The sequence below is a fragment of the Panthera tigris genome, chromosome E2 (assembly GCF_018350195.1).
Source record: "Panthera tigris isolate Pti1 chromosome E2, P.tigris_Pti1_mat1.1, whole genome shotgun sequence".
NCBI classification, from domain to species: Eukaryota; Metazoa; Chordata; class Mammalia; order Carnivora; family Felidae; genus Panthera; species Panthera tigris.
In genome coordinates, this window is record NC_056674.1 from 43524777 (window position 1) to 43781647 (window position 256871).

Here is a 256871-nt window from a genome sequence, read left to right on the forward strand (position 1 = left end):
AAGCAGGTGTGTCTACTCAGACCACAGCTGTTTGGCCAGGAGCCATGGGAAACAGCTCCTTTGCAGACAGCTCTGTGCTGCAACTTGGTTTAATCTGGGAAAGGCACGCCCTCCGCTTGTGGGCATTGGGATCATGGGGCTTTGTCTGGTGCTGAAGTAGCAAGGCCTCTCACTCAGATGTGGGCAATGAAGTTCACTGTCAAGGATGTTGGTGAGGCCAGAGGGCCAGCCACTGTGTCCCTTTCCCCTTCTTCATGGGGCAGGGAAGGGGAACCTGTTTCAGAGAGGATAGGAGGAGACCCTGATATCCTGTCCTGAAGCTCCAGACCAGACAGTGGCCTTCACCACTTCCTCCACACCCAGCCTGAGCCCTGGTCTCCAAGGGCCAGGCTCTGTATGTGGGGTGTCCTAACCCCGATGGCCTTTCCTTTGGGGTTTGCTGATTCAGAGGTCCTTAACTTACGCCAAGCTCCTGGGCTGAGACCCTGAAACCAATTTTATGACAGTGGCTGAAACTGGAGGATTTGTGGCAGGCTTGCTGACCCTCTGTGCACACGATCTTTAACCCCCAGGAGAGTTGTGTCATCTCTGTGGCCCAGAGCTTGTGGCTTAGTACTTAGATTGGTGGCTGTCCAGAGTTCTCCCATACCTGCTATCTGACAGACTCGCCTGTTGTTTCTTTAAAATCCCAAAAATTTCATTTGAATTTAACCCGAAGCTGGGGCAACAGCCCACTGGCTCCCTTTGAGCCTGTGGGCTTGGCTGCCTTCAGCACAGTGTGCAGCACACAGCAATGCACGGTGCGGCCATCTTCAGACTGGCTGCAGTGAAAGCTGTAGGGGAGGCCACAGAGCCGCCTGCACCAACTGGACCTAGAGGAGGTGGCAGGTCCTGTCCCTACAGGTGGGGAAGGTGGAATGGGGTCTCCCAAGTCTCCAGCAGCCACTGCATTTGGCACCAAGGTGCTGGGGGTAGGGGTCTAGGCCGGACTGCTGGGGACACTCAGATGTCACCCCCAAATGCATGGAGCAGGCCCACTCCCAAATCTCCTTAGCTCTTTCTTCCTCTTCTCTGTGGCCTGAGGTCACCAGCCCAGCCGACACCACCCTTACCTGAGCACCTACTGCACCCTGTCACCATCCTCCGTCTCAGGCCACAATGTGCATAGTGGTCGAAGGAGCTTCCTAAACAATCTGACTAGATCCTCCCTTTGGCAGTCCCGTGGCCTTGGAGGAGAAAGTCCAATCTCCCAGTCTCTGTCTAGGGGCCCTCTGTGCTTCTGCCCCTCTTTCCTTACCCAGCCCCACCCTGGAAGGGTCCCTAGCACCTCAGAGGTAGATGCAGCCCCACTTGGTCAAAGGGTTCCTGAGAGAAATTCCCAAACCTTCTGCTCTCCCATGTGGCCCATCCCTAACACTGGCCAGGCAGGGTAGGGACCTGCCATCAGCTGTGACCGCACTATCAGTGGGGACTGGCTCCCTCTCCAGCTGCCCTGTGTCCACCTCACTTCTGCTGTGGCCACAGGAACCCTTCTGGGCAAGTTCCTTCCCAGCCCTGCCTGCAGCGGCAGTGAGCAGCCAGGCCTGACCTTTCTGGTTACCCCAGGCTGGTCCCAAGAATGTTGTTGGTCTCAACGCAGGCATCAGTGGGTTTGAGGTGGCTGGCAGCCCAAGGGCCACCACGGTGTTCCTCTAAGATGTGGCAGATCCGAGCATCCTAGCTCTTCACGGCCACTGGGTCCCCCATCTGGGGCCCCTCCCCTGCCTCCTGTCCCTCAGTGCCCTGGACATAAGGAGCCCCCAGGTGCTGCCCAGCCACCCGCTCCTGCATGCAGTCCCTACATCTATGCACAGAAGCTGCTGAAGCAGTTGACACAAAAGGAATTGCCACGGATGGAGCCAGTTTCTAGAGCTGTGTGGTTAATTATTTTGTCTCAGTGAAATGAAAGGAGGGCAAACAAACAACAACACATTAATTAGTTTGATCTACACTTTCCCCATGAAAGAGGGGAGTAGAAGTTAAACGCCAGAGGCTGGGAACTTCTCAGAGAGCCCTAGAAGCCTTCGAGGGTGTGGGTGCCGAGGGGGATGCAGCAGGGCACCCAGCCTGTATCCCTGGGCCCTTTGTCTTGCCCACACCCCCTGGCGGGGCAGGACCTTGTGGGTGGCCCAGCCCAGGCTCAGTCTCCCAGTGAGGCATGCCTTCGTCACCTCCATGCCCCAGTTCTCTGCTTCCCTGTTCTAGAACTGGCATCTTTGCCAAGCAAAGTCTACCATGGGCATCTCTGATCAGGGTGACAGGTTCCTCAAAGGCCACATGTGCTGAACTGTAGCCACTCAACCCCACACGCTGGATTGCTCTTTCAGGTTCCTATTTAAAGCAACAATCACTCCTGGGTTTCTCCCTTTTATAAGCCCTGGTGAGTGGATTCCAGGGTTGCTCAGGATGCCCCCTCCCCTGCCCCCATACCATGGTCTCCAGAGCTGGGCTTGAGTCCCAGATACCCTCAGTTCCTCATGGTCACTCCTGAGCTCTGGGGTCACTGTGGGGAGCTACCCAGTGCCCCAAGGGAGGGCTCTTGGGAGTCAACCTCTGTCCTACAAATGGAGACCTCAGACTTGCCCCCTCACTTCCAACTGCCCTGCTCAACACTCAGCTTGGGTTGGAGGGTCAGGCTTGCTGATCCTGTCTCGTTATCTATGGCATAGTGGTAGCAATATCTGCCTTCCAGGGCTAATCATGAGGATTAATCCTTCCCTACCTTCCCTCCTCTTCCTTGTAGGACCTCCCTGACCAGGTCAGGAAGGAGCCGCCTCCCCTGAAGCTGGCTCCTGTGTGTCCTGGCTGCTCAGCCTGACCTGTGGATTCAGTGGATTTTGAAGATGGTACAAGCTGGTTCCGTGCACTGTGCTGGGGGCAGCCTGAGCCGCACCCCCTGCCCCCGATCCTCTGATCCTCTAAGCTCCTGACTGACCTGTGATGCTTTCAGATCCTCAGAGACCCATCTGCACTGTTTAGGCTGGAGCTGCTGGCCTTCACAAACGTGTTCCTCTCCCTACAGTGAGGACTGGATGGGGCCTAATTGTGACAAGGAGACTGGGCTGCAGAACCAGGGCAGACAGAGGGAGCAGAGAGGTTTGCAGGCTGATCCAGCAAGGAGGGGAAGTTGCCTGGGGAGGTTTGGAGTCCAGATGGGAGAGAAAGAGGTGGTCACAGGCTGGCCACTCCTGGGCAGGCACAGGACATTGACAGAGAGAAGCTCTACATCAGGGTCCTGTGGGTTACTGGTATCTGTGGTGACCTGACCTGCAGATGCCTCAGCACAGGAAGGGAAGACTTGGACTGCTCAGAGGCCGAGCTAAGCCAAAGCTGCTCCCCCATACACCTCCCTGAGATGTCGGGGACCAGCTGATCTGCTATCCCTTGGGGAGGGCATCTGCAGGAATAGGGCCTGGCCAGGCCTGCCCTGTTTGGTGTTGAAGATTGGGGGGAGGTTCCCAGCAGCTGCCCCGGGGAAGCTGCAGTGGGCGGGACCTCTGCTACAGGCACCAGGTGGCACTGGCACCAGGGTAGCCACCCCACTTCCCACTTCCCTGGGAAATGGACCTGGCAGGCATGCTGGTACACAAGGCCTGCTGCACTGGGGCTCAGAGGGTCCCAGATGAAGGTTGACTTTGGACTTGAATTTTTCCTGCAGCAGGAAAGTAAGCAAGCCAGACCAGTCCTGCTGGCCAAGGCCAGCCCTTGCCCCTTCAAGGAAGCCTGAATTGTCTTGAGGGATCTCTGAGCTTTGGGGAACTTTGGGGGAAGTTGATGAGGGTTGGGAGTTGCCCCAGGCTGGGTGTAGGGTGGGACCTGTCCCTCCTTCATAGCCCTTTGCTCTGGTCCGTATGCCTGCTGAGCCCTGTCTTCCCAGCAGCTGGGCTGGGAATCCTGGGGCAGAGGGACCTCCTCCTATCCTCTCTGTGTCCACAGGCTCATGTCTAAACAGGCATTGGGCCAAGCCCCAGGTTTCTGCAGGAAAGACCGAGAGGATCCCTCCAATCCAATTACTCAAATGTGCCTGCATCCGCCAGTGGCGCCGAGATCGGGCCGGCCCATTTCTGCCTGGATGCCAGCCGCACAAGGGTTGGCATAGCAACATGAGCTCTGATCTGCTGAAACTTGGAGTCAATTCGTCATTGGGAGGACAGAAAGAAAGACTGAAGAGGACGCCTTTAAAAGTGATGCGGGTCAGACAAATCCAGGCTAATCCCTGAAATCCACAGAAATGGGGTCTGGCATTAACACGTGTGCCATAGCAGCAACTCCCAGTGACATGGTGTGCCAGGTAAATGCCCATTCACCCTTCTAGATCCAGAGTACCTGCCCCCTTCTTTCTGAAGCTCTCCCTGACTTCCCCATCCTGCCTATACCCTCTCTTCCCTACACACCCCCAGCTGGCCCTCTAACCAGGCACATGTCTGTTTGCACATCGGCCCCCCCCCCCCCCAGCAGCCTGAGAGCACCTGATGGAGTCTCTGGCACCAGCACAGACCCAAGTCCGAGCCTGCTCCACCTCTCTGGCAGTGGCAGACCTGCTTTTGTCTGTCCCCCTCCAATCCGAGGGGAGAGCAGTGAGCCACACTAAGTCAACCGGCACCACAGCCCCCTGATCGCAAGGTGAATGGTCATACGACCCACGCTCTCAGGGGGGCTCTTACTGGACCTCTCAGGAAAGAGGCCTGCATTTTCTCTGAGGTGGAGGCACTAAGAGCCTGAAGCTTCTGGAGCCTTCCTTGAGAACAAATCTAATTCAAAGGAAAATAGACCTTAGGGCTGGAAGGGGAGTCCTGGTGACATTTTGAGCTCCAGTTTCCCTGGGCCTGAAGACAACACCACCCCAGACTTTCTAATGAGTGAGTTACCAAATTACCATTTCCTTTGCTCTAGTCAAAGTTGCGTTTCTGTCGCTTGCCATCAAAGGGATCCTATCTAATATATACCAGTGACCTGATCTTTCTAAAACTCAATTCTTAATCAGTTTGTCTCCTGGGTACACTTCTGTGGCACCTCATGGCCTGCCCACTGGGCAAAGGATGGGGGTGGGGGACTTTCTCCTGAGTTCTGGAAGGCCCTGCAGGACCTGGTGCCTGGGGTTTGTGCCGCTATGGTTTGAGCATCCCTCAGGAGACAGCAGTGCAGATGTTGCAAGCACAAAGTCGGGTGCCAGGCCACTGACTCTGAGCTGTGATTTCCATATCTGTTAGGCATCTATAATAACATAACTAGCTCAGGGTAGTTGGAAATGATGTATGAAGACTTAGCACAGTGCCTGCCACATCTCTAGTAATATTTTTTGTTACTGCTACTGTTAATTTTCTTGCTGCAAAGGCCCTCAAGATACAGCCGGAGCCCTCACAGTTTCCTCCTTGTGTGGTTGGCTGCTTGACAACAGGGTGCCCTGCTATCCCAAACAAGGGGTGAGGATGGTGCAGGGGTATGGGGGCCTCATTCTCCTGGCAGGACGGTCTGGTGGGGGCTGCCTGTGCAAGCCCAAGTCACAGGCTTCTGCAGAAACCTGTGCAGGTACAGGCCAAGGGGCCATAAAATTTTCAAAAAGACACTTTCCAAGGGAGCTATTAATGCATCACGTGGTTTCTGAGAATAGGAACAGGCTGCAAGCAGCTCCGTGGCACCCCTTCAGTCAGCCAGCCTTGGCATTTCCATGTCAGAGCTCAGAAAGCCCAGATGAAGCTGATTCCTGCATGACTGGAAAGCAAATCTCAAGCCACGTTGGATGTATATGTGCCAGGGGTGGCCAAATCCATCGAATATTTAAAATAGCAACACTTCTGGGTTCAAGACCTTGTGCTACAACAGTGCCATGGGGCAGCTGCCCTGAGTCCATGTGCTTCATCACAGAATGGGGCTAAGTTTGAAGATCTGGCACCCCACCCTCTACTTTCTGCCTTTCTAGAATCATCTATTGGTGACCAGAAAGGGGGCCATTAAGGAGAAGGCTAGGTGGCGGTTGGCACCTAAGTCTATACCTGAGCCCAGGGCATGGGGAAGCTGGGGGTGAGTGCTTCCTCCATGATGAAAATCAGGTCTGAGATCAGTCTGTTCCAGGGTCTTCTCCACACGGGCATTGACAGGGCAGCTCCAAGGCAGGACTGGAGCAGGCCGTTGTGACTACCAGAGAGGAGGCTTCAACATCCTTAAGCAAGGCCCAAATCAGGAGGCACGTGCCAATAGCTGAGCATCTAGACTGGCATGGGGCTCCTACCTCAAGTGGCCTGAGCCTGCCCGTGTGCTGAGGTCTTTGCCCGAGCTGGTCCTCACAAACAGACATGAGCAGGGGGTCCTGGAACTGCCCAGCAGGTCACATCACCTGCCTCAGGTGAGCTCTGGGGTGTCTCCTGCCAGCATGCTTCCCTCTGGCCAGCCCTACTTCCACCCTCAGGGGAGACCCTCCTGAGGGATGGAGACCAGGAGGAATCACACTTTTCTCAGGCTCTGCTATTGAGGCTGCTGTCCCAGCGAAGTCCCTGCTTCCCTGACATGAGGGCTGATGTTAATGGTTCATGAGCTGAACAAGGCTTGGAACATCCTTTGCTTAAGAAGAAATGACAACATACTTTCTGTGGGAGTAGAACTTTAAATACAAGTCCACACAAATGGTAGGATTTATGCAGACCCAGTGTTCAGCTGCATTTCAAGTACAGTATTTCCTCCTGGAATGGATTGGCCGCCTGAGTGGTGTGTAGGCATTTCAAGGCATCAGAGAACACAGATGAAGACAACAAACCTTCCTAAAACAGAACAGACTTGCTAAAATTCTTCTGAAGGGAATCATTTCACATTCAACCTAAAGTTTTCTGTGCAAAGAACATTTAACAAACTGAGTCCTAGAGGAGAATTTATGCAGAGATCAAAAAGCAAATCAGTGTGAATGAGTAAATAAAATCAGGCGTGAGTGTCTCGCCAAGCCTCCCTGCAGCCCTGGGCAACTGGGTTTTCTGGACAGAGGCTGGGTCTCATGTACCACGGAGCACTCAGGCACTCATCCTGGGCCCTCGCAGAGGCCTGGAGTCCGAGGCCTCTGCCATACTCAGGTCCTTCCTCACACACGTTACCACTGGAGCACCTCGCTCTGAGAGAATGGGCAAGAACTCCCTCCTCCTGAGAGAGGAAACCCCACTCAGGCTAAACCAAAGACTGCCTGACTTAGACGGCCTCTGACCTGCCTGTGGGGTTTCAGCGCCCACTCCAGAATGTATAAGTGAGAGGGGATTGGGGGCTGCTGGAGTCAGCTTCCCCCATGAATGAGATGTTGACCTTCTTTTGCGTAAGACTGTGAATTAGTCATTTGTCCCCAGCAAAGCCAGGGGAGAAGAGATGGTGGGGATCTATAGCCCCCAAGTTCCCTCTAACTGCTGCCACCAAACTTGCCTTCCAAGGGTCTTCTGAGGCTCTGGGTTCCAACTAACGCCTACCCCTCTGGTCGTGGTAGCATTTCTACACAGTTCTTGGCTACTGAATCCTGCACTTGTGAAAAGGGAAACAGGAACCCTTGGGTCTGGCCAAAGAGGCTTCGTGTCCTCAGATTGCTGGTATAGACATGCTAGTGTAGACAGTGACATATCTCCATTCAGGAATGACTACTTATAAGCACACTTTATCTTTGTGAAGAGTTGGGCAGATGTTTCCCTTTTTGTCTCTACCGCCGCTTCCAAGTCTAGGCTAGGACTCCTACCTTCCTCTAGCCCCTGGCGAGGCCAGAGCCTGCTTTCCGGGCATTGAGGCAGGGTTGCACTTCCTGGTGTCCTTGTGGACCAGGCTGGGTGGAATAATGTGACCAGCTCCATCTGACAGATGAGCTGTGAGTGAAAATGATATGGGTCACTGCGGGGCCAGAGTCCTTAACAGCAGGCGTGAGACCTTCCAGAGTTCTCTCCCTTTGCCACATCTACCTGCAGCATTCAAGATGGTGGCTGCTCCATCAGCCTGGGTCCCAAGGTGAGGACACACGGAGCAGGGCCCCAGCTAACCCACGTGTAGTAGGAATGAAAAGAAAACTTAAGATTATAAACCGCAGCATAGCCCATCCCAGCCTGACCAATAGAGGAAGGCTTCTGGCTTTGTTTCATCAATCCATTTACCAAAAACAAGGCCTTACTGATCAACAGCCCTCAGTTTCCCAGGTATATAACTAGATCCACCCTCCAGACCTAAATCTCTTCAAGAAAGATCTTCATTTTAAATGGCAATAATGATGTTCCTCTGCCCTAAATCCAGACCAGGTAGGGAGCTCACTCCTTCCCATTCTCTCAGGGTATGTTCTGAACAGTCCATTCCTGCTCAGGACCATGAGGCATCAGGGAAGCTGAGCCATAATCTTTTAATTTTTAGTGGAAACCATTTCTGCTCAGAGAAGAGGCCACTGCTAGTGATACAAGTAGCAAAGTAAATCCATGGGCATGGGGAAGTAAATCCCCTGAAAACTTCTACCAGGGATCAGTGTACAGGTTGGTTCCAGGGGCCAAGCAAGGCCCACAGGGGACAGGCAGGAGGGAATGTCAAGAGTCCACTGAGGTGGTGCAGATGGAGATGGATACAGCAACCTATGCTTAATGGTTGGGGGTCAGACACTGCCGGGTTGTGCTGGCTGAGCGGTGCATGCCGGGGCTGGCGCGGGGGGGGGAGGCCTGGGAGCTTGTGGGGGGGTTCGAAATCCAGCTCTGATGAGTCAGATGCAGCACTGTGACTACTTGGGATTTCACAGCAAGGTCCTGGGAATTTCCGGGGGTGGAGCCTTTGCTTTCTAGGTGTGTATATTTTAGTGTGGGGGTGTCCTTCTCAAGGGCATTGAGACAGGAAGGTGGTAGGTGGTGGGTGTAGCAAGCAGTAGCAAGGGAGGGGGATGAAGTGGAGAGTCGGAGAGAGCTGCGAGTAGGCATGTGGGAGGCAGAGCCACTCAGATAGTCCAGGCTGCAGGGCCAAGCCCTGACCACAATGACCCACCAAGTCCCAGGAGGCCGGGGAGGAGACGCCGGGAGGAGCAGTTGTGGAAAATGGGCCTGGAGGGAGGATCCAGCGCATTCACTGACAGTTTATCCTGAGTTGGGCTTGTTTAACTTAAATGTTTAGAATGTCCCAGTGGCTTCCCACTGACACCACACAGATCAGGCTAGCCTGGAGCCAGTCTTCTGCTCAGAGCAGGGAGGGCCGAGCGACGCTCTGGATGGCTGAGTGTCTGGGCAGCCCCCTAGTTTGAAGCTCCCTGCACCACCCTCACAGCCAGACAGAAGGTAGACAGGGTGTCTCACCGTGCTTTCTGGTAAAGTTCTGGAGAGAAAATTGCCAGAACAGAGGTCAGCACCAACGAGAAAACACTCTATGCAATTTCAACCTGATTTTACTTTTAAAAATAGGCCCAGTGGGAGGTGCAAGCCACTTGATCCTCATCTGTCCTTCTGCTCTCTGCCCTCGGTCCTGGAACCACCATCCTTCTCGTTCCTTTCCTGTCTCTGGGTCTGCTTCTTCTCAGAGCCTGTTGTTGTCTCCTCCTCCTCTGCCTACCCTGAGGAGCTAGACCTTCCTCTGACTCTTCTCTTCTCTTGGTTGATCCTTCAGGGTCATCTGTTCCCAGGTGTCTCTCCTGATAGATCACCTCTTCCTCCACTGCCCCACCACCAGCTCTGTCTCCTGAATCATCCCTGAGGCTCTGGACCTCCTCCATACCATGCCTCTTCCCACCGGACCACAGTTCTACCTCCCTGACCCCTCATATCCATTCCCAGGGGTGTGTCGGGGTCAGGCCCCACCCCCTCCCACCTGTCTCCTTGCAGCTGGCCTCCCTTCTTCTGGTCCACATGGCAGCTACTGGGGTCTTTTAAAACTACACAGTAGACCACATTACTTCCCTGCTAAACTCTTCAGTGGCTCCTGCTGACCCCAGGAAGATGCCCAAACACCCGGCAGGGAAGGGCAGGCCAGACTCAGCATCCTGATCACTCTGCATCGCCTCCTATTTCTGAAGTCCCAGGGGCTGTGCGCAGTTCCCCTCCATACCCTTCTAGGTCTCCATGCCTCTGCTGGGGTTGTTCCCTGGTAGCCACCATCTGTGTGCAGGGATGAGGCCTCAGCAGGGGGCTTGGGGTCAGAAAGTCACAATGATGTTCTGTTTACCAAGTCCCAGCCAGTCCCTGGCTCTATGGCCAGAGGACCTTTGACCTGGATGAAACAGGTCATTTCTCTCTAGACACCTGGCAGTTTCTGTCCATTTACTTATTGCACACATTTGCAGTCTTGCACACCAGAAGGGTGACCAGCCCCTCACATCTTCAGATTTTCCAAGCTAGAAACAGAATTTGATCTTGAGCAATGTTGGCAAATGCCATTCCTCAAAGCAAAAGGTGGAAGTGGTGGTCCTATGGATTGTCTCTGTAGACCAGGGACCCTGCTCTTGTGACTGACACCAGCAGCCTGGGAGCTGCTCAGCCCCACCCCTCCTCTACTCCCAGTCCCAGAGAATGCAGGTTTTGCTTTCTAACTCTGAGGACTTTGTCCCCCCTTGCAAGCACTCAATATTTTAGTCCGTCACCTGACTATAGCTGTGTTGGGCACATAGTAGGCAAGTGTCAGCTCCCCACCCCCTGCCCAAATTACTTTCCACCAGTTGTTTGACAGTGCTTGTTTCATAGCATCCTTACCAGCTCTGGGTTTTAAGCAATTAAAACATTTTTCAATAGTTTAGTGGGTAATGATATCTGGTTACATTTCCCAAGATATTTAACTTGTATTCCTTCATTTTTGCGAAGTGTTACCTCAATTATTTCCCTAGGTATCGAAGGAATTTGTATTTTCTCCATAGATTTGGGTGTGTGAGACACGCCCCTCCACTGGCATTCTACTCCACAAGAGGGAGTTCTGGACAGGATCAGACCGCCAGCCCCCTGATGGCTTACTGCGCAGCTGTGTTTTCAAACTTTTAAACCAAGCAGCAGAACCTTTTCTTAAACAATCTCACCCAGCACCTCTTTATATAAAACACTAATCAGCCTACGAGGGGAGGCCTGGAGAGGCAACTCCCACCCTCTCCAGAAACCCCTATCTTACCTGAGAAGGAGCCACTGGGACCCTCTTGATCTTCGTCTGAAGAGGGGGCGCCACTGCAGTCAGGACCTGAAACGAGATGAGCGGTTCACAGAGGTGTCCGGAACTCAACCGACAGCCATCCAGCAGCCCAGAACAGGTGAGCCAGGTACAAAGACCAAGGGGCCCCACCTGCGCCAGAGGCTGCGCCACACCCTCCACGTCGCCAAGGGGAGGGTGTGGACCCGGTCCTTGCAGACGAAGTACAGCTAGAGGGGGTGGGGGCTGAGGTTTCTGCGACAAATGTGCACAGGCCTGGGGGTCGGAGGGTTGACAAGTGGGGAGGACTCTGCCTGACGGGCGGGAGGGATGAAACCTCCTCGTGGACAGCTGGACCTGGGCCAGGCCGCTGAGGGTGTGCAGGGTCGGGACGAGAGAGAGGCGAATTCAGAGCTCCAGCCTCGGGGCCTGGGTTTGATCTGATAGGCGAAGCTAGAACAATTGGAGTTTTCCCCCAGGAGCTCGTTGTAATCTCCGCCTCGCAAAGATATGTGGGGGTGGAGAGAACTGAACCCAGGCAGCAGAAGATGGAGAGTGGCCACCGGGACCCGGGTCGGGTGGAGGAGAAAGCCGCGTGGAGAGAAAGAGCAGCAGATAAGGGTGAAGATAGGCTGGCTTAGGGGACGCTCAGCAGAGACACTTCGTGACCTCAACAGGGTCTACTTAGAAGATGATTGGGAGAGCACTCGTGTGAGGGGAGGCCTTGGACAAGATGCCACCGGCTCCCTGTATCTCCTGCTGGCTTGGCCTGAGCATAAGCAGCTCCAGACACAAGCGCCCCAATGGGGGTTGGTAGGCTGGGTCTCGCTCTTTGGTCCCGCCCTGCCCTTCTAACCTCGCCCCTGGCCTCGGGTATTGACCCCACCCTCGACACTCTGGCCCCGCCCCCTCTTCCTAGGCCTCCACGCCCCTCTTGGACCGCGCCCCCTGGTTTGAGGCGCTATTCTGACTCTTTAGTCCCGCCTTCCAGTCCCAAGTCTGGTCCTCGACTTTCCAGACCCATCCTTGGCTCCGGGCCTGGCCTCCTGGACCCGGCCCAGGAAGTTCAACCCCCACCCCGCCAGGCTCCGTGTGCGGCGCCCCTTGGCCCTCCACCTAATCCAGCCAGTTTGGCTGCCGGGACCAAAGCCCTCTCTACCACTGTGACATGTCGAGGCAACCGTTACTCCCCAGCGCTCCTCTGGACCAGCTTCCATCCTTTATACACACTTAGTTTGCAAATCACCCAAACTGTATTTCAGAAGAATCTGAAATTTAAGTCCCAGTCCCCCTGCCCACAAGCCAAAGATGTTGCAGAAGGGCTGGAAGGAGTGTTTCTTCACTTGGCAGGCAACTGGCTTCCCTCCTGCCTAGGAATCCACATCGAGAAACTTCCGGGTGACCTGGGTTCTAGTCCTGGGTCTGCCATCCGTCTGAGTCTCAGATGCCTCCTTCTTGGTAACACTGGGGGTGGGGGGTTGTCACTCGAGGGTCCTGGGCAGCTATGACCAGGACAAATGAGCATGAGATGTTGACAGATTAGGGTGGGAAGAAGGAAGCCGTAGACCCTGGGACATGTGTTCCCCTAGGGGCCCTTTTTCCCATGTGGACACTCTAGCTTGTTTCTTCTGAGTTAACCACCTGGCAGGCATCCCTCCCCACCCGTAGCCTGGGGAGTCCAGCCTGCTGGGAGGTCAGAGGGTGGCCTCCAGGCAGGTCTTGTTTTCTGTCCCTGGGACCTCTGCCTCTTCACCCTCTGTAGGCTGATGACCTGCATGCACCTCTGTTCACCCTCTTCCTGGGCTGACCTGACCCTAGGCCACAGGCTGACAAGCATCTAGAAGTGGACATGGAGGAGGCAGGCCTCTCCTGGGCCAGCGCAACCAATGCAACTCTCAGCTCCCTCCACGCTCGGATGGGGAGGAGCTCACTCCTCAGCTCCCAAGGAGAAGCTTCTCAAGGAGGCCCTGTGTCCCCAGACATTCTCCAAATTGTCCCCCTCCAGCTACACAACCTCTCTTCCCCACCAGACTCTTGTAAAAAATTCTCTGCATGGTTTTTCAAAATAGAATTAACTGACAGGAACTGACTATCTAGGGAGGGGTTTCCAAGGGGAAATGAAATTACAGGACCTTTTTTTTTCTCAAAAGAAAAGAAAAACATGTCAGATCATTGATATTCTCAGCCAGACCTTGTTTTGAAATATGCTCTCCTCTGTCCTTTCACAAACTACAGGCTTTCACCCTCTTTGAAAATAAGATCACATCAAGTCAAGGATTCAAAATGGGAAAAATTCAATCAGAGCCTCCCTCGGGCCAGCTACACATCTCAATACACTCGTAGGCCAGCAGAATCGGCTCCCGCTACAACCCAGCTCAGCATCATCGTTCAAAACGCACCGGTAGGAAATGGTGAAACAGAAGGACCTTTCATCCCCGAGTGAGCGAGGCCTGCAGGGCTGCTCTTCTAGCTCCGGAAGCTGGTGGTGCCTGGGCCGAGTGGAGTCGGGGCCTCTTGTTTAAATAGGCAGCAGGAGTTGGGCAGGGCGAGCCTGGGGGGCGGGCATGGAAAGTGGGCTGTTTACCCAGCACAGCGAGGCAGTGTCTGGGGATCCAGCAGTGGTCCTCAGCACGCGCCTGCCTGCTTGTCCACCAGGAGCCTCTAGCCCACAGGCCTCTAGACCGCAGACCAGCACCTGGGGTGACCTCTGATGGACGTGCAGCTCTGAGACCATGTCCTTGGATGCTTGGTCCAGGTTCCTGAATACCTCTACCTCTCCTGAGATACACCCCAGTCAGCAGAACCATTTCTGGAGCTGGATGGACCTGCTCCCTAGTCCAGGAAGGAGTGGTCTCTTCTGGCAGGGGCATCTCTCCAAGCCTCAGTTTCTACTTTCTTTCTACAGTTTCTCCTTTCCTTCTGACTTTAAAGTTCCAGAAATGATGTGTGCAAAGGGCCTGACGCCTTAGGAGGTTGATTTATTTATTCACATGGTAATGCTGGGGCCAAGTATCTTTGATGAGGTTCAAGCCCAGAGATGTTTGGAAACGTTTGCAAAGTCACACAGCCCTCTGGCTGAGTGTCAGGGTCAGCCTGGGACTAGGCTGGGTTGGTGGAATCCCCTTGGGGTGAGGGTGAGAAGCAGCTGCTGGCCTTGGGGAAAGGTCTTGAATGAACTTTGGTGAAGGAGTTACCGTAAACCTCCAGCACCATGGCAAGAGGAGAGGCATGGCTGGACAGGCATACTCACATGGCCTGTCTGCGCACTTGGTGGAGACCTCATTGGCAGGGTGCAGAAGTACCCCAGAGTCACTTCTAGGAATGGCCTGTGAGAGGAGCTGCTCCCCACCAAATCCGTATATTACAGCCCTAACCCCCAAGGTGGCTGTATTTGAGATGAGGCCTCTAAGGAAGTGATTAAGGTTAAATGAAGTCATAAGGGTGAGACCATGATCCAATCAGATTAGTGTCCTTATAAAAAAGACATCTAAGAGATCTCAAGGCCTCACCCATGCATTGGGGAAAGGCCATGTGAAGACTGCAAAGCCAGAAGGAGAGATCTCATCAGAAACCCAATCAGCCAGAACCTTGATCTTGGGTTTCTGGCCTCCAGAATTGTAAGAAAATACATTTCCGTTGTTTAAGCCCCCTAGTCTGATATTTTGTTATGGCAGCCCCAGCAGACTAACACAAGTGGATGGGATTGAGCACGGGGAGCATGGCAGAGGACCAGGAATGAATGCAGAGGCTTCCAGTTCATCCAACTGTATGGGTGCTGAAGTTGCTCACTGGCCATGGGTGGGGTGGGTGAAGGCAGGGTTGTGGTGTTGAGGGACATGTGCATGGATGTGTCCAGGTGGCAATGGGATATTCTGACCCAGAGCTCAGCAGACAGGTCTGGGCTGGAGCAAGACTGGGGAATTATTAGAGTGTAGGTTAAATCTTAGGAGTGGCTGAATTTTGTCAGATCACCTATTCTTTCTTTTTCAACTGGTCCATTCTAATTCCAATGAATGTTGGATCAGGTTTTGTCTTTCATATTTTTATAAAAAGTCAACCATCCCTTCTCTCTTTTTTGTTGTATAATTGTGCACAAATTCTCCCCAATTTTTAAAGGAGTCTGTTTTCTTCTACTTACCCAGAGCAAGTCTTACTTAGGAGCATAACTGACATGTGATTAGGGTACTCATGCATGGTTCGAATTGCACATTTCTTCCTGAGATTCATCTTATCCTCACTATTTATGATATCAGTTCTTTCATCATTCTTATCCAATTGCAAAAGAACATATCTCCCTTCAGCCTGCCAGATCATTTATCACACCACATTGTAACTAGCAAATGCTGATTTCTTTCTCTCAGAGTTACACTTGAAAGGCACACTGTGTGCGTTCTTTATTTCTAGGCTGAGCTGTTTCTCATCTCTGGAAACTTTTCTTGTATTGTTTCTTTTCTGAGGTTTCCTCATGGTATATACCTCATCCCATTTATCTTTCTCTCAACTTCTGTAGGGCTGTGACACCATTTCCCATTCCCAGGTGGGTTATGTGTGCCTTTGATTGTTGTCTTTTATCTGTATTTCTGGTTTGATGTCTTGCTTTGTCCTCAACATCACTGCTTTCTCTGCTCTATTGTTTCAGTTATCCGAACTACTGCTTCCAGACATGTTTCAATTCTTTTATGGTTTCCACCATGGAATTACAGCCTTTTTTTTTTCCCCCCGGTTATGATCTGTTCTTGTTAGTAATGTTTTTTGTCGCTTTTTTTCCCAGTAAGTTCATCTTATTTGTTCCTGGGTCCTTTCAGATTCCATCATTTAAAAAACAAATGTGTGGACATTTATTGAGGGCCTACTGTGTGCAGACATTGCTATTCTGCATTTAGCACTTGCAGGGGCCTGCTGAGCTTCTAGGTGCAGCAGAATCCTGCAGTTAGAGCTGCTTTGAGGGAGGTTCTGGTTAACAACCATTTATTCCATCTTGTTCCAAAGAAGATTTAAGATGACTTAAACTTTGTTCTATGTACGATATAATGAGACTTTTTTTTTTCTAGCAGTGAGGGAATTAGAGTTAAAGGAAAATAAAGGTAGAAAAGGCAAGCAGCAGCCAAGCAGAGATACAAAGGTAGCATGCAGGAAGTGAGAGTGTCTATTCTGATGGTGGCCTCGGTGGGCACAGAAGGGACATATCTTATGATTGTGGCTTCTCCTTTTGATTTCTGATGGTGGTGCTGAAATGGTCCTTTGTTTTAAGTTCTTCCTTGAAAGGCTGCAGCACAGAGGAGGCCCCCCATGTTATGACTCACTCTGTAAGCCCCCTAGGTGGGAAACATTTACTTAAAATTTTTTTCCCAATAGGGAAGGAATTGAAAAGAAACAGGCAAGATACACGTGACAGTGTGGGCCGGCTGCATGTAAACAGTGGGTCAGCTGCCTCCTGCTCATCTTTCAAAAGTTGGTATTGACTGAGCAACTGATCCTCTGTGTATTTCCTGTACCCTGAATCTGATAGTTTCCCTGTTTTGGGGTGGCAAGTATAGTCTGGGAGTGGAAGGCTTCTTGGGGTCTCTCTGTTCCCACAGAACTCCAGAGTGGCCTCATTTCACACCTCTCAGGAAACAGTTTTCCGAGTGACAGATTGATTGGTGTATGGGTGGTTACCAAAAAAGAATCTATTTTATTAGCTGTTTGTCTTGCAAAGTAAGATCGCTTTTTAAAACTTTATCAAAATGTCATCGTCTTGGGGTTTCAGAACGTGCCCTCTGACTTGGAGGGAAGATCTGCAGATCCCACAGGTGAAGAGCTGTCAGGTCAGGGTCTTACATGCACCCTTGGGTGGTGAGCCCTGGTGTGCCGCCCAGCCTGAGCTCTCTCGGGTGGCACGGAGGGCACTAGGGGCAGCTGGGCACCAAAGGGCTGTTGCCAAATCTCATCCTGATGCCTGAAATGGCTTTTTTTTTTTTAATATACCAAGGGAAAATAAAAATCTAGGCATTCATACACATGAGAGACCATGTACAGATAACTTTGCTTTTCATTTTGAAAAGGAAATAGAAAACATTCCACTTACTAATTTTTTTAGAGTAGTATTATTATACAATTAAAAAGTATTTGATTTTCTCTTGGTGGCAGTTAGAGAAGAGAGAAAGGCAGAGGGAGACCGAAAGCAGTGGAGGGAAGGCAGAGAGCGGAGTTCCGTCCCCTGGAAGCTTCAGTGGGCCCAGCCCCCGTCAGTCAGTTGGTCAGTGGGCAGAGGCTCTGTTCTTGGGCCTTCCCATCACCCTCAACCTGTCATGTCCAGAGTCAAAGCCAGTTACTACCAGCTCCGTAGTCCATTTCTGGTCCCTGCAGCTCCTCTTCCCTCCCTCCTGGGGCCTCCTCACTTCTCGCCTGCAGAGTTACATGGCCCGTGGGGCCATCCACCATGCTCACGTCCAAGCTGGGATCTCTACCATGAACTGCTGAGTTCTCTCTGCCCATTCATTCTGTCCAGTGCCTACAGATCTCCCTCTGCTCACAGAACAAATCCATCTACCTAGCCTGGTTTGGGGGCCCCTGGTGATGAGGCCCAGCCTTCCTCAGTCTCACTTCTGCCTTTCCTTCCCTCCCACTGATTTGTTCTCACAGTCTCAACCTCTAGCTTTCGTCTTTCCTGGAACATACCATGCTCATTCACGCCTCCGTGCCTTTGCACATGCTGTCCCCAGTGTCCGGAACACTCTCCCCGGTTGGTCCACCTGGCACCCATCCTCTACGGCTCAACTCTACAGCTGTCAGCCCCCATCCCTCAATCGCACACCCACCAGGCATTGGACTCATAGCCTAGAACCCCCTGAGCACTGAGCATAGGGGCCAGTCCCTGAAAGGCACTCAGGGAACCTTGATTGGATTAATACAATGGTTTCTAGCCAGACCAGAATGTCAATTACCGAAAGGTTCAATTCCCTCTGTGTGTAGCAGGTGGCACAGCAGGAGCTATGAGAAAACTTCCCAATTGTTTGAACTAGTGCATCACTTAGGCTGCCTTGTGTAAAGGGAGATTCTGGAATCACACAGCTAGTGTGGCAGAGCCTAGACTCTGTGATTAAGACTTATCTGTGGCCCCGTCCTGGCCAGTTTTGACCCCCACATGGCTCTCTAATGCTCAGAAGGGACCCACAGACAGGGAAGGAACCCCCCAGAAGTCTGGGAAGGCTGGTAGCTACCACCCTTCCCTCTTTGCTGCCACCCTCCTGTGTCCCGGAGACATATGAAGTGGATGGCGCCACTATTTGTCCTTAACACCTGAGTGCGAATCGGTCCATGGATTGTTGTCTTGAACGTCTGTCTGGGCAGAGAGCTGGGGTGGCTGGGAAGGTGTGAGCCAGCAGCAGCCAGGCATAGATATTGTTGGGGGGCATCTCTGGGAGTCAGGGGGACCGTGGTCAAGCCCCATCATCTCTCACTGGGTCCTTCAGCCTTGCCTCCACCGTTCGTTTCCACACAGAAGCCAGAATCCTCTTTCTACTTACAAACCCCAGCACCTTCCCAGCTGAAAACACCCCCAGGATAAAACCTATGCCCTGGGTCCACCGTCCTCTCCTGTGTCACTCCTCACTAACCTTATCCTCCCTGCTCTTGCCTCCAGAGCCCTCCTGTTTCCTCCTACAGTCCCTGGTCTCTTTCAAGGCAGGTCTTTGCTCACACTGTCCCATCGCGCTGGAACCCCTGCTCACCTGGCCAGCTGCTCCTCCCCTTCGACCTGAGCTGGAATGTCTCTTTCTCAGGGAAGCCTTCTCAGTCTCCCCTCACATTTATTATTAGGGACTCCCATAGGGAGCACCCATTGCTCCCATCCCTGCCTCTGAAGAGGCTGAGACCAGGGTCACATACCAAACAGTCCTGGCTACCAGTATTCAGACAAGGCTGTGGGGAAGGACAACGTTGGGGGCGGGGGGGGAGGAATATGCCCCAGATGCGGCTCCCCAAGGGAGATGCTGAATCTGGTTCTGGGAAGTTAGGGGCCTCATAGGAGGAGGGGGCTGTCCAAAAGGCAGGCAGGTGTGTGGAATGTGCCTGAACTGTGGCCACGTGGACCCCGTGCTGTAGGCACAGCTGTGGATGAGGACAGGCAGAGGACAAAAGGGGGTCAAGGCCAGAACCACGGGACTCATCCCATTTTTGTCTTGGTGAAGAAAAAGGAGCCAAAACGAGCACTTGGGAGAAGGCAGAAGAACGCAAAAAAGGTGGCTAAAATATAGCCCTGTGTTTTTTTATTTAGTTCTCAGATAATCTTACATTTTTTCGTTTTCACTTAGAATAGCTGGAAAAGGAGGGCCCTACGTGGCAGTCCCTGGATGAGAAAACCATGTGTCAAAGCTGTTGCCGAATCCCTCGCTCTATTTTTACCTTCCTGACACTACCTCTTTGAGCCCTGAGGAGGGCTCCTGGCCTGAGGTGGCCCCATCTGGCATCCCCAAGGCCAGTGTGGCCAGCCCTCGCTTCGTTCTCCAGAAACCACCAAAAAGCCGGCTATTCACTTCTCTTGAGCAGGAGTAAATGCATTAGACAAATGTTCTCAGGCAAACGTAAAGGATGTGAACACCAAATTACTCCATGAATTACTTTTGTTTCCTTTCCTCAGTTCCAATTTGGGTTGTTTTGTTGTTGTTGTTATTGTTGTTCACATCAGCACGTTAAAGTTGGACGGTAATTAATGTTCTTAAAATAGACCATACATGTTCCCAAGTTTAGAAGGAAAAACCACCTGGGAGTGAAAGAACGTGGATGTGTGTGACCTGCTGTTCCACTCGCCACAGAACCTTTTCCGAGCCTCGGTGGGGAGCGCCTGCAGGCGGGGTTTGTGGCAGGACACACCGCGACGGACCACGTCTGCAGCCTTTTTTCATTCCGTTCCCGGCTCGGGTTCAAGGAAACCTTTGACATCCGCGGCCAGGAGCTCTGGGGGTTCACCAACCTCTGATTACATTTCTTTTTTAAAATATTGATGAACAGTCCCTCTATCATTTCGAAACACTGAGGCTGCGGCTGTTGGCTCGGTGCAAGGCCTCCTCAGGCCACAGAGCCTCTCCCGGCACCTCGAGGCTCTGGGACTCTCTTTCAAATGCTGAGAGAAGAAAACGGTCCCTCTGGGTAGGGGTGGGGGAGGTCACTTCAGGATCCAAAATCAGGACTGCCCAGGCTGCAGATGCAGGTTGGGGCGGGGGCGCCCATTCCTACTCCCACTGCCCCGCAGCCTGCCTGATGCCCCACTGCACATCTGGTCACCTTGTCCCTGACATGTCTGCTGCCTGGGATGGAGAATAGTGGGACTGGAGAGGATCACTTCCAGTCCCATAAGGTCCAGAAGAGCTAAGTGCCATCCACCCCATCTTAGAAACACCCACACAGAAGGGCCCTGCAGGCCCAGGCTGCCCCGGAAGAGCTGACTACCACGTGGGGCTGGCTGGCGGTCCCCATGCTCTGGGAGGACTCGGTGCCCAATCAGCTGCTTCTTGCCCACACTACCAGCTTGTCATTGCCTGTCCCCATTGACTGAGGACACCCCCAGCAGCCAGGTATTGACATGGCTTCTGTAGTGACCTTGTCTAGAGGAGAGCATCTCTTTACAAATGGGGTATGTCAGTGATGTCCATGATACCCTGAAGCTCCTGAGTGCGTGGGGCTGAGGCCAAGTTCCTGCCATCATCACACCTCTCCACTCTACAGCGCAGCAGAGCGGCTACTGTTGTCGCCTTTGTACAGACGTGGAAGCTGAACCTCTGAGAGATGAAGCACACTGCCCAAGATCACAGTGGAGGAGGTGGGATTTGAACCCAGATCCATCTGACTCTGAAGCCAGAGCGCTTCTCCATCTACCCTGCCACAGAGTCTCCCGCGCCCACCTCCTGCCCTTGACACGTGGCCTCTGGAAGGGGCCACCCTCAAATACATGCGCCATGGCCGTGGGTAAGGGAGCTCTGTGGCGGTACCAGCAGCTGTGGCGCTTCTCGTCAAGTCCTGCCCAGCTCTGCTGGGGTGCCCCCTTAGTTGGAGGCCCTTGTTGACACGACCCATTTGGACTGCAATTTTATAAGGTAATTATGGATCAGTTTGGTGACCATCAGGCCCTTCTGCTACATCCTGGGAAATGGACCTAACTCTGTTACAGGGTAAATCAGATATAATCAGCTCCTAATTCAATATGGTGGCTCTAAGTAACATTTATCAAGATACAGAAGCTGGTCCTGTGAGATAGCCAACAGTGGTGGTTGGATTAGACTCAGACAAGAAGAACCCATTTGCTGACAGTTTTAAAAATTAAGTGGAAGAGACAAACTTTTCCAGTACTGTACGTTATTACATACACTCGTGTGTTCCAGGCACAGACAAGGGCATCTTTTGGAGTGGCCACCTGCATACCTCAGTTTCATCCTGCCCGTGGCTCATCCTTCAAATCTTGACACAAGTGCCTGGACGCCTGGAGCACCTTCCTGTTCAAAAGCCAACCTGGGCGATCAGATGGTGGGCAGGGCTGGCTGTTGCTACCCCTTCTGTGCCCGAGGATCCTAAAACTCTTAGCTACAGAGCTTAGGTATATTGGCAGACTTCCTCCCCAGCTCTGAGTGGGATAGAATTTCTCTTTTGATTGGTGGTTTGGGAGTCACGTAGGCTAAATAATAATCAGATTATTGATTGGGTGATCGTGATTGGATCTGTTACTTTTTGTTTGTTTCTTTGAGAGAGAGAGAGAATGAGTGGGGGAGAAGGGCAGAGAGAGAGAATCTTAAGCAGACTCCACACTCCAATGTGGGATTCAATCCCATGACCCTGGGATCATGACCTGAGCTGAAATCAAGAGTTGGATGCTCAACCGACGGAGCCACCCAGATACCCTGGATCTGTTACTTTTGCATCGGATCGAACTTTATGTCCCCACTTCCTTCCCAACTGCCAGCCGAGATGACCAACAGCAAGGCTCACACCAGACCCACACCAGACAGTGTTTGCAAACTTACAGAAGCAGTGGCCGCTAAGAGCCGACAATGTTCCATAGACTTCTACCCCAGCCTCCCTTAGCTGTATGGGCCTGCCTTCCAGACCTCTGTGCAAGCTTCAACACCTCTTCACCCACACTAGGGCTGGCTGGTGACCTTTGATCCACCAAGTCCCTTGTTTGGACTCTCGCCCCCCTGTCTCCTCTCACAGTTGTTAAGGTCTAACTCCTATGATAAATTCCTTATTCCACCACACTTACAGTGATTCTGCCTCCTTGATTGAACCCTGAGTGATAAAGCACCCACCTCTTCAGATAGGCCTCATTTCTCTCCCCTATAAAACGGGGATGGTGTGAGACATACAGGTTCCAGTAAGGGGGCTGAGTCTGGGTGGTGGGCCTGAACCTGGGACTGACGCCAGCATGTACATTTGTCATAGTCTGCAGACAAGCTTCAGGCCAGCATCATGACTCGGTCCGGCTTTTCATCTTAATACCAGCTGTAGGAGCCCCACAGAGCAGGGCCCTGTGAGGTCAGTGGACACATTTATACTGGTGGCAGAAGATGTGGGGTGTCCCTCCAGTAGTCAGACTGGTTATGGAGCACTGTGGGTGCTCTGAGGGAGTGTTTAAGGCAATGGCTGGTCGGAGCCTGATTGGACGCTGGTGTCTTAGCCGGGAACGCAACCCTAAATTGGAACATCATTCCGCCGGGAAGCCGGTGTGTGCTGAGTTAGGAGGCTTCCAAGAAGCTGCTGGGAAGAGCGAGAATGGCTCTTTGGACAGAAACACACTCTGCTGACTTGCTAGTGAGGAGGCTCCGCTCCCCTGATGACGAACTAGTCCTCCCCCATGGAAGCTGGAGAGTGGATCTGTAGATGCTGTCTCAGGGTGGTGCATCACCTGCTGCCGATGTCCGCGTGGCCCACTCCTTCACTGTACTCAGGTCCCCACTCGATGCCACCCCCTTGGAATAGCCTGTGCCACCCCATGCAAACTTAATGCCCCCTTCCATCACCCTCTGTGCCCTTACCCTCCTCCATTTTTCTTTCCAAAATATAACCACTTAACACATGATGCATTTCCACATGGTCTTTCTTCCTCCACTAGAAGGCGAAGCTCCATGAAGGCAATGCTTACGTCCGTCTTGTCCAGAGCACCCGGAACAGCACCTGGCTCGTAGCAGACACCATTGCAAATTTGCTGCAGGTCAGAATGATCGCCGTGTAAAGAAAAGTGTCCTGATCTCACCTCTACCTGTGTCTTCATTTGTGCTCAAAAACACCACAGACAGCGCCCCCAGCCTGGAGGAAGGCTGCTTCTTGGTGTCAGGAAGGCTGGTTTGATCAGTTAAGCACCAAACATGACTGCTCGACATCAGGACTTTAGTCTTTTCTTCTGATCATTCCTCTTGATCTTAGGATCTGTAACCATTTGGGAAGTGGATTTGGTGTGATTAAATTCTTTTCTAACCTAATCCTTTATGGAAAACAAAAGTTTTAAATGGAGTGAATTAGAATGGATTTGCTGATGTCTCATCATTTGCAAGATAATTCACCCTGGATCATTTTGAAAACTGGTGGCCAGGTATCACGCCCTGAAGAATACTCCACTGGATCTTCCTGTGACGGAGGAGAGAAGGCTCCCATCCTTACAGAGGGCCCGCCCGTGATTAGAAGAGTTACACAGGAGTCGGAGGGGCCAAGGCTGAGAGCTGTTGGGAAAGAGAGCTGTCCATGCCCTTTCTCTGCCAGGAAGCACAAGCCCTTCCTGGTAGGGCTGCGCCATGGCCAGGATGGCAGGTAGCATTACAACCCCTGGCATGGTTTCTCTGTTCTCTCTTCGTATCCTCATGACCACAGTTGGGAAAACACAAGAGTGGGTGTGCAGAGAGTGGTGCACACGGAGGGTCTGGCAAGGGACTTTCGGTAGCCGGACTGTAGGGTCAAGTCGGGGTCTCTCAAGGAGGAGGAGGGAGTCACCTATATCCCTGCCATTGAGGGACTAGCTCCCGGAGGCGGTTGTGTTTGCAGCTCAGTCCAGTACAGAAACCTGGGGGTCATGACAGCAAGAAACAATGTTTCCAAGAACATAACATAGAACAGAAACCTGCCCACCCAAACTGGAAACAAGAGGCACCGTACTTGACCAGACCACTGTAGTCACCTGGAACCTTGTGGGAGGCCCTGTTCTTGGCTAGAAGTGGGGAAGCTGTGAGTTTCCCCCCTGTAGCTCCAGTCACAGGGTGCAGACTGGCGAGGTTCGGTAGGCCAAGCCGGGGTAGAACCTGGCTCCTACCCAGATGTTTGGTAACTCTCAGAAAATGGGATTTCCCTCTTCTGCTGATTTGATTTTTAACTTTGGGGATTTATCACTTGTTTAATCTCCAGCTTTTGGGTTCAGACAGCGGGGTTTCTTCCCCCAAGACAGGTGTTTTAATGAGGGTTTGTGGCCACAGGCTTGGCTCTCACACCTGCCTTGCATCTTCAGTCTTGCTGGCCTGGCCGGCACGGTTCCCACGCCTCTAGTAGCTGCCCGGCCATGCTCCATGAAAGGAGATGCACAGGGGCGCCTGGGTGGCTCAGTCGGTTAAGTGGCCGACTTCGGCTCAGGTCATGATCTCACGGTTTGTAGGTTCGAGCCCCGTGTCGGGCTCTGTGCTGACAGCTCAGAGCCTGGAGCCTGCTTCGGATTCTGTGTCTCCCTCTCTCTCTCTGCCCCCTCCCCACTTGCGCTCTGTCTCTCCCTCTCAAAAATAAATAAACATTTAAAAATTTAAAAAGGAGATGCACAGAATCATTCTGTCTGGGAGGCCTAATGGTCGGTCGCATGAATATGGCGGCTTGGTGTAAAGCATGTGGACTAAGAGGCCTTTTTCTCTTTCAGAATCATAAATAAACATGGCACAGGCCCTGGAGACATGCTGGCTCAGCCACAGGATGGCCTAGCACAGGCACAGCCCCTCATGGTTCAACCTTCACTTCACTCCCCCTCCTTGCTCGGTGCAGTTTGGAGGCTGATGTGGGCACGTGCCCCTCTCCCAGCCGGGCCTTACTTGCGAGTGAAAATCCGGAGACGTCCCTCTTCCCTCAACCCAAGACTCAACAACTAACACAGAAGGAAGGAAAGGAGAACATTCTTTATGCCGGACCCAGTGCCTCACAGCTTATCTCACTCGATCCTCAACCCAGTCCTAGTCTGGGACGCTCTCAGAGGTCACAGCTTTTGCCTTCGGTCAGCAGCAAGGTTGGGATTTGAAGCCCCGGGGTTGTGTCGCTAGAGCCTATGCCCTTAGCTAGCTTGTGCTTCTTCCCATGGGGCTCATTTGATGATTCATTTCTTATTCTATACCCAGAGACAATGAGGCGGAAACCAGAAGAAAAGGGGGCTATTATGATATCACTATTTGCCGTTTACCTAAATTAGATAATAAATCACAGGGCTACTTGAAAAATATACATGTCAACCTCCTGAACGTCTGGTTATCGCTTAGTGACATTTGATGGTATATGGTATAATTAACACTTTCTTATAGAAAATACGCTGTTTCTGTGAAATGGATAAGCGAATGAGAAAGTGAATTTAACCTGGCCCTCCTCTTCCTTGGGAACAGGGCAATAGACCTGTGGTTGTGGGTAGCTGGAGTGCTTGGGCTGGTAGGTGGGCAAGTGTTCCCAGCCCCCTCCAGGCCAGCATGGTGCAGTGGGAGGGGGAAGGCTGACGCCTAAGTAGCAGCGGGCCCAGCTGAGTGATGCTGCTGATCCCCAAATAACTCTGTGCCCATTCATCAGCCTCAGCATAATTGGGCATCTGCCACTGGCATCTCCAGATGTTTGCCTTGATCAGACGTCGATGCGGTTCAGTGTTTTCATTGAGAGCCTCATAAAAAGCTCTAGCTGGTTGGGGACGCTTATTGTTCATTTTATTTGAGTTCCTTATCATGTGCAAAATGTTCCAGGCACCATTAGGAGACACAAAAGGCTCAGAAAACACAGTTTCAGGGGGCGGAAGCTCACCCTAGCGTGGAGGAGACACGGCCACTGAAATTTACAAACATTTGCAGAACACAATCAGCTGTGGTAGGAATGAAAGTTGCTCACAGCAGCACATCAGGGCAGGGGATGGGGGTGGTGGAGACTGAGGATTTAATGCTTGCCTGAGGGAATCTTCTAAAATCAGATGGGTGTTCCAGGCTATTTGTTCATTAATGTGGTCTTCAAATTACTTCTCAGTGAAATTGAAGTATGGGGGCCCAACTTGGGGCGGAAGCTCGATCAGGAGATTAAAGGGGACAGGAATCTTGCTTGAGGTGAAACATTTGAGGTGCAGGTCCAGGCACGTTACAATTATTGCTAACCGTAAATGTGTCTTGGCAAGGTACATTGATTTGCACACAGGTTGCTAAGGGCTTTTAAGGGAAAATAAACCATAGGCAATGAGAACGTCCCCATCAATTTACCAAATTCATGTGTGAGACAGCATCATGGCAGTGAGGGGAACACTGCTCATAGGCATAAATTAATGCTATCTTCCTTGGAAAAAGATAATTTAAATAATCAATAACCTCTTTTCCAAGAATGCTTCGAGAGTATCCTTTTTAAAAATTGACTTAATTTATTCTCTCCTCTTATCAAAAAAGAATTTGTAGAGATTTATAACAAAAGATACGACAGTGAGGTTATTAAAATAGAAATGGGAAATTAGAAAGCAGTCAGAAAAGAGCATACAAATTTTCTAACTACAATGGCTAACCTGACTTTTGTGACCAACCTCTAAATTTAGCTCTGAGCTTCCTGGAATCCAAGGTGAGAAGGGAAACATAATTAATTACATAGTTCAACTACTAAAATGGACAAACTATGTCAATTCTTGACTAACTTTCCATGACTTTATAAAAAAGAGAGGTAGAGGAAACTTTTGGGAACATGGGGGGATATTTTTTAAATATTGAGAAAGGAAGAGATGGGTTTTGAAATTTTTTTGTGAGAGGCAAAACTTGGGCAACAATGATAGACACTCCCACTAAGATCTGGGTGAACCTGGGATAGCTCGGATTTGACCAGTTGGTTCACTGATGAATGAATCACTTGGGACCAGGACCCAGGTATTTAGCGTGTCTGGCCCGTCCTCAGGAAGAGGCTGGGTTCCTTTTCTCTGCTCTGCCTAGACAGTGCCTGGTATATTTTGCCCATAAAGAACTCAAACATGGCTCTGTCTCCCCTGGGTTGAGAACCCCAGGCGGGCACGGACAGGGTGCCAGCACCCCTTGGGTATCTGCTAGCTACTAGTAGCCACTCAGTGTTGGAGGATGATAGCTCGGAAGCTAAAAATGGGAAATGTATTCATAAAACAACAAACACCATTTGCAACGTAGTGGGGGCATTTTTTTTGCAATTCTCAGTGACAACAATCGAATCTTCTAGTTTTTAGCTCTCACTGTGGGGAACTTGTGGATGGACCTGCCCAGAAGCAGATGGGCAGTTACGAAGCGTTAGAGGGGTTAGTCAGCTGTGATTTGGGGCCTCATTTTACAAGGGTCTGCCTTGGCCCTTGTGATGGGGCACTCACTGGAAGGGGTCCCCTTGGGCAGACTTGTGTCAGGTCTCCCAAGGGCTACAGGAGGGGCGTGTGGGGGGAGGGGATCTCATGAACAATGCTGACCTGTCTCTAGCCGTGCTCCCAGCTGGCTTTAGGGTGGGATTCCAGCAGGCACTGCGTTTTACAGTTGGTTTGCAGCCGCCTTTCATCCTCAATTACTCAGCGCAGATTCCTGTGCTGCTCTAAAGAGCCTTTGTGTTTCACCATTTTCTTTGAAAAATCCCTGGAGGCCTCATTTTGGTCCCAGCAGGGAATGCCTTTTCTGAGAAATGAAGTCCCAGGCTCGGGCAGGCAGTCTCTGGAGGCCCCAGAGGTCCGGATATGCTGGCAGAGGGGAAGGGTGCGATGCAGGGAGGGAGGAGGGCCATGGCCTGGACATCAAGCCCCCAGGAGGACAGATGTATCTGCAAGCAAGACATGCTTGTGGCAAAGGCAGGGTGTTTGTGTCCCTCATGTCCTACCCACACAGGGTCTGTGCTGGGGGCTTGGCGTCTAAGGTGGGGGGGCGCTGCCTCTGGGCACAGCAGCAGACCTCCTGCCAAGCTGGGAGGATTTGGATAAGTCAGGTTTCCCCTCTGGGGCCCGGTTTGCTTCATCTCTGAGGTGGGGATTTGAATAGTATGTCAGTCACGCCAGATCAAGGTGTCCTGTCATAGTGCCTGGCTCAGAGCCCGGCATTTGGTGTGGTCATGATTACTGAGCTTGTTATCATTTCCTGGAGCTTGAAGGACCCGCCAGCTCTCTTCCCTAAGTCTCATGTCCTTGACATTGGTGGGTTCCACCCTCGGAAGAGGAAGCTGAGCTTAGAACCCACTCAGGCGAGCCTCATGGCCTCCGTGACCCTTCGTGGGAAGTAGGGCATCCAGTCCTGCCTGTCCCCTGAGTGCTGTGGGAATCGAGCACTGTGAAGACGCTGGAGAGGCACTTCCCTGCTCCTGACTCTACCTCTGGAGGACTGAGGACAGCACTTAGAGGACCCACAGCTCAGGGCACCTGAGTGGCTCAGTCAGTTAAGTGCTGACTTCGGCTGGTGGTTCAAGCCCCGTGGGCTTCTCGCTCTCTCCTTTCTCTCTGCTCCTCCCCCACTCACGCATTCTCTCTCTCAAAATAAAAAATAAAAGTTAAAAAAAAAAAGGAAGAAGACCCATAGCTCAGTGGCCGGCACACACAAGTGCCCAGCAAGTGCTGGCGGTGGGAATATAAACTGATTACTCCATGAGGACTATAGGAAGCACAGGGCTGGGGCTGGGGGGTTGGGGGGAGATGCTCCTCGCGGAAGCGGGGAGAGGGAAGCTGGGAGAGCTGAGGGCTGGTCCTTGTTGTCCACGGACCTGGGATGGCCCCACCGACCTGAACACTGTTGGTGTCATCAATTCAGATGCCACTGTGAGTTCCATGCACAAATGACGCACGAATTCCCCTCCCCGTCTCGCCACCACCCCCAGCCCCAGGGGTAGGACTGTCCTATATTTTTATACACGAAACTTGGCAGCTCTAAGCGAAGGGGTTAAGAATAAACTGCATAAGCGACTGGATTTAAATCAGCCTGACATCGGACTCCTAAGACTCCTAGAAAGCTGCGAGGGCAGGGGCATCCCCGACTACGAATCCTCACCTTGCCACAGGGTTCAACAGAGTCATATTATCTCTCTGCCACTATGAATGGATATACTGGAATAGAGCTTGGGTTTTTTGTTTTTTTAACTCAAAAATTTCCCCAGACATACAGAAGGACTTATAAGCCAGATGAAGGGCCCAACACTCCCGCTACAAGTAGTGTAGGCAAAATAGAGAGTGAGAGAGATAGGCCCCAACTCTATCATTGACAGAGAGAGTGGAGGCAGAGCGAAGCCCGCTGAGGGCAGGAACACGGCACCCAAAATGTCAGGGCGGGAATGCCCAGACTTTGCAGCAGATGCTAGCAAGTTCTGTGTAAGTGAGGAATCAGTTGGGCGTCGCTGGCACTGTGGCAGAATGGGAGGTGGCTGCTGCTCAACACGAAGGTGTGAAGTTTGAGAAGCCAGCAGAACGAGACCATGTGGCTGTACTGCTCTGAGGCCAGGATGCCCCTGTGGGCCTGGAGGAGGGCAGTGTCCAGGCAGAGCAGGCCTGCGTGTGGCCTGTCAGGTGGCCAGACCCGCAGGGAGGGCCGGCCCAGTTCCCTTCTTCCCGGGCCTGTCCTCCTGCCTGGACCACCTTAGCCCGGTGATCGCAGGTGGGCACAAATTCCTTGGGCACCTGGTATTTGGACACTGCTAGCAGGTTGGAGTGGGGAGCTCCAGTTATGGGGGCCAGGCTGCCTGGCCAAGAGGGGCTCAGAGCTGGGGCCGACCCCCTCCCCCATCCCTTGCCAAAGGGACCGCTACAGTTCAGGCTGGAGGCCTAGGCCTGTGGGACCCAAACCAGTCCTTCTTTTGATTCTCTGCTTGGTGCTGCTCCTCACTCCCCAGCAGGCACGAGTGGAAGGGTGGAGACTAGGGGGCGGGAATGGGGGAAGTGGGGAGTGGGGAAAGGTTGGGGGCCGCACTGAGGCCAGAATTGAGGTTGGGTGGGTGGAAATGACGATGGATAATAAGCTAAGAAAATGGGGCCTGTGCCCAGCAGTGGAGGACCATGGAGCCAGCATCTACTGCATCCTTGTAAAACTAGCTGGGCCATTAGCTCAGTTTTTGACTCTGTGAAATGGAGTTCCTGATGCTCTCCCAGGGGGAAGTGACTGTGAGACCCTGGGATCCCGGGGCAGTGAGGCAGCCATGGACAAGTGCTGAAAAAACAAAAACAAACAAGAAAAAAAAGAAGTGCTGAGGAGTTGGGGGCTAGGAATGGGAATTCAGGAATCTGGATCATTAGGTTTGGAGATGGGGTGGCCGGGAGGCCAGTGTGCCGTAAGCAGAAATGAGGGTATGTAAGGTATTTGGGGACATGATGTGTTTGAGAAGGTTGCAGGCAGCTGGGGTGTGGGCCTGGACCAGGGGGAACCACAGAGGTGGACAGTGGGTAAGGGTCATTTGCATCAGGAAGTTCGTGAACAGCCAAGGGGCATTTGCTGAGAGGAGAAGCCAAAGACAGGCTGTGGGGAGGGCTGGCATCTAGAACCGGAAGGAGGAGAGGAGGTAGAAGGATGCTGGGAAAACGCAATGCATGGAGGCTAGGGAGGCAGTGGCAGTCGTTGGGCAGAGCTGTGCCAGATGAGATGGGAGAGCTGCACACCTTCCTGGGAAAGCAATAAGGAAGGGAGGGCACAAAGTATAGATCACGAGGAATGAGTGGATGGTGAGGACCTGGAAGATTTGACTGTCAAGTTACTTCCCCAGCAGCCTGCTAGGAACCATGAGTGCCTGCTGGCCCAATGCCCGGTGCCGAGATACACTGCCATTCCTGGCTGCCAGACACGGTGAGCGGTGGGGGGAGCCCACAGCCGGGATGATAGCCCCCAAGTCCCACAAGAGATCAAACCAGTTAATGCCAAATATACATAAAGGGTCAAGATCAGGAAACGCAACAGATTTCCGGCCACATCTACCTCCCAAAACGTAGCTGTGAATCCAGAGGCAAATCGAAAATATTTTTGAATAGTCAAAACGGCTGCCACAGGGCCTCCAATACCAGCATGCTTTGCTTTGTAAGGAGACACCCTGAAGCCCTCACTCAGAGCCAACCTGCTTTTACTCATGTATTTATTTATTTGTTATTAAAATTTGTAAGGTTTATTTGTTTATTTTGAGAGAGCGAAAGCACGCGCACGAGTGCGAATGGGGGGAGGGGCAGAAAGAGGAGAGAGAGAATCCCAAGCAGGCTCTGCCTGCTGCCAGCACAAAGCCTGATGGGGGGGCTTCAACTCTGGAACGACGAGATCATGACCTGAGCCTAAACAGAGTCAGACGTTTAACTGAATGAGCTACCAGTTGCCCCTCATTTATTTATTTTTTCAAGATTGTATTTTTGGGGCTTCTGAGTGGTTCAGTAGGTTAAGTGTCAGATTCGGTTCAGGTCATGAGCTCCCAGTTTGTGAGTTTGAGCCTCTCATCGGAGCTGGCAGTGCAGAGCCTACTTGGGATTCTTGTTCCCTCCTTTCTTTCTGCCCCTTCCCTGCTTGTGCTTTCTCTCTCTGTCTCTCTCTGTCTCTCTCAAAATAAGTAAGTAAACTTAAAAAAAAAAAAAAAAAAGATTTTATTTTTAAGTAATCTCTACGCCCAACATGGGGCTCAAACTCACAACCCCAAGATCAAGAGTTGCCATGTTCTTCAACTGAGCCAGCCAGAGGACCCCATCCTACTTTTATTTAACACACAGTTCTGATAAACACTGTTACCTGGTTTCAATTGGAAAAAAAAAATCAAAATCAAAAGATACAATGTAAGTGGCTTAGAAAATCTGAACTGTGTGAGATCATCAGGGTGAGGGATTAGCCTGGACAGGCTCCCAATTCCCACTCAAGGCTGATATTCTGTGGTTCTCATATTTTTGTGAGGAGGATCCCCAAGTTAGGACGTTGTGAAATAATGTTCCATCTCCATTGCTTAAGAAGGCAGTGTGTGGTCCATGTCAGGAAGTTGTTCTTTAAAAAGTTCCGGCTATTGAAGAGGAAATGGAGCCACATTTATTGAGCACCTACTGTGTACTCACCAACTTAAGTCTGTTAACTTCCTAACAATCCTACAGGTAACTATAATCTTTACCATTTTAGGGAAAAGAAAGTAGACTTAAACAGCTGAAGTGATTTGTCCCAGTTTACACTGCCTTCTAATGCTTTTCTCGTATCACCCCCTGCTTCCCCCCAGTTCCAGGCAGAGTGCTCCTGCAGACCACCTACTCTCTGACAACAGGTGGGTGGCCTGAGCCTGAGCTCAGGGGCTGCCCTCGAGGGAGGTGGTGATGCTCTCTGTCCAGTCAGCTCACTGTGCGGCCCAAGTTCCCGCCCAGGCCTCCATAGCTTTGGCTACTCTGGGGGGGTGGGGGTGGGGAACCAGCCCTGCTCCTGCCTCTGATTTCAGGACCAAGCTCCCCTCTCCCTGCGGGTAGACAGTGAGCGGTGAAGTCCTTGTAGCTGGCAGATAAACACATGGCTGTGAGAGCCCCATCACAACCAGTAGTCTTGTGAACCCCATCCTCCAGGGGAATTACTCCCGAAGGACTTTAATGGTGACAGGCCCTGTTTTTCATTCTCTAATCATTCAGAAAAATACATCCATTTCGGTTTATTCAAAACAGTGGAAAATCATTGAGGTTTTTCCTGTGTAAAGGTCAAACTATAAAAAGATAAGTGGACTCAGAGAAACCCAGGCTAGTCATGAAAACGTGGCAGTGTATGAAAATGGATCCAAAAAAGGATTTAATCCTCCTTTGGAAACAGCTCATAATAATCCCCCTGCCTTACTCTCCACTATGTGTGCGTTAAATTCCTGTTTTTAGGCTCAAGGACACGAAGTAAGTGACTTTCAATGTATAGAACAAGGACCGTACGGACCGGGGTCCTGGGTCAGAATCCCTGACCAGCTGCTGCTTGCCAAGTGTGAAAGCTGAAGCAGAAAGCCTCACCTCCCTGGGCCTCAGTTCCCTCACCTGAAAAATGGGAAAGATTCCCTCATTTCCACCCTTTCCTAGAGGTCTAATATACTGCCTGGTAAGGTCCAGGCCGGTGGACATTGAGAACCTTCTACCGTCCTGTCCATGGTTTCCACCAGGCAGGACAGGTGAGGCCTGGCTTGGCCTGCTGCCAGTGGAGACCCTGAGGAGGGCGCTACCGGACCCCAGTCTGGAGACAGATCCTGCGCTGACCTCCTCTCCTGCCTCTGGCCACTGGACGTCCCCAGACTGTGACAGGGCTCGGCCACACACGCACTTGGGTGACCTGTGAAGTCCCTGCAGCTGGAAAATAAACAAGTATCTGCGAGATCCCTAACATGAGGACATTTTAAAGGGGCACTCGGTAATTCAACTGCTTTTGTCAAGCTGAGCCAGCAACTAGAGAATGAGAGAGTGTTTTGAAAACACAGCCTGGACAGGAAAATCCTCGCTTTCCTCTTTACCAATTAAGAACTTTGAGGAGATCTTCGAGTGTCTTTGGGAAGATAAGGAACAGCTGTGTCCCCTCTTCGTCATTAAGTCAAGGCTCCGTCTCTGCTGTGTTGTGCGCAGCCCTGTCTGCGGGGGTAGGCCCAGCCCGGTCTCTCCCACATCAGCCCACCCACTGGTGGAGTCAGGTTTCCTGGTGGCAGTCCCTGGGCCTGGGAGGACTCCAAGCCCCACAAATGGGAGCTGGCTTTTGTTTCTTGACTTGTGTCCAAGTAGAACAGAAGGAGCGCATGGGCGAGTGCCGGCTCGTGGTTCTGGCCAGCAGGGGCGTGGCGGGAGATGAAGGAGGCTGGCAGCGGCCAGATCCCGCAGACATAGGACCCGGCGAGTGACAGGTCTCATTTGTGTTCTACAAAGGTCACACGGCTGCTGCGGGGAGGGGGGAGGGCTCAGAGGCAGCAGGACCAGGTAGGGGGTTGCCTTGATCACCCAGGGATGAGGTGGCAGGGATACAGGAGATGTGTCTGGAGGACTGACTGGTGGGACATGGAGGGTGAGGAAGAGGTGGTCCTGGGAGGAGGTCTCTGCAGCCTATGGCGCTTGGGTGGATGGCGATGCCTCGGTATGAGATGAGATGGGGGACGGGTGGCATGGGTTTGGGCATCTGTGATGAGGCAGAGTTGGGCAGGTAGCAACTGAGCTGCCTGAGGGATGTCCAAGTGGACCTGTCCACTGGGGCACAGGACATGAAAGTGCAGAGTTAGGGAGACAGTCGAGCCAGAGGTAGAAAAGTGGATGAGGCCAGCACACAGGGAGCCGACACGTGAAGCCAAAGAGCGGACAAGATCCCACAGGGTGAGTACAGGGTGAGATCCAAAGAGGGACAGGAAGAGAAGATCCGGGAATCACTGACATTCAAGTTTGAGGAAACAGACTTGTGGAGAAGTCGAAGAAGTGGTCAGAGAGGTTTCTGGGAGAGCATGGAGTCAGGGGGACCTCGAGAGTCTGCGGTGGTGGGGGCGGCACACAGCGAGGGTTGCTTTAGAACCTGGGCTCTAGGCTGCGTTAGCCTGTGCGGGACTGAGAGGGATCCTGCCTGGTCAGCAATGCCGTGGCTGTGCTGTGATTTCAGCCAGTTCGGCAGCTTTGCAGATGGTTTGTTTTCCTGGATGGGAGGTTCAGAGTGGGCTTTCTTGGGGGTTTCCGAGAGATCTGTCTGCAGAAACTTTATTCCACATCTTAAGGACTTTTTAATATAGGTAGCATGAAAAGCATAACCATGGCCACTGTGTTTACATTCTCTTAATCTTGACTTGAAAAAATATTTATAGCAGACACTTGTTTTAAACGGCAGCAAGAGGTTCTATTTTACTATCCTTTATACTCTTCACATGAAGAGCCTATTTTGAAAAGGTCTATAAATTACCTATACAAATCTTGGAGAGTCTACCTCTTCAGCTTTTTTTTCTTTTTTAGGTCACAAGAGACCCATCTTAGACCATTAGGGATTTAATGTGACATGTTCTGCTTTGCAATGTCAAAGAGAAAGGGCAGTTTTTGGCTCAGATACAGCAATTGTGCCCCCAAATGTGTCCAATGGCCTGGTTTAGTGTTAAAGCTCCAAAATAATTGATTATCCATTAGGGCAGCTATTTAAAGAGTTCATCGCATCAGATTCAAACCGACAACATCTGTGCTGCCAGGGCAGCGAGGCGAGGCCAGGCAGAACCAAATGGAGTCTGGATGGGGCCGTGGATCCTGCCGTCCACGAGGCTCTGAGACCAGGCCTCCATTAAGAAGAGTGACAGGTTGCTGTCCTAACCGTGCCTGATGATCAGGCCTGTGCCGGCTGCTTCCTGCTGGGCCAAGGCAGGGAGGACTCCTCACAGCGAATGAAAACTCTCATGGGGCTGCTCTGTGCCTCACCTCCCACCTCCTCACAGTCCCCTGCCAGCTTCCCCCCATCTCCTGCTCCCTGGGCCGCAGACCCCGAGCTGTCCCAGGCCTCCGCTCCTTGTCCCACGCTTCCCTCCACAAGCCCTTGCAGCCTCTCCAGCAGGGTTTGCTCCTGATCCCTCCCGACCCTCTCATCTAGCATGTCCCTGGCAAACCACACAAAGTCTGGGTCTAAGGCCCCACTGACGTTTTCTCCCAACCCTGGCAGGTTTCCTCCAAATGGCACCACCCGACCTGTTCCCTCATTCTGCCTCCTCCTCGTATGCTTAGCAAACAGTTTACCTTGGCAGGTTCACCAGGAAGCAGTAATATTGCCAAAGCCAGGTGCTTGATGGACTTTTTATTTCTGAAGTCGTGTGTGTGTAGGTAGGTGTGCCTTAGGTGGGTGTTTAAGTTTCCAGGCCCAAGTTACTGTTGCCCATGCTAATAGGAGCAGCCTCTGGGGCTTCAGCCCTATTTACCCGGTGTCAGAGCACAGCCAGTGCTATATTCCAAGGCCATCATGGGTGGTCCTAGCGCCTGCCTTGTCCAAACCCAGGTAGGAGACTGGATCCTTGGAGGACGCCTCAGCCCCCACAAAAGTGCTGTGGCTGGAAAGCTCCCTACGGATTGCTCTGGCTCTCAGTCACAAACACTGTACCCAAAGGCTTTTTGTAGTGGCTGCTGTGGTTTCTGCCTAGACCCCAGCCCCAGGACTGACCCATCCATCCCTAGATGCTCTATCTCACAGCTGCATCCCTCCCCGGGAATAGCCCTCGGCCGAGGGGAGCTGCCTCACTCTGGTTTAAGCCCCCTCCCGGAGGCTGGCCTGTGGTCAATGACTGGTGGATGGCAAGGAGGTGCTGAGACTGGGCCCCTTGGTCTCCACTGGGACATCTCTGAGGGGCCACCTCAGCTCCTTTGTTCCTTGTAGAATGCCGAGGCCTCAGTTGCAACCATAGCCCGGGTCACTTTGTCTCTCTGCTCCATCCTGCCTTCTTCATTTCTTCGCATCACCATCAAATCCGCACACAACAGTCTAAGACAGCTGCCATGGCTTAGCTAAGAGAGAGAGGCTGGGCCGACCCGTGGCCCCCCTCTTCACCTCCAGCGCCACCCTGGCCACCTGGGCTGCTGAGGTGCCTTGATTGTTGTATTGTTACACTCCTTTGGTACACACTCAAGAGTCCCTACGAGGTCACTTGGGAGGCATTTGTTTGTTTTTGGACTTGAACTTAGGAAATATGGTGCTTCTTGGGCCTTTAGTCTGTGTTTGATTCGTGTCTATGCTACTGACACCAGTAACTGGGGAAGAGATTGGGCTTTCTTGGCTTTGGCTGCTAGGAATCTTGAAGCCAAGTGTAAGGTTCACGTGTGACAAGACACTTGTTGCTTTCTGAGTTCCCTAAAAGTCCCTTTCTCACTATTGTTATTTGTGCCGGTTTACTATATCACACAGTTCCCTCCGAGCTGCCTCAAAGTGTTTGGATGAGGTGGGCTAAAAATGAGTAAACATACGCAGACAGCCGTAGGGGTGTGTTGTTAGAGAGGCCCGGCTGCTGGTTACCAGCTCTGGGACATCTGCCAAGTTAGAACTTCTCTAAACCATAGTTTTTTCAGCCAGGGAGTGGGCCTGGTGCCTGTATCACAGAATTATTTTGAAGATAGATACAGTAAGCACGTGGCTGGTACATGTCAAGTGCTCAAAGGGTAGACACGAATAACAATTTTTTAATAAAATCACGTTGCTCTCACCAACAGGTCCTACCATGTGGGGGGTTGGAACTTCCTCCTTTGTTTCTGGAGCATGCTGGCTGTAAGCCAAGATGCATTTTTGGCCTGTTGGGTTTTACTTTCTTATGGGAGCAAGATTCCCACCCAGGCGCCCACAGCTCACAGCAGACTGTGTGGACCATTGGAAGGGCCAGCGGAGATGTTTACTGATTGTTAATGCGGGTAGGTGGATACACAGTTAAAATGGCCATGACATAAATGACCACATACTTGGCTGGAGAAAAACTAAAACCAAAACCCTTTATGTAAACTGAGCCTTCAGAAAATGGGGGAAAAAAAGGTTGTAGATGAGAGGTTGGAGATGAGTAATTTAACCAAAACGATGTAAATCTAGGCCTTTGGATACTTTAAATATAACCATCTGATATAAAAAGAATTGCACTAAATTTTTTAAAGCTGAGATCTTTCCTAGGGTGAGAGACTCACTTTCCTGATGGGGCCACGTTCCCCAAAAGGCAAGTAGGGACGGCAAAGAATAACATCCTTGTCCGCATCACATCCCCCTCTAGGCAACTTAGGAGGTTTTATGCATTCCAGTGGACACTAGCACCCCATATGCTACAGGTTACCTTACAAACCAGTTTGGAACCCATATTGGAACAGAAAAGCCCATTTCAAAGGGCAGGTGACTTGGAAGCCTTTCTTTTGTCCATTTCTTTCTTTTTTTCTTTAATTTTTTAAAATGTTTATTCATTAACAAAAATTTTTTTTTAACGTTATTTATTTTTGAGACAGAGAGAGACCGAGCATGAACGGGGGAGGGTCAGAGAGAGAGGGAGACACAGAACCTGAAACAGGCTCCAGGCTCTGAGCTGTCAGCACAGAGCCCGACGCGGGGCTTGAACTCACGGACTGCGAGATCATGACCTGAGCTGAAGTCGGACGCTTAACCAACTGAGCCACCCAGGCGCCCCAAATGTTTATTCATTTTTGAGAGACAGAGAGAGAGAGAGACACAGGAGCAGAGAGAGAGGTTAGACACAGAATCCAAAGCAGGCTCCAGGCTCTATCTACACTGTCAGCACAGAGCCTAATGTGGGGCTCAAACCCACCAACTGTGAGATCATGACCTGAGCTGAAGTCGACGCTTAATTAACTGAACCACCCAGGAGCCCTTCTTTTGTCCATTTCTAAAGTCAACCTGCCCCTGGCTCTTTCCCTACATAAATGCAGCCTGGACTTGAACTTTAGTTTTGAACTCGTCCAAAGATGGGTATAAAACTGGAGTTCCTTGTCTTTCTTGGGGATGAAGAGTCTGGAGCAGGGAACCATCTAGAACTGGCCTCCAGGGTGCATCCTCTTGGGGGGTGGGTAGTGTGAAGGCAGGATGGAGAGAGAGTGTCATGAGAGCAAACCTGGGTGCAGAGCAGGCCCTGGGATGGTCTGTAGGAGTGGGCCTCAGGGAAGGGGGGGAGAGGAGCAGAGAAGTGAAGGGAGGTTAGGGGGCAGAGTAAGTGTCTGGCTGGGCTGTTTAGTCCTGGAGGGGAGAGGGATCCTAGGCCACACCTTTGGACCGGTCTGGGAGGGACCAGGTGGGCCTTAGACAAGCTGTCTCAGAGCTGTTGAGGCAAGGAGAGGCTCAGAGTTGACGGGTCTTGAGCCCTTTGCAGGGATTTGCTGACGTCTTGGGACATGGACTAAGCACATTAATCAGCCTCAGGACTTTGGGTGAGGCCTCAGGAGCCTTTCTTTGAGGGATCAGCCAGTGTGAGAGGGACAGTCAGTGCCTGGGGGACCAAAGACCTCCTGCTCTATCACCTACAGGCAGCCCCTTGTCTGTCACATGTGGGGACAATGTCCCCCTTAATGCATAACCTGAGGAAGGAGATGGGAGGCTGCAGTTTTCAGTCTCTCCCAGCATCTATTGACTATTCTCCCTAAAAATGTTACCTACACATTTCCTTGCATCTCCAGAGTTTTGATGAGTGAGAAAACCCACCTACTTCACCTCTATCTCCATAACAATGTTTCTTCCCTTCCTATGGCAGACGGAGGATTAGAGAAGATACCACCCCCATGCCCGACAGCACAGAAGCCTCAGGGTCCAGTTTCCAAGCACAGGCTGGTACATTTACCCCAAGTGATGATGATGATGATGATGATGATGATGATGATGATGATAATGGCAATCATAAGGAAGCACACAGCCTTGTTGCTAAAATAAGTATAATGACAATACTGATAAAGGCAGTGCCTGACAATGGAGGAGAGAATAGACTCTGGAGCCAGACTGCCTGGGCCCATATCCTGGCTCCATTTTTCACTAGCTATGGGACACTGGAGGTCACTTGACTTCTTTGTGCTGCTTCTTTTCCCTTGTCTATAATAGCTAATGGCTATTTAGGAGTAGCTAATTAGCAGAATGCCCGATATGCAGTATTCTTACTATTCTTCCTCTTGGTCTCATTACAGTAGGCCTTTTCATGGGCGATGTCATTTGAATCTCACAATCCTATAAGGGAGAGGGTACGATTATTATTATCCCACTGTGCAGATGAGGAAACTGAGGCTCAGAGAAGTTGAGGGACTTGCCCAAAGACACCCATCCTGATACAGAGTCCATGTGCTCCTCTACCTGGCTCACCTTGGCAAGGCAGAACGTCTGGGCACCCAGAATTGGAAAAGATGCTCTACTATTACCTGAAAGCCCTCCCATTATCCCTGCTCAGCCGGGTGGGAGTTTTATCACCTCTACTTAATGGACGGAGATAACAGCCAGGTGAGTTAAGTGGTTCCTACACAGGCCTGCCTCCTCCTGCTAAGCTGCTTTTGAGCCAGCTGATCAGGACCGACCTCTCTTCAAAATCACAATTTAACTGCTCGGCTGCGTCCATTGTTCTATGCATGGAGGCAGCTGCCCACAGGCCACCCCACTTGACGCTGCGGCAGTGATTAATAAGGATATTCTGCGTGTGTGTGAGGCCTCTCGGCTGAGGCCTCGGAGCACTTCGAGAGCATTAATTAAGCTTCGTGGTGGTGGCTCAGGTCGGTGGGGGCCCTGAATCCACTTCACATGTCTTTAGCTGATGCAGACAGAGACCAAATCATTCCCCCAGCAAGCCACGGCCTTCAGCTCTGCCAGGCCCCAGTGGGCATTTGCCGTCCCTGGAGTTTGGCCAAAATCATTTGCAGAGAAAAGATTTCCTCACTTGTCCCTCCAGACTTCAAAATAATAACGGGCCCTCGGAAGACATTCCCCATTTGAGTTAGGCCAACAGCTCTGTGGCTGGGCCCTGCCTAGTGCCCACACACTGGTCCACCTAAACTAACGAGGAGCTAGTGTAGCTCAGCCTGCACCTGTGGGCATATCAGAGCCTACTGCACCTGGACATCGGGACTTTGGGTCAGGCCTGTTCCTGCCATACCACCTGCACAGTACCCCCGCCCTCCCAGCCCCTATCACTTATCTGCTTCACTCCCATCCCAGCTCTGCCTTCATACATCTGCCACCTGCTTCCTGTGGTTCTGACATCCTGGAGCTTGCTGGGAGGTGAGGAGAGACTGCGTAACTGAGGGTAAAGAGCTTGGACTTTGTGTTTTGTGATTAAAATTCAGGGAGATATGTATGTGGGGTGAGGGATGGGGAGGCCTGAGGCTTTGGGGTCATTGACTATGACAGTGAGCCAGGGGAGTACGGATAGAGCTCCACTTGGCCATGGCAGTGGGGTGGAGAAGGCACTTGAGGGGCATTTGGAAACAAGATTAACAGGGCTTGGTGACTACCTGGAGGTAAGGATGAGGTAGAAGGAGGAAGTCTAGATGAAGCTCCTGGTCATCAGATCCACTCCACTGGGCATTTGTGCCCTCTGTGTCTGGCACTGCACTTAGTAAACTTATGACCTACTTGGCAATGTTAGTGCAAACCAGCTGCCCCAGAGAAATCATGTCAGGTAGAACAACCAAGCCCGAACCCTACTTCCTGGACTACTGTCTCCCAGGCACCATCCTTTCTAGCTTGGCCAGGGAGTGAGGCCTCACACTCAGACCTCAGCCTCCATTCCTGGGCCATGGACACTCCAAGGCACCATTGAGCTTGATCCACACAAGAATCTGGGGGGTGGGCATTTGTTCCCCGCTTTGCTGATGAAACCAAGGCTCTGGGGTTAAGTGACCTGCAGTGGTCTGCCGAATTGTGGCCCCTGAAAAAAGCTCACGCGTGCCCTAATCCCTAGAACCTGTGGGAAAAGGAACTCTGCAGGTGTGGTTAAGTTAAGGGCTCTGAACTGGGGAGATGATCGTGGAGTATCCAGGTGGGCTGGTGTAATCACAGCGGTTCTTATAAGAGGGAGGCAAGAACACCAAAGTGGCGGAAGCCGATGGTAGTAGAAGCCGAAGTGCTAGGCTTTGAAGGTGGAAGAAGGCACCGCGAGCCAAGGAATGCAGCTAACGCTTGGAGATTAGAAAAAGCAAGGAAATGGATTCTCCCCTAGAGATTCCAGAGGAGCAACCAATCTGCTGACACTCTGATTTTAGCCCTGTGAAATTGATCTTAGACTTCCAGCGTCCCAAACTGTAAGGTAATGCAGTTAAATAATGGTAAGATAACCCTCAGCATCACAACTACAACCAAAATTCTCTGTAGGAGGTGCAGTTTATCCTGGGCAAAGGAAAAGGTTTATGTCGATTCTGCAGAGGCCCTTGCGGTTTCAGAATCGATCTCTTTCCTTGCCCCAAACCGGGGAAGCCATAGACCCTGGGCCTGGCCCTCATCTGAGCCTTGGTCAGGGTTTGTATGGGGAAGACAGAGGGGTGAACCTCCTGAAAGGGGATGGAAGGGCACTGGAGGCAGAGGCTAGGAAAGCAGTTGGAGGGGGAAAAGGCGCATTTTGCTATCATCGCTGAGTGTGAGCTCCAGCTGCTAGAGGTCTGGGCTGAGGGGACAACCAGAGGTGAGGCTTCCGTCTCCTGCTGAGGGTTTCTGTGGTAGTTTGCTGTTGCTCAGGAGCTGGAAAGAAGGCGGAGGGAGCTTTCTCCTAAGCCACAGAGCCGGGTGATTGCAAACTGTTTCCTCTGCAGTCTCCTCAGCTTGACCTCCTGGGAACAGAGGGTGAATTTCTGTCTCCTCTGGGTGCTTCTGCCACTGCCTGGGAGGTGCCAGCTGCACGGGCTCCTTATTACAGTGAGGCGGTCAAAGGACATGTGAGACCTCCTTTCAGTTTAAAATGTCAAATTCTCCTTGAAAAGGAAGGGTCTTTAGCCATTGTACAAATATACGGCCCTGCCCTGGTTTACAGGATTTTAGTTACGATTGTAACATTCACACAATCCTCAGGGGGACTAGTTCGTGGATCTTCACAGCAACCTCTGAGGCAGATACTGGTATCATCCCATTTTGCAGTTGAGGAATCTGAGGCTCAGAGAGATGACCTGTTAAGTTGGTTGTGAGTCAGGATTTTGACCCAGCTTTTCTGGCCTCCTCCTGGCCTTCCTCTGATGCAGAAGGGAGCTCAAAGATCATCCTGTTCACTGCTATTCTGTGACCTTGCTCTGTGAGGCCCAGGGCTTTTCCTGGCATACCACAGGGAGTTGCCAGCAAACTCGGTTGGGTCTTTTTTTCCCGGGGTCTTTGCCCTGCACCCCAGACTTCTCCTTCGGGCCTAGACAAGAGGCCTTGGCCTTCTGTCCACTGTCCACCACATTGTTCACCCACTAACCAGTATTTCCTAAGTGTGGTGCTCTTCCAGGCTCTGTGGGCAGCTCTGAGAATGGAAGAATGGACGGACACAGGTAGAGCGAGTCCTGGACACTGGTGTGGGTGGCTCTGGGGGTGCTACAGGAGCCATCAGGGTGACGCCATCCAGCAGAGTCATGCTGGGAGAGTGAGAGTCTAGAGGCCTCAGTAGGGGGCGGGCAGCCCACAATGACAGTGGACATGGTCCACAGTGAGTGGGTAAGAAGTTGAGGTGACCAAGGAGTCGGCCTGGGGAGATCCCCTGCTTAGCCAGGTCCTTCTTGCACCAAAGCCAGAGGAGCTGGTTCTGCCTTTGCTGGGTGTTGCCTTCCTCACAAGTCCTTCTCTTTGCTTCATAGTGGGAAACACCTGCTGAGCCCTTCAGGGTTCCAGCTATGAGTTTAGGGATGCTGGGTCCGCACATTTGGAAGCATGGCAAGGTAGGCCTCAGGGACTGGGGGTGACTATAGCCTTTCCTGTCCCGGCCACTGGGACAACTGTCTCTTCTGATTCCTCTCTTTGACCATGAGTACTGCCATGTCTACACTACTAGAGTCCCTTTGTGTACATGGCCAGATACTATCTCAGAGCTTTGAATCCTGTGCTCTCACCCAGGGCATCAACTTTGTTCTCCTGTCTGCTTCACTCACCCCTCCACATGGTGCCATGGGGACTTCGGGGGGGGGGGGTGTGGGTAAGCATCTCCAGAGACCCTAGTGACTCCTGGGTGCTCTCTATAGAGCACAGATGCAGTGTCCAGGGGTCTGTGGCATCATGGAAGTCAAGTTGGACATGACTCCACTGTGACACGAGTAAAGTGATTTCACTTCTAAGCCCCCAGTTCTCCCATCTGTAAAATGGAGGTACTCAGAGAAGCCACATCAAAAGGGGGTTGAGAGGACATTAAAAAGCCATGCACAATGTTTCAGCACTGTGCAGGGCATCGGAATGCTCAATCGATGCTGTGGTGTTCTCCTGCAGATCTATGGGGCTCTGATGACTACTATAAACCAGAAGTTTCTCAAGGAAATAGTCCCTAATAAAAAGGTGTGGAAATCTCCTAGGAAGGTGTGGAAGAGAGGCCTGGTTCTCAGCTGATGGGAGGGTGCCTGTTGTGGCACCTATTTCCACTCATCATCAGACAGTGGGGCTTACAAAGGGCAGAATCAGAACCTCTGGCTTTGGGCCTATGATTGTCAATTCTCCTCACTTGGAGAACAAAAAATGGATGCCATGGATGTCCCTGGAGGAGCCCTCCACTCAAGGCTGGAATTGATGATGGAGGACCTCTCCTACGCAAAAGAAGTAGGCTGCTTGGGGTAAAGGTAGCATTGGTAGGAGCCCTGTATGCCAAGAAGGTCTCCTCCAGGCATAGACAAGAAGATTCCATATAAAGAGTCAGTGGCTGGGTTTGCCCCAGGGGAAAGGGAAGGGCCCAGTTTCCTCATCTCTCCAGGAGTCTTTGGTTCCTGAAGCATACGGTATGAGTAGGAGGCAGATTCCACTGGATGCCATGGGGACCAGGGAAGGTCCCCAGAGAGAAGCCAGAGTGGCTTTGCTGACCGCTGGAGCAGATCTGGGATTGGAAGAAAGAAAAAGGCGGAAAGATGGAGCCCCATGGGAAACATCAAATCCTAAGCTCTTGAGATTGTTATTAGAGCTGCAAGAAGTTGAAGATGGGTGAACCTAGAGACTGGAGGTTGGTAGACACTTCGTGTTTGGCTGCGGCCCAACCCAGGCTAGTGTTGAGTGGTGGGATCTGGAGAAGCAGCAGCCCTGCCGAGCGAGAGGGAGATGTGCACGACCCAGAAAGGACAGCACCTGGGGCTGCTAGTCCCCCCTCTTGTGCTGTGCTCCAGGAAGCCAGTCGCATATGGTTCTCTGAGGTTGAAGATCTGCTCTTAGCATGGAGCCTGGTGTGTGAAGAGTGCTCAGAGGGGTGCTGAGGGAGTGAGGTGGACCAAAAAGGGAACAGGGACCTCTGGTATTGACCATGGGCCAGATTTTCCTCAAAGAAAACAAACTTCAGAGAGTAGGAGAGTGGAGGTTCTATTCTAGACTATCTTATATATTGTAATATTAATAATCCTGCCCCAGTTTTGCAAACTGCAAAACTAGTTCTAAATGGGATCTTTATATGATCAGTCATCCAGTCAACATGTTTGTTGAGCGTCTACTCAGGTTTCATACAGAACCAGGCCCCACGGGTGCCAGACACAGGTGCACCCACAAGGAAATGAATGTTGATTCAATAACCTCATTTGATCTTTGACAACCCCATTCATTATGCCATTATGGGGACGGGGCTCTGGAAGAAGAAGAAACAAAGGGTGGTGAGCTGGCTGGCCAAGGTCCTACTAATAACCAGTTCGTGACCATACCAAGCAGTTCCTCTGGGTCTCTTGATGGTGACCTCAAACTGACCCCAGATGGCCTAGCAGCTCCCCACTCCAGTTTGGCTCTTACAGAAGTGACTCATTGATGGGGGTTTCCAGTGGCAACTACTGAGTATCCAAGAGAGACACGCTTCAGAAAACTGTGAAACAATGAAAACCTCTTAACAATTGATTTAAAATCCATTTGGCAATGTAATTGCACCAAAAATAGAAATACCCCCAAGAGGCCAAGGGACCAATCTACACTCCTCATTGCTATTTCTGTCCCTGCACTCATTCTCCAGTCCTGACCATGAGTGCATTTAATCTCTTTCGCAGACCCAGGCTTCAACTCTGTGCTATTTGACACTTTATCAAGAACAAGAACTATGTTTATGAACTGCTTCTCTGCCAGGAACTTTACATTTGTTCCTTGAATTTTGCTATCAATGTACTTAGGTTGATAGGATTATTCCCATTTTACAGATGAGGCGGCTAGAGCATCCTAGGAATACTCAGCTCTTAGGTTTCAGAGATGTAAACTCAAGTCTGTCTCATTTAAAACAAGATGGTCTCCCTACTTTTCTCTGGTCATCAAACTTGTAGGTGACAGGGAAGAGCCTGGAAAAACAATAAATGCATTCGGTGAAGGAACCAGGACCCTGAAATAGCCTGCAGCCCTGGGCAGCACTGTTCAATAGAACTTTCTGCAATGATGGAAATGTTCCGTATCTGTGCTGTCGAATGTGGTAGCCATGAACCACGCATGACTATAGAGAACTTGAAATGTGGCCAGTGTGACTGAGAAAACAGACTTCAAATTTTATTTAACTCCTATTAATTGGCCACATGTGGCTGGGGGCTACTAATCTAGACCATACCATACCTAGCACTATGGGCAGAAACCAACAGGATGACTCTAGGTCAGGATGTGTGTAACTCTTGCCTTTGAGTCATAGGAACAGGACAGGGAATTGAGAATAACTGAGGGACCCTGATACGCTGTGTCCTTGAGCTTCAGTGGATGCGGTCTCTGCAGTCACCTCTAAATGTGGGAGCTAAGACATTAAATCAGAGAACAAAAGGAGGGAGGAAGTGGGCAAGGCAGAGAGGAGAGATGGGGCTTGGAAAGTGGAGGCAGGTACAAGATGGGTTCACCTGAGGACCCAGTCCCTTGTTCCCTGTGCTAAAGCCCCAGTAATGCAAAGGAAAGAAATCTTCTGAGAAAGGAGTGGGTTTCACTGCCAGTTAATAGGCCTGCCCCAAAGGAAAGCACCTTCCAATCCCTCTGCAGGATGCCCTAGACTTCTTACGAGCTTGTGACCACTTTTGTCTGCTTCCTACTTCTTGTTTGCCTTGGAGCATCCAAGCAGCCTATGCCTCATCCTGGGAGCAGGGAAACAAACATCACCGTGGAGACAAAATCACTTGACTCCACTTACAGTGGCTAACGGCCCATGATTTTCCAGCCTGAAGGCTCTTTTGCTTCTGTGAGCATTGCCTGAGAAGATTTGGCCATGGAAAAAGACATTAGGAAGCTGAGGGCAATAAACTGTGATCAGAAAGACTAAGGACAAATCCCCGATGGGGGCATTGGAGGCCACAGTTCAAATAGGACAGCCACACAGGCTGCCTCCAACAGCTCCTCTGCCTCTGGTTTGCAAATGGAAAGCACCCTTAAGCTCACTCTCACCCTACCCTGAAAATCTGGGGAAGCAGGTGCAGCAGCAGAACAAGCTGGACAACTTGCTCCAGAGGGGGCTTCTTGCCTTGGGCTTTCAAAGGAGAGGGTGGGTTTACTCTCCTGTCGTCATACTGTCTTGAGTCTGGACTTCAATGGCAGAAGGTCCATAGCAGAACCAGTCACAGGGAGAAAAGGGCCTTTCCAGGAAGTCATGCTGTGAAGTAGGATATCTAATTCCTTCTTCTCTGTTTTGATTATGGAATAAGAAAGGGTAAGCTTGGGAGGTTTGCAAGAGGCATTCCCTGTGGTCCCCACATAAAGGAGCCCTCCATCCCACACGTGGGCCTGGATTTGGGGCAGGATGGGGTCAGCCTTGGTCCCTGCCTGGTGGAAAAAGGCAGACATGGCCACAGATGGCCACAATGTGGTATGTGTAGAGAGCCCGGAGGAGGCCATGATCCATCAGATTCTTGATTCTGGGAACTACTGTACGTCAAAAGTCCCAGCACATGATGGTGGCTGTGGTTGGAACAGACCAATCTGGCTGAGCCAGGGAAGACTCTTAGTGGTATAACCAAACCTGTCTGCCCTGTGGGAAGTGACCCCATTCTCAAGGCTGTACATTAGGTGAGGCAGACGTGGGTGAGGGTCTAGGTCATTGCAGGGCTATTAATCTGGAGTTGGTTCTGGCCCACCAGATACTCTGAGATAGGGTACATGGAAACCCTCAGGAAGGATCACTGATGATCTGGATTCAAATGTGGACAAAGTCAAAGCCTATCTGCTTTCCTGTCAGACACAGTGGGCTCAGTCCAGGCAATCTGCCTGCCAGATCCTGAACTAAAAGTAAGGCTCATTGTAATAAGGGTTTCCTGAGCCAGACAGCAGTCAGGGCTATACGAGAGCCGATTAGTGCTCTGTGTTGGAGCAGTATTGTTCTGAAAAAGTGAGGAGGCCTCTGTGTACAGTGACCAGGAAACTTTGCCCTGGCAACATTGGTATAGGGCTGGATCTCCTGAGGGATCTGGGTAGGTTGGGGGTCACTGGGCCTCAAGACTACTGCATTGATTCTAAGAGAAGACCGGTTCCTACTCTTGGCAAGAACTTGGGGTACATGTGATGGGTACCACGGGCCCTTCTTCCCTGGCTTGTAGTGTAACACAATCAGTTATAGCCCAGCTGGTGGGGGGGGGGGGGGGAGGGCTGTGTAGCCCAGGGCTGACACTGGCCTGGCTGGCCTAGGTATCCTTGTCCACAGTGAGTCTCTATGGGTCTTTTGGGCTATGCTATTCCCGTTCTTTTCCAAATGAAGGACTTGAGGACCAAGACAGGGAAACTGTTCTCTGGACCAAGCACTGGGCCCTGTCTTAGGAGAGGGGAGTTATGTTCAGGTCTGCTTCAAGGAAAGGAACCTAAGGCAGGGTCAGACCTCCTCTGTGAGCGTAGAGGAGGTGACCCTCAAGGTCAGGTTTGACTTGATACCAGCAGAAGCTGCCTAGCTCCCTCTCCCCGACCTGTCAGTCTACCTCTCCCCTTTCTCATTCTTCCCAGGAATTCCTGGGAACATTTTCTAGAAACACATAGGTCTCAGTAGAGCCTACCATGGGGCGCTCTGTGAGTATTTGGTACAGATGCTTTCTACCGCCTCCCCAGTCATGCTTTTTATCGACTGTAAAAAGGGCCATGGGCTGTGATTCTGTGGTAAGAATCAATTTCATAGATGTCAATAAACTACAAAGAGGATTAATTCAGACTGTGAGGCTGAGCATGACAGCTATTTTGGGTCAAGTCCACATTTTGTTCCTGAATGGACTCTGGCTTCTGCATCCTTTCCCAGGTCCAGCTCCTTGGCCTTCATTTTGAGTTCAGCACACTGAGTTTGGCCATGTGCCTATGAGGAAGCCCTGGACTAATTTCTAACCTTGGGGGCTGTTCCCTGCCATCTCCTGTTCATTGTAAAAACCAAGCAACACAGAAGAGAATTTGGAAACTTATCAGGCAGAATCCCGCCCCTCCCATAGCAACAAATTCTCTACAGCTTTCCCCTTCCGTCTGGGTCCATGTGTGTGATGGCTGGACAAGGACACTCGCTTTATGGTCTATTTATTCAGTTAACGTTAACTGTGTCTCCATGTGGCCTTTGAGTCTTTGAGCCCATCATTTTCAGTGGCTTCAAAATGTCATAGTCATGTCAAGTGGATAGACATGCATTATTTAATCATTTGCCTTCTGTGCACATTATTGCTGGAAGCCAGGTCACCTGACCTGATTTTGGCTCATAATGCACACTTGCTAGTCCCAGAGAAGGGAGGCACAAAAGTGGAGCCAGAATTCAGATGTATTTATTTATGAAACATTTATTAACTGTCTGCTAAAGACAAGGAAGTATACCAGGGAGAGCACGTGGTTTGGGGGGAGTAAGAAAATGTGGTTCTGGATACCCAATTGCTTGAGAGTCTGGGGTCAGAGGACAGGCCTCTGGTGTCACAGGACAAGGAGGGGGATGTTAGGGCTTGTGAGCTCCAAGGAAGCTGTGATGTGCCTGGTTCTGAGAAACTAGGTTCTCAAATAGTTGGGAGTTGTCTTTTAGACATTGGTGCATTCCCGTTTATTTGTCACTGATGGTACGATAATGAAGGTTTTGACTAATTTCCATGAAAAGGCAAGTAAGCAAAGATTCTGGGAGCTTTTCCTATTATCACTTCATTTCTAGTCACGTGCCTTTGGATGTTTCTTGAGTGGGCGGAGAAAGGTTGTGGAAGTAGAGCTGTATGGCTGGGAATTGTGGGAAGCCCAGGAATTTTTCCCAGAACGACTCGCATCCATTATGTGCAGTGGCAGGGGCACAGAGGCTAAAACGCGCTGCTTGATAGAAGCATAACTGCTATGTTTACTGAGCTCCTGCTGCAAGCAGACACTGTACTAGGCCTGTTGTGCAGGGAAGCACGATTTTCTTTACAACAGTATTTTAAGGTAGGTATGATTCCCTTCACTTTTAAGAAGAGGAGCTTGCAAATTAGACAAGTTAAGTGACTTGCTAGAGGTGACTTAGCAACGTCTCTTCTCTGGAGCCCGGTAGCTGCATAGTATTTCATGAAACCCTGTTTCTAAAGAGTGGTCTCATGCATGTTTGTCTTTCAAAACAAAATGGTAACTAGATAGCAACCCAGACCTAGGAATGCAAGAGAAATTATATGCAATAATTTTAGAAAGCTCTGTTAAAGTCATTTACTTCCCATTGAGAGTATGTACTTAGAGCTGAGATTGATAAGAATATATGTTTAGGGTTAGTAGTTAAGTTTATTTTTATCATTTTCAAAAGAAACTGTACCTTAAAATTAACATACCACATCACTGGGCTAAAAAACTGATCTCATCTTTACTCTTTTGGCTGGTAGATTAAAGACTTCAGAGTTATTTACAGACTTTCTATTCTGCCCTGAAAAGTTAGGAGGCCAGACCAGAAACTACTGCCCAGCAAATCTCGGTGGTGGAGAGGGTCTGTCCGCTGAACCAGTAGCTGGATGTGTGTGGTGGGCAGAAGAGAATTTGAGGGATCCCACATGAGTGTTCCAAGGGCCAGGTCAGTCTAAGCCTGGTTTTTATTTTTTATTTTTTAATTTTATTTATTTATTAAAAAAAATTTTTTTTAACGTTTATTTATTTTTGAGCCAGAGAGAGACAGAGCATGAACGGGGGAGGGTCAGAGACAGGGAGTCAGAGAGAGAATCCGAAACAGGCTCCAGGCTCCGAGCTGTCAGCACAGAGCCCAACGCGGGGCTCGAACTCACGGACCGTGAGATGGTGACCTGAGCTGAAGTCGGCCGCTCAACCGACTGAGCCACCCAGGGGCCCTAAGCCTGGTTTTTAAATTTGATTTTGTTTTGCTTGATTACTGCCACAATCCTGATGCATTGCCCTGTACATCAGAGATGTAAGTGTTGTTTGCAGGTGGCATAGACAGAACTATGCCCAAGGTGATGGTTTATCTGATTCTTTCATGGAAACCTTCTTTGACCTCTGACCATGGATGCCTACATGCTCTCACCACTACCCCTTGTGGCATCCCTGCTTCACATTCAATCCCTGTGCCCTACCATCATGTGTTCAGAGAGGCTTCACTGTTTCCTCTTTAGGCATGTCCACTGTGCCTGTCCCACATCTGTGGGTTGACCTGGAAACCCACACCCTGGAAACTCTGTGAGGAGTCTGGGGATAGAGATGCATTCATGAGTTCTTGGCATACAGAGGGAACTGCATCCCTTTACAGGAGTGGGTGAGGTCACCAGGGGCACAGGAGGAGGGGAAAAGCAAGACCAGGTCTGTCTCTGGGGAAACCACAGTTAAGCTGTCACTGGAGGGTAGAAGGGTTGCAAAGGCTCAGTAGAAGAGGTGGGAGTGGAGTTGGGAAAACACAGTTGCCCCCAGGGTTTTGAGGAGGGAGAGACCTTGTGGTTCTAGAAGGGCTGGGAGCCCCAGGCTGTGTGGGGCCTGCTGGGATTCCTGTTTGCTGTTCTTGTTTTAAATTTTACCGAAATCTCAAAAATCATAAGCCCTATGCCATGGGGATGAGTCTAAAACTAACTTTTTTTTTTTTCCAGTTCACTTTCTTAAACTCATAGAATATTATATGATCATTAAAGAACATTTGGAAAGAGAAAGTGGAAAGAAATTTTAAATACCTAAATTTGAACCTTTCTGAACACACCAAATGTTAACATTTTGGTCTATTTTCTTTCAGTGGTTTTTCAGTGGCTAAGGGTTTTTAAAACTGTGATTATAATTATACTGTATATATAAATCTGCGCTCAATTTAACATTTATATCCCAAGTACCAATCTATGATGGTCTTTTAAAACGTGGCAAACATCATTCAGACTGGTATAAAGTTTAGCACCCACCTTTTAATTCAATCTTCTTCAGAATATTACTCGTTTCTGTTGTTATATATGTTCTGGCTACTAGACATCAGGTTCTGAGAATAGTATGTAAATTAATGCCCACAACTGTCTTCATCTTGTATTTCCAATGGTGAGGTTTTGCCTCAAGTGTCCTGATGCTAGAATACTGAGTGTACAAATGTTCAGAACAGTTAGGTTTTCACAATTGCTCCTATGAATATAAAATTGCCCTTTTTATACTGCTTGATGCTGCTTATTGCCTTAAATTGTGTTTTGTCTGACATAGACACTCAGGCTTTTTCTTTTGTTTGCATTTACCTGGTATAGCTTTGCCCACCCTGGCATTGTTTTATTTTGGGTGAGTCTCTTGTATTTATTTAATCTGGAAGCCTTTGTCTTGGAACAAGGGAATGTTAAATGCTTACATTTATTGTCCTAACCATTGTGGGTAGCCTCCTGTCACCTTGTTTTATGTTTTCTGCATTTCCTTTCTTTTCTGACTTTTGAGCCATAGCTGATGATTTCTTTTATCTTCTGCAGTGATTTGGAAGGGAGACATCTTGTTTCTCACTCCACTGATCTGCATTCTATTGCCTCCAATGAATGTTTTGATTTGTCCCTGTGTTCGGTTTCTAAGCAGCTCTGCTTATCTCAGCCTGGCCTCTTCTCATCTCCTTTGGTGGAGGCGACATCCTTTGTGGAATGGTTTTAAAGGCCCTCTGTTGATTTTTCTTTGTTTGCTCACTCTGGGAAGGGAGTCCCGCATAGCTGCCCAGTCGCGCTTCCTGCAAGATGAAGGGACCATCCAGGCCCCAGCCAGAGGGGGGGTGTGTTTGGTGATGGTGAGGTGGCAAGGCAGGAAGTGTCCTCAGCATCGCCTGTGGAAGCCCCAGGAAGAGGTGCCTGCTGGCTCTCAGTGGAGAAAAGCACCCTGCACAGACCTGGTCCCAGCTGGCAATGATGAGCTCTCTGCAGAGAGAGGGGTGCAGGGCTGAAGGATGAGAGGGAGAGTGGGGAGACCTGAGCTGACTGGGTCTTGGCTCTGGCCTAGAGAGGTGGTTCAGAGCCTGTCAGTCTTCTGCATGAAATTTCCTGGGCGCATGAATTATTTGAAAAAATGCTTTTTAAGACTTGTAAAAGGAATTTCAGTGAGGGCTTTTTCAGTGCTTCCATTTGTCTTCTCTCTTAACCAGGTATTGCTGTAATGTATACTAAAATTCTCTCTATGGAGCAATTAAAAGCTTTAAATGACTTGCTTAAATTAAACACTCTGGCATTTTTAAAATTGATGCAAGATAGCTGCTCCTCTGTATTCCCAACACAGAGGTCCCAGTTCTGGGAAGGGCACTGCCACACCCACAGACAAGGGTGGGTTGGGTCCCCAGGAACGGCAAGGTGGGACTGGCTGGGGAGGACAGCCTGCCAGGGCTGAAGAAGGTCTCCAGAGGGAGACACAGGCTGAGGAAAGCTTTTCTTTTTTTCTCCCCCAGCTTTATTGAGATCTTATTGACATACAACGTTAGTTGAAGGTGTCCAACGTGATGATTTGGTACGCAAGTATGTTGAGAAATGGTTGCCACAGGGCTTTGTCTTCTCAAGGGCCTGGAGGCAGGGGTGGGCCTGGTCTGCCAGCAGTGACCCTCCCCTGACCAGGCCAAGGCTTTCCAAAGCAGGCCTCAGACCTGCTGGTAAGAAGGGAGCAGGATAGCACATGCAGTGTAGAGTTTTGAGAGGGCCGGCCTGGCTTCTGGGACTGGTGGTAAAACCAAGTAGTGATTTAGAAGAGCTAGACGATTTGTTTGGATACCAAAAACCCTCACAAATGACAAGTTCCTCTATCCCCAGCATCTCAGCTGATCCTCTGGAATCCCTTGGAATATTTCAGCCAGAATTAAAAAGGTCCAGACAGGGGTGCGTGGGTGGCTCAGTTGGTTAAGCGTCCGACTTTGGCTCAGGTCATGATCTCACAGTTCATGGGTTTGAGCCCCATGTTGGGCTCTGTGCTGACAGCTTGGAGCCTGGAGCCTGCTTCAGATTCTGTGTCTTCTTCTCTCTCTACTCATCGCCCACTTGCTCTCTCTCTCTCTCTCAAAAATAAATAAACATTAAAAAATATTTTTTAAAAGAGGGTCCAGACAAGCAGGTTCCAAGGAGGCCTTGAGACTGGGACAAGTCCAGGCCTTGGCCAACAAGATCAAGCTCATCCCTCTAATCTCCATGTTGTTCCAGGCCCACATGGTCAGGATGGCCACTACCACATCCTTGGAGTACCTGATGAGGGAACTGAGGTCCAGAGATAGATACATCCAAAGTCACTCAACAGGCCAATCCCAACTCCTTTCAGTGTCCCAATATTTCAACCTATTTGCTTTTTCCCTTCTATATGTGTTGATGTAAAACCCTGTGACTTAGGTGTTAACATCTGGGCCATGAGAGAGAGAGAGAGAGAGAGAGAGAGTGTGTGTGTGTGTGTGTTACTCCCCCTCGTCCCCCATGAGAGTTGGTCACTCCTTCTCTGTGCCTTTAGTGCTCTCTGCTCATCCCCCCATTGCACCACTTACTTTGCTGCACTATAATTATCTGTCTGTGTTTGTTCTCCTTGTAGGAGGCAGTACCTAAGGGCAGGGACTTTGTGCCACTCTTTGTATACAGTAGACATACATGAATTTTGTTAAATGAATGTTGATGAAATCATAATTCCACTCACTGTATATACATAGGTTACAGTGCTTTGGTCCAATTAAATGTGCAATTCTTTTTTGATCAATTAATTTAAAATTATGTTCAACTGAAGGTTAACAACTGGAAAGCTATTTTGCTCAGCATGCCACGCCTGTGGAGGGTGTGTCTACTTGGGCCACATTTCATGGTGCTTCATGGTGCTCCTTGTGGCAGCATGCTCTAATTGCAGGCAAAGCGTCTCAAGAGCAGGTCTTTCAAACAAAGCATGTAAAGGAAAAACATCTCCAGTGAGTGCACCCAACACGTTTCTGCAATATACCAGCCTCTGCCTCCTTCACTTTCATGCTGCTATCTCAGCTTCCACAGCTGGACCTGTTCAGATGTGATGTGAGATAAGGTTGCCAGTAGAAGATCTCAATTTGGCTCACCTGCTGGGCTACATTATTCCAGAGGTGTGAGGAAGCACCTAGAAGGTAACATCATGAGGTAACCTTGTTCATTTGCACATTTCCTACAGTGTATTCCTTGTTCTATTTTGGAATTGACTAACCCCCTATGGACAGGCACTGTGTTTCATTCACTTCCATCTCTCCATTGCCTGGACACAGGGCTTAGCACACAGTAGTGTTAAATGCGTGAGCAAGCTGTGAACACTTGCTGAGCACCTACTGTGTGCTAGGCCCTGAGTTGGGGGCTGATCACAGGAACATCTAAGAATTGACCCTCGGGGTCAGAATGATGAGGTAAAAGGGACTTGGCTGGTAAAGTTAGTCTGTAGTAACACCAGCTGTACTTCCTGATGCCCAACCATTCTAAACATCTATACCTTTAGTATTATTATTTTGATTTTCCAGTTTGATTTTATCCTTCAGAAGTCACCATTCCACCCTGTTGTATTCAGCGTCTGACACACATTAATCATTATGGGGTCAATGGCCAGAGGAGTCCTTGACATTCTATTACCAAGTGTGTGTCATTTCTCATTAGCAATACGTTTAAAATCCCTAGGGACTTATTCCTGGATAACTTGTCAAAATTTCTGTGGCCTTGCCCACCGGTTTATTTATCCTTCCAGAACTGTGGAGGGCACCTGGAATCCTACCATGACTTTCTAGAGAAAACATAGTAAGCACCATGATCTCTTTCATCTTCTATCATCTTGCACATCAGAACTCCTCCTTTACTCATCAAGGGGTTCTCTCAAAGCTGTGCAAGTTCCCTCCCCATTGTTTCACATCCTTCACAGAACCGCAGGTGCCTCTTGGAAGAAGTGCCCCATCTGTGTCCCTCTCCTTTCCCGCCTTTGTTTTCCACTGTTATTCAAAGTGTAGCCATGGAGAGAAATCTGGTGGTCAGCAGTGACTGCAGCCATTAGAGAAGATAGATTTTTCTTCTAACCCCCCTAAGGAGAATAGGTTTGGTTTCTGGTCCCTGTAGTTTGCAGAGAAATGAACACAATGAATTCAAGATGGCAAATTCAGAAAAATCTCCTTTTGTGAAACAAGCTCTCTGCACGGGAGGGGGCCACTGGCTGACAGATGCTGCATGGGGTTTGTTTGCAATGACCCTGAGTCAGGCCCTCACCACCACTCAGGGGTGTCACTGGGAAATCATGGACCAAAGGATGACACTGCCTGCTTCCTGGAGCACAGAGAAAAGGACTGAGTCCTGTGGGCAAGGCATCTGCCTCCTCCCCCACAGAAAAAGTCCTCCTAAGCTTTTTGCCTGGGTTTGAGCACTGCAGCTGTGCTTGGCATCTGCGTTTCCTGGCAGCCCATGCTGCCTGCCACTTGATACAGTCAGCAATGCTGGTAGCAGACCTCCCACCTGGCTCTTGCCTAGGGCTTTTGTGAAGACCAAATGAAAGAAAAGGCTATGCACATTAGATAGCAAAGAGCACTGGTAGGAATGCTAGACTGTGGTCTGGCCACACTCTCCACAAACTTTGGCTTTGGGCATGCTTGGTGAGCCTGCTCCTCACTGCAACAATATGCCCAAATTCAATGAGATGCTTCAAACTGGTGCTTTCAGATTTCATATCCCATCTTTTTCCTGTGAACTTTTTTTGTTTTTCTAACACTTGTTAGCCTGATATCCAAGGCTTTTCAAACTCTTCTTTCTAAACATCTGTTTCCTACTGAAAACCTCTTCTCCATTTCAGGACTCCCAGAACACATCATTGGCATTCCCAGCCCTGTTCATTGGATCACAGCTTTTCCCTGTCTTCCCTCTGTACCATACACACTCCTCAGAGCCTCTCCATATTGTACCCACTCCTGAAGACCAAGCAGAAGACCTCTATGCAAGTTGATCAACAAATCATTTTGCCCTCTTTCAAAATAAGTTACTGGGTTCCTGCTGACCTTGAACCAGGGAGGCAATGATCACAATGGTTAAGAGAAGATTTTGCAGTCAAATTTCCTGGGTTGGGATGCTCGTCCCACTCCTTACTGCTTCTGGGACCTTGGGTAAGTTACTTGAAGTATGTGAACATTGCTTTCCTCAGCCATAAAATAGGAATAATAATGGTAGCTTTTATGCATATAAGTTGCTAAGCACAATGCCTGATGTACTGTAAGCACTCCATTAAGAAAGGCTAGTATTACCCTAAGAAATTTCATATATATTGTCATGTAATAGCCATAACAGCCCAGGAAAGTATGTTTTATTGCTCCAGATGGGAAAAATGAGGCTCAGAAAGGTTAAAGCACTTGCTCAAGTGCTTGCTCACATATTGGTTGTGAAGCTGAGATTCAGATTCAGGTCGGGGGGCTGGGATCTACAGCTTTAGCCAACTGCCATAGCCAATGCACCGTAGTCAAGCCTCTTGTGTTTACTTCAGCCTTTGTTCCTTCGTTCACTCTACACATGGGCATCTCCCTTCTCCCCAGCCAGACCCTAGGTTCTTCCAGAGCTGCATTTTCAAAATGCAGCATTCAGCATTCATTGAGTGAACAAGAGTGAATGGATGGGAAAAATCCATTTCAAGATCAGACCCTATCCCAGGAGAACTTAGTAATGGTACTTAGGTCCCTGGAAGTCATGGGTGTCTCAACAAAATCAGGGGTGAGTCTGCCCTCCAGGCTCTTCCCCACCTCAACACACCCACCATACTTTTTTTTTCAATGTTTATTTTGAGAGAAAGAGAGTGAGTGAGTGAGCGAGCGAGCGTGAGCAGGGAAGAGGGGCAGAGAAAGAGGGAAAGAGAATCTTAAACAGGCTCCATGCTCAGCATGGATACTGACATCTGGTTTGATCCCATGACTGTAGATCATGACCTGAGCCAAAATCAAGAGTCGGATGCCTAACCGACTGAGCCAATTAGGTACCCACACCCACCACACTTTGACCCCAGACATCTGACCATGTTGCTCTCCTGCCAAAATATTTCTAGGGATTCCCCACAATTTCTGTGTGGCTAGTCAGTGTTTTCTCTAGAGTTCTACATGCTTTGTTAACATAAGTCTTCACTGAGCTTAACCTATATTTCTTTGGTCCAGAAAGCAAACTTTTGGAAGAGAACTAGATATTCAAGGACAGCAGCAATGTGCTCCCTCAGAGCTATGCAGTGAATGGACCTGTCACCTGCTGTAAGAGCCAGGAGAACATGATTCTTCTGGGGCTATGGTTTCTAGATTGATGTCCCATCTATTTTTTAAAGCAAAGCTGCATGTAAAGTGCTCTAACCACTAAGGTCAGAATGTTAGAACTTTAGGATAAATATGATGGAGAGGGGCGCCCGGGTGGCTCAGTCGGTTGAGCGTCCGACTTCGGCTCATGTCATGATCTCACGGTCCGTGAGTTCGAGCCCCGCGTCGGGCTCTGGGCTGACAGCTCAGAGCCTGGAGCCTGCTTCAGATTCTGTGTCTCCCTCTCTCTCTGCCCCTCCCTGACTCATGCTCTGTCTCTCTCTGTCTCAGAAATAAACATTTAAATAAAAAAATATGATGGAGAACATTGCCCATTTTGGTTCTTAATTTATCATCCCAGGAAAGAAAGCTCATGTATGTTAATGGGAGAGAGAGAAGAACCTGACAGACTGTGTAATATGCCCAAAGTTACTGAGACCCTACATTTTGGTGTAGACACAATCAGATGAAACTGTCCTTTCAACCTTTTTCAGAGACAAAGCAAAGATGCAGAATGCAGCAGTGAAACTGTAGAAAAGAGTGAAAATATAAAATAATATCAACAGCACATGTTTTTATATGTCTAGAAAGAAATTCTATAAGTTAAAAATACAAACATAAAAAAATGGGAGAAAAGACTATGGAGATTCCGAATGGAAAATTCTCTATTAAACAACCACAAGTTCTCTATTAACATTTGAAATTTCATTTCATCAAAGCTACCATCTTTTGAGTACCTATGTATGAGATGTTTTATTTGCATTATCTAATTTAGTCCTCACCACAGCCTGCAAGAGTGGTGGTACTATCTCCATTTTACAGAGGAGGAGATTGACAGTGTCTTGATCAAGACCAATGGATGGCAGAATGGCTTTGACCTCACATAGGTCTGACTCTTGTCCAGGATCTTTCTCCTAGAGCATAAGGCTTACATTTCTCTGAGGAATCTTGGAATCCAAGAGACTCAGAGTTCTGGGGTCCTCTGTTAACAGTACACACTAATCATTCTCTTCCTCAACTTGTTAGCAGAGGTCAGGACCTGTGCATAATGCAGTTAGCTAATGTGTTTACCCATTGTGTACTTATGTAAGTGGCTTGAAGTCTTTCCTCAGTTTCATTTTCTGTCAGAAAATTGGGGCCACATCAAAGTAGTTCATGAGCTTGTACTGAGCATGCACTTTCAATCATCTTTTAAGTAGTAGTAAATCCTTTCCTTCATGTATTTGAAAATTGTCTGCTTGTTCTCCTTCTTGTTGCCCCTGTCTTGTAAGATTCTAGAAGTCTCCTCTGATAATAATATTGAGTACTCCTCTGATAGCTAATACTGAAGTCTCCTCTGATAGCTAATATTGAATACTCACTATGTACCAGCCACTGTTCTAAGTGATTTGACTCAACCAAGGAGGTAGGTTCTATTATCATCATCATTTTACAGGTGAGGAAATGGAAGCATAGAGATTAATCAACTTGTCCAAGGTCACACAGCTTAAGTGGTAAAGCTAGTATTCATCTCTGGCTGACTGATTACAAAACCTACTTTGCTAAATGCCTTAGTTTGTGAAGAACATTTTCTCCTAAATGGAAGCACTCTAGAGAAGTGTTATGCAGTAGAAATGAGTTACAAATGCAAGACATGTATATAATTATTAATTTTCTAGTAGACACATTAAAAGTAGAAACAAGTGAAGTTAATTTTAATATATTTTATTTAACTCAATATATCCAAAATATTTCAACTTATACTATTAACATTATTAGTGAGCTATTTTATATATATTTTGCATACTAATTTTTCAAAATCTGGTGCCTCAGTTTGGACTAGCCACATTTCAAGTGCTCAATAGCATGTGGCTACTATATTGTACAACACGGATATAAGTGGGCATTCTTCTTTTCCCATTTAATCTATTGTTTCTATTTCAACTTAAGTTTTGCATTAGGATTAGATCTAAAAAGTCTCTGTTGATGGAAACCTGCCCTTTGGATAATTTGGTGAGCAGAGCAGCAGTTGAGTACAGTGGAGAGAAGAAATTTTAGGAATTAATAAAACCTGGGTTCTAATCCCCCTCTTTGCCACTAACCAGGGCTGTGTGTGGCTAGTGGCAACACTCAATTTCCCTCAGCCTCTTTCCTTATGTTAAAAAAGAGATGATGGCTTATGATTATTAAGGTTCCTTCCATTTCTAAAAATTCTTAAAAATTTTTAATGTTTATTTTTGAGAGAGAGTGCGTGAGTGAGGGAGGGGAAGAGAGAGTGGGAGACACAGAATCTGAGGCAGGCTCCAGGCTCTGTCAACACAGAGCCTGATGTGGGGTTCGAACCCACAAACTGTGAAACGACCTGAGCCGAAGGTGGGCGCTTAACTGACTGAGCCACCCAGGTGCCCCTCTAAAGACTCTTTCTGCTTACAGCACACACCCTTGTCAGCGTTTCTGCATCTGTTTCTACTTTCCATTTAAGATTCCGATATGACAGGGCTTATCCCACGTTGGATTGTGTTCACTATGCAGAGCTCTGTGCCTGGCACGTTGCAGGTCTAGGAAATATTTGTTGAGTGAATGAAAGTCCTGTTCTTTCAGTGACCCTGGAGTTTCCCAGTTTTTGCCAGAATAACCATAGCAGCCTTAGCAATTAATTACAATTTTATTTCCTTTCTCATATTGGCATAAAATCTTGACAATCTAAGCTTACTGAAGGGTTACAGCCAGAATTAAAAACCATTTCCTGATCCTGTTAGAAAAGGAGACAGTACTCAGCTGTAGGCATGGCTTCCTAGAGACCCCCACGAATGGCTCCCCTCTTAATACATGCTGTTCTGATGCTGAGGAGAGTTAATTAATGACTCTAAATAAGAAAACAATCAAATCTGTCTGCAGTCATATGAGTCAGAACAGACCCGGATGGGAGCCGGGTCCTTGGCCTCCGAGTGCACTCGGGAAAAGCAATAGCAGATTTGCTGCATGCATCAGAGTCCTGCAAAGCCCGAACCTAGAAGGGGAAAGAAAGACTCAAAATGGACAGGAGACCTAGCCTGATGTGAGACATTTTCTTAAAAGGTGAGGCCCCCTTTCTATGCATTGTGCAGACTGAGGTCAAGAGAGGAGAAAAAGCAAATCTCTTGCTCTCTACTCTCTTTAGACACCTAAACTAACAGCCACTAAATGGGGAGTTCTCAGGCCCAGGTCACTTGTGTGTGTGGCAAGATTGGGGCAGTTGGCACTGCCACCCTGGGAGGACCAGAGGATGTGTGGCCTGAAGCATATCACACCCCAAACTTGTGCAGGAGTTGTGCAGCCACATATGAAGGCAGAACACTGGTTATGATGACACAAGGGCAGGAATGTGGCACTTCCCTGGGATTAGCTGAGGCTCACAACAATGAAAACTTTTATTTTGGTGTTAAAGACTTTGCTGTAAAAATCTGAGAGTGGGAATAGGGAGAAGGAGCCTCTTAACAATATCCAAGTGTCCTCAGCATTGGAACAGGACACCAGCAAATAAATATAAGCCCTATTTCTTTGGCTCTACATGTACTCTGTGAAATAATAACAGCCTCCTCATTCCCCACCCCCATTCTTGCAGATTGTGAAAAATACATTTTGCTGCCATCCAAGCTTGGCTTCTTGTGAAATTGTTCCACTCTGGAAAGAAAACCCTGGGACACTGGCCATCAGGGTCATTGTACTCCTTTTTCTCCTTCTTTACCTATAACCAAGTACAGGCAACAAGCCTTTTGTCAGGACAATATGTAAAGTATTGTGGTAATATCCTTGATACATTTGAAAGGACTTTTTATGGCTTATGTCTGAATCTTTGTTGGTCCCCAATCCATTCCTCTAAAAGTTGGTTAGAATCTCATATAGGACAGTCCGAAACTTCAATTTTGTTTCTACAATAGCAGTAGGAAAAAATAATGGTAAGAGGAGACTCTGGAGTTTAAGAGATCCAGTTTGGAATCTAAACTCTATTCCTTCTGATCTGTGTAATCATGGGCAAGACCCTTTCCTCCCAAAGCTTCATTTCCTCTTCTTGAAAGTGGAAACACCACCACCACCTACCTCATAGGACTGTGAAGATTAAATACATTTGAAAAGCCTGACTCAGAAATGCTGTTTCTTATTATTAGCTTGTAATTCTTTAAATAGGGTTTGCCAATGGGTTCGTTTGAAGCAATACAATAAAAGCCTCTACAGCTCTGTTTCCTCCTATTTCTTTCTGTGATGAGCTTTGGGGAAATCCTTACAGAAGCCTTGGTCCTCAGAGCTTCCTTCTATTCCCTGCCCTGAATCCTGCCTTCTCCACTAGTGGGGTTGAGGCCAGAGTTCCAGAACCTTGGACAGCTCCACTCCTTCTTGGCTACTGGCAACCTGAGAGAACAGGAGGGATTTGGTGGATTTTTCCCACAAAGGCTGTATTAATACTTGGATTTAGGAATCCCACTCATTCATTCTCACTCACAGCATGCATACTATTTGCTTGCATCCTCAGATTCTTCAACACGACCAGCACTCCTAGAAAAATTTTGAGGAGCTTCTCCTCTTCAGGAACCTGTTAACTACACCCATAAGAGTTACTAACTCTTCAGCCCCTTTACTACTCTCCTGTGAACTCCAATGATTTTTTTGAGCCCAAGAACAGAAACACCACCCACATCTTCCTGTATCTGCTGATATTTAATTTGTTTGGCTTTTGTACAAGGATTAAACATTCTTGATTAACTTCAAGTGAAAGTAATAATGTATGAGCATGAAGAAAGGTTTTACAAGACAAAGAGATTCAGGTATGAATTAAAAGAAACAAAATAATGTTACTGCCTGTAGGTGATGTTAAGTGCCATTCTCTAATCAGAATAAGCAGGTGGTTCAATTTATGAGATAATTTGGCTTTTCACTCTTTCATGCAGAATGCAACACACATATGCAGTCACCTTCTGAATAGGCAAGGAAGAGATTAAGTCCTATTTTTACTTTATGATACTGAGTCATGTAGTTCAATGCAAATCACATGGATGCCAAAGTAAGAACAATACTAGGTATTTAAATACCTCCTTTCCTTTAAGGAGCTCTAAAGATTTTGTGGCTGTGTGAAATCTCTTCAGAGCAATTCCGGGAGAAGAGACACATGTCACCAGGTAAGCATTTAAGACAGAGCATATTTCATCCATCTCCCCTACTCCCGTTAGATCTAGGAGAGCCAGTGTTTGCCAGTTCTTTGCACTTAGTAATAGCCTTCTGATTTCTGCATTTTCTGGGCCACATTTTCAACAAGGAAAATAAGGCTTATCTTTCAAAATACATTATTGGCGGGGCACCTGGGTGGTTCAGTTGGTTAAGGATCCAACTTTGGCTTGGTTATGATCTCACAGCTCATGTGTTCAAGACCCACACCAGGCTCTGGGCTGACAGCTCGAAGTCTGGAGCCAGCTTCAGATTCTGTGTCTTCCTCTCTCTCTGACCCTCCCCCAATCCCACTCTCTCAAAAATAAACATTAGAAAACAATTAAACAAAAATATGTCATTGGCTAATAATGAGGAAGAGACGAGGAGAAAGTGGAATAAGAAGGGGAGGGTGGGAATCATAGTAGGAGAGGAAGAGATAAGAAAGATGCTTAAAACTCCCTGAACTTGATAAGTGTTTTCCATGCATTTTCCTCACAAATGGATTTGATGACCATCCCCAATTGGATGGAAACTTGGACAAAGGCCTTTTGGCCCTCTTCAAATACTTCTGTATGGGCAAGGACAGTGGCAATTTCACTGCTTGGACTAGTTTGAAGTCACTTTCATTAAGAATATCAACTTAGGACTCGAAAGGCTGACAGGGAGCCCCATATGGAAGGGTTTGTGATTTTTACCTAACAGTGCCCACACCCACCCTGAACCTCCACACGCAGCGAGAGTGTTAGTTGCAAATTTACTACTTTTCCCAGTAGAGGTCGCTGTGGATACTGGCAGTGGATACTTCAGACTGGATCAGGCAGGGCTGGGCTGGATGGTGGCTCCACTGTCTAATAATGGGTCTTTCTGTGGTTGCACTCAAAACGGTCTAGCCCCTCATCCTATGGGAAGGGGGTCTCTGGTGGGTATTGTCTCAAAGCCACACAACACCTTTGCTGTAAAGTACTATGAAACTGAGGTCACTCACTGGGAATGGGCAGGTCTGGGAGGGCTGTCATCCTCTAGGGGTGTCCACTCATAGTGGTATCTGTGTGCCACACTCATACCCTCTCTGTGAGTATACCTGGTATTACTGAGAGGCCACCTGCCACTGACTGGCAACCCCAGACCTATAGACCTTCCAGGCATGGAGGACAAATTGAGGAAATTTCCTTGCCACAATATCTTGCACCCCAAAATCATAAAAGACTATGCTGATGAGCCCCCCCAAGCCCCACTTGGAAGCCCACATGGAGAGGTGGGGTGGAATTCTGGGCCTCAGGGCAACCCCTTGCAGCAGGATAAGATTTCTGAGGGATGGGAAGGGCAGGGCAATGGTGGAGATGTTAGGGTCTGATCTGAGACCCCAGAAAGGCTGAAGAGGGCTCCACATACTTGTGATGTCCTATCTTCTAGGCCACACCCAAGCATGCAGTTTAGGCCCAAGGCAGCCTGAAGCTACCTTCACCCCGAGGGCACCCACTGGAACCCTAAATTATTACTGTGGCTTTAGAGTGGAAGAGACAACCAACCTGCCCACACCCCCAACATCTAAGGTCAGCAGAGAGTGGTTCCTCCTCCCACAAGCACACACAGACAGATTCACAAGCTCATCATGACACACACATGGACATTGGAGCACACACTGGCACATTCACACAGTCATACACGTTAATATTCACACTCTGACCCACATCATCACCCATGCAAACACACGGTGACACATACACTCGAACCCGAGAATCAAACCTGACCTAACATGGTTGATGGAGCGTAGCGAGATGGAGTCAGGATGCCTCTCCAGACCCTGGCCCATCTATATCTCCTGAATCCTGGGACCCTACCCTCCAGGCGGAGCCCCCTGCCTGTCCGCGTGCGTCCTCGTGGCCACAGATCTTGAATGTCCCCCAGGAGGAACCCTGGTTACCACTGCACACACTGCAACCTGGGGTGCCCGGCCAGCGTTAGGGGGTGATGTGCGGGAAAGAAGGGTGCAGGGCATAGTACCGAGCCAGGGCGCAGCCGCCTCCTCCCTCGGGATTTTCCATGCCGGCTCGCGCAGGCCCGAGAGAAGCTAGCGCGCTTTGTCTCCCGCCCGGCTCCCGGCGTGATTCCGCGGAAGCTCTCCGCGCCGCGCCCGTAGCCCCCCCTCCCTTAGCCGCGCCCCCAGCCCAGCGGGTGGCGCAGGCCCGCCAGTGCGGAGACCACCGCTTTGTCTTAACGAGGATGCCTGGGCCGAGCGCAAAAGCCCTGTTCGCGAAGCTGCCGCCGCGCGCCCTGGAAGCAGGTTTCGGTAGCCGGATCTGGGGCGCGCCCCGCGTGGAGCCGAGCAGTCCCGAAGGTCTGGAGGCTCAGGGGGCGTCTGCCTGGAGCTTCGTAGGGCTAGAGAGGGGACCCGCCCCGTCCCGCCCCGCACGTGCCCATCTGCGTCTGGCTCCCTGCCGCGGTGCAGGAGCCGGGTCGCCGGGCGGGGCGGGACTGAGCGGGACAGGGAGGGTCTTATCGACTTGGGCCCCTGACCTGGATCCAGGTAGAGAGGGCCTGAGAGGTAAGGTTCAAGTAGGGGGAGGTCGGGTGGATTCCCAGCACCCTTCTTACTTTCCCCCACCGCACATCCACACCCAGGCCACTCAGACCTTAGGCGCGGGGCCCCGAGCATGGAGGACCCCAAGAATCCGTCAGTGCCTTCCTGTGCCAGCGACTTCAAGTACTGTGGGGAAGGGTCTCCCCGGCTCTAGTTCCTCACGTCCCAATCCCCTCCCCCAATAACCGAGGCGGGTCCAAGTGGGAGGGGGAAGAGTCCCATCTCCATCTCCATCCCGTTTCTCCTCTTCACAAAAACCTAGGCTTCGGGAGAGGGGTGGGCACGGAAAGGATCTTCCTGACATCGCAAACAGCCCCTCCTCAATAAGCCCAGGAGGGTCTGAGCAGAGAAGGAGCAGTTTCCCGGTGTCATCCATCACATCCAGACCCCCTTTGTAACCTCAAGCAGTACAGGTGTTATGGGGAAGGGTCCCCCTGCCTCTGAACCTTTCATCCCATAACACTCCCTCCCATCCTCAATAATCCAAGCAGCCTCGTTTTCAGGCACAAGGGTGGGGGAAGGCTGCAACCTCCCCAACGCCCCCTCAGTAGAGACGGGGGGAGTTCCCCCAGCCTTTGCCCCTCACACTCGAGAATCCCCTCTACCATAGAACAAAAACTAACGCAAGCTGCTCCGACTTCAGGTGACAGGCCACAGAGAGGCCCGCAAGGAGTCAGTCAGCAGCTCTCCGGGACAGATGGTCTTGAGGGCGGTGAGGAGAGGTCCCATCAACTCCCCAGGCCCCCTCATCTCAGTTCATTCCGTCCCCAATAAAACAAAAGAGAATCCAGCAGCACCGACCTCAAAGAGGAGGGAGGGCTGTCAGCGCTCGGCAGCGCAACGAGCTCCTCTGCGCTCCTCACTGCCCCGGCTTTCCCGCGGTGGCTCTCGCGGTGACGGCGGCGGCGGTGGCGGCGGCGGAGACCGCGGCTCTCGCGTCGGGAGCCTCCCTCGGACTCAGCACCTGGAGCGGCGAACAGCTCCGCGCCTCATTCCGCTGACTCCGCCTCCCCTGCGCGGCCGTAGCCAATGGAGATCCTGGCCACGCCCAGAAGGCCGCCCATTGGGGGCGCCTTCTCCACTCTCTTCGGCCCAGCCGGCGGGTTTCTCTAGCTTTTCGTCAAGACCGCATGCCCTAGAGACTGTCGGAGTTTTTGTACTGCCTTCTGGAACTCGTAGTCCTTTAAGGACGGGAAAGGGGCTTATGCCGCGGGCAGGTTACCGGGGGTGGACTGCATTTCCCAGGGTGCATGAAGAAACCGAGGCGCTGAGGAGGGCGGGAGGACTGTTTCCATAGCAAAGGCGGCTGGTTGGGGCTGGCTGACTGAGAAATGGGGCAGGCCGCGGGACCCTCGGATTGTGCGTGACTACCGGCAGCCTCTTGGGAGGCCGTTTCGATTTTTTTTTTTTTTTTTTTTTTTTTTTGTCCTCGGCACCCTCCACGGGACTCTGGGCCTCAGTTTTCCTACCTGAGAAGAAGGGTGTGGAGCCGTCCCCCTGCCCACAGTCCGCGGTGATGGGGCAAACCGAGGTCGAGCCGCTCTGGTTTGCCCAGCAAAGGTGAGAGAGGACGGAGGAGACCTGTGGCTTGAGAGTGTGGCATTCTGAACTTTATCGCTTTAGTTTTGTCTCGAACTTATAGAGGAGTGCTTTACTTTGGTCATATCCCTTGAGCCGTCAAGGTCTTATCCAGTCTTCCCATCCAGGATTCTGGCCTCCTTACGCCATCCCTGATACGGCAACATTTCCCCCAGAGTAGCCAGAGGGCGCTACTCCTTCTCATTATCTATGGAATTAAGCCCACACTCCTCTGAACATTGCTCTAAAGGCCCTTCTAAATCTGGTCTCCACCTTGTTCTTGCGACACTCTGAACTTCTTTTGGTGGCTGGGAAGTCTTAACCACCCGTTTTCTCTCACTCTGGTGGTTCCCTCCACCCTTGTACTCAGCTAACCCCTCACACTCTTCAAGCCCCAGCCTAGACGTTGCGTCTTCTGTGAAGCCTTCCTAGATGTCTGGCTCCATATTAGGTATTCCACCTTGCGTATGAGCAGCACCCTCTACTTCCCCTATTCCATTTGTGTGCTTATGTATCCATCTTCCACATGATAAGATCCACAGAACAGGGGCCATGTCTATATTATTCATAGGTATAAGCCAGTGCCTATAGTGTCTGACACATAGTAGGTTCTCTGAGATATTTGTTGAGTTGAAAATGAATTGAACACTAATTGAATTTTACTCACACCTCCGTGCTCTTAATTTCCTAAGGTTGTGTATTTTCCATTGCTGAAAACGTTCAACTAGAGGAATGCCACCCTCATGACAAAATGTTTGTCATTCATATAATGGATTGGAATTTTGCCTGAGTGCTTTGAGAGTCCTTAGAATCCTATGACACTAGGGAATGATAGATTCATGCTGATCATTACTTGGAAGTCTTGTCAGTTCTCCACTAAAGGTCATCAGTTCTTCATGTTCCCCTATTTCTAGCTGTTTGCCCTTCTTTCTGTGCCTAAATTCCCTACCTCCCACTCCCTTTCTGGGAAAGATCTTCTGCCCCTGTCAGTTGTGAAGCAATGACAGTCTGAGATGCCTGCCCTTCTTTCAGTCTCTGCCAGCATCATAGGGCCCTGGTGGTGATGTCCCACCTTGCTAGTTTGCCTTTTTTTTTTTTTTTTCCTGAATCTTTTCCCACTCAGGGCTCTGGTGTTGGCCAGATGGTCCAATTAATCCCACACATGCTTCATATGTCACCCCACCAGACTTTTGGGTGTATTTCAGCTAAAGCATTCTTGGGAGAATGCCTTAATATATGGGTATAATTAATTCATGGCCAAAGAAATAACCAGGGGGACTGTTACCCTGAACCTGTTTCAAACCCAAGAGACAGATCCTGAGAAAAAGCAACGCTGTCATCCTTGAGTTGATGATATCCACGGAGGGAAGGCTAGGATGGGGGAATGAGTAAAATGGGTTGCATTCGGGGAGGAAATAACAGGACCCTCTAAGAGGCATGGCAGAGGGACTTTGATCCAGACCAAACCATAAGGGAAGGCCACTGGAGCTGGATAAACAAATGGGGCCTCATTACTGAAGATGAGAAAACTATAAGGAGGGGGAAGAAATAGGATTTGTGCTGACACAGAGTGCCTAGTTCTCTGGATGCAGTGAGAGCAGAGGTTTTTGGAAAAGTAGGTGGGGGAAGACTAGGCCACAGGATGGGCATCAACAGAGCATTGGCAGAGTTATCAACAGAAGGTTAACAAAGAATGCTGCATAGAGCCACAGCTGAAACTCCGGAGGTCAGCGTAGCCTTAAGTTGTAGGGCTACTTTTCAGGAAATCGTTGCAAATAGTGAAAACCAGGGTTCCGTGATTCTCCCGGAAAGCAGGGACTAAAATAGCATCATCCACATGGTCAAGTGAAGTCAGAAAATCTGGATTCTAATTCTGACTTTGCCTCCAATTCGATGTGTGACCCTGGGCTGGACCTGTTTCTTCAGTTGTAAAATGGTATTTATTGGTTTTAGGGAGCAGCTAATAGGGTAAAGGTGGGGGGATTCAAACTTGCGCAAACTACATTATCAGATCTGCAGTTTGCTTATTTGACAATGTTTTAATAGATAAATGAGATGCCTTATGTAAAGCACTTCACAAATATTAAGCACTTAATAAAATGTTCTTCATCTTGGATTATCAGAAATTGGTTTGACTGTGAATAAACAAGCAGGAGGTGGTGTCCTGGCTAATCTGGGTTCAAATTTCCGTTCTCTCTCTTACTAGTGGTATGATTTTGGTCAGGTGTATGCTCAATATATTTGTTTTGCCATTTTTTAGGGGTGGTTTTAGAAAATAGAAGCCTAAGAGAATGGAATTCTAGCTACTTAGAACCTAGGGTTACAAAGGATTTTAGGGGAACATTGAGCTAGACTCCTACCATGTTAAAGGGGAAAAAAAGTTCTCAGTGAAGTTCCATAGGTCTTCTGATTAAGTATTGTGGGGATTAACCAGAATGTTGAATCTCAGACATGGGGTTGGATTAACCAGGGCTGGGTTTTGAAGAAACTAGTATACTAGGCTAAGGAATATAACTTTATTCTAAAGATGAAGATTTTTAGGGAGACATGTATTCTGAAAAGTCTGAGGCCTGTGTGGAAAATGGTCAGGAGAAGATGAGGCTGGAATGTAGGTCAGAAGCTGCTGCAGTGATCCAGCACAGCATCTATGAAGATAGAAAAGAGAGGGTAGATCTGAGATGTGTTAGGGAGGTAAATATTCAAAGGATTTTGTGAGTGATGAGTTGAGGGCCTGGAGGAGAATGGTGTGTTAAGGATGATGCCTGGATGTCTGCCTTGGAAAACTTGGTGGACGGATGGTGGTACTTTCCCCTGAGGTGAGGAATAGTAAAGGAGCAGGTGGGTTTGAAATGAGTGGGAGACAACCAGGTGAGATGTCCAGTAGGTTTGGCTTGGGAAAATGCCTTAATATTTGGGAATTCATGTCCAAAGAAGAAATAGCTAGAGGGACTATTACCCTAAAACTAATTCAAACCAAGAGAAACAGATCCTGAGAGCCTATCATACTTGAGAGATCTGATCTGGAAAAAAGAGTCATAAGTTAACAAGTTAGGAGTACATACATCATAATCAAAACCATGGGAATGGATAAAATCCTTCACCAGAGAGAGTCAAAGAGAAAACGAAAATCCTTTGGGAAATACCAATGTAGACAACTCTTAGAAATGGTTTTGAAGGGGAGGAGGGAGAAAACCAGAAAGGATGTAGAGTTGAGAGACAATTTGGTTTAAGTTGAGAGAGGTTAGGGCATTTAAAAATGCTGATGGGGAAAAGCCAGTAGAGGGACATTTGAGGATAAAGGAAAGAGAAGGGTGGAAGGATGGAGTGAGGTCAACAAGATGGTAGAAGGTGGTAGAGTTCAGACTCAGCCTCAGGCAGGAGGAGGGCCTACTTTTCATTTAAGATGGGAGGGGAAAAAGGAAGGAGGAGTTGGAGATGCAAGTAGGTTGGTAGGTCAGTAGGTACCAGGTGGTTGGGAGATGGGCTCAGGAAATGGAGGCAGTTCATACCCAGTGGCCATTACTCTTATGTGATGTCAGAGGCAAGGATATCTGCTCAGTGTGAGGGAATTGGATGGAATGGAAAGCTTGGAAAAAGAGTGAAAACATTCAAGATAGCTGCTGTGGAAAAGAGGACGGAAAGCTAATAGCAGCCCACACGCACCACAGGGCAGTAGTGAGGGCTTGCTGTGGTTGAAAGGCATGGGTTTATGGGGCACTAATTTGTAGGGTTCGAGGCTTTCTTCAGCATCCTATCAACGATGAGATAGGCATGGGAAAGGCTATTGGTGAGGCTGTTCCAGGGCTGGGCTTTGCTGGACAAAGGAGACCAGAAAGCAAGGAAGTTGGAGATGTTGACAAAAGAGGTAGGAGTGCTGGGCCACTAAGAGGAAGGAGGTGAAGCCAGGATGGAGTGGGCAGAGGGGTGGAGGTGGAGGGGTGGAGTTCTTAGTATAGTAAGAAGAATGATGTGATGGGTGGGAGGGAAGAGCAGGGAGGGTAGGCAGTGCTGATCAGAGGTAAAGGAAGTCTGGTCAGGGGCAATGGCAGGGTGACTGGAGAGGACAGAGGAGGTCATGGGAAGGCATTGAAAGGCAATTTTGTAGGTCATTGGCAGGTCACTCATAAAGATGGCTGCTTTGATGGAGAGAGGAATCCTGGTAGTTCTGTGTCAAAATATATAGTAAGTGAGAAGTTAACAGATGGTAAGAAGGAGGGATAGGGTGCAGAAACCTCTGACATGAGTGACACAGAAATCAAGATGTTGGAGAGCTAAGAAGAAGCCCTCTCACTCTCATAAGAGCCATGACTTTCTTATACATTTTCATAGAGGTATCATCTCAACATGATCAGTTTTATACATACCTAAAAGGCAGGATGTCTAGGAATAAACTTAATGAAACCGAAAAACAATTCTAGATTTCATGGTGAAGTTGTATCAACCAAGTTCAATGTAGTGTTTCCTGCAGTTTATATTTTGGTGTAGTTTGTAGATTTAAGTATGTGCATATCAACTAGAAAATGTGTTTTAAAAATTTTGCAAATTTCATTTCTTAGCAACGATTTGTTTTCTCAGTTTAGAACATAAATTAGAGAACTTGTGTTGATTTTTTTTCAAATGTAGAGTTTAGAGCTTAATTCATGCCTTTGAAATGCCATGAATTTGAAATGCAGCCATTTTCCTTTCTGCATCCTTGAAAAGGATTACAAGGATTTTATTAGTTTTTCAGATAATCTTGCCAGCACATACAGACTTTCCACAAGGGCCTCCTATCAGTAATGTTGGGTTGTGAGTGATGCTGTAGGAGTGCTGTATGTGAGCTATGTAAGACAAGTCAAGTAAGCAGCCAACTTTAAGATTTTCCCAACAGAGACACCTGGATGGCTCAGTCAGTTAAGCCTCCGACTTTGGCTCGGGTCATGATCTCGGAGTTCGTGGGTTGGAGCCCCCCATCGGGCTCTTCACTGACAGCTCAGAGACTGGAGCCTACTTCAGATTCTGTGTCTCCCTTTCTCTCTACCCCTCCCCCACTTGTACTCTGTGTGTCTCTCTCTCAAAAATAAATAAACATTATGGGGAGCCTGGGTGGCTCAGTCGGTTGAGCGTCCGACTTCAGCTCAGGTCACGATCTCGCGGTCCGTGAGTTCAAGCCCCGCATCGGGCTCTGGGCTGATGGCTCAGAGCCTGGAGCCTGCTTCCGATTCTGTGTCTCCCTCTCTCTCTGCCCCTCCCCCGTTCATGCTCTGTCTCTCTCTGTCCCAAAAATAAATAAACGCAAAAAAAAATTAAAAAAAATAATAATAAATAAATAAATAAACATTAAAAGATTAAAAAAAAAAAAAAAGATTTTCCCAGAAGCAGCTCAGTTTACAATTATGGGACTTGGAATAGAATATGAAATTGCATCTAAATGTTAATTGAGAAAAATGATTTTTCATAGTTTTTAAAGAAAAATGACAAAATCGCTGCATTGCTATGAACAATCTTTGTCTTAAAAAACCCAACGTTATTTAAAAATATTTTTGTATGGTTAATGTCTTTGTAATCTTGAAGTAGTTTTGCTATTACAGACCCTGAGAATAGTGGGGGGGTGCTCAGAAAGTATTTTGTAAATCATTTCATGAATGTTATGATAATTTGTTCTTTGTTTGAAATACTTCCTTTTATCTTAAACTCTCATAAAGTATTCTTGTAAAAAGAATGATTCTTTCTAAACGTAAGTCAAATCACATCACACCTCTGCTCAAACTCCCAGTGGCTTCTTTGTCTCACTGAAAGCAAACATACTCTGACTCCTGTAGCATCTCTGCCTTGTCTCCTAGTACCCCGTGTTTCAGCACATTGATCTCCTTGCTGTTCCTTGAGTGTACCAAGTACACTCCGGCCTCAGGGCCCTTGCACTTGCTGTTTCCTTTGCTTGGAGGCTCTTTTCCTATATATCCTCATGGACACCCATATGAAATGACAGCCTTTCCTCTCCTAACACTCTCTATCCCCCATTCTGCTTTTTTTTTCCCTTCCTCCAATAGCACTTATCACCATCTGACATATTATACATTCTCTTATCTGTTTATTTTCAATCTCTCTCCCACTCTCACACCTCCAGTTAACCCACTAACATAAACTACCCATTAGGGTAGAGACTGTCTGTTTTTTTGTTTTTGTTTTTGTTTTTACTGTTGTATTCACAGCATGTGGCACAGCACCTGATATATAATAGATACTCAGTAAGACATGTTGAATAAATAAGAATAACACATCATCCCTAGTATGTAACCCAAACATCTTATTTAAAAATTCTTTCCACATTACACTCTACATGTAGGACACATGTATATATAGTCTTTCATATTCTGGAAATCATAGTTTAGATATAATTTTGAGTTCTGCTTTTTTTTTTTAATATAACATGTAATAAGCATTTTCTCTTGCTAAGATTGAATTCATTTGTTCAGTTGTTCATTCACTCATTCGTTCAACAAATATTTAATGAACTATTTCTGTGTTTCAGACAGAGCTGGATCTATAGTAGTAAACAGGATGCAGGACTTGCCCTCAAGGAACAAAGATTCTTTATAAACACCATCTGTAATTATTGCCTAATATTCCATCAAAACTATACTATATTTAATCTCTTCCCTATTTAAGGCTTACTGTTTATTATTAATAATGATGTAATGAGTACTTCCAAGTCAATAGCAATTATCCTTTAAACTGTTCCTTAAGGTAAATTCCCAAGTGAACAGTTATTGAGTTGAAGGATTAAAAATAATTTTGGTGTTTTGATATTACTTGCCATGTCGATTTCCAAAAAAGTGGTACCCACTTTATCCAGTCACCGGCACAAATTCCAATTTTATCCCAGCCTCTCCAGCATTAGACATTTCTTTTTGTTTTGGCTGATGTAAAGTATAAAATGATTCTTCTTTGTATTTTTGCATATAATTGATGTCTAGTAAAAGTGCCCATTTTTTGTTTTCTTTTTTTTCTTATCTTTTCGTCATTGGTTAATTCACTAGGTCCCTAGGAGGTTCTTGGAGGGCCATTGTCCTAACTTGTGGGTCATGCCTGCCCTTTTAACACACATCAGAGGCTTATAGCATCTTAGAGTTGGAAGAGATTGTGTTTATCATCTAGTTCAACTGAAATTTCTAGTAGATGGCTCTCTAGCCTCTGTTGGCAAATCCCTGGCAATAGAGACTCACAACCTCATGGGGAAGTCTATCTTGTTTTTGCCAGGTTCTACAGGTACTGAGGTGGCAGCTCATCCCTGTGGTTCCCGTGTGGCCCCAGTTCTGCCCTCTGAAGCTCAGAGCCCACGTACCAGATGTTACGGAACCTCTTTACCTTGGCTGCCCCTCTCTGCAAGTATGTGGCCAGACTAGAATGTTCAAGCCCGGGTAAGTCCAGCAGGCCTAGAACCCAAGATGCTGTCCCACCCATAAATCTGCAGTGGTATATCAGCCACCTCTTCAGCTGGGTTCATATGAAGTTTAAGATTAGATGAGATTCTGAGACCTTCTTTAAGTGACCTGTAGCCAGGTCACACACTTCTGCAGTTGATCTTTTTTTTTTTAATTTTTTTTTTTAACGTTTATTTATTTTTGAGACGGAGAGAGGCAGAGCATGAACAGGGGAGGGGCAGAGAGAGAGGGAGACACAGAATCCGAAACAGGCTCCAGGCTCTGAGCTGTCAGCACAGAGCCCGACGCGGGGCTCAAACTCATGGACTGTGAGATCATGACCTGAGCCGAAGTCCGACGCTTAACCGACCAAGCCACCCAGGCGCCCCATGCAGTTGATCTTTTAAACCTGAAAACAAAACTTTGCTTTTCTCCCTGTTTTATATCAATATATCAGTAGAGAAGCTGCTCTGGTCACACTCCTGCTGTCTAAAATGGGGATAACAAGGGGCGCCTGGGTGGCTCAGTCGGTTAAGTGTCCAACTTCAGTTTAGGTCATGATCTCGCAGTTCGTGGGTTCAAGGCCCACGTCAGGCTCTGTGCTGACAGCTCAGAGCCTGGAGCCTGCTTCAGATTCTGTGTCTCCTTCTTTATCTACTCCTCCCCCATGCACGCGTGTGTGTGCTCTCTCTCTCTCCAAAATAAATAAACATTAAAAAATAAATAAAATGGGGAAAATAGGAGTCATTCTGACAACTTCATGTGTTAGTGTGATGATTGAGTACAATGCAAAGTTGAACATTTGTCACCCATTTTGGTTGCCTAGCAACTGAGCCTCCTTCCTATGCTTGAGGAATCCTATGCCTCATGAGGTGGAGCCATCTTCCTTTACAGCTAGGGCGTGGACATTGGCTTGAGGCTCAGGCTCCTCCAGTCAGACAGGCCCCCTTCCTCCTGCTACACCTCACCAATTTTGAATTGGAAGCCAATGACGGCAAAGGAGCAGCGTCTATTTTTAGTGACTTGATGGGTACAATCTCAGTTTAAGTGGTAGCAGTTTTCCCGGCAGCATCCAGTATGAGGGTGTCTGTGGTGTAGGTGGCAGGGATGGTATCCTGCCATTCCAGACTCAGTGGTCACAGTCATGTGTTCTTAGACCGCTGTTGAGTTGGGGTTTAGGGCATTGTTTCTGACTGCGTGCTTCCAAGCCTGATTTTCTACCTTCTTGGAAATTTTGTGAGCTACTTACTCACTATCTTTTAATTTATGTCCTTTGCTGTGCACATTAGCCAAAGTTAGTTACTTTTGCTTACAACTAAAAATCCTAATCAGTACATACAGGATATGAAAAGTGTATTGGAAAGCGCTAAGCACCACACACGTACAAGACATTATTGTAGTGGGTGTGAGGGGAGTGGGGGAGATAGGCCTGAACTCTACCTGCTGAGAGTTCAGACAGGCCTAGGCATGCCTGGAAAGCTGGCCAGTGGGAGGGTATGATGGCAGGAACTTGTGGCCTGTACCTTGGCTCAACAGTAAGGCTGCCCACTGACCCTAAGGCATTGGTATGGGGATGGCAGCTGCCAGAGGTCCTGCTGGGCACACGTAAGTAGATTGGCTGCTTGCTGTCTCCTGCCCTTGGACTGTTACCAACAGCCAGGGCCAGGAGGTAGGGCTGGGCTGTAAAGCAAGTCTCTTGGGGTTGGACAGCTGCCCTTGGAGTGTCCTCACTGGGGTGGAAGAAGAATCCTGTCTGAATATCTGCCCCCTCCCCGCCCCCACCCCCCCCACGCCCCAATCACAAGAGGGATTATGACTGGGTTGGGGTCCTGTCCTGTGCTACCTTTAGGCTGCCCTTCATCCCACTGAGCTACAACTTGGCTTTCCAGCCCAGCTTGGCCATGCCTCCAGAGTCCTGCCTTGCAGGCTGCCATCTGCATCTATCAGTTCTGGTGTCCCAGAGTGGGGCTCAGGCTGGCACTGCTGCTCTGTTCAGATGTAGGCTCTTGGGATCTTTGTGACATTGAGGATAGCCTCCCTGGGGACTTTCTGTCTTGAACCCCTGATGCCTTTCAAATCAGCCCTGTTGGGTGTGTGTATGGGTGGTGGTGCTCTTGCTTTAGGGCATTCCCTGATTAGTCAGGGGTCATGTCCTGGGCTCAGACCATGGTCATATCCAAAATGTGGTAGCATCAAGCATTGTTGAGAGGAATCCTCGTAGGGAGTTGTAGGTTCTATCCCTGCTATAGCCACGGATTTTGTGATGTTAACATCACAACTACCAAATTTTAATCATTTTGCCAAATATGAATGTATATAATATTATTTTGATATCAAAACAAATAGAATAAAATCTACCATAAAAACAGCATAGAATAGGGGCGCCTGGGTGGCTCATTCAGTTAAGCAACCAACAGACTTTTGCTCAGGTCATGATCTCACGGTTCATGAGTTTGAGCCCCGCATTGGGTGAGCATGAACCCCACTTCGGGTGAGCTCTGCTTCTCTTGCTTTCTCTTATTAATCTTCACCATAATCCCATGAACTAGGTACTGTTTTATTTTATTTTATTTTGTTTTATTTTATTTTATTTTATTTTATTTTATTTTATTTTATTTTATATTTTTTAAAGATTTGTTTTTAAGTAATCTCTACACCCAACATGGGTCTTGAACTTATAACCCTGAAAACAAGAGTTGCATGCTCTACTGACTCTACATGGCTCTACTGAGCCAGCCAGGTGCCCGGAACTAGGTACCGTTTTAATTCCCATTTTACAGGGGCACCTGGGTGGCTCAGTTGGTTGAGCGTCCGACTTTGGCTTAGGTCATGATCTCGCAATCTGTGAGTTCGAGCCCCGCGTCTGGCTCTGTGCTGACAGCTCAGAGTCTGGAGCCTGTTTCAGATTCTGTGTCTCCCTCCCTCCCCCTTCCCCCACTCATGCTCTGTCTCTGAATCTGTCTCTCTCTGTTAAAAATAAATAAACATTAAAAAAAAATTAATTCCCATTTTACAGACAAGGAAACTGAGGCCTATAGAGGTTCTAAGACTAGCCCAAGGTCACACAGCCAGTAAATGGGAGAGATGTGCCAGCCATCCACTGTCAAAGCCTGAGTACTGCCCTTCCTACTGCCCATTCTACTGTGGAACATCTCTGGCTATTGAAATGCTTTCTCTCACATAAAGCTAAAAATCTCCTTCTCACTAAGTTAGTACCATTTCTGTTTCTGCTTATGCCAGTAGCCCACCATGGCAGTCCCAACATCCCAGGTTGAGGTATCTCAACCTTTTAGCTCAGTTCTCTACTCCAGTCATACCTGGGGACACTTTAGCTTCTTCTGGGAATATCTGAACCATTTTGTATCCACTAAATCCTAAGACATTCACTGTAGTAGGAAGGTTATGGTTGGGTAGCTCACCAATTTTCTAGTTACTTTGACTCCAAAGGTACTGGCATGCAGTCTGTCCCACTCCTGGCAGAGTTATGGCAAGAAACAGTAAACCTAGCCACACTTAGGAAGGACTTGGTAGGGGGATACCGGGTGACTCGGTTGGTTGAGTGCTCGACTTTGGCTCAGGTCATGATCTCACAGTTTAAGAGTTTGAGCCCAGCATTGGGTTCTCTTGCTGTCAGGACAGAGCCTGCTTTGGATCTGCAGTCCTCCTCTCTCTCTGCCCCTCCCCTGCTTGCATGCACTCTCTCTCAAAAACAGACAAACAAATAAACAAACAAGTAAATAAGGACTTGGTAGAAATTTCTCTTTCTCTAAGTAAAATGGCAATAAAACAGTCAAAACAGTACAAACAGTATTAAAACTGTGCTAAAGATTGTTTTGCTGCATGGGAATCTTCTGCTTCTCTGGCCAGAAGGCAAGCTTCATGAGGGTGGGAATTTTTGCTAGTTTTGTTTCCTGTTGTATCCCCAGTGCCTAGAACTATGTATGCCTGGAGCATAGTAAATATTCAAATATTTGTTAAGTGAATTACTAGAATTAGGGGTGCCTGGGTGGCTCAGTCGGTTAAACATCCAACTTCGGCTCAGGTCACGATTGCACAGTCTGTGGGTTCATGCCCCACATTGGGCTCCGTGCTGATAGCTCAGAGCCTGGAGTCTACTTCGGATTCAGTGTCTCCCTCTCTTTGCCCCTCCCCTGCTCACACTCTTTCTCTCTCTCTCAAAAAAAATAAATAAAAGCATTAAAAAAAATTACTAGAATTAAATGAATCCTTGTCTGTAAAAAGGGAATTAAAATCTACATCTGGTGTTACTTCCTTGGGTTACTAAGTTGTTTTGGAGAATAATGTGATCTCCCAAGACCATGGCTTTGAATTTCTTCTTCCATTACTTCACCAGCAATTTTTCTAGTTTTGTTGTGATTTTGATCCATAGGAAGATAACCTTAACTGTATGTAAAGTACAGTGAATAAATAATCCTATTTTAAAAACAATTTCATTTAGGAGTACCTGGGTGGCTCAATCAGTTAAGGAACTGACTCTGGATTTTGGCTCAGGCCATAGTCTCTTAGGTTCATAAGTTCAAGCCCTATATTGGGCTCTGCTTTGGCAGCGTGGAGCCTACGTGGGATTCTTTCTCTGTGTCCCTCCCCTGCTCATGCTCTTTCTCTCTCTCAAAATAAATAAATAAACTTTTAAAAATCTTTCATTTGTTCTTGTAAACCTAAGGATAAACCAGAAATTGGTTTAGCTTGGTAAAGGGCAATATGCAGGAATTACTGGATTTCTTTTTTTTTTTTTCTTCCCCCTATTCTTTTTTTTTTAATTTATTTAAATCCAAGTTAGTCAACATCTAGTGTAATAATGATTTCAGAAGTAGAATTTAGTGATCCATCACTTACATACAACACCCAGTGCTCATCCTAAGTGCCTTCAGGAATTATTGGATTTCTCGTATCTTATCTTTCGGAAAAACGTTCTGTGACTTTCTGCTTTGAATGTTGAGCTTAAATTCAGAACGTAAAATCATTAAGAAAGAGCTAAGTGAGAAGATTGCTGGTTCTTACATTTTTCTCATTGTTTATACACAAATATTACATGCTCATTGTTAAAAATAAAAAAATATGGGTAAGCAAAATGATGAATATAGAAATCACTTCTAGTCCTATCACTCAGAGGTGATCACTGTCACCATTTCTCTGTTTCTATCAAATACTGAAATTAGTTAACATGGTGATAGATTGAGGGAAGGAGCTACATTTTTCTGATGAGAAAGTAAACACAGGAGATCTGGTTTCCAGCCCAGGTCAACCTGTGTTAAGAGCAGCAACAGATGTGAGTCCAGCAAGACACAGGTAACAAATAGATAGGGTCACTCCGGTTCACACCCCAGAATCTGACCTTAGAAGGTGACCCAAGAAGTAGCAGAAGGCTAGAATGGGAGGGAGTAAGGAAAACAACTTTGAATTGGCTGAACATCCTAGATGTGACAAATTTCACAAAGTTTTCCTAGAATTGGGAGTGTCTTTTCATGAGAATTGAGGATAATCTTGGAAGAATCTGCCCCGATTTTTGCTCGCAAGTCAGAAAGACAGACTGTGCAAGCGAGGCTGTCGGGACAGTGAGGGTGGTGAGCCCGAGGACTCACTGTGTAATTGTTTGGTTTGTCTTCTGGGCCAGTTTGCTTCTACACTGATTTCCTAGGAAGGGGCCGTGTCACTTCTGATTCATATCTTACAGCAGGAAAAGGTGGAGATCTGTGTGAATCGGACCTGAGGTCATATCCTTGGGCATCTTAGGATCTTCAAGCTGCCGTGAATGGGATCCCTGGGAAGTCCAGGGCATGGGCCTAATGACTTATGTTTTTCTTTCAAATTTAATACAAAATTTGCATTCTCCTCCATAATATTTGTCTTAGTGTTAAAATCACATTTTAAAAACTTTAAATGAAGTTGATATTCCGGGGTGTTAGATGTATAGACACTCTATGTAAATGTTGGTTGAATGAATGAATGTTGTTCATCTCAATATCCAGGGTGCTCCAGGTCATGGCAAGTCTGAAAAGTCCACTGGGCTGGGAGGTAAAGAAATTAATACTTAATTGGGCATCACCTATATGCCACGTAAGTTTCCAGGTGTTTTACCTATGTAGTCCCAGTTTCATCCTCATGACCTTACAAGAATCCCTATTTTATAGGCAAGTAACTGGAGAATCAGAGAAATTAGGTAAGTTTCTCAAGGTCTGGAATGGGGCAGGATCAAGTTGAAAATCCTGGTCTATCTGGGCCTCTGCTCTCTCCATACACCCTGTGGCCACCTGAGGCCAGTTTACCCATCAATTTCTTAGAGACTTCATGGGCAATGTGGCCCACTGCTATGTCCTGGGAGCATGAAAGAAACACCATATTCTATCTTCCTGGTACTGAAGGCTGAAAGAGCAGGGGTCACAGGACTTGACTGTGGGCAGAAGAAGGCAGTACCTCTGGGGGTCTGGAGCACATCCCCTCATTCCTGAACAGGCCAAGTGAGAGTACACTGGGATGCTCCATGAGAAAAAAGGCTCACTTGCTATGTTATTTTAGGATAACAACCATTCAGGGTCGTTGTTGGCATTTTTAACAGGTTTAATCTTTTGAACTTTGTTCCTACTTTGTTATGGCTCAGGTTCAAGTTTCACTGGCTCCTCTCAGCCATGAGTTGAATGCCCCTGGTTGAGGGACCCACACCATGGCTTTGTGGAACTCTCCAAAAGCACAAATTACAAGGTTCCAGATTATTCACAGATGTCCGGAGGTGGTTGTTAACATGATTATTCAGTGAAGGCATTGCGGTCCCTGAAGCAGAAGTGGCCATTTTACCTTCCAGGGAGAGCCCATAGTGTCTTTCTTCTCCTTAGGTTAAGCTCACAGCACCCTCTACTCTTTCTTCTAAAACTCCTTCCCTAGGGCCCAGGGCAGGCAGATATGTGTCAGGTAGATAGGGCACTTGAATCCTGGAGAGCTAGATTCCTTATAGGTGGTTGAAAAAAGTAAATACAGTATGAACCCACTGTATACAGGTTAGAGAAGGAGCTGGAAGACATATTCTTACATATTAACTAGCTGCCAGTTTTCCTTCTACCTATCTGTAGTTTAAAATTTTCCTGTCATTAACATGAGTTATTTTTCTCAAAAGAAAAAAGAAATTCTCTCTCTCTCTCTCTCTGCCCCTCTCCTGCTCTGGCGCTCTCTTTCTCTCTTTCAAAATAAATAAACATTAAAATAAGGAACTATAGGGCGCCTGGGTGACTCAGTCATTAACCATCTGACTTTGGCTCAGATCATGATCTTATGGTTTATGAGTTTGAGTCCCACATGAGGTGAGCTTGAGCCCCACTTCAGGTGACCTCGAGCCCCACTTTGGGTGAACATGAGCCCCACTCTGGGTAAGCCCTGCTTCTCTCACTCTACCGCTTGTGGGATTCTCTCCCTCTCTCCCTCTCTCTCTCTGCCTCTTGCCTTCTCTCTCTCTCTCTCTCTCTCTCTCTCAAAAAAAAAAAAAAAAAAAAAAGAAAGAAAGAGAAAGAAAGAAAGAAAGAAAGAAAGAGAGAAAGAAATATACCACTGATAAGGAAGGGAGTCATAGCAATTCAATAAAATATTCAAACATTTAAAAAAAAGAGCTATATAACAAATCCTATTGTTGTCTATTTAAGTAATTCTGAGTTTTATGAATATAAAACAGTGCAGAGCAGGAATAACTGGGTGAAAATAGTTAAAAATTATAAAGCACAAAAAGTAGACTCCATCTCTAAATTCTGAAAAAAGGATAAAATTGCTGAAAGATGTTTAAGAGGGTGATAAAATTGCTGCAGTGTTCAGCAGCATGGTTTCTATTCAAAAAGCAAGGACTTAATCATTTTCATCCCCCTTTTCCAATAATAGTTCATCAAGTTGACCAAATTACTGCATTTTAGAAACTTGTAAACTTATCTTTTTAAGTACCTTCGACACCAGTTATCTGCACAGGGGTGGGAGGTAGAGATAAGAATCTCATCCCATTGTTACCTCTGAGTTTGTGGGGTGGACATAATGCTGAGAGATGTGGGCAGGCAAGGTCATGTGCCCATAGAAGCACTTGACCTTGATTGCTGACCCAGAAGCAAGGTGGGGTGTGGGCTGCTACTTCAATGTTGAAAACATCAACTCTATTCATTTGAATGGCTTTTCTATTTACTATATTTTAAGTTATAACAGACTATTATCTCTTCTATAAAAGAAAACTGGAGGGGTGCCTGGCTGGCTCAGTTGGTACAGCATGCAACTCTTGATCTCGGGGTTGTGAGTTCTAGTTGGGTGTAGAGATTACTTAAAAATAAAATCTTAAAAAAAAAAAAAAGAAAGAAAAGGAAAGAAAACCAGAAAAGTCTCTTTTGTCTAGCAACTGCAGATGTTCCCAGAGCTGTTGTCATTTGCCCAGCACTCTCTGTGGCCTTAACCCTATGTCCACCTGTACCCACTTTGCCTACCCTAACCTGGGAATAATCCAGCCTCTCATCTTGTCTGCAGGACTTCAGAGCTATTGAGCTCTACTGGGACAAAAGAAAATTAGTACCACACAGAGATGTGGTTTCCAACTCAAGCCAGCTCTTTGCCAGTCCTTTTATTCACACCTAGCCAGACACTAATGCCATTCCCAGTGGTGGCTTGTTTCCTGCTTGTCTAGCTCTCCTCAAATTGTCCACCCCACTGCTGTCTTTATCTCCAATGACCTTAACTTCTACTGTCCTGGGACAATGAAGCATATCAGGTTCTCAGCTCCTCTCTTTTTTGTTTCTAAAGGATCCACATGGCATTTCTAAGACGAATCCTCCTAGGTGCCCCTGCCCCCCTTGACTCTTCCAGGATCCAGGACAATAAATTACCTTCTTTCTCTGATTTTCTAATCCTTCCTTTGTGTCTGTTTCCTTTCCTCTACCCTGCACACATAATTCTTTCCTATTCTAGGCAGGTGCTCTAACCTTCACTTTCTCTTCTCTGGCAGCTCCCATCCTGCACTTTGTAAATAAACTTCTTGAAAGTAGCCTACATACTGTGCCTCCATTTCCTCAGTTTCTTTTATTCCCCACCAAGTGTAGGTTCTACCCTCATCATTCTACCAAAGTGGCCTTTGCTAAGGTCACCAGCAGCTTCTTAATTGTCAAATTATTAAATGAAATCTTCACTGATGTACCTCTGATATGTGATCAGTTTCTATAACTACCCCCCCCCCTTTTTATTGTTTATTTCTTTTGAGGGAGAGAGAGAGAGAGAGAGAGAGCAGGAAAGGTACAGGAGAGAGGGAGAGGGAGAATCCATATTGTTAGCACAGAGCCCAAAGTGGGGCTTGATCCCACCAACTGTGAGATCATGACCTGAGCCGAAATCAAGAGTCAGGCCATTAATGGAGCCACCAAGGCACACGTATAACTCCTCCTTAAATCTCTGGTTTCTTTGGCATTTCTTGTCCCCTGATGCTTTCTACTGCCTCCTCTGACCTCTCTTCATCTGACCAATCCTTCAATACTTGTGATATTGACCCGTCCTTGACCCAGCTTCTCAACCTTTCTACCTTGGCTTCCTTCCATGAGCTTTTTAGTGACAAGGAGTTTGGGCCAGTGGCTGCCCAGCAGAATTCTGTAGAACTAGATACCATCAGTCTCTTTGATTTCTAACACATAGCCTTGACACAGAGGAGTAAATTTCTAATAATGGAAATTCGCCATTGAACCTTTCGTGGATTGGATGAGGTAGGCCTTCTAAGTGTCTGATATTCAACTATAGGAGGCCATCCCCTTCCCTGCTCAAGGACTCAACCAACATGGGGGACATAAGAGCTGTCACTCCTGAAGGCTGTATGCCCACAGGGCTGCTTCATGTTACAGTCCAGACTCTTCTATGTTGACACATGTAGCTGTAATTCATTCATCTTCATTGCTCTGTGTTATTCCACCATGTGGATATACTGCTATATCTATTCTCCTGATGAACATTAAGATTATTCCTAGCTTTTTATATTCCCACAATGCCCTGTAACACTCTCATATGGGTCCCCTGTACATATGTGCAGAATTTCTCTAGTATGTGTGTATCTTGGATTTTACTAGTGGATGGGATGCGAAGTTGCTTTCCAAAGTTTGTACCAATGTGCACTCCTACTGGTTTGCATAATAGTCCCCAACATTTTAAACCAAAGGTAAAGGTGAAAGCTCCACCTTGACTTTTCCTTGCTCCCAGGCATCTCCCTGCTGCTAGAACATTCCACATGGTTATGTGGGTACCACACCAGACCCTAGTGTCTGCTTTCCATCTTTGCCTGGGCCCTCAGTGGTGTTGGGCTGTCTTCTTGCTTAAGCCCTGCTGGGAGAAGTCCCCATGCTCCACACTGAAGCTATTTCCAACTTTTTCAGGATTAGAACTTTCTCCTATGAGTGCCTGTTGCCAGAACTAGCTTCGTAATTTGTAGGAAGTGGGGCCCCTTGCTTAAAAAGCAGGAATTGTCTTTTTCTTCTTCTCCTTCTCCTCCTCCTTCTTCTCCTTCTCCTTCTCCTTCTCCTTTTCCTTCTTGTCTTGACCTGTAGTGGTGTTTTTATTTTTTTAATTTTTAATTTTTTAAAGTTTATTTATTTATTTTGAGAGAGAGAGAATGAGTGAGTACAAGGGAGGGGCAGAGAGAGAGGGAGGGAGAGAGAAAGAGAATCCCAAGCAGGCTCCTCACTGACAGTGAGGAGCCTGATGTGGGGCTCAAACCCACGAACCGCGAGATCATGACCTGAGCCGAAATCAAAAGTCAGATGCCCAACCAACTGAGCCACCCAGGCGCCCCATGTAGCAGTGTTTTTAATTCGTTGTTTAATGTTGCACTTCCTCAGGCACAAGGGTGACTCACAGTTGCATATGTAGACCCTCACAGTGCCTAGGCCCCTGCCCTGTGATGCGGCACACACACCCAACCATGATCCTCCCTTCCAGGGCTGGTGCGGCCACTGGGTGGGGACAGTGGGCAGACAGCAGAGAACCTGTCCCAGGAAGGGTGGCCACGGGGGAATCGAGGTGCCCTCCCATTGGTGCATGCTCTCTTGTCCCATTGGACTTCGTTTACAAAGCATGAGCTCAAAAATAAAATTATTAAGGACTTTGAGGTAGCCACTATAGAGTATTAAATCCTGAGTGGAGAGCCAAGCACAACTGCACTGTCGCTTATCCATGAAGCCAGCCCTACGTGCCACACCCCTCAGACCCAGCTGCCAAGATCTGCTTGCCTGCCATATTCTGGATTAGCTGGAGAACTCACTGTGAGTGTGTTGAATTTTATTGGCACAGGCATCATGGTTTTTGCAAAAAGATCCCCAAATTGTCAAGTTTGGAGTTTGCATTCTTCCTTTTGCCCCAACGGCTTCAGTCACTTAACTTAATTCTTGTTTTTCTTTGTTTTAATAACGTAACAGTGTTTTTATTCACTAAGGTTAAGTCTTCAAATACCAAAATAATGTTTAAAATTATTTGGGTGTAACTGGATTGCTCAGTCAGTTAAGCATCCAACTCTTGATTTTGGCTGAGGTCATGATCTCACAGTTCATGGGATTGAGCCCTGCATCGGGCTCTGTGCTGGCAGCATGGGGCCTGCTTGGTATTCTCTCCCCCTCTCTCTCTGCCTACCCCCACCTCAAAATAAATAAATAAGCTTTAAAAAATAAATTAAAAAAACTATTTGATGGAAAAGCATGGAAACTCCCTCTAGAGACAAGCCAGCTACAGCTCTATTTGGCTAATACAATGTGTGGCTCTTTGTCTAATCTTGTGAAATACAAAGTCGACATGATAATCACCAGTAAAAGTAAGGCAATTTTGATTAACACAACTATACTCCACCAGAAATAATAATAAGGCATGATGAGAAATAGTGTAAAAGCTAGTTTTGCAATATTTCTAAACAAATTTGTTTTTAAAATTGTAAGACTATTTTCTCAACAAATATTGAGAATAGAAATATTAATTTCATATTCTGTTCAATATGAGTATAAGGCATTCTCAACGTGATCTAAAATTGGATTTAGGTCAGAATAGAAAATTTGAAGAGTTATTTGGGCAGGGTGCCTGGGTGGCTCAGTCGGTTAAACATCGGACTCTTGATCTCAGGTCAGGACATGATCTCACAGTTTGTGAGTTGAGCCCCATGTCAGTCTCTGCTGGGATTCTGTCTCTCCTTCTCTTTTCCCCTCCCCTGCTTGTTCTCTCTCTCTCAATAAAAAATTAAACTTAAGAAAAAGTTATTTGGGCTAACAGTTTTTTGCTATTCCTGTCCACTGAAATTTTCCAAAATACTGGGGTCTTTACAGCTACCAGTAGAGTTTGCTTAAAAAAAAAAAAATGTAAAGGAAGCAACTGGGAACACCCACATGTTTGTTTATTCCTAACGTAGCCACGCATTTTTATAGTCATTTATTAACTGATTCACCCAGAATCTGGGGGTCAGGTTCTGAATTTGTCTTATGATAAACAGAGCAGCAGAGCCGCAGCTCGCCCTGCCTGAGGGAAGGTGGCTGTGAGGTTAGAAGAAAAGCAAGGAGGGAAATTACATTTCTGTGACACTTGTTTAACACATCTCCTTATTTAATCCTCACAACCGAGCCACTTGCAGGTGGAGAAACTGAGGCACAGAGCAGGGCAGTCACTCAGTCGAGGCCCCAGTGTATAGAAGCCCTAGGGGCTGTCAGTTCAAATTACTGTCTCCCTCAAGAACAGCAGGGAGTCTGGCAGTGCTGAGCCCAGTGGTCTGGGGGCAGGAACAGTGTTCTCTGAGTCTGGTTCTCCTTTCTCTGTTCTCCTTTCAGCTAGCCATCCTTGGTCACTTAGGGCCACACGGCTAGAATTGGCTGCTTCCAGAGGAAGGCCCCTGAGTGCTCTGTGCTGGCTGAGCCTTCCACAAGCCACAGAGGTTTAGAGGAAGTTCAGTTTCTCGGATGGGGGGAGGTGAATGGCCCAGACAGCCTTTACCCAGAGCTCAGCCTGTGCAGAGCAAGCCATGCTCAGTGGGCAGGATTGCCCCAGGTAGCCTGACACAGGGCAGAAGGCTTTTACAGATCCGGAACTGAGGCCGGGAGAGAAGTGATCTGCCCAGGATCCTGCAGTAAACTGGCAGAGCCTGGCTTGGTGCTAGGCTGCTCTCCGTCTTCACCTTGGTTAGCCTGTGCCATGCAGCTGCAGGTGGTTGTGGATGGCACTTGTAGGACTGGTGGGTGCTGGCATCGCCTTGTCATTCTCACTTATTAGGAACCTTGGAGCCACATTCTCCTTGGGAGTTGATGACATGTTTCTGAAATCAAATTAACTCTTTGATATCTGAGATCCTGGAATCTGGAATCGTTACATGTCTCATGTTTTGTCCCAACTCTGCTCCGGATTTTGGGTGATGAACAGATGGGATCAGTTAATCTGAAATTCCTCAGGGCAAGATTTACTAACTGTATCTTTGTGACCTGCAGGAAGTAAGGAAATCTTCTGAAGTGCTATACCCATGGTGTGCCATGCCCTGGGGAGAATGTAGCTCAGGCTGTAAGGTGAGCAAGGTAGCAGTCTCTTCAGAGCACCCAACAGGCTTCTTTACCCCAAGTGTGGAGCTGTCTTGGTCACTGTGGCTCTTCTTCCTGCTGGCCTGTCCCATCTGTCTTCTTTGCTTTGCTCGACCTTTAGGGGCCAGCAGTATCTCTGAGATGCCTTGGGACAAGAGCACAGAAAGCCCAGATGAGAAAGATGCCCAATTTGATAGTTGTCCCCAGCTGAGTTCCCTGCAGTCTCTTAGGTTCCTGGCCTCAAGCCCCACTTAGTGACTCTTGACACCTCTCACCTCAACTCCTGGGGTCTCCAGGAGGCTTCCCAAATTCAGTCATGAGTGCCCCCCAACTCTGTCTCTTGAATCTTGAGGTAGACCTGCCTCCAGCCCATGCCTGTTCAGGTGTCCTTGGTCCCCTCCCCATTCAGCTCCTGAGTGACCCCTAATTTCGTAACAGAAGTCCCTGTACTTTGCTCTCTTCCCTAGAGCCACACCATCATTGATCTTTCTTGACCAACTCCCATCAACTAGAGTTAAGAAAGCCTTGTGGGGCACAACCAGCTACTTTGATAGTTTGGCAGGTGAGTGTGGGGTGGGAGTTAGAGCTGCATCAGATAGGAGCCATAATAGCAGGAGGATGAAGAGGGTGGGTGAACTGGGGCTACCCAGGAGGCAGGCCATGGAAGTCCAAGTCTGATGTGTAGTTCACAAGGCAAGCTCTAATTGGGCACAGCCAAGAAGCCAAAGTCTAGGGAAGGGGGATGGGAGGCAAGTGGTGAGTGAAAAGGAGAGCCTGGAGGCCAGTTGCAGCAATTAAGGGTTTCTGGTTCTCGTGCATCTCAGCAGAAAATGTGTGGGAGATGTAGCCATGGTCTATAGTCCTGACTATCGTGTGCTGCTTGCATTGTCAGGCCCACCTTCTGAACTTCTCTGCTCACTTGTGTACTCCTCATTACATCCCTGAAAGCCCAGCCTTTGCTCCCAGCCCACATTGCTGGACCTCTGGCCCAAGGCTAGTACAGGAGCTGCCCTGCTAAGGCCAAGAGCAGCACATCAAGCCTTCGGGAGAAGCTCTGGTGGGGGCCCTCACTCTCTTTAGACTCCCTTGGCACCCAGCCAGCCTTGGCCACTTGCTAAATCCTACCAGAATTCACACACTCACTCACTCACTCACTCACTCACTCACTCACAGATATACTCCCTATACACATCTCTTTGCTTTTGGCTGAGGTGTTGACTGCTTCTTCCTGTATCTGGCCTTGCCCTATCCTGTCCTGAGTTCTTTCTCCCTTCACTCAGGGATGGGATTTTGGAGTTCTACCTGGGCTGCTTCTGGTATCCAACCTGGTCAGCCCTGTTCTTGCTTCATGACCTCTCAGGGCTAATGTTACAGGGCTGAGGCTGTGAGAACCATGAGGGCAGGGGCCTCATCCATCTGAATGAGGCTGAATCCACAGTAACATCACATAGTAAGGGCCCAGTAAATATTTGATCAGGGGCCTGAGTTCCTAATCAGGTCAGGTCCCTGATGCCCCCTCCACCCTGTGCTGCATAGATGTACATCTGTGTGTGGTACACATTAAAGGCCAGGTACTGGGGCACTGAGACAGATAGCAGAGCTCTGTGTCCTTCCACACATGACTACAGTTGGCTTTAGTGCCCTCTTGTTCACACCCTTATTTCTCTGAATGCCAGCAGGGACCAAAGCTCTCCTGGGAAGACTGTATTCTGTTACAACACAAATGGGAAATGTGCTGTGCCAATGTGAGCCCTGGACAAGTGCTTGGTTAGAAGAGAGGCCTTCTAGTTTTGCCTTGCCTATTGGGATGGCCATTCTGGGCACATGATTTTAATTAAAATTCATCAGACTTTGCCTGGTTATCTGGCCAGGTGGTGAGTTGTTAGCTAGTGTCTCTTGGGTGAGAGATCTAGAAAGCAAGCTTTCCCCGCCATTTGGATGGCTGAGCTCAGTCAGGAATGTGTGGGAGGATGGGGAGTGATCCCAGGTTCTGAGCCTACAGAGACAGTGAGCTGAGGAGAGAACATGGATGTGGGCCTGAGCCAGACAACAGAGCAAGGCCTGTGGCATCCACAAAGGTCACTGGAGCACTGATAGTGACCCAGAGAGAAAGCTCAGACTGTCTGCCATGCACAGCCCCTTGTCCCTGCAGCCTGGCCCTTGTCACAATCAAGGTGAACTTCCTAAGGAAATGGAACCACATTAGAACCCAGCGGGGAGAGGATGACTGTCACTGGAAGAGTCACCCTGCTTCTCAGGCATGCCTGAAAATCTACCTGTAGGCAGTTTCTGGAAACCAGATCATTTTGTGGATGCTGGTGATAGAGTGTGTGATTTAAAGGAACACCCAGAACGCCTGTCCATCAGGTGTCTAATTCCTTTGTCATTGTAATGTTGTGATATAATAAGAAATAGATATTTGGTCTTTGTCACTGGTTCCTAGCACAGAGCTTCTCAAATCCTTGCAGCTTCCTGAGTGATAGAGGTGAGAGGGGTATTTTTTGTTACTCCTATAAGCCCTTGCAACCATATCTGAATTTATGTTGATGAGATGGTTCTTGGGGAATGGGGGTTGGTTTCCAGAGGAACCAGCATGTGATTAGAGCCTTGGAAACTTCAGTCCCTGTCCTGCACCCTCCCCCATCTCTGGGGAGGAGAAAGCGGCTGGGGATTGACTTAAACATCAACAACCAATGATTTAATCAATTTGTGCCTTTGCAAAGGAGCCTCCATAAAGTCTGTGAATGAAGGGAGGATCAGAGAGCTTCTGGGTTGGTGAACACACTGAGGCGCTAGGAGAGTGGTGCACCCAGAGAGGGCATGGGACCTCCATACCCTTTCCCCAGACCTTGCTCTATGCAACTCTTCCATTTGGCTTTTCCCAAGTTGTGACCTTTATAATACACCGGGAACAGTGAAGTGTTTCCCTGAGTTCTGTGAGCCATGTAGCAAATTATTGAACCTGAAAAGGGGCTCATGGGAACCTTTGATTTATAGCCAAGTTGGACAGAAGTGTGGGTTACCTGGGCACCCACTACTTTCAGTTGGCATCTGAAGTATATGCAATCTTGTGAGCCTGAGCCCTTAACCTGCAGGGTCTGCACTAACTCTGGGTAGTTAGTGTCAGAATTGCCTAAGGTGAGGGGAAAACCCACACATTTGGTATCAGAAGTGTTGTGAGTAGAGGAAACAGTTTTTCCTTTAGTCATGTGAGTAGTAACCCTAACACGTAAGTCCATTTTAAGGTTGGATTTTTTTTAGAAACATTTTTTTTATGTTTATTTATTTTTGAGAGAGAGAGACAGAGCACGAGCAGGGGAGGGGCAGAGAGAGGGGGACATAGAATCCAAAGCAGGCTCCAGGCTCTGAACTGTCAGCACAGAGCCTGACATGGGGTTCAAACCCATGGACCGCGAGATCATGACCCGAGCCGAAGTTGGATGCTTAACCAACTGAGCCACTCAGGTGCCCCTGGTTGGATATTTTTGAATCCAGCTTTCTTTTAGTAAGGCTCATGCTATCAAGGAAAACACACAGAGGTTGAGGGCAGGTCACACATGTTGGCAGGACTGCCAACAGGGTGGAGGATTGCATTCTTAGCCTAGTTGAATGCCATAGAAATTAACTCCCTCGTATAGAGTCAAGTGTTTAGCCCTCAGGAGTCAGTACCTCAAGAGACTTCAATCAGGTCAGCGTAGGAAAGATTGGAATCTAGGTTTAGCCAGTTGCTGCAGGAGCACCTTGCACATAGCTTTGGCTTTCTGGCTCCAGAATTTGACGAGTCACTGTAGGTTATATAATGACCATCTTGTCTGACAGCCCCAACCTGAAGGGTAAGCCTGGGTAGTTCAGTTCCTTCAAGAGCCAAGCATGGCTCAGCACCTCCCCTCTTCCTTATCCAGCTCTGCAGCAATGTTGGGACTATTTCCAGAGTCAGTTGTTGCACATTCCACAAATAAGGCAGGAATGACAGTGGCGTACATGTCCCGTGGTTGGGTAGATTCCTCCAGGAGCCAAATGTAATCACCACTGGCCTTCTGCTGCTGCCCAAGGAGTCTCCTCCATCATATGATGTCACCCTCTTCCTCTACAGGAGACTTGACACAGAAGATACAGCCCTTTCCCTTGAGAACCCTAGAACAAGTGAGAGAGGTATGGATGAGTAGGTGAAGAAGAGTGACTGGTCTCCACCAAGGGGCCAAGTGTGGACACCTTCTTCCCCCTCTTTTGAACAGTTTTATTGAAATATAACTTATGTACAGTAAATTGCATATATTTAAAGCATACAATTTGATGAGTTTGACATGTGTCTATCCCTGTGAAACCATTACCACAGTCAAGACAAGGAATGTATTCATCACTCATTTTCCTGTGCCCCTTTGAAATCCTTCATCCCTGTCTTTCCTGTCCCACTTAGCCAACCACTGATTTGCTATCAGCCACTGTAGATCAGTTCATTTTCTAGATTTGTATATATGTGGAATCATAGTAGGTGCACTTTGTCTGCCTTATTTCATAGCTTCATTATTTTAGTGTTCATCCATGTCATTACATGTATAAATAGTTTCTTTTTATTGCTGTGTAGTGGTCTATTGTGTGGATATACCACAGTTTGTTTATCCATATCCAATTGTGGATGGACAATTGAGTTGTTTCTGGTTTCGGGCTACCACAAATATAACTTCTATGAATGTTCATGTACAAGTGTTTGAGTGAATGTGTGTTTTTATTTTTCTTGGGTAATTACCTAGGAGTGGAATGGCTGTGTCATATGGTGTATGTACATTTTAAATTTTTAAAAAACTGCCAAACTGGGGCACCTGGGTGGATTAGTCAGCTAAGCATCTGAATCTTGGTTTCAGCTCAGATCATGATGTCCCAGTTCGTGGGTTTGAGCCCCATGTCGTGTTCCGAGATGACAGTGTAGAGCCTGCTTGGGATTTTCTCTCTCTCTCTCTCTCTCTTTCAAAATAAATAAATAAACGTAAAAACCTGCCAAACTGTTTTCCAAAGTGGTTGAATCATTTTATATTTCTACCAACAATTTCTATGAGAGTTATAGTTGGCCCATATCCTTGACAACACTTGGTATGATAAGTCTTTTTAATTTTAGCCATTTTAGTGGGTGTGTAGTAGTATCTCATTATGATTTTAATTTACATATCCCTAATAACTATGATGTTGAGCATCTTTCCATGTGTTTACTTGCCATTTATATATTTTCTCTGGTAAAGTGTTTCTTCAAATTTTTTCCCACTTTTAAAGTTGGGGTGTTCATATTAATATAATATATAAAATAATTATAATTTATAGTATATTATATGTTATGATACATTAAAATATGTTGCATATTATAATGTGTTACATATTATATAAAATTATATATATTATAAATATTTATAAACTATCCACCAAAAGGCTTGTATTTCAAATATATATTCAAATATGTTATATTTCCCCCTTGGAGTTTATTGACAAGTTCCGTGATGAAGTGGCACAAGGTAACAACTATGTTGAAATATCAATGAAAAGACTAATGTTTATATTTGTTAATAGATGGATGTATGCTTTGCAAATATTTTCTCCTAGTCTTTGGCTTACCTTTTCATTTTTGTAGCAGTGTATTTTGAAGTACAAAAGTTTAAAATCTCGGTGAAGATTTTTAGATCAATATATTGATTTTTATCTTTTTTTTAATGTTTATTTATTTTTGAGACAGAGAGAGACAGAGCATGAACGGGGGAGGGTCAGAGAGAGAGGGAGACACAGAATCTGAAACAGGCTCCAGGCTGTGAGCTCTCAGCACAGAGCCCGACACAGGGCTCGAACTCACAGACCGTGAGATCATGACCTGAGCCGAAGTCAGATGCTTAACCAACTGAGCCACCCAGGCGCCCCTTGATTTTTATCTTTTAAAGCCTGTACTATTGTGTACTGTGTAGGAAATCTTTGCCAAATCCAAGGCCATCAAGAATTTCTCCTATATTTTATTCTACTCATTTTGTAGTTTTTGTTCTTACCTTTAAGTCAGTGATCCATTTAAAATTTTGTATCTGATGTGAGGTAAGAATCTAGGTTCATTTTCTTTCAAGATTCCTAGTGCTCTGGGTCAGTACTGTCTTCTCCCCACCACACCTCCATCTCTACCTCTTCATGAAGCCACCATCCTGTTCCAGTCTCTGATGTCTCATAAACTATTCAGCCTCTGACTTCTTGCTGGACACTCAAGCACTTGGTGGGGATCGTGCTTTGGATGCTCTGGTGTTTCCCTCTGGCATTGGTCATGGAGGCAAAGACCAGACGACATCCTTTTGAGGCCATTCCGCGCTTGATGGTCATGTGGTTCTGGTGATAATTTGCCTTCCCTGACATCTGTTTCCTGTAGTGACAGCCAAAGGATCTGGAACTCCCCAGTGGGAGAGACAACCACTCTTAGGGTTCTAAAAACCAACTGGAATCTCAATCTGCCTGACATCCTTGTTGGCACTTGCAACAACCCACGTGTATGGAAGGGAGGCAGTCTTTCTGAGTGGGACCAGCTGTTGTTATCATCATACCAGGAGTGAGCAAACTGAGGTTTCATAAGATTCAGTGACCTGTCCAAGATCACTCAACTGGCTCATCACAGAGTGCCTTAATCCCTGGGTCCACAAAGGACCCAGGCTCCCAGGCCAGCAGTTTCCACTCTATAAATGTGGCAAGTTGCATGTGGGATTTTCCTGCCAAAAGGACAAACTAGTCCCGTGTTCTTTTATGGTTTCAAAGAAAAGGAACTTCAATGGGTGAAAGGTTTTAAAGAGCATACTTAAGGTCTTGGGTGTAAGTTGAAGAACTAGGTTTGGGAGAGGCTGGTTTTCCCTTTGTGAGATGGATCTGGGCTTTATTTTTCCTTCTGCCCTTTGTTGGGTTCAGAAAGGAAGTGCTCCTGTAGGGTTCAGGGCTCAGTACATAGTACTGAGACTGTGGAGGAAAGAAAGTAGGGGCTACCTGATGTATATTCCCTTCAGTCCTGCACTCATCAGGCCCTCCACAATGCCTCACTGTCCCCATGAAGACCCAAGTTTCTCAGCCTGATGTCATCAGCCTGGCCCACTTCCAACCTCAGCTTCTTTTACCTGACTCTTTCATCTAGCCTCCGTCCACCCAGACAGGCTGGTGGCCTCAGGGACATCCATACCCTTTACCTGGTGTGCACTTTTCTCATCCCTCAGTTTTGTGTACACGAGTACCCCCTGCACTTGGTCTCTCATGAGCCAGCTTGCATTTCAATTTCTGTCAGCTGGTTGGGCCTGCTCCTGCCTTGGCACCCTCAGATGTACTAACCCTGTGTCCAAGGCTCGGTCTTGCAGAACCTCTTCCCCTGTGGCCTGAAACTGGTAATTAGGCCTCATCCCATTTCCGTCTTCATAGCTTTTCCATGGGACTTATCTCTCCACCTCGATTGTCAGCTCCTTCTGGACACAGACAGGTCTGTACCTTCCTCATTGCATCATAGCCCCTCAGCACCTGGTATCATCCACACAGCACCGTATCTATATGGATTGCTTCAATTGGGTCTGAGTCTTGGCGGAATGGTGGGAGGTTTGCAGTGTATAGTTTTGTTATGAATTCTGGAAAGGAATTCTAAAACTCTGTGTGATGGTACAGAGGTGCATACCACTGTCCAGGCTGGAGACTTGGGGTTAATAGAAGCCAGTGTTCACCTCTGAAGGTGAGAGGGGTAAGAAGGTCCACATAAGACAACTCCTAAATTCAGAACCAGCCTTTAGACCACCCAGGAGTGCCCATGCCCACAGAAACTTCCCTGTTGCTTCACACACAAGGAGAGCATGTGGCTGGGAGGGTTACACAGCACAGGCATGAATGCTGTACATGCCAAGATCCAGGAGAATGTGCCCTGGTCTCCCAAGCTGTGCTTGGGAAGGGGGAAGTTGTTAGATGGGCACAGAGTTTCAGCTTTGTAAGATGTAAAGAAGTTTGGAGATGAATGGTGGTGATGGTTATGTAACAGTGTGAATGTACTTTAATGCCATGGAACTGGACACTTAAAAATGGCTAAGATGGGGGTGCCTGGGTGGCTTAGTCAATTAAGCGTCCAACTTTGGCTCAGGTCAGTGAGTTCAGGCTCCCACGTCCGACTCTGCTGACAGCTCGGAGCCTGGAACCTTCTTCAGATTCTGTCTCCCTCTGTCTCTCTGCCCCTCTCCTACTTGTGCTCTGTCTCTCTCTCTTAAAATCAATATTAAAAAAATTTTTTTAAATGGCTAAGATGGTAAATTTTATGTTATGTGTATTTTACCACAACTGAAACAACAACAACAACAACAACAACAACAACAACAACAACAACCTTGAAAGCTAGCTAGCTTAATGCTTAAGGGCATGGGACCTCTGAGTCAGACAAACAAAGCCAGGTTTGCTGCTTTTATAGTTGGGCAACCTTGGGCAAGTTAGTTCATTTCTCAAAGCCTCAGTTTCCTCATCAATGAAACTGGGATGATGTTAACACCAACTTGTGGAGTAGCTTTGAGGAGTGAATGGAGGTATTGCTGCACCAGGCAGTTGTTAATGCGGTGTCTGAGTCTCTTGCCTCAGGGAGCCCAGCACTGCTGGGGGTTGTGGGAGAGGGCACCGGAAGGGGCAGGCTGTGAAGCCTGGTAGCGTTCAGATGTCTAAAGTGGACAAGTAGTGTGGGGGCTGTGTCAAGAGGCAGTGGGGGTCCCCTGGGGAGGGAGGGTGACTTTCCGCAGCCGTGTGGAGCAGGGAACAAAACCCGGCTCCATTACACACACACACACACACACACACACACACAATGTGATGTTGAATCCTTTATCCTATTTTGTGCTTTTTATTCTTCTTTTTTGTGTTTCTCTTATGGACTGATTTTTTTTTTTTTTTTTTTAGTATTATTACTGTCTTTTTTTCTCCTCTACTAATTAGAAGTTACACATTGTGTTTCTTTTTCTTTTTCCTTTTAGTGGTTACCTTGAAATTACCACATGTATACTTACCAAGGCCTAAAGTTAGCTAGTTACTTTACCTTCCTCTTTGGTAGTGCAGAACTTTAAAGCATCTTAACTCTGTTTTCCCCTTCATTATATGTTTTGTGCTTTAATTCTGTCTTGTTTTGCTATAACCTCACAAGACCTTGTAATTATCATTATAGTATAAGCCAACATTTGTTTAGTTTTACACACATATTTACTACTTTTTTGGCTCTTCACGTCTTCTTATATCTCAGATCTTCCATCTGGGATCATTTTCTTTCTGCCCAACATACATTCTTTACAATATCCTTTAATGAGAGTTCTCCGGTTACACATGCTCTCAGTTTTTGTTTGTCTGAAAATGTGTTTGCTTTGTGGTCATTCATGGAAGATGTTTTCCCTGGTTGAAGAATTCTGGGTTGTCTGGTCCCTTCCACCCCCAGCTTCTACTGTTGCCATTGACAAATGAGCTGTTGGTATATGGTATGCTACTTTTTCTTTGCTATTCTCTCTCTCTCTTCTCTGTCACTGTCTCTGTCTCTTATGTTTGTGTTCTGCAATTTACTATATGTGTTTCTTTATTTTCCTCTTCCTTTTTAAAATCCTGCTTGAATTTTCTTGGTATTCTTATCTCTGAATGGCATCTCTTATCAGTTCTGAAAAATTCTAAGCCAGTATCTCTTCAAGAATTGCCTCTCTCCAGGGGCGCCTGGGTGGCTCAGTTGGTTAAGCTTCTGACTTCCACTCAGGTCATGATCTCCTGACCTGTGAGTTTGAGCCCTGCATCTGGCTCTGTGCTGATGGCTCATAGCCTGGATCCTGCTTTGGATTCTGTGTCTCCCTCTCCCTCTGCCCCTTCCCTGCTCACACTCTGTCTCTCTCTCTCAAAAATAAATAAACATTTTTAAAAAATTAAAAAAAAAAAAAAAAGAATCGCCTCTCCAGTCTCTCTCTCCTTCTAGAGGAGAATCTTAGGCCATTCTTTTCCATGTCTCTGAGCCCTTCCTCTGTATTTTTTTCTTTTTTTAAATGCAAATGTTTATAGCAACATGCTTCTTAATAGCCAAAAAGTAGAAACAACCCAAATGTCCATCAACAGATGAATGGACAAATAAAAATGGCATATCCACACAATGCAACATTACCCAGCCATTGAAGGAATGAAGTATGGCTACAGCTACAACAGGGATCAACTCTGAAAACTCTATGCCAAGTGAAAGAAACCAGACACAAAAGGCCACTTATTGTATGACTCCATTTATATGAAATATCCAGAATAGGCAAGTCCACAGAGACAATAGACCTGCAGGGTCTGGGGGTAGGAGAGAATGGGGAGTGATTATTAATGGTATGGAGTTTCTTTTTCAGATAATGAAAATATTCTAAAATTAGGTAGTGGTGGTGGTTGCATAACTCTGTTAATACACTAAAGACTACTAAATTATATATTTTATTTATTTAATTTTTAAAAAAGTTTATTTATTTTTGAGAGAGAGATAGAGTGCAAGTGCGGAAGGGGCAGAGAGAGAGGGAGATACAAGAATCCGAAACAGGCTCCAGGCTCTGAGCTGTAAGCATAGAGATACGGGGCTCCAACCCATGAACCGTGAGATCATGACCTGAGCCAAAGTCAGACACTTAACCAACTGAGCCACCCAGGTGCCTCTAAATTGTACATTTTAAAGGGATGAATTTTGCAGTATGTGGATTCCATATTTTCTGTCTTTTGGTCTCTCTCTGCTCATTCCTCTTGCTTTCTTTCTCATCCATCTGCCAGTTTGCAAATGGCCCCTTTAGCTAAATCTAATCTTCCACTGCATTTTAAAATTACAGTTATAATATTTTCGTTTCTGGAAGTTCTGTTTGCTTCTTTCTCAGATCTGTTAGGTCATTCTTTATAATTTCCTGTTTTTTGCAGATATTTCCAAACTTGTCCTCTATTTCATTAAACATATTAAATATGGTTGGTTTATAATCTGTGCTTGGCAATCCTGTCATTTGAAGGTGTAGGTTCATGTGGGCTATGTGCTGTCTCTTCTGGTTCTTGTTCATTGTTTCCTCGTGTGCTTGGTTATTTCTAGCTTGTGTACCACTCAGTATATTGGAAAATTTATTAGTGGGTATTTGTTGAGGCTTAGGATGAAGATGCCTTCCCCCAGGTAAGATTTACACATCCTTCTGCCAGGTGCCCCACAGTATTAGCAGTGCAGGAGTACTTTGAACTAAATTCATGACTTTGGGTTTTTTGAACCATCCCAATGATGTGAATTTGGGCTGCTACTCTGTGTGAAAGTCAGCTGATGGTGTAACTTCTCAGGAACAGCCCCTTCCCCTTCTTTTTCATTCCCTGGGTACCAGTTTAATCTGGGAGTGTCTTTTGGTAGATTCCTTACTTGGGTCAGGTCCTGAGTTTTGACATTTACCCACATTGCCCTTCAAGGCCATTAAAATTGATATTCAGATATGCCTATATTAGCAGAGAGCCAGAAGGACTTCAGTTTTCCTCACTTCTCTAGGTTTTTGCCTCTCCTTCCATTTTGACCATATTCTTTTTTCTTTCTCCAGTTCTTCATTGTTCTCAAGAAGGCATTTTTCATGTTTCAGCCAGCAGTTTTTGTTATTTTCAGCAACTATATTTCCTAAAACAGAAGTTGGCAGATCTTCTCATGCTATTTGACCTTACATAAGTCACTTCACTTCTCAGGAGAGGCGCCTGACCAGCAGCTCTAGTGCTGGGGAGCATGAAGAGCCTCTCAGGAAGTCTGGACCATGGCCTCAGTAGTATCTCTGGAAGTGCCATTAGGCCTATTAGGGTATTGGACTGCAGATGGTTTGGGGTGCCTTGGCTTACGAGCTGAACTTCTGGGAAAATCACTCCCCCTGGGTCTAGAAGGCTACTGGTGAGTGTCCCTTCCCAGAGGAACCGGCTTCCTGGGGCCCGGAGGCCAGGAGTGTCCATCCCCATCATGGGAAGCTGCAACAAGAGACTCCCCTGGGGGCTAAGCAGGCTTTTCCTAGAGTCAATTCTGACCTTTCTTCCCACTCCATTACAGCCCCCCACCTGGCCACCCCTGCCAGCCCAGCTCACAACAGTTCTCCCTGACACCAGAGGGTTTTCTGTTTCCAAGGTCACAGACCTATTTTCTGTGGATAACGTTTTCTTCTTTTTTTTTTTTATCATTCTTTTTAATGTTTATTTATTTTTGAGAGACAGAGAGAGAGACAGAGCTTGAGCAGGGGAGTGGCAGAGAGAGAGGGAGGCACAGAGTCTGAAGCAGTCGTCAGGCTCCGAGCTGCCTGCACAGAGCCTGATGTGGGGCTTGAACCCACAAACAGTGAGATCATGACCCAAGCTGAAGTCATACGCTTAACTGACTGAGCCACCCAGAAGCCCCAATAACATTTTCTTCTTAATAAGAGCTCCCAAAAGGGGCGCCTGGGTGGCTCAGTTGGTTGAGCATATGACTCTTCATTTTGGCTCAAGTTGTGATCCCAGGGTCATGGGATCAAACCCCACGTCGAGCCCTATGTCAGGCTCTGTGCTGAGTGTGGAGCCTGCTTAAGACACTCTCTCTCTCTCTCTCTCTCTCTCTCTCTCTCTCTCTGTCTCTCTCCCTCTCCCTCTCCCTCAGCCCCTCTCCCTCACTCGCATGCACTCTCTCTAAAAAAAATAATAATAATAAAAATTAGAAAAAATAAGAGCTACCAAAACTCAGATGACACTGCAGTATCCTGTCCCTTCAGACCATTTGGTGTTGGTTAGGGAACCCCCTGTCCTTTCCTGAGCTTAACCTCAGTCATTCCTGTCCCTATGGCCCTTATATCAGTTCCCTGGGAGGTGAGGTCTGGACACGTCCACTCTGACAATGTGTATTGCACGGTCCCTGCCTAGAGAGACCTTTCTAGATTTCCATCGGGTGGGGTAGGCAGCAGTTTGGAAATCATTGCACTGGCTATAGAGCAGCCCAGGTCTGGAAGAAAGAGCAGTTCTATGATCCAAAATCATTATAGACTACATTGTATAATGCAACCACTTTCTTATCAAATGCGGCACTTTATGCCGTTTTACTCATATGAATGTATAAAATAGACAGCTCTTTAAATAAGCTCAAACAGCTTAAAAAAAAAAAAAGAAGGTGCATGCCCTTACAAAATAGAATATGAGATTCAAATGCAGATAAAATACATCAATTAAGGAGCCCTAGTCAGTCCCTGGACTGCCGCAGTTTATACCCTTTAGAGAAAACAACTGTTCTCCAAAGGTTCAGCTACATCCTAATTATCCAGTGGGGAATCGGTGTGTCTTTGGAAGAAAACATTAACAAGGGCTTTTAGCATTAGCAATCTCCAAGAAATTCTCTGCAGAGACAGAGGGGGGAGAATTAGGCCAGTGCCAGACTCAGGCGCACATTCCTGTATCAAGAGGCCAATATTACTGCATCTTTTTTTTTTTTTTTAATTTGGGGAATTTCTCTGGAATTCTTTGAATAGCACAGTTTGTACTTCTTTTAAGGCACATCTTATCTCATATCTTAAGACATTTCTCTCAGATTTGCTCATCTTGTTTTCTTGGCCTGGGCTTCCCTTTCACCCTTTATCCGTCTGGCAAACCTCTTTTTATTACTCGGAGACTGTTGAAACAGCCCCTCCCCACAAAGCCTTCCCTGACCCTTGACACTCCCGGTAGAAAGACTAGCTCATCTAATTCTGCTGGAGAGTGAGATATGAATGATAATGACATAATCCAGATGCCGTTCCCACTTTGCTCCCGCTACACCTGCTCTGGAACATCTTTGATCAGTTCATAGAGCACTCTGAATTGTGTTGTGTGGCCACTGTGCTGTGAGCCCTTTGCCCTTGCCCTCACTTTTGACATCCCTAAGCACTCTCACTGGACCTGGCTCTCAGGCTGTGAGGGTCAGTGAGTGTCTGAGTGCTGGCTGCAAGCCTCTATCTGGTAAGGTATTCATCTCTCTTCTTTGAGATACCTAGCACAGTGCTCCACATGCAGCAGGAACCTAAGAACATTTGTGGATTGAAAGAAAAGAAGTGAATTACAGACGCTTTGCCATCGAAGATGCCGAGGTGCCAAGAGTCTTAGCAACTTTTCTAAGCTAGAGTGTGTAGGCTTAAGAATGAGTTTGTAGGATCTCACTTTGGGATGCCAGCTTGACAAATTTTCAAACAATGTGACATTAGAAGGCCCATCTCCAAGAGAGGTGCCACAAGATACCTTCTAAGAGAGGCTGACCTTTAATGAGCCCTTTGGTGGGAAGCCTTACTTAACCAGCTTGGATGGGACCCAAGAGCAACAAGGTCATGGCTGGTTCTGCTCAAGAGTAAATAATGGGATCGGCCCCGGTGGTATCACTTGTATTTTGAAAGAAGAATTTCACTTATGATTATCTGCCTGTGGCATCAGAAAATAGTTTGATGATCATTGGACAAATGATGCATTTCTGACTTGGGCCCAGACTTGTTACCCCGGGGCAGTGCCTCTGGCTCTTGGCTGTCCCTCCTCCTGAGTGTGCTCCAGTGGTGCAGGGACTTTCAGCCCCTGGCACACACATGTGTCTCTAGTTACCAATCTAGATGCTTGTGGGAATACCCATCATTGCTGGGTATTTATTCTCCCAGATTTGATCCCGAAGACTGATTTCCTCTGGGCCGACTGTACTAGTCCCTGGCACTGTTCCCTGATTGATCAGGAAGAGTGGGAGCTCTCTTCCACCTGTGTAGCCCAGCTCCTAATAGGTTACAGCTGAATGGGAATGCCAAGGCTGCAGGGCTAAATGGAGAAAGGGTTGCCCCCACACAGTCATCCAGTCAGAAGGCTGCGTAGGACCCCCGAACCCATGGAGGAAGAGGTGGCCAGGACTGCTGGGCAGTTACTCAAGTCATCAGGGCTCATGGGGTTCCTTTTGCAGTGTTTCTCTCTCTTACTGTGTCCAGGAGTCACTGAGGGGCCTGCCGCCCATTCCACCCCTCGGAGCTGTTAGCTGCAGATGGAGTCTCTGGTGCCATTTTTCACCAGGCCTGGGGAATGCAGGCAAACAAACAGTTGTTGGAATTTCCTGATGAGCCTTGGAGCAGAGTCCTCAGCTCCTTGTGTGGGGAGTAAGGGGGCCCACCTTACCCAACCCCACCCACCTGAGGCTCTGGCTGAGTCCTAATAGTATAATCTCTTCTCTTTATAGGGAAGCAGTCTGCCTCTCCTTGGAGGCTGTGCCTTCTGCCCTTCCTGTCTCTTCCCACCTCTTAGCTCCTGTTCTTCTGAATCTCTCATGCCCCACCCCATGCTGACCCACCCCACTTTCTTGGGCATATTAAATTCACTGAATAAAGCCTCACGGATGCTCATGGGCCTGGCACAGACAAGACAGGGATGTATGTGATGCTGTCGCTAGCCTCAAGGAGCCCATAGTCTGCTGGGATGAACGGATGCTAACAGCAAATTGTGTACCTGGACTGTGGAGTACAGAGGAAGTTGCTGTTCACAGTGACCTGCTAGGGCTGGGAAGGCTTCTGTGGAGAGGGCACTACTGAGCAGGGCCTTGACAATGGAGTAGGAGTTTTCTGGGTGGTTGAGGCAGGAGACAGCCCTGCTGGCAGTGGGCACAGCGCGCACAAGTGTAGAATAGCATGGTACATTCAGGGAGCCACAACTGATTCATTGCCACACAAGAGAGATACAAGAGATGAGGCTGGAAAGGGTGACCAGGCTGCTAGAAAGGACTTGCAGACTGAGCTGGGTGCTTCTTATATCCTGAGGGCAACAGAAGACCACAATGGGGATACAGGGAGACTCTGCCCTTTCTTCTTCTTCTTTTTAAATAGCTTTATTGTTATAATTGATGTATATAAACTTTATTAAGATATATTAATATATATGAACTGAACATACTTCAAGTACACAATATAGTGAGTTTTAACACATGTGACCACCTGTAATACCATAACCACAATCAACATAATGAGTATATCCATCACTCCCAAAAGTTTCCTCATGTCCCTTTGTCATCCCTCCCTCCCATCCCCACTCTCTGTAGTCAACCACCCATCTGTTGCCCTGTCACTGTAGATTAGTTTGCATTGTCTGAAATTTACATAAATGAACTCATCTAGTATGTAATATTTTTATTTGTTCTTCTTATCAGTCAGCATCATTGTTTTGAGATTCATCCATATTGTATATATTAACAGTTAATTTCTTTTCATTGCTAAGTAGTATTCTATTGCATGAATGATACAACAGTTTGGCTATCTCTTTACCTATCAATGGACATTTGGGTTGTTTCCACTTTCAGGCTACTACAAATTAAGTTGCTATGGATACTTGTGTACAAGTGTTTGTGTGAATATGTGCTTTTATTTCTCTTGAGTAAATCTCTAGGAATGAAATGGTCATGTCATATGACAGATGTATGGGTTTTTTTTCATATTTTTCTTTTATTTTTCTACCTGAGTACTTCTACCTTTGAAAACCTCCATCTTGTGTGTGTGTGCGTGTACATGCACGCATTTATTTATTTTATTTTATTTTATTTTATTTTATTTCATTTCATTTCATTTCATTTTTTAAATTTACATCCAAATTAGTTAGAATATAGTGCAACAATGATTTCAGGAGTAGATTCCTCAGTGCCCCTTACCCATTTAGCCCATCCCCCCTCCCAACCCCTCCAGTAACCCTCTGTTTGTTCTCCATATTTAAGAGTCTCTTATGTTTTGTCCCCCGCCCTGTTTTTATATTATTTTTGTTTCCCTTCCCTTATGTTCATCTGTTTTGTCTCTTAAAGTCCTCATATGAGTGAAGTCATATGATATTTGTCTTTCTCTGACTGATTAATTTCACTTAGCATGATACCCTCCAGTTCCATCCATGTAGTTGCAAATAGCAAGATTTCATTCTTTTTGATTGCCGAGTAATACTCCATTGTATATATGTACCACATTTTCTTTATCCATTCATCCATTGATGGACATTTGGGCTCTTTCCATACTTTGGCTATTGTGGATAGTGCTGCTATAAACATTGGGGTGCATGTGTCCCTTTGAAACAGCACACCTGCATCCCTTGGGTAAATACCTAGTAGTGCAATTGGTGGGTCATAGGGTAGTTCTATTTTTAGTTTTTTGAGGAACCTCCATACTGTTTTCCAGAGTGGCTGCACCAGCTTGTATTCCCATGACAGATATATGTTTAACTTTTATTTTACTTAAATTTTTAAAAAATGTTTATTTATTTTTGAGAGACAGAGACAGAGCGTGAGCAGGGGAGGGGCAGAGAGAGGGAGACAAAGCATCTGAAGCAGGGTCCAGGCTCCGAGCTGTCTGCACAGAGCGCATTGTGGGGCTCGAACCCACAGAACTGTGAGATCATGATCTGAGCTGAAGTCAGCGCTCAACCAACTGAGCCACCCAGGTGCCCCATGTTTAACTTTTAAAGAAATTACCAAACTGTGTTTTATATTCCCATACATATCTTTTTCTGACTGCCTACAGACTGCAGGATGAACCTTCAGAACTGAGTCTCCTTTGGATTTGCCCAGCTAGTGACTACAACTGAAGCCCTGAGACATGCACTCCTTGGGACCAGGAAAGGTAAGAAGGGCATCCTGAAAATCCTTCCTGAAGATGATAAGACTTGGCATCATTTTGAGAGGCTTATTTGTCATTGATACTGCCCCAGGAGCTGGGGGAATTGAGTGGCACCTGAGGGTAATGAACTAAGGACACCTCTGGCTCAGAACTTGAGAAAATCCCTCTGGACCCAAAGAGGCCACAAGCCCACAGATTAAAGCCCAAATTCTACAGAAATGAATTTTTGTATAAATAAATGATTTTAGCTTATGTCGGATTGGGGCCCCAACCACTTGTGGGAGTGGCCGTGGTCTCTGGGTCAGAGCCCTGTTCTAGGGAGGTGGCATCCCAGCCACACTGTTCTAGGAAGAGCCATAAAACTGAGGGTTCCAGAGCTCTGCAGACCTCCCAGGTGAAGGTTGCTAATCTAGGTACATTCCCCACAGATATGAGCTGCGGAGCAGTATCAAAGAGTAGAGAGCAAGACCAAGTCTGTGTCCTTCTGGCCACTGCTGGGGCCTGGCTTTTTTGGATGCTTATGTCTGTAGGGTGTGAGCCCTGCCAGAGTTTTGAGTGTGCTGTTCATTCATTCACATTCATTACTGCCTCTTTGGAAGTAGAGATGACTGAGCCAAGTTGGGGTCACGTTGTGAAATCTTCCAGTCTCTGCCAGACTTTTGGATGGATTTTATGGAAGGGGCATAACCTGGTGATTATATCAGGCTTACGTTTTAGAAAGGGACCCTGGCAGCCAGTGTGGAGGATGGATTTGAGTGTGGCAGACCTCAGGTAGGGAGGTCATTAGGAAGAGGTAAGGGAAGATCTGAGTAGGCAGTGGCAGTGGGAGGACAAGGAACTTGGGACCAATGTGTGGTTGAGAAAGAGAAGAGTCAACACCACCTCACGGCTGTTAGCTCTCTTCTCTCATGACTTTAGTGACATTGCTGTCTCCCAGTTCCCACCAACCACGGACTGCATGAATAATAAATAAGCAGAGGGATGTTTGGAAGGATAGCGTGATGGCTTTGGGGCTCAGGAGTGAGCCAAGACATACATCTCTCCACACATGTTTCCATCACCTCCTGCCTGAGCAGCCATCCTTCAGTGAGGTGAAGATGGGGACTTCAGGTGTCCTCCTGGTCCAGCAGGATGTCACTGACTCATGGCTGACAGCTTTCAGCATAGACTGACTCCTGGAGGCTCAGTTAGTCACCTGGGAAACAAGGGCACTGCAGTCCCTTCTTGTCCTAGATTCCTAAATTAGTGAAGGATTCCCTGGAACCAAAGCTTTAAACCTCTAGGAAGGGAAGACCTCAGTTTCTCATGAAAACCCCATCCTTGGGGGTAGGAGGGGAGGGCAAGGCAAGCCAGATCCTGGTAGGAAGGTCAAAGGTCTCAGCTTGATGCCTGTTAAGGAGTTGGGTCACAGCCGTGATCGCTGAGTGTTAATGTCATGTGATCTTTGTCTGGTTAATCACAGTGAGTACAGCACTGTCCAGACACATTTCTGTTGTTTTTTTTTAATGTTTATTTATTTATTTTGAGAGAGAGAGAGAGAGAGAGAGAGAGAGCATGCAAGTGGGAGAAGGGCAGAGGGAGAGAAAGAGAGAGAGAATCCTAAGCAGGCCCCATGCTGTCAACACAGAGCATGATGTGGAACTCAATCCCACAACTGTGGGATCATGCCCTGAGTCAAAATCAAGAGTCAGATGCTCAGCTGACTGAGACACCCAGGTGCCCTGCTTTTCTGTGGTTTTTAATGGCTTCGTGAAAGCTCCATCCACAGGGGACCGCAGAATGGCATTCACCATAACCAGAGTTCATCCCCAAAATAGTGTGCAGGGGCAGAGGGGGAAGGATGGAGGGGCTGTGGGCACAGGCCACTGGACTTGCATGATGTGGAGGAAAGAGCACTGTTGACATGTAGGAAAAGCCTAGCATCCTGGGTTCCAATCCCCTGTGCCCCCTCCCCTGGGCGACCACAAGAGAGAATCACTCCACCTGTCTGAGCTGATCTGGACTCTGATCTCATGGTCTGCATGTTGACATCTATGTCTGCATTCCCTCATCTTCAATCTGGGCCCCAAGAGGGTCGAGGTACCAGGTTTGAAAAGACAGATCATAGATGTTCACTCCTGCTTCTGCTCAGGCTGCAACTTGTTGGGAGTTGATGCCAAGTGTTGAAAGTGAGTGAATTGCTATATTTCTAAATCTGGGGCCCGGGCATTAGCTCTCAGCCTAGGTTCAGGGTTTTGATTTGGTCATGAGGAACATGATTGTGTGGTCATCTGCTTCTGGCCTGGGGGGTGCTCACAAACCTTTTGAATCACCTGGAATTTCACTCTTAGTGTTTCAGAGCTGGGAGAGCACCGAGTGGCTTCCCCTCAACCCTTTGCTGTGAGAGGAAATAGAAGCCCTGAGAAGGTGGAAGAGCAGCTGAGGCCGAGCAGCAGAAATGGCCAAGCTTGTCCACTTGGGCTCTGAGGGGGTCTGGGGGACCTCAGTGCTTGGTGTTCTGGGCTGCTGTACAGGAGGCACCCAGTGGTCATGGACTCGGAACAGCCTTGGCCCTGTTCCCTGCCCTGTGGCACCGCCAACAGGGCCCTCCTGCCCTTGTCTGTTGAACCTTTTAGAGAAGGGAGCCTGCCTGGTCATGCCTAGTTGGTGAATGTGACCTTCCTGTCCGCCAGGCTATATTGCAGCAATAATAGCAGCAGGAGGGGGGAAAGTGGTCCAGGTACAGACAATGGAGGTGAGGAACCCAAGGGTGGGGAGGGGACGGCAGAGGCCCAGTGCTAGAAGATAAGGCTTATGATGAGCTGGGTGGTGCCTGGCACACAGAGGAGGTAGCCCAGTTGTTGTTATTCTCAGTCCAGGGTACTCGCCTGGATTTGATGGTAAAAGTCAGAGCCAGGGACCAAATGGTGATGCCAGCCTGAGAAACCCTGGGAAGGAGGCCTGGTGATGAGGTGTTTGGCCCCAGGCCAGATGGTACAGGCTGGGCATCCCTGGACCCAGGGCATGGATTCCTGCCAGTGACTCAGAAACTTTGGAGCAGAGGGGCAACCTGTAAATCTCCATGGCTCTGCCAGGAGGCCTACCTGGGGCAGCTGTCTCAGGTGAGTGGGGAGGAATGCGGAAGGACTGGGTGGGCCATGGTCTGAGAAGAGAGGCCGTGATCTTTGTGCTATATTTGTGCCACAAACACTCCCCCAGGCCTCCTAGTGCCACCTGGGAGCTGCAGATGTGGGGTGTATAGTTCAAGTGGCATGAGTCACCTCCACCTCCTTCTTCTGGGCTTTTCTCTTTATCCTCCATGCCCTGCCTTTTCAAGAGAGAGGAGATGCCCCTGGCTGCTTGCTGCATGAGTGATGGAAAGGGAGGAGCAGATGGCCACACAGAGGTCCCTCAGCTCCCAGGCCTTGCACCCACAAGCATGGGCGGGGGGAGGATGACCCAGGGCTCTAGCATATCTGGATTGGGGCATGGTGGGGGAAAGGAAGAGGCTGGATGAGCTTCTGACCCTGGCTTCTTGATGGTCACTGAGCACTTCCAGAGTTAAACCTCAGATCCTTCAGATGTGGACAGACACTACCCTTTCCCTCTCCCCTCATGCCCTTATATTCCCAGCAATGCTCTTACTCCTGGCTCTTTGCCCATCCTTTCCTCCTTCTTCCAAACCTTCCCTGCCCCCTGGCCCAGCTCAGTCCTCTTCCTAACCTGCTGCACCAGGCCTCGCAGACTTCCTGCCTTTATCTGTTCCCATCTGTACCAGTCTCAGATAGGGTAGGGAGCTGATGGAGGAGGCATCCAGGGAAGGAAGGCAGGAGGAGAGCAAGACACAGCCAGCTCATCTACAGCCAAGCAGGGGCCTGGAGTAGAGAGCTCCCAAGAAAGAAGGCCTGAGGGGGTAGTCATCTCTCTGAAATCTGTACCATCAGGGGTGAGGAACAGGGATAGACGAACAGTGGGAGCCCTGGTCGGAGGGCCAGGCCGATAGGGACAGGCAGACGCTTCACTGGGAGTACTAGTTGTGGCCATGGTCAGTGGAATATATAGCAAAGTAGAGGAAAGGCAGACACCTGGGTCTGTGTCTCTCTGGATGGTGAGGCAAAGGCTGAGGTCCTACCACATGCAGTCTCCCTGGAGATTTGGTAGCAGGGGCCAGGCAGTAGAGCAGAGTGACAAATCTGATCATGAGTCAATAGAAATCCCATTTTGGGTGCAGAAGCAGACACGCACACCCCCATAAGCTCTACTTTTTAAATGGGACAGCACCTCTTTCTGGCAGTTTTAGAATGGCACTCACTGAAGGCAACCATAGGGCCTTTGGCATGGGCAGCTCCGCCCCATCCTTTACTCCTACTTCTCGTACCACAAGTGCATCTCTGCCTGAGCAAGGCCACTGTGGGTAGCTGGAGGTATTCTCAGCACCAGTGGTCACAGCCTGGCCAAAGTCATTACCCAGCCAACCAGCCCACACAGGTGAGGAACTCAGCATGCTGGGACTGCAGGCACCCACTTATTTTGAGCAAAATAGGGCTCCTGGCAGAGCCCTGAACATGCCATCTGCCCCTGAAAAGGCCTCATGGTGTCTTGGGTTCTCCCAGCACTCCAGGGAAGCAGTGTCTGGGCCTGAAGACCTGGCCAGCCACAGACCACACACTACAGGATTAACTAGCAATAACACACATCAATTTAACCTAAGGGAAGCTCACATTAAGGCCACAAGGAGATACCACCACACAACTATTAGATTGGTCAAAAGAAAAAAAAAATGATATCAAGTCCTGGTCAAGATGCAAAGCAACTGGAGCTCTTAAACATGGCTGGAGGAAATGCAAAAAGGTACAGCCACTTTGGAAAACACTTTGGCATTTTCTTATAAAGTTAAGCGTTCTCTTACCATATGACCCAGAAATCCCAATCCTACATATTTACCCAAGAGAAATGAACTTGCCCTTATACAAAAATATGTATACAAACATTTATAGTGAACTTACTCCTAATTGCCCCAAACTGGAAATAACCCACATGTCCTTCAACCGGCAAGTAGATAAACAAACTGTGGTACATCCATATGGTGGGATATTCCTTGGCAATAAAAAGGAAATCAAACTTTCAAATGTATGATATGATATGAGTAAAAATAGGGATCAATCCCAAGTGTGTTGTGCTAAGTGAAAGAAGCCAGACTCAAAAGGCTCTATGATGTTATTCCACTTATATTTTGGAAAAAGCAAACCTACAGGGACAGCAAAGAGATCAGGCACTGCCAGGGGTGGAGGTGGGAGTGGGGGTAGAGAGGCTCGACTACAAAAGAGCACCGGGGAACCCTCTGCGGTGATGGAAATATTTTCTGTGTTGGTTGTGGTAGTGATTATACCACTGTGCATTTATCAAAACTCCTAGAACTGTACACTACAAAGGGTGGATTTTACGGTCTATAAATAATACTACATTCAACCTGATTTAAAACACACACACGCATACATTAATCACAGCCACTGTTTCTGAGCACCTACTAGGCCCTGTGCCAGGGGCTCTGAGTGTTTTCTCATCCATCCACTCATTTGCTCGCTCATTCAGCAAGCATTTATTGATGCCTCCACAAGGTGCACAATGTCTAATTACTCCTCTCTAACGCCTTCAAGCCCCATGGCTCCCTAAGTCGTATAGAGAAACTGGCAGGAAGATGTGGTGAGAGCCCAACCCTGGGGGCCTGCAGGCGAGCTTGAAGGTTCTCTGTGGGTACATTTTCATGAGGAGAGGAATTCCTAGCTTTGTCACCCTCACAAGGGATTCTGCAACTCATAAAAGAGAGACCAAGGTGAGGAACAAATCATAAGGACCCGGGAAGGGCTTGCTCTCTCTCTGAGGTGCTGATCTTGCACAAGCTGGCCAGGCCATGCCCCTCACAGCTCTGAACATGGAGCTGAGCTGAGGCAGAGTGTTGGGGCTCTGGGCTCACTTAGGTACACAGTTTTATTGCTGGGTGGCTGGTTCTCTGCTTGGGAACTATCTGTGTCTGCCCAGCTCAGATAGGAGTAACGCTTGCTTCTCTGGTAAGAATCTGAATGTGGGAAACCCCTGGATAAACCCAGCACGTGGGGTATACAGTCACAGGAACACTGTATAGCAGCAATAAAAATGAGCAAACCAGAGCTGCACATGTCCACATGGATCGATCTCAAAAATACCATGTGGAGTGGAGAACAGATGACAAGCTAGACAATATATGACACCATTGAAGTTTTTGTTTAGTAGTTGGACACCTTGTATTTATATGTGCAGATTCTTCAAAAATATCAAATTACATTTAAAAACACTTTTTAATTCTTTTCAGTTTTATTGAGATAATTGACAAACAGTACTGTATTAAGTTTAAAGTATACAGCAGGACTCACATATATTGTGAAATGATTACCACAGTAAGTTCTCATATAGATACCAAAAATTTTTTTTCTTTGTGATGAGAATTTTTACAATCAACTCTCTTAGAAACTTTCAAATATCTCATATGGCGGCGTTAACTATAGTTATCATGTACATTAAGTATGTTTTAAAGACACAAAATAGTACCATATATTGTTATGATTATAAACTTAGAAATATAAAAACATGAACAAGAAAGATGAATACTAACTTCAGAACTGAATTAGCTCTAGGGAAGGCATTACAAAAAACCAAAAAACCAAATATGGCAAAAGGCTAACAAATAGATTTAACAAATCTGAGATTTAGGACTTAAATCACAGGGGTGTGTTGCATATTGTTTTCTGTACTTTTGGTTGAAACGTTTCATAATTAAAAAAAATACAAGCCAGAATGAACTTTGAAAACAGTATGCTCAGTAAAATAAGCCAGACACAAAAGAACATAGGGAGGGGCAGAAAGAGGGGGACAGAGGATCCCAAGCAGGCTCTGCACTGGCAGCAGAGAGCCCAGTGCAGGGCTTGAACTTGTGAACCACGAGATCATGACTTGAGCTGAAGTCAGACACTTAACCAACTGAGCCACTCAGGTGCCCAATAAATAAACATTAAAAAGAAATCCAGAATAGGCAAATCTATAGAGACAAAAAGTAGATTAGTGGTTGCCTAGGGCTGAGGAGGATGCCAGGAAAATGAGAGGTCATGGGTAAGGAGTGCGGGGTTTCTTTTTGTGGTAATGAAATGTGATGATGAAATGTTCTCAAATTGCTTGTGGTCATGGATGCACAACTCTGCGAATATACTAGAAGGCATTAAATTGAATGCTTTAAATGGATGGAGTTTATATCCCAATTAATCTGCTTTAAAAAAACATAAAAAGCCAAAAGAAGGAAAATCCTTTCTGTGTCAGCTACTCTAATAGAAGCCGAGGTCTGTGTGCTCTGACATGAGTTTCTTAGAGTCATCAGGAACCTTAGAACCTCCCCCACCACACCACCCACTAACATGAGGAGGGAACCCTGTTGGCCTGGCTCCCTGGGCTAGAGCTATTGCCACATCCATGGGGTTCTAAAAAGGAAGCGGAGTCATAGCCTCTACAGAATGAGGTTAATGAGAATCTGTTCCAGACTCCAGGGGTTCTGAGCCTTAATTAATACTCACTGTGAGGCTCTCTGTGATTGTGAAATCAGAGGTTCTGTAAATCTATACGGCAGTGGCCTTATTAGTACCAGCACATTACTCCAGAGAAAGAAGCCAGCCTTCTTATCACTGACTTAGCTCCCTGGAAAGGCTGGGCCCCCAGTGTCCAGGCTAGGCTGAAGCTATCTCTCCTGCTCCCTTGTCTTGCTTTCTAGGCCGCTCCTGGGGTCCGAGTGGTCTGGGCCAGTCTGGGGCTTCAGGGCATCCTTCTCCCTGCCCTGAGGACTGTGGCCAGGCTCCTGATGGACAAAGACATCTGATTTGCAGATCTGAGGAAGGAAACCAGATAGATTCCCCCACAGTACCCCACAGGTGATTTTCACCCAAGCCTAAAGAAAGGTAGAGTGTTTCCTTTTTTACAAATCTCAGGACTTTGTTGAGAGCTCCTGACATCTTCCCAGATGGCCATCCTTTCTGTATTACCCAGTCCCTGAGTTGGGGAACTGGTTCTGCCCTCTGCCCATAGCAGCCTGGGGGCATGGGACCATCCTATTTTGCCTTAGCTTGGGTGTTTACTGCCTGATGGCTCCTTCTTGGTCCCCTTAAACATCCTCCCCCAGCAGGACTCTGTGTGGCATAGCCTCTTTCCTCCTTTGTTCTGGCACTGTCCCTCAAGATAAATCCTGTCAGACCACATCATCCTTTGGGCCCCTCACAAGAGAGCACCTCACACCAGCCTGTTTATGCTAGACATCTTGATGCCATGCAGAACCATCCCCACCTGGCAGAGCCTTGTTGTCTTGGATTCTGTGAACTCGTTTGTAACCTCTGGGATGGTTCTCTGGCCAAAGCAGCGGAGGTAGATGGAGGCATGGGCTGGGAGCCAGTATCTATGGCCCTAGATGCTCTCAGCTCTGGGGCTGGTGATCCTTGACTTTAAAGACCTTGGAGGTCTATGAACTTAAAGATCTGCAGCCCAGGTTACCTCCCTCAACCCAGGACACTCATAGCCCCCAATGCCTGCTGACCTTGGGGCTTGTGACCCTGGGCCAGCCTCTAGTATGTGGACCTCTCTAACTGACCCCTTCAATGAGTACCTGTTAAGACCTGGCACATGGGGTGCCTGGCTGGCTCAGTTATTAGAGCAGCATGCAAATCTTAATCTTGAGGTTATGAGTTCGAGCCCCAAGTTGGGCAATGAGTTTAATTTTTAAAAATTAAAAATAAACAAAAACCTGTTAACAACAACAAAAAGACCTGGCACAGCCTTGCCCCACGTTAGATTTTGTTTCCGGGGATTAATCCTTGCTCTTCACATTTCCCCCGGGAATGTTACAACCTGATGGATGCAACTTGTCACTCCTGCTGGGTAGCTCTGAAGATCCTGAACATCATCCTCCATGTCAGCAGCCCCTCCCTTCCACTCTCCCTACTGGCTTCCTGATGTACTCAGACATTGCCAGCATATTATTTATCTCTTTCCTTATCTAGGGCCTGTCAAACCAGATGCAACTGAGGCCAGAGCCCAATGGCCCCTTGCCAGAGACCCCCTCAGGGCTGATATAAGTCTCTTCCACAGCCTTCTCAGGGGAGCAGTGTAGTATCATGGTTAGATCTACAGGCACTGGAGATGGCTTCCTGGGTTCAAACCCTGTCTCCACCTTTTACCTGCTGTGTGGCCCTGGGAAAGTTGCTTAACCTCTCTGTGCATCATCTGTAAAATAAGGGACATCATAATACTACTGCACAGGGTTGTCGGGAGAAATAAATGAGATCGTTTATTGGCAGTGCTGGACCTGGCATTCAGTAAATACCCAAGGAAGGTCAGCTGTCAATGGTGCTAAACTTGCTTTTTCTGATTCTCCTTGAACATCCATGGTTCTTATTTAAGAATATGTACTTGCGGGGGGAGAAGAATATGTACTGGGAGGGCACCAGTCATCTTGCCCAAGCCAAGGTGACCCCTGTCCACAACCTGACCTCCTGCCTGCCCTTGACCTCCCACCCTAGCTGAGGGAATGCCACCCACATTAGATGGATGCTGAGGCTCCCTCCCCAAAAACTTGTCTGTATAGGTCACCCAGGAAGTGCCTCCCTAGCCCTACTGACTGCCTCACACCCCACCAAGTGGCTTGGACTCTGAGGGTCCAAGGTAGGACAGTCAGGCTGCTTAATGAGAGGGTACAGGCCTCTGTCTAATTAGACCATCCCAAGAGAGGCCAGTTTTCTCCTATTTATAGTTAAACTTCTCTGCCATTTTGATGCATCTCTAATTTGGGTACTCTTTTATTATGTTTTCTTTATGTCTTCTTCATGTGGATGAGTAGAAAAATAAATGGAAGGGAAAATTACAGTTTTGTGGTTTAGAAAAACCTGCCAGGGGAGATGGCAGGCTTTATGTTCACTGACTTGGTGGCATGTCTGGGGTGTCCTGAGGCGTCAGAACAAGACAAGACCTTTCCTGGGCGTGGTTATGGGGTGCTCATGAGGCAGGGTGCTGTAGGAACAGACTGGAGCTTGAATCCTGGCTTTGCCCTTGGGTAGGTCCTACGCCTCCAGGTCTCACCTGCTTTACCTTTAAAATGGGATTAAAGGCTGGCTCAGCTTCCTGGTGGGCTGGAATGCACAGTCCCCTTGGAGATGATAAAAGGCAGCTTAGCAGCAAGAGCAGGAAAGGTTGAGGCTCAATTCTGGCTTGCCCTAGGTGCCCAGGACTCCTGTCCCCATGCCTTTTGTGATCCACAGAACTGCTCCCCCTTCCCACTTTTCTGCTGTGACCACTCTCCCAGAAAGCAGGGGAGCCCAGAGTGACCAGGCCAGGATGGGAAGCGGGGTCCTGTCTGGAATGGGGGCTGTTCTGCAGCCCCCCATGGAGAGGCAGGAGTTAACATGGTCACGGTGGGTCACAAAGTTGCAGCCACAGATCTCCCTGGCTCATGAGTCCATTTTAGGAGGGTGGCCTGGCAGTTCTCACTATGGAGCAAGGCCTGACTTATTTTAAGCTGGGCGGAACAAAGGCCTCGGTGTCTCTGTGGTCTGTGGTCTGTGCACATGGCAAGGCTGTGGTGGGAAGGACACCAGTAGGCTTAGATCCCAGGTCCCCAGCTGACCTACTGTGGGTCAGCATGCCTGCGGGATGCCCATTCTCCACCCCAAAGGTCTGGCTTGACTCCCCTCAGACCAAAGGGACAGGGAAGGTCCATCCATAGGCTCCTGCCTGAGGCACTTGAGCAGGGCAAGGCAGATGCTAGGGGTTGACTGGATAGCCAGGGTCATGTCTGAGTCAGAGGGCGTGGCTGGGTCAAGGTCACTCAGCCCTGGTCTGTACCTAGGTCTTCAAGCAAAAGGATTTGGGACCATTTTGTGAGAAAGCTGGGGAAGGGATGCAGGCAGGGGAGAGCTGAGGAGGGGTGTGGGAGTAGTGAGTATCTAAGCACACAGATATTATACTTGAGCCAGGTCACCTTGGTTCAAGCCCCAGCTTGGCCAGTTACCAGATATTGTATAACCTTGGGAAATTATTGAACTTCTTTGTTCCTCCACTTACCTGTTTATAAAATGGGGATGATGACAGTAACTTATACCAAGGGCCACTGAAATGATTAAATGAGTTTAGTGTAAATCACTTAGAAATGTGCCTGACACTTGGGCAGTCCCCTATGGCCCAGCCCCGACCTGACCCTGCTCTGACCCTTTGTGAGTAGATGACAGGACAGTCAGTCACCTGTGACCCTCTCCTCTCATAAGGGGCAGGAAAGGAAGGACCTTGGCCTTCAGGCTGGCAGTGAGGCCAGGGCAGGCTTCCAGCTGCATAGCTCCACCTGGTTAGGGCAATAAGCTTGTGTAGGATTTGAGCCCTTTTCTCCCTGTAACTTCTCAGCCCAAGTTCCTCTGCTTAGGAAGGGACCTTGGCCAAGTTCTCAGTTTTGTTCCACAACCTTTGTCCTCATTGTTCTTCTCAGTGTGCACCATGTCTGGTGCCTGCCATGTTGGTCAGGACCCTCAGTGACTCTCTGGGACTTTGGCTTTTCCTCTCAGTGCCCCGGCGAGCGTGTACCTGGCTGCCTGTATCGACACACCCGATGTCCTTCATGTGAGGTGCTGCTCCCAACTGTCAGCAGGTATATCTGTCAACAGACTCAGGATTGTGTAGGCCAGTGCCCCTGCCTTGGGACAGATTTGGATATTTGGATTCCAGTCCGGGCTGCTTCACTACCCAGATGTGTGGCCTCCAACAAGTCACTGGGCTTCTCACTGGCCATGTAGGGATGATGATTTCTACCTCAAGGGTCATTTGAGGATTGGGTGAGAGAACAAATGGAAATACCCAGCCTGGGGCCTGGCATGCAGTAGCTACTGAGCTCGTCCCACAGGCTTCAGTGACTCATTGGGGTAGCAGGGGACCCTAGGACCAATATAGCATGCCCTCCCAGTTTCATTTCCTTAATTTCTCACCAGTCCACTGCCATTTGCCAGCCCCACCGTCTTTGTCCTTGTTCAGGCCTCTTCAGACCTCTCTTCTGACCCTCAGTCCATTCTCCACACTCAGAATGAACTTTAGCACACATGAATCAGATCATGGCCCTCTCTGCCTACAACCAGCCATGGCTTCCCTCTGTCCTCAGGGTAAGGTTCAGATTACTTGACCAAACCCATAAGACCAATGTGATCTGTCCCTGCCAGCTCCTCATCACTACTCTCCCAAATGCCCCAGCATATTCCATATCCCACAAGTTGCATGGAGTGACTTGTCTCCTGGACATGCCTTGCACTTTCTGTCTCCAACTTTCATGCTGGCAAATTATGGAATGAGCTGGATTTGGCTTCTGAAAGCCCCCTCTCCGTCAACTCTCTCTATTAGAAAAACTCAGGTAGACACAAAATCTTTTCCAGCCACCATTACATAACCAAATATATACCCTATTCAGACCTCTCCCTTCTGCAACATGGGAAGCCTGAAGTGGGGATAGCAGGTTACACTGTGCCTCTAATTTCTTTCCTGCTCCAGCTTATCTCCATTTGCTAGCTGCTATGTTGTCCATGTCTTTGGGGATGGACTAAGGTGGGAGAGTGAGGTGGGGAAAGGAGCACGAGGCCCCAAAGGGCTTCTTTTCACTGAATCTTGGATCTGACATTCTGGCTTTCTCCGTGGCACATGTATAACTTCTGGATCTTTCCCAGCTGGGCACTTTCGTGGGTTCCTCAAAGATCCTTCTCCTCCTGTCCCACTAGGAACTCCCAAACAGTTCTCTGGCATGGTGTTCACCTCCTCAAGTGGCTGCTTGTGGCCCACCACAGCCTCTTTCACTGCCTCCTCACCTGGAAGGATGCTCTCTTGGGCAGGATTCCTTTATGATGACCCCAGGCCAGGTCCTGCCTGCTGGTGGTTTGGGGTTGAGTGTGGAGCCTAGGCACCTATAAGCCACTGTGAGAAGTTTGGATGTTAGCACCATAAAAATGTGGAGAATCCCCCAGAGGGATTGTGCAGCAGTGGAGGGACATGATAGGTGTCTACTGTAATAGTCCAGGCAAAAGACTATGCTATTTTCCCTGGGATGGGAGCTGTGGAAGACAGGGGAGCTGGCTGGGATGGTGGTGGAGCTGACAGACAGGCTGCTGGTTTAGATGTGAGGGGCAATGAAAGGGGAAGAGTCCAGTGTTTTTGGATTGAGTAACTGGGTAAACACAGATGCTACTCATTGAGAGGGGGAAGTCTGGGGTGGAGCAGACTGAGAGGACCAGAAATCAGGGGTCGTGCAGTGTTTGAAATGCTTGTCAGATATCAAGTAGAGCTGTCCAGGAGCCAGATAGATAAATGCAAAGCTTCCATGGATGCATATGGTGCCTTTGTGCAAATGAGAGAAGGACATCCTTTCCTCCAGGCAAATGTAGCCTCCTACCGGGGCATGTGGCTTGGTGAGCAGAGCACAGCTGGACCTCAGCTCCATCAGTCCCCTTGGCCATGCACCCTCGTGCCCCCAAACAAACTATACAACTCTGCATGGTAGCCTGGATGTGCTAGTCTGGAGCTCAGGGGGGTATCTGGGACTGGGGAAGAGCCATTAGCTTGTAGGATGCTTATTTGGATGCTGTGTGGGTTAGTGGCTCCCCGGCCAAAATAGGGAGGAAGGACCAGGGATGTGGAAAGGTGTGGGCTGAGAGCCCTCCCTTTCCAGGGCTAGACTTTTCCTTCACTTCCTGCAGATGAAAACCCCCTGATTCTCTGCAGGGCTGAGTAGCTGTGAGCCCCTCAGTTCTGCCTTCTCTAAGTTCATCCTGAGGAGTGGGTGACACAAAGGTGGGTCATGAGGAGGCCTCATTCTCTCTCTCCTTTCACTTTCCATCCTTAATGCAGGTATGTTAACTTCTGTCACCATGCTGATGATTGTAGTGCCCACAGATGGGCTCCATAGACAGGGTAAGCACCAAGCCGGGGGAATAACATTCAGAGTGCTCGTTGGAGCCCCACAGGAGGGGAGCAGGCATCGTCAACCAGGCCACAGAGACTGCAGTGGCTGAAGAAGCATGCAGCCAAGTGTTTGATAGAGGGGTGATTGGCTCAGACTGGTTGGGTTCAAAGCCCAGGGCCAATTCTTATCACGTGGGTGACCTCAGCTATAATAAAGTATCTATCTCATAAGGCTATGGTGAGAAATGAATGAGTTCTCTCACATAAAGTACTTCAATACCCAGTGAGTATTAGCGTATATGGTGTGTATGAACCAGTGGAGTATGTATATATGTGTGTATGAGGAAAGCCCTTCCTAGTGGAGTCCCTAACCCCCTGCTAGTTGCTGACCAAAGCAGGCAGCAGAGGAAGTGGCCTTGCTGAGCTGGTCAAGCTTAGAGCTGTTTTCTGCCTTTTCAAATTGGGTTCCTCAAGGGATCACATCCCCAGAACCTTGTGGAGGTCAAGCTTGAGTCACAGCAGCTGAACAGGGACTCTCCCCTTTGTAAACACTTCCAGGGAAGGTGATTTCACAACTCCTCAGGACCTGGTCCAGCATTGCTTAGCTCCCACCCTCTGTATGCTATCCTGGGGTGTGCCTGAGTCCTGATCTCATGGCTGGCACTTTCTTATCTTCAGCGTAAGAGGGAAGTAAACCCAGTGCAGGACCCTTTGTTGCACCACCCTATACCTTCTCTTCTCTTCAGCCTGTATGGGGTCCTGAAGAGTGCCTTAGAGTCTCTTTCCAGAAAAAATGTCTCCCAAATACATATGGTCAAAGGCCAAAATTTGCAAGATTCCCCATCTTTCAGGAAGTTATAATTTAGTGGTTAAACTGGTGGGCTCTGGAGTTGAATTTCCTGAGTCTCAGTGCTGCTTCTATTACCTACGGACTGTGAGACCCGAAGTCACATAGCATCTCTAAACCTCAACTTTCTTATCTGTAAAATGGAAGCAGCCACAGTGGCTACCTCATGAGTTTCTAAGAGGATTAAATGTAGGGTAACCAACTCGTCGCTGTTTGGGACTTTCCCATTTTCACACTGGAAGTGTTGCTTCCAGAGAAACCCCTCAGTGCTTGACAAACTAGGACAATTGGGCCCCCTAGTAAATGACATAATGCCCAGAAAGCAACTAGCCCAGTGCAAGCAGTTCATCCAGGTTCCATTGCAGTCAGCTGATACTATTGGTATATTCCCTAATTAATCGATTTTTAAAAATATTTTTTAAAGTTTATTTATTTATTTTGAGAGGGAGACAGAGTGCAAGTAGGGTAAGGGCAGAGAAAGAGGGAGAGAGAGAAACCTAAGCAGGCTCCACACTGTCAGCACAGAGCCCAATGCAGGGCTCAAACTCACAAACTGTGAAATCATGACCTGAGCCAAAATCAAGAGTCCTAGGCTTAACATACTGAGCCACCCAGGTGCCCCTATCTCTCTCTCTCTCTCTCTCTCTCTCTCTCTCTCCCTTTTTAAGTTTATTTATTAATTTTTGAGAGACAGAGAGAAAAAGTTCAAGTGGGGGAGGCGCAGAGAGGGAGAGGGAGAGAGAATCCCAAACAGGCTCCACTTTGTGAGTGTGGAGCCGATGCGAGTCTCAAACCCATGAACCATGAGATCATGACCTGAGCTGAAGGCAGGCACTTAACTGAATAAGCCACCCAGGCACCCTGCCTAATTAATTGATCTGATAGGAATGTTGCCTGGGGGATCTGGAGTCCAGGACTCAGTTCACCTTTCTGTCCCCCTCCTGCTCTAATGGCTTCCTGGGCATCCCTCCCTATTTTCTGGGGCCTCAGTTTGTTCACCCTTCAAATAAAGGAGATGAACTTGAGAGTCGCTGGGGATTCTTCCCACTAAAGCCTACGAGATTTATTCAGGGATGCCCTCCCAGTGCCTGGTAAGGCAGCCTTGAATATAGATAGCACCAGGTATGCATTTGTCTGCTTGACGTTGAGCAAAGCCCACGCATGTTCTAGCAACACAATCTGCCCCAGGAGAAGTCTGAATTGGAAGTTTCATTTGCACATTGATGGTGACGTTTTACCTACAGCTAGGGCTGATTTGGCTCACAGGAAACCTTGACCTACGTGTTGGGGGGAAATGACAAGATAATTGATGTTCTTGTGTTTCTTGAGGTTAGCATCAGCCCCAGGAATGAGTGTGCCATCAAGAAATGAGATTTTCCCCAGGAAAGCCTTTTCCTTGAAGGGATGCAAAGGGTTGCCTCTTCTCCTGGAGCAGTTGGAATCTAGGTTTCAACCCCTCTTTGTCAGACCCACCCCAATATCCAGATTTCAAGTCAAGCCAATAGGAAATAACTGGGATCCCCCAAGATCTGGGGTTTATGAGTTCTTGAGGGCCTAAGTCCTAGGTTATCAACCTCCCCTGCAAACCCTAGTTTAGTACTGGACTCACAGAAGATATTCAATAATAGATATGCTTTACTTTGTCATTCCCAGCCATTCACTGTTTGGGGCCTCTGCATACATCCTGTTGAGTTGCCTGCAAAATGTTCAGTTGTTAAGGAAGGCTGTTTTATTTTAGCTTTAACAAGGAGGGTAATGCCCAGGTTGGACAGAGCCCCCAGACTTTGGGATTTGGACCCCTCTCAGATTATTTGATTGTCTAGTTGGGTCCTGGAGGATGAGGGGCAGTTGCCCATGAAAAGACTAATTGGCTTAGGTAACTATCCTGGAAATGATTACTTTTGAGGCCAGGAATGAAATTAGTCCTAATACTGGATGACAGAGAGCCTTCTTTTCTCTCTGGGGCTGCTTGAGAGGCCTCTGGATTCTGAGACATGGAGATGGGGATTAATCATCCCGGTTTGCCTGGGACCATCCCAGTTTTAACAATGAAAGTCCTGCATCCCAGGAAATTCCTCAGTCCCAGGCCAGTGGGACAGTTGGTCACCCTACATGGAGATGTCTGGGTGGTTCCAGCATGGGGACCAATGCCTCACATTGAGGCAGGAAAGAGCAGGGGAACAGATAATAGAGGTCCCAGCAGGCAGCTGCTGTTGGCTAGAAGGGTCGGTGGCAGCACTGACAGGTGATCATAGTGGAGGCCCTGGCAGTGGCCAAAGACAAGTCATTTCTGAGGTGAATGACTTTAGAAGAGCTGACATCTGGCAACGAGGCTTGTTAGGACAGATCTCTTGGCTCTAAGAAGAAGAAACCCGGGGCGCCTGGGTGGCTCAGTCTGTTGGGCATCTGACTTTGGCCCAGGTCATGATCTCACGGTTCGTGGGTTCGAGCTCCGCATCGAGCTCTGTGCTGACAGCTGAGCCTGGAGCCTGCTTTGAATTCTGTCTCTCCCTCTCTCTCTGCCCCTTCCCTACTCAAGCTCTGTTTCTCAAAAAACAAATAAACATTGAAAAAAAAGTTAAAAAAAAAAAAAAGAAGAAGAAGAAGAAACCCTTCCTGAAGGCAGAGTGGGGCCTTAGGAGTAGCCAGGGAGGCCAGCAATGCTCAGCTAAGTGGCCATCTCAGGGTCCCAGGCCACAGAGGCAACCTCATAGCCAAAAAGCTGACAGGAAAATCTCTAAGTCCCCAGGAAAATCTTAGATTTTCAGGCGGGGGGGGGGGGGTTGCTTGGATAGGGTGTAAAACCCAGCCAGATACTGGCAGGAGTTTATGCTCTGATATGAGGCATGAGAGAGAAATTTCACCCAGCTTTGTTCTGGGCTGGTACAGTGGGATGAATAATGGCCTTCCCCAGAACCTGTGAACATTAGCTTATATGGCAAAGGGGATTTTGAAATGTATTTAAGTTAAGGACCTTGAGATGGGGAGATTATCCTGGGTTATCTGGGTGGGCCCTAAAAATAATCACAAGTATCTTTAGAAGAGGGAGGAAAGGTCAAAGAAGGAAGTTGGAAAGGTGATGTAATGACAGAAGCAGAGGTTGGAGTGATGTGCTTTGAAACCAAGGAAGGGGCCACAAGCCAAGGAATACAGGTGGCCATCAGAAGCCAAGAAAGCAAGGATTCTTCCCTCAGGCTCTAAAAGAACTAGCCCTGCCGACACCTTGACTTGAACCCAGTGAAACTGATTTTGGACTTCTGACTTCCAGACCCATAAGAGAATACATTTGTTTTGACCCCTAAGTTTGTGTTGATTTGTTATAGCAGCAATATGAAACTAATACTGTTGGTAAGTTGGGAGTCACCGCATGGCCATGTCCTGATTCTCACGTTCGTCTTTGCAGCACACCTCCTCACAGGGCCGAGAAAAGTGGGAGAGAACATGGAGATCCTTTTCAGTGTGACTGTCCTAAGGAACAGGCTGCCCAGAGTTTCAGACCCAGTACCTAGAACAGGACTTTAAACCTGGTAATACCCAAAAAACACTTGCAAAGTAAATGAATACCTTTCAGTCTGGTGATTGAATTGGAATAGCTCAGTAAGGAGAAGAAATGCCCTCGAGGCGTGACCGACATGGACTCTCACTGAAAATCATGGGTCCCGACCCCAAGAGTGCCCCTCTTTAGACCCAAGGGCATCAGGGAACCTCAGTGGAGTCAGCTGGGGAAGGGCCACCAGGTAGTTTCAACCAAAACTGCAAACATACTCAAAAATTTCTCAACCAAAGCACACTACAAAACATAAGCAGATTATGAAAAGTCCCCATTGCGTCTCATATATTACATAGTGCCATGTGACTTTTATTTGTGTGTTTTTATTTTTTTAAGTTTGTTACTTATTTTTTTAGTAATCTCTACACCCAGTGTGCGGCTGAAACTCCTGATCCCAAGATCAAGAGTCACATACTCTTCCGACTGAGCCAGGCAGGCACCCCTGTTTCTGGGAAAATGGGATCTGGCTTTAGGAAGCCACAGGATCCCATGTTGCTGCCCTAACACCTGACCTGGGGCATCTGTTAGCTCTTGACATTGAACACCCATCCACTCTGGAACTGGGCATAGAGATTAAAATGTTTTTCAAAAACTTGGAGGAAGAGACTATTTTGCTGAAGAAAAAAAAATTATTCTTCTTACTAAGAAGAGTTTTCAAAGAAACTGGACATTGTGTCCAAGGTACCAACTTCATAAAGAAAATTGGGGAGGCACCCTTTCCTCTAAGCCTTCGCAACTAAGATGGAAACATGAAGGTTGGAATGGTTTGTCACTAATCTATGTTTATAAAAGGAGTATCTAGAACACCCAGTAGCTGTGTGAGAGCACTGAGGGGCTCATTCCTGCTGTTGAGAGAGAGGTCTAAGGTGATGCAGAGGGGGCTCCTTCAACCTTTGGTGATGGAGTTCCCATTGTTTTTGTCCTGGCTTTGTTGTGACCCATATCCACCAAGCTACACACCCACAGGGCATGGACTAGCTGTGCCTTGTCCACTTGTGAGCTCTACAGTGACCATTCTTGGGCTTGGCGTAGGTAGATGTTCCATAAATGCTTCCAGAATTTCATTGAATTATCCCTGCAGCTCAGGTAGTGGATACTTACATGACAGGCCACATAGTGCTGTTGGCAAAAACTCTTCCTTCTCCTGGCTGTCTCAGAAGCGAGGTCTTTGGAGGAGGGCATATGTCACTCTGGGTCCTAGACTGCAACCAGCCAGCACCGTTGATCCCAGGGCTGTCTCAGTCCATCGACTCACCCAGAGCCCCAGAGCCCCAGAGCCACGTGCAACAAGCAAATGGGAAGTTGGCTTTCCTTTTTCTTCCTGTCTTTGATCCTTTCCTTCCACTCTTAACTGGTGGAGCACCAGATGGGCCAGCCAGTGTTCTAGATGTTGGGACCACAGGGCAGGACCTTGTTTGGAAAGCTCTTTTTTTTTTTTTTTTTTTTTTTTTTTTAACATTTATTTATTTTTGGGACAGAGAGAGACAGAGCATGAACGGGGGAGGGGCAGAGAGAGAGGGAGACACAGAATCGGAAGCAGGCTCCAGGCTCTGAGCCATCGGCCCAGAGCCCGACGCAGGGCTCGAACTCACGGACCGCGAGATCGTGACCTGAGCTGAAGTCGGACGCTTAACCGACTGAGCCACCCAGGCGCCCCTGGAAAGCTCTTTATTGAAGTGCACAGAGAAAGAGATCGATTCTTTGCTTCTCAGAGAGATAAGCTGAGGGGACTTTATTACAAGTTACCCAGGGAAGTGGATGTTCACCATTGTGGGCCTTCTGGCATCCATTTCTTCTTCCCTTTGATGACATATTACACACTTTATTTGAATGTTCATCTTCCCCCCATGCAGCCTCTAGACTTCCCACCCTCCCCCAGCTACACAGGCAGGTCTCGATAGAGTGAAACCAATCAGCACGTCCCATCCACCTGGCCTCAGCAATTGGCCAATGGGTAGACACCAGACCCGATCTGGATCAACCGGACCGGAGGGACTTTTGATGGGTCCTTGGGAAGATGGTTTCTTGATCATGGGGAGAAAGACCCACAGACTCTTCTGTGTGGTCAGAGTGTGGACATGGGTTTGGAACAGCTTTGACTTCTTTACGGCCTTGAGTGTGGCTCAGCTAGGGATGAAGCCCATAGCCAGAGCTAGGCAGGCCTGAGGGAATCCCAGAGCAGTGGAGTCAGCACCCTGCCTGAACCTCGGCTGGCACCTCGGCCACCTCTGGACTCTGAGGTTATGTGAGCCAATCCACTCTCTTTATTGTGTGATTTAGTTTGGATTGGGTTGTCTGTGTCCTGCAGCTGAGAGCATACTCGCTGATCTCACCGAAGAGGAATTTCAGATCTGGTTTCTTGACCTTGAAAGGCAGTCTGGGTTTGGGGAAGGAGGGGCAGGCACTGGTTAGTGACCCATCCAAGGACCAACAGCCTTGTGTCCCCAGCTCAGGAGAAGTGGGAAGGAGACCTGAATATGGACAGAAAAGTCTAGGCAGGTGGGGTGAGGGGAGGGCTGGTGCCAGGGTCCCTCGCCCCCAGCCTTGGCTGGCAGCTCCTGCAGTTTAACTCCACCTGACTAGTAAATGCAGAGTGCAGTCCACCTAAAGAAATCAGAGCAGCTGCCACTTCAAAGCAGGAAAGATGTGTGTAGGTGGGTGGGGAGGAGGCAGATAATTATGCAGGGAAAATACTTTTCTTGATGTTCTTCTGGAAATGTGCATGGAGCACAGGGAGCAGCAGGAGAGACCACGGGAGAGGGAAAATGTATTAGTAGAGGATATGCATCTCCAAAGGGGCATAGGTTAGGATTTGCAGTCAGTCGCATGCTCATCTGACCACAGCACCCTTTTATCGCAAGCATCTGAGACTCCATGGGACACCACCAGATATGGGACTTCATCCACGAGTGACTGAAGGATTTGTTGGGAATGATTGAGTCCACCTGTGTATGTGTGTTTGTACAACACACTGGCTCTTCCTCATGACCAGGAGGCTGGGTGCCGTTTGCATTTCCTCACGCTCTGGAGAAGGAGAAGGGAACTCAGGCCTAGCAGGAGAGGAGGCTGCAACGTGCCAGGGAGAGCTAGGGCCTCTATGTGCCATCTCTCTGCCCCACTGGGGATCTGCCCACAGACTCCACGTACCGTGCATGCTTTGAGTGGCAGAGGGACACCACTGAAATTTCAGAAGCAGCTCTGAGTCTGTGAACGTTGGATGCCAACAATTATCCAGCTGTGAGTAAGCTGAACATTTCTTAGGGCCATTTTTGTGTAATTATAAATATTTGAGGATGTTAAGCTCCCAGGTTACATATTGAGGGTATTATTTGAGCAATGGCTGGCTGCCGAGCTGGAAATGCAAACACCCTTTCATTCCCCTCTCCTGGAGCACTTAGAATATTTTATGGGATTCAAAAGAAAAAAGTTTCAGTTGAGAAAAACAACAACAACTGGAAACAAAGTCGGTTGCTAATATTTCTAAACAGCTCTAAATCAAAAAAGAGGAATGCGACCATTTTACTTAATTGTGGTGGGTTTGTGATGCATTTTCTCTATGGGTTAGGAAAGCAATTACCATCAAACAACCCACTTGTGCCTCCATCGTGATAAATGTTCCCTCTAATGGGGTTGACATGCCAGGCAGAGGGCCTTTTAAAGCACTTAATGCTTCAGGAAGTGTTTGCACGTGTGGGGCTCCTTGGCGTGCACTGAGAGCTCATGACTGGCTCCCTCTAAGGATATATCGTGGTGCAGGGGGTTCTTAATAGGAGATAGGTCCTTTGAAGCAGCAGCTGAGGCCTGGGGCATGAACGACGCCTCTGTTGCCCTGTCTCTGTCCAGGGCCCCACGTGAGGCCTTGGGGCCTGTCCAGCCCTTGTACCCTTGGTCACCCTATCCTGTCCAGCCAACCTGAGAAGTCTTGTATCACCTCACCTGCCCCCATCTGCATTCCTCCCACCCTGGAAAACACGGGCCATCTCCCACCGACACATGCACAACCTCTCCTTCCATCTTCTGCCTGGAACCTGACCCCTCCTGCTAAGCTTCCCCATACCCCCTGAGCATTGCCACTCATTCCCCAGACCCCCAGTACTCCCAGAGACCATGGCTTCTGTGCCCTTGAACAACCCCACCCAGCCTCTGAGGTTCCTGCATGCTGTTTCCCCCTTTCTCAGCCCTTGCTCTGGGCCCTGGTTTACCCTTTCTCACCTCAAAGAACTGCCTTCATCTTGGGTAACTTTAACATGGTGTGAACAGCCCATTGCACTGGCCAGGTCACAGACTTCCTTGATACCCTTCCACTTGCTTTCACAACCAGGCTGCCATGTCCAGACCTGATAATCTTAGCCATTAGGTGACACCTTGGCCACAGTGAGCGCCCTGTATCTCCCCTACCCTCTGCTCCTGCGGAGGCCTCTGGTCCCCAGCCCCAAGGATTTTGTGGCCTCATTTCTGGCTGGGACGCTGTGGCCATCCCTCTTACTCTGTCTAGGGCTCCTGAACCCCATCATCTCCATCCCTCAGCCCAGGAGCTGCCATCTAAGGCCCCTGCTTGGGCATGGAGCTGCTGCTTGGCGACCCTACTAGCCAGCCCCGGAGGGAATTCTGACCGTGCAGCCTCCCACGCCCCTACCCCTCCCTGCCTTCTGTCCCCAGTTCCTAAGGTCACAGCGAAACGGCGGTGAAAACGTGTTAATAGTAAAATAACCAAGACGCCCCCCCTGCCCTCCCCGCCCCCCCTCCCCCCGCCTCAGATGCAGGCAACAGGCAGGGGGCATCTTCTGAGACACTAGGGCAAACATCCCCCCCGCTTGCTTCCCAAGGGCGCGGGGCAGGGGCGGGGCGGGAAGGTGGAGAAACAATGTAACATTGGTTTGAAAACTCGAGGTCCCCACACAAAGGTGGGACAAAAGTGGGATCGATTCTGAAGGCTGTAGTCCCCAGACGACGCTCCAGCCGCCAGCGCCAGGCCCCTCTCCAGCTCACCATACTTGGATGGGGCAGCGAGAAAAGGATTCGGGACAATGGGGACAAACCCAGGGGGACCCAGATCGCGGCTCTGGCCGCCGTTCCCTGCCCACTCACGGGTTGCCTCATCCCCGCAGCGCGGGCCCCGGGCGCCCCCTGGAGGCTGTGCGGACTGCAGGCGTTCAGCCCAGACCCAGGAGGGTGCTCCCATCAGCTAGAAAAATAGCCCTCATAAAAGTGGACAAAGGAGAGGAACAGAAACATTTGGAATGAAACACAAATGCCCAATAAAACGTTAATCTGACGTTTACATAGGCAGGATCTGTTGCAAGCCATTACATACATCGATTCCTTTAAATCTCTCAATAACACTAGTAGGAAGACAGAGTACTCCCATTCTATGAATGAGTAAACTGAGGCGCAGAACTTGCTCAAGCCCACACATAAAGTGACAAGGCTAGGAATCTGCCCCAGCGGCCTGACACCAGAGTCTATGGCCTTACTCACTGCATTAGACTGATTGTCAATATATGAAAAATGTACATTCTGGCTAAAAAACAGTGTCAATTAAAACAATCCATTCAATAAATTTATTCTACAGGTATTTGCTGCATGCCTACTGTGAGCCAGGTCCTATTCTGTGTGCAGAGGAATGGATACCAAAACACACAAAACATTAAACTTACATTCCAATGTAAATAAATAAATAAACATGAAACTATATTCTGTGGCAAGTGGGATAATTGTTTGGGGGGAAAATAGCAGGGTAAGGAGGAAAAGAAGGGATATTTAAATCAGATGATCAGATCCTTCTCTTTGAGACGGTGACACTTGAGCAGAGACCTAAAGAAAGTGGGGGAGGGAGGCTCGTGGTTATCTGTGGGGAGAGCATTTTAGGGAGAGCAAGGTCCCTGAAGCCACTGCTGAAGGCACTGTCTGTATAGTCCACAGGAGTTGGTGGGCTCCTGTCCAGCTGCTGTGATCCATTGCCTGTGCCCAGGACTGTGCTAGACATTTGGGGAGGAAGACTTGCATGTTAACCATTCAGTGGGGATGATGCTCGTCTTTGCTCCTAGTATTCACTCACCTCCCTGCCACTGGCCCAGTGTGACAATTATCCCCCATGGGTCTCAGCAGAAGGTGGGATGGATCTGGGGAAGTGAAAGGGAAAGCCCCCACTAATATTTGGGGGTGGGGATAACTGACCCAGGTTCCAGGTCTCTGGGCTGGGACACAGCAAAATTTAGCCCTGTTAAATGCGGTGAGAGAAGCTTCATTACCGGGGGAACCATCTAACTCTTAGCCCAGACTCTGAGAGGCCTGAGGGAATCTGGATGAGTGCATCTGCAGCTTCCAGTGGTCCCAGCAGGATCCAGATGCTCTCGCTTTTGTGTTCCCTTCACAGGTCTCTGTGGTCTTCCTCACTAGATCTTAGAGGCACCTGGGATTTTGAGTGAAATGTCCCCTTAGTGAGCTTCCTGTCTGGCCCCAGGATAGGAGGGCCAGGCCATGACTGTAGTCTGCAGGGTCTCCTTTCCTCCAGAGACAGAAACCCAAGAGTAAGGTCAGAGGGAGAGCAGGTAGCCCCAGAGGAGGTGAACCCAATTCTTTCTCAGTGCCTGCCACCTCCTCCTTGCTGTGGCCAAAAGGCCATGATTTTCCCTACTGGTTTGGTCTCATTTCATCCCTTTGAGATAAGATGAATCACTCTCTAAAAACTGCTTATGTTTTATATGGTGAACTGCCCTGTGGTTCAGTGTTGAAAACTTCTGTTGATTCTTGTGTCCACCTGGGTTCTTTTGAGTCCTGCTTGGATGACCTTAGGAAGGGGTGAGCTTGTTTTCAAGATGAGCACAAACTGGGGCAGAACCTGGAAGAGAAGGAGCTTAGCATAAGGGCTGCCTGGGGAGGGCCGGCTGGTATCTCCATCTCTCTCCCAGGGTCACAGAGTCTCTCTCTGAGCTTGCTCTCTTCTCTTCTCCACCAGCAGCACCTTCGTCCCCCATTTACTTAAAGTTTCCTTTCCCTGGCTCCTAGCTTCTTTTTCCTGAGCTGCTTTCTCATATCTGACCACGTCACTGATCTGAACATCTCCTTGACCTCTCTCTTTTCTCCTTTCAGCATCTGTATCAGAAACTGGCCACCTCAGCCCTGGAGTTCTTCATTTGTGTCCCCAAGCCAGCTCATCTATTTTATGCCAGGGCACATCATATATCTCTGGATAGTCCCATCCGGGTTCAACCACTGGGGCCAAAAAGGTAGGGCACCAAGGTAGCCAGCTGTCCCTTCTGCCAGTGGCCAGGGTGATGCAGACACCACTATTAGACTGTCTGCTACGGTCCCAGATTCATTTTTTTTTATTGTTTACTCATGCTCGTGTTTCAGTTTTTGGCCTTTGTTATTGTTGTCTTGAGGTCTTTTCAGGGTCCTTAAAAATTCCTCAGGCGCCCAGCCTGGTTTATTGCAGTGGCTCCTACCCCCAGATGCCTGGCATGGGGAGGATCATTCATAAACAGGAAGTCACTTCTTCTTCCCACTTAAGTCTTACCTGTCATCAAAAAAGGGAGGGGAGACCATACTTAATAAACACCACCCATTAGATTAGACCGACGGTCCCCAAATATTGCATTTCTTCCAGAAACAGTATCTCTTGCCCTCACAGAAGAGCATGTGGTCAAGAGGAAATTGAATAAAGTCCTTTAATCAGCCACAGTAGTATTTGAATCATTTAATTTAGGATCTGACAACCATAAATTACTTTATTTTCCAGACCAATTTTAGCCGACCAGGAGAGCTGGCCCAGTCCCGACTCATGCTTAATAAATCACTCCCTTGCCTGAACATGGAAAGTTTGGGGAAGCAATTTTTCTGGGGCTTTTCAAACATAATCAAAAATAATCTCCCATGCTGTGTGTGCCTGACATGAGTCCTTGGCTATGCTCCCTATGCATAGCTTTGTGGCTATAGAGTGAACCCTCCAGCTGAGAGAGGCAGGGACATGAAGCAGGGAGCTGTCACCTCTGCAGCCTGTGCTTTTATTCCTGGCTCCAAGTTCTCATGGCTAGGAAAACAAGTCAAATCAAATTAGATGCCAGACACAAGCTGCTTATTGCAGCTCACCCTCGGCTGCCTCAGACTTTTCAACACCTGCTGAAGCTGCTTCACTGGGAAAAAAACGAAAGAGGAGCTTCTGATTCAAATAACACCAGTGGGACACCCCAGCTGTGTCCTCTTCCAGAGTCCCGTTAAATCACTGGTGAAGTCCCAGTGGCGGGCAAAGCACAAGATTTCTCCTTCAGAACCAGTCTAGATGTCTGTGTGTCTGAGCCCCTGGCGCCTCCTCTGGCCACCAGGCAGATGCAGCTGGGCTGAGAAAAACCCACGGGACTTCATTCTAGCCCTGCTGCAAGCTACAGCCGTGTGTCTGTTCAAGGCCCTTGCTTTTAGGCCAGTCTGCTCATTTTTCTCCGTTGATTCCAAGGAAACAAAGTGGCCGGAAGGAGGCTGGTGGGACTAGGCAGGATGCATGGCGTTCTTTTTTTTTTTTTTTTTTTTAAATATGGAATGCTTCACGAATTTGCGTGTCATCCTTGTGCAGGGGCCATGCTAATCTTCTCTGTATCGTTCCAATTTTAGTATATGTGCTGCCGAAGCGAGCACAGGATGCATGGCGTTCTTGGGGGCATGTTGCATTCCTGGAGGTATAGTACTGATGAGTAAGTGGTATTAAGGAAGGAAGAATCTGGGGTGCTTGAGTGGCTCAGTCAGTTAAGCACCCGACTTCAGCTCGGGTCATGATCTCACCATTCACGAGTTCAAACCCCGCGTCAGGCCCTGTGCTGACAGCTCAGAGCCTGGAGCCTGCTCCAGATTCTGTGTCTCCCTCTCTCTCGGCCCCTCCCCTGCTTGCACTCTGTCTCTCAATCTCACAAATAAATAAACATTAAAAATTTTAAAAAAGAAAGAAAAAGGAAGGAAGAATCTGATGTGGGCCAGTGCATGCAGGGGAATTGTAAATTTTAGTGAAATACGTTTTTTAAGAATTTCTGTCTCAGTCAAAGATGTGTTGATGTGAAAATAAAACCATCAACAGCCAAGGTTACAAGGGTGGAGCAGGTGCCCGCAGGCACCAGGAAATCCTGGGATGGAGCCAAATGGGAGAGCAGTCCAGGCCTCCTGGGAGCTGTTTGGTCACAGGCAGCACCTCCCTGGCGCCAGACCTGAGGCTGCTCATCCATCTCCTGCTTCTGGGCACCCCTCTCTGCAGGTGCACTCTTGGTTCCTGCTCCCCTCCCAAAACTTGAACTCATACAAACATGACTCTGGGTTCATCTGGTCATGGCACTTGACCCAGTGCTTGGAGAGCCACTATCAACCAAGGAAACCCTCTTCTGGCCCCTTTGTGGAGGGTGTCCAGGGACAGAGTGCCCCAAGCACCTGTGTCAAAGTCCTGGGCAGAGGTAGGGCCACTGTTTGTCAGGAGGTCCCACGTGGAACCTGTCTAGAAAGTATCTGCCCATATTTTAAAGTGGGAGGAGGGATGGAGATTTGGGGGAGGGCTGCTGACGCCGCTCATTCCTCACATTGGCACCACTACTGCCTGAACTCCCACCCTAACCCCCGCCTTACTTATCTAATTAAGCCTGACTCAAAAAATAAATAAAAATAAAATAAAATAAAATAATAAACCTGACTCTGCCATTCACTCTTGTGTACCTTTGAGCTCCTTTCTTAATCGCTGATGCCCAAAAGTGGAACAGATAACAAGGGCACTTTCCTTCTAGGGTTGTTATGAGAATCAAATGAGATAAGAGTTCAGAAACATAAACTATTTGGGAAATAATAAAGATAATAGACCTCTTTGGCCTAAATGCAGCTGGAAATCATAGAAAATGTAGATGAGTGTAGATTGGAGATATGATCTTATTCTAGAAAGATGAAGTATGTTTTGAATTGACACAAGAGTGAAGTACATTTCATTAAACAAAAAGAAAATAAGGTAATTTATGTGTAGCCCTATAAACATGACTCACAAAATAGAACTATAAAATCATTTGCCTTGCTCTTGGATGAAATATAAGCTAAATTCCCATATGACCTCTTCTTTACCCCTTGGCCTGGCAGTAATTTTCAGCTCTTTCTTCCTCCCAGAGGCTTTCGTGATCAAGCTGTAAAATGACCCCATGCTGTTTCTCTCATGTCAGCAGCCACCTCTGGTCCACTGGAAACATTCACTCATCTTTCGCCCCCATGATCTCTGGCCTTGCAGGCAGACCCCAATGCGGCCCCTCTCCTAGCTGCACTGTGAACACATCTGGCCAGCCTGTCTCCTGCCATTAAGATTTCCCTGCCCTAGTTCGCTGTATCCCTGAACTCCAAAGGACATGTATTGAGCCTTCTGAGTGATCCCACAGAAGCTCCTTTCCCTAAGCTTGAGGTGAGGAACAAGCATCTTTTACTATCACCCTGGAGAAAGGGGATTCACAACCCTAACTCCCCAAATATGTCCACAGAGCCCCGTGCACTGCAAATGCTCAGTAAATGGCAATCATCCCAGCCTTCTGATCCTGCCTCCCAGAGACCTACCTGCCTCTCAATGGCCACTGGGAATTGACTGCCCCTTTCCTGAGCAGTTCTTTTTTTTTTTTTTAATCTTTAAACATTTGTTTTATTTTGAGTGGGGGGAGGGGCAGAGAGAGAGAGGGAGACAGTGGATCTGAAGAAGGCTCTGCACTGTTAGCAGAGAGCCCAATGTGGGGCCTGAACTCACAACATGTGAGATCATTCCCTCAGCCAAAGTTGGGCACCTAACGTACTGAAAATAAAGGAATTTTTATTAATTGAGTGCCCCAGAGAAGCTCAAGAGCAGCAACTAGTCTGGAGAGTACAAGAAACCTCCATTAAGGGGCTCTGTGTTGACAGCTTGGAGCCTGGAGCTTGTTTCAGATTCTGTGTCTCCCTCTCTCTCTGCCCCTCTCCTGCTCATGCCCTGTATCTCTCTGTCTAAAAATAAATAAACATTAAAAAAATTTTTTTTAAGGGGGATTGAGGGGCTCAGGGAAGCTTGGGAGCAGAAATGAGCCTGCTTGAGGATGGGGAACAAAAATTCTAGGCCTAGGGGTAAGGGAAGAGACACCCAGGTGCCCCTTCCTGAGTAGTTCTAAGCCCTAAGTCCCAAAGGCAATTCCAGGTCCCTAAGTGAGACAGTTATTGAGAGGCCAAACTGAGATTCCACTCCAAGCCAAAATATTCCTTTCTGCTCTTTGCCAACTGCCTCCAGGGAGAACAGTATCCCTACCCCTATATTATGAGGATGGATGGGCTAGTGAGAAAGAGGAAGATATCCATCCAGCCACAGAAATGTGATGGGTATGGCAGTGTCCCAGGCAAGCACCAAATAATCCCCACGTTGGCTGCTGGCTATTTTGTCCCATTAGGGACTTACTTAGGGAACTTATGAGAGAAGAATTAGGAGGCCCTTGCTCAGTGTGACCAAAGGGACCTCAGGAAGTACCAGGCCTTGAAGTAGAATGAAAACCATGCCCCAGGAAACAGGAGAGGAGGAGACTGGAAGGAGGAAGATAATGAGTGTGGGGAGAAAGGGAGAACCCTGAAGTCAGAGACGCCTTGGGGAAAAACCTTGGGTCTGAGGGTCAACCCAGAATCGCTGAGGGAGGGGTCCATGCTCAATTCTCAGAGTGGCTCAGGAGGAGACAGATGGTCTGGAAGGCCAGGCAGTGCCCCAGGAACATCTACATCAGCAAGCCTATCTCAGATGATTAAAAATGGCAGCAGATAAATTTAACTAAACATGAGTAATGGGGACACAAAGGGGAAGTGAAGAGAAATAGAATATTTTAGCAACATAAGGAAATGAGAAGAAAATGACTTTGCAATGAAATGTCAAACTTCTGTGCCTGGAGGAGATGTAATCTGGTCATTGCAGGCTCAGGGGAGCGGGGGAGTCTGTGGTTATTTCAAGCAAATTTTAATTCACTATAATTTAATAACATATGGCCAAATCCCTTTGGGTTGGTGTCAGGGGATAGAACTGGGATTCAGAGAGTTACCTGGGGTGTTTATTTTCATTGCTTTACAGGAAACTGTGTGACTATTCAACCACCATCCATCCATCCATCCATCCATCCAGAGAGTAAATGTTAAAGCCTGAGGATTAGAAAAACAAAAGATGGGGTGGGGTGGGGGGCCTGGGTGGCTCAGACAGTTAAGCTTCTGACTCTTGATTTCAGCTCAAGTCATGATCTCTCAGTTCATGAGTTTGAGCCCTGCATCAGGCTCTACTAACAGTGCGGAGCCTGCTTGGGATTCTCTCTCTCCCCTTCTCTCTGAGCCTTGGGTGTATTTTCTCTTGCATTCTCTCTCCCTCTTTCAAAATAAATAAACTTAAAAAATTAATTAAAAAAAAAAAAAAAAGAAAAACAAAAGAGCCCTGCCATCTCCTGCCCCCCCAGGAGACAGACAAGTGAACAGACAGTTACAATATAGGGTCACATTCTAGGCCTAACACTTGCTGTTCATTAGAAGTGTGTGAATTGAATGTATGAATGAAAGGGTGGTTCTGGTAAGGCCAGAAAGGAGTGAACATCAAGCTGGGTCTTGAAGAATGAGTAAGAGTTCACCAGGTGGACAAATAAGTTGTGAGTAGCCCAGGGAGAAGGGACCACATGTGACAAAGGAGGTGGGTTACAGTCATGGAGTTGGAGGAGATCGCCCAGGGAAAGGGGACAGGATAAGAGGAGGAAACAGACAAGGAGACACAAGATCAGTGGGGTTTGGATGGGGAATCACACCCTCAGAAAGGCAGACTCTGAAGACCTCCCAGTCCACCTAAAGCCCACCCTCATGGAAATCTCGACTCCAACCTAGATGCCTATTTACCCTTCCAGCCTCAACTCAGGCATCGTGTCCCCCAAGAAACATTCCTTTCTGACTTAGCCTGGGGTGAGTCCCCTTCCCCATACAGGCTCCTGGTACACCCTGTGCCACCAACCCTGTCACTGCCCATCCCACCCCTACCTATATTGGGTTAGCTTGTCTGTATGCCTGCCCATCTCCCAGTGGAAGGGATCCCCAGCTCTGGTGATACCCCCCAACACTGATGCCTCCCTGGGTTCTAGCCAGGCTGTCCTGTCAATGGTATCCCATCCCAAAGATCATCCATCCAGAAAAGTGGCTCCAAAATCTGAGGCCTAAATCAACGGTTGCTGGGTGGTGTGGCGGAGAGAAAGGTGTTTTAGTTCACACCACATTGGACCTTTCTGCTCCTCTAGAGGGACTCAGGAGTGTCCGAGGTAAGAACTCTTTTTAAGCAAAAAAAAAAAAAAAAAGAACTCTTTTTAAGCTCCCAGGACCCTGGCTGGAGGGGGTGGGTGGTTAGGACTTCTGGGCCTGGGGAAACAAAGTCACAGAAGCCTGGCCCCAAGGCAGAGAACCCAGAAGTGCTAAAGAGGTCAGGTCTGGGCCTAGCAGTAGAGGGACAGGTAGCCAGCCACCTCCCTGAACACAGCTGCCCCCAATACATGGCCAGAGGGAAATGATAGAGCTGCAGGTGCCCTGGATGCCCTGGTTGCTAGGCGGCAACCAAGGCTGTAGCAGCCGGCAGGTCACCATGGTAACGGCAGGGCCTGTCTCCCGCATTAGCCCTCTAGACCTGTGCCTCTGTGCCGGGAGGTGCAGGAAACGCCCAAGGTGTGGGGTCCCAGATGCCAGCGGATGTGTGGCAGTCAGCTCCTGGCAAAGGCCCAGGCAGGTCGAAGACCCAGCTGATTTTAACTTCCACGTTTTCTCACCTCCCAGCGGGTCACACCTATGCAGTTTGAGCCAGGCATAACAGTTGTAGGGGAAAAATAAAATTTGGCTTTGGATCAGCCACACCAGATCTTTCATTTTCCAGATGAAATAGAACCCAGAGAAGGAAAGACACTTGTTGGCGACCATACAACTGCAGTCCTTCAAATAAGGCTGAATAGAAAATGGAAAAGAAGAAAATGATGCAAATGACCAAAAACCTAATCTAGAATGTGTTCTGTTTTTTAATTACCATTTTAAAATTTAAATTGTTTTAGGGGCCCTTGGGTGACTCAGTTGGTTAAGCGTTCAAGTTGGGCTCAGGTCATGATCTCACAGTTCTTTTCTTCTTCTTCTTTTTAATGTTTATTTATTTTTGAGAGAGAGAGTGAGAGAGTGCAAGTGGGGTAGGGGCAGAGAGAGAGAGGGAGACACAGAATCCGGAGCAGGCTCCAGGCTCTGAGCTGTCAGCACAAGAGCCTAACGCCGGGCTTGAACTCAGGAGAGCTGTGAGATCAGGACCTGAGCCGAAGTTGGATGCCTAACGGACTGAGCCACCCAGGCTCCCCATGATCTCACAGTTCTTGAGTTAAAGCCCCACATCGGGCGGGCTCACTGCTGTCAACATGAGCCTGCTTCAAATTCTGTCTCCCCCTCTCCGCCCCGCTCTCGCTCATGTGCTCTCTTTCTCAAAAATAAAAATAAATTGAAATTTTAAATTGTTTTAAACCCCAGCATTCACCTGATTCACACAATGTGAAGCTCAGTTGGTTGGGCTTCTGACTCTTGATTTTCGCTCAGGTTATAATCTCACGGTTGTGAGACTGAGCCCCATGCTTGGGATTCTCTCTCTTTCTCTCTCAATATTAAGTAAATAAATAAATAAACATTTTTAAAAAACCAGCCCAATGCCACATGTAAGTTATGAATCTCCTTCAGCTGATCATATGCAGCTTTGTCTTCCTGTGCCATTTTCTTTCTTCTCCAACTAGTGTCTTTCCCTCTCTGGGCTTCTATTTCATCCTTAAAAGGAAGAAGCTGGTCTAGCTGATCTCAGAGCCCATTACTCTTTTTAATAAAGCAAAGCCTTCGTTTCATAAACTCAGCCAGGTTAACTGGGCACACGTTTATTGGGCATGCAAGTGAGCAAGATCCACTTGTGGCTACAGTCCAGTTGGGGCTACAGTCCACAGATGTCTCTGGAACTGGGCTCCTGGCAGGCTTAGTCTAAGGGCAGCCTAACTCAGGTCCCTTGGACTCATATATCTGGTTGTAATGTTAGAGAACGTTAGCCATGAACAAAAATTACCTTGTTGAGAATAATTTCAAGTTAATTAACTTGCAAGTTTATTTTAAAAACAAAAACTCAGAAACACGGTTAATCAAGAAGTGTAATATAATCTTGTTTATTTCTAACACCTCATCCGTTCTCTGCCCTCCTTCCATATTCTGTCCTTGGCTCATTTTGTCCACTTCTTGGTCTCTAAGAAGTGTCCCTGTGTTTGTCCAGAAAAGCCCTCAGATGCCGTTTGCATCTTGGATCTCCAGGTAGGATCAATCTTCCCACACAACTAACCACATCTCACAGTCATTGAACACCCTTGTCTCAGATAACAGAGGTATCTGAGGAAAACCTTCCTTGAGTAGACATTTTTCATGACTCCAAACCCGGGGAGAGAATGGGACCAGGCCACACTGCCAGGACAAAGATGAGATGCCAGGATACACTTAAGGCACCACTGAGACATAAGGAGACTTGATAAACAAGGAGCAAGCGACAGGGAGAGCAAGATGGCTGAGCCAGAAGCCAAAATGAGGTTGATAAGGGACCAAGAAGCAAGCTGAGGGCCCAGCACAAGCTAGCACGCCTGTGGGATATGTGTGACATTCCTCAGGCATTCCTGGCTGCCCAAGGTCAAAGGAAAGGACAGAAACAAATGGTTAAACTGATAGAGTCTCCATTGGTTTACAAATATCTTAGTAAATTACAAGGAAAAGGCAATCTTATCAATAGCCTAATCTCCAGAAACCTATAGACTCAGTTTCCTGGAGCCCAACATCACCTTCCCCTCCATAGTGATGTGGGGAACAAGGGCAAGAAGGACATGGCATATAAAATTAAATTTCCTTATAACCTACAGCCCATTGACAACTACTTGAGGTAGGCAGAGTAAAGCTTTCTCCAGGAACTCCCTACTGTCTTAATGTTAATGCTTTGCTAAAGGGAAAAACAACCTTAGCTTGACAATAGCTAGGCCTCCAGTAATCTGTGAGTCTTTAGCATCTGGAAAATCCCTTTAAGAAACTTCCTCTTTTTTTTAATCAAAAAAATATTTTTTTAATGTTTATTTATTCTTGACAGAGATGGGGGGGGGGGGAGGGCAGAGAGAGAGGGAAATACAGAATCTGAAGCAGTCTCCAGGCCCGGGGCTCGAAATAACAAACCACGAGATCATGACCTGAGCCAACCTGAGCTGAAGTGAGATGCTTAACCAAATGAACCACCCAGGTGCCTCTAAGAAAGTTCCTCTCGACTTTACCTCCTCCAGTCCCATAGTATATAACCAGCCATTCTTCACAACCCCAGTGCAACTCTTCCTGCCCAGGGGTCCTGTCTCTGTGCTTTAATAAAATCACCTTTTTGCACCAAAGACGACTTCAAGAATTCTTTCTTGGCTGTCAGTTCCGAACCCCACCATCACCCCAAAACCACATCAAGGTCTCCTGACACCTGGCTCTTGTGACCTGTGGGGACTACATTGCCCTTGAGGCGACACCACTCGGGTCCAGCCTGAGTAGCTAGCTGCAGCTGAGTCTGGAGCAAGAGCTGAGTCTTCAGCTCAGCCCAGAGTAGCAGGAGACCACCAGGGAGGTTTTGTGAGGAAATAGAGGGCAGCGGGGGCTCAAGGGAATGAGGGCTACATAGGTGTTAAGAAATTTTGTTGAATTGAAAAACATTTTCTGGGCCGTATGGAGGAAGCTTGACTTGAGGGTGGGCGGTTGGCAGGGTCGGCAATGGTCCGGAAGCTGTCAAATTAATGTTCTCAATATTGTTATGCAGAAAACTTTACAGGAGTAGAGGGCCCTAGTGGCCAGCAGGTGGCGCTAGAGCCCCAGCGCTCTGCGGACTGACCCCTTAAGTTCCAAACTTAAAGCAGGTGTTGGTCGATGTGAGCGAGAGGACCTGGGCGCTGAGAACTCGCTTCCCTTCGTGTCCGACTCGAAGGTCGGCTTCAGATCTGGCAGTGGGTGGCTGAAGCTACACAGCCTCCACTCAGCGCCTCATTCGTGTCCTGCCAGCCCGGGAATGCAGGGAAGACAGGGGACCCGAGTTCACTGTTGGTTCAGGAATCGCTGGTTCTCTGGCTTAACAGGGTAGGATCTGGACGAGCTACCTTCGTCAAGTCCCCCCCACCCCCCCGCCTTTTTGCTCACGAATTTTCTTGGAAACGAGAGGGTGGAACAGTTTAATGAACATTTTAAGGGACTGGAACTTGGATATTCTTGTGCTGTGGGGAAGGCCCCAGCCAGAAGCCTTGGACCCACGGCGGGCTAAGTGAGGAATTGAAGGTCAAATCCACGTGGATATTAAAGACAGAGAAGGCAATATGGAAGGCATTTGGCATTAACGACGGGTCTTCTCGCCTCTGTCGTGGCTGGGACAAAAACCCGCTGAATACAGCATTATTAGTCGCTTCCCCAGCACAGGGGCAGCCTCTTGCCCACCGTGTAGCGGGGACGTGAGAGGCTTTGGAGCACCACTCGGGCACCTGGTGGCCCCCGCCGATGTCCCTGGCCCAGCCCCCGTGCCCCGGGACCTCAACTGAACCTGCGAGTTGGTCTTTTCAGCTCCGGGACTCCGAGTACGGAGCAGACACCTCGGAGGCAGTTGTCATGGAAACAGGAGGCTCGGAGAAGAATGTGACTCTCCACTGGCTGGAAAACAGGTTAGCGCCACGCCCCACGCCTGAGAGGTTGCCATCAACCCTAAGGTGTGCACTGGCCTAGGAGGAACTGGCCAGCTTGCTGTCTTCTCCGTGCGGCTGGACGACATCAACCCACCTGGCCACCGTCGTGACCTTCAGCGGCAGAGCCTGCCGGGTAGGGCCGCACTTCCCCCTGAGAGGAGCCTGTGGCTCCCATCTCGATGCCCCACCCTTGGCCTTCCCGGCCAGAGGGCATCCTTGAAAGGAAAGTAAGAGACCATGGAAAACAAAGTTCAACTTTGCCTTATTTGCAAAAGTCTTCCAGGTGAGAGCTGGCTCTAGTGCTCCACCTACAACTCTTAAAAAAAAATTTTTTTTTAATGTTTATTTATTTTTGAGAGAGACGGAGCCAGAATGTGAGTGGGTTAGGGGCAGAGTGAGAGGGAGACACAGAACTCGAAGCAGCCTCCAGGCTCCCAGCTGTCAGCACAGAGCCTGACCCGGGGCTCAAACTCAAAAGCGGTGAGATCATGACCCTAGTCGAAGTCGGAGGTTCAACCAACTGAGCCACCCAGGCGCCCCTCCACCTACCACTCTTAAGTTGTTACTTTTGCTTCGTTTTTGATTTCAGTGTATCTTACCAATTTTCAGTGCATTGGTGTATTTTAAAAGGTTTTAAAACGATTTCATCCAGCATTAAAGTTGCTTAGCTACACTGGGAGAAACGTAAGTGCATTTGTGAGATTCTTAGAGTAAATCAACTGATATCTGACTTGGGAGATCTGGCTCTTGCTTCAACCTCTTCCAACCTCCTCAGCAACTTTTCACACCCAGTAATGTTGTCAGCTGCACCCCTCTCACTCCCTTAGAGCTAAAGCCCAGTTGTTTTCCAGTGTATCCACTTACTACGCAATGAGAATTCAGGCTGCTCTCCTTACACCCGGCCTCTTCTCTAACTCCCTTTCTCTTGCTCTGGCAGGCATTGGGGGTAGTTTATGTAACCTCCCCTTTTCCTGGGAACATGCCATTATGAGGAATTGTTTTCTTTCCCATTCCAGTCTCTTCATAGAACCTGGGAAAGGGGTTGTGTCCAGGCAACGGTTAATAGCAATAGGGCAAAAATTCAGCACCTGGCCCCCCTTTTATAAGACCTGATGATGTCTCGTCTCAAATGTTTGGTCTTTCTTTAGAATGAAGAAGAATTAAGTCCTCAGCTGATTCCGGGTTACCAATTCTGGGACAAAAGGAAAAGTTTCTCTTATCCTCTCGGAGCAATAAGTGACTCAAGTATCTTAGTCATAGTAAGTGTGATCTGGGGAATCATTGTTTAAACCTTCCGTAGTGACCCATGGGTGAAGATGGCATAGAAGAGGAAAAGGAAGTAGCATCTTGTGATGAATATGCAACGTTGCCCCACTCGCTTAACTGTCTAATTCCTGTAGCTGAAGTCAGTACCTTGATATGTTTACGTTTTTATTGTTGGCCTCGTCCACAGGAGTGCACGCTAGCTCCCCGAAAGCAGGGTCTTTTCTTTCCGATCTACCGCTGAATCTCGCCCCTAGCAACATGCCCCAAACAGAGGAGGTGCTCAGTGACTATTATTGGAATAAACGGACGCACGAGTACCCAAGCCACACTGCCGACCCCACCACAGCGGCCCAAAAGTGGCGAAGAGCCCTCCCAGGCTGCCTCTATGGGACCCACACGCGGAGGCCTCTGGGAAGTGTAGTCGGCCGCTGCCCGGGAGTTGCGGGAGTGAGCCTCCGCGTGCGCAAGCGCACTTCCGTCTCTGCCCCGCCGCTGCGGCCATTGTCCGGCCCCAGTGCGGCTGAGGCCGCTTTGGGCCGTCCCTCCGCACATCAGCATTGGAGAGGACGGACCCTGCAGCAGGTGTAGGAGGAGCTGGCCCGAGCCCTGCGTGGGCCCGAGGTCGTGAAATCCGGAGTCCCCAGGAAGCGGTAATTCCGAGTGCGCGGGTCCAGGCGGCACCTCCCACGGGTTTGGCTTGTATCCGCCGGGCCGCGCCCACCATCCTGCGGATGGGACTGGGCGTGGCCAGAGGACGGTGTCCCGGACGCGGCGACCCTTTAATTTGGGGGTGGGGGAACGGCAGGCCCAGACGCTGTCCGCGCAGCCCCTTTTCCCTCTCCACAGAGAACTGGCTGAGGGGCAGAGGCGGGCGCGGCGCGGCGGTGAGGGGTCGGCGGTTGCAGCCGGGTGAGTGGGCCCTGTCCTCTCTCCCCAGCCCCGGTCTGGAAGCCGACCCCGGCGTGGCAGGCATGGCTCCGAGGCCTCCGATGGCCGCGCCCCAGGTGAGCAGCGGGTTTCACACTACCCCAGGGCGTCCCATCCAGCGAGGCCCCTGGGGCAGGTTTAGAGCGGTCATTGTTCTTCGCCTGAGCGACTCCCTTTCCTAGCTCGGTCTTCGCCTCTGAGCTTCCTAGCCTTGCGAAAACCCAAGATGTCCAGAGCTGGGAGGAGCGGGCTTCCCAAAAGGAGGGGACCAGGTGCGGTTCTGCTGGAGGAGTTAAGAGTGAACATGTTGGGAAGTGTCACTGTTGAGAGTCCTGAGTGCCAAGCCAATTCCTTGAACTCTTGTCAAGGAATGGAGAGGGTCACAGGATAGACAACTGTAGAGGAGGAAGTAACTGTTAGTGAGTGAAGGAGAGAGGAGCCCCAGTCTGCGACCCCAGGGGCCATAAAGAGACCTTAAGGAGCGGAAGAAGCTTGGTCAGGATTTGCGTAGGAAGAGGCTGGAGATAGGCTTTCTTGGGCCCAGAGGAAAAAACAGAACAAGAAGGACCTGTCCCATTACTTTTTGTGTACTTTTCTGCTTTAACAAAGGTATAATAGTGCACAGCCCAGGCGTCCAGCCTTCAGCCTTCATTAATTTTATGAAGCTGATTTCTCAACTCATTTATTCTTGTGAGGGAGGAGGCGTTGTCTAGAAGCATCACAACTCTGAGGTTATCCATTGATCCGCATAGAGTATATCCATGAAAATATAACAAGTTTCAGATGGTATTTTAATCTACACTCTCTTTAGAATTAAGGAAAAATCACAGATTCTAGCTGTTGAGTGTTTTAGACTATCAGGATCAATCCAGGAATGTCTGGCTGCCTCACTTGGTGGAGCATGTGAGTCTTGATCTCTGGGTTGTGAGTTCGAGCCCCACACTGGGTGTAGAGATTACTTAAAAGTAGAATAAAAAAAAAAATCAATCCAGATAAAAATACTGACTAATAATGTCATTTAAAAGCAGTTTACTGTAAATTAAACACACACAGTATGTATAATGCCTTTATATCTTTTACTTCTTGTTATATGTTTTTGCTTTATAAGGGTGAGCCTTAAGGAGGAAGACAAGTAACACTAGTACAAGACAGTTGTTTGGTTTGAGGTGAGCCAGAGCAAATCACTGGTCATCAGTGCATTTCCATAGAAAGTGTTTCCTCAGCAGGCTGTGAGAATTAGAATCACTTAACACACTTAACATTTCATGGGGGTGATGATCCAAGGTAGAGTGATAATCCTTTCCATAAGGGTTGCCTTTTTAATGGTGGAAGTGGATTTGTGTTCTGAGCAGTGAATTTAAAGGACTGCTTTAAACAACACTTTCAAAGCTTTGTTCCCTAAATACTCTAGTTCAGTTATATTCTCATGGAATGGCCTGACAGTCCACTTGGGTTACCTAACCCAGGCTGCAGGTGATGACCGTGGATAAAGGACAGGGTAAAGGACAGGACAAGGGACTCTACAAAGGGGGCTTTTTAGGCAGAAATTTCCCTTTGTCGGAGGTTCCCTTTCTCTGAGCTTGGCCCTCCGGGAATGCAAGAGATGAGTAATTGAGTCATGTGACTGTTTATCCAGGAGGTTAACTGAGTGGGGGAAGCATCTGGCAGAAGTATATAGTACCAGAGAGGTGGTGTCAGGTGTTGTCTCAGAGGTCCAGAGGCTGCTGTGAGTACAGAGAGGGGAGAGGAAATTCTGCTTGTGGGAAAGAGTGAGTGGAGATGTCACTTGAATAGGAGCAGAGTCCAACAAGTGAAAATGAAGGGGGTGGAGATAGAGCCAATTGACTGTGGGTCAGGGCATTGGGAGGCCAGAAGGTGAAGGGCATGTTCACAAAACCGTTGTTCTTTGTGACAGTGTGTGTGGCTGCAGGCAGTGGGTAGATGAGAATAGAAAGGAGTTTTGGACTTTTTTCTTTTTGGCCTTCATAATCCATCCATCCATTCATTCATCTATTCATTCAGCCAATAGCCATTGAACCCCTGTGATGTGCTAAGACACGTTTCTAAGTAGTTGGGGTACATTAGTGAACAAAATCTATAATGATCTCTGCTTTCGCGGGGCTTACATCCTAGAAGGAGGAGAAAGGAAGATTCGGTAGGTAACTTTTATAATATCCTAGAAGGTGACAGTACCTGGGGGGAAAAACGGTAGAGAAAAGTAAGGGGGATTGAGCGCGGGAGAGGGTGGCTTATGGTAAGGGTACAGCTTAAATAAGGTGGTCAGGGGAAGCCTTATCCTTACTGAGATGGTGACATCTTTACAGAAGGAGGCGATGCACAGGTCTGGAGGAGAGTGCTCTGGGTGGATGAGCAGCAGGATGGGTGTGTCTGGTGTGTTCAGAATGTTGGAAATGGTTAATGGTTAATAGAGCTTGAGTCACTGTTCTTGAGCAGGAAACTAGGACGATTTCTTCTTAGTTTTAAAGATTTCTGTGAATGATGAAGTGTAGGAACAAGAGTTTGAAGCTTGGAGCTCCTGTGGAGAGGTGTTTGGTAGATAGGACCTTCTCCCCCTGTGCTCTGCTAATACCTGAAGTGGCTCCAAAGTGGAGGGGAATGGGAGCAAAAGGAGGGATACCCTGAAAATCCTTAGGATCTGTGGGATCATTAGTAGCTATATCTGTATAGACGTTATGTATCTTTTTCTTCATTATATGTGCACTCCATTTTCAGGAGGAATTAAAAAAACGGTGAAACCGCCAGGAGAGTAAGAAATGGGGAAAGTTTTAGAAGAAAAAGCTGCAAATGAAGACCAGATTTACCTTGAAGGGGAGGAAATAGGGACCAGGACCTGGTCTCCATTGAATCCAGATCCCAAGAGCTCTGTGGTTATATCATCAGGATGAACAGGCTCAGCCAAAGCTGGCCCAGGTCATCCAAACTCAGACGAGATGCTCCTGGACCCCCAGGGGCAGCCAGGCCACTTGTTGAACCAGCTCAGGATGTTTGCAGTCAGGGATGTTCAGGCTGCCTCCGTCCAGAGGTCCTCTTTCTCAGCCTTCTCCTGAGCTCACTGGAGCTGGGCTTTAAGCTCAGCGGAGACACTCTTGCCCCTGGGTAAGGTCAGGTGCCCCTCTTGTGCATTCCGACAGCACATGTACACAGCTGTCCTAGTACTGTTTTTATGTCATATGGAGGTATGTGTTTATCCATCCATCTCTGTACTAGGCTTTCAGCTCCTTTAGGACAGGGCCATTTGACTGGTTTCATCCCTTTCTCCAAAGTACATACTCTGTAAGTGGGTGTCACAGCAAACACTCATAACCACTTAATGCCAAGCAGTAATTTTGTGCTTTCTGCATTTTCTGCTCCTAACATAGAAAAACTATATTTTTCCACTGACCCCAATTTTCTGGTAAAATAATTGCATGAAACAGTTTAAGTTTCACTAAACAGTTTTTTTTTTTCTCACTAAACGGTTTTAAGAAATTTTGTCTTTAAGACAATGTTAGGATGTCAAAACCTCTTCTAAGACCTATTTCAAAAATATGATTATTTTCCTGAGTTTTCTATGTCTTGTACTACTTTCCTTAAAACATATCTTGGGGCACCTGGGTGGCTCACTTGGTTAAGCATCTGACTTTGGCTCAGGTCGTGATCTCGTGGTCTGTGAGTTCAAGCTCCGCATCAGGCTCTGTGCTGACAGCCCAGAGCCTGGAGCCTGCTTCGGATTCTGTGTCTCCCTTTCTCTCTGCCCTTCCCTTGCTTGTGCTCTCTGTTTCTCTGTCACTTAAATATTAAACACTAAAAAATTTTTAAAAAATATATCTTAATCAAAGCATGTGAGCATACATATAGACTCCCCCCCTTTTTTTTTTTTAATTTTTGTTTAAATCCTAGTTAGTTAACATACAGTATAATACTGTTTTCAGGAGTAAAATTTAGTGATTCATCACTTACAAATAATACCCAGTGCTCAACACAAGTGCCTTCCTTAAGACCATCACCCATTTAACCCAAACCCTCAGTTCTCTATCATAAGAATCTCTCTTTTTTTTTGTTTACTTGGAGAGAGAGAGAGAGAGAGAGAGAGAGAGAGTGAGAGCACGAGAGCACGAGCACGTGCACATGAGCAGGGGAGGGGCAGAGAGTCAGAGAGAGAATCCCAAGCAGTCTCTGTGCTATCAACTTGGAGCCCCAGGCAGGGCTCGAACCCAGAAACCACAAGATCATGACCTGAGCTGAAATCAAGAGCCAGATGCTCCACCATCCAAGCCACCCAGGTGCCTCTGTCATAAAGAGTCTCTTATGTTTTGTTTCCCTCTCCTTTTTTTCTTTCCCTTTCCATATGTTAGATGCATCTGTTTTGTTTCTTAAATTCCACATGATCAGTGAAATCTTAATGATATTTGTTTTCCTCTACCTGACATTTCACGTAGAATAATACACTGTAGCTCTATCCATGTCATTGCAAATGGCAAAATTTCATTCTTTTTGATGGCTGAGTAATATTCCTGTGTGTGTGTGTGTGTGTGTGTGTGTGTGTGTGTGTGTGTGTGTGTGTTCGTGTTCCTCACATCTTTATCCATTCATCAGTTGATGGATATTTGCGCTCTTTCCATAGTTTGGCTTTTTTTTTTTTTTTCTCTTTAATTTATTCTCAAGTTAGCTAACATACAGTGTAGCCTTGGCTTCAGGAGTAGATTCCAGTGATTCATCACTTACACACAACACCCAGTGCTCATCCTGACAGGTGCCCTCATCAATGCCTATCACCTTCCCTTCCCCTATGATCTATGATCATTTGTTAAGTTTCTCAGATTCCACATATGAGTGAAATTATATATCTGTCTTTCTCATTTCACTTAGCATGATACCCTCCAGTTCCATCCATGATGTTGCAAATGGCAAGATTTCATTCTTTTTCATTACCAAGTAGTATTCCTGTGTGTGTACATCTTCTTAATCCATTCATTAGTTGATGGACATTTGGGCTCTTTCCATAATTTGGCTATTGTTGATAGTGCTGTTGTAAACATTGGGGTGCATATGCCCCTTAAAATCAGCACTCCTGTATCCTTTGGATAAATTCCTAGTAGTGCAATTGCTGGGTTGTAGGGTAATTCTATTTTTAATTTTTTGAGGAACCTCCACACCGTTTCCCAGAGTGGCTGCATCAATTTGCATTCCCACCAACAGAGGGCTCTCCTTTCTCCACATCCTCGCACATCTGTTGTTTCCTGAGTTGTTCATTTTAGCCACTCTGACTGGTGTGAGGTTGTATCTCAGTGTGGTTTTGATTTGTATTTTCCTGATGATGAGCAATGTTGAGCATCTTTTCATGTGTCTGTCAGCCATCTGGATGTCTTCTTTGGAAAAGTGTCTATTCATGTCTTCTGCCCATTTCCTCACTGGATTATTTTTTTGGGGGGTGTTGAGTTTGGTAAGTTCTTTATAGATTTTGGATACTAACCCTTTATCCAATATGTCATTTGCAAATATCTTCTCCCATTCTGTCGGTTGCCTTTTAGTTTTGTTGATTGGTTTCCTTTGCTGTGCAGAAGCTTTTTATTTTGATGAGGTCCCAATAGTTCATCTTTGCTTTTATTTCCCTTGCCTTCAGAGACATGTCAATTAAGAAGTTGCTGCGGCTGAGGTCAAAGAGGTTGCTGTTTGTTTTCTCCTGTAGAGTTTTGATGGTTTTCTGCTTCACATTTAGGTCTTTGACCCATTTTGAGTTTATTTTTGTGTATGGTGTAAGAAAGTGGTCCTGTTTCACTCTTGCAAGTTGCTGTCCAGTTCTCCCAGCACCATTTGCTAAAGAGACTGTCTTTTTCCATTGGAGATTCTTTTCTCCTTTGTCGAAGATGAGTTGGCCATATATTTGTGGGTCCATTTCTGGGTTCTCTATTCTGTTCCATTGGTCCGTGTGTCTGTTTTTGTGCCTGTACCATACTGTCTTGATGATTACAGCTTTGTAATACAGGCTAAAGTCTGGGATTGTGATGCCTCCAGCTTTGGTTTTCTTTTTCAACATTACTTTGGCTATTTGGGTTCTTTTGTGGTTCCATACAAGTTTTAGGATTGTTCTAGCTCAGTGAAGAATGCTGGTACTATTTTGATTAGGATTGCTTTGAATGTGTAGATTGATTTGGGTATTACCAACATTTTAACAATATTTGCTCTTCTGATCCATGAGCATGGAATGTTTTTCCATTTTTTTGTGTCGTCTTCAGTTTCTTTCATAAGCTTTTTATAGTTTCCAGCTTACGGATTTTTTTTTTTTTTTACCTCTTTAGTTAGGTTTATTTGTAGGTATTTTATGGTTTTTGTTGCAATTGTAAATGGGATTGATTCTCTGATATCTCTTTCTGTTGCTCCATTATTGGCGTATAGAAATGTGACTGATTTCTGGTCATTGATTTTATATCCTGAGATTTTGCTGAATTCCTGTATCAGCTCTGGCAGTTTTTTGGCGGAGTCTTTTCAGGTTTTCCACATAGAGTATCATGTCATTTGTGAAGAGTGAAAGTTTGACTTCTTTTTTGCCAATTTGGATACTTTTTAATTTCATTTTGTTGTCTGATTGCTGAAGAAAGGACTTCCAGCACTATGTTAAACAGTGGTGAATAGTGGACATCCCTGTCGTGTTCCTGATCTCGGGGAAACCTCTCAGTTTTTCCCCATTGAAGATGGTATTAGCAGTGGGCCTTTCATATATGGTTTTTATGATGTTAAGGTATGTTCCTTCTATCCTGACTTTCTTGAGGGTTTTTATTAAGAAAGGATGCTGTAATTTGTCAAGTGCTTTTTCTGCATCTATTGAGAGGATCATATGGTTCTTATTCTTTCTTTTATTAATATCACAGTGATTGATTTATGAATATTGAACCAGCCCTGCAGCCCAGGAATGAATCCCACTTGATCATGGTGAATAATTCTTTTAATATACTGTTGAATTCAATTTGCTAGTATCTTGTTGAGAATTTTTGCATCATGTTCATCAAGGATATTGGCCTGTAATTTTCCTTTTTAGTGGTTTGGAATCAAAGTAATGCTGGCTTCATAGAATGAGTCTGGAAGCTTTCCTTCTGTTTCCATTTTTTGGAACAGTTTGAGGAGAATAGGTATTAACTCTGTTTTAAATGTCGGGTAGAATTCCCCTGGGAAGCCATCTGGCTCAGGAGTCTTATTGTTGGGGGATTTTTGATAACTGATTCAATTTGCTGGTTACAGATCTCTTCAAATTTCCTATTTCTTCCCCCATTTGAGTTTTGGTAGTGTGTGAGTGTCTAGGAATTTGTCCATTTCTTCCAGATTGTCCAGTTTGTTGGCATATAATTTTTCATAGTATTCTCTAGTAATTGTTTGTATTTCTACGGTGTTGGTTATGATCACTCCTCTTTCATTCATGATTTTATCTATTTCGGTCCTCTCTTCTTTTTGAGAAGTCTGGCTAGTGCTTTATCAATTTGTTTATTCTTTCAAAAAAAAAAAAAAAAAACCCAGCTCTTAGATTCATTGATCTATTCTGGCTTTTTGGTATTCTATAGTGTTTACTTCTCTTATTTCTCTTCTGCTGGCTTTGCGCTTTCTTTGCTGCTGCCTTTCTAGCTCCTTTAGGTATAAGGTTAGGTTGTGTATTTGGACCTTTCTTGCTTCTTGAGACAGGCCTGAATTGCAGTATATTTTCCTCTTAAGACTGCCTTTGTTGCATCCAAAAGGGTTTGGGCTGTCATGCTTTCATTTTCATTGGCTTCCATATATTTTTAAATTTCTTCTTTAGTTTCCTAGTTGACCCACTTATTCTTTAGTAGTAGATGTTCTTTAACCTCCATGTATTTGGGGGCTTTCCAAATTTTCTCTTGTGGTTGATTTCAAGTTTCTTAGCGTTGTTATCTGAAAATATGCATGGTATGATCTCAATCTTTTTATACTTGTTGAGGGCTGTTTGTGACCCAGTATGTGGTCTGTTTTGGAGAATGTTTCATGTGTACTCGAGAAGAATGTGTATTCTGCTGCTTATAGATGAAAAATTCTGAATATATCTGTTAAGTCCATCTGGTCCAATGTGTCATTCAGAGCCATTGTTTCCCTATTGATTTCCTGCCTAGATGATCTGTCCATTGTTGTAAATGGAGTATTAAAGTCCCTTACAATCATGGTATTATTATCTATACATTTGATTAATTGATTTATATATTTGGGTGTCTCATGTTGGGGGCATAAACATTTATAATTGTTAGCTCTTCTTGATGGATAGACCCCTTAGTTAAGCTATAATGCCCTTCTTCATCTCTTATTACGGTCTTTATTTTAAAATCTAGCTTGTCTGCGGCCTCCTGGGTGGCTCAGTTAGGCGTCTGACTTTGGCTCAGGTCATGATCTCTCAGTTTGTGAGTTTGAGCCCCGCGTTGGGCTCTGTGCTGACAGCTCAGAGCCTGGAGCGTGCTTTGGATTCTGTCTCCCTCTCTCTCTGCCCCTCCCACACTATCTCTCTCACTTTCTCTCTTTCTCAAAAATAAGTAAACATTAAAAAAAATGTAAAAAATCTAGCTTATCTGATATAAGTATGGCTACTCTGGCTTTCTTTTGATGCCCCATAGCATGTTAGATGGTTCTCCATCCCCTCACTTTTAATCTACAGGTGTTCTCAGGTCTAAAATGAGTCTCTTGTAGGCAACATATAGATGGATCTTGTTTTTCTAGCCATTCTGATACCCTGTGTCTTTTGATTGGGGCATTTAGTCCATTTACATTCAGAGTGATTATGAAAGATACGGATTTAGTGTCATTGTGTTATCTGTAGGTTTCGTGTTTGTCATGATGTCTCTGGTCCTTTGTAGTCTTTGCTGCTTTCCACTCACAGAGTCCCCCTTAGGATCTCCTGCAGGGCTGGTTTAGTGGTTTTGAACTCCTTTAGTTTTTGTTTGTCTGGGAAAGCCTTTATCTCTCCTTCTACTCTGAATGACAGCCTTGCTGGATAAAGGATTCTTGGCTGCATATTTTTCCTTTTCAGCACATTGAATATTTCCTGCTACTACTCCCTTCTGATCTGCCAAGATTCAGTGGACAGATCTACTACCACCCTTCTTCTGTCTACCCTTGTAGGTTAAGGCCCTTTTGTCCCTAGCTGCTTTCAGAATTCTTTCTTTATCTTTGTATTTTGCCAGTTTCACTATGATATGTTGTGTTGACCCGTTTTTGTTGATTTTGAAGGGAGTTCTCTGTGCCTTTTGGACTTGGATGCCTGCTTCCTTTCCCAGATTAGGGAAGTTCTCAGCTATAATTTGTTCAAATAAACTTTCTTCCCCTTTCTCTCACTCTTCTTCTGGAACTCCTATGATATGGATATTATTTCATTTCATGGAATCACTTAACTCTCTAATTCTCCCTTAATGGTCTAGGAATTTCTTTTTCTTCTTTTTTTCAGCTTCATCATTTTCCATAATTTTATCTTCTATTTCACTATTCTCTATTCTGTCCTCTTCACTTCTTCTATTCTCTCCTTTGGTCACTATATCTAGTTTGTTTTGCATCATTATCAGGGAAATACAAATCAAAACCACAATGAGATACCACTTCATACCTGTCAGAATGCATAAAATTAACAACACAAGATGCGACACAGGATTGATTCCTGGGTGTTCCAAGTGCTCTGACCTCAATATAGCTGTGTTTGAGGGAAGAGGGAAATCCTGGTCCCCCTACTTCTCTGCCATCTTAACTCCCATAGTTTGGCTATTATTGATAATGCTGCTCTAAACAGCAGGGTACATGTACCCCTTCGAATCTGTAATTTTGTATCCTTTGGGTAAATACCTAGTAGTGCAATTGCTGGTTTGTAGGGTAGTTCTATTTTTAACTTTTTGAAGAACCTCCATATTGTTTTCTATGGTGGCTGCACCAGTTTGCATTCCCACCAGCAATGTAAGAGGGTTTCCCTTACATCCTGACCAACACTTGCTGCATCCTGACCCACACTTGTTGTTTCTTGGGTTGTTAATTTTAATGCATTCTCACAGGTATTTTAATGCATTCTCACAGGTGTGAAGTGGTATCTCATTGTGCTTTTGATTTGTATTTCCCTGATGATGATTGATGTTGAGCATCATTTCATGTGTCTGTTGGCCATCTGGATGTCTTCTTTAGAAAAGTGTCTATTCATGTCTTCTGCCCATTTTCTTAACTTGATTATTTGGTTTTTTGGGTGTTGGGTTTGGTAAGTTCTTTATAGATTTTGGATATTAATCCTTTGTCAGATATATATATCATTTGCAGATGTCTTGTCCCATTCCATAGGCTGCCTTTTAGTTTTGTTGATTGTTTCCTTCACTATGCAGAAGCTTTTATCTTGATGAAGTCCCAATAGTTCATTTTTTTTTGCTTCCGGCAAGGTGTCTAGTAAGAGGTTGCTGTGACTGAGGTCAAAGAGGTTGCTGCTTGTGTTCTCCTATAGGATTTTGATGGTTTCCTCTCTCACATTTAGGTCTTTTATCCATTTCGAATTTATTTTTGTGTATGGTGTAAGAAAGTGGTCCTGTTTCATTCTTCTGCACATTGCTGTCCAGCTTCCCAACACCATTTATTGAAGAGACTCTCTTTTTTTCCATTGGATACTCTTTTCTGCTTTGTTGAAGATGAGTTGACCATATAGTTGTGGGTCCATTTCTGGGTTTTCTGTTTTGTTCCATTGATCTATGTGTCTGTTTTTGTGCCAGTACCATACTGTCTTGATGACTACAGCTTTGTAATATAGGTTGAAGTCTGGAATCATGATGCCTCCAGCTTTGCTTTTCTTTTTCAGGATTGCTTTGGCTATTCGGGTTCTTTTGTGGTTCCATACAAATTTTAGGATTGTTTGCTCTAGCTCTGTGAAAGATGCTGGTGGTATTTTGATAGGGATTGCATTAAATGTGTAGATTGCTTTGGGTAGTATGGACATTTTGACGGTGTTTGTTCTTCCATTCCATGAACATGGAATGTTTTCCCATTTCTTTGTGTCCTCTTCAGTTTCTTTCATAAGTGTTCTATAGTTTTACTTCTTTAGGTTAATTCTTAGGTATCTTATTGTTTTTGGTGCAATTATAAATGGGATTGATTCCTTGATTTTTTTTTTTTTCTGCTTCATTATTGTTGTATAGAAATGCGACTTTGCTGAATTCATGTATTAGTTTGAGCAATTTTTTGGCGGAGTCTTTCAGGTTTTCTACATATAGAGTATTGTGCCATCTGCAAATAGTGAGAGTTTGACTTCTTCCTTGCCAATTTGGATGCCTTTTATTTCTTTTTGTTGTCTGATTGCTGAGACTAAGACTTCCCGTACTATGTTAAATAGTAATGGTGACAGTGGACATCGCTGTCTTGTTCCTGATTAAAGAAAAAAGCTTTCATTTTTTTCCCCATTGAAGATGATATTAGCTGTGGATCTTTAATATATATGGCCTTTATGATTTGAGGTATGTTCTGTCTATCCCTACTTTGTTGAGGGTTTTTATAAAAAATGGATGCTGTAGGGACACCTGGGTGGCTTAGTCGGCTAAGCGTCCAACTCTTGGTTTTGGCTCAGGTCATGATCTCAGGGTTTGTGTGTTCAAGCTCCATATCAGGCTCCATGCTGACAATGCAGAGCTTGCTTAGGATTCTGTCTCTCTCTGCCCCTCCCCCCGCCCAAAGAAATAAATAAACTAAAAAAAAAAAAATGGTTGCAGGATTTTGTCAAATGCTTTTTCTGCATCTATTGAGAGGATTGTATGGTTCTTATTCTTTCTTTTATTAATGTAATATATTGCATTGATTTGTGAATATTAAACCACCCTTGAAGCCCAGGAATAAATCCCACTTGATCATGGTGAATAATTTTTTTAATGTACTGTTGGATTTGATTTCCTGGTATCTTGTTGAGAATTTTTGCATCCATGTTCATCAAGGATATTGGCCTGTAATTCTCTTTTCTAGTGGAGTCTTTGTCTGGTTTTGGAATCAAGGTAATACTGGCATTGTAAAATGAGTTTGGAAGTTTCCATTTCTATTTTTGGAACAGTTTAGGAAGAATAGGTGTTAACTCTTCTTTAAATGTCTTACAGAATTTCCCTGGGAAGCCACCTGGCTCTGTACTTTTGTTTGTTGGGAGATTTTTGATTAATGATTCCATTTCTTTGCTGGTTATGGGTCTGTTCAAATTATGTATTTCTTCCTATTTCAGTTCTGGTAGTTTGTATGTTTCTAGGAATTTGTCCATTTCTTCCAGATGCCCAGTTTGTTGGTGTATAATTTTTCATAACATTCTTTTGTAATTGTTTTTCTGTGGTATTGGTTATGATCTCTTCTCTCTCATTTGTGATTTTATTTATTTGACTCCTTTCTCTTTTTGAAAAGTCTGGCTAGGGGGTTATTTATTTATTTATTTATTTATTTTTGAGAGAGAGTGGGGAGTGTTCACGTGAGTGAGGAGGGGCAGAGGGAGAAGGGAGAGAGAATCTTAAGCAGGCTCCACACCCAGCATGGAGCCCTACGTGGGGCTCAATCTTACAACCATGAAATCATAACCTGAACTGAAATCAAGAGTTAGATGCTTAACTGACTCAACCACCCAGGTGCCCGAAGTTTATCAATTTTATTCTTTCAAGGTACCAGCTCTTAGTTTCATTGATATGTTCTGTTTGTTCATTTGTTTGTTTCTATATCGTTTATTTCTGCTCTAATATTTATTATTTCCCTTCTTCTGGCTTTAGGCTTTATTTGCTATTCCTTTCCTACCTCCTTTAAGTGGTAAGTTAACTTGAATATTTGATATTTTTCTTGGTTCTTATGTAGGCCTGTATTGTTGCCACATACTTCTCTCTTAGGACTGCCTTTCCTGCATCCCAGTGGTTTTGGACTGTTGTGGTTTCATTTTCATTTGCTTCCATGTACTTTTTTGCTTCTTTAATTTCCTGGTTAACCCACTCATTCTTTAGCAGGATGTTTTTTAACCTCCATGTATTTGTAGTCGTCCCAAATTTTTTCCGTGTTGACTTCAAGTTTCATAGCATTGTGGTCTGAAAATATGCATGGTATGATCTCAATCTTTTTATATTTGTTGAGGGCTGTTTTGTGACCCAGTATGTGGTCTATTTGGAGAATGTTCTGTGTGTACTTGAAAAGAATGTGTGTTCTGCTTTAGGAAGAAATGTTATGAATATACCTATTAAGTTCCATCCGGTTCAATGTGTCATTCAAAGCCATTGTTTCCTTGATGATTTTCTGTTTGGATGCCCTGTCCATTACTTTAAGTGGGGTGTTAAAGCTCCCTACTATTATTGTATTATTATCAATAAATTTCTCTATGTTAATTGATTTATATATTTGGGTTCTCCCAAGTTGTGGAAATAAATATTTATAATTGTTAGATCTTCTTAATTATGGTGTAATGCCCTTCTTCATCTCTTATTACAGTCTTTGGCTTAAAGTCAATTTTGTCTGATGGAAGTTTGGCTTTCTTTTGACTTCCATTAGAATGATATATGGTTCTCCGTCCTTTACATCATCCTTTACTTTCAATCTGCAGGTGTCTTTAGGTCTGAAATGAATCTCATATAGGCACCATATAGATGGGTCTTGTTTTTTAGTCCATTCTGATGCCCTTTGTCTTTTGATTGGAGCATTTAGTCCATTTACATTCAGAGTGATTATTGATAGATATGAATTTAGTGCCTGTGTATTACCTATAAAAATAGCGTTTCTGGTGATTTTCTCTGTTCCTTTCTAGTCTTTGTTACTTTTGGTCCTTTTCTTCCCCCCACTCATAGGGTCCCCTTTAATATTTCTTGTAGGGCTGGTTTAGTAGTCATGAACTCCTTTAGTTTTTGTTTGGGAAACTCTGTATCTCTTCCTCTCTCTCTTTTTTTTTTTAAGTTTATTTATTTTGAGAGAGAAAGACTGTGTGAGTGGGAGAGGAGCAAAGAGAGAGGGAGACAGAGAATTCCAAGCAGGCTCCATGCTGCCAGAGCAGAGCCCAACACAGGACTTGAACTCACAAAACCATGAGATCATGACCTGGGCTGAAACAAAGAGCTGGACGCTTAACTGCCTGAGCCACCCAGGTGCCCCTCTCTTCTTCTATTCTGAATGACATTCTTGCTGGATAAAGTATTCATGGCTGCATATTACCCTCATTCAGCACATTGAATATATCCTGCCACTCCCTTCTGATCTGGCATGTTTCTATGGACATATGTTCTGCAAACCTGATCTGTTTTCCCTCGTATGTTAAGTACTTTTTCTCCCTTGCTGCTTTCAGGAGTCTTTCCTTAACTGTGTATTTTATGAATTTGACTATGATATGTCTTGGTGATGGCTGCTTTAAAAAATTTTTTTTTAATATTTATTTATTTTTGAGAGAGAGACAGAGCTTGAGCGGGGGAGAGGCAGAGAGAGAGAACAAGACACAGAATCCGAAGCAGTCTCCAGGCTCTGAGCTGTCAGCACAGAGCCCAATGCAGGGCTCGAACCCATGGACGGTGAGATCACGACCTGAGCCAAAGTCGGACACCCAACCGACTGAGCCACCCAGGCGCCCCTGTGATGGCTGCTTTTGTTGAACTTAATGAGAGTTCTCTGTGCTTCTTGGATTTTGATGTCTGTTTTCTTCCCCAGATTAGGAAAGTTTTCAACTATAATGTGCTTAAATAAACCTTCTACCCCTTTTTCTCTCTCTTCATCCCGGGGCTCCTATAATACAAATGTTATTACGCTTTAAAGAGTTGCTGAGTTCCCTAAGTCTGCATTTTGACCCAATACATTTCTTTCCCTCTTCTTTTCAGCTTCATTATTTTCCATAATTTTATCTTCTGTTATCACTGATTTGTTCCTCTGCTTCATCCATCCTCATTATCACAGCATCCATTTGAGCTTGCATCTCCATTATCGCATTTTTAATTTCATCCTGACTAGTTTTTAGTTCTTTTATCTCTGCAGTTGGGGATTCTCTAGTGTCTTCTATGCTTTTTTCATGCCCAGCTAGTATCCTTATAATTGTTGTTTTAAATTCTAGTTCAGACATCTTACTTACATCTGTATTTATTAAATCCCATGCCTTCACTTCTTCCTGTTTTTTCTTTTGGGTGAATTCCTGTCTTCTCGTATTGTCCAGGTCAAAAAACAAAGCAAAACAAAAAAGGAAGCTAGATCCTAGGTGTGTTTTGGTCTCCTTGTTAAAAGGAGCTAGATCAAAAAAAATAATAAATAAGTAACAAATAAAACATTAAATTAAAAAAAATTTTTTAAATATTAAAAATTGCTTTTTGTGTATCCCAAGAAGAGTAAGAAATATTTCCCCTAGAGCTGAAGCTTTGTAACATTCTATGATCAGTAAACTTGTGCATGTGAGGGTTTATGCTTGTCTTCTGGAGGTGCAGGCTGCTGCACTGATTCAGACTGACTTGCCCTACTGGAGATACACCTGCAGGGCACAGGGGGCAGGGGTTGGTGTAAATGACTCTGGCCTCCCTTGGTGGTGCTGTTTTGCTCACTGAAGTTGATCATTGCTGATGGGTGGGGTGAAAATTGTGTCACCTGGCTTTTTCCCCCAGCGAGGAGCTCACACCCACCACTCTTCAGGAAGCCCTCACAGGAGAGCAAACAATCACCTTTCTTGTGTGGCTGGCTTCTGCCAGATCCCCAACTTCATCCTGCCTGTATCTGAGCTGTCCACCTGACAGGCCACAGCACTTCTGTGTTTTATCTCAGGTGCATTGGCCGAGTTTCAAAACTCCATATTTTAGAGATTGCGCAGGGAGTACCCATGCTGATCCTCTAGAGGAGGGTCTTGCTGTGCAAGACTGGCCGGTGCCAGCTTGTTGCAGAAATGGGTTATGCAAATGCACAGCAGTTCATTATTTATAGTAAAGCACAGCAGAGGGGCACCTGGGTGGCTCAGGTGTTTGAGCATGACTCTTGATTTCAGCTTAGGTCATGATCTAGTTTGTGAGTTCAAGACCTGTATTGGGCTCCTTGCACTGACAGTGTGGAGCCTGGTTGGGATTATCTCTCCTCTCTTTCTACCCTTCCTGCACACAAACTGTCTCTCTCAAAATAAATAAATAAACTTTAAAAAAATGTAAAGCACAGCAGAAAGCTGGCACCAAGGCTTGCTGCCCTCAGCTATCGTCCTATGCTGTGTTAGCGGATGGAGCAGCTCAGTGGCACCTGCCAGATCTTTTGCCCCCAAACAGACTGTGCCACCTCTCCCAAATGCACTTGAAGCAGCATAACTGCTTCTCCCCATGTGATCCAGGGGATCTTCAGACCATGGTGCTTGCTCTGTGTCTCTGCCCTCCTTCCCCACCAGACGACGATTCATCCTGCCAAGTGAGATTCTGGTGATGGTGCAAACCTCTGAAACTTCAGACTCCGCACTCAAACTTGTGGTATTGAGCCCCTCTCCTTTCCCAAGGCAGTGGTTTTGGGGAAAGAGTTTTTCTTATGCAGTTCCCCACGTGCACTTTCACTCTTTCTTCTGTCTCTTTCTGTCTCTCGTGCTCCTCTCTCTGCGATCAGGGTTCCTTCCCCATTGCAGCACCTAGAGCTCTTTTCCTCACCAAATCAACTCTTTGCAGTTACTACTTTCCACAATGTGGTAGGTTTTTTTCAGCTCTAGTTGTGCATTTTTACTCTCTGAATCCTCAGATCAATTTCTTGGATGTTCAAAATGATTTGATATATCTTTTTAAAGTTTATTTATTTATTTTGAGGGAGTGGGGGAGGGGCAGAGAGAAAGAAAGAATCCCAAGCAGGCTCCATGCTGTCAGTGCAGATCCTGATGCGGGGCTCAGTCTCACAAACTGAGATCATGACATGAACCAAAATCCAGGGTTGGACACTTAACTGACAGAGCCACCCAGATACCCCCAAAATGATTTGATATTTATCTAGCTGTGTTCAAGGGATGAGGCAAGCCTAGGGTCTCCGTACTCCTCTGCCTGACTCCTCTTGACTCCTCCCTAACATAGACTTTTTAACAGAAAAGAGTCATTTGTCATCCTTCTTTAGCACCTCTGTATTTGTTGTAATAAATTTCCTTCTTTTCTCCTTAATGCATGTTTTTCCCTTAAACATTTTCAATAAAAACATTTTAAATTTCATCTACAGTAAAACCTTGGTTTGTGAGCATAATTCGTTCCAGAAACATGCTTGTAATCCAAAGCACTTAATATCAAAGCGAATTTCCTTGTAAGAAATAATGGAAACTCAGGTGATTCGTTCCACAACCGAAATATTTTCATATAAAAATGATTACAATACTGTTATATAACACAGAATAATAAAATACAAAATATAAAAAAAAATAAATTAACCTGCACTTACCTTTGAAAACCTTTGTGGCTGGTGTGAGGGAAACAAGAAAGTTTGTGCAACTTTAACAAGGAACTTATCCAATGACACTTGCTTTTGCCTCCTTTGAGGATTTCATGGAAATGTGACATTGCATTGACTATCACCCACAATCCCACAGAGAGAGAGAAAGAGAAGAACCATTGGCTCACTTGTGATCATGTGATCACGTACTACTTGTATTGCAAGACATCACTCGTTTATCAAGTTAAAATTTATTAGAAATGTTTGCTCATCTTGTGGAACACTTGCACAAGTTACTTGCAATCCAAGGTTTTATTGTAAGTTTTTTTTCCCGGGGGTGGTGGAGAGTGGCAGAGGGAAAGAGAGAGAATCTTAAGCAGGCTCCATGCTCAGCCTGGAGCCTGACACAGGGCTCAATCCCATGACCCTGGGATCATAACCTGAGCCAAAGTCGAGAGTCAGATGCTCAACCGACTGGGCCACCCGGGCACCGCTAAATTTCATATAATTTTTATGAAGAGTTTTATTTTGTTTTATTTACTTAGTTTTTTTTAGATAGAGTGTAAGTGCACAAGTGGTGGGAAAAGGAGAGGGAGACAATCTTAAGCAGGCTCCATACCCTGCACGACCCTGAGATCATGACCAAAGCTGAAATCAAGAGTCAGACCAACTGAGCCACGTAGGTGACCCCTTTATGTTTTTTTAAAAATCATTTTTTTTTTTAACATGAAAGAGAGGGAGAATGAGAGAGAGAGCAGGGTAAAGGAGCAGAAAAAGAGAAAGAATCTTAAGTGAGCTCTAGTGTGGAGCCTGACTCTGGGCTTGATCCCGTGACCCTGGGATCATGACCTGAGCCAAAGTCAAGAGTCAGATATTCAAGTGACTGAGCCACTCAGGTGACCCCAAAAATCACTTTCAATGGCAACGTATGGTGATTTCATACAATCACCCAGGTGCCCTGTTTTATATTGATTTCCATGAGCATACTAAAATTTTTTAACCATTTTCTCAGCATTAGGTTGTTTTCTAAAATTTTTACAATTACAAATAATACTGGGATAAAATTGGTTACAGTGGATAGTTTTTTGTTTTTGTTTTTTTTGAAAATACAATTAAAAACATTATTTGCAGGGTGCCTGAATGGCTTACCTTCTAGACTCTAGATTTCATCTCAGGTCATGATTTCCCAATTCGTGAGTTTGAGCCTGGAGTCAGGCTCCATGTTGTCAGTGCAGAGTCTGCTCAGGATTCTCTCTTTCTCTCTCTCTCCCTCTCTCCCTCTCTCCCTCTCTCCTTCTCTCCTTCTCTCCCTCTCCCCCTCCCCCTCTGCCCCTCCCCTGTGTGCATATTCTCCCTAAGTAAATAAAATTTTTTTTAAAAAGTATTTGCATTTGTATTTTTTAAAGGAAATCTTAAAAAAAAAAACCACTTTTTTTTTTTATTATTTATTTTTGACAGAGCACAAACAGGGGAGGGGCAGTGAAGAGGGAAACAGGATCTATAATGGGTTCCACTTGAAAAGTGGAGAGCCCAACATGGGGCTCAAACCCACAAACTGTGAGATCATGACCTGACCTGAAGTCAGATGCTTAATCAACAGAGCCACCCAGGCACCCTGCATCTGTATTCTTAAGTGAAATAGCCCTTAGAGTGAGAAAGATCTACTACAGGTTTTGGTGATGTGTTTATCCTGAACTTACAGAAGCATTCAGATTGCTTATTATCTTTTTCTGCCTTTTGAAAGAATTTACCTATAAAACATTTAGATCTAGGATTTTTAATGGAAAGGATAATTGGGAACAGTTTGCTCTGTTTCTTCCTCAATTATTAAGGTTTTTTTCTGTCAACACTGGTGATTTAAAATTTAAAAATTACCCACTTCATTAAGATTTTTCACATTTCTTAATACCTGCTATATATTTTACGGGTTTGTTTATTCCCTTTAAAGTCATTTATTTTGTTATTGTTTCTTTTTGTTTTAAGATTTTATTTTTAAGTAATCTCTACATCCAATGTGGGGCTAGAACTCACAACCCTGAGATCAAGAGTCACACACTCCACTGATGGAGCTGGCCAGGTGCCCCAGTTGTTTCTTTAATATACTAGATTTCTCAAAACTCTTTCTGTTTGGCTGGTATTTAAGAGGAACCAGCTTTTGAATTTGGCTCTTAATGCTGCTTTTTGTTTTCCAAGAATTTAATTCACCTGATTTTTTTTGGAGCCTCAAAATCTCCTCATTTTCCTTAAGAATGACCCAGACTCTGTATTTGTTCACTCAGCAGTGGAATACCTACTCTGTGCCAGGCAGTGGTTCTTGACTAGGCCCACACTTCATAACTTGTCAGCAGAAGGTACCTGCTTCCTTTGGGGCAGCAGTAGGGCTTCAATGAGGAAATTTAGTGAGAGGGTGAATGTTCACTGAATGTTAGCTATTGCTCTTTGATAATGAATCACCTGAGGAGTTTTTAAAAAATTTTTAGCAGAGGTCTCCATGCATGCATGGGCAGGTTTTGTCACTTGCCCCCATGATTCTGGATGATTCCAACGTGCTTGGTTTTAGAGATACAGAAATGAAAAGGAGTTTGAGAAAATGTTGAGGGAGAACAATGTGAATAAACAACTACAGTACTAGGGGCATCTGGCTGGTTCAGTCAGTAGAGCACACAGATCTTGATCTTGGGGTCATGAGTCCAAGCCCTATTTTGGGGATAGAGATTACTTAATAAAAAATTTAAAAAAGAAAAGCATATTTACTTAAAAAAGCATCAACACAACTACAGTTCTGAAATGGAGATGTGGACCAAATGCTGAAGGGGGAGGCAGGGAGCTTTTCCAGAAAAGCTTCATGAGGGAAGGCATCATTGAACTGGTTCTAGAAAGGTGAGTAGGAATTTTTCCTATAGAGCCGAGGGAAGAAAGTACATGGTGGTCAGAATAAGATGTGCAAAGACAAGGAGACTACAAAGAAAATGATATTATAAGCACAAAGAGTCCATGTAGTAGGAGCACGGGGTGTATGGCAGGAGGCAAAATTTGAGAGAAAGATACAGGCCTGTATCCCTCTAACTTCCCTCTTAGAACCATTTCTGCTGCATCCCAAAGATTTTGGACCATTGTGTTTTCATTTTCATTTGTCTCCATGCATTTCTTTATTTCCTCTTTGATTTCTTGGTTTCTTTGGATTGTTTAGCAGCGTGTTATTTAACCTCCATATGTTTGTGTTTCTTCCAGATTTTTTCTTGTGGTTGATTTCTAGTTTCATAGCATTGTGGTTGAAAACGATGCATGGTATGCCTTCATTCTTTTTGAATTTGTTCAGACTTGTTTTGTGGCCTAACATACGATCTGTTCTGGAGAATGTTCCACGTATACTTGAGAAGAATATGTATTCTGCTCTTTCAGGATGGAATGTTCTGAATATATCTGTTATATCCATCTGGTCCAGTGTGTCATTCAAAGCCACTATTGCCTTGTTGATTTTCTGTTTTGATGATCTATCCATTGATGTAAGGGGAGTGTTAAAGTCCCCTAGTATTATTGTATTACTCTTGATTATTTCCTTTATGTTTGTTCAAGCTGCTTTATGTATTTGGGTGCTTTCATGTTGGGTGCATAAATATTTATAATTGTTATATCTTGTTGGATTGTCTCCTTTATGATTATATAGTGTCCTTTTTTTTTTTTTAATGTTTTTATTTATTTTTGAGACAGACAGAGACAGAGAATGAGCAGGGGAGAGGCAGAGAGAGAGGGAGACACAGAATCTGAAGCAGGCTCCAGGCTCTGAGCTGTCAGGACGGAGCCTGACTTGGGGCTCGAACCCATGGACTGTGAGATCGTGACCTGAGCTCAAGTCGGACGCTCAACTGACTGAGCCACCCAGGCGCCCCTATAGTGTCCTTCTTTGTTTCTTGTTGCAGTCTTTGTTTTAAAGTCTATTTTGTCCAATATAAGTATTGCTACCTCAGCTTTCTTTTCACTTCTGTTGGCATGATAGATGCTTTTCCATCCCTTCACTTTCAATCTGCATGTCTTTAGGTCTGAAATGAGTCTCTTGTAGGCAGCATATAGATGGGCCTTGCTTTTTATCCATTGTGTTACCCTATATCTTTTGATTGGATCATTTAGTCCATTTACATTCAAAGTAATTATCAATAGGTATGTATTGCATTTCATTCCTTGTTTTATGGTTGTTTTTGTAGTTCTTCTCTGTTCCTGTCTTCCCTTGTTCTCTTCTCTCAGTTTGCTGGCTTTCTTTAGTGACATACGTGGATTCCTTTCTCTTTATTTTCTGCATATCTGTTACTGGTTTTTGATTTGTAGTTACTATTAGGTTTGTATATAAAATCTTATGCATGTAGCAGTCCATATTAGTAGTCACCAAAGTTTGAACCCATTCTTTACTCCTCTGCCCCCAACACTTTAGGCATATGGTGACATACTTTACATCCTTTTATTTTGTGACTCTCTTGACTCATTTTTTTGAAGTTTATTTATTTTTGAAAGTGAAAGAGTTTGAGCGCACAAGGTGGGGGAGGGGCAGAGAGAGAGGGAGACACAGAATCTGAGGCTCTGAGGCTCTGAGTTTGTCAGCGCAGAGCCGGACACAGGGCTCGAACCCATGAACCATGAGATCATGACCTGAGCCAAAGTTGGACACTTAACCAACTGAGCCACCCATGTATCCCTCCCTTGACTCATTTTAGACATATACTGATTTTTACTGCTTTTGGGCTTTCTACTTTTCTTTACTCTGACTTATGGTCCTTCCTTTCCACTCAAAGAGTCCCCTTTAACATTTCTTGTAGGGCTGGTTTAGTGGTCATGAATTCCTTTAACTTTTGTTTCTCTGGAAAACCCTTTACCTCTCCTTCTATTCTGAATGATAGCCTTGCTGGATAGAGTTTTCTTGGCTGCAGATTTTTTTCTTTTAGCTCTTTGACTATATCATACCAGTCCCTTCTGGCTTGGAAAGGTTCTGCTGAAAAATCAGCTGATAGCCTTATGGGGTTTCTCTTGTATGTAACTGTTATCTTTTCTTGTGCCGCTTTTAAAATTCTCTCCTCATTACTGCTTTTCCCCATTTTACTTATTTAGTTTGTTTATTTATTTATTTAAATAAATAAAAGTTTATTTATTTATTTTGAGAGAGAGAGCGGTGTGCACACAAAAGCAGGGGAGAAGGAAAGAATCCCAAGTGGACTCTGCACAATAGTGCAGAGCCTGACACTGGGCTCAAACTCACAAACCCTAAGATCATGACCTGAGCTAAAATCAAGAGTCAGACACTTAACTGAGCCACCCAGGCACCCCTGCCATTTTAATTACTATGTGTCTTTTTGTGGACCTCTTTGGGTTGATTTTTTGGGGGACTCTGTGTGCCTCCTGGATCTGGATTTCTGTTTCCTTCCTCAGATTTGGGAAATATTTGGGAAGTTTTTGGTTGTTCTTTCTTCAAAAAAAAATTTCTGCTCCCTTTTCTCTCCCTTCTCCTTCTGGGATCTCTGTAATGTGAATGTTATTTTGGTTGATGGTGTTGCTGAGTTCCCTAAGTCTGTTTTCATTTATCTTTTTTTTTTTTTCCTCTCTTCCTGTTCAGCTTGATTGCTTTTCATTACTCTGTCCTCCAGGTTGCTGATCCATTCTTCTGCTTTCACTATTCTGTTCTTTATTCTATCTAGCGTATTTTTAATTTCTGTTATTTGAGTTCATCATCTCTGCTTGGTTCTTTTTTATGGTTTCTCTTTGTTAAGGGTCTCATTGAAGTTCTCCACTGTTTTCTTAAGTCCAGTGAGTATCTTTATGACCATTACTTTAAATTCTGTATCAGGCATATTCCTTATCTCCATTTCATTCAGGTCTCTTGGCTGTGATTTTGTCTTGTTCTTTCATCTGGAACACATTTCTCTGTCTCCTCATTTTGTCTAATTCTCTGTGACTGTTTCAGTGTTAGGAAAGTCAGCTATGTCTTCTACTCTTTTTTATTTTCTATTTTTATCTTTTTAATTTTTTAAAATATTTATTTTTGTGTGTGAGAGAGAGAGAGAGAACTAGTGCAAGTGGGGGAGGGGCAGAGAGAGGGGAGACACAGAATCTGAAGCAGGCTCCAAGCTCTGAGCTGTCAGCACAGAGTCCGACGTGGGGCTCAAACTCAAGAACTGTGAGATCATGACCGGAGCCAAAGTTGGACGCTTAACTGACTGAGCCACCCAGGTGCCCCTGTCTTCTACTCTTGAAGGTAGTGGCCTTACGAAGAAGAGGTTCTTTAGTGCCCTGCAGTGCACTATCCCTTGTTCATCAGAACCCGGCACTTGAGGGGTGTCTCCTGTGTGTGTTTGTGTGCCCCATTGTTGTGGCTAAGCCATGTTTAACCTTCAGTCCAGTTGTCTGGACTTTCTTTGCCTGTTGTGGGAAGAGTTTAGTCGCTCTGTTGTTAGCAGGCCGGTCTGGGGCTGCCTTGAGCTTGAGTTGAGTCATGCCAAGCATTTGCCAGAGCTTTGGTAGTGGTAGCACGGAATTGCAGGGTGCTTTCCTGGTGTGGTGGTGTTCCCTGAGAAGCTTTTGTTGATGGGCGGGGCCTACAGTCAGACCCATTGTCAGCCCCCAGCCCACTGCTGGGGCCACAGTTGGGACTGGTGCGTGTGGTTATTTTCCCCTTTCTCTGGGGTATGAGTAACTTTGGAGTGGTGCTGGCCCCTGTCGGGGCTGTTTGCACGTTGCCAGGCTTGTGGCACTGCTTTGGGTGAATCCAGGCTGGGGAGTGGGAAAGGGAAGTGGTGCCCTCCAGCTCTTTTGTTCTTGGAGAGATCTCCCAAAGACCCCTGCTCCTCCAGCACATGCCCTGAGATTAGCAAATAAATCTCCTGTCCCTATACCCCAGGTGTTTTCCAAACTGCTGCTTCTATGGTTTATCTCAGTGGGGCTGTTTGTTGTGCTCTTTTTAGGGCAGGCACTCAGTTTCCTGTCACCCTGTCTGGCTCTTCCAGAGCCGAACCCACTGATATTTAGTTCTATGTGCTAAGCCCCCACTTATTGTAGCAACTCTCAAAGTTAGGCCCTTCTGGCTTTCAAAGCCAAATGTTATAGGGACTCATCTTCCCAGTGGCAGTCCTGTGTGCCTGGGGTGACTCAGGTGGAGGTCTGCATCTCTCCTCTCCATGCCCACATTGTCACTCACTCCTGTATACTGTCCCACAGATCGATTTGGCCCTTCACCTGTCTTTGCCCTTCCTACTCTTTTCTACATTTCGCTGTGGAGAGTCTATTCTGCCAGTCTCTGGGTCGTTTTCTGGATTACTTACACAGATGTGGATGTTATCTAGGTATATCCACAGGACGAGGCAAGCCTAAAATCCTCATATTCCACCGTCTCCCCCCAAGAGAGAAAGGTGATTCAATTGGAGAGTGGCTGAGGTGGAGAGCTAGAACAGTCTAGAACAGCACTGTCCAAAAGAAATACAAACTACATATTTAATTTAAAACTTTCTAGTAGTCACAAGGTAGAAAGAAATAGGTGAAATTAATTTTAGTAACACATACTATTTAACCCAATATAACTGAAATATTTCTATATGAATCAATATTTTAAAATTATTAATGGGGTGCCTGGGTGGCTCAGTCGGTTAAGTGTCTGACTTTGGCTCAGGTCATGATCTCACGGTTTATGAGTTCGAGCCCCACATCAGGCTCTGTGCTGACAGCTCAGAGCCTGGAGCCTGCTTCGGATTCTGTGTCTCCCCCTCTCTCTGCCCCTCCCCTACTCACGCTCTGTGTCTCTCTGTCTCTCAATAATAAATAAATGTTAAAATAAATAAATAAATAAATAAAATTATTAATGAGGCATTTTATTTATTTCTTTATTTTGGTGCTAAGTCTTTGAAATCCAATGTGTATTTTACACTTGCCACATATCCCAATTTGAATTTGCCACATTACAAGTGTCAGTAGTGTGCATGTTTCCGGTGGCTACCGTATTAGCATAGATCTAGAAAGTTACTTCCTGGCTTAATGGCATCATTGGCAGGGGAGGATTTGAGCAGGATTTGATAAGTGAAGGGGAGGGACTACAGATTGATGTTTTTGAGGCTCTTGGGGATTCCAGGGCATAAAGGAAAAATGAAAGGTCAAGGATGAGGTCCGGGTTTTCAGTTAGGATGCAACAGATGATGCCCTTAGCCTAAGTAGGGCATCTGTGTGTGTAAGGGCTAACAGTGAATAGTTTCTTCTCTCCAGGCTCAATTGTTAGATATGCTGTTAACCCAGTTTACCAAACTGTTATTGGCCTGATATCAGAGAGCACTGAGTACTTGAGTGAAAACCTTGCACTATGTCTTAGCAGATGTAATGTGTTCCAAATCACCTTTGGTCGCAGAGGGAGTCGTTTTTATAAATTTGATTGTTTTTACTTACTAGCTGCTGTTCTCTGGTTTTCAGCTTTGCAAAGTTTCTAAGTTACAAAGTTTCCTGAGTTAGAATTTGAGCAGATTTCTCCTCCAGAGTTGGCACATGTTAGAGTTGGAGGGCTATCTGTATTTGCAAGTGTTGTCCTGTACAGCTGGAAGTGACCTTTCACCCTTCTGCTCTTAAAACTCCTGTATCTTTAGTTCAGGGAGCCCATGTTATAGATAAGAAGATTGGAGCAGGAGGTCTGTGATTTACCCAAGGGATATTATACGTTATTAATGTGCCACTTTTTACAGGCCCAGGAAATTGAGTCTTCTCAAGTTAGTATATGCTGTTTCTAGTTCTTTGGACCTTTTATGTCAACATGAGGAAGACGAAATACTTGATACTTCATGATAACCTTGTTAATTTTTAAATTCTTTAATTTTAAAAAGGCGTTGCTCTCTCTCTCTCTCTCTCAAAATAAATAAACTTTAAGAAAGAAAGAAGGAATGGGGTGCCTGGGTGGCTCAGTCAGTTGAGCGTGTGACTTTGGCTCAGGTCATGATCTCACTGTTTGTGAGTTCGAGCCCTGCATCGGGCTCTGTGCTGACAGCTCAGAGCCTGGAGCCTACTTCATATTCTGTGTCTCTCCCTCTCTGCCTCTCCCCTGCTCACACTCTGTCTCTCTCTCAAAAATGAATAAATGTTAAAAAAAATTTTATTTTTTAAAATAAAAGAAAGAGGGAAAAGAAAGAAGAAAAGGAAAAGAGGGGAAGGGGAAGGGAGGGACCTGGGGGCTCCTGGCTGGCTCAGTCAGAAGGAGCATGGGACTCTTGATCTCAGGGTCATGAGTTTGAGCCCTATACTGGGTGTAGAGATTACTTTAATTAAGTAAGTAACTGTAAATAAATAAGGGGAGCCAGTTGAACAAAGGAGTCCAGGTTGGCTGATAACCACCTGTTACTAACTAGAGAGGGCTGTATGTTTACAGGACAGAGTAGGCAGTGGGGAGAAGGTGTTACTTCTCACAACCTAACTTGTAATTAGGTTGCCTTGCCTTGATCCAACCCCTTTTTCCTTGCTGCCCATGCCTGTCTCAAGCCCAGCCTCCCCTTTCAAGCTTGGTAATCCCTGGATTGGATTCCCACTTCCTTCACGTGTCCAAATGGTACTTCTGCCTCTTCAGGTTCAGTACATTGCCTGCCTTGAAGCTTCTCTCCCTTTCCCAGTTTTTCCTGCTCTGAACGCCTGTGGTACCTATGTATCATCTCATATTGTGCTCTAATAAATAGCACATTTTAAAATAAACTGGAATGTATTCAAGGGCTGCAGTGTTTTTCATTTGCATTTTTTTTTCCTGCCATAGTGCATCTGGTAAAGCCAGGTGCCTAGTAAATATTGAGTATCATCTTACCTGGCCCATTCAGATCCCTGATCTCAGTCAGAAAAGTTTCGTGTTCCAGCACTTCCTTGTTCCCTCGGGGACCCAGCTGCATTGTTGAGCCAGAATACGATACAGATGAATGAGTGGTATGTGTGGATGTGGTCATGTTCCTCACTCAGTAAAAGGGGCCACTCCTGTCTTCTGTAAAGTTCAAATCTCTGTCAGGAAACCAGAGTTTAGTATGAATCGGGCACTTGCTGGACACTGGTATTTTCAAGTTAAAGAAAAAAAAAGATAGAGTCTCTGTCCTCATAATGCTCATGATCTAACTAGGAAAACAAGTATTAAATGGATTATTAGGTTTATTTGAATAATTGTGGATATAGAAAATGCTTAAAGCACATAATAAGAGGATTGGCCCTCCCGTAGGGGATCAGAAGACTTCACTGAAGATCTTTTAACCAGCACCTGAAATATGAAACAGAATTAGCAAAGAAAAGACAGGTGGGAAGGTGGGGAGAGAATGGTACCCTCCAGGAAATTGAAAGAACTCCAGTTCAGCTGTAGCTAAGCGCAGCGAGGGGTGGGGGGGGGGGGGTACAAAGTAAGGCTGAAACTTCCTTCACTGCTGTAGTCAGCTCTGCTTCCAAAGTCTTTTCACACTAATTGTCTTTACCATATTTTACTATATAGACTTTTTTGAAGTCTAACCAGGACCAGAGGAGATATTTTAGGTAGGGCATGGTGACATGGTTTAACAAGGCCTAGTAAGTCAAGACTATAATCAGTCCATGAGTATCAGATTGAAGGGATCTCAGCCAGCACAGCTTCAGTGGGGTAGTGAGGAAGAAATGATTGGAGGGGGTAAGAAGCAGGAAAAGACCTTTGACCCAGCAATTCCAATTCTTACTAGCTATATTTATGCAAAGGAGTTATTGTAGTGATGTTTGTAGTAGCAAAATACTGAAAATAATCCAACTGTCTACTAACAGGGACTGTTCCATTTATTCATTCGCCAAGCTTTTTAAAAAATTTTTTTTTCACATTTATTTATTTTTGAGAGACAGAGAGACAGCATGAGCAGGGGAGGGGCAGAGAGAGAAGGAGACACATAATCTGAAGCATGCTCCAGGCTCCGAGCTGTCAGCACAGAGCCCGATGTGGGGCTCGAACCCACGAACTGTGAGATCATGACCTGACTCGAAGTCAGACGCCCAACCGACTGAGCCACCCAGGCGCCCCTCACCAAACATTTTTTAAGCATCCACTCTGTGTTGGGTATAAAACCAATCAAGATAGATCAAGTCCCTGTTCCTGTGGAGCTCATGGTGGAGGAGACAGTGAAGCTAACAAGTAAGCTAATTGCAGATTATTGTTGGAAGTACAAGTACTTTTTACCTGAATGTGTTTGGTTCCTGAGTTCAGGTGGCAGGGATTTGGCCATGAGAGATAGCTGTGCTTGGGGAGAGATTAATGTGGTAATGTGATGGAGAATAAATTGGAGGGTGCTAAGGCAGCTTTTCTGAGGGGGCTGTGCTCAAGATGAGACTGAATAACTAGTAACTAGTTGTCAACCACATGGAGATCCTAGGGGAAGAGGGAGAAACAGGCATAAAGGCCCAGGGTAGAAACAAGCTTGATGTGTTCAGGGATCAGCAAGGTGAGCCTGGCTAGAGCCCAGTAAGTGGTGGGAATATCTGGATCTTCTCCACAGATGCATGGAGTGCTGTTGGTTGTAATCAAGAATATGTTATGATACTTGCATGTGGAGTGCTATGAAGCAATTCAAAGCAATACCCAACTGTTAAACAGTCATTATTTCTAGGGAGCATGGTGGGATTGGTGATGCGGGTAAAGGAGGGCTGTTGTTTTTACTCCCCGCTGTATTTGGATTTTCTGACAAAGGAAGTGCATGGGCAGTGAGGAATTGGTGATTGTATGACAAGGCTTGGCTTTGCAGGAAAACAAGGCAGCTAATAGGGATATGGGATTGCATACTGCCCCTCATGACTTTCCTGCCTGCCGTACTGGATCCTTTACAAAATTACATAAACATCTAGTATGTTTAACCCAGCATTGCCCCCACAGGATATCAAATGTGTGATCACTGTTCCTGATGACCCTACAGTATATTCCCAGTATTGCCATGGGAACATTTTTGATGTTGATCCCTAGTTGAACAGGAATGTGATCCTACAGGAATCCGTGACATTCAAAGATGTGGCTGTGGACTTCACCCAGGAAGAATGGCACCACGTGGACGCTGCTCAGAGGCGCTTGTACAGGGATGTGATGCTGGAGAACTATAGCCACCTGGTTTCTCTTGGTAAGGACCAATTCAGTATCTTGCCTACTGGCAGGTCTTTCCTCTCTCATTTGCTAAGGTTGTGGGGCTCGTAGATCGGGTGGCTGTGAGGAGGATGTTCACCATTAGAGCTTGTTCTCCCTTTTGGGACTCAGCTTTACAGTTTTCTGAGACTGTTCTTTAAGTGAAGTTCTTTCTTTTGCAGAACTGGAAATAGGTCATTTGATTGCATGACTCCTCAAGTTGCACCTTTTTTTTCCTTCAGAGTTCCTGACGATCAAGGACTAGTACTGACTTATAGGAGGGGTCTTTGTCCACTTGCACAAACAACCAAATCTTGTGTATTTACCCATGAGCAGGATATCAAGTTTCCAAGCCAGAGGTGATCTTCAAATTGGAACAAGGAGAAGAGCCATGGATATCAGAGGGAGAAATCCAAAGACCTTTCTGTCCAGGTAAACGAGGGGGAGTCAGGCGTGCAGGAATCAATACAGACAGTGGCACAGCTGAGGGAGGGGGGAAGCACCTTCAAATTGGTACCTTGGGAGCTTCTACACCTGCAGGAGACTGCACCATCTCCTGGATGACACTTCTCTCTGTCTCCCTTCTCCAATAGGGTGTTCCTGCTGCTGGCAGGCATTAGAGGAAAACGTGCTCCTTTGTCCTACACAGAATACCATTTCTCCCTATACTGTCACCCTATTGCTGGATTGTCTTCTCCTCAGGTGTCCTCAGTCTCTCATTATTAGCGATCCCTTTTCTTACTCATTCAGACTTTAATTGAACTCCCGTCTTCTTTAGTCTTGCTGCTTTTACTGTCACTGGCCCCAGACTTGTAGGAAATACAGCCTTGATTCTCTGCCTTTTCCTAACCTCCGTCAGACTTCTCTCCCTGACTGTACTCCTACAAAACCTGTCTAGGGAGTAGTACCATCTTCTTTCCATCATACCTTTATGCCAGTTTGCTTCATTGCCTCTTCCTACAGTTCCTGGAATATCATCCTCGCCTGGTATCCTGGCTTGCTAAGTATTTCTTGGCTTTAGGTCTTTGACTGCCGTAAGGAGTTTGCAAATCTGCCTTAAGGAGTCTGCTCTCCAACTTCTTCCCCTCTCTTTGTTACCACCTTAAAAGGGCACCTGCCATCTGGTAGTTACAGCTCTTGAATCTCTACTGTGGACTCAGAAATCATCCTTACTTCTACCCTGGTCACCTTTTTCCCTTCTCACAGGACCTCTCCATGTAGAAGTCCCATGCAATTAAATACCTAAAGTCTAAATCATCTTTCATCCCCAGCCAGCACATTTTGCTACTTTGCCCACTAGAAACCACCGGATTTCTAATCCCTCCGGCCAGACACCCCAGTCAGTTTAGTGTTTTCCTGCAATTCAGGTTATTTTCCTCCTAAACCAGGCCCTGGGTGGAGATTACTAGAATTCCCAGTTGAAATTGCTCACCCTGTGTTTTCTTTTATAACCCATATTGGATTTTTTTAATCTTAGCTTTTTTGAGATATGATTTACATACCATAAAATTGACCTGTTTAAAGTTTACAATGTAATGGCTTTTCACATATTTACTGAGTTGTGCGTCCTTCACCATTATCTAACTACAGAACATTTTCAGCACCCGAAAAGAAACCCTATACCTACTAGCAAGCACTCTCCATTCCCCGCTACCCCTGCACCCATTAATCTTTTTCTCTCAATGGATTACCATTTCTGGGTATTTTATGTAAATGGAATTGTATAATATGTAGCCTTTCGTGACTGGCTTCTTTCACTTAGTGTAATATTTTCATGGTTCATTCATGTTGTAGCATGTTTTAGTACCTCCTTACTTTGTATTGCTGAATAATATGCCACTGTATGGACATACCATGTTTTGTTTCTCTACTCATCACTGGGTGGACCATATTGGATGTTAACGTTTTGTCTTCATAAACCACCCGCCTTTGACAAGCTCTTGCGGTCACTCCCTGTAGCTCATTATAGGAAATAGAAACTCCCACTCATTTTAAAGGTCCCCTATCATACCTTCCAGTATTCTCTTTTTGTTCCCACTAAAACAAGCTTCACTTGGGTTGAACTTCTTTTTAATGTTTTCTGTAAGTAGTGTACACTTTCCCTCATTGGATAATGCTTTCTCCCTATCCAAAGCTATATATTATGTTCAAGGTGTCTGTCCATAAACATAATATATACTAATATGTGTATTTTTTCCTTCCCTGATCACAAGTACCATTTATATCATCTTTACTACACAAACTCAGATTTAAAGATATACCATCTGATGGTTTTCCTTTTTTGTCAGATGATTAAGTCTTATTTCTAAGATTTCAAACGCATGGAGAAAGAAACTGTTATATGTCTATGTATTCTGTCTGTGTTGCAGAGCACATAGAAGGCAGTCAGGAATTACTTGATTGTTTTGGAATATGGTTGGGGAGAGAACTTTCTCATTCATTCATATCAACAAGCATTTCTTGAATGTCTCTCTGAGAAGTATTCTAAAAGAAATTCAAAGCATTTTCCGTCCTTGGGAAATTAGAATTGAATGTTATTTCAGGGTAAGGAATTTGGGGGGTTAGGGTCTCTTGTTGGTTTTTTTCCCTCCTAACATTTTACTGTGAATATTTTCAAACGTGTGGAAAGTTAAAAAAAATTAATACAGTGAACACTGTATACCTACCACCAAGATTCTATAGTTGTTAACATTTTATTATATTTGCTTTATTACATATTCTTCACCTGTCTATCAGTCTGTCTTTTTGATGCATTTCCAACTACGTTGCCGGCACGAGTACATTTCACTTCTGCATACTTCATATGTATCATTAACCAGAATTCAGTATTTATGTTTTTTTGTTAAGAAAAATGTACATACAATAAGATACACACCTCTTCTAAGTACCATCCAGTTGACTTTGACAAATGCATTCACCCATCTAATCCAAATTCATTTTGATATGGAACATTTCCATCATTCCAGAACCCTTCTTCCCCTTAGTTTTTAAAAGTTACCATTCTTAGAACCTAGAAACTAATTAATTATCTGCTACTAGTATTCTGAGGTTAAACAGGGGTTTAGAGATCAACTTATTAGGCAGAGTAAAATCCTTTTTGGTCAAGAGAGGTGAATAGTATGGAACCAGAACTCAGACTAAAAACCACAGCCCTAATGGTAAAGGCAAGGATGATTTGCCTCCAGAAATATTATTTTATTTCAGCTTGTGAAGTATAGCCATTGATCTCCAAGTATATCAAAGAATGATTTCAGTTACATCAGTGGCTGCAGATCTTCTCAGCAGGATTTAAAGATTTGGAGCCTCAGAGGTAACTTTTAAAGAAACTGTGAAATGGCTGTATTAGGAAGACAGATTTGGGGATAATTTGTAGAATGGACAAGAAGCATGGAGAGCAGATAGGATCTTGCAAGACATACCATGATTTTATTCCAGTAGTATCTGTGCCCAACATTCTCATGTTCACTTATTCCCTTACTTCGTAACCAGCCCTCCTAGGTGGGCTTCCTCATTCTACACTTGCCATGCACTCTGGCTCTGCAACCTGCACTGTCGCTTCTCTTTACTCTTCCTTTCCTTCATTTTGGCTCTTCTCTCCAAACTCCTGGATTAATTTCAAGACGGAATCATGAATAGTTTTTATCTCTTTCATTTCCCTATTCCTACTGTAGCAGTTTGTTTCAATAGGAGGGAATAGGGGACTTTTGCACTTTGGATTTCTTTCAGACTGGAAGACCAGGCCTGAAGGCAAATCATCACATCTGCAGCAGAGTGTATCTGAAGGATCCCGTAGTGCAGATGGCCTTTCACGTGCCACATTCGAAAACACTTGGGATGTTAGTAGCCAGTTAGAAAGACACCAGGAAAACTGGAAAAGATATCTGGGGCCAGATGCATCCACCCAGAAGAAAACAATCACACCAGAGGAAAATTTTCAGCAAAATAAATTTGGTGAAAACCCCAGATTGAATACAGTTCTGGTTACACAACTGAATGTTCCTTCAAGGCCTAGTGAGTGTGATACACTTGGAAGCAATTTGGGACAGAATTCAGATATAATTAATCAGAGTAATATCCTTGCAAAAAAGAAACCTTATAAATGTGATAAATGTAGAAAAGCCTTTATTCATAGATCATCACTTACTAAACACGAGAAAACTCATAAAGGAGAGGGAGCTTGCCCCAATGGTACAGATCAGGGAATTTATCCTGGAAAGAAACACCATGAATGTACTGACTGTGGAAAAACCTTCCTCTGGAAGACACAACTTACTGAGCATCAGAGAATTCACACTGGGGAGAAGCCCTTCGAATGTAATGTGTGTGGGAAGGCCTTCAGGCATAGCTCATCGCTTGGCCAGCATGAGAACGCTCATACCGGAGAGAAACCTTATCAGTGTAGTCTCTGTGGGAAAGCCTTCCAGCGCAGCTCCTCCCTTGTTCAACACCAGAGAATTCACACTGGAGAGAAACCCTATCGATGCAATTTATGTGGGAGATCTTTTAGGCATGGCACATCCCTCACTCAACATGAGGTGACACATAGTGGAGAGAAACCCTTCCAATGTAAGGAGTGTGGGAAAGCCTTTAGTAGATGTTCTTCTCTTGTCCAGCATGAAAGGACTCATACAGGAGAGAAACCTTTTGAATGTAGCATATGTGGGAGGGCTTTTGGTCAGAGCCCGTCCCTTTATAAGCATATGAGGATTCATAAGAGAGGCAAACCTTACCAAAGCAATAACTACAGTGTAGATTTCAAGCACAGCTCATCTCTTACTCAAGATGAAAGCACTGTCAATGAAGTGAAATCCTATCATTGTAATGATTGTGGGGAAGACTTCAGTCACATCACTGACTTTACTGATCATCAGAGGATCCATACCGGACAGAACCCCTATGAATGTGAGCAGAACTTTAATCAACAACCTGTTTCTCATCCTGGAGAGAAACCCTATCAGTGTAATGTATGTGGAAAAGCTTTCAAAAGGAGTACAAGCTTCATAGAACATCACAGAATTCATACTGGAGAAAAACCCTATGAATGTAATGAATGTGGAGAAGCCTTTAGTCGACGTTCATCACTTACTCAACATGAGAGGACCCACACTGGAGAGAAACCCTATGAATGTATTGACTGTGGGAAAGCCTTCAGTCAAAGTTCATCCCTAATTCAGCATGAGAGAACTCATACTGGAGAAAAACCCTATGAATGTAATGAATGTGGGCGAGCCTTTCGAAAGAAAACCAATCTGCATGATCATCAGAGAATTCATACTGGAGAAAAACCCTATGCTTGTAAGGAATGCGGGAAAAACTTCAGTAGAAGCTCAGCGCTAACTAAACATCAGAGAATTCATACACGAAATAAACTGTAGAAACCCTGAAATTAAGGAATAGCAGAAAATTTTAGCTAAAATATTGTTCATATTCAGTATCAGAAGATTCTTAATGGAGAGGAAGCTTGAGAATGTAATGAATTTGTGTGTGTGTGTGTGTGTGTGTGTGTGTGTGTGTGTGCGCACGCGCGCACACACGCGTGTGCATGTGTGTGGTGTGAGAAGAAAGCTCTATGCTAGTAGACCATGTTTTTTAACAAATAGAAGCTACATTCTCAAATCTGATTACAGACTTTTGTAAAAACAACTACAAACATCATATATAACCAGTTGGAAATGATATGCCTATGTATTGGACTTTATAAAGCTTTTAAATACAGTTGTGCAGGAGATCATCAACTTTGAACAGTTTGACTTGTCACTCTGTTTACAGCCTTTTTTAATAAATAAAACTCCTGCAGTAATGACCAAAACTTATAAAATTGCTTGACAACTGCATTCATCTGCAGCTTTTAAGTTAAATTCACCATGGAAACCAGTTCCACCCCCAGGAATTCGTCATTCAAAGAATGAGATCAACTGGTTCAACCACTTCGTTGTACAGATGAAGAAACCAAAAGCCAAAGATGTGAAGTGGTTTGCACCGTGTGATAGAGCTTATGATGGCAAAGCTGGGTGGAGAATGCAGATCTCCTGGATCTTTTGCCCTTTCAAAAAAAAAAAAGATTCTTTTGCCTGGATCTTTCAGTGGTCTGTCCACTGAAAAGGTATTTTGGAATTCAGAGGGCTTTAAAGTAAATTTTGAAATAAATCAGATGCACAAACATTTGATGAGCACTCAAGTTGGATACTTCGGGAATTCATAAAAGCATCAGAGACAACAAAATACATGCACATTTGTCATGGGCCTATTTTAAACAACTTGTTGGGGGCTTACATACCAAAATGTTAACAAAAGCTGTGAATAGTTCAACTACTAGTGACTTTTTGCCTTTTCCCAAGTGTAATGTTTATACTTTAATCTAACATATGTCAGTTTCATAAATCTATTAAATTCTCTTATTGTGTTTTTTATGACACTCCCATGAAAAATCACTGCTCCAAGCTTCCTATGTTGGATCAGTGGGAAAACAACACAAGACTAACAGGGAAAATTTTCTCCAAATTAATTTTACTGTGGAGAAGTATAAATGTAATTACCCATTGTCATAAAATTTGTCTTTAAATCAGTTTAGGGAATCCATGTAATGACCTTTACTTTTTTTAGTTCAGTGCTGCTCTTCTGTCCGTAAAGCCTAAGTTAAGCTTCCATAGCCCACTCCAATCCCTAATGTTCTCTCATGCCTCCCAGGGGCTATCCCAAAGGAATTTCCTAAACCTTTGTTTGTTCATGGTGCCAACAGTGGAGAGAAATTTGGAAGCAAGTGTGCACTTGGACCCCTTTCACACAAGAGCCTCTCCCCCTTTAAGATAATAAAAATTTCCCACTCTGATGAATCATGAGATGGAGTTATATGGGTAGTGGCGATGGTAAGCCTTCCTTACTGCCTTCTTTGCATGCCAAGTAGCAGGATCCATCATCCTTGTCTCATCCTGGACCACATGAGGTAGCTCCCAATGATTCTTCATAATTCTTTGCAGGAAAAATGTGCGTGGGGGCTGAAATGTGTGGTTTCCAGCCCAATAAGTGGAACAAGATGAGAATCTGCTTTTCCAAGACATTAACTGTTCAAAAACACCTTGTTTGTGATGTTCCATACTTAAACACACACACACACACACACACACAGTGCCAAGACCACGTGTTGTCTGATACGTAGTTTGACAACGGGTAATTCTACATAAACCCTCCACTACTGAGTGGCTACCATTCTTATCAGGAGCTTATTTGCTGCCGATTGGGGATCTCATAGAGGACTGTTTGCAAGAATGACATAAATTGCAACCAGTTGAGTGCTATCCTACCTTTATGAAAGTTTATAAAGACTTGGTTCCAGAAGACTCAAAGAAAACCACTGGTTTGTGTGTGGAGCTTGGCCTAGATCAACCAGTGTCTGAGTATCAGCACATCTTCATTCATAGTGAAGGAGCCCAGAATGTTCATGGTATGCGTGGTTGATTGAGCAGAGGATTCTCTAGTTCCAGCAACCAGGCACCATGCACTTACGAACACCCAACTTTTTAGCCCACATGAAATGCATCCTTGTAACATCATTGTATTATTTCAATAAATAGCCTTCTTAGTTGAATGGGAGTCAGTTTGTCTTTTTCAGTTTTCACAACATGGCTAAGATTAAAACCATGGTGTGTCAAGAAGGAGGGATTGACTGCTAATCTTATCACAGTCAGGTGAGTTAATAATAGGTACGATTTATTGAATGTTTACTAGAAAGAAATTGTGTGAAATATTTCATAACCATCATTTATTTTTTTATTTTTTTAGTGTTTTTATTTATTTTCAAGACAGAGACAGAGCATGAGCAGGGGAGGGGCAGAGAGAGAGGGAGACACAGAATCTGAAGCAGGCTCCAGGCTCTGAGCTGTCAGCGCAGAGCCCGACATGGGACTCAGACTCACGGAGTGTGAGATCATGACCTGAGCTGAAGTCAGACGCTTAACCTACTGAGCCACCCAGGCGCCCCAACCATCATTTCATTTAATCCTTACAACTCTTTGTTCTAGATCTTGTGGTAGCTCTTGTCTTTGCCCAACTTTTCCCTCCCTCTTTCTCTTGTAAGATCTCTGCTGTATTGACCACAGGAACACAAGTCAGGATATCCCTGGGTCTCAGTAATAGTTCTAGGGGCAAGTCTGTTACCTAGCTGAGCCAGAGTCCTTTGCCAGAATATTTTCAAAATAGGTTTGACAGGGCCATTTTTATTTTGTGTTGCTAGGCTGGAAAGGTGAAGTTCTAGAACTGCCTAGAGCCCAATTCCTTACCAGAGAGAGGAGTTCAATTGTAGGAGGGGATGCAGCTGACATGATGGTATTCTCATTTCTTTTCTTTTTTCTTAAGTTTTTTTTTTTTCTTTTTAAGTTTATTTATTTTGAGAGAGAGAGAGCCAAGGAGGGGCGGGGCCGGGAGGTGGGGAGAGAGAATCCCAAGCAGGCTCCACGCTATCAGCGCAGATGTCACAAACCATGAGATCCTGACCAGAGCCCAAACCAAGAGTTAGACACTTAACTGACTGACCCAGCTGGGTGCCCGGGTACTCTCATTTCTAATCCTGAGATCCTTTTGGACCTGGCTCAATTTCTGAAGCCCTTCCTGGGATTCAGTGGACTCCCTACTGTCAGTTCAGTGATTACCCTTTTTTGATTAAGCTAATTTGTCAGATATCTGTTGTTTGCATTAAAGAAACCTAATACACGTATCCTTGTTTTCTAACAGGGGTGGGGGGACCAGAGAGGTAAAGCAATTCCCTTGAGGTAGTATTTCCCATGGACGATTGAGGCTTTGAACCCAGGACTGTCTGGCCTTTTACCTCTAACTCTGATGTACCCAGAGCCATGTTCTGTTCAAGGAGGTGCATGTAACGTAGTATTGTTTTGGGAGGAGTGGATGAAGGGATACGGTGATACGTAAGGTTGGAGACCAAACAGGGAGAAAATGGTCAAGGGCTTTGCAGTACATTTCCTGACTACTTTAGTAAATTAAATCCCCTAAATTCACCCATAACCCTCATACCTTAATATATCAAGTTGTTATTTACATTTGCCCGTACATGAAGCACCATTTTTCGTAAATATTTTCTGTGTTGCTATACAGTCTCAAGATCTCCTTAAATCCCTTACTGTTGGGACACATTTGGATTGGCTTTGTTATTGGCTTTCATAATAATGACATTTAATACTTTTATCTTTTGAAACACCCCTTCCTTTTTATAGAATTTTTCTTAAAATATCCAAAAATGAGTTTTCTGGGTCAGTGTGTATATGTTAGTATAATCAGATGGTGTGAGACTCGTACAGGAATAAACTGGATACAATAGCACAGGAGTAATAGTCCAAAATTGCAGAAGGGAGCCAGGAGAAAACCTCCCATTCCTGGTCCCTGGGTGTGTCTGGGGAAGGACCCCAGGGCAGGCATTATTTCTGTCACAGCATCTAGCACACCTCTGTGCCAGCATGGAAAGATAGAAAACACTTTTCCAGTTCTTAGCCATGCTGATGATGGTGCCTGGTTCTTTGTAGCTGCTGAACTAGCTAATTCTTACTCAGCTGTTGAAATGCAAATGTCACTTCAGGGAAGGTTTTGCCTCCCTACTTCAACTAAATTGGTCACCCTCTTTTAAATTTTCAGAGATTACTGTTAATGTGCTTTATGTTACCATGGTATGTATTTGTGATTATTTGGTGTTCTCCCCACCTCCACCTCACACTAGATTGTGAGTTCTGGGAAGGCAGGGTCTATTTCTATTTTGGTAACTTTTTTGTTCCCCTGCTCATCACAATGCCAGGCACATAGTAGGTACTTTTGTAGTTTTACTAAGTGAGCGATGGAATGGAGATCTGTTGTTAGACAAAGAAGACTGGCTTATAAATGAAAAGATGTTTAATCTTGAAATCAGAATTTTACAAAAGAAGACAATAAGATACTATATATTTTTTAAAGTTTATTTGGTGAGGCGGGGGGGGGGGGGGTGCGCAGAGAGAAAGGGAGAGACAGAATCCCAAGCAGGCTCCATGCTGTCAGCGCAGAGCCCATACGGGGCTCGATCTCACAAACTGTGAGATCATGACCTGAAATCAAGAGTCGGATGCTTAAAACTGACTGAGCCATCATACTAGTTCATACCCATTAGGGTGGCAAAAATTTAGAAGTCTGGGAGGGGGAGTAATGAGAACATGTACACAGTGCTGGTGAGAGGATAAACATAATGATTTGGGGGAGTAACTTGGCAATATCCAGTTAAGAGTACAGCTGAGCATACCTCATGGCCCAGCATTTCCACTACTTGGTGTGTACCCCGGACTGGAAACTCCTGCGTGAGCACAAAGATGCACAAGGATGTTTATTGCAGCAGTGTTTGCAGTAGTAAAAATACGGACGCATGATAGATGTCTATCAGTAAGTGAAGTGGTTAATGGGTTGTGGCATATTATAATTAAATACAAAACAGTTTTAAGTGAAGTAACCAGAGCATCTGGCCAAAAGAAAAAAAAAAAATTCTAGTTCTGCTTATATCACTCCTGTCCCCATGGAGCTAGATGAGACTGCAGAAAAACAGAGCCATGGTGAGTAGCCAGACCTTAAATTCCTGACTGCAAACCTCAAACTTTTGTTTCCCTAATCCAGTCATTTGTCCCAGTCTCCTAAGGTCCCAGTCTCCTGAACTGTAATTTTATAGTTTTTCTCTTCTCAGCCTCCAGCATTTCTACCCAGTCCTCACTCAGCTGGAGACCTTGTGTCCTAGTTAAGTGAGAAATAAAAGCATTTAGAAGATAACTACTGTCACTTATGTGCATCTTGTCTGTGTTCTTCCTGCTCTTCCTGTTACTATGGGTGATGCTTGGTTCTCTTTACCGCCAACTTCTCTTGTATTAGATCCTGTCCTTAAACTAGGACATCGCTCCTACAGGTGTCCTCTTTTCTGTATCTTTTTTCCCCCTTGTCTACTGAATCTTTCCCATTAACATAGTAATGTGTGGTTTTTCTCATCTTAAATATATATTTGTAAATATACGCACTGCATCCCCCTCCACCTGCCACTCCATTTCTTCACTTAATAGGAATATTCCAATGCGCATGGTCTCCACTTCCTCTCCTTCCATTCTTTCTTGCAACCCTCCCAGTCAGGTCTTTGTTTCTGCTCTTGCTAAAGGGCACTGAGGGACTCCATGTAGCTAAATGCACTGGGTTTTTTTTGTCAGTCCTTTTGCTTGATCTTTCGGCATTATTTGTTACAGTTCATCTCTTCCTCACCCTTGACACATTTCTTTTGCTTGCTTCTGGGTTATCACACTTCCCCTTATATTTTACTGACAGCTACTTCCAGTTTTTTTAAATTTCTTTCTTTAAACATGGGAATTCTTCTAGGGCTCAATCTTTAGGATTCTTTTTCTACAGTCACACTCATTGTGCCTTTCACTGTGTCTCATGGCTTTAAATATCTACTTGTTGGCAACTTTAAAGTTTGTATCTCTAGCACAGGATTCCATACTTGTATGATCGGCTGCGTATGTGACATCCCTACTTGGATGCCTAACACATCTTGAATTTAATGTGTCCATGAACTAACTCATGATCTCCTCCTCCCAGCCCTATCATAATCATGTTCTTCCCTCAGTCTTTCCTTCTGGAGAAAGAACCCCATTTTTCTGGTTGCTCAGTCCCCAAACTGGGGAACTGTTCTTGATTCTTTTCTTTTGCACCCCACATCCAAGCCTCAGTAAGTCCTGTATGCTAACTTCCAGGGTATATGCGGATGACCATTTCTAAATAAATTTTTTTAATGTTTACTTTTGAGAGAGACAGAGACAGAATGTGAGTGGGTTAGGGGCAGAGAGAGAGGGAGGCACAGAATCCGAAGCCGGTTCCAGGCTCCGAGATGTCAGCACAGCCCGATGCAGGGCTCGAACTCACGAGTTGTGAGATCATGACCTGAGCTAAAGTCGGACGCCCAGCTGACTGAGCCACCCAGGCGCCCCTGCAGATGACCATTTCTTGTTCCCTCTGCCACCCTAACCCAAGTCACCATCATCATCTCTGGCCCAGATATTTGTAAAGGCCGAATTGGTTTCTCTGCTTCCATCCTTGCCCCCCTTTGTTTACAGTTTAGCAGCTAGAGTGATAGTTTAGTGACCTAAGGTCATGTCATTCATCTCCTCAAGTACTCAAATAGCTTTCGTTTCACTGAATAAAAATTAAAAACCTGTACATAATATTGCTACCACCTGCTTCCCTATTTGATCTTTCTGACGCACTACTACCTTTTTTTTTTTTTTTTAACGTTTATTTATTTTTGAGACAGAGAGAGACAGAGCATGAACAGGGGAGGGGCAGAGAGAGAGGGAGACACAGAATCTGAAACAGGCTCCAGGCTCTGAGCTGTCAGCACAGAGCCCGACGCGGGGCTCGAACTCACAGACCGTGAGATCATGACCTGAGCCGAAGTTGGACGCTTAACCGACCAAGCCACCCAGGCGCCCCACTACTACCTTTTAAAAAAAAATTTCTTTTTAATGTTTGAGAGAGACAGCGTGAGTGGGGGAGGGGCAGAGAGAGAAGAAGCCACAATCCGAAGCAGGCTCCAGGCTCTGCACTGTCAGCACAGAGCCCGACTTGGGGCTCGAACCCACGAACCATGAGATCATGACCTGAGGCAAAGTTGGATACCTAACTGACAGCCACCCAGGCACCCCCCACTACGACTTCCTTATCACTGCTCTGGGCCCACTGAACCCCTTCAGTAACTTACACACACAACAAGCTTCCACCTTAGAGCCTGTACGTTTGCTGTTCCCTTTCCTGGAGTCCATTGCCCTAGATGTCACACAGTCTATCCCTGATCTCCTCCAAATCTTTGCTCCAGATTTTCTCAACAGCCCTTTTTTGACTACCCTATCAAAAGAGACTGCCGCCTCCATGGCACACCCTATCCCCCTTCTCAGCTTCATTTTTTCCCATAATACTTACCACCATCTAAATATTTTACTTATTATACGTCTTTCTCTAGAAGGTAAACTCCATGAAAGTAGGAATTTGGGGGTGGGGGGAAGAGGAGACAAATTATTGAAGCATAACAAAAAGAAAAGTGCACAAATGGCAAGTAAACAGCGTGGTGATCGAGGGCAGCAATGTTTGCATCTTATTCGGTGCTGTGTCCTCAGCACAGGAGATACTCAAATATGTAATAAATGGTTGTGCTGGATGTACATGTCTTAATGAGGCTAGTGTAGAAAATAAAGTTGAGGGATACGTAAAGTGTGAGGTGTTATAACTTAAAAATCTTTAAATACCTATTTTTAATAAACATACCAAGTAAAAGTAGGGAAGTATTAAAATATCAGCTTCAGAATGGTAGTTTCCTCTGGGGCTACAGGGGAGAGGGTAGGAAGGAATACAATAAAGCTTAAAGCATCATTTCTCTTTTTTAAAAGCAAACATGGCAAAATACTAACATGTGTTAAAGGATGTTGCATATGTCGTATGTGCAACTCTGAATGTTCAAACTCTTTTAAAGTCTGCCTCCTTGCTTTTATCCGGTCCCTCCTCCCGCAAAGCTTGGTTCCCCTCAGGGTATGAGCCTGTTTGACCTGTACATCAAACATTTGGGAGGATTTAGGAGAAGGAAAATAGACATTCCTTTTCTCAAGGGTGAAAAACTGATCCAACCCTAAGAATGAAAAAAGGTTCTTGGCACTGTCAAGATCAAGCAAAGTCATTTCCACTCCCTGTAAATGCCTCTTTAGGGACCAGTTAAAAAGAAGGGGGGGAAGGGCAGGGGAGCAGAGAACTTCCTGTAGATCCAGAACCCAAGTGATTATTTGCAGGAGTTGGTGGGAGGAGAAAACTGATTTTTGATAATACATTTCAGTAAAAACCTTGTTATTTTGGAAAAACACTCCTTTGAACAGTTTTTGGACACAGTGGATAAAGGAACCAAGAATTTGGACCTGAAGTATACATGGTATTTTATTGCACTATGAACAGATAAGTATTAATTATAATTAACGGGGTTTTTGTTACACTGTATGCATTAAGAAACTAGCAATTAGCATTTGCTCTTGAATTTTAGTGCTTGTTTTCAGAAGAGTTATCACAGGATTTTGACAGGAACTTTTCTGTTGGCTGGGAGTTGCTGATAAAACCCCAAAGGCAAAATCTCGTGTTCTGCATTCTAAAGGGTACCACAAGGCTCGGACACCCTGTCCCACAGGAGACTCTAGGAGGTTTAAGATTCACACAACCTCTTGCTCTTGGGCCTCCACTGACATGTTACCATATAACTAGGTTCAGATCCAGAGGAGAGGGGCCTTATAGCCCTGGGGTGAAGGCCTCTGCCCTTTCCATAGGATGGGGAGGGGTGGGGGGGACTCCGACACCAAGAGAATAACTGGAGATATTGGGGACGTCAGAAATCCTTGGAGCTTGGTGGCTCCAACTCCAGCAAACCACAGGCCCCCTTCTTGGGAGAGCTTGCCGTGTACCTACCTCTGAAGAGTGTATATGCGGTGGTGAGGGGGTGGGGAGGAACAAAACACAGGCAGGGGCGAAACGAGATTTCTGAAGGAGGGGCGGCTGCTGCTGGAGTAGCCCCTACCAGCAGATCATGAAGCCCTCTAAGGGTCCGAGTTCATGTTGTGCCTAGGAAGCAAGGGATAAGGCCACTCCAACTGTTTTCTTTGCTGCCAAAGATCCCAAGGCAGGATTTCACTAGACGCTGAAGAGGGTGACTATATAAATTGACCATTGAAACCAAGACCCTTGAGAATGAATGGGGAGCTAACCAAACAAGAAGCTGGGGGCGGTTCTCGAAAACCGCGGCAAATCTTTTCTCAGTGCCTGGGGGTCTCAGAAGAGGGAAGGAAAATAGGATGGCAGGAGCCATAGGGCTGTGACCCAGTGACTGCCGCACCAAGCTAGGATGACCCATCTGCCAAGGGGTTAAAAAAAATGCAAGCACTGCATGGGGCCAAAGAGATGAGAGACCGCCCGCTGTGAATGAACACTTGGGACTGGGGCGAAGTTGAATGCCGCGCCCAGACAGGTGCCCATCTCCCGATGAGGGCAGGCCACCGGCCCCCAAACAGGACCTAACGCAGCAAACGGGCATCTTCTTTCTCCTTCACTCTCCCCTCACCCATGCGCGGAACAGGCAGGGCATTCGGCCATCTGAGAGTAAGGTATGAGTTTGGAGTTTTAAACAGGGCTAGACTGTAAGTTTCAATATCCATTAGTAAGCACAAATTGGCTTTCCCTCAGGTTAAGCATCTTAAAAGGGGATGTGACAGCGTGGCGGCGGTGAGAAGGCAGGTTAGAAGGGTTTGTACCACCAAATTTCGAATTAGTAATAGGAAGAGCTAAGTGTGCCCTTTTAAAGAGGTCAAAGGAGGCCCACTTGCGTCCCCTCACATTTTACGGGCGCTAAGTGGGAAGCGGGGTGAGTACGCGCACCAAGAGGGCCTCCGCCTGCCGAGACGCGTGGCGCGGCTGGAGACTACATTCCCCGAAAGCCTTCGCGTCGGCGCACTTATGCCACCGTATCTGACGTCATCCGCCGCTGACACCGGCACACTCAGTTCCAGTCTGCGTCGGCGTGGCCATCGCGCTGTGTGCGCGGAGTGCAAAGGAGCAAGGGCGTTCGCGACCTGTGCCCAGCGTCCCGCTCCCGGGGCTAGGCTACCCTCTTCCAGTGGCCGCCACCAGCCACGGGAGTCCCATGACCAGAAAACCCCAGGCCAGGCCCCGCCCCTCTTCTCCCCGCGCTTCGCCCTAATAGCACGACCGTTTCCGATCATGTGACCTACCCGACAAAATGGGGATAAGTTCAACCAAATGGGATTGAGTAGGTAAGTGGAGAAACCAGGTAACCATATCTTATCTCTCTGAGAAAATGTGGCTCTTCCTGAGGAAGTGTAAGTTTCTGCTCCCCTGAAACAAGGCTGTAAAAAGAGAGACGCCATCTCCTCTTCCGCTCTCCTTTCTCCCTAACTCTGGATAGGAGCGGTCCTGTGCAGGCAGGCTGGAGGGAGAATAATAAAGCCTTGAGTGAAGGGCCACACTCCCAATAATGGTAGTCTAGGTAATTAGGACCAACTCTAACATACAAAATAACCTGAGCTGGTTGAAATGTTGAAAAACGACAGCATTCAAAAGAGCTAACAAGAAGAGTGAAGAATTAGGAATCAAACTCCGGGAGATGAAACAGACTGACTTCATAAATCCGTCACTCAAGCTGCTTTTGCCTGAAGGCATTTGCTGATGGAAGAAGACAACTGACAATTCCAGCTGTAAGATTGGTGGACTTGCAGTATAAGGGGTACAAGTATAAAAGTGCTGAAAGTTGGGAGTCTGAATAATCACCCCACATTTGAACAGGGACCCCCAAATGTAGGTACCCTCAAGTAAATGTTGAGATAAAAAGGCCCTGGCGCAGACATGTCTCCCAAATTCAGGTTATCTTGGACGTGTAAAGGAATCTCAACCTTCAGTATTTACCACACTAGTGTTGTGTCCACGTGTTGACAGAAGCAAATGAAAATGACCCTTAGAGAAAGGTATTGTCATCTCAGACATCAGAGTATTCACACACAGCCCTTTTCTTAGTAACCCAGCACATTCTCAAGGATAACCAGATACACAAAGATGTAGGACATCATGAAAGAGAACATACAGAAATAACGCACAACAAATACGCAAAAACTCCAAATACTAGAATTGTTTATCAGAGTATAAAATAGCAATTTTTAGTATTTTTAAAGAGTTATTAAAAAAAAAAAAAACTAGAAAATACCTACAAAACCAAAAAAGCTTAAAAAATTCATCTAGTAGGTTTGGAAAAGTGACCAAACAACTTTAAAAAATAGCTAATTAAAAATGAAACAACTTGGAGCGCCTCGGTGGCTCAGTTGGTTAAGCGTCCGACTTTGGCTCAGGTCATGAACTTGCGGTTTGTGAGTTGGAGCCCCGCGTCGGGCTCTGCGCTGACAGCTTGGAGCCTGCTTTGGATTCTGTGTCTCCCTCTCTCTCTGCCCCTTCCCTGCTCATGCTCTGTCTCTGTCTCTCAAAAATAAATAAATGTTAAAAAAAAAAAAATTAAAAAGATTGACCTTTGGAAAAAAAAAATGAAACAACTTTTTTAACAGCAAATTACACATAAAAGAGAATCAACTGGAATATGGTTAGGAAGAAATTGTCCAGAAACTGGTGGGCAGAGACAGTGAGATGAAGAGACAGAAGAAGAAGGGACAAGACAAAGTAAGACACATGAAACCTTTGGGTAGGAAAGCCCAACATAAGTTTAATTAGATTCCAGAGGAAAATAAGAAATATTTGGAGTTAATGGCTATGAGTTTTCCAGAACTGATGAAAGACCTACCAAGCTCCAGATTCAAGAAGCCAAATGAAACTCAAAAGAGTATAAATAAAAATAAGTCCACAACTATACACATCATGGTTAAAGAATATAAAAGGTACATAAAATCTTAAAACAATTAGACAAAAAGATCAATTAACTTCAGAGATGTAACATCTGACTTCCCAGTAGCATTAAGGGAAGCCACTTGAGTGAGGAATGAAATCTTCACTTAAAATATGTGCCTAATTAGAACTCTGTGTATAGCAAAAATCTTTCAGGAATGGGGACCTATTTATGCAGCTAAAAACAGGAATTTCATCATGAGCAGACCCTAAATGAAGTTGTAAAGGCTGTATTTCAGACAAAGGGAAGATAATCCCAGATGGATGGTCAGAGACATAAGAAAGAATCAAGCCCAAAGAAAGTGATCATATGTGAATAAATAATTAAGTGTACAAAACAACAGTATTATTTATATGTCTTTAAACATTACAGAATTAGGGGCACCTGGGTGGCTCAGTCAGTTGAGTGTCTGACTTCAGCTCAGGTCATGATCTCAGGGTTTGTGAGTTCGAGCCCCACATCGGACTCTCTGCTGTCAGCATTGAGCCTGCTTGGGGTCATCTGTCTCCCTCTCTCTCCGCACCACCCCCCCCCCACTTGTGCGCTCTCTCGCTCTCTCTCTCTCTCTCTCTCTCTCAAAAATAAACATTAAAAAAAATAAACATACAGAATTAAAATTCAAGACAGTGATGCTTCCATTTCTAGTGTTAACAGAATAGCGTGTCATAAACTAACACGTCTACTAGAGATAGCTAGAAGAGATGGATAAAATACAAATATATATATATATATATAATATATATATATATATTTGAAGGCATTAGAGAGCTCCCAAAGCAGCAGGAACTGAGGATCCAAGATACCAAAGAGAAGGGTTGTTCACTGAGGCAAGCCCAGCATTCTCAGTGCCTCCTCTCCCACAGAGACAATTGACTGTACTAGTCACATAATTGTAAAACGGTTGAAAAAGACTAGAAAACATTAAAAACAGCAAAAGGAAAAAGCATTTTACCTTTAAAGAGTAAATACTGAAAGAATGGTCAAAACAAAATAAAACCTCACAGGTGTCTAACAAGCTAATGGAAAGAACAAAATAAAAATATTTCATTAATTCATAAGGTGAGAAAAAAACATGTCAAGAGCCTTCTGAATATCCACAAATGTAGCAAATCCAGCTGAGGAGTCACCATGGGCAATTTGACTCTTATTTGTGGGAGTCAGTGGACAGATGAAGTTTCATCTGAGACCCAGGCTTGAACCGGAACTTGTGACCTGGGTAATGGGCTGGATGCCAGCCCTGGCCTAGAGAAATCCCAGGATTCCACAGCCACAGACACCCTGCCTCACTATCCCAACTTGATCTGGAAGAAATTCTGCAGCTTCTGGAAAGGAGTGGCTTTCACCTACAACGCCTCTGCCCAGAAATAGTCCCTGTGTCCATAAGAGTGGCGGGCAAAGGCACAGGAGTCCAGCAAGGAAACAGCCAAAGGCAGGGAGAGAAAAGGAGTACTTATTTGCCTCCCCTTTTAGTGTGTGACATTCCCCAAAGGTTGCCAGGTCAGTGGCATTTCTTGGCTCAGGGATCCAGCCAGAGGTGGGGGTGACTTCACTGACTCAAAGACCCAGCAGAACAGCAGTGGTGAGCCTCCCCAAAAGGTAGTGGCTTTGTGGCCTTTCCTTGGGACAAAAACGGCTTCCAAATTGGGGAGCTTTATGAACCCCTGCAGGCCCTACAGGGGTCCCCCTCTCCTTCTAGGCCTAGCAGGATTCTGCACATCCTCCTTCACCTGCACCGCTTCTGCCCTCTGCCCCTGAAGTCCGTGAAGGGTTATGTAGGGATCAAAAGGAGGTGATGACTTCTGTGCTCTCTGTGCTGAAGAGTCAGCAGCTGGAGACCCAGGAGCTTGTGTGTGGTGGGGTGCAGGAAAAGGTAGAGAGTAAAAAGATGGAGCCAGGGAAAATGGGCCCCAGGGTGATCAAAAGGAGACCTGAAAGGGATGAAGAGAGGAAGACAAGTGACAGAGGGGTGGGAGTCTAAAAAACACCCAGGGGACCCCTCCTGGGAGCTCAAGGGTGTTCAGTTAAGGGAGATCTTGCACAAACTACAGTAACCCTTTCCTCCATGCCCATCCACTCCTACCTTTAGCCAGGCTCAGGAAGGACATTTTTGGTCCTTTTCCACTTTCATTTTATTTTCCAGTTTCATTACAAACACTTTGTGGGGGGTGGGGATTAAGGAACCACACCCTTGACATTGCCCAACCCATCTGGGTGCCTGTAACTCATACTACTTGTTACCTCCAGGAGAAATTCTGGGTGGGAAAACTCTGTCCCCACACCAGGCATTTTCCAGGCTCCTCTTTCCATAGTGTCTCAGATAGAAGTTGTTGTTATGGCTAGGGAAATATAAATTCATTTTTAAAATATGACTGAATTCACAGGAGATTTGGTTATTGTGTAGTAGAGTGGTTTTCAAATTTGAACACGCATCAGAATCTCTTGGAGCACTGGTTGAAACAGATTTCTGGGCTCCAGCCTGCTGTTTTCTTATTCAGCAGATCTCTTCCAGAGCATTTGCAGATCTAAAAAATCTGCAGTTGATGCCGACACTGCTGGTCCAGGGACCACACTTTGAGCCCTGCTAATCTAGGTTATCAAAACTACAGCTACTTTTAGGGGAAGCTGTATTTGTTTTGTTTTTCAAACACTCTTCTCCAGTTTATTCAAACTCTTAGCCAATTTTTCCAGCCTTATCTCTCCCTCAGATATGTCCAAACAACATTTCATGGATGATACAGACCAAAATAGTAACAAGAATGGCAAGAATGAAAATGATACTCCACGCTCTTAAATGCAGAGAACAAATCTGTGGTTGCCAGAGGGGAGGTGGGTGGGGGGTGGAATGGGCAAAATAGGTAAAGAGGATTAAGAGGTACAAACTTCCAGTTATAAGCTAAGGGAAATGGAAAGTACAGCATAAGGAATATATTCAGTAATATTGTAATAATGTTGCATGGTGACTACACTAATCCTGGTGAGCACTGAATCACTATGCTGTACACCTGAAACTGATAAAACGTTGTATGTTAATTATACTTCAATAAAAAAATGGTACCCAAACAACATGTTGTAAACATTATGTACAGCTAAAGTATGCCCATCATACCTTAATAAAGTGGGGGGGGGGTGGTTAATGAAAATGATAAAGCTTTATGTTCTTCATTTTTTTACAAAATGTCTACAAGAAAAGAGAAAAATGTGTGGGCAGAGAGGGGCAGCGCTGGGCTGGCCCTGAGAGTGCTCCAGTCCCAGCGGCAGCCCACGGTGGGCCCTAGACCTGGCCTCCTGCGACAGTCCCTTCGCCCTGGGGTCTCACCCGGGTAAGGAAGGGGTGTGTCTCTGGCAATGAACCGGCGGCCCCAAGTCTGGAACCTTCCTAAGGAGACGTGCTCAGCAGCCAGCTTGGGAGGCACCCGAGGGAGGGAGAAGGTAGGCGGCTGGGCCAGAGAACAGTGGACTTTCCTAGAACCAGGGAGGGGATTCTTGAGGCCCCAGGCTTGGAGCAGGAGGAGTTGGTTGTAGGTGGTGGTCTAATGGCCTTCTCTGAAAGTCAGATTGAATCGCTAGATTCTGTTTATTAGGAGTAGGAATTTTAATTCGTGTCTAAAATACTACTCCTTTTCCGAATTTCTCAGGAGAATGGCAGCGCCTTTTACTTTTCTTCAAAGCAAATGCTCAGCCAAGCCTCAAATTAGGTGTTACCATTGTGTTATCCCTGCTGGCATGTTGCAGTGACAGTGTTTATATTTACTTAAACTATCCTCTTCTCCCCCAGAAGTGGTCACTTGTTCGTGTTTACTTTTATTTCCGGCTGATCCTAAACCATTTTCCTCATTGAGGATCTCATTTTCAATAATAGATTTCTGGTGTTTAGACTTGCTCTGTAGTTTCTCATGCTTCATTGTGCTAGCATTGTTTAGTCCTCCTCTGTGCTGCACTCAGGCCTCAGCTCAGGGGCCTGCACCTAGTAGGTGTGCAGTAAAGATTTATGAACAGAGCCATTGGACAATTCCACGTCTCCTGATGCCTTCACAGTACTCTTTACTCTCTGAGCTACCTGGGATGAATTTCTTTCTTTTCTTTTCTTTTTTTTTAAGTTAAAAAATGTATTTATTTTGAGAGAGAGAGAGGAAGAGAGAGAATCCCAAGCAGGCTCCCCGCTGTCAGCATAGAGCCTGATGTGAGGCTCCATCTCACAAACCATGAGATCATGACTTGTGCCCAAATCAAGAGTTGGACACTTAACTGACTGAGCCACCCAGGTGCCCTGGGACAAATTTCTTAATACTCTCTGTACCTCAATTTCCTCAACTGTAAAATGGGCATATTAGTAGAACCTACCCCCTGGGGCTATTGTAGACTAAATGTGTTAATGTCCCACAGTGCATGGCTCAAAGCGCTGTAGGTTATCTTGCTATTATTTTGTGGTAACTATCATCACGTCACCATCATTGGAATCAACTGGGCTGTAATGGGCACACAGTGTAATGGGCATTGGACCTGAGTTAGAAAATGTGACACTAGGGGAGCCTGGGTGGTTCAGTCGGTTAAGCATGTGACTTGGCTCAGGTCTTGAGTCCTGCTTTGGGCTCTGCATTCTCGCTTTCTCTGCCCCTTGCTCACTCACACTCTCTCTCAAAAGTAAATTTAGAAAAAGAAAGAAAGAAAGAGAAAGAAAGAAATGAAACGAAAGAGAAAGAAAAAATGTGACATTAGCCTTGCAGTCTTTGTGCACTTCCCCTCCCCTCTCTGCACCTCACTTTGTCCTTAAAATGGGGCCTGCCATACTCACACCTGTAAGGGCCAATGATGTGAGACTTAAGCGAGATAACATCTTTTAAGCACTTTGCACCATGCTGGGCACGTAGTTGGTGTTCTTTAAAATGTGCAGTCCCAGGGTGAACAGGCTGGGGTTGCGAGGGCGCTAGTCTGGGGGGTTGGGGGGGGTGGGCGGAATCTTTCCCCGGAAGTGCCCACCTCCCGGCACCCACGCCGCGCGCATGCTGGCGGCCACCAGGGGGCGGTGCCGGACCGCAGAGGGTGCCAGGGGACCGTCAGGGCCTTCCTCTTCTTTTCTTCCTCCTCTAGTGTTTGGAATTTAGCAGCCTGGAAGTGATAGGATCCGGGCTCTTGGGGCTTCTAACCATGGCTCTTGCAACGGGAGTGGGTTGGCGCCGGGGGGCGGGGGGGGGGGGGGGAGCGCTCGGCAATAAAAGAGATTGGCGTCAATGTCAGCTATGGTGAAGACTCGCAAATCCAAGGCGCCCCTGTGGTAATAATGCAGAGGGTGCCCAGCAGTTCTGAGAGCAAAGGAGGGTTTTTTTTTTTCTTCCCACAACTTTTTCTTTAAGAAAAATTCAAACCAATAGCAATGTTTTAAAAACTGCAATGAATAAATATCCTTATACCTTTCATCTGTATTCATCAATTGTCAATACACCTTACCAGGTTATTTATATACACACATATATTTTATTTTTGGCTAAATCATTTGACAGTTACTTGCAGACATTCTGACATTTTACCCCTAAATACTTAAGCCTGTGTCTCCTAACAACAAGGACATTCTCCCATATAGCTACAATGCCGTTATCACATCTAAGAAACTCCACATTTATATACATTTAAATTTCCGCAATTTGTCCAGTTATGTCCTGTATAGCTGTAGTTTTGTTTTGTTTGTGATCCAAGATCTGATCAATGTTCATCTCATTTTTTCTTTTATGACATTTTTGAAGAATCCAAACAAGTTGTAGAAAACTCCACAATCTGAATTTGTCCTATTTATTCTTCATAATTAGATTCAGGTACACTTTTTTTTTTTTTTTTTTAAGTTTTTTTACTTAGAACATTCGAGCAGGGGAGAGGCAGAGAGAGGGACGAGAAAGAGAATTCCAAGCAGGCCCTTAACAGCAGTGGCAGTGTGGAGCCCGATGCAGGGCTCCAACCCACCAACCCTGAGATCATGACCTGAGCCGAAACCGAGTCAGACGCTTACCCGACTGAGCCACCCGGGCACCCCAAGTGACATCACTTTTGGTAAAATAGATAACAGCCCTTGTTATCTATTTCCCATTACATCATTATCAGGAAGCCCATCTTGTAGACTTGTAGCATATTGGTGACACGAGGTTTGGTCACTGGGCTACATGAGTTTCCTGTACTTCCCTTTATCTCCCCAACAAAACTGAATCTGATCAAGACACTGTCAGAAGCAACCAGCTAGGATGCCTGGGTAGCTCAGTCAGATAAGTGTCTGACTCTTGATTTAGTTTCAGGTCAACTTTTGATTTAGGCTCTGGTCATGATCTCACAGTTCATGAGTTTGACCCCTGAGTCAAGCTGTGCACTGACAGCACAGAGACTGCTTGGGATTATCTCTCGCTCTCTCTGTCTCTTCCTCTCTGCTCCTCCCTCACTCATGCTCTCTCTCTCTCAAAATAAATAAACATTAAAAAAAAAGGGTGGTTGGGGGTGTCTGGGTAGCCCAGTCAGTTAAGCATCCAACTCAAGATTTCAGCTCAGGTCATGATCTCACGGTTCATGGGATCAAGCCCGTGTCAGGCTCTGTGCTGTCAGTGTGGAGCTTGCTTAAGATTCTCTCTCTCTCCCCCTCTCTCTGTGCCCTTCCCTCACTTGTGTGCTTTCTCTCCCTCCCTCAAAATAAATAAATAAACTTTAAAACACAAAAACAAGCAAAAAACCAAACAGCTAAATCCAGAATGTGAAACAGATGTCCCAGTTTCTCTAACCATCTGTGTAATGGTGTGGGTGGGGAGGAGAAGAAAAGGCTGTTTTAGAATGAAAGATTGAAGAGACATATGGCCACATATATTGGATAGATCTTGTTTGAATCCTGATTTGAATAAACTAATTGTAAAAAGACATCCTTGAGATAATTGGAGACATTTTAATATGGACTGGGTATAGATAATATTTAAAAATCACTGAGAATTTGTTGGTGTGATAATGGCATGGCTATCATTTCAAAACATTTTAATATATTAAATTATAATATATGCATGCGATGGAATATTATACAGCCAAAAAGAATGGAAAAAGATTTATCATGCTGGATAAATCTCAGGAATAACATGTTGAGTGGAAAAAAATAAATTATAGAGTGATACAATTGATATACCAATGATACCCTTATATATAGGGAGGATATAATATATATGATATACAGGATTTGCTTTTCTCTCTTTTTTATCGTGTTAAAATACAAATAACATAAAATTAGCCATCTTAACAGTTTTTAAGTGTGCAGTTCAATGGTATTAAATATATCCCCATTGTCATGTAGCCATCCCCTCCCCATCCAACCCATTACCAACCATCCATCCCCATAATTCTTTTCATCTTCTAAATCTGAAACTCAATACCTATTTGGAAACAATTCTCTGTTCTCCCCTGTCTCCAGCCCCTGGCAATTACCATTATACTTTCTTTAAATTTTGACTACTCTAAATACCTCACATAAGTGGAATTATTCTCTATTTGGTTTTTGTGACTGGCTTATTTCACATTATTAGCACAATGCTCTCCAGTTCATCCATGTTGTAGCATATTGCAGAATCTCCTTCATTTTTAAGACCAAATAATAATACAGGGGCTGTCTATACTGCATTTCAGTAATCCATTCATTGGTCGATGGACACTTGAGTTGCTTCCATGTTTTAGCTATTGTAAATATGCTGCTATGAACATAGGTGTACAAATATCTTTTTGGGACTATTTTCACTTATTTGGGGTATATACCCAAAAGTAGAATCGCTGGGTCATATGGAAATTCTATTTTTTAATTTTTTTACAGTTTACTTTTATTTGTTTTGAGAGAGAGATAGAAAGCAAACAGGGGAGGGGCAGAAAGGGAGAGAGACAGAATCCCAAGCAGGCTCTGTGCTGTCAGCACAGAGTTCAGCAGGGCTTGAACTCACGAACTGTGAGGTCATGACCTGAGCTGATGTCAAGAGTTGGACGCTTAACCAACTGAGTCATCAAGGCACCCCTATTTTTTAATTTTTTTGAGGAAACTTTATGCTGTTTTTCACAGAGGCTATATACCATTTTACATTCCCACCAACAGTACACAAGGGTTCCAAGTTCTCCATATCCTCATCAATACGTGTTTGCTGGTTTTTTTTTTAAGTTTATTTATTTTTAAGAGAGAGAGAGAGACAGTGTGAGAGAGAGCGCGCGAGTACACGAGTTGGGGAGGGGCAGAGAGAGGGGGACAGAGGAACTGAAGCGGTCTCTGTGCTGTGGGGTTTGAACTCACAAACCATGAGATCGTGACCTGAGCTGAAGGGGCTCAGACTCATGAACCATGAAATTATGAACTGAGCCAAAGGCAGAAGCTTAACCCACCAGGCCACCCAGGCATCCCTATTTTCTGTTTTTTAATAATAGCTATCCTAATGGGTGTGAAGTGGTATCTTTTTGGTTTTGATTTGCATTTCCCTAATGATTAGTGATGTTGAACATCTTTTCATGTACTTATTGGCCATTCACGTATCTTCTTCAGAGAAATGCCTATTCAAGTCCTTTGTCCATTTTGAGGCTCTTTGGTTTTTTGTTGTTGTTGAGTTTTAGGAGTTCTCTATATATTCTGGATATTCATCCCTTATCAGATTTATTTATTTATTTCCTGAAAAACAGTGCTGGAGATTCTTTATGGATACACACATATAGTAAAAATATAAAGCCATGTATATGAATGATAACGCTGTATTCAGTGAGTGATATTTGGGGTAGAGGATTGGGATATGGGAAGGTATGTTGGAGGCTTCAGTAGTAGCTCTTGGGTTTTATTTATTAGAGTAGGTCATGGTTAAATGGGTGTTCATTATGTTATTATCTTTCCTTTTTTGTGTTCTCCTTAGATTATTTCACAAATTTAAAAAAAAAAAAAAGTGTAGCACAGCACCTGGCTGGCTCAGTCAATAGAGCATGTGACTCTTGATCTCAGGGTTGTGAGTGTGAGCCCCACATTGGATGCAGAGACTACTTTAAAAAATAAAATAAAATGTAGCTTCTTAAAGAAAACAAAGGCTTTAATTTATTGAGCAACTACTAGGTTCAAAAAGCTTAACATGCACTATCTACTTTAATCCCCACCTCATTTCTCTTATCATCTGCCACCACTCTGCCCTCTGTACCCTTCATTTCAATCATACTGGTCTCCATACTGCTTTTCTTAAGAGTTTGGCATTGTCCTGCCACGAGACCTTTGTACCTGCTCTTCCCTCCACCTGGAATACTCTTCCCCATGAAGAGCATGGTTTCCTCCCTCATTTCCTTCAAGTCTTTGCTCAAACAGCACCTTTTCAGCAAAGCTTTCTTTGACTAGCCTATCTCCCTTACCCTGCTCTACTTTTTCCTCCTAGCAATTGTCACCTTCTGACAGATCACATAACTGGCCATGTTTGCTGTCCATCTCCCCTTGATAGTATGTAAACTCCATAAGAGCAGGGATTTTTCTCTGCTTTATTCACTGTTATGTTCCCAGCACCTCAAACAACTTGGTGCGTAGTATAGTACTTAATACATATATGCTGAATCAATGAATGAATGTATTTGTTATCTATTACTGCATTACAAATCACCCCAAAATTTAGCAGCTTAAACCACAAACATTCTCTCACATGGTTCCTTCCTTGCTCCTTCGTTTCTTGCTTCCTTCCTTCCTTCCTTCCTTCCTTCCTTCCTTCCTTCCTTCCTTCCTTCCTTCCTTCCTTTAAGTAGGAGCCCAATGCAGGGCTTGAACTCATGACCCTGAGATCAAGACCTGAGCTGAGATCAAGAGTCAGACACTTAGGGGGTGCCTGGGTGTCTCATTTGGTTAAGCGTCCGACTTTGGCTCAGGTCATGATCTCGTGGTTTGTGAGTTCGAGCCCCATGTCAGGCTCTGTGCTGGTAGCTCAGAGGCTGGAGCCTGCTTCAGATACTGTGTCTCCCTCTCTCTCTGCCCATCCCCCACTAATGTTCTGTCTCTTTCTCTCTCTCAAAATTAAATAAACATTAAAAATTTTTTTTTAAAAAAGTGATACTTGACTGACTGAGCCACCCAGGCACTTTAGTTTAGCCACCCAGGCACTTTTTAGTTTTAGTTTGTGTATTTATGTCTGTATGTGTGTGTGTGTATGTATTTTTAAAGTAGGCTCCATGCCCAATATGGAGTTCAATGTGAGGCTTGAACTCTCAACCATGAGATCACGACTCTCTCACATGGTTTCTGAGGGTCATGAATCTAGTTGCTGCTTAGCAGTCAAGTGTTGGCCAGAGCTATAGCAATCACAAAGCTTGGCTGGGGCTGTAGAACCCACTTCAAAGCTTACAAACATGGTTGTTGGCAAACCTCATTCCTCACTGGCTGTTGGCTGGGAGTTTCAGTTCCTAGCCACACAGACCTTTCCACAAGGCTGCCTCATGTCATGGCAGCTGGCTCCCCCCAAAGTGATAAGCGAAAGAAAGAAAGGGGGAAGGGAGAGAGAGTGGAAATGAGGAAGGGAGGGGAAAGAAAGAAAAAGGGAAAGGAGGTAGGGGACAAAAACACTTGAGACAAAAGATACAGTCTTTTATTACCTAATCACAAAATTGACCTACCATCTGTGGCAGACAAAATAATGGTCCCCGAAGATGTCCAAGTCCTAATCCCTAGAACCTGTGAATTTGTTACCTTACATGGCAAGGTAACAGATAAAGTTAAGGATTTAGTTAAAGTGGGGGAGATTATCCTGCATTGGCCACATGGGTCCCAATGTAATCACGGGGTTCTTATATGGGAAAGAGGGAGGCAGGACAGTGGTGACAAAAAAGGAGAGGTGACAATGGGAGCAGAGGTTGGAGTGATACCCTGTGAAGATGGAGAAAGGGGCCATGAGCTGAAGAATTCAGGCATCTTCTACAAGCTGGAAAAGGCAAGGACGTGGATTCTCCCCGGGAACTTCCAACAACTTGATTTTAGCCCAGTAAGACCCACGCAGATGTCTGACCCCCAGAACTTCAAGGTAGTAGATTTGTGCTGTTTTAAGCTGCTATGTTTGTGGTGATTTTTTCCAGCAGGAAGAGGAGATGATTACACCATCACTTCTGCCATACTGTACTGGTTAGAAGCGAATCAGCCCAGAATCATGGGGTGTGAACACCAGGACGCACAGTTGTTGTAGGGGGACTTTAGAGGCTGTCTACTACAATGACATAATTATTAACTCTACTTTATAGAAAGGTAAGCTGAGGCTTAGAGGAGTGAAGTAACTTGTCTGAGATCATATAACTAATGATGGTGGAGTGAGTTCCATCTGATGCCCAGAATAAATTCCAAACTCTTTTGACAAATGGCTACGAGGGCCTGTCTGATCTGGGCCTTGCCTGCCTCCCTAATCTCCACAAACCCAGCACATTGAATTCCACCTCAGGGCTTTTACACCTGCTGTAAATTGCTCTTCATTCCAGTGAGCAGGCTCTTTCTCACCTTCAGATCTCAGTTCAAATACAAGTCTTCCCTGATAACACAATAATTTTCCTTTCCTTCACCTCTTTTACTTTATCTTTACTTTTTTTTGTTTATTTGTTTGCTGTCGAATGTCTGTTCCTATTACTCCCACCCCTCATGAAGACAGGGGCTTTGCCAGCTTTGTCTATTGCTGTATCCCCAGTACTGGCACACAGTAGATGCTCAATAAGGATTTGCTGAAATGACGAGTGAGTGACTTCACAGGGAGGTAAAACAGAAATGATCCATTCAACTCACTTCTTGAAATAACAGTTCTTACCTGGTGAGCTTATGAAGATAAAAAGAAATAAATAAAAGAAGTCACAAGGCCTAGAGCCCCAGGATATATTTTTAAAGAAATGAGAGTTTCAATTCTCCCACTACTAACAGGCTGGACCTGGGGGTGTTCACAGGGCTCTGGGCTGTGAGAGTCCTTTGTCTCCAGAGAAGGCAGAACCCTGGCAGGAAGGGTGAGCAATCCACCAGCACCACTATTTGGGTAATAACTAAGCCTTTTCTTCCCAGGCTAGTTCTGCTGGTCCCCACACCCCTCCCCGCAGGCAAAAATCTTCCCTACTTAGCCAGGAACCAGAGCTCTCTGAAGTCTCTGCAGGTCAACCCTGAATTGAAGGAGAGTGTGGCAGAGAGAGACAGACTTGGTTAGGGAGGCTGGGTTCTTGTGATCTTGGTTGTGATCTTGGACAAGGAAACTGTTTTTTCAATCTCTCTCTCTCTTTTTTCAAGGGAGGGGGGAACTTGAGTAAAGAGAGTTGAATTAATTGTGTAAGATTCCTTTCTGGTTTTATTAATTCACTCACTCATTCTTTTTTTTTTTTTTTATCCCTATCTTCCACTTCCATTACCCTCCTCCCCCACTCTGTTCAATAAATATCTTTTTAAAAATATTTTTGGGGTGCCTGGGTGGCTCAGTTGGTTAAGTGTCCGACTTCAGCTCAGGTCATGATCTCACAATTCGTGAGATATATAATTAAATATATTTTAATGTTTTAATTATTTATTTATTTTGAGAGAGTGGGCATGCATGCACACAGGTGAGCAGGGGAGGGGCACAGAGCAAGGGAGAGAGAGAATCCCAAGCAGGCTCCGTGCTGTCAACGCAGAGCCCTACATGGAGCTTGATCCCACAAACTGTGACATCATGACCTGAGCTGAAATCAAGAGTCAGACGCTCAATGATGGAGCCACCCAGGAACCCCTAATAAATATCTTTTAATTTGTATGTAGCTTTGTCAAGTATATAGTGTTGTTTCCTGCTAATATGAATTTAGTTTTTTAATTAAAAAGTATCTGGCTATAGATCACGTTCTATTTCTTACTGTGGTAGCCAGCCTCCAAGATGGTTCCCAGTAAATCTCCTGGTATTCACATCTTTGAGCAGTCCCTTCTTGCATTGAACAGAGCTGACCCTACTCAAAAGAGAATATTGCAAGAGTAACAGTGTGTGATTTCCAAGACTGGGTGATAAAAGACATTGCAACATCCTCCCTGCCATCTCTTGGGTCACCAACCTTAAGGGAAGCCAGCTGTCACGGTGTGAAGACGCTGAAGCAGACCTATGGAGAGGTCTAAGAGGAAATGAGACCTCCTGCCAACAGTTAGCACCAATTTTCCAGCCATGTAAGTGAACCACCTTGAATGATGCTCAAACCCTAGTCAAGCCTTCAGATGACATCAGCCCCAGCGACATCTTAACTGCATTCTCATGATAGATCCCAAGCCAAAACCACTCAGTCAAGCCATTCCCAAATTCCTGACCCATAGGAACTATGTAGGATAATAAATGTTTATCTTGTTTTAAGTCATTAGGATTTTTGGTAATTTGTTACACAGGAATGGATAAACCGATACTTACTTTATTGTCGTTGTTCTCTTTCATCTTTTATTTTTTTAAGCAAGCTCTGTGCCCAACGTGGGGCTTGAACTCACCACCCTGTGATCAAGAGTCAGACTCTCTACCAACTGAGCCAGCCAGGTGGCCTGATACTTACTTTTTAAATTTAGCTATAACATTTGTGGATTCATTCAGGTTTCTTTGTGTTTGTCTAGTTTAGAAGTCAGTAAAGTTTTACTGTCAAGAGCTACCTGTAAATATTCTAGGCTTTGCAGGCCATATGGTCTCTGTTGCAGCAACTCAAGTCTGCTGATGTAGTGCAAAAGCAGCCACAGACAATACATAAATGAATGAGTATGGCTGTATTTCTAATAAAACTTCATGGATGCTGAAATTTGAATTTCATACAATTTTTATGTGTCACAAAATATTCTTTTGATTTTATTCCCCCACCACTAAAAAATGTAATCATCATTCTCCGCTCATGAGCCAAGCTGCACAAAAACAGGCAACAAGTCAAATTTGGTCCAGAGGTCCTTTGTGTATTGACCTCTGGTCTGTTTCATTGTTTTGAACTGCTGCACAATAATTCCATAATTCCAAAATATCCCATACTTTGCCAATATTTGCCGATATTGGATCTATTTGCCAATAGATCCCATATCTATTCCCAATGAGGGGCATTTGTTTATCTCCTACTCCCACAGCTACCATGAACAGCTGCAGTGAACATCCTTGGTTGCGTGGGAAGATCCCTGGGATACTTGCCCAGGCGTGGACTTGCTGGATTTCAGGGTATTAGTCTACACTCGGCAGTGGTGCACGAGAGCCCCATTTCCTCCACACCCTCCTGACACTTGGTGGTTTCCAACGTTCTGATGTTTGCCAGTCTGAATTTGTATCTCCTCCTTGTTTTGGCCTGGATTTCCCTAATGGCTAATGGGTGGGGACATTTCTTTGTATACTAGCATCCATTTAGGTTACCTCTCTAAATTGTCTGTTCATGTTCTTTACCCATTTTTCTAGCAGATGTTTCTGACTTTTTCTTATTGGGAAGACTTCCCCCTTCCTCGGCCTCAGTTTCCACTTCTGCACCACAGTTACCTACAAGGCTCTTCCGAAATGCCATCCCCGTTTCTGAAATCTTATGTTTCAAATAATAAGAATTGGGCCTTGAGTTGGGTTTTTACTTATATCATCTCAATTTAGAAATCTCGGAGACTACAACTGAGACTTCTGGGTTCAGGGAGGTTGATTTCCAGCCCAGGGCCACCCACAGGGATGATGGTGTTGAAAAGATGCTGAAGCTGAGTACCATTAGGAAGAGCTTGGACTGCAAATCAGAGTAAGATAACAAATAGCACTTCTAGGTCAAACTGGAAATGATGCTGCAGAGGATGGGGCCTTCTTTTTCCAGCTCAGAAGTGAAACTAGTTCTAAACCTTTCTGAAGGCCAGTCTGACAAAAGCCTTAAATACCTGCACACACCTTGACTCAGAAAATTTCCTAGGAATTTGTCCTGAAGCAGTAACTGGTGAAAGACAAGGAGAAAAGTGTTTGGTAGCTGGAGGAAAAAAAAAAAATCACTCCTAAATATCTGACTTTAGGAGATGAAATACTACATGTGCTATCTTTTTTTTTTTTTTTTTAGGAGGTGATAGGAACCTTTAATTCATTCATTCATTCATTCATTCATTTTTAAATTTATATCCAAGTTAGTTAGCATATAATGCAACAATGATTTCAGGAGTAGATTCCTTGATGCCCCTTAAGGAATTACCCATTTAGCCCATCCCCCCTCCTACAACCCCTCCAGCAACGCTCTGTTCATTCTCTGTATTTAAAAGTCTCTTACGTTTTGTCCCCCTCCCTCTTTTTATATTTTTGCTTCCCTTTCCTTGTGTTCATCTGTTTTGCCTCTTAAAGTCCTCATATGAGTGAAGTCATATGATTTTTGTCTTTCTCTGACTAATTTCACTTAGCATAATAACCTCCAGTCCCATCCACGTAGTTGCAAATGGCAAGATTTCATTCTTTTTGATTGTCGAGTAATACTCCATTGTATATATATATACCACATCTTCTTTGTCCATTCATCCATCGATGGACATTTGGGCTGTTTCCATACTTTGGCTATTGTTGATAGCGCTGCTATAAACATGTGTGTGTCCCCTTTAGAAACAGCACACCTGCATCCCTTGGATAAATACCTAGTAGTGCAATTGCTGGGTCGTAGGGTAGTTCTATTTTTAATTTTTTGAAGAGCCTTCATACTGTTTCCAGAGTGGCTGCACCAGTTTGCATTCCTACCAGCGGTGCAAAAGAAATCCTCTTTCTTTGCATCTTCGCCAACATCTGTTGTTGCCTGAGTTGTTGATGTTAGCCATTCTGACAGGTATGAGGTGGTATCTCATTGTGGTTGTGATTTGTATTTCCCTGATGATGAATGATGTTGAGCATTTTTTCATGTGTCAGTTGGCCATCTGGATATCTTCTTTGGAGAAGCGTCTATTCATGTCTTTTGCCCCTTTCTTCACTGGATTATTTGTTTTTCAGATGTTGAGTTTGATAAGTTCTTTATAGATTTTGGATACTAACCCTTATCTGATATGTCATTTGCAAATATCTTCTCCCATTCTGTCGGTTGCCTTTTAGTTTTGCTGATTGTTTCCTTCACTGTGCAGAAGCTTTTTATTTTGATGAGGTCCCAACAGTTCAATTTTTGCTTTTATTTCCCTTGCCTCCAGAGATGTATTGAGTAAGAAGTTGCTGTGGCCGAGGTCAAAGAGGTTTTTGCCTGCTTTCTCCTCTAGGATTTTAATGGCTGCTTGTCTTATGTTTAGGTCTTTCATCCATTTTGAGTTTATTTTTGTGTATGGTGTAAGAAAGTGGTCCAGGTTCATTTTTCTGCATGTTGCTGTCCAGTTTTCCCAGCACCATTTGCTGAAGAGACTGTCTTTATTCCATTGGATATTCTTTTCTGCTTTGTCACAGATTAGTTGGCCATACGTTTGTGGATCCATTTCTGGGTTCTCTATTCTGTTCCATTAATCTGAGTGTTTTTGTGCCAGTACCATACTGTCTTGATGATTATAGCTTTGTAATACAGCTTGAAGTCCGGGATTGTGATGCCTCCAGCTTTGGTTTTCTTTTTCAGGATTGCTTTGGCTATTAGGGGTCTTTTCTGGTCCATACAAATTTTAGGAGTGTTTGTTCTAGCTCTGTGAAGAATGCTGGTGTTATTTTGATAGGGATTCCATTGAATATGTATATTGCTTTGGGTAGTATTGACATTTTAACAGTATTTGTTCCTCCTATCCAGGAGCATGGAATATTTTTCCTTTTTTTATGTGTGTGTCTTCTTCAATTTCTTTCATAAGCTTTCTATGGTTTTCAGTGTATAGATTTTTCACCTCTTTGTTTAGATTTATTCCTGGGTATTTTATGGGTTTTGGTGCAATTGTAATTGGAATCGACTCCTTGATTTCTCTTTTTGTTGCTTCATTATTGGTGTATAGGAATGCATCCAATTTCTGTGCATTGATTTTATATCCCGTGACTTTGCTGAATTCGTGGATCAGTTCTAGCAGTTTTTTGGTGGAATCTTTTGGGTTTTCCATATAGAGTATCTGTGAAGAGCAAAAGTTTGACTTCCTCCTGGCTGATTTGGATGCCTTTTATTCCTTTGTGTTGTCTGATTGCTGAGGCTAAGACTTCCAATACTATGTTGAATAACAGTGACAAGAGTGGACATCCCTGTCATGTTCCTGATCTTAGGGGGAAAGCTCTCAGTTTTTCCCCATTGAGGATGATATTAGCGTTGGGTCGTTCATAGATGGCTTTTATGATCTTGAGGTATGCTCCTTCTATCCCTACTTTCTTGAGGGTTTTTATCAAGAAACGATACTGTATTTTGTCAAATGCTTTCTCTGCATCTATTGAGAGGTCCATATGGTTCTTGTCCTTTCTTTTATTGATGTGAGGAATCACGTTAATTGTTTTGCGGATATTGAACCAGCCCTGCATCCCAGGTATAAATCCCACTTGGTTGTGGTGAATAATTCTTTTATATTGTTGGATCCAGTTTACTAGTATCGTGTTGAGGATTTTTGCATCCATGTTCATCAGGGAAATTGATCTGTAGTTCTCCTTTTTATTGGGGTCTTTGTCTAGTTTGGAATCAAGATAATGCTGGCTTCATAGAAAGAATTTGGAAGTTTTCCTTCCATTTCTATTTTTTGCAATAGCTTCAAGAAGAGGAGTTAACTCTTCTTTAAATGTTAGGAAGAATTCCCCTGGAAAGCCATTCGACCCTGGACTCTTGTTTTTTGGGAGATTTTTGATTACTAATTCGATTTCTTTACTGGTTATGGGTCTGTTCAAATTTTCTGTTTCTTCCTGTTTCAGTTTTGGTAGTTTATATGTTTCTAGGAATTTGTCCATTTCTTCCAGATTGCCTATTTTATTGGCATATAATTGCTCATAATATTCTCTTTTATTATTTTTATTTCTGCTGTGCTGGTTGTGATCTGTCCTCTTTCATTCTTGATTTTATTTATTTGGGTCCTTTCCTTTTTCTTTTTGATCAAACTGTCTGGGGGTTTATTAATTTGTTAGTTCTTTCAAAGAACCAGTTCCTGGTTTCATTCTGTCCTACTGGTTTTTTTTGGTTTTGATAGCATTGATTTCTGCTTTAATCTTTCTTATTTCCTGTGTCCTACCGTTTTGGGTTTTATTTGCTGTTCTTTTTCCAGCTCTTTAAGGTGTAAGGTTAGGTTGTGTATCTGAGACCTTTCTTCCTTCTTTAGGAAGGCCTGGATTGCTAAATACTTCCCTCTTATGACCACCTTTGCTACACTATGTATGCTATCTTAAGAAAGATATTCTAGGGGCACCTGAGTGGCTCATTTGGTTAAACGTCCAACTTTGGCTCAGGTCAGGATCTCGCAGTTTGTGAGTTGGAGCCCTGCAGCAGGCTCTGTGCTGTCAGTGCGGAGTCGGCTTCAGATTCTCTGTTTCTCTCTGTCTGCCCCTCCTCCACTTGTGCTCTCTCTCTCTCAAAAATAAATAAACATTTAAAAAAAGATTAAAAAAACAAGAAAAATATTCTATAGGATTTCTAATGCTAATGGAAAAATTTTAGTAATTCCTTTACGATGGGGGGAGAGATTCATGTTATAAAATAGTGGATACAGAATGGTCTCATTTTTGTAAGGAAAATATGTATGTGAGTAGAAAATGCTGGGAAAATGCAATAATGTACTGCTAAGGGCCACACACTGTTTTTAGTGCTTTACAGCGTCACTTAATTCTCACACAACTCTTTGCATAGGCGCTGTTGTCATTCCCATTATTTTTATTAAAAAAATTTTTTTTAAATATTTTATTTTTGAGAGACAGAGAGAGACAGCGTGAGTGGGGGAGGAGCAGAGAGAGAGGGAGACACAGAATCCGAAGCAGGCTCCAGGCTCCGAGCTGTCAGCACAGAGCCCAACATGGGGCTCAAACCCACAAACTGTGAGATCATGACCTGAGCCAAAGTCGGACACCTAACCAACTGAGCCACCCAGGTGCTCCTGTTGTTATTCCCATTTTACAGGTGAAGAAACTGAGGCCAAGAGGGGTGAAATGAGCTGCTTAAGGTCACACAGATGGTAAGTGATGAACCCAGGATTTGAACCCAGACACTGGCCCCAGAGCCACCACAAAATACCCCCAAGGAATAGTTACTCCTGGGAAGTGAGACAGACCAAGGTGATCCTTATTTACTTTATCTTTATTTCCTGATTTTTCTACAACTAATTTTTTTAGGAGGATTCTCCACCCTAGCTCCCTTGTAGGTGTTGATGCCTTTGGAAATGGCAACTTCAGGAGATGCTGGGGTAAACAGCATGGGGCAAAGAATCAGGAATAGGATGGAGCTTTGCTTGCCTCGGATCCTACCCCAGCCCCAAACCCTCTCATTTCATTCAGATCAAGGAAATCAAAGGTCAGATATCAGCTATACAACCTTGGACGCGTTGCTCCTCCCTCCTGAGCCATTTTCCAGCTATGTCCTATGGACTGAATTTCTGAAGAAGCCTGCTCTTTCTTTCTCCCTCAATCCCTTCCCAGCCCCCTGAGTGAGGCATAAGGAGGGAAAGCCTTGCTTAGTAGTGCTGGGAAGGAAAGTGAAGGGGAGTGGCAGAGGAGCCAGCCACTGGGACAGACAGGTCTAGGGAGGGGTCTGCCTCTCATCTCCTCCCCTCTGGGGCTTTGAGGAGTGACTACCTAGACTCTGTAACTCTGGGAAGGTCTGCGCTGCAGTGAGCACTGGAGAGGGAGTCTAAAGACCTGAGTTGTGCTCACACCTCACCATTGGTAACCTGTGTCCTAGAGCAAGTCGGTCCCTTCTTGAGCCTTGGCTTTCTTCAAGGTTGAAGGTGTGAATGCCTGGCTGTTTGTGACAGCATGAGGAAAGGTGCTTCATGAAAAGCTAAACAAGTATGCCCTGTGTCAGGGGTCCGCAAACTACACTGCACCTCTTGTCCTTCCTTTTTCACAGCTTTATTGAGATCTAACTTACCACACATTCACCCATTTAGGGTGTATACTTCAGTGGATCTTGGTACATTCACAGAGTTGTGCTACCATCACCACAATCAATTTTAGAACATTTTCTCACCCCAAAGGAAACACCGTACCCTTCAGCCATCACCCCCAGACCCCTCTCCCTCTCAGCCCCAAGCAACAACTCCTGTGCTTTCTGTCTGTATCATTAATTAATCTGATCATCATTAATTAGTCAGACATTTCCTGTCCGTGCAGTCACACAACATGCCCTCTTTGTTCTTCACTTAGCCAGCGTGTTTTTAAGGCTCGTCCATGTTGTAGCATATATAAAACCCTTTCCCTTTTACAGCTGAGCAATATTTCATTGTATATTTTGTTTCTCTGTTCATTAGCTGATAGACCACATATTTTTTTTCCTTCTACTTTTTGGCTATCACGAATAGTGCGGATATACTTGGATGGACACATTTGATATGGACGTATGTTTTCATTTCCTTTGGAGACAGGAATGGAATCACTGGATCAAAGAGTAATTATATTCCACACTTTTTTTTTTAAAGTAGGCTGCACACCCAGCATGGAGCCCAAAGCAGGGCTTGAACTCACAACCCTGAAATCAAGACCTGAGCTGAGATCAAGAGTCAGACCCTTAACCAACTGAGCCACCCAGGCACCCCTATGTTTCACACTTTGCGGCGACGCCTGTTTTCATAGTCTAGATGCTGAGTGGTTTTTATGTTTTTAAATGGTTGAGAAAAATAAAAGAGAATGATATTTTGTAACATGTGAAAATCACATAGAAGTCAACTTTCAGTGGCCACTACTAAAGTTTCACTGGACCGTTACATCATTCGCTATGTATTGTTTGTGATGCTTTCAAGCTATAGTGGTAGAGTTGAGTTGTGTGACCGGCCTGCAAAGCCTAAGATATTTACCTTCTGATCTTTCTCTCCCTTTCTTTTCTTTTCTTTCTTTCTTTCTTTCTTTCTTTCTTTCTTCCTTCCTTCCTTTCTTTCTTTCTTTCTTTCTTTCTTTCTTTCTTTCTTTCTTTCTTTTTTTCTTTCTTTTGAAAGAGAGATTGTGAGTAAGGGAGAGGTGTAGAAAGAGAAGGGGAGAGAGAATCTCAAGTAGGCTCCACACCCAGCATGGAGCCTAACACTGGGCTCAATTCCATGACCCTGGGATCATGAGCTGAAATCAAGAGTCAGATGCTCAACCCAGGTGCCCTACCAACTGGCCTTTTACAGAAAATGTTTGCCACCCCCTGAACTATATGTTGGTGTTATTATTATTAATTATTTATTGTTTGGTGGAGGCAGCTTGAGTGTGTGCTGCCTTGATGGGAACAGGACTCAGGTCACCAGCCCCTCTCTGTCAGGTCCTGGCTTGGAGCATAAAGGAATGAGAGTTCACAGCTGGACCCATTTTCTGGACTGAGAAACTGAGTCATGTGGGAAGGCTCAGGCTCTTGCAAAATAAGGAAGGAGTAAGGGCCTCTTGTTCTTCTACTCCTGGGCAGCCTCCTTCCCTCCAGCTAGGAAGACCGGCTGTGAATAATTCATGGCTGGCGTTTGCAGAGCACTCCATCTTGTCAGAGCACTTTGATCATCATTAATTAGTCAGAACCTGGCTCCAGCTGTCGCCTATTAAAACACAAACAGAAGTGGCTTTGATCGCTCCATCCTTAAAACTGGAAGCTTCCCTCTCCATTCCAAGGCTTTGCACCACAGATTCCTTCTCTCTGCCCATCATCCATCACATCTTAAAGACCCAGAACCCACTGAATTGGCCCCCCAAAACAGGCTTCTTGAAGGAAAGAAGGGAGTCCTGGAGTTGGAGCCCAGGCCTCATAGCTGGTGTCTTCTGAGAAGTCATGTCCCCTCTCTGCCTCTCATTGTCTTCATCAGGAAGATACAAGTAAGGATACCTATCTCTGGGGTTGTTGTGGAGATTAACCAAGTTTGTACCTATAAAAATGTTCTGAAAGGAACCCTCCTACACTGCCGGTGGAAAGGCAAAATGGCACAGCCACTTGGGAAAACATTCTGGTGGTTCCTCACATGATTAAATGTAGAGTCACCATATGGCCCAGCAATTGCATTGCTAGGTATGTGTTCAAGAGAAATGAACATGTGTGTCCACACAAAAACTTGTACACAAACATTCACAGCAGCATTATTCAGAATGGCCAAGGATTAGAAAGGACCCAAATATCCATCGACTGATAAAGACAAATAAAATGTGGCACATCCGTACATTGGAGTATTATTCAGCCATAGAAAGTAATGAAGTATTGCAATAGACATGTGCTACAACAGAGACAAACCTGAAAACATTATGTTAAAGGGAAGAAGCCAGACACAAAAAGGCCACATATTATGTGACTGCATTTATAAGAAATGTCCAAATAGACCTACCCTATGACCCAGCAATAGCACTGCTAGGAATTTATCCAAGGGATACAGGAGTACTAATGCATAGGGGCACTTGTACCCCAATGTTTATAGCAGCACTCTCAACAATAGCCAAATTATGGAAAGAGCCTAAATGTCCATCAACTGATGAATGGATAAAGAAATTGTGGTTTATATACACAATGGAATACTACGTGGCAATGAGAAAGAATGAAATATGGCCGTTTGTAGCAATGTGGATGGAACTGGAGAGTGTGATGCTAAGTGAAATAAGCCATACAGAGAAAGACAGATACCATATGGTTTCACTCTTATGTGGATCCTGAGAAACTTAACACAAAGCCATGAGGAGGGGAAGGAAAAAAAAAAAAAGAGGTTAGAGTGGGAGAGAGCCAAAGCATAAGAGACTGTTAAAAACTGAGAACAAACTGAGGGTTGATGGGGGGTGGGAGGGAGGGGAGGGTGGGTGATGGGTATTGAGGAGGGCACCTTTTGGGATGAGCACTGGGTGTTGTATGGAAACCAATTTGACAATAAATTTCATATATTAAAAAAAAATAATAAGAAATGTCCAGAATAGGCAAATCCGTGGAGACAGAAAATAGATTAGTGGTTGCCAAGGGGCTGGGGAGGGGATGGGACTGGCTGCAAATGGACACGAGGTTTCTGTTTGGGGTGATAGAAATGTTCTAAAGTTGGTTGTGGTAATAGTTACCCAACTCGGTAAATAGACTTAAAAACCAGTGAATTGGGGTGCCTGGGGGGCTCTGTCAGTTAAACCTCCTACTCGAGGTTTCAGCTCAGGTCATGATCTCATGGTTCGTGGGATCCAGTCCCTCATGGGGCTCTGTGCTGACAGTGTGGAGCCTGCTTGGGATTATCTCTCCCTCTCTCTCTGCCCCTCCCCTTCTCATGCTCTCTCTCTCTCTCAATACATAAACTTTAAAAAAAATTTTCATAAAAAAACCCCAGAGAATTGCATGCTTAACCTGGATGAATTTTATATGTAAATTATACCTTAATAAGGCTGTTTTGTAAAAGTGCTCTGGGGGCCCCTGGGTGTCTTAGTCGGTCAATCATCCAACTCTTGGTTTTGGCTCAGGTCACGATCCACAGGTTTGTAGATTCAAGGCCCACGTCAGGCTCTGATGGAGCCTCCTTGAGATTCTCTCTCTCTGCCCCTCCCTCCAGCACTTGCACACACTGTCTCAAAATAAATAAATAAATAAATAAATAAACAAACAAACAAACAAACATACAAACTTTAAAAAAAAAGGTGCTATGAGGGGAGTCTGGGTGGCTCATTCAGTTGAACATCCAACTTTGGCTCAGGTCATGATCTCACGGTTCATGGGTTCCAGCCCCACGTCAGGCTCTGTGCGGACAGCTCAGAGCCTGGAGCCTACTTTGGATTCTGTGTCTCCCTCTCTCTCTGCCCTTCCCCCACTCAGGCTCTGTCTCTCTTTGTCTCTCAAAAATAAATAAACATTAAAAAGAATATTCTTAAAGCGCTCTGAAAACTGTAAAGTAGTAGATACAGTGATACTCACTTGCATAGCGAATGATCTATCCTAATGGGCAGAGCTGAGTGTTCTGGTCAGTCAGTTTAGAGTAGTTCTTAAGACTTTTGAAATCAGAGACACCTGGATATCTTGCTATCTATGACCTCAGGCAAGCCATTCAACTCTGATCCTTAGGCTGCTGTCTGTAAAACTGGGACAATAATCTCTGTCTCTTAGATCTGTTGTAACGATTAACATTGTAGGAACATACTGAGCTTGGTACGTGGCCCCTAGTAGGTGCTGGGTACACGTTGATTTCCATGTAGTTACCTGACCCCTCCCAGCGGCCCCAGGGAGCAAGTCCATGCTTTCTACTCTGCTCAGAACCTATGTCTCCAAAACTGATAATTCCAAGAATTATCTGGAGCATCTGTTAAAAATAAAGATTCTGGGGCCCCACTTCAGACCTATTGCTCAGAATCTATAGTTTTAAAAACTCCCCAGGTGAGTCCTATAATCAGGCAAGTTTGGGAAATGGGGCTGGCCCAACTTGAAGTTGTTTTGCTTCTTATTTATCCCTTTCCCCCCAAACTTTAGAACTTCTGTTGTTTGCTGTTTCACCCTGACTTGCCACTTTACCAAACAGCCCCCCTATTTAAGAACTCATGCTTCTAACTTAGTCAATAATAACACTTGAAAGTTTATAATTTCTTCTTACTTTAATTTGGGGCTAGGATTGGTAACATTAATACTAGCAATAATAGGGGCACCTGCATGGCTCAGTTGGCTAAGCAGCTGACTCTTGATTTCAGCTCAGGTCTTGATCTCAGGGTTGTGAGTTCAAGCCCTGCATTGGGCTTGATGTGGTGTTGGAACCTACTTTAAAAAAAAAAAAAAAGGCAGCAATAGTGAATCTACATGTGCTTGGCCCTCTGCAAGGCTTTCCCGAGCATCTTTATGTCCTCACAGCAGACTTGTGAGCGGGTTTAAGTAAGTTAAATAACTTACCCAAGGGTTTTAGGAGAATAAGTGGCAGAGTAAGAATTGAACCTCAATTTTGCATGAGCCCAAAGCCGGCCTAATTAACCCTGGACTATATGCAATAGTTGTCCCACTACTTCATATGAGGAAATAGGAGCTCAGAGACATCAGAGGACTTTTCAAAGATCATACAGCAGCTCCTGAACTAGCAAGCGAGGCTGAGGTCCAGGGTTTTGTTCCCTCCACTCTAGGGCTTTCTCACTTCAGCATATTCTGACATAAATCCCACTCAATGACTTTACCAACAAATACCGTACATAAAAGGAAAAAAATCGAATGCCTTTTAGGATCAACTTAATATGTTTTTTTTTTCCTTCTAGAAAATATTCCCAATGACTGATAATAGTGATTAACACTTATTGAGCATTTTCTTTGTGCCAGGCATTATTTTAAGCACTATATTTCTATTAATACATTTAGATCCTTACAACAAGAGAGGACGTGGGTGTCATCATCATCATTATCATCACCCGCATTTTACATGTAGGGAAACTGAGGCACCAAGCCATGAGGCAGTTTGCCTGAAGTTACATAGCAAGTGTTAGATCCAGGATTCATGTCCAGGCAGGACAGCTTTGAGGCCTGTGCTTTAGCCACTACCCTGTGCTGCTTTTTCCTTGGGAGGATGATTCTGCGGTATGAGTTATAATATGGAAAAATGGAAAATAAGCTACAGGCTGCAAAACAGGGCGCTGACCAGATAAATTATGGTGTACTTCCTGGAAGAGATACTCTGAAATCATTAAATATGATGCTGGGGCAGAACTTTCAATGATATGGAAAAGCGTTCACAACATTTTTAAGTGAAAAAGTCAGGTTCAAAAATAGTATTACTCACTGTACAAGTCCATTTATATAAAGCCCAAAATTAGGCAAAACTAATCTCTGTTTTAAAAGTCAAGTTAGTGGTTACCTTCGGGTTGGCGGGTGGTCAGGGACTGACAGAGGGCACAAGGGTGTTTCTGGGGCAGGTCATGTTTTGTCCCTTACTCTGGGTGTTGGTGACATATGTGTTCAGTGTCACTTATGATCTGTTCACTTTTCTGTTTAAATGAAAAATTTAAAAGCATAGCACGACTATGTGATACTAATTTTTAAAATATGGATGTATATATTTGCGTAGAAAAAAGACAGGAAGGAACCTAAATTGAGGGACATTTTGTAAAGTAACTGGGCTGTATCATAAAAAAATGTCAAGATCAGAAAAGACAAAGGCTGAGACACTATTCCCTTTTAAAGGAGGCTAAAATAATATGACAATTACATGCAAAGAAAGATCCCAGTTTAGATAGTAGATTGGGAAAGAATTACACACACACACACACACACACACACACACACACCCACCCCTGATTGATTAGTTTAAATATGGACTGTAGATCAGTACTGTTAATAATAGTACTGTTGCAATATTAAATTCCCCGAGTTTGCCAATTGGTCTGTGGTTATGGATGGAAATCTCTTAGGAAATACACACTGAAGTATTTAGGGGTTAAAGGCCCTGATGTCTCCAATTTAATCCCAGATTGTTCACAAAAATGCACACACCCCTATATATATTTATATGGAGAGAGAAAATGATAAGGCAGATGGTAAACAACTGGTTAATATAAAAGTTTCTGGGAGTTTATTGCACTAGTCTTGCAACTTTTATATAAGTTGGAAATTGTATCAAAATTATAAATTACCAAAAAAGGCAGGAAGGAGAAAAGCACATAAACTAATACTCTCCTGGGAATAGTACTAACAAAAATAAAATTGGAGAAAGATAAGTTTTTTCACATAGCCTTTCAGAAGTAATGAAATAGTGGTACACTTCCCTGAAAGTGAAAGACGATGGAGGGAGATATACCAGGCGTCGGCTGTGTCCAGGTGGTACGGTGACCCAGTGGTGACACACAAGGCCTCTGGCACTAGGTGGCTTGGATTGAATTCACTCTGCTGTTTACTAGATGTGACACCCTGGGTGAGTTACTTACATTCTCTGTGCCCCTGTTTCTGCCCCTCCCCTGTGCAATAGGGATAGCAGTGTGGGGTAGTCACATGAGTCACTGGAGTATAAAGCATTTGTGAGTGGGGGCTCTTGTATTGAGATGCATGTAAATATCAGCCACTGTGATTGGTGGGGTTATGGGTAAAATAGTTTCTGTACTTCTTAATTGAGATATAATTGACGTATAACATTGTATTTGTTTCAGGTGTACAACATAATGATTCAATATTTGTATATACTGTGAAAGGATCACCAAAATAAGTCCACCTGACATCCATCATGACACATAGTTACAATTTTTTTTTCTTGTGATGAGAACTTTTAAGATCTACTCCCTTAGCAACTTTCAAATATACATTATGGTATTAACTATAGTCATCATACATACAGTGCATTACAGCCCCAAGACTGACTTACCTTCTAACTGAAACTTTGTACCTTCACCCATTTTGCCCACCCACCTCTGGCAACCACCTGTTTTTCCTCTGTGTCTGTGAATTCGATTTTGGTTTTTTGTTTTTTTGTTTTTTTTTTTAGATTCCACCTATAAGTGAGATCATACAGAATTTGTCATTCTCTGACTTATATGACTTAGCAAAACTCCCTCAGTGTATGTATTTTTTAAACTGCATAAAGCGATCACACAGTAATTTTTTTTGTTTTGTTTGTATTTTATGTAAAAATTTTAAAAATGTTTATTTATTTTTGAGAGAGAAGGAGACAGAGTATAAGCAGGGAAGAGGCAGAGAGAGAGGAAGACACAGAATCTGAGGCAGGCTCCTCAGCTGTGCTGACAGCTCAGAGCCTGACGTGAGGCTTGAACGCATGAACTATGAGATCGTGACCTGAGCCGAAGTCAGATGCTTAACTGACTGAGCCACCCAGGTGCCCCAATTTTATTTTTTAATTTTTAAATATTTATTTTGGGGATGGGGAGGGCAGAGAGAGAGGGGGACAGAGGATCTGAAGCAAGCTGTGCCCTGACAGCAGCAAGCCTGATATGGGACTCAAAGGACCCAAGCCGAAGTCAGAGGCCCAACCAACTGAACCAGCCAAGTACCCTGGAGTAATTTTGTAATCAGAGCAACAAAAGGTGACATAAAAATATCATTAATATTTTTTTAGAGGATGAGGGGAGATGCCTTTTCAATGGCTCAGTTTTTCCATTTTCAGGCCTCCCTTTCTCTCTCCCCTCCACGAACACCCCCCCCCCCACCAGTCCCCTTCCCTCTACCAACCAGACTGCATTCCTCGCTTTCCCCCCCCAGAGAACTGTAATTAAGCTCTTACTCTGTAATTGCCATTTCATAGTTCCCCATCTGAAATCACAGTCCTGCTTAGCCTGGTTTCCATCTCCTCAGCTGTGGGAAGCAGAGGGAGGATTTGGCACAGCCCAGGATGGGCTGCGTGTGCTCTGCCCCTTCCCTGAATAACCTTGTGTAATCCTCACAACAACCTATGAGGAAACCGAGGCTGGGGGAGGTCGAGTAAATCACCCAAAGACTTCCCAAGGTAGCTGATGGAGCTGGTGTTTAAATCCAGTTTGATCTGGCTTCAAAACTAGGAGGTGATGCCCCTGCTACCTCAAGTGGCATGGATATTCTGAACTCCCCACACCAGCATCAATGTTCTGGTGGTAGTTTGATATCAACACTGGCCATCCTGACCTTTCTCCGTGTCCTTACCCTGTATAATATGACTTTGCACCTCCTCCCTCTAAAAGGTAGTGTCTATTTCTGCAGCCCTTGGATCTAGACCAGCATTAGAATGCAATGGTAGTAATGGTACCACATCTGGGCCCCAAGAAACCTTGCATGCTGCTGCTCTTTCTCTTGGCACATTGCCTCTTCCATGAAAACAAGGGAGGCTAGACTGCTGATCATGACCCAGTCACTCTTGCTGCCCAGCCAAATGCCAGACATGTGAAAGAGGCCATCCTAGACCCACCAGCCACTGGCAGGCTGCTTGCTGGCTGACTGTAGATACATGAATGGGCCCAGTAGAGATGAGGCAAGTCCACTCAGATCAGCAGAACTGCCCAGCTGGCCCACAGAGTCACAAGGAATTGTTTCAAGCCATCGAGTTTTGGGATGGCTTATTATGCAGTAATAGCTAACCAATACAGCCCTTTAGAGAGGAGACAAGGTAGGAGGCAGTTGGGATGGCCCCAATGTTCCAGATGAAAGACCACACTTAGCAAGCATCTACTTAATGCTTACTGCATGCTGAGCATTTTAATTTAATCCTCACCACAACCTTATGGGGTAGGTTCGTCTATTTTTCCCATTCTATAAATAAGGGGACTGAGGCAGAGAGGTAAATGATTTGCTCAGGATCTCACAGCTGGGAATGGCAGGCATCCAGTCAATTAATAAGATCTAGAAAGTAGAATCCAGAAAGCTACCTTATGAACCTACTGGGGGCAGAAGATGGGCATTCAGAAACCTGCTGATGGAGGCGCTTCCCCACTGAGCCAGGGGGTAGCACTTTGGGGAAACGGGCTCTTTATTTTTTTTTATTTTTTTATTTTTTTTAATTTTTTTTTTTTAACGTTTACTTATTTTTGAGACAGACAGAGACAGAGCATGAACGGGGGAGGGTCAGAGAGAGAGAGGGAGACACAGAATCGGAAGCAGGCTCCAGGCTCTGAACCATCAGCCCAGAGCCCGACGCGGGGCTCGAACTCACAGATCGTGAGATCGTGACCTGAGCTGAAGTCGGAGGTTTAACCGACTGAGCCACCCAGGCGCCCCGAAATGGGCTCTTTAAAGAGGAATGACAATGATAGTTCAATTTATAAATATTGTGTATGTATTAAACCTTATTTATATTTATTAAATGAATAAAAATCTTCCCACAGGCCAGTGAATAAGGAGCAGACCAGGGGGTGCAGAGTTAGATACCGTATTAGTCAAGGCTCTCCAGAGAAATTGAGCCAACAGAATGTGAATATATGTAGAAAGAGATTTCTTAAGGAATTGGCTCACACAATAACAAAGACTTGGGGAGTCAAAAATCTGCTGGGGGAACCAGTTGACTGGAGACACAGGAAAGATTTGCAGTTCAAGTCCAAAGGCAGTCTGCTGGCAAACCAGGAAGAGCCAGTGTTGCAGATGAAACCCAAAGGCAGTCTGATGGCAGAATTCCCTCTTGCTCAAGAGAGGTCAGCCATTTGTTTTGCTCAGGCCTTCAACTGATGGGATGTGGACCACCCTATTATAGAGAGCAATCTGCTTTACTCAAAGTCCACTGATTTAAATGTAAAGCTCATCCAAAAACACCCTCACAGAAACATCCAGAATAATGTTAGGCCAAATCTGGGCACTATTACCCTAGCCAAGTTGACTCATAAAATTAACCATCACAGATGCCAAGAGAGGTTAATGCCAGTGAGAAGCAAAGTCAGAGCTAGCAGAAAAGTGACCTCTTGATTGGCGACATGGAAGTTGTTGGCTGCTAGAGTGGGTTCAGTGCAACAGATAAGTCAAAGTTAGCCAGTGCAGAGTGAGGAAGGAAGGAGGAGAGAGGGACAGCAGTGTGGGCAGAAGCTCTTTTGGGAAGGGGAAGCATGCTATGAAGTAGGAGCTCAAGGAAAAAGTGGGGTTGAAGGAGGACTATTTAGTTCACTCACTTTCTTTTTATTTATTTTTAATGTTTATTAATTTTGAGAGAGAGAGCACAAGCAGGGGAGGGACAGAGAGAGAGGGAGAGAGAGAATCCTAAGCAGGCTCTGTGCTGTCAGCACAAAGCCCAATGTGGGGCTCGATCTCATGAACTGTGAGATCATAACCTGAGCTGAAATCAAGAGTCAGTCACTTAACCAACTGAGCCACCCAGGCACCTCTAGAGTAGTGTGTTTTTCAAACTGTGGGTTTTGATCCTTTATGGGGCCAATTAAATGAGTGATGACTAGCACTTAAAAAGGAAAGAAAGAAATAGAGCCAAAAAGAAACAATAGAACACACCACACACAGTAAGAGTGAGCATTGTTTCATGAAACTTTGGTGTCTTGACTTCTAACACCACAGATTAATTTTGCCTATACTTGGATTTATGTAAATGGAATCATAATGCTATGTACCCTCCTTTGTCTGGATTCTTTCACTCAATGTTGTGTCTGTGAGATTCTTCTGTGTTACTGCACGTTACTGGAGCCCATTCATCTCACTGCTGTGCAGTATTCCACTGAGTGACTGCATCAATTGATTTATCCATTCTACTGTTGATGCCCTTGAAGAATGTGACGTCTTGACAGTGGCCCAACAAATGAATGGAATAATGTGCAGCAGGTGTTATCTGAGTCACCAGGCCCTACCCACCTGGGGGTAAAGATAGAGTTGCCATGATATGTTTGAGATACAGAATAGGGAGGATTTGCATAATAGGGGATGAGGACATGACCAGAAAGGTAGATGCTTCCTGAAGATCCTGTAGCTCCCTGGGATTACCTTTATCCTACTGTTTACCATGTATTCTAGAAAATGTCTGTTCATCTATCTGACTCCCCACTAGATGGTGGAGGAGACAACATCTTATTCTTGCTGAATCTATCCCTGAGCCACGCCTGAGGCTGGCACACAGTGGGCATTCAGGAAATGCCTGTTGAACTGGACTAGGTTGGGGCCACTTTAGGAGAGCCTTCATTACCAGGGGTTGGGACGTAATACTCAAAGGTGATGGGAGCCATAGAAGATTTTTGAGCATCAGGAGGTCATAATCAGAAGAGAGTTTTAGAAAAATTACTGAGCAGCAGCAGTGAAGAGGAGGATGTTTTGGAGAGGGGAAAACTGCGGGTGGGGGTGGGGGCACGGGGGCTGGTTAAGAAGTTAAGAAGCTGTTACAGAAATGAATGAGGACCTAAATTAGGGTCGTGGAGGAGGAAACAGAAAGGAAAGGACCAGCTTGGGCCACATTGCTTTTTTCAAAGTATGGAATATGATCTCATTTTTATAAAACCATGTACTATTTGTGTGTGTATTTTAAAATATAATATGTACAAAGCATCTTATAAATCTCTAAGCTTGACAATAATCAGCCAAAGAGGCTTTGGAGGAAATGGTGTGGGTGTTTTTTAAAATAAGACCATATATTTTTCATTTTTACAGAAAACCCTCTGAGGGAGGATGTTGTTAGCTTCACTTTACAGGTGAAGAAACTAAGGCTCAGAGAGAGTTTTAATCCCTTGCTCAAGGCCACACAACCAGTATTCTTACCACTACAGTAGGCTTTCCCCAGAGATACTTTGAAGGAATAATCAAGGAGTCTTCATGATTAATTAGATGAGGGAGGGGAGGAGGGGAAGAAAAGAGGAAGGGATTAAAAATGACTGGGATACTTTGAGCCTGACCAAATGGGAAATAATCAGTAAGTCAGGAGGGAGTACTGAGTTATTAGGGGAAGGTTTAAGCCAAAGGAATGAATATCTAATGATGGAATTCGGTGCATCACATCAGGAATTAGAGGAAAGTCCCTAAGTATACTTCTTACTAGCTGGCCCTGCCACTGAGCACCTGAAGCCCCCTGGAAACTGGGCATTTTCAAGAAAAAAAAACATTCAGCCCCACACTTCCAGGCAAGTGGTATGTTCCTCTGGGTTCTTGGGTCCTTCTGTATCAGCAGATTCTGCTTTCTGTGCCTCTATGTGGCCTGATTGATTGACCAGGCTTAAAAGGCCTGCTGTTGAATTTGAGATCTCAGGCTTCCAGGCTCTATAGGTCATCAGCAAAGACCTAAGGGCCTGGCATGAACGCGAGGTTCTTATTCACCCTCGAAGACATTATAAACCACAAGAACACAAGCCTGGCAGACAGGAATGGCCGCCCAGCTCACTGGGCACACTGTGTCCTCTTCCGTCCATCCAGCATGATTCATAATTAAATCTGTGGCAGGCAGGAGGCAAACTAGAATTTTGTGCACTGGTGTTGGAGAAGCATTTTGATGACAATTTAATCTCAAAGGTCTAGTGTTCCAGACCTTGAAATTCTTGTGGCATTCTGAGTTGAGGCTGTTCCTCCCTACCCCTCCCTGGGACCATCCCTTGGGAGGGAGATGACCCAAAGGGAGAAAAAAAGGTTGGGTCACCGGGTATATTAGTTAGAGTTCTCTAGAGAAACATAACCGATAGGATAGACGTATAGAGAGAGAACAAGATTTATGATGAGGGATTGGCTCATGCATTTGTGGAGGCTGAGAAGTCTCACAGTCTGCTGTCCTCAAGCTGGAGCCCAGGAAAGCTGGTGATGTGGTTCTCGTTCAAACCTGAAGTCCTTAGAAGTGGGGGAGGGGCAATGATGTAAGTCCCGGTTTGAGTCCAGGGGACGGAGAACCAGGAGCACAAATATCTGACGGCAGGAGATGATGGATGTCTCCAGCTCAAAAAGAAAGCAACGCCACCCTCTCTCTGCCGTTGTGTTCTATTCAGGCCCTCAGTGAATGTGATGATGTCCACCAGCATTGATGAGGACAGTCTTCTTTACTCAGTCTACTGACCCAAATGCTAATCTCTTCCAGAAACACCCTCAGAGACATATTTAGAAGTAATATTTAACCAGTTATGCAGGCATCCCTTAGCCAAGTCAAGCTGACACAAAATTAACCACCAGGGCGCCTGGGTGGCTCAGTCAAGTTGAGCGTTTGACTCGATCTTGGCTCAGGTCAGGATCTCGAGGTTCATGGGATCAAACCCCGAGTCGGGCTCTGCGCTGAGAGTGAGTAGCCTACTTGGGATTCTCTCCCTCCCTCTCTCTCTGCCCCTCCCCTGCTTGTGCATGCTCTCTGTCTCTCAAAATAAATAAAAATAAACTTAAAAAAAAGTTAAACATCACACTAGGTAAGGTTTAGGTTTAGAAAAGTGTGCTACTGGAGATACCATATTCTCAGGCCCCATGTATTTCCAGTTAAATATATCATGAAAAAAGAAAGCCAGCATGTGAGCAAAGTACATAAAGAACTCACAAAAGGAAATTCAAATGGTACGTAACCATATTACAGGGTCACCATATTATACAACTCCAGGGGGCAGCATTCACACTGAATGCTATTCACAGAGATGCACATTGTGGTGGTCTATAAGAGAGGATGCTCAACCTCTCCCATAATAAAAGAAATGCCAGTTAAAACAAGAAGGTACTAGGTTTCCATGTGCAGATTGGTAAAGCTCGAAGAGTTGTTAAATTCTGTGTTGTTGGGAGTGTAATATGGTGCCATCTCTTTGTGGAGGGTGTAGTAGATTGGCTCTCTCAAACTCATTCATTCCACCCTCTTCTAGCTGGAGATGTAGGAAAGCTAAACCCTACACTTCCCATACTCCCTTGCAGTGAGGGTTCCACCCTCAATGAATGAGACTTCTGTTGCTCCACATCCCTGTCTGCATTTGGTGTTATCAGTGTTCTGCCTGCTGGCTTATTCTACTAGGTGTGTAGTGTTATCTCGTGGTTTTAATTTGTGTTTCCCTGGGGCACTTCTGTGGCTCAGTAGGTCGAGCACCAGACTTCAGCTCAGGGCATGAACTCACAGCTTGGCTCGTGAGTTCAAGCCCCGTGTTGGGCTCTGTGCTGCCAGCTCAGAGCCTGGAGCCTGTTTCGGATTCTATGTCTCCTTCTCTCTCTGCCCCTTTTCATGCTCTTTCTCTCTCTCTCTCAAAAATAAATAAGGATTAAAAAAGTTTTTTTAATTTGCATTTCCCTGAAGACTGGATGTGAAGCATCTTCTCAAATGCTTATTTTCCAGCTGTATATCTTCCCAAGTTTTTTGCCCATTTCTTTCTTTCTTTTTTTTTTTTTAAGCCTTTATTTATTTTTGAGAGACAGAGAGAGACAGAGAACGAGCAGGAGAGGAACAGAGAGAGAGAGAGACACAGAATCTGAAGCAGGCTCCAGGCTCTGAGCTGTCAGCACAGAGCCTGACATGGGGTCCAAACCTACGACAAACCGCGAGATGATGACCTGAGCCGAAGTCAGTTGCTTAACCAACTGAGCCACCCAGGCGCCCCTTTGCCCATTTCTTAATTGGGTTGTTTGTTTTCTTGAATAGTTCTTTATCAGGTATGTCTTTTGCAAATGCAGTCTGTGACTTTTTCTTTTCTTCAAGGAGACTTTCACAGAGCAGACGTTTTTAATTTTAATGAAGTCTAGCTTATCAATTCTTTCTTTCATGGATTATGCCTTTGCTATTGTATGTAAATGGTCATTACTGGGGTGCCTGGCTGGCTCAGTTGGTGGAGCATGTGACTCTTGATCTTGGGGTTGTGTGTTCGAGCCCCATCTTAGGGGTAGAGTTTACTTAGAGAGAGAAGTTATTGCCAAACTCAAGGGCATCCAGATTTCCTCCTATGTGATCTTCTACAAAGGATTTATAGTTTTACATTTTACTCTTAGGTCTATGATGCATTTTGAGTTAATTTTTGTGAAGGGTGTAAGGTCTGTGTTTATTTCTTTTTGTTTGTTCCTTCCTTCCTTCCTTCCTTCCTTCCTTTCTTTCTTTTTTTGCATGTGGATGTCCAATTGTCCCAGCACCATTTGTTGAAAAGACTGTTCTCCGTTGAAACACAACACCTTTGCTCCTTTTCAAAGATCAATTGACTATATGTTGGTCTATTTCTGGGCACTCCATTCTGTTCTATTGATCTACTTGTCTATGCTTTTGCTAATATCACACTGTCTTGATTACTGTAGGTTAACATTAAGTCTTGAAGTTGGGTAGTATCAGTCCTCCAACCTTGTTCTTCTTCATTATTGTGTTGACTATTCTGGGTCTTTTTTATGAGAAGTAAGGGAGATGATTCATTTTCAGAAATACCAAATAAAATCTGTGCTATCTAATTAATAGGTTTACAACCTATTGGAAATATGTACGAAACCCACCCCCCTCACACAATGGAGTCCCAAACCCTTAGACACTTTGCTTCCTATTCTTTCCCCTTCCCTTTCATGGGCTTATTTTTGTGGGCTTTGAAATGAGCCTGCACTGAAGAACAGAGAGAGGAGGGACTGAAAGTCTCTGAGTCACCTCAGGGAGTGTCCAATCAGATTACTTTTTGCCTTACATGGGCATAGGCAACATCCAAGTAAGGCTGTAACCTCTATAGTACTTAGCCAATACATGCTAGGAGATAAATTGTAGGCTGTGACTCCCTGAGTGTGCCTGTCCATCAGACACCCAATCTTGCAAGGACATTTTTTTTTAATGTTTATTCATTTTTGAGAGAGAGACAGACAGACAGAGCCTGAGTGGGGGAGGGACAGGGAGAGAGGGAGACACAGAATACAAAGCAGGCTACAGACTCTGAGCTTTCAGCCCAGAGCCTGACACACAGGGCCCACACCCACAAACTGTGAGATCATGACCTGAGCCAAAGTCAGATGCTCAACCGACTGAGCCACCCAGGCTCCCCAACAAGAACATTGATTAAAGCCTCGCGTCACTGTGCTCCGAGTCTCTGCATCCCTCCTTTGATTGGGTCGGTGGGCTTATTTCTCACATTTTTGATTCAGGCTGGCTGGGTCTGAGAACTCAGAGAGGGTCCTGCAGGACCAGTCAGGAGGGTCCTTGGTTTGTCATAGAATAGAAATCAAATGCAAGCTGAGAGGAAGTGAGAGCAGAGTTTGTTAAAGATATAGAGAGAGTATAGATAGGGACAGAGTGTCCAGAAGACTCAGAAAGGAAAGAAGAGTGAGTCTCATCTTTGCTTGGGATCTGGGGTTTTTATTGAGGATTGTGGTCTGGTGATGTGTCTCCTGCAGGGTCCAGGAACTGGTTAAAACAAAGGCAAGTGTTTAGGTGTCCTCCATAAGTCACTTATACTCTGGAGCCAAGGGTCTTATGAGTCTGTGGTCTTGGAAAAGGTACCTGATGACCTCACTCAGTCACTCCTTAGATGCTTAGATGTTACCTCTTGTGCTGGAAGACTCCAAAGAAATCATTAAGTCCTTGACCTTTATAAGGAGGACATACCTCATCTGTACCAGAGGCCTGTGTAGGGCAGGGATGTAGGTTCTGGCAAGAATAGAGACAGCAAAGATGCAGTCTTTCATGGGGTCCCTTCAGTTTTCTTGTCTCATTTTTCTTCTCCGTATAAACTTTAGAATCAGTTTGTCAGTATCCACAAAATAACTATGTGGGATTTTGATTGGGATTACACTGAATCTATAGATCAAGTTTGGAAAAACTGACACCTTGATAATACTGAATCTTCCTATCCAGGAACATGGACTATCCATTTAGTTACTTCTTTGATTTCTTTTATCAGAATTTTATAGTTTTCCTTGTATAGATGTTGTACATATTTTGTTAGATTTATATGTAAGTTTTATTTGGGGGGTGCTAACATAAATAGTATTATGTTTTAAATTTCAAATTCCACATGTTCATTGCTGATACATAGAAAACAAATTGACTTTTTTTCTTTATATATTAACCTTATATCCTACAGCTTGCTATTAATCACGTAGTTCCAGGAGGTTTTTTGTTGATTCTTTCTCATTTTTTGCATAGATGATCATGTCATCTGTGAACAAAAAGTTTTATTTCTTTCTTCCCAATCTGTATCCTTTTTATTTCCTTTGCTCATCTTTTTTAAAATATTCATTTTTTAATAAAAAAAGACCATTTTTTAAATTTATTTTTGAGAGAGAGTGAGCAGGGGAGGCGCAGAGAGAGAGAAGGAGAGAGACTGAATCCCAAGCAGGACCCGCACCATCAGCACGGAGCCTGATGCAGGGTTCAAACTCACAAACCACAAGATCATGATCTGAGTCGAAATCAGGAGTTGGACGTTCAACTGACTAAGCCAACCAAGCACCCCAAATATTTATTTATTTTTGAGAGAGAGAGAGAGAGAGGTAGAAAGAAAGGGGGAGAGAGAGAGAGAGAGAGAGAGAGCAAGCACAAGCATGGAGAAGGGGCAGAGAGAGAGAGGGACAGAGGATCCGAAGCAGGCTCTGTGCTGACAGGAGAGAGCCCAATGAGGGGCTCAAATTCACAAACTGTGAGATCATGACCTGAGCTGAATTCAGACACTCAACTGATCAGGCCTCCAAGGTGCCCCTCCTTTTCTCATCTTATTGTATTAGTTAGTACTTCCAGTATGATGTTGAAAGGCAGTAGTAAGAGGGAACATCTTGCCTTGTCCCTCATCTTGGTGGGAAAGCTTTAAGTTTCTTGCCTCTAACTATGATGTTAGCTGCAGGTGTTTTGTAGATACTATTTATCCAGTTGAGGAAGTTCCCCCCAATTCCTAGTTTACTGAGAATTTTTATCATTAATGGATATTGAATTTTGTCAAATGCTTTTTCTGCATTTATTGATAATGATTATGAAATATTTTTTAGCCTGTTGATGTGATGGATTACATTAATAGATTTTTTTAAATGTTTATTTGTGAGAGAGATAGAGCGTGAGTGGGGGAGGGGCAGAGAGAGAGGGAGACGCAGAATCCAAGGCAGGCTCCAGGCTCTGTGCTGACAGCTCAGAGGTCAAACTGATACAGGGCTCAAACTCACAAACCTTGAGATCATGACCTGAGCCGAAGTCGGATGCTCAAGTGACTGAGCCACCCAGACACCCCACATTAATTGATTTTTGAATGTTGAACCAGCTTTGCATACCTGGGATAAATATCATTGTATACAGTTCTTACACATTGTTGGATTTGAATTGCAAATGTTTTGTTGATATGACAAATATGTCCATGAGAGATATTTGTCTTCGGTTTTCTTTTCTTGTAATGTCTTTGGTTTTGGTATTAAAGTAATGTTGTCCTCATAGAATGAGTTCAGAAGTATTCCCTCTGCTTCTATCTTCTGGAAAAGATTGTGGTGAGATGGTATAATTTCTTCCTTGAATGTTGTCATTCAATTCAGTGTTGTCACTAGGGAACCCATCTGGGTTTGATGCTTTCTGTTTTGAAAGGTTATTGATTATTGATTCCATTTTTAAATTGATATAAAGCTATTCAGATTGTCTATATCTTCTTGTATGAGTTTTAGTAGATTGTGTCTTTCAGGGAATTGGTTAATTTTATTTAGTTATCATATTTGTGGACATAGGCTTGTTCCTTGATTATCCTTTTTATATCCACAGGATCTGTAGTAATGTCCTCTCATTCACTTCTGATATGAGCAATTTGTACCCTCTCTTTTTTTCTTAGCGTGGCTATAGGCTTATTGATTTTATTGATCTTTTCAAAGAACCAGGTTTTGATTTTATTGATTTTCTCTTTAATTTCCTGTTTTCAATTTCATTGATTTCTGCTCTAATTTATATTATTTCTTCTCCTTATTTTGGATTTAATAATTTCTTTTATTTTTCTACCTTCTTAAGGTTCAAGCTTAGATGATTGATTTTAAATCTTTCTTTTCTATGATTCCATACTGTAAGTTTCCCTTTAAGCACTACTTTTGCTGTATCTCACAAATTTTGATAAGTTGTATTTTCATTTTTTTAGTTCAAAATATTTTTAAATTTACCTTGAGGTTTCTTCTTTGACTCATCTAGAAGTATATTGTTTAATCTCTAAGTTTTGGGGGATTTTCCAGCTATCTCTCTGTTATTGATGTCTCATTTTAATTCCATGTGGTCTGATAGCAGACATAGTATGGTTTCTATGTTTTTAAATTTGTTAAGGTGTATTTTATGGCCCAGAATGTGGCCCATGTTGGTGAATGTTCCATGTGAGCTTGAGAAGAATGTGTATTCTGCTCTTGTTGGATGAAGTAGTCTATAGATGTCCATTATATCGGTTGATTGATGGTGATGTTGAGTTCAACTGTGTACTGACTGATTTTCTGACTGCTGGGTCTATCCATTTCTTTTTGTTGTTGTTGTTATATAAACCCATTTATTATAGGCTAGCAATATTTCGAATGGTGGAGTTTCTATTGGTCTTAAAACTCCTTCAGTCTCCTGATGGCCGACTTTACTGTGACAGCAGAAGTGCTGTTGTAGTGGTGTTGTAGGTCCAGGCAGCACAGCTATAGTTTTCATGCAGGAACCACAATGCCAGATTTCCATAGCTCATCTTTTCATCTTGGTTTTGCCACAGAAGGAGCAAGTGTACTTGGCGTGCTGGCGTATTTGCATCTTCTTCACCATTTTCCTGAGAGAGGCACCATAATGGTTCCCATATTTACTGACAATTCCATCCTTCTTGGTGCATTTAGCCATGTTGCTGCAAACTAGATCTGAGCCCAGAGAGGACTATCCATTTCTGATAGAGGAATGCTGAGATCTTCAACCATAATACTGGATTCATCTATTTCTCCCTGAAATTCTATCAGTCATTGCCTCACAGATTTTGAATCTCTGTTGTTAGACATATATATAATAAGAATTGTTGTATCTTCTTGGAGAATTGACCCCTTTATCATTATTCAGTGCCCCTCTTTAACCCTGAAGACTTTTTTTGCTCTGAAGTTCGTTGTGTCTAAAGTTTTTTTTTAAACATTTTTTTAAGCGTTTATTTATTTCTGAGATAGAGACAGAGCATGAGTAGGGGAGGGGTAGAGAGAGAGGGAGGCACAGAATCCGAAGTAGGCTCCAGGCTCTGAGCTGTTAGCACAGAGCCCGATGCGGGGCTCGAACTCATAAACTGTGAGATTGGGACCTGAGCTGAAGTCAGTTGCTCAACCGACTGAGCCACCCAGGCGCCCCTGTTGTGTTTAAAGTTAATATAGTTACTCTTGCTTTCTTTTAATTAGTGTTAGAATGGTATACCTTTCTCCATCCATTTACTTTTAATCTATATGTGTCTTTATATTTAAAGGGAGGGTTTTTCATAAATAACATATAGTTGGGTTTGATCTTCTCTGACAATGTATCTTTTAATTGGTGCATTTAGACCATTGATGTTCAAAGTGATTATCGATATAGTTGGAATAATATCTGCCATATTTGCACCTGTTTTCTATTTGCTCTCCTTGTTCTTTTTTTTTTAATGTTTATGTATTTTGAGAGAGAGAACAAGTGGGGGAGGGGCAGAGAGAGAGAGAGAGAGAGAGAGAGAGGGAATTCCAAGCAGGCTCCACACTGTCAACATGGAGCCCAACACTAGGCTCCAACTCATGAACCATGAAATCATGACCTAAGCCAAAATCAAGAGTCAGATGCTTAACTGACTGAGCCACCTAGGTGCTCCTTGTTCTTTGTTCTTATTTTTGTCTCCTGCTCTTTTTCTGCTTTTGTGGTTTTTATTGAGCATTTTATATAATTCCATTTTCTTTCCTTTCTTAGCATATTAATTTACTTCTTGTTCTTTTCTTTTTTTTTTACTTTTTTTTGTAATTGCCTTAAGTTTGCCCTACACATTTATACCTAATCCAAGTCTACCTTCAAATAACACCAGACTGCTTTACAGGTTGTGTGAGTACCTTATAATAACAAAATAATCTCGATTCTCCCTCTTGTCCCTTGTATCACTGATGTCATTTATTTGACATATACATAAGCATATATATACATAATCAAATACATTGTGGCTATTTATTATTTTGAATAAATTTATCTGTAGATCAATTAAGAGTAAGAAAAAGAGGGACTCCTTGGTGGTTCAGTCAGTTAAGCATCAACTCTTGATTTCAGCACAGGTCATAATCTCACAGTTCATGAGATTGAACCCCACATTGGGCTCTGCACTGACAGTGTGGAACCTGCTTGGGATTTCTTCTCTCTCTCTCTCTCTCTGCCCCTCCCTTGCTCTCTCTCTCTCCCTCTCTCAATAAATAAGTAAACATTTAAAAAAGAATAAGAAAAAGAAAAGTTTGTATTTTAATTTCACTTATTCCTTCTTTGATGTCCTTGTTTTAAAAGTGTATATTGATTTTGAGAGAGAAAGAGAGAGAGAGAGAGAGAGAGAGAGAGAGAGAGAATCCCAAGTAGCCTCCACAGAGTCAGTGCAGAGCCCAATGTGGGGCTCAATCTCATGAACCATGAAATCATGACCTGAGACGAAATCAAGAGTCAGACACTTAACTAACTGAGCCATGCAGGTGCCCCAATGCTCTTTCTTTCTTTATGTAGATCTGGGCTTCTGACCTATATGTTTCCTTATCTCTAAAGGAAAATTTCTTGCAAAACGGGTCTACTGGCAGCAAATTCTCAATTTTTGTTTGTCTGAGAAAAACTTTATTTCTCCTTTACTTTTTTTTTTTTTTTTGAGAGAGAGAGCACAAGCAGGGGAGGGGCAGAGAGGGGCACAGAGGATCAGAAGCGGCCTCTGCACTGACAACAACCAGGAGATCATGACCTGAGCCCAAGTTGGACACTCCATTGACTGAGCCACCCAGGAGTCCCTATCTCCTTCATTTTGAATGATAATTTCACAGGGTACAGAACTGTAAGTTGGTGGAGTTTTTCTCTCTACACTGTGAATATTTCACTCCACTCTCTTCTTGTTTGAATGGTTTCTGAGGAGAACATGAATTTAGTTCCTAATTTTGATCCTCCATAAGTAAGGTATATTTTCCTCTGTCTTCTTTCAGGATTTATCTTCTTACTTTCTACTTTTTTATTCTTTAAAAAAAATTTTTTTTTAACATTTATTTATTTTTGAGACAGAGAGAGACAGAGCATGAACGGGGGAGGGTCAGAGAGAGGGAGACACAGAATCTGAAACAGGCTCCAGGCTCTGAGCTGTCAGCACAGAGCCCGAGGAGGGGCTCGAACTCACGGACCGCGAGATCATGACCTGAGCCGAAGTCGGCTGCCCAACCGATTGAGCCACCCAGGTGCCCCTCTACTTTTTTATTCTTTATCTTTGACTTTCTATAGTTTGAAGATGATATTCCTTGGTATAGCTTTTCGGGGGCATTTATTCCATGTGGTGTTCTCTGAGCTTCCTGGTTCTGTGGTTTGGTGTCTGACATTAATTTGGGGGAAATTCTCAGGCATTATTGTTTCAAAGATTTCTTTTGTTCCTTCTTCTCTTCCTGGCATTCCCATTTACATGTCTGTAACACCTTTTGTAGTTGTCCAACAGTTCTTGGATATTATGGGTTTTTTCCCACTCTTTTTCCGTTTTCTTTTTAGTTTTGGAAGTTACTCCTGAAATATCTTCAAGCTCAGAGATTCTTTCCTCAGCTGTGTCCAATCTACTAATAAGCCATTAAAGGTATTCTTCATTTCTTCATTTCTGTTACACTTTTTTTTTTTTTAATCTCTAACATTTCTTTGGGTTCTTTCTTAGAATTTCTAACTCTCCATGTAGGTTACCCATCTCTTCTTGTATGTTGTCTACTTTATCCATTAGAGCTGTTAGCATTAAAATTTTTTTAATGTTTATTTATTTTTGAGAGAGAGAGAGACAGAGCTTGAGTGGGGGAGGGGCAGAGAGAGAGGGAGACACAGAATCCGAAGCAGGTTCCAGGCTCTGAGTTGTCAGCACAGAGCCCGACACAGGGCTCGAACTCACAAACTCAGAGATCATGACCTGAGTTGAAGTCAGACGCCTAATCAACTGAGCCACCCACCCAGGCACTCCAGAGCTATTAGCATTTTAATTACAGTTGTGGCAAATTCCTAATCTGATACTTCCAATGTCCCTGCCATTTCTGAGTCTGGTTCTGATGCTTGTTCTGTCTCTTTAAACTGTGTTTTTTGCCTTTTAGTATGTCTTGTAATTTTTTTTTTTATAGCCAGACATGATGCACTATGTAAAAGGAACTTCTGCAAATAGGCTAAGTAATACAGTAGTAAGGTGTTGCTGAGAGAAGAAGTGTTCTATAGTCCTATGATTAGGTCTCAGACTCTTTGTGAGCCTGTGCCTCTGGACTGTGAACTTCACATGTGCTTCTCAGTTGTTCCCCCCTGTAGTTGGGATATTATGGCTAGGGTGGACTGGAGTTGAATTTTTCCTTTCTCCCACATGGATTGCTGGAGTCAACTGGAGTTGTATATATATTTTTATCATAGTACTTTTCAAAAATAAAATAAAATTACCTTCAGTCCTCCCTAAATTTACAGAGTCTAGGAGACTCCTTTTCATTGCTCTTATTTTCCCCTCTTACTGTCTTCACCATAATAATCAGTCAGGGGCTTTAGCAGCACTGTGGTTGGAGCTGACCTATTTTGACAAAATTTCTCTTTCTTGAAATTTCTATGAATTGAGAGGAAAAGGTCTCAGCAAATCCCCCAGGACTGGTTTGTGAGAGGAGAGTGTATTAGTTAGGCTTTTTTTTGGACAGGCAGAGATGACCCTGCAGGATTGATGGTTTATTGCTGTCCCTTGGCTAGGACAGCCAGCAGGCAGCATGGAGAACTGAGATCCACCTCAGCATTGCCAGGGGACATCCTGAGCATAGCCGCTGCCCTGCTTTCTTATCTGGCGTTTGTGCTTCTTGGGGGAGCCAGTGAAGCTGCTCCTTGTCTTTTCAGCCACATGCAGTTCTGACAGGATCTCAGCCCACTACCTCTGCTGCTGTGTTGTGTCTCATCACTGACCGCTTGGGCCAGGGCTGACTGAACTTAGAGTGGACAACAGATCCGGGAGAGTTGGGACAGTAACTCTCAGGCTGGCCTGAGCCAGTCAGGCTCCCAGTCCGGAAAGGAAAGGAAAGGAGAGGAGAGGAGAGGAGAGGAGAGGAGAGGAGAGGAGAGGGGAGGGGAGGGGAGGGGAGGGGAGGGGAGGGGAGGGGAGGGGAGGGAAGGGAAGGGGGAAGGGGAAGGGGAAGGGGAAGGGGAAGGGGAAGGGGAAGGGGAAGGGGAAGGGGAAGGGGAAGGAGAAGGAGTAGGGGAAGAAGGGAAGGGGAAGGAGTAGGAGAAGAAGGGGAAGGGGAAGGGAAGGACGAGGGAGGGTGGGCCTCCCCAGCGGCGCCTGGGTGGCTCAGTCAGTTAAGCCAATGAATCTTGATTTTGGCTCAGGTCATGATCTCACAGTTCATGGGTTCAAGCCCCATGTGGGGCTCTGCTCTGGCAGCATTAAGCCTGGTTGGGATTCTCCCTCTCTCCCTCTCTCTCTCTCCCTTTCTCTCTGCCCCTCCCTTGTGCTCTCTGTCTCTCTCAAAATAATAAGCTTAAAAGAAAATGTTAACCCAAAGTGCAGCTTCATTGAAAGGAAGTTTCAGGCATTACCTGCTGGTGGGAAATTAGCTGGTGTGAAAGTGGGGAGCAGAAAGCAAAGAACCTAAGAGTGTTCCTAAGATGTGTTTGTATCAGGAGAGAGAAAAGGAGGAAAGAGAGCAGCTTGGGATGGGCTGATCTAACCTAGCAGCTGGATCATTCATTCAGCAAGTATCTGTTAAACATCTAACAGTGCCAGGCCTGTTCCAGACTTTGGAAAAAATTACTCAAAAATCTCAGCCCTCCTTGTGCTGATTTGGCAAGGGTGGGGACTGCAGTGTAAGAGGATGCGAGAACGATGATCATAAGAAAAGGTAAATTATATTACATTAGAAAGTGAGAAGTGCACAGGGCGCCTGCGTGGTTCAGTTCGTTAAGCATCTGACTCCCGATCTCAGCTCAGGTCTCGACCTTAGGATTGTGAATTCACGCTCCTCTTTGGGCTCTGTGCTGGCTGTGAAGCCTACTTAAAAAATAAAATTAAAAAACCCACAAAACATATGCCCACATTAGAACCTGTGTATAAATATTCATAGCAGCATTATTATTAATAGTCAACAAGTAGAAACAACCCTAATGTCCACCAAATGATGAATGGAAAAAGAAAATGGGGTATATCCATACATTGGAATGTTACTTGAAAATAAAAAGAAATAAAATACTGGTATATGCTACAAACATATACCATATCTTTGAAAACATTATTTAATGTGAAAGAAACCGGTCAGTAAAGACCACATATTGTACAATTCCATTTAGATGAAATATCCAGAAAAGGCGAGGCTGTCGAGACAGGAAGCAGATTGGTGGTGAGGAGTCTGGGAGGAAATGAGGACTACTAAGGGGCACAGAGCTTCTTTTTAGGGGTGATGAAAATACTCTAAGATTGATTATGGTGACGGCTGTTCAAGTCTGTGAATGTACAAAAAATCCTGAATTGTGCACTTTCAATTGGGGAACTGTATGGTAGGTTAGTTACATCACAAATAAAGCTGTTATTTCTTAAAGGCTTGAAAGAAAAGCACACAGCACAATTTCCCTAAGGGGGCCGTTACTGCAGAACACCTCATGTGAGCGTGGGTCACAGCCTGACATTGAGACCAAGCCGACCACAAACGACTCCAGCCAATCACACTTGGCAATGCCTGGTCACGCTCTGGTCACACGGAGCTGTTGGTACTTAACATCGATCATGGGAGCTCGGGCTGACAGAGCTGATTACACATAGCACATATAGCAGTGGCTAAGGGCACAGACTCTGCGATGACACAAACCTAATTTTGAACCGTGGCTCTCTGATGACCACTGGCAAGTTAACCTCTCTCAGCCTCAGTTTCCTCATGTGTACATGAGAGATGATAATACCTGCTCCACAGGGAGGTTAAGGGGATTAAAGGAAACTCTACTGTAGAACAGTTAGCACAGTGCTTACAACACAGAATAAACTTTACAGACAAGGACAGAGAATTTGAATTCTGTTGCTTAAAGACCAAAGTAGTGGGGCGCCTGGGTGGCGCAGTCGGTTAAGCGTCCGACTTCAGCCAGGTCACGATCTCGCGGTCCGTGAGTTCGAGCCCCGCGTCAGGCTCTGGGCCGATGGCTCGGAGCCTGGAGCCTGTTTCCGATTCTGTGTCTCCCTCTCTCTCTGCCCCTCCCCCGTTCATGCTCTGTCTCTCTCTGTCCCAAAAATAAATAAAAAAAAAAACGTTGAAAAAAAAATTAAAAAAAAAAAAAAAGACCAAAGTAGTGACTTTGGAAGGCTGCTACCTGCTCGGCACCTGGCTTTTATCTGGCTCCTCTGTGGCAAATACGCACACAGCCTAAAGCACTGGGCTCTGCCCTAGAGCCTCTTGGCCAGCTCCACCACATGACTAACGAGCATACCTGAGCTTCTGGAAGCTTCTAGGAGAACATTCCAACTAAGAAACTGGAGCTTTTGATGCAGATCCAGAACATGAAACAACATGGACCCTCAAAGCATGAGCTGAGACAGGGAGCTATAAAAGAAACTCAGAATAGGAAATAATTGCAATTGGTTACCCCAGGAATGCAGAGGCATTTCAACAACAGAAAATCTATGTAATGTAATACATGCACCTCACTGTATGGTTAAAGGAGAAAAATGTGATCATCTCAATAACTGCAGGAAAAAGTAGGTAATAAAATTCAATATTCATTTATGATTAAACATTAGTAAACCAGAGTTAAAGAGAAAGTCCTGTTCCTGACACATACGTATCAAACAACATACATAATGGTGAAACAATAAAACTATTCCCAGACTAGGAACAAGGCAAGGATGCTGGGTATTATTCTTACTATTTGATATTGTAATAGTAGCCAGCTGATTTTCAACAACGATCTCCAAACTACCCAACAGGGAAAGAATATTGTCTTTTCAGCAAATGGTAGTGGATATCCAAAGGAATGAAGCTGGACTCTTACCTTATACCATATATAAGAATGAACTAGGGGCGCCTGGGTGACTCAGTCGGTTAAGCGGCCGACTTCGGCTCAGGTCATGATCTCGCGGTCCGTGGGTTCAAGCCCCGCGTCCGGCTCTGTGCTGACAGCTCAGAGCCTGGAGCCTGCTTCAGATTCTGTGTCTCCCTCTTTCTCTGACCCTCCCCTGTTCATGCTCTCTCTCTCTCTCTCTGTCTCAAAAATAAATAAATGTTAAAAAAATTTAAAAAAAAAAAGAATGAACTAGAAATGGATTAAAGACCTACATGTAAGAGCTAAAACTGTAAAACTTTTAGAAGAAAACATAAGTACACATTTTCATAACCTGGGATTAGGCAATGATTTCTTAGATATGACACTAAAAGCACGAGCAACCAAAGAAAAAATAGATAAATCAAAACAAATACTTGTGTGTTTTATTTTTTTTTAATGCTTATGTATTTATTTCGAGAGAAAGAGAGCACATGTGGGGGAGGGGCACAGAGAGAGAATCCCAAGGAAATCCCATGCTCAGCCCTGAGCCTGATGCAGGGCTCAACCCCACAATCCCGAGATCGTGACCTGAGCAAATATCAAGAATTGGATGCTCAACTGACTGAGCACCCAGGTGCCCCAAAACTTGTGTGGTTTTTTTCTTTTCAGTTTTGTTTTTTTTTTAAGGTTTATTTATTTTTGAGAAAGAGAGAGACAGAACACGAGCAGGGGAGGAGCAGAGAGAGAGAGGGAGACACAGAATCTGAAACAGGCTCCAGACTCTGAGCTGTATGCACAAAGACTGACGCGGGGCTCGAACTCACCAACGGTGAGATCATGACCTGAGCCGAAGTTGGACGCTCAACCAACTGAGCCACCCACGTATCCCAGAACTTGTGTTTTTTAAAGGACACTATTGAGAAGTGAAAAGACAACCCACAGAATGGGAAAAAACATTTGGACATCATATATTTGATTAGGGTCTATTAACGAATATATAAAGAACTCTTACAATTCAACAATAAAAAATTTTAAAAATGGACAAAGGAGAGGTGCCTCAGTGGCTCAGTTGGTTAAGCGTTTGACTTGGCGCAGGTCATGATCTCACGGTTCATGGGTTCAAGCCTCACGTCGGGCTCTGTGCTGACAACTCAGAGCCTGAAGCTTGCTTCGGATTCTGTGTCTCCCTCTCTCTCTCTGCCCCTCCACTGCTTGCACTCTGTCTCTCTCTGTCTCTCAAAAATAAATAAATGACAGGGCGCCTGGGTGGCTTAGTCAGTTAAGTGTCTGACTTCGGTTCAGGTCATGATTTCACTGCTCATGAGTTCCAGCCCCACATCAGGCTCTGGGCCAACAGCTCAGAGCCTGGAGCCCATTTCGGATTCTGTGTCTTCCTCTCTCTTTCTCTGCACCTCTCCCGTTAATACTCTGTCTCTCTCTCTCTCGAAAATAAATAAACATTAAAAAAATCATTAAAAAATAAATGTTAAAAACTTTTTTAAAAACAAAAATGGACAAAGTATTGAAGGTGTCTGGCTGGCTCAGTCAGAAGAGCACGTGACTCTTGATCTTGGGGTCATGAGGTTGAGCCAGCCAGGTGACCTGTAGCTATAATTTTTTTTTAATGAAAAATAACAAATGTTGGCAAAGACATGGAGGAAAACTTCAGAAACATTCAGAAACTTCATGAATTGCTGGGAGAAATGTAAAATGGGACAGCCGCTATGGAAACCAGTTTCGCAGTTCCCCAAAAAGTTATACATAGAGTTACCACACAACCCAACAGTTCTACTCTGAGATATATATCCAAGAGAATTGCAAATGTGTTTTTGTACAAAAGCTTGTGCATGAATGTTCATAGAAGCATTATTCAGAAGTAGAAACAACGTGGATGTCCATCAACTGGTGAATGGATAAACAAAATGTGGTTAGTCAGTAAATGGACTAGTATTCAGCCGTAGAAAGGAATGAAGTACTGATTCATGCTACAATGCAGATGAACCTTGAGAACATTATGCTAAGTTTAAGAAGCCAGATATGAGACCATATATTGCATGATTCCATTTATATGAAATGTCCAGAATAGTTAAATCTAAAGGTGCTTTCCAAAGGCTGAGGAGGAGGGGGAATGGAAATTTCCTACCAATGAGTTAGGGATTTATTTTGGGGTTAATAAAAATGTTCCAGAATTAGATAACAGTGATGGTTGTACAGCCTAAAAACTCTTGAATTCACCAGTTTAAAATGGTGAGTTTTATGGTATGTGAATTATATCTCAATAAAAACAACTATGAAGTTAGAAAATCCAGTTCCAGAAATTCTAGTTCTTGGTACACTTTAGGGACACACACACTCCCCATGCACCAGGGGTATATATAAGGATGTTTACTTTAGTAGATTCAAGGTGACCACAAATTCTTTGCTTTCCCTCCCATCAAAGGTGGGTCTATTTTCCCACTTTTTGAATCTGAGCTGGTCTTTTGACTTTCTTTCTCTTTCTCTTTCTTTCTTCTTTTCTTTCTTCCTTCCTTCCTTTCTTTCTTCTTTTAATGTTTATTTATTTTTGAGAGAGAGAAACAGAGTGCAAGCAGAGGAGGGGCAGAGAGAGAGAGAGAGAGAGAGAGAGAGAATCTGAAACAAGCTCCAGGCTTTGAGCTGTCAGCACAGAGCCTGACGAGGGACCCGAACTTGGGAACAGTGAGATCATGACCTGAGCTGAAGGTGGGCGCTCAGCTGACTGAGCCACCCAGGCACCCCTGTGACTTTCCTAAACCAATATTGCTGAGACCTTGGAGCTTCTGCTGTCACTTTCTTAGAACATTGCCACCATTTTCTGAAGAAGTCCAGCTGGAAAGAGACAGCCAGAAATCCCAGCTGAGGCTCCAGACATGTCATTGAGGCCACCATAAGCCAATCAGTCAAGCTGCCAGTTAACCGCAGCTTGTTTCAGTTAACCACAGCCACTAAGTGAGTCCAGGTGAGATCAGAAGAATTATCTTGTCATCCCACAGAATCATGAGAAATAACAAACTATTATTGTTTTAAGCCACTACATTTTGGGGATGGTTTGTTACCCAGCAATAGCTGATTGATACAATACTGGGACAACTTGCCTGAAAGATCAAAACTTGGGAAGCAACCCAAGTGCCGGCTGGATGATGTAGTGGTTAAGAGCCTAACTTTGGCTCCAGACTTGGGCCCCAAATCATACCCTGACAACTTACCAGCTGTGTGATGATGAGAAATTTGATTTATGCCTATGCCCTCCTAGGTCCTTGTGAGAATTAAAGGGGTTAATATGCAGAGAGGACTTGGAAACGTTTCTGGGAGAGAGGAATGCTATTAAGTGTTGGCTATTGGTATTACATGGCCACCAACAAAATGTGGTCCATGTATGTGCTGGAGGTGATAAAGGAGTAAATTCATGTATATCAACTTGGACAATTCTTACAAATACGTGACTTATTGGGAAAAGTAAGTTGTCGGGCTATTACAATTATGTAAAACTATTTTTTAGATTCAGGGAGGAGCACATAAACCATTTCAGAGTGTTTGCATCTTTGGAGGTAAAGATGGGAATGAATTTCTAAGTAGAAATCAAGTATTTTTACCTTAATCACGATATTCTGGTTGCACATTTTGGACACAAAGGACACTGGTTACATCATTTTGGAAGCAAACTAAAGCTAAAACTCTAACATTTGTTCATTTGGTTTGGTGGGAATGTTTTTTTTCTTCCTTGTCCTTTACTTCCACCCCTCTCCAACCCCCCAAATTCCTGTAACTAATTTAATTACAATTGTTTTGAATTCTTTCTTCCTGCATGCAGCTTGGGGATCTGGCCTTCTCCAGTCAGCCCTGACACCTGTCTTGTCACAGGCAGGCTCAGCCAGTGGGCACAGCACCTGGTACTGCTCTCCAGGGCCCCCCAGCTTGGGCCCACCCATGCCCGCAGGTGGCTGTATTATTGCCGAAGTTTCAGATCTCACTCTTTGATCCTCAACGTGCTTGAAGAGTATCAACTCATTAGCTTCACTGTCTGAAAATAAGGGCTTTCCCCATCCTCCACTGCAAGGGGTCCTGACACCCTCCTACAATCAGCTGCAGGTAAACCTTAGGGAGGGGTGTTTGTACAAAAGATGTCTGGGAAAGGGGGAACACAACAGACACACACGCCAGAGGCGATTTCCTTCCGTGGCAGATGCCAAATGAAGGACTTTATCAGGCTCTTTAAATTTTTAAAGACTTGTTGGTGATGTTTTGTCTTGCTGTCCCTGTTTTAACAAGGAGGGCACAAAAATGGGTTCTGGTGTCCTTAACTACTGTGTGTGAGGGTGTGAGAGCAAAGACCGCTGCAGAGGGCTATAAAATACAGATTAGTAGGTGAGGGAGAGGCTTGGAATCAGGAGACCTGCTCCTGGATTCTTCTGTTTGGACACTTCTTTCTTGTCAGTCCAGGGTTTTATATCCACAGGGAGATCCTGATGTTCTTTTTGGTTTTCCTTGATAAGTTGCATCATTTTGGAAGCAAACTAAAGCTAAAACTCTAACATTTGTTCATTTGGTTTGGTGGGAATGTTAGACACTCTGGAAAATTGGAGTTTGGATAAGACTGGTTGTTTTTGTTCTTTTAGGATTTTATTTTTAAGTAATCTCTGCACCCAACATCAGGCTCGAACTTACAACCCCAAGATCAAGAGTTGCACACTCAACCAAATGAGCCAGCCAGGTGTCCTGGATAAGACTCGTATTTAACTCACAAATAACACACGCTCTCTGTAGAAAACTAATAGGAAAAAAAAAAAAAACAACACAAAACATAGATAAGCCAAAAAGGAAGAAAGAGAGAGAGCACCTAGTATGTACTAGCACTGTGCTAGGAGCTAGCGATATCATGGGGAGCAAACTGTAAATCCCATGAAGACACACACCTTGTCTGTTATGTTTTGAGGTTGGCACTGGCCTGCTTGCTGGGAAATTGTAGAGCTTGAGCTGGGTGCTGGTTACACTGGTATATACATTTGTAAAAAGTATTCAAGCTTCACATTTAAGATTTGCACACTCAACTAAGTGTAAGTTATTTCTCAATAAAATAAAATGTTCTAAGAAGTATTTCTCAGAGTATAGGCCTACCATTAGGTGGTTTTAAATCACATAGGCCACCCCCTGCCCCTCCAAAATTCCTTTTAATTCTCTTTCAGTCCTTGAAGGAGAAAGTTTCACTTTGATGTCCGTATGTCTTCAACATCTAACACTTAGTGATTTCCCTTTTTAAACAGAGCTGATCCTAGGCTCGGCCCCCAGCAGGCAATAATCTCCAGCTGGAACCTAGTGACGTTGTTTTATTTTTATTGAACTGATTCACTATTTATGGCAAGTGGTGTTGGTTTCCCATTTGATGTAGTAATGTTGCTTTTTTTTTAAGTAAATATTTCCAGCAAATTTAAATTAAAAGTGAGTTGATTTTAATATTAATTTTACATATAGAGTACTCCTGGGATATGGATGGGGCAAAAACAAAAATGATTCCTTTTCTTTTTTTTTTAACAATTTTTAATTTTTTAATTTTTTTTTTTTTTTAAATTTTAGAAAGAGAGAGAGCAGGAGTCAGGGGAGAGGGGCAGAGGGAGAGAGAGAGAGAATCGATGTTGAGTGTGGAGCCCAATGTGGAGCTTGAATTCATGACCCTGGGATGGTAACCTGAACCAAAATCAAAAGTCAGATGCTCAAGTGACTGAGACACCCAGGCACCCCCAAAGACTATTCTTCAATGACTGAAGTTTGGAGAACATGGTTCTAGTAAATTTGAGCTAGAAAAACAAACTGTCACTTGGCTGCACATACACACCTGCAGCTACACTCTCTGTTGAAGGAAACTTGAAAAGAATTGTCCATACATTTTTCCTCACCTCTAATTTACTCTTCTGTCTAATCCAGTATTGTTACTGGGTTGACTTCTTGCTAAAACTATGCTCCCAACAAACTCGAGCAGCCAAATTCAATGGACATATCTCTGACCACATCTTTCAAGCTCCCAGCAACTTTGACCCAACTGATCACTTCCTCTTTTCTGAAACCCTTTCGTTTGTGGACTTCAATCTTATGGTTGGTTTTCCTTTTACCTCTCTTAGTCCCTCCTTCCCTGCCCAGTCTTCAAATGTCACAGGGCAACAGGGCTAATCCAATGCATCTAAGTGTTGACTGTTCGGAGATACCCATGTTGGTATATCCAACCCTGCCCATAGCCCATGGTGAACTTGACATCTGCATCTGGCTAGCTCCAACTTCACAATCCAGATGTAACTTGATTCCTCCTGCACTTGATTTTGTCTCCATAAATAGCACCATCTCCTCTTTTCCTTCATCCTCAAAATCAATCTATCATCAAGTCTTGTCAATTTCACCCCAAAGCTCTATCTGGAATCTGACCACTCTACTTCATCTTGTCTTGTGGCCCCAGGCAAGCTCATCATCTCTTGTCTGGACCCAGCACCAGCCTTCTCTCTTGTCCTTCATTCATTCCTCCTGCCCCCAGTTCATTTTCACACAGCAGCCGGAAGGATTGCTACAAAATATAAATCAGGCAATATTCCTCCTCTGCTTAAAATTTTTCAGTGATTTTCTTTTATTCTGGAATAAAAGACTACTCTCTGTGGCTACAGAGCCCTATACGATCTGGCGCACACCTGTTTCTCTGCCGTTGCCTCATCTGTCTCTCTGATTCATTCTGCTTCGGCCACACTGACTTCTCTGTTCCTGGTTTGTAGAAGTTGCTTACCTCAGGACCTTGGCACATGCCTGTTCCTTCTGCCTGGAATACTTTCTCCCAACTTTTCCATGACTGACTCCTTCTCAGCCTTCAGGTCTTAGCTTCAGTGTTGCTTCCTCAGAGCATCTGCCCTGACCATTCTGTCAATAAATTGGCTTCCCTAGAGATTTTCTTGTTACTTTATCTTCACCTTAGCACTTTCAGTAGTCTCTAATTATCTTGTTTGTTAACTTCTCTACTTTTTTTCTTATAAACTCCTTGAAAGGACCTTGTTTATTTGATTTACTGCTGCATCCTCAATGCCCCAAATAGCACCTGACACATGGTAGGCCCTCAATAAGTATTTCTTGAATGTAATAAATGGAGAGGTAGGTGGGGACTAGACCAGGCAGAACCCTGACAGAGCATAGTGCAGAGGCCTTTAGGAATTTTAATCAGATAAAGTGATCAGTTTGTTTGTTTGTTTATGTTTTATGTTTTATTTGTTTATTCATTTAGGAAGTTTTATTTTAAAACTTTTCTTTATTTTGAGAAAGAGAGAGAGTGCAAGCAGGGGAGGGCAGAGAGAGAGGGACAGAGAGAGAGAGAGAGAGAGAGAGAGAGAATCCCAAGCGGGCTCCATGCGGTCAGCGCAGAGCCCGATGCGGAGCTCAAACTCACAAACCATGAGATCATGACCTGAGCCAAAATCAAAAGTCAGACATTCAACCTACTGAGCCCCCCAGGCGCCCCTATTTAGGCAGTTAAGTGATCAGTCTGACATGAGTGGGGAAAACAGGTAGGAGGGGAATTAAGGAAGGCTACTGCAGTCGTCCAGGAGAGAGATGGTAGAATAAGATGCACAAAGCATTTAGCATTTGATGATATGGACAAAGGGGGAGTTACTATTACCAATAAAGCAGGCAAGCAAGGGCTGCCTGAACTGACTAAGGGAAGTGCTGAGTTCAGAGTGAGAGAGAGAGAGATTTGTGTATCCTCTGGAATTTTTGAGCCCCCAATCTCCTCCTCTGGTGAAAGGCTAGAATTTCTTCCCTTGTCAAGTTATTTGAACTGTATTCTGACAGTTTATTCTTCATTCATATGTGCGTCTTCCCACTTGTGTTTCTCCTCATCACCACTGGCTGGGAGGGGGAATTTCATAGAGAGAGCTTCTAACACTTCTCATTAGCTGTGTGACCTGGTTGGGCACCCAGTCTCTCCGAACTCAGTTTCATCTGTAAAATGAAGACTCTGATATCTATCCTGTCCATCGTGGGGATCAGGGAATAACTGTACCAAAAATATTTTCAAAATTCAAGAAAAAGTATTACTATTATTATTTCATTCAACAAATATTTATTAAGCACCTGCTAAGTGCCAGGCACTGCCGCTGGTGCTGGGAATATAGTAATGGTGTGCGGAGAGGAGACAAAAATCCAGCCCTTATGGGGTTGGTTATTATGAAGTCCATTTAGATTGTGGGCTTTTTGGATTTTGATCATCTTTTCAAAATTGTCTGATCGCCATGGGCTCCTGTTAAAAAGTATATATTCTTCACCCAACCAGAGTCTTGGTCAGAATAGGGAAGGTAGAATGCAGGATTAACTAACTCCCTGAAGTTGTTCAGAAAGGACTGAAAATAAGAGATTATGTGGATTAAAGTGCCTCCTTTTTTCTTTCCCAAACACTGATCAGCCAGTCAGAAATCCTGCGTACATGTCTGTTTATACACTGAATTTTCCAAAACAGTTCTTATAAGAAGTGGCTTCAGATGCCTCCTAGGGAAAGCAAGTCCAAACGTCAGAACCAGCCATGTGACCTTGAAGGAGAAGGCAGTGAAGATAGCAGAAACTGCTGCCCTTGGCAGTGTTTTTGTCTGCCAGAGAGCTTGCTGTGCAGCTGGGGCAGGCCACCTTCCTGATCTGGATCTAGGTGTCTTCATCACCAGAACAAGGTCAGGGTTTCCTGAATACCAGTTCATGGAGGCCTGCTGGGTTAGCAGCATCTGAATCACCTGGGGATCTTTTAAATATCCAGATTCCTGGGCCCCATGGACCAACGAGTCTGATTCAGTAGGTATAGGATGGCATCCATCATCTCCTCTATTTTTAATTTGCTTCCTGAGCAAATTTTTGATATGCATCCAGATTTGGGATGTTACTAGGGTAGATCAAACTCTTTGTGCCTCAGTTTTGTGATGTAAATGTGATCTGTAGACTGTAATCATTTCTCAGATGGTAGAATTGAGAAAGTTATCTTGCATAATACACTTAGGACACTGGCACGTATTTGTAAGTTTTCTTTTTTTTATGTTTATTATTTTTGAGAGAGAGAGAGAGACAGCGCGCGAGCATGAGCGGAGCAGGGGCAGAGAAAGAGGGGGATAGAGGATCTGAAGTGGGCCCTGTGCTGACAGCAGAGAGCTCCGTGCGGAGCTTGAACTCACAAACCTCAAGATCATGATCTGAGTCAAATGCCCAACTGACTGAACTACCCAGGTGCCCCAGCACTGTGTAAGTTTTAACTCTTCTATCAGTCAAGTTCTAATAGGGAAGGCAAAAAACACTGTGAGTCTTTAAAGCAAAGGGAACTTAATACAGAAGTGATGGAGAGGCTGAGAAGTCAAATAGAGGACAGTGATGTGACCTACAGATTAGGCAGCAAGAAATCATCCACCACTGAGCAGGAAGAAGAGAGGGAAACGGTGGTGTTACTGGAGCCCAGAGTCTGGCAGAACCTGGAACCACAGCAGGAGCTGGAGCTGTAGACAAGACACAGCCTTTGCCAAGACACTGCTGTAGGAGAAGAAATACCCTGGCCTTTCCATTGTCCCACCCTCTAGTCTCCCTCTAGTGCTTCCCACTGTCCGACCCCAGCAGGAAGTTATCTCTCAAGGGAGCCTGGGAAACCTAAATTGCAGGTCACCTGCCTCTTAGAGGAAGGATGAAGAATGGCTTTGAGGATAGATTATTATTATTATTTTATTGTTATTATTATTTTCCTTAAGGCCCTTTTTGGCCATACACTTCTCAAAGTCTCTAGACCTTGGCCAACCACAAGTCTTCAGGGCTTTGTGAGTGCTTATCGATTAATTGATTCTGTGTGCTCGGTGTACACACATACATAAATGCTTGGCCTCTGATCTCTGGAAACTGACAGCTCAGACCTTGGCAAAACTTCACCAGTGCTGAAGGCAGCACAGCCCCTCCCAAGATTCAAGGAAAGGGAAGGCATATGGATCAAGTTTCTTGCTGGGGATCAGCTGTCTCAGCACCTTAAAGGATTCAGAAGTGATAGATGGAAGGAGTTGGCCAGTGACATTGCCAGACAAAAAGGAAGGTCTCAGAAAAATCAAGAACAAATATAAAGAAGTAAGACTATGGAATCGTTTGTTCAGAGCACTGGGCAGTGGAGGGAGGGACAGGAAATAGGACCTCACCCAGTTTTAAGGCTACTTCCTAGAAAAGACTACAAAATACCCGCTTGTCTTTGGGACACATCCCCATAAATGTGCTGTGTGGGAGTGGAGATCTGGGAATTTTTGCTACCAAAAATGGGCAGGAAAGCTCTTTCTAAGTGTTTCTTGGAGGACCCAGAATTTAACCTTGAACCAGGGGCAAATATGTTTATTTTAAGAGGTTTTTAAGAGAAAGGATTGGATATTGTAGAATTCTTCCTAATATACCAAAGACCTGCTTCACAAATTCATTCTTCCAGCAAATATTGATGGATAGCAGCTTGGCAACTGGTTCAGGCAATGAATGCTGGAGTGAGGCAGAACTGGGTTGCACTGTGGCTCTGCCTCTGCCTTAGCTGTGTGGTCTTGGGCAAGGGACTTAACCCCAGTTTCCTTGTCTGTGAAAAGAGAATAATATGAACTACTATGTCAAGTTGTGAGGATTCGAATGAGTTCATGCATAAAAGTAATTAGTACAGAGTCTGTGTCCAGTGCGTGCTCAGGAAATAGCAGTAGTTCATTTTATTATGACTTGTTTTATTTGTATGACACTTTGCAAAACATTTATCTCTGTATTAGCTCATTGGATCTCTCATCAGGAAGATCTTGTTGATTTCATCCATTCAATAAATACTTGAGTATTTTATGCTAGGCTGTTCTAGGCGCTGAATGTACAACAGTGAACAGCAGACAAAAATACTTTTCACGGGCATCTGGGTGGCTCAGTCGGCTAAACCTTCATTCATCTCTTGGTTTTGGTTCAGGTCATGATCTCATGGTTCATGAGTTCAGGCCTGACATCAGGCTCTGCACTGACAACGTGGAGTTTGCTCGGGATTCTCTCTCCCTCTGTCTCTCTGGCCTCTCCAGCTCTCTCTCTCCCCCCTCCCCCACCTCTCTCCCAAAATAAATAAATAAACTTAAAAAATGACCTATCTTTCACAGAGGATACACTCAATGAGGGGAGAGTGACAATAAATACAATTTAATAAGCACTTATGTTTATAATGTTCTAAAGTGCTTTACAAATAGTAAATCATAACCTATGAGGAAGGTATTATTATGCTTATCCCATTTTCTAGATGAGACTGCTGGAGCACAAGAGAGTTGATCAAGGGTCTCACGCTCTACCAACTGAGCCAGCCCGGAACCCCTAGAGAATACTGGAACACACAGGAGTTAGAATCACCTACCTAATCCCATAGGTCAGAAAAGCTGGATTCAGGATTCAAAGCCAGACAGTGGCTCTTGCCACTTACTCTTTTTTCTTTTTCTTTTTCTTTTCTTAGAGAGAGAGAGAGGGAGGGAGGAAGAGAGAACACAGGCAAGCGAGTACACAGGGGAGAGGGGGCAGAGGGAGAGAGAGAGAATCTTAAGTAGTTTCTACCCCCAGCACAGAGCCCAAGACACGGCTCGATTCCACAAACCATGAGATCATGTCTTGAGCCGAAATAAAGAGTCAGACACTTAACTGACAAAGCTACCCAGGCGCCCCTGGAGTCCTTGCTCTTAATCATTACTGTGTGTTGCCTCCAAAAAGAAAAAAAAAATTAATGTATGTACTAATAAATTAGTGTGTGATAAATGCTCTGAAAAAATAAAGCAGGGTGAAGGGCGAAAGAGGGTGATGGGAGAATGCTCTCTATGCATGATGGTCAGGGAAGCCATCTCACAGGAGCAACATCTGAGCAGAGGCCTGAAGGAGTGAGGGAGAGAGGCAGGTGGACGTCTTTGGGAAGGGCGATCCAGCAGAGGGAAGCACAAGTCAAAGGCTGCAGGCAGGCCCACGCTTGGTGTGTTCCCAGAACCGCAGGGAGGCAAGTGCTGGAAAAGCAGAGTGAGTACAAGATGAGTCAGGGAGTGAAAGACACCTCAGGCTGGAAGGATGCAATTGCCTTTCACTGAGATGGACAGATTGTGAGAGGAGCAGGTTTGTAGGGGAAGTCAGGAGTTCAGTTTGGGATAATTCTCACCATCACCCATCAAATAGGAACGACTAACTCCAGAGGGCTTTGAGGGATTAAATAACTCACCCCGGGTCACCCAGGCAGTCGTCTTTAGAGGCAAGGTTCAGACTCTGTCAACCTTAATTTCAATGCCACAGGCCTTTCCCGGGTTGGGTGGTGTGGGGGAATCTGGAGAAGTTATATTCTGATCCCTGACCCAAGGAGCTCCCAATGAGGGAGAAAAGGGGTGCTAGAGAGTGAGGTAGAAAGACAGAGGAAAGTAACAATGCCAGAGACTGCACACCACAGTAAGTAGCATGAGTTTATTATTTATTTATTTTGAGAGAGAGCGAGAGAGAGCAAGCACATGGGAGCATGCTTGGGGGAGGGGCAGAGGTACAGAGAAAGAGAGAGAGAGAGAGAGAGAGAGAGAGAGAGAGAGAGAGAGAGAGAGAATCTTAAGCAGTCTCCATGCCCAGTGTGAGCTGACACAGGGCTGGATCTCAAGACCTGACTATGAGATCATGACTGCCAAAATCAAGTCGCGTGCTTAATAGATTGAGCCACCCAGGTACCCCTACCAGGAGTTTAAATGCAGACAAGAAACTCAGGAAAAGTGTAATTCTTGTTTTTTTAATCAGAGAAAAGTTTACTTTTCTTATGTTCTTTTCTTCTCTCTCTCTCTCTCATTTTGTGTACTTCTTTTCGAAAAAGCAAAAAATGAAAGACTCCTGGCTCTGTGTACGTGGAGGGTGTCCCGGACAGTATAGACATTCTGACTGCTGAAGGCCATGCTCTGTCAGAGATGGGAAGGCCCCAGAGGCTCAGAATTCTACCCAGGCAGGTCTTTTTCTACAGACTGCCCCTAGAACTGATGCTTTCCCAACATGACAAATGTATATCCCCAGACAAGACCTCTCCCCCAGACCTGGTGTCTCCAACCACAGCCTCCTCAACATGCTACTACCAGGCATCTCTAAACATGCCCCAATTTGAAGTCCTGATCTTCCCCCAATTCCAAACTTGTTCCATCTGCAGTGGGATTCCAAGAAGCCCAACCTGAGATGGATTCATGTGACTGGATGACTTACTAAGGAAGCGATCCCAAGAGGAGTAGGTAAAGGAGTGGGAGAAACAGGAGAAAAAAGGCCCTTAGCGGGGCATCTGGCTTGCTCAGTCAGAAGAGCATGTGACTGTTGATCTCAGGGTTGTGTGTTGGAGCCCCATGTTGGGTGTAAGATTATGAAAAAAATAAATTTAAAAAAGAAGGAGAAGGAGGGGAAGGAGAAGAAGAAGAGGAAGGAGACGGATAAAGAGAAGAAGGAGAAGAAGAAGAAGGAGAGGAGGAGGATCAGGAGGAGGAGGAAGAGGAGAAGAAGAAAAAGAAGAAGGAGGACGGGGAGGCAAGAAGCTGAACAGGGGTGTGATTTCAGACCAAGTCTCCAGAGAGTAGCTTCAGCCTGATCCCACAGAAGAATGCTAGATATAAGTTACTCTGAATTTGTCAGGCTGAGGGAAAGGGACCTGGGCTTCCATATTCCTGTACCAGTTGGTTATTGGCTAAGAGTTGGGGAAGTGAGCTCCTAGGCACTTCCTTACAAGAGCAAAGGAACCCCAGTAGCAGATGGGCAGGTCTCTGAAGAGGGTCACATGTGCAGGCTGCTAGAAGCATCAGCACACACAACCCAAGAAAGGGGAGCTCAGAAACCATCAAAGGGATCCCAGGGAGGATCTGAGTGGTACCCTCGCTGTGTCTACTACACATACCTTCCCAAACTCAAAAAATGGTGTTGCCATCCTGCTGGTTGCTCAGGCCTCAAACCCTGGAGTCATCCTTGACCTACTCTTTCTATCACACCCATATCCAATCCTTTAGCCAATCTTGTTGTTGGCAATATCTTTATTAAAAAAAAGAATTTTTTTAAGTAATCTCTACGCCCAAAATGGGGCTGGATTTCATGATCGGGAGCTCAAGAGTCCCATGCTCTACTGACTGAGCCAGCCAGGTGTCCTAGCTGTATCTTTAAAATATACTCAGAGCCTAATCACTCTTTTAAAGTAACTTCTTAGAAATCGTGGTAGAATTCATGTAACATACAGTTCAGTGGCATTAAGTACATTCACATTGTTGTGCAACCCTCACCACCATCCATCCACAGAACTCTTTTCATCATGCAAAACTAAAACTCTGTACCTGTTCAACATCTTGTTTATTTATGTGTGGATGGACATTTGGATTACTCCCACCTCTTGGCTATTGCAAATAATGCTGCTATGAACATGGATATTCAAGGGGCCCCTGGGTGGCTCAGTCAGTTAAGCGGGCTGACTTCAGGTCAGGTCATGATCTCGCGGTCCGTGAGTTCAAGGCCCGCATCGGGCTCTGTGCTGACGGCTCAGAGCCTGGAGCCTGTTTCAGATTCTGTGTCTCCCTCTCTCTGACCCTCCCCCGTTCATGCTCTGTCTCTCTCAGTCTCAAAAATAAATAAACATTAAAAAAAAAAGAACTTGGATATTCAAAAAAAATTTTTAACGTTTATTCATTTTTGAGAGACAGAGAGAGACGGAGTATGAGCGGGGAAAGGGTAGAGAGAGGGAGACACAGAATCTGAAACAGGCTCCAGGCTCCGAGCCATCAGCGCAGAGCCTGACGCGGGGCTTGAACTCACGAATTGCGAGATCATGATCTGACCCGCAGTCCGACACTCAACCTACTGAGCCACCCAGGCGCCCCGAACAGGGATATTCAAATATCTAATTGAGTCCCTGCTCTCAATTCTTTTGAGTATGTATCTAGAAGTGGAATTGCTAGACCATATGATAATTCTATTTTTAATTTTTTTAGTAACTGTCATGCTGTTTTCCACTGTTTTCCATACTGGCTACACCATTTTACATTCCCACCAACAATGCACAAATGTTCCAATTTTTCCATATCCTCACCAACACTTGTTATTTTCTGTTTTGTTTTGTTTTTTAATCCGATCATTTCTTGTCCCTTCTATAATGTCCACCCTAAACCAAGCCTTTTCAGTTTTTGCCTGGATGATTGCGGTAGGATCCCAGCTGACCTGCCTGCTTCTACCCTCATCCTCTGTGGTCTCAATACTACTCCTCTGCTCAAGGTCTCCAGTGCCATCCTTCCTTCCCACTCAGTAAAACCCAAGTTCTGACAGTGGCCTATGATTTATTCCCCACCCTTCCAACTCTGACTCATTTCCTACTTGCTCACTCTACTCCAGCCACTGTCTCTCTCTCTCTTTTTTTTTTTTTTTTCTGTCCCAAGTAAACTACTGCCTCAGGGCCTTTGCCCAGATTTCTCTGCCTGGCATACTCTTTCTTCAGAATCCTTGTGTAACCTGCTTCTTCACTTCCTTCAGGTATTGTTCAAATGTCCATTTCTCATTGAGGCCTCTGGACTTTGCCCCTTGCTCACCCACCCCTCATCCATTTTCTTTCTGTCTTCCCCCATCCTGCCATGTGATTGGGGAGAATGACCCCTAGACACTCCACTACTTGGGCTTTCTTGCCCTCAGGCTTCTGGGTGGGTTTAGTCCATGGGAAGCGCTGCCAGGAGATGAATGGCAAACAGAGAGAGATGTTGGAGTTTTCCCACATCCTCCCTGCTCTGGGCAGTGCCTGTGTCTGCTTGGACACAAGCTGCATCTGGGAGGGGTGGTCCTTCATTCTCCAGCTCTCCCCAACCCCCAACTTTCAATGACACCATTTCTTCCCTTTGCCCTTCAGGCTTCAAAGTTCTAAGGCCTTTCTTCTGTTGTGGGTCCCTGGTGCCTCAACATCCCTCTTGATTCTCTGAACCCTGCCCATTCCTCTAGTCCCTTCACTAAGACTTGAACCACCTGACCTGGAGTCTGTCTTCTGCTGGACCCTGACTGAAACACCTTCCAGATCACTTTATGTACAATTTCCATCCCTACCTTATGTCTCATGAATTGGCACTTCCCACTTGGTTCTTGTTCATCTACACAGCATGTATTATCTAACATACATTTACTTATTTGGTTATTTTCCTCGAGTCCCTCCACCCCCACACTTGAGGATGGAAGGTCCAAGGGTGCAGAGTTATCTGTTTTGTTCACTATTGTATCTCCGGTGCTTGGCACATAGCATGCTACCAGCAAATATTTGTTGAATGAATGAATGAATAAATAAATGACCAATAAGGGGGAGCCACAAAGAAGACAGGAGTGTGGTCCAAGTTGCAGGCAGAAGAGCTGACTCTCCATTTCTCCTCTCCCCGCCCTCTCCCGGAATGCTGAGTGCCCTGGAAGGAGGCGGAAATGAGCGCGCTCAACAGCCCTCTAGCCGGGTGTTTACTTAATTAGGGCCTGTATCTCGAGGCTCGTCTGTGTTTAACGGTCCACCTAATGGCTTCATCTGGTTCCGGGCCGGCTCAGGGGAACCTTCGAGGCGAAGATAGGTGGAGCCACGGGGTACCCTCTGGGGTCTTCGCTGCCACCATGCTCCCCAGCACGGACATCTAACCTTCTCTCCTGCACGGAAAGCGACCCTTGCGGAGGGCGGGAAGCGACCCCTGCGGAGGAGCGTGGCAAGCAAGGCAGGCTTGGAGCTCAGCAAGCTGCCTCAGGCTATTCCTGCGCATTGTCCACGCCCAACCCACAGCTGCTGGGACCACAGGCCAGATAAAGGAGCTCTCCCCTAACACCAGATGCCAATTGCTTGCTTCTACCATCAGCCGTGAAATTGAAGGGTTGCAGTGTTTCTCATTTCTTAGTTTGGGGAATGTGAGGGTGCTAAGGAGGACAGAAACCATTCACGAGGCAGAGGACAAATGAGCCAGATCCTAAAGCAATAATACCAGGCAGCATTTGGGCACTTGTTCTGTGCCAGGTACTGAGATTTGGTTTTAAACGTATTAATTTAATCCTCATTTATATGTAGTAACTCACTTAATCCTAGTACTTTACAGGGCAGATGTCTTAATAGTCCCATCTGATGCTCACAGTCCCATTTGAGCCTCAAAGAGGTATTTCACTTGCCCGAGGCTGTAGCACTAATCGTGGTGGAACACAGGTTTGAACGCAGGTGGTAGGGCCCCAGAGCTGATGCTCAGCTTGAGAGAGGACTACCATGGTCTCATGGCAAGTGTCATCCTCATAGCCACAGGACTGGTAGTTGGAAAGCCAGGGAGGCCACCAGGTTAGCCCTTGAGGGCCAAACAATCTCTAATTAGAGACTCTAGTCCCCTCCTCAAACCCCTGAATCTGAGCTGGGGAGGACAAAGGAGAGTGTCGAGGAGGTGTCAGCTTGGGTTCTCAGGGCATCTAGAGAAGGTGGAGAGACCTCAGGGAACTGGAAGATGGGGAAACTCGGCTTGATTGGGAGAAGGCTGGCAGAGTGGAGGGACTGAGTCTCAGGACAGTTTCTGTGCCTGGGGCCCAGTTGTGTTTCCTGAAGAGGGAAGCACTTCAGGTCTAAAGTAGGTCTAAATCCCAGCCCCGCTGGGCGGTTCAGCATTTCTCGAGAAGGTTGGTGGGAGAAGGGTGGTGGGAGAGTGGTTGCCAAAGGAGGCTCACTGGAAGGCTGCTTGCATATAACAGTTTTCACTTATATCAGTATTTCAGATCAATAAAAACAGCCGCATTTTGAAAAGTCTTTATTTTTTATTTTGAGGTGGGGTGGGAAGGGACAAGACAGAGGGAGGGAAGGAGAGAATCCCAAGCAGGCTCAATCCTACGAACCCTGAGACCAAGACCTGAGCCAAATGAAGTCTGACGCCCAAACAACTGAACCACTCAGGAACAGGTAAATGTCTTTATGTTTTTTTTTTTTAAGTTTTTATTTAAATATTACTTAAAGTTGGGACGCCTGGGTGGCTGAGTCCCTTAAGCATCTGACTTCCGCTCACAGCTGGTGGGTTCCAGCCCCGCCTGGGGCTCTGTGCTGACAGCTTG

General features: G+C 45.6%; 1 protein-coding gene, 3 long non-coding RNA genes, 1 other non-coding gene and 1 pseudogene across 6 annotated transcripts in view; 4 read left to right on the forward strand and 2 right to left on the reverse strand.

The window, feature by feature from the left end:
- LOC122234376 overlaps window positions 1-12027 on the forward strand; it is a 20185-nt gene extending 8158 nt beyond the window's left edge. Inside the window, exons 4-6 of the long non-coding RNA XR_006212156.1 lie at window positions 2783-4330; window positions 10859-11239; window positions 11796-12027. This is a non-coding gene — a long non-coding RNA (uncharacterized LOC122234376). The remainder of the gene's footprint in view (window positions 1-2782; window positions 4331-10858; window positions 11240-11795) is intronic.
- A 55256-nt stretch (window positions 12028-67283) lies between these two features.
- Window positions 67284-120397, forward strand: LOC102953037. The gene is made up of 5 exons (XR_446094.2): window positions 67284-67675; window positions 74933-75093; window positions 106136-106234; window positions 117826-117908; window positions 120143-120397. It is a non-coding gene; the product is annotated as an uncharacterized LOC102953037 (long non-coding RNA).
- A 12720-nt stretch (window positions 120398-133117) lies between these two features.
- LOC122234434 lies at window positions 133118-133224 on the reverse strand. Its single transcript, XR_006212222.1, has one exon. It is a non-coding gene; the product is annotated as a U6 spliceosomal RNA (small nuclear RNA).
- Window positions 133225-143649: 10425 nt separating this feature from the next.
- ZFP90 (ZFP90 zinc finger protein) lies at window positions 143650-180361 on the forward strand. Of its 2 annotated transcripts, none has more exons than XM_042968750.1 (5): window positions 143650-144256; window positions 144453-144610; window positions 173839-173965; window positions 174304-174399; window positions 177694-180361. In XM_042968750.1, exons 2-5 carry the CDS (start codon window positions 144578-144580, stop codon window positions 179340-179342), a joined length of 1905 nt encoding a protein of 634 aa, XP_042824684.1. In that variant the 5' UTR covers window positions 143650-144256; window positions 144453-144577; the 3' UTR covers window positions 179343-180361. The 2 variants fall into 2 exon arrangements, with proteins under 2 accessions (XP_042824684.1, XP_007090410.1); XM_007090348.3 differs by having other exon boundaries at window positions 143651-144256; window positions 144544-144610.
- Window positions 180362-189561: 9200 nt separating this feature from the next.
- On the forward strand, window positions 189562-204714 carry LOC122234339. The gene is made up of 3 exons (XR_006212105.1): window positions 189562-189818; window positions 202514-202679; window positions 204366-204714. It is a non-coding gene; the product is annotated as an uncharacterized LOC122234339 (long non-coding RNA).
- A 26467-nt stretch (window positions 204715-231181) lies between these two features.
- LOC102972967 lies at window positions 231182-231461 on the reverse strand (annotated as a pseudogene).
- Between the last annotated feature and the right edge of the window lie 25410 nt (window positions 231462-256871).

Bases quoted from the DNA above. Each gene is read 5' to 3' on its own strand.
- ZFP90 (XM_042968750.1), top strand. From the start codon at position 144,578: ATGGCTCCGAGGCCTCCGATGGCCGCGCCCCAG. The intron at 173,966-174,303 runs GTAAGGACCAAT...ACCCATGAGCAG, and splicing joins TAGCCACCTGGTTTCTCTTG to GATATCAAGTTTCCAAGCCA. The intron at 174,400-177,693 runs GTAAACGAGGGG...GATTTCTTTCAG, and splicing joins CCAAAGACCTTTCTGTCCAG to ACTGGAAGACCAGGCCTGAA.